The following is a 288,358-nucleotide window of genomic DNA, read 5'->3' on the forward strand; positions in this document are numbered from 1 at the left end:
AGACAAGAAACCGAAACACTGACGCCTGGGGAAGGAACAAAAGGGAGTGACATATATAGGGAAAGTAATCAGGGAAGTGATGGAGTCCAGGTGAGTCTGATGACACGCAGGTGCACGTAACGATGGTGACAGGTGTGCGCCATAACGAGCAGCCTGCTGACCTAGAGGCCAGAGAGGGAGCACACGTGACAATGATGCCCAGCGTAAGGCAAGAAACAATGCAGAACTATTTTCTGTGACTTTTTCAAATTATAGTCATACACCTCATGTAGCCTAGCGCATAGGCCTATCTGTTTTCATAAGGTTTGTATCACAACTAAAGTGGCTAAATAACTTCTTAAAATGAAGAACAATAATCCACGTTACAACGGGTGTAGAGCCTAACTGGGATACATACACAGCTCGTGAGTTTGACATTTGGGCAATATAATTTTTACCCAAAAAATGCACCTTTATAATAAAAACATTACATGCATAATCTCATTTGAGGTCACTTTTGATAATGGTGTTTTCTTGATAATATGCATTGTTGCGCCTATAATGTGAAGAAATAGCCTAATAGTTGATCAACATTTTAAGCTAAACGTTCTGATCTGTTGCATCAGCCTCATTGCGTGAAAAAAGTTTTGCGATTCTAGTGGTTGTATTACAGTATATTACTGTGTATACTTTACGTTGAAGCTTGCATCGAAGCATGCTTCAAAATATGTACAAGCCTCCATGCTCCGTTTCGCATACTTTGAATTTGGACCCATACACCGATCCTCTTGTGCTCCAATTTGCATGATCGGAGCACACTAGTATGCACTTTGAGAAACAGCCACAGTGTTTACTTCTCCTGGGTTAAGGAACAGATATGGTTCCCTGGTACTGGCATTGATATCTGTGGTGCCTGGATCTACCACCACAGGCTTTGGCAGCACTGGGCAGAGGCTGGTCCAGAAGCGGAGCCCACTTATTTTTGCCTCGCCTCTTTTGGCCGGTGAGGCGGCAGAGCAACCTCCAGAACCTCTCCTGAAGGGGGGCAGTATGTGCCATGAGGTATGCACATAATAGACTCACACTCTCGGCCAGAAAACTTGCAACCAGCTGGGTCAGAGTGATCACCAGCACCAGGGAGGAGATAAACACCTGTAATTTACCAATAGCTGGAGGTCCCGGGGTCTTTGTCCATGTCGTCCGAGAGAGCACGGCGGACAAGGAAGCCCAAATTGAGCGTCAGGAACTGCACAACGAAAAAATTTGCAAACACATCCATATTTTCAGAGAGACATATGAACCGTTTGCGTGAAATTTGAAAAGTGGGCCGTTGTACAAGGACTAGGGTGTTACATTGTGTTATTGAGTCATGACATCACAATCGAATTCTGGGTGACATAATGTGCGTCAGCACAGATCTGGCTCACGGTGATGTCATAGAAGAGATAGATGTTGAGAAATGATTGAGGATTCTAAGTAAACTCTTGTACTAACTTTGGTATTATATCTGTCATAAAGCATCCCACCACAATTAAAAACAAATCCACAAATAGATAAATAAACATTTGGAAACAATGGTGGTCCTGTGAGGCTGTTTGCAGACTATGGTGCTTGCAATGCCGTGATAGTGGGTTTGATTCCCATTATGGCCACCCATACAAAATGCATGCGCGCACTAATGTAAATTGCTTTGGATGAAAGCATCTGCTAAATGGCATATAAATAACAATATACAACTAACATTTCTGAGGGCCACTACCTAGCTTTTATCTACCCAATAACATACTTACTGTAGCTACAATTGTTTGACTTGGACAATGACAGCATGGTGTTTGGCAAGAGCACAAACAGACGTGGGACCATGAAATGATTGTTTTGACCATGAGACCAAAGCCAAGTAAAGTAACACAGTATGACATCACACAGATACTATAGGTTTATCAGCTACAGAAACCTATCCAAATAGGATACATGGACGTAGAAAGGGGATTTGTCGTCTTAATTGTTCTTGCACCAGGGAGTATAATAAAACCTATGCTGTGAAGGATTAACTAAATCCTCCAACTATGGTTTCTAAGCAAGATGACCCTATACACAAGAGGTATTTGACACCTTTTCTTTATTTGAAGCCTTTGTACCGTAACATAGATGACAAATCACATATTATGGGTGTGTGATAACAACTGTTATGTCTAGAGTCTCACCTTAACACCGCAAGGGACACATCCACTGACACTGAGTGATTAACTTTACCTTCACCAAAGAAACACTAGGGATATCAGTATTGTCTCCCCCTTCCTGGACCTAGCAACAAAGGAGGCTTCAAAAAAAGTTGGGAAATTCAACCCCACAACTATTCTCAGTCTCTCAACTTCCATATGGAAACTAGATAAATGCTTTAGGATGGTGGTTTGTCAGGTGTAGGGAGACGTTGCACCTAGATGCTGATCCTGGGTCAGTTTTGCATTCATCTCAAAAACCCAGAACTAAAGCTCCATAATTGTGTCAGATTAAGGTCTGGGGGGGAGATGTGTTGATAAGCAACTGCTTGCTAAGGTTAGGGTTAGCCTGAGGTTTAGAATAAGAGTTCGGGTAAGGGTTAGGGTAAGGCTTAAGTTTAGGGTTAGGATAAGGGTTAAGGTTAAGGTTAGGGTTAGTAGATAGTTAGTTGAAATGTTACTGATAGTCTGTATAGTATCAAAGATACTAGAAAGAGGAGTGGATACAGGGCGGTAGCTCACCCCCTCACCCCCTCTGCAAGTTTCAGGCAAATATATGGGCCAAATGTCCCCTCGTCTTCCAAAATTCGAAAGATGCGAGCACTTGCGAAATTGTGATTTGTCCAATTGATCAATGACGAAAAATCAGGGTAGGGGAACAAAATTCCTTGTTAGACGTCACATCCCACAGTCTGTTGACAGACGCTACAATACCATATGATCACTTGATTGTTCAATTGCACACACGGTCCAACAGAAATTTGACTTACGCTTTTAACCCAACCCCTCCGTAAGACACACATACAGTTGAAGTCGGAAGTTTACATACACTTAGGTTGTAGTCATTAAAACTCGTTTTTCAACCACTCCACAAATGTCTTGTTAAACAAACTATAGTTTTGGCAAGTTGGTTAGGACATCTAATTTGTGCATGACACAAGTCATTTTTCCAACAATTGTTTACAGACAGATTATTTCACTTATAATTCACTGTATCACAATTCCAGTGGTTAGGAAGTTTACATGTGCCTTACATGTGCCACAAGTTGACTGTGCCTTTAAACAGCTTGGAAAATTCCAGAAAATTATGCCATGGCTTTAGAAGCTTCTAATAGGCTAATTGACATCATTTGAGTCAATTGGAGGTGTACCTGTGGATGTATTTCAAGGCCTACCTTCAAGCTCAGTGCCTCTTTGCTTGACATCATGGGAAAATCAAAAGAAATCAGCCAATACCTCAGAAAAAAATGGTAGACCTCCACAAGTCTGGTTTATCCTTGGGAGCAATTTCCAAATGCCTGAAGGTACCACGTTCATCTGTACAATCAATAGTACGCAAGTATAAGGTCCGTGGGGCGACGCACAATTGGCATAGCGTCGTCCGGGTTAGGGAGGGTTTGGCCGGTAGGGATATCCTTGTCTCAGTATGTAAATGTAATAAAATGTATGCACTCTACTGTAAGTCGCTCTGGATAAGAGCGTCCGCTAAATGACTTAAATGTAAATGTATAAACACCATGGGACAACGCAGCTGTCATACTGCTCAGGAAGGAGACGTGTTCTGTCTCCTAGAGATGAACGTACTTTGGTGCGAAAAGTGCAAATCAATCCCAGAACAACAGCAAAGGACCTTGTGAAGATGCTGGAGCAAACCGGTACAAAAGTATCTATATCCACAGTAAAACGAGTCCTATATCGACATAACCTGAAAGGCCGCTGAGCAAGGAAGAAGCCACTGCTCCAAAACCGCCATAAAAAAAGCCAGACTATGGTTTGCAACTGCCAATGGGGACAAAGATGGTACTTTTTGGAGAAATGTCCTCTGGTCTGATGAAACAAAAACAGAACTGTTTGCCCATAATGACCATCGTTATGTTTGGAGGAAAAAGGAGGAGGCTTGCAAACCGAAGAACACCATCCCAACCGTGAAGCACAGGGGTGGCAGCATCATGTAGTGGGGGTGCTTTTCTGCAGGAGGAACTGGTGCACTTCACAAAATAGATGGCATCATGAGGTAGGAAAATGATGTGGATATATTGAAGCAACATCTCAAGACATCAGTCAGGAAGTTAAATGGGTCTTCCAAATGGACAATGACCCCAAGCATACTTCCAAAGCAAAATGGCTTAAGGAAAACAAAGTCAAGGTATTGGAGTGGCCATCACAAAGCCCCGAACTCAATCCTATAGAGATTTTGAGGGCAGAACTGAAAAAGCATGTGCGAGCAAGGAGGCCTACTAACCTGACTCAGTTACACCAGCTCTGTCAGGAGGAATGGGACAAAATTCACCCAAATTATTGTGGGAAGCTTGTGGAAAGCTACCCGAAATGTGATGAAATAAATTAAAGCTCAAATAAAGCATTCTCTCTACTATTATTCTGACTTTTCACATTCTTAAATTAAAGTGGTGATCCTAACTTACCTAAAACGGGGAATTTTTACTAGGATTAATTGTCAGGAATTGTGAAAAACTGAGTTTAAATGTATTTCGCTAAGGTGTATGTTAACTTCCGACTTCAACTGTAAATATTCTGGATATTCTATTCTGGATATTCTATTCTAGAATCTGAAAATTATGTTATTCACTTATTAACAGCTCCACAATCATAAATATATTAGGTAGCCATTGACACTCATACCCGTACACTGGTTGAAAATGGCAGATCTGGGCACTTATAATTGCCTAAATTGGACCGTAGTGGCTGTACAGTAACATCCTATACATGAAGTTAGAGCTCTGGCTTCACAGCGCTGTATGGGTTTTGGTTGACAGCCATTCTGAACGTAAATGCCGTGCGCAACAAGAAGTTGCCTCCATCCCTCCCGGTAATAGGGACATTTCTGCCCATTTTTTATTGACTGAGTGAGGGAAATGCTATAAATGACAGATTAATCGATGTATTTTGAAAAAAGACTAGACGTTAAGGATGATATTAAACGCCGCTTTGATGTCATTGCAAGCACGCCAAATACCTTTAAGTCCAAATGTGCACATTTCCTAATCATAAAACTCGTCATTTACAGAGGCAATGATTATGATCACTATCTTTGATGTACAGTTACGAGGTGACATGGCGTCATACTCAGGGTTGTTCTGAACAGAATGAGCCTATGTTTGTTTATTGTAAAACACGTTCGCCGGCGCACATGCACCCGAATACACTCGTGACTCCTTTCTACGCTCTCCAAAATGTCACTGTTTTTCTGAACTGCCTTGTGAAAGCCAAACACCGATCATATTTATAGCTTAGCTAATCATTTTGGCAGTAGAACAGTAATTAAAATCATGCCCACCTGACCCAGTTTGCAATTTATAAATGGACCTTTTTGTCTTGTGTAAACAACAGTAGTAATTGTGTGATGGCAGGGTTGTGTTCCAACTGAAAACAACTACAAGTGTGCTTGCTCTACTTCCTCAACGGCACAAAAAAAAAAGTACCTGAGTTGAAGAGTTCTTTCAGTCATAAATGGGGTTGAAATTGCTTAGACACTTTGGAGAGGTGTGTGGCCACTTGGAGACACCAGTTAGTCCTCTCACTCAAACCCTTTTTTTTGTCTTATGTTGGACCTCCCCCCAAAATGTCTAGGAATAGTCTTATCATGTTACTGAATGTATCCAGAGTATTTTCAGATTTGGTTATCAAGAAATACGGCTTAAATGTAAAAATGTGAATGCACATAAAATCAACAGCATGATGTTTTGATTCAGTCGTGTCAGGTGAACTATCGTGTACTCACCTTTTGGTTTAATCATTTTCCCATTGGTCTGACAATGTTCAATGCTCAATAGAGCAATGCTCTTTAAGAAAACGTTCAATAGAGGGTCATCTATTCCAGGACAAACAGAGAGATAAAGTCCTGGCATGTCGTTACATTTGGCTGAATAGCGATAAATAGAAACATGATTAGAGGTTTCAGACTATACAAAGAATAACTCATTGAGTAGGCAATGGAACCTCATTTGACCTCAGCTAAACATTTGATAAACGTCACATACAAAGTGCACAAAGAGGTGGTGAGTGAAGGCGAAACGCCCTGGAGTGGGGTGAAGTTGACTCTAGACGCTGATCTTGGGTAATTTTAGCATTTTTCCCACTAATGGTTCAGGTTAGTACTACGGGAGGGAAAGCTGATCTTAGATCTGTACCTAGGGGAAACTTTACCTCAGAACGAGCGGAGACAAACACACTAGCAGTGACTAATGGGCTTTTGCTGCCCTCTAGTGATTAAAGCCACATTCTGTCATTTGACATGCTGTTCAATTAGCATTTCAATAAGTGATATTGATATACCCATTGATTCTTGAAGAATATAATTTATAAATGCCTTATGTGCTTATTACAACAATTGTACTTACCTATGATAAAACAAGATGGCAGACTGTATTAGTTCATTGTTTTTGTGCCCGCTGTGCCTTGATTAATAATCTCAAACATCAGCAGAGTATAAATTAAAACTATTATACATCATTTCCTTCATTAGAAACATAAAGTGCAAACAGCTTGAAGCTGTAGGATCATTGACACCAACACAGTGCAGGAAAAAAAACATTAGCGATTTATTGCTGATATATTGGCAGCATACTGTACTGTATCAGTGGTCATACTGTATTGTATCGCCTTTTCAATATAGCCTCACACCTACTACACAAAAACAAAAGCCTCAAGTCTTATAAACATGACATCCAATAAAATGTGGTCTACTTCACTGAAAACACCTCAACACACACTCCTATAATGCCCAATTTCTAAGACGTTACCATTATATAACCATTTATATTCAAATACTTTAAGCCTCTCAACTGCAGGAGGGTCTTCATTTCTTCTTACATGCCACATGCCACTTTATATTCCACGATGTGTAGTATAGAGGTCTGTTTTTATGTTTGTAATGGCACGGTTACTATGGGAGATGATGCTGTCATAATTAAAATGATGTAAGCATTTGTTGTGGGGACAGACACTGGGAGACGAGAAGCAAGTACAGGGAGTGAACATTTTACTTTTTTCTTAATAGGGGTGGATCAGCTTAATATTGCGGAATGATTGTTGCTTCCATCAATGTAATTGTCTGCATCATTTCCAATCCCCCATATCTTTTTTTGGTAAAAATATATCGGCTTGTACATACCCATACATACCCAATATACATACACGTACATACCCATACATATGCATACATAAACATTCATACATATACATACACATACCCACATAGATATATATACTTTTTTAGAATATACCTTTATTATTCCTGCAAACCCTACCACCCTTCCCCCAATTGGAGTAAACTAATAAACAATAACACTTAGGCTTTAATTGCATCAAGAAGTGCCTCCTCTGTAATTTGGCCTTCACATGAGTCTTTCTGTACAGATGTTAATTTTACATTATTATTAGGAAAATAATCCATTCAATTAGCTTCGGTTAGTGGAGATGGAGGAAACTGAAATGAAAACGTATTCTTAAAGTACTTTACTTCCTCTTTCAGTTTCAATAGATTTTTTGGTAGCATTTCTATATTGGAGATTGAAAACGAATTTGGTGCATTTTTCCCAATATTCCATCCAGCTCGCTTTATTTTTATAATACATATATTACACTGGATCTTTCTTGAAGAAGGTCCTCCATTTCTTTTTGTTTTTCTTCTAACTGATTCTGTGCCTCTATGGTACAGTTTTTATTACTATCTAACTGTACTGTTAGTTCTTCAATTTCCCTTGTTAATATGGACTCTTTTGATCTAAATTGCTTTTGTTTTATAGATTAGTACTGAATTGCATGGCCTCTAAAGGCACATTTAAAAGTGTCCCATACAATAAGGGGATCTGCTGTACCTAAAGTTGAAGTTGGAAGTTTACATACACCTTAGCCAAATACATTTCAACTCTGTTTTTCACAATTCCTGACATTTAATCCTAGTAAAAATTCCCTTTCTTAGGTCAGTTAGGATCACCACTTTATTTTAAGAATGTGAAATGTCAGAATAATAGTAGAGAGAATGATTTACTTCAGCTTTTATTTATTTCATCACATTCCCAGTGGGTCAGAAGTTTACATACACTCAATAGGTATTTGGTAGCATTGCCTTTAAATTGTTTAACTTGGGTAAAACATTTCGGGTAGCCTTCCACAAGCTTCCCACAATAATTTGGGTGAATTTTGGCCCATTCCTCCTGACAGAGCTGGTGTAACTGAGTCAGGTTTGTAGGCCTCCTTGCTCACACATGCTTTTTCAGTTCTGCCCAAACTTTCTCCAAAAAGTACGATCTTTGTTGCGATGTGTAGTTGCAAACCGTAGTCTGGCTTTTTTATGGCGGTTTTGGAGCAGTGGCTTCTTCCTTGCTGAGCGGCCTTTCAGGTTATGTTGATATAGGACTCGTTTTACTGTGGATATAGATACTTTTGTACCTGTGTCCTCCAGCATCTTCACAAGGTCCTTTGCTGTTTTTCTGGGATTGATTTGCACTTTTCACACCAAAGTACGTTCATCTCTAGGAGACAGAACGCGTCTCCTTCCTGAGCGGTATGACGGCTGCGTGGTCCCGTGGTGTTTATACTGGCGTACTATTGTTTGTACAGATGAACGTGGTACCTTCTAGCGTTTGGAAATTGCTCCCAAGGATGAACCAGATTTGTGGAGGTCTACAATTTGTTTCTGAGGTCTTGGCTGATTTCTTTTGATTTTCCCATGATGTCAAGCAAAGAGGCCCTGAGTTTGAAGGTAGGCCTTGAAATACATCCACAGGTACACCTCCAATTGACTCAAATGATGTCAATTAGCCTATCAGAAGCTTCTAAAGCCATGACATCATTTTCTGGAATTTTCCAGTTGTTTAAAGGCACAGTCAACTTAGTGTATGTAAACTTCTGACCCACTGGAATTGTGATACAGTGAATTATAAGTGAAATAATCCGTCTGTAAACAATTGTTGGAAAAATTACTTGTGTCATGCACAAAGTAGATGTCCTAACGGACTTGCCAAAACTTTTTGAAAAACGAGTTTTAATGACTCCAACCTAAGTGTATGTAAACTTCTGACTTCAACTGTATGTTATGTCTGAAAAAGTCAGTTATAAATAGTTTTATCACTAGGACAGAAGAATGTATCATCTAGTAGGCTTTGATTAAATTTCCAATATCCTCGCCCACGTGGATATTCTGTAAGAGTAATATATATGCCAATTATGTGATGATCCGACCAAATTCTGTCCCCTATCACTTTTTTAACTTTTGGTGCCAGAGAGAACGACATAAGAAAGTAATCAAGACGACTAGCTTGATTAAGCCTCCACCATGTATATCTCACTAGGTCAGGGTATTTAAGCCTCCATATATCCACTAATTCCAATATATCCATAACATTCATTATTTCCTTAATTGCCTGAGGGTGATAGTTTGTAGTGTGATTTCCTTTACGGTCCATATAGGTATTTAAGACCGTATTAAAATCTCCCACCATAATAATAGAGTCTAGTGTTGCTTGTAGTGTTGATACATTCTTATATATATTCTCAAAGAAGCTTGGATCATCATTATTTGGACCGTATAGGTTAATAAGCCATATCTGTTTATTGTCCAATAACATATTTAAAATAATCCATCTATCTTGATAATCTGTTTGAACAATTTGCACATTTGGATCAAAATTACTGTTAATTAATACCATCACCCCTTTTGAATTTCTTTGCCCATGGGAGAAATATATTTCACCCCCCCAGTCCTTTTTCCACAAAATGTAATCTAAAATTGTTGAATTGAGTTTCCTGTAAACAATAGATATTATATTCCTTCTCTTTTAGCCAGATAAATACTGATCGTCTTTTCTTATTATCTGCTAAGCCATTACAATTGTAACTGACTATACTTATTTCACCATTTACCATAATGAGACACAACTTTCAATTCTATTTATCAAAATATATGTTTGTAAACGTACCATTAAAAAGTAACATGATGATTGAGCGTCTATATAGCTGTACCATGATATTTGCATTGCTACTAAGTAAACCTCCAATTGGTCCCCACTATTCCACCCGCTAAATTCCCTCCTCATCCCGAGTTGGGTTGTCATCCCAATGGCCGACAGACCACCCCCAACCCCCCGGATCCCATAGCACTGAAGAGACTGGGATCCAATCTTTGAAAAGAGTGCCACTCACAGAACAGAAGTAGATCAACCTCCAAATGCATTTCCATCGCCCTCACCTCGATTTGGATTATATATAGCCGTCAAAAAAATAAAAAAATATTTTAAAATCCTGTGTATCTTATTTTCCATAATTAGCTATTAATATTTGTAGTAATGTAGGCAATTTATACAAAGGCTTTTACCTCTCACCAGTCTCGCCATTACCAAAATTACATTGTTGCAGGTAATTATTATATTAGCAAACTGTAACGTCCTGACCAGAGTTCTTATGTGTTTTGCTTGTTTAGTGTTGGTCAGGACGTGAGCTGGGTGGGAATTCTATGTTGTGTGTCTAGTTTGTCTGTTTCTGTGTCCAGCCTAATATGGTTCTCAATCAGAGGCAGCTGTCAATCGTTGTCCCTGATTGAGAATCATATATAGGAGGCTTGTTTTGTGTTGGGATTTTGTGGGTGATTGTTTCCTGTCTCTGTGTTTTGTCTGCACCAGATAGAGCTGTCTCGGTTTTCACATTTGTTATTTTGTTATTTGTATTAGTGTTATCGTTTATTCGTCTAATTAAACATGTTGAACACTAGCCGCACTGCATTTTGGTCCTCTCCTTCACCTATGGAAGAAAACCGTGACACAAACAAATATTTTGAATCATCCTATATTGTCCCTAACGTCTTTTACTCCCTCGCAACAGTTGTGGGATACACCCACACACTCATACACACTCAACCCCTTTCCCACACACAACCATAGGCTCACATTCTCAACAGTTGCACCATCCCAGAGCCCAACTCAAGAAAGGTCTTGATTTACAAATACATATACAGTTGCAGCTGTATGAGAAGGCCTGCAAAACTGTGCAAAAATGGGGAGATTTTATTAACCATTGTCACGTCCTAGATGTTGGAGGTCAGATGTACCCCTTTCCCCTGAAACACCCACAACACAGTCCCCCGTGTTGACCATATTCCCAAGCATCTCCATGCAGTCAGACTTTTGACTTTGTGCCACCAGGGCCACAATAATATAGCCCCTCTCTGAATGTCCGAGTGTGACCCTCTCCCCATGGGTTACTGCAGCTAGTGTTGCCAGCACTGCCACTGCCTGGGTGGGGGCACTCCACCGGAATCCCCACCGGCTAGGTACAAGGTCGTCAAGTTTCTCATTAGCAGCTTTGAGAATTTCCTTGTATATTATGCTCTCCCTTTACGGGGCTTTCGCTTTGCAGGACCAGGCTCAGGATCTTGAGGGGGCAGTGCTGCTCTAGGTCTCTGACTGCATTTCGCTGCATACAGACTGCTTACAGCAGGCCCATAAAACAGTTAGGGACTTCTCCTTAGTATCTGAGTCATTCAGGTGTGTGTAGGGTTGTGGACCGTTCCATCAATATAGGGTCATAAATAAATAAATTAGATGTATAATTAATTTTAAAAATGTCGTTCCTCATGATAGCACAATAAAAAAATGAAATCTATAATTTATTGTAAAACGCTCTTCCACCACGATAAATAAGATGTTTAATTCATTATAAAAAAGTATATCCATCATCTGAACAATATTGAAAGCTCTCACAACCCCTGCTCACAGCAATACATTGGTTCTGCGATATGCAACCATTTCCTTTCTCACTCAACACCAAGCACCAAAAAACACACACCACACCATCAACACATACTGTGCCTTCTGTTTACTGAGTTTTTATCTTCACCATGTTGAATTAGTGCTTTTGTGTTCCAATTTGTTATATTTGAAGATATATAGAAAAGCTATATTTTTTGTTGTATTATTACAATCCATAACCGGGCTAGAATTGTGTTTTTCATTATTTTCCTAGTCTATAAGAACTTTGTAATTTTTAAAATAGCCATGGAGTAGTCTTTGTGTCTCTGAACAACTGGTTATCAATATACAGTTTATCGATGACGAGAGATACTCGTTTCCCGTTTAATCTATTTTCCTTGAAAATTGGATTCAGAACTTTACGCCGTTCTGCAATTTCCTACGGGAACTGGTCATTCATGCCAATTTTCATGCCAGAAAGTCTTTTACCCAGGCTTTTAACCATTATTTTATCTTTAAAGAAAGCAAATTTGGCAACGATTGGGCGTTCATACCTCTGCCCTCTCTGTCCGAAGCGGTGTACACATTCGAGTTGGATTTGTTGATAGCTTTGCGTGGAATCTGAAGCGCTGTAAGGAGGAACTCTCTAACTACAAATTCAGGAACTTCTCCTTCTTTCTCTTGGATCCCTGTAAGTACCAGATTCTCTTTCATGGATAGTCTATATGTCAGGTAAGGCTCATTAACTTCGGGTTTCAATCTTATTGACTGTCCCTTTAAGCTTGTTTGTGTCTTTCTCCAATGTCGCAGTTTTTTCCTCACTCATCTCGAGGCTTGCCTTCAACTATTTTATATCCTTACTGACTAGTTCAAGTATACCCAGTTTGTCGTTTTTTGATTTTAACCGATCGGTTTCGACCTTTACCATTCCCGGTGGTGAAAATGTTAAATTAAATTTAGTTTTGAAATAGGTTCCCCTGTCTTACTCTCCGTCTTGTTTGGGTGTTGCTTGATTTCGTAATATTTGTCGATACATTTCTCTAGTCTTAAGATTTGTTTTGTGTTGTTATCCAGATTGATGGTTATCATCCACCAGATTGTGTAGTTCAGTTATCTTTGCCTTCTTGGGTACAGGAACAATAGTAGCCATCTTGAAACATGTGGGGACAGCAGACTGGGATAGGGAGCGATTGAATATGTCCGTAAACACACCAGCCAGCCGGTCTACGCATGCTCTGAGGCCTTGCTAGGGTTAACACATTTAAATGTTTTACTCACGTCGGCCACGGAGAAGGGTGGGGGGCACAGTTCTTGGACACATAGAAAATCAGGATACCTGATGGCACTCTGATAAATGCAGAAAATAACTAATCGAAATAAACGTTTTACCACAGCAATCATGTTATTTTTAGTAAGCATATTTGATTCTGAGTTCGGTCATTATAACGTTTGTATGTGAAAACTACTTCTGAGACGCGTACATTCAGTTGTTCCGAAATTACCTCACGTTAAAGAGGGAGGTTCGATCGGCTGGTGCTAGCACATGCGCAGATCATATACACAGCTGGAACACCGATTAAGGTGTTCGAAAGATTGCTCAGAAAACCAGATATTTTAATAGGTGTAACAGTATAACTTTAGTCCGTCACCCTCGCCCCGACCCGGGCGCGAACCAGGGAACCTCTGCACACTTCAACAACAGTCACCCACGAAGCATCGTTACCCATCGCTCCACAAAAGCCGCGGCCCTTGAAGTAGTGGTTCCCCTTGCTCTGCAAGGTCTCAGAGCAAGTGACGTCACCGATTGAAACGCTATTAGCGCGCACCACCGCTAACTAGCTAGCCATTTCACATCGGTTACATAGGCGTATGTTCACTTTGATTTTGACCTAAGATAAACAAAGTACGGTGTTTACATGACTATTGCATAATTTGCCTACTGCCATAATCAGTTTCATATCGAATTATTACTGTGCACGTAAACATACTCAGTTTGAATAATTTCTCATATTTGAATTGGTTTCTCATATAACATTACAATTGTAAAGCTAATAGGCTATACAGTATGTTTGTAGATCGACAAAGTGATAATGGCCAAAGTGATAATGGCTGGGGTCATTTTTGCTTGTTTTTTCTGTTCTCCAAATAGCATTTTATGTAGGCCTTATTTTGTTGTTGTATGGAAATGCAGTAAATTAGCTTCATAAAAAAAGAATAATCATGCTAATCATGCTAATTTTGGGGGGGAAATTATATTTGTGTGTCTAACTTTCTCACTCATCATCACGATTCATTCAGGATTATCCGTAATCATGGTAGCATCCACATTAATGTAGAAGTGTTTAGAAACATATTCTATTCTTATTTACAATAAAAGTGACTCCAAAATGACACGATACATTATTTACCATTCATTTCTATCGGGGACAAAATAATCTGAAACACAACCAAAATATACAGCAAATGCATCCAACAAATTTGTAGATTTACAAACTTGATTTATTTATTGCGTGCTATGAATATGGGACCAAAAACGTACTGTTTACTACTTTAATACACATTAGTGAATTTGTCCCAATAGCTTTGGTCCCCTAAAATGGGGGGAATTTATACAAAAAGGGCTGTAACAGTTCACCAGAAATGGATGAAAATACCCTCAAATTAAAGCTTACAGTCTGCACTTTAACCGCATAGTCATTGTATCAATGTGCTGAAGTACAGAGCCAAAACAACTACAAGTCTGTCACTGTACCAATACTTTTGCAGCTCACTGTATTTTGTGAAATAGTCCATTATGACCATAATGTCTCTTTCCACTAGGAGCGGGGTTCAACTCTATGAAATCTGCAGCCACCTTTCGAAATGGCCGTTCAGTTACTATTTGCTTGAGGGGAGCTTTTGAGTAAGCCACTGGGGAGCGCTTAGATTGACGTGAGAGGCAACACTTAGAAAAGTGGCCAATATTTTTGTTCGTGAATGCTAGGGTTTCAGTGATCAGTGAATCTGGAATGATTACCTGGTACGCCAGCGTATCACTTGGTTGTAGGATGACCTCTTTAAACAAGAGACCGTCATGGATGAGGAGTCAGGGGGTATTTCCAAAGTGCTGCAGGGAGTTTTGAGGTGGTCTCTGCATTGGTCTCATCTGATCAAGGTTTTGAGCGAGTGGAGTGTCAGCATGTTATGCAGTTTAGAGGCTGTCCGAGTGCGGTAGGTCATCTTCAGATCGGAATGGTTGCTCTCCAGTATCTGAATCGGGTACGTTTGGTGGCATTCGGTCAAGCGTGACAGGAGAACATTGGACATCTGTCGAACCTGACTGGGATTTTCCGTGGTCTGATATGGTTGATGCCATTGAAGCAGAGGCAAAGTGCTGGCCGCGTAGAGAGAGATGAGCTTCCGTTTCTCGAGCTAGGTGGCATGACAACTTGACAGCATTGGCATGTTTTCTTCCTTCCCTATGTTCGACCACATAGTTGTAGACATCGTAATTGTAGACAGGCTCTCCGCCCTGTAGGGTTACTGTCCAGTGGGATCTTTCTGAGCCCCACAAGTGGTTTGTCATCAGTTATGACTAGGGCTGGAACAATACCAGTATCGCAATATTTTTTCCATGGCAAAAATGAAAACACGGTCCTTTAAATTCACATTTTTGACACGCTCTACATTTCTGTGGTCTGGTCTCAAGCCCTGAGCAGACACAATATGACCTAGAAATTGGCTCTGAGCAAAGGTGCATTTTGACGGCTTCAGCTTCAAACCTGCCAACCTGAATCTCTGGAAAACGTATTCCTTGAAGTTCCTGCTGAACACGATAACATCGTCCACGAGACAGTGATTCCAGTGACAATCACAGAGGACAAGTTCTAATAGGCATTGGAATGTCAGCGGTGTGTTGGACAAACCCATTGGCATGACTTTAAACTGGTAGACTCCGCATCCTGTGTTAAAGGCCGTCTTTTCCCGGTATGTAGAAGCCCTGAGAACCTGCCAGTAAACAATGGATAGATCAACCATACTCAAAAGACGTGTTTCAGAGGGACTCAGCAGTGTCGTCCATTCGAGGCAGGGGATGGGAGTCACGTAGTGTTAGAGCATCCATTTTTTCTGTAATCGACAGAATCTGTAGCTTTCATCTTTCTTTCTGACCATAACCACAGAAGACCAGGGGCTGTGACTTGGTTCAATCAGATCCTCTTCAAGCAACTGATCAACATTCTTGTCAATCATTGCAAATACAGTAGGTTGTAGGCAGGTTGTCAAATCAGTGCAGCGTCTCCCATCCGGATATGACGTTCGATTAGCTCAGTGCGACCGTAATCCATGTCGTGTTTGCTGAAAATATCACCCTAACCTTTAATTATGTCGCGTAGCTGCGATTGCTTTTTTTGCAACAACGTCTCTTTCTGTCATGGAGCGAAACAGTAATGTCAGATATGACAAGAACTTGCTGTCACGAACTCCCACATGAATTGCGTGCAACGTGAATCTCCAACTGAACTGTAACATTGTCATTTCTCAAGGAAATGCTAAGGGTGCCTAAGGTGTCTAAATAGCCCCCTGTCACATACTTAACAATAACACAATTATTTGACAATGCTTTAATTCTCAGTGTGGAGGTAGACATACACAGGTCCTCACTGATGAGAGAGATGGCTGACTCAGTGTCTAGAAATACATGTGTCTCATGGGCTTCGAGTGTTGTTTGTATATAAGCGGTTGGTGTGTTTGATTTAGCTTCACTGGAAGCTGAAGGCAAAAATCTGGGCCTTGTTTGAGGGGTGAGCTGGCTCTTGATCCATGGTACTAACTAGTACTCGTTTCCCTAGTCTTGAGTACGTGCATCATCAGAGCAGATGCCCTCCTTTTTGGGCCATCTCCTGTTGTTGTTGTTGTCGTCGTCGTAGTACTGTCTGTGTGTGGCCCTACCTCCGTTTGTTGATACATATTGATGAGTGTGTCCAGGGCTCGGAGGTCTGTTGTAGCCATAGCTGCTGAAGGCCCATTCCTGACGTCCGCCATTGTTATAACCTCCACCAGGAGAGGGAGAGCGCCGTCTGTAGCCTTGGGAAAGTTTACCATAGCCAAAACACTGTCCACCATAGCTATCACATTGTCCATATGGTTGGGGTGAATGACGTTGTTCTATGTACCTAGGGCGGCTAGGGGAGCGGTTCCTCTGATGAGACGAGCTGTGGTCTGGAGTAGGTGAGCAACCTGCTCTGCCTGCAGAGTAAGAAGAAACCTGTCAACTTGGACTGCCTTTTGAATCATGGTGTGGATCATCCTGCCTCCTTCTTTGCATGGACAATCCCTGTTCCATCACCTGTTGTTCTTTACGTAGTCCGGAGAAAGTCACTTCGCACTGCTTTCATGTCGGTTGTAAGGTCCTCTATTATGTTCATGAGCCGTTCATCACATTAAGTGGTGTGTGTGGTTGCAGCACCTGAGCCTGGCACGAGGGGTTAGATGTGGCAGACATGTTAACCATTAGACTTGGGGGGTTCAATTGCATTTTCTTCTGTGCTCGCTCCCATTGGCTAGCAATTACAAATGCCTGTGTCAGAGTAGCAGCCCCATGTTCATGGCATGTAGCCTGAAGCACTGGGTCCAGTCCAGCTTCAAAACTTCTAAAACGTTTCATTTGGATGGCAGCATCATTGTAGGCTGGAAAAGCTTCCTGAGTTATACGTGTGATTTCAGCTGCATACACCTCTAATGCTGATCTTGGGAGTCTGGGCCTAACATTAACAAAGCTCTGAAAAAGAGTATTGCTTTCCACCAAAAACGTCACTCCACTTTTCTATAATTTTTCCGTAGTCCAATTGAATTGCTTGTTGCAGAGAAATCCAGCAAGACAGTGCATCATCTCTCAGTTTGGTTGGAAGACTTGTGGCTAAACAATTGTCTGTTGTGCCAGCACAAGCTTTGACAGCTAATTCCCCAAACGTTTTTTTCCCCCTTTGAGTAAAACTCCCCTTGTCCTTTCCATCACCATGAAATGGTGGGGGCAGATCCACTTTGTAATGTATCACTTTGTTAACAGTGGGATACTCAGGGGTACCAGGCGGTACTCATAGAGGCTCCAGTGGTTTCTGCTCGTCCCTCGGGTCCTCTCAGCGGGGCAACGAAGTCCTCGCGCACCTCCTCAGAGTCCGACATTCTCATTTGAGTTGTTTTGTCTGTTTGTTATTCCACTCACTTGTAGTTTTATAGTCTGTTTGTTAGTTTGTTTAGTTGTATTGTTCTTGGTCATGAATAGCAAGCTTCATAGCAGAGACTCATTCATTCACAGTCCGTTTGCTAACTAGGTCAATGCTTTGGTAGGTAGCTGTTGATGCAAAACAGCATAAAAGTCTGTAATTCCGAACAGAAACTGAAACTGCTGTCACCAATTATGGAAGGCATGGATATAAAGATGAGCCGAACAACTTCTGTCTTCAATGATTCATATTTCATTTCCAATTGCTAGTTCCACATAAAACATGTCATACATCAAAAGGCTAGTTCAAAGACAACCTGGGAACATGCATGAACTCCAATAACCTTTTCCCAAGACAAGTATTCTATGAAATTATTACATCCTCTCCTGGCAAGTAGACATTAACCATACATCACTTTCTACATTGAGATAACATGGTTTCATAGTTGGCCTAGCAAAACATTGAATTTTAAATGCTCCGGAGTTGAGAATATTGCTAGCCTATATCCAGAGGCCAAAAAGTTGAACAGGTTAACTGTTAAGATATTTGATCAAGGTTTAAGATAAATGATTAAATAATTCTACCCAGAAACTTAACCATTAGGATTAGAGGTTATGTAGCATGGACAAGGGGTAATTAAAAATGATAACCATTGTGGAAGAAAGGAATGTATGTGCCGAAAGAAAGCAAAGAGACTCCTTAACCTATGTTTGAACCGACCCAGCTATAACTCTGTGGAGATAAAATAAGACAGCGAGAGCCCCTCCAGGTTTTCCGTATCTGGGGGGGACTGGAACTGTCAGCTGAGTGGTAATAAACTGTGGTGAGACTTCAGGGGATAATCCAAATGTAGTGTGTAATGTATGTGCGTTAGTTTAAGAGAAGGGATAAAAAGTATGGTTTTGTATATGCACGTCAGAGCTCTCGAGAATAAACGCTATTGATTAATTTGGTGGCTGGTCTCTGTCCATTTTATGCAAATAAGAACCTTACAAATTCTTAGAAACGGACAGAGTGTTTGCTTTGTTTTAATTGAATTGGTTAACGAACACATAGGAAGTAAATTCCTCTATCAAACACATTTTACATTTTCAGGAGGGGGAATTGCACTAAATCAAACGATAAATTAACAATATTTCACAATATTACTGTATAGTTTTATCAACTTCATTGTAAACCTCAACACACACTATGTCCCTTCACTCAAACATTATCACTATATCACCATTAACAATATCACTGTGAAGGTTGATCTACTTCATTGTACACCTCAACACACACTCTACATGGTCTCTTCAGTCATATGCTGATTATTTTGTAACCGCACAGACCCAAGCCTGGGTTTGCCATAGAGACAGATTGGTCCTATATCAGTGTTGTGACAGTCAGGAGGACAGAGAGCAGCAGGGTCACCAGGGAGCCAATCTGACCTGGGGCTCCACTCACTCTCTCTGGTATTGGAATCCACATATCTGAGGAGAAATCAAAACAGATCAGAGATCAGTTAGTCCAAAAAAGAATAGTACTGAACAAAACAGTAATAATAATAATACATTTAATTTGTATAGCGCTTTTCATTACAGAGTTATCTCAAAGCTCTACTGAGGAATAATATAGATATAATAATATAGAATAAAAACAAATACATTGAGAATCAAGGCAAGTAAAATAGCAATAGTGAGCTTGGTGCTAAATACATTTAAGGGTGGGTTTTAAGGCCCGTTATAAAAGTCCGGAGTGATGGAGAGAATCTCAGACGGTCAGGTGAGGGGCAAGGGAGCAGAAGGCTCGGTCCCCCATAGTTTGGAGACATGTCTTCGGGACTTGAAATAGTAGAGAGTGGCTGGAGCGGAGAGTGTGAGGTGGCTCGCTGATTGAGATGAGGTCACTGATGTAGTGAGGCTCAATCCATTTGAGGCTTTAAATACAAGCATGATCATTTTTAAGTTGATCCTGTAGTTGACTGGTATCCAGTGGAGTTGGGCGAGGATCGGGGGGTGTGGTCTGACTTCTTGGCACTGGTCAGGAACCTGGCAGCACTGTTCTTGATTAGTTTGAGCCTCTAAAAATTTGGCTGGGGGGGCACCTAAACAGCGCATTGCCGTAGTCGATCCGAGAGACGATGTACACTACCGTTCAAAAGTTTGGGGTCACTTAGAAATGTCCTTGTTTTTGAAAGAGCACATTTTTTGTCCATTAAAATGACATCAAATTAATCAGAAATACAGTGTAGACATTGTTAATGTTGTAAATGACTATTGTAGCTGGAAACGGCAGATTTTTAATGGAATATCTACATAGGCGTAAAGAGGCCCATTATCAGCAACCATCACTCCTGTGTTCCACTTTGTGTTAGCTAATCCAAGTTTATCATTTTAAAAGGCTAATTGATCATTAGAAAGCCCTTTTGCAATTATGTTAGCACAGCTGAAAACTGTAGTTCTGATTAAAAAAGCTATAAAACTGGCCTTCTTTAGACTAGTTGAGTATCTGGAGCTTCAGCATTTGTGGGTTCCATTGCAGGCTCAAAATGGCCAGAAACAAAGACCTTTCTACTGAAACTCGTCAGTCTATTCTTGTTCTGAGAAATGAAGGCTATTCCATGTGAGAAACTGCCAAGAAACTGAAGATCTACTCCCTTCACACAACAGTGCAAACTGGCTCTAACCAGAATAGAAAGAGGAGTGGGATGCCCCGGTGCACAACTGAGCAAGAGGACAAGTACATTAGAGTGTCTAGTTTGAGAAACAGACGCCTCACAAGTCCTCAACTGGCAGCTTCATTAAATAGTACCCGCAAAACACCAGTCTCAACGTCAACAGTGAAGAGGCGACTCCGGGACGCTAGCCTTCTAGGCAGAGTTTCTCTGTCCAGTGTCTGTGTTCTTTTGCCCATCTTAATCTTTTCTTTTTATTGGCCAGTCTGAGATATGGCTTTTTCTTTGCAACTCTGCCTAGAAGGCCAGACTGATGTTTTGTGGGTATTATTTAATTAAGCTGCCAGTTGAGGACTTGTGAGGCGTCTGTTTCTCAAACTAGACACTCTAATTAGAACGGTAGTGTAGGTGTGGATGAATTCCTCTGCATCTGGATGGGAGAGTGATGGTATGACCCAATTATGTTTTACATTTTTTAAATGTGTGCATCGATGGACAGAGACGGATCAAACTTGACTCCTAAGTTGGAGATGACAGAGGACAGGTGGATGGCCTGGTCGTTGATTGTAAGGGAGATGTTTCCAGTACTGGTGACCTGCTTGGGTGTCCCAATAAGCATAGCCTCAGTCTTGCTACTGTTCAACTGGAGGAAGTTCTGTTTCATCCATGCCCTGATGTCCTTTAGGCAGCTGCTGAGTCTTGCTAGGGTCAGAGATGGTGTCGAGTTTTGTGTTGTAAACCTGGTTTCGTCACTGTAGCAGTGGAAGTTGATGTTATAATATCTGAGGATTTGGCCAAGAGGGAGCATGTAAATTATAAACAGGATAGGGACCAGCACTGACCCCTGTGACTCTAGACTCCTCTGATCTGGACTCTCTAAAATATATGTATTGTTTCCTATTGGAGAGGTAGGAGGAGAACCAGTTCAGAACTGTTCCAGAGACAGTAGTATGCTCTCTGATAAGCCGCAGGAGGATGATGTGGTCTACGGTGTCAAAAGCAGCACTGAGATCTAAGAGGAGGAGGATGCTGATCCATAATCATCAGTAGGTCGTTGGTAACTTTATCCAAAGCTGTTTCAGTGCTGTGCAAGGGCCGGAAGCCAGACTGGAAAACCTTGTACAACTGGTTAGATGACAGATGTGATTGAAGCTGGTTTGCAACCACTTTCTCCAGTACTTTTGATAGGAAGAGGAGGTTGGAGATGGACCTGTAGTTGGATAGGATGTCCTGGTCAAGGTTGGGTTTCTTCAGTAAGGGGGTGACAACAGCTGTTTTGAAAATCGATGGTACTTCTCCGGTCAGCAGGGACTTGATGATCAGGGTGGTGACAAACATAAGCAGGCTAGATGAGCAGTTTTTGAGTAGGGGTGTAGGAAAAGGGTCAAGGGTCAAGGGAGCAAGTGGTGGCCTTCATTTTTTAGATGATTGAATGCACAGCAGCAAATGAGACTTTTGTAAAGTTGCTGACGGGAGGGGCAGTCTGTTTTGGTGACTCAGGACGTGGGGTGTAGGCCGTCTTAGAGGCCATTATATTTGTCCTGATGGTGTCAATCTTTTTCTTGAAAAAAATCTCAGAAGCGATTGCACTGCTCAGAGGAGGCGGCAGGAGAGCATGAGTTTGCAGGGTTGAAAAGGCGGTTCATGGTAGGGTTAACTTTGTCATTGTCGATCGTGGCAGAGTAGAAGGCTGATCGTGCTGTTTTTAAGGCAGCTTGCCTTGTGGTCTTTATAGGCCAGTAGGTGGACAGTGAGGCCATCCTTCCTCAGATGTCTCTCAAGCTTACTGCCATGAGTCTTCATTCTGTGCAGTTCATAAGTGAACCAAGGAGACGAGCGTTAGAATGTTACTTCACATGTTTTTTCAGGGGCAAGGATGTTCCTAATATTACTCAGTGTGCTGTTATACAGATTGACCATGTCATCGAGGGCCAGCTCACTGCAGTCAATCTCAAAGGTGGGCTGGATGTGTTCCTGAAAGAGGGATGGGTTAAGTTTCCTCAGGTTGCAGAATTGAATGGTCCTCTTTGGGCGGTAGAGAAGTGTTGGAGCGGTTAAAGACAGTGTCACAGCATTGTGGTCAGAGATGCCTAGCTCGATGACATCCAAGTCAGAGCCAGGGACATCGCATTTTCATTGCATTTTGGTTGGTCCACTGTGCTCTGTATGGACTGTATTGGCGTGGAGTGGGTGACGTCAATTGCCTGAGGGTCAGCCTGCAGAACTGGCAAGTGATCTTTATTGTCCAACTCCAGTGTGCATGCTGTACTGCTCGCACTGCGAGTGCACACAATAGACCTTAATTTGTGGATAAATTTCCTATGGCCTTATCGTCCTCGCCGTCTACATGTTTTCCGTGGGATCCCGTATTGCATAAGGCTGTTCTTGAGCTCCTTGCACAGAGTTGTTTTAATCTGTTCAAAACTGTGTATAATGGAGGAAAGTTTCTGCCATTTCTTAATATTTGATCCTGCCATGCACGATGGCAACGTTCTTATCCCTTGCTTGCTAGCTAGCCAACTAGCCAGGGCTAACACAGTCACAGCCTCTGCAGAATAACAGCAAAGTACTTCCATTTACGTTTGTTTAAAACCTCTAAAAGTGTAAGCTGTTGGGGGGGGTACTAACATATGGAATTGTTTTAAGATGGTCATGGATTATTTAGCTATTTGATTTTGAATTTTAGGACTGCTTGAATTGAATAAGACATTCATAAACGGCAAAAAATACAGCAAAAAAATAAATCATAAGGAATAAGGTTTTGAAGTGTCTGTCCTATATCTAGGAGATACTGTATAAAAAAACTCAGGAAATATACAGTACCAGTCAAAGGTTTGGACACACCTACTCATTCCAGGGTTTTTCTTTATTTTTACTATTTTCTACATAAAGTGAAGACATCAAAACTATGAAATAATGCGTATTGAATAATGTAGTAACCAGAAAAGTGTTAAACAAATCAAAATATGTTTTATATTTGAGATTCTTCAAAGTAGCCACCCTTTGCATTGATGACAGCTTTGCACACTCTTGGCATTCTCTCAACCAGCTTCATGAGGTACTGTAGTCACCTGGAATTAATTTAATTTAACTATTGTGCCTTGTTTGAAGTTAATTTGTGGAATTCCTTAATGCGTTTGAGCCATTCAGTTGTGTTGTGACAAGGTAGGAGTGGTATACAGAAGATAGCCCTATTTGGTAAAATACCAAGTCCTTATTATGGCAAGAACTGCTCAAATAAGCAAAGAGAAACAACAGTCCATCATTACTTTTAGACATGTCGGTCAGTCAAGAACTTTGAAAGTGCAGTCACAAAAACCATCAAGCTCTATGTTGAAACTGGCTCTCATGAGGACCACCACAGGAAAGGAAGACCCAGAGTTACAGTTGAAGTCGGAAGTTTACATACACCTTAGCCAAATACATTTAAACTCAGTTTTTCATTATTCCTGACATTTAATCCTTGTAATAATTCCCTGTCTTAGGTCAGTTAGGATCACCACTTTATTTTAAGAATGTGAAATGTCAGAATAATAGTAGAGAGAATGATTAATTTCAGCTTTTATTTCTTTCATCACATTCCCAGTGGGTCAGAAGTTTAAATACACTCAATTAGTTTTTGGTAGCATTGCCTTTAAATTGTTTAACTTGGGTCAAACGTTTTGGGTAGCCTTCCACAAGCTTCCCAAAATAAGTTGGGTGAATTTTGGCCCATTCCTGCTGACAGAGCTGGTGTAATTGAGTCAGGTTTGTAGGTCTCCTAGCTCACACACTTTTTCAGTTCTGCCCACAAATGTTCTATGTGATTGAGGTCAGGGCTTTGTGATGGCCACTCCAATACCTAGACTTTGTTGTCTTTAAGCCATTTTGCCATAACTTTGGAAGTATGCTTGAGGTCGTTGTCCATTTGGAAGACCCATTTGTGACCAAGCTTTAACGTCCTGACTGATGTCTTGAGATGTTGCTTCAATATATCCACATAATTTTCCTACCTCATGATGACATCTATTTTGTGAAGTGCACCAGTCCTTCCTGCAGCAAAGCACCCCCACAACATGATGCTGCCACCCCTGTGCTTCACGGTTGGGATGGTGTTCTTCGGTTTGCAAGCCTCCTCCTTTTTCCTCCAAACATAACGATGGTCATTATGGCCAAACAGTTCTATTTTTGTTTCATCAGACCAGAGGACATTACTCCATAAAGTACGATCTTTGTCCCCATGTGCAGTTGCAAACTGTAGTCTGGCTTTTTGATGGCGGTTTTGGAGCAGTGGCTTCTTCCTTGCTGAGCGGCCTTTCAGGTTATTTCAATATAGGACTCATTTTACTGTGGATATAGATACTGTTGTACCTGTTTCCTCCAGCATCTTCACAAGGTCCTTTGCTGTTTTTCTGGGATTGATTTGCACTTTTCGCACCAAAGTACGTTCATCTCTAGGAGACAGAACGTGTCTCCTTCCTGAGCTGTATGACGGCTGCGTGGTCCCGTGGTGTTTATACTTGCGTACTATTGTTTGTACAGATGAACGTGGTACCTTCATGTGTTTGGAAATTGCTCCCAAGGATGAACCAGATTTGTGGAGATCTACAATTTTTTTTTCTGAGGTCTTGGCTGATTTCTTTTGATTTTCCCATGATGTCAAGCAAAAAGGCCCTGAGTTTGAAGGTAGGCCTTGAAATACATCCACAGGTACACCTCCAATTGACTCAAATGATGTCAATTAGCCTATCAGAAGCTTCTAAAGCCATGACATTATTTTCTGGAATTTTCCAAGCTGTTTAAAGGCACAGTCAACTTAGTGTATGTAAACCTCTGACTCAGTGGAATTGTGAAACAGTGAATTATAAGTGAAATAATCTGTCTGTAAACAATTGTTGGAAAAATTACTTGTGTCATGCGCAAAGTAGACGTCCTAACTGACTTGTCAAAACTATAGTTTGTTAACAAGAAATTTGTGGAGTGGTTGAAAAACTAGTTTTAATGACTCCAACCTAAGTGTATGTAAACTTCCGACTTCAACTGTACATCTGGTACATCTGGTGCAGAGGATAAGTTCATTAGAGTTACCAGCCTTAGATTGCAGCCCAAACAAATGCTTCACAGACATCTCAACATCAACTGTTCAGCGACTGCATGGATCAGGCCTTCATGGTCGAATCGCTGCAAATAAACCACTACCAAAGGACACCATTAAGAAGAAGAGACTTGCTTGGGCCAAGAAATGCGAGCAATGGCTATTACACCGGTGATAATCTGTCCTTTGCTCTGATGAGCCCAAATTGGATTTTTGGTTCCAACTGCCGTGTTTTTGTGAGATGCAGAGTAGGTTAACAGATGATCTCTGCATCTGTTGTTCCCACCGTGAAGCATGGAGGAGGTGTGATGGTGTGGGGGTGCTTTCCTGGTGACACTGTCAGTGATTTATTTAGAATTCGAGGCACACTTAACCAGCATGGCAACAACAGCATTCTGCAGCGATACGCCATCCCATCTGGTTTGCACGTAGTGGGACTATCATTTGTTTTTCAACAGGACAATGATCCAAAACACACCTCCAGGCTGTATAAGGGCTATTTAACCAAGGAGAGTGATGGAGTGCTGCATCAGATGACCTGGCCTCCACAATCACCTACCCTCAACCCAATTGAGATGGTTTGGGATGAGTTGGACCGTAGAGTGAAGGAAAAACAGCCAACAAGTGCTCTGCATATGTGGGAACTCCTTCAAGACTGTTGGAAAAGCATTCCTCATGAAGCTGGTTGAGAGAATGCCATGAGTGTGCAAAGCTGTCATCAAGCCAAAGGATGGCTACTTTAAAGAATCTAAAATATATTTTCATTTGTTTAACAGTTTTGTTTACTACATGATTCCATATGTGTTATTTCATAGTTTTGATGTCTTCACTATTATTCTACAATGTAGAAAATAGTAAAAATAAAGAAAAACCCTAGAATGAATGTCCAAACTTTTGACTGGAACTGTATATATTATAGTTTTCTTTTACACATACTTAACCCCATATTTTGGGGGGCAAAAAAACACCTCCATACTTCCATTCATTTGTATGGGTTACCTTCAGACGCGTCCCGTGACACTTGTGGGGTCATATAGCAAAGCGGAGTAGTCTCCCCCATAATGAGGAAGGCCGACATAGGCGGATGCGGTGGATTGAGACTCAGCCCACGCAACAACAAAAAACGGATATCTCTATCTTAAATTGATGGATTTTGATGGGGATTATTTGATTGTGTTACTTAGATTGACGCACGGGTGTGTCAATCAGTGGAGGCTGCTGAGGGGAGGATGGCTCATAATCATGGCTGGAACTGAGCAAATGGAATGGCATCAAAGACACGCTCCAGCCATTACCACGAGCCCGTGCTCCTCAAATAAAGTGCCACCAACCTCCTGTGGCATCAATAGACTTTTAAGGATTAAGAGGTTTTCTATCGACATTCATTTGGAGACATCCATAACAATGAGCTGATGATGCCCAATTTTGCCTGGACACTCGTCGACACTGGTCATCGCTGTTTATCATCTATGCATAGTCACTTCACCCCTACCTACGTGTACAAATGACCTCTAAATTCATGTTCATCACTCACCACGTTATGTCATCAGATGCTCCAAAAAAATATGTCTCTGCAAAAACAAATCAATTGCTAGCTAGCTAGCTACGTTTTTCTTTGTTGGACTTGCATTTATCCAATTTAGTTTTGTGTGGTTGTTGGTTTAGCTTTCTGTAACTTTGTAGCAAGTACGGTCTGCATGTGTAGACGCATATTGCGTCATGATTGCAAGGTGTCCCGATATCTTTTCCAACTGTCCCAAAATCTTTTCTAACTGTCCCGTTATCTGGTTTTAATGTCTATTCTAGAATGCCCTTCTCGCCATTCAGAAACGAGTATTCAACAATGCTGTGGTTATTTTCAATTTGTTCAGTTGGTACGGTATACCATATTGTGTATTCTGTTTAAAATATCATATTTTAAGGCCAGAAATACACAGTGATAAATATTACCTCTGTCTCTTCCATTCAAAACCAGAGGTCCCATGGAAATGGCAGCGCTGTCGTGGAAGGACACATCCCTGCGTCCTCTGTGGTGGTACCCAGTGTAGCAGTGCTGCAGGACACAGAAACAAGATGGCAGACTGTATTACCATGTTTAGGCTATGGACCACTAGAGTTTCCTCCAAATGACTACTGTTTGTAAACAAGTTAAACTTATCTAGGATGATTCCATAACATATTTTTACATTTAACTATTTGTAAGTGGTTGTCTTGGCTATTTGACATTAACTCACAAAAGTGAGAGGATTATCTAACATCAGCTGATTTTGGAGAAAAATGTCAAAGTTCAATAAATTAAAAAAATCCATATCAAAGGCATCAACAGGATGCTTGACTTCCGGTGTGCGGAGGGCAGACCTGGGTAAATTAAAAAATAAGATAATTTAGTTCCATTTTAAAGGGGCAATCTCCAGTTGCTACATCCATTTTAGGATTACAAAATTAATGATATGTACCCATTGATTCTTTACAAATATCACTTATTAATGCCTCATGAGATTAGTTAAACTGTTCTACCCCATCAGAACCCCAAAATGTTTTTGTACACCAATTTTCTTAAACAAATTAAATGTAAAAAAAACACTGTATAGCCTCAAAACATGGTTAAAAATATACGTTTCATATCATGGATGGTCAGTACTTGAATCCATTGCTCTGTTTATCAATTTGAGTGTTTACATTTCTTCAGCCCCATCCCTCAGCTTTTTACCGAAACAGTGGCAGGGAAAACACTTTGATATTGTTTCAACTGCGGATTGCCACTTTAACGTAAAGCTTTGAGCTTGCCTGGTACAATGGAATCAACAATGGAATAGTCGTAAAAGAGCAAACCACACACATCTGGCACTCCAGACAGGCTCAATTAAATGCCCAAAGTATTTGAAAGTAAACAAATACTCTTTTAACCCTGGAACCTGTTTCATTTGTGCCTTACACAATGTTTTCAAACATTTTGCCAAATGAACATGGCCCAGGTGTGTTGGGGAGGAGACTCACAGTGGTGCAGTCGTTGAGGTGCAGCAGACACAGGTGGACCTGACAGTGCAGGAAGACACTGGAGGAGTTCCTGGTGAAGGTGAACATCCGGAAGGAGAAGTGGGCCGATGTGGAGACGCCATTTTGGATAAGCTCCACCGTGCTGTCCTCAGGGTTAGGGCACCTGGAGTAAACAAGGAAGCAGGGGAGGAAATGGGAGGAGGAAGTGAAGGAGGAAGTAAATTATAAATGATGCTGTTATTTTCACTTTCTAAATGAAATGTCATTTTGGTGATTATGTGCGATTACATTAGGATGGTTTAACAGTCAAGCATTTATCAATATCTCAACTATTTTGTTCCATCAAGTGTATTTTCCTTGTTAAATAAATACAATTTTCGTTGACCAGGAAATGACAACCTGTCGAACTGCGCGGTTGTTTTGGACCTGGTACCGATTGCTAGCGTCATTTTAAGATGTCTGGCTTGAAAATCAGCAAGTGGATGAATTGAGAATCAGACATGAGATCTGATTACATCAGCGAAAAGGTTATGACTAAAGCTTTCTTCTCACATGTATATAATTCCTGTAAGGCGAAAATGAAAGCATGGGACGTTGCACAAGTCCTGCACTTTTAAAATGGCTGTGTTCCCATGGGAATTTGTGCATGTTTAGAGCGCCACCCATAGCTGCAGGAAGTAGTTTGCCAGGGGGTGGGGGGGTTGGGTTGCTGAGAATGTTTTGTTCAAGTCTGATTATTCAGGACCCTTACTTCCCGTAGCTATGGCGCCAGCATAAGGTAAAAGTTATGACCATTTTTGTTTTGATCCTTTTGGAATGGTAATTGGTAAAAAAATGTAAATATCAAACCTACACTTTCAAATCTATTATTCCCAACATGGGGACAATTTGTGGCTCTGAACATGCTAACATTTCCCTGGTAAACATAATGTCTCCATACTCTCTAGCAATAAGATTCCAGCGGACGGCGTAGCTTGGGTCGTTCACAGGCGTGGCCCAACAGGAGTCCAGCACAGTGGAGATCTGATGACTGTCCACTCCGTCCACCTGCACGGCCACATAGATCTGCTGGTCAATCTCCACGTTGATGTGAGAACCGGATAACGGGTAGCGGAAGCCGGCATCCTGGTACGGGATCATCCGTATTTGGTAGTGGCCCTTGCCGGAGGGAAGCTTCTTGGTCACAATGCTATGGAGCAGAGGAACAAAAGGTTATTCAAATAACTAGACAAAACTCAGGGGTTGAAGATTTTAAAAATCCCATGACTGAAACAGAAGTCGATCTCAAACCGATTGTCTGAGGGGCCTAGTTAACCTCCCCTGCCATGTAAAAAAGTAATGACCATCATACTTTTAGGGAAAGAGTACATGTATTGTACATAAACTGCAAGTTTGACCTATTCCAGTACCCTTGCTTAGGGGGTTCCAGGTTCCTCCTCTGGGAATTTTTTTATGTAGACGGTCTGAGAAGCTCAGTTCTGGTGACTTTTTAGAAGTAGTTTCTACTCTAAAATGAATGAAAATAAAATATAATATAATTTCCACCTCCAGAAATGAGCCCAATAACATTGGTAAAAACGATTATTTTTTGACATATTGGACAATGCATATAGCCTATGCATGGTCTGTCTATATTATCACATGTGCTATTAGCAATAAGCATTATTACCTGAACCCAACTGGTACTGCATAGTCGCTATAAATACATATGCTGAAGCATGGGGTTTGTCCATATGCATTTACCCCATTGGACACAACATCCTGATTGTTATTATTATTAATTATACACTCAAAGTTATATATTTTTTTAGTTTCTATTACGAAGTATGCCATTTCCCTTTTAAGATGACATTGCCTCTTTAAGAGCTCTGTTGCACAGTTGCGCCTTAAAACCACAATATTTAACTTTTCTGCGACCAGACCAAATTCACATAGAAATGTGAGTTAGATATCTGTCATTCTCATTGAAAGCAAGTCTAAGAAGTGGCAGATCGCTTTTATATGCGCTATTTCTATGCTTCTTGTTCTTAAGTTATGTTTTTGCATCTGTTACTTTCGGTTTTGTACAGCAGCTGCAAAGAGCGGAAAATATGATATTTTTGGTTATGGATAATATATTTCACAGCTGTTTAGATGGTACAATGATTCTCTACACAATGACTGCTTGTTTTTCCCGCCGAAAAAGGCCAAAAATAAAGGTTATTTGTAGAGCACATTTTATACAGGTAAAGCACAAGCCAAATTGTTGTACATAAAAAGTATACTTTTATAAAAGGATTATAAAAAGATACTTTTAATATAAAAGGATAATTTGGATAATAGGATAACATGAGCATAAAACAGAGTTTCACGCACTGACTACAGAATATTAACAATGATATACTGTACTAGCACAGCCTCTTGTGCCTTAAATACATCTTCCAGCTATGTTTTTTACATTTCCTGTTGAAAAGCAATAAATACAGTACACACACTGAAGGGTAAAAAAGTTGTGTTTTTTGACACAACTGCAAACTTTAAGGAATAGGGCGTTCAAGTAGTTGGTCTGATGGTCAGATGTGATGCCCTTGCTTGAGATACAACTTGTGCCATGTCATGTCTGACCTGAACCACCTATTGATATGTGTCCTTTGTTAGGTAAATAAGGTGTTACTTGAGGTGAAAAGGAGACTGGAGGAGACTCTTGAATGCTAAAATCAATTCAATTCCAGTCATAGGCTGTTTTGAGAGGGTGCTCTGACCTCTCTAGAGGGTTGAGGTCCATGGTCATGGACAAGGACTGGTAGAGGGGGTACTCGCAGCAGAAGCGCAGGTTGAGGTGCCTCGCACGGCTGATGACCCCCGTCACCCCTCCGTGGGGTTCCACCTCACCCTGGATGTAGTTCTGATAGATGAAGTGAGTCCCGTTGCTCTGCGGAGAAAAAAAACAACTAAATAAGAACATTTGTCTCGTTCCAAAGAGTCTCATTCCAAAACGCTCTATGTCCCTTTTCTGAAATGTTGGTAAATTAGCTTATGGAAGAAAAAAAAAGGTGTGTTTTTTCACTATCTAATCATGGCATGGGGTTGTTCAATGACAGACATGTATTTGTTTGATATCTATCAGAGACAAATAAGCATGTTTTTTTGGCAAAACGCTATATACAGTACAGTATCTGTCTCACTCTCAGAGAAATAAGTAGTACTGCTAGGTTTTACACAGTTAAATGTGACAAATAACAACATTTTTTATAAATAACTGTACAAATGACACATTTGTGACGTCAACATTAAAACAAATCTATGTAGTAATATGAGATCTGCATGCAAAACATTTACATTTGACATTTTAGTCATTTAGCAGATCTTATGATCTCATCCAGAGGGACTTACAGTTAGTGCATTGATCTTAACAAAAAAACATTTGAATACACATGTGAAATCAATGAATAAAAAAAAAAAATCGGAGAACATTAACATTTTAAACACACATGATGGTACCCACATGATGTGGTGGAAAAACACAAATGTGAAAAATTGGTGGATATAGAATATTATAAATAAAATCTTCACTTGATGAGCACCTACTGTATGTAAGGATTTCATAGCACATTCATAAACTACAGTATACTCAATTTATGCAGTAAGAAGTCAACACTTGACAATGAAAAGTTGACAAATATTTATAATATGAATCATTATTTGGACTATGATTTGTATTTCTTGAGCCTTTTTTGAGCATTGTGTTGTCTGTGAAGTGCACTGTGAGACTACATAATCCAAGTGATAATATCATGATTGAACTGTGAAAATACAGTACCGTAAGAGTTGTCCCACAGAGTTCGTTGTCGTTGTCGAAGTGGAACTCCAGGCGTCCATCCCGGACAGACCCGTTGCAGGTGGAGTCAGTGAGGTGCAGGACGTGGGGTGGGAAACCGGCTTCAAATAGCTGGCACCGGGACAGAGACATGATGCCTGAACTGCTGGAGCAAGACGTGACCGAATCTAAGGGCAGAGACGAGCAAAGACCACGGATGAATCTCTAAAGTCCGTCCTCAGTTTCTCGTATCCTCTATACTCATCCTTCCTTCTTTTCGAAACATCAGAGGGAAGTGAATTTGCACAGGAGACGTGGGTTTCGGACGACGTCGGTCACATTGGTGAAGTACTAGGGAAGTCTTACCGTAGCTGTCGTTGTTGGGCCGATGGTGGTTCTCGTCACAGAAACAGCCATAGACGCCGTCCTGATCCCCACACCACTCATCATCAGTACAGTCCAGATCATCGCAGGGGTCCGACTCCGCTAGAGAGAGAGAGAGGGAGGGAGAGAAGGAGAGAGAGTGATAGAGAAAGAGGGGAGAGAGGGACAATTGGCAACAGTAACGACTACAGGATTAACTATGAATAGTACGGACAGACATTTGGAAAAGAACACTAATGCCTACTAATTGCCAATTTCTCAATTTTTCAATTTAGACAAAATGCCCCCAAAGACACCCGGACACTCACCACACAGCAGACCCGCGCGCCATTCTGGGATATCGAGACCCAGGACGGAACAGGATGCTTCATAGGCCGCCACGGCAGAACACAGCATCCCATTGGCTGGAGTGTATAAGCAAAGGTCGTAGACACAGGAAGTGAAGTAGGGCTGGGGGTCAGAGTGCAGATGGCAGGCACTGAAGGGGCCGGTAGTGTTCGTGACGATGCTACACAGGTCAGTGTATTCCACACTGTAGGGACAGTCGTCTCCACCGCCTCTGTTATCAGAAGCCCCACATCTGGAAAAGGACACGTAGTTAGTTAGTTATTTACTTGGTGAGTGAGTGGCTACATTACGATTCTGTACCCTTCTCCGACTAGTGTGAAGAATATGGTTGAAACTCCCTCCAGCCATGCTTGCACCAATCCAATGCTTTTAAATACATGAGGGCGAGTGAACGAGAGCACACTTCTGGAGAAGGGTAGAGAGTCGGAAGGCAGCCAGTGACTGAGGTGAGTGACTGAGGTGAGTGAGTGAGTGAGTGAGTGAATGAATGAATGAGTGAATGAATGAATGAGTGCGTGCATGCATGAATAAGTATAGTACTTTATTATCTGTTGGGAAATAATGAAAACATTGGAGGAGAATAACAGTCACTGTACTGTACAATCATCTAATCCATTGTGTTTCCGTTATGGATGAAAGTATGTATTTTCATTCTGCTAATAACTTTGCTTCTGAATAATCTTCTTACGTTTTTTAATGAAATTTTCATACTATTGCATATTTTGAATAAACTGAATTTCAATAGAGGTTGTTTCCCCAGAAGCCTTAGTTGTTTCACAGCCTGACAACAACAGCAGCAGCTCACCCTGGCTGGCTAGTGTCTGCCTTCCAACCGTCCCCAAAGTCGTTGTCACTCCGCGCCGGCGTGCCATTGGGCAGGACTTTGTCATCTTCCGGGTCACCGTTGAGGTTGCCACACATCCCGCACACTGCACCGTGGTGGCTCTGGCCCAGCCTGACCATCAGGGTGCTACGGCCGTCGAACTGGACCGTCAGGTCACTGGAGTTGAGCATCACGAAGCCCCGCTCCCGCACCACTCCGGCAATGGAGCCAATGGAGGAGGGGATAGAGACCTCGCTCCCGTCCACCTGACCGAGAGAAAAGGGGGAATGTCGGAAAGAGATTTGAGGTTATTGGAAAAGACCTCAGGCCTAGACTTGACTAGTTTGATAGAGGATAGTTGACAACAAAGAGACCTCAAGAAGCTTTTGTCCTTGTAAGCAAGAAAATAAGTATTTGTAGGTAGTGTGAACAATGCAAAAGCATGAGGGCAAAAACTTGTGGTTGGGAAAGGCTTGGCGACTACCATCTTGAAGGGCTCTATAATAAAAGTCTCTGTAATAAAAGTCTCATATCATTGTTAAAAACGGACAGATTTGTACCCAACTAGTCTCATTTTCATCAACTATAGGAGTGTTATTTGGATTTTAGTGCATTTACCATCACGCTCTGTCCAATGGAGACATGGGTCTCCTCCCCTCCATGGGACAGCCACACATCCACCAGCGACACAAACGAGACAAGGTTGTTGCCACGGTGACGGTTGGTGGCCACCACACGGAACGTGAGGCCATTAATGGAGTGGTTGGAACAGGTCCTGGCGATGTCATAGGAGCAGGTGCCCTGGAAATGGGCCACGGCCCCGTCAAAAGTGATGTAATGGGGGTCGCCCCAGACCGTGCAAGTGGACAAGGCGTTGAAGCAGCCCAGGTGGCCATTTTTTATGGCGCACTCCTGGGTGGGGGTGCAGGATGCGGCAGAGCAGCGGAGGTCATTTGGGGCGTAGCACTCACAGTGTTGTGAGCAGCCTTGGGTCCAGAAAGACTCACTAACCTGAAGTACAAAAAACAGTGTGGATGTGATGCAAAATATAGGCTACAGTACACCATGTTCATATAACAACGTCTCTACAGGTACACCTAGCTATTACAATTTATAAAGGGATTAAATCAAAGAGTAAAAATGGTTTTAAATTAATGAAGTAGGCCTACTTACATAAAATAAACGGGACATAAAAATACTTATGATTTCTATCTAACCTTTCGAAAATGTAGCAAGGTACTGCTGCTTTTATGTTGATTCAGCAGTGATCTAACGGATCAATCCGGTCACTTTAGGGGTTATAATTTATTTCTGAATACATTTTCTACCACGACGAGAGCTATGTTGGTATATAATTTTAAAAAATCACTGCAGTGCAAATCCATCTATCCCCTGAGTTTAGCAGAGTTGATAGGAGAAAACACGACGATAAGAATTATAGAATCAGTTGAACCTGTTGCATCCCTGACTTTCTTTCCCTCTCCTTCTGTGTCAATGGGAAGTGGTTTGTATTTTCCAGCTCTGCTAATCCTGTCATAAAAATTATGTAATTATCACTACAGAGTAGTGAAATATGTTCCTTGTCAACTTTATTCATATTTATTGTACTAGCTACACTGGCAATTCCGTGTGTTTCGAATGTTATCTTTGTACTCGAGCTCAATGGAATGTTCAGTCTGATCACGAGCTGCTAACTCGTGTTGTTTTTAGCATTTGCTGCAGCATAGAGTGCTATGCAACTTAGCATGTTAGTATACTAGCTATGCCGTAAGCTATTTCCTTTGGTAAAACGAGCAGTCATTGTATTCTCACTGGTCAGACACTGACTGAGGGATATATGACTTTATATCCAACAGGCACGGATGCAATTGAGACACTGAACTGAAAGCCTGCTTATGCAGGCATGGTACTTTTTCTATTTGAAAATGACAAATGTTTTTTTATAAATGCATTTTCATATCATCTTGTGTACATATTACACTGAGTGTACAAAACATTAGGAACACCTGCTCTTTCCATGACATAGACTGACCGGGTGAATCCAGGTGAAGCTAGGATCCCTTATTGATGTCACTTGTTAAATCCACTTCAATCAGTGTATATGAAGGGAGACAGGTTAAAAAGGTATTTTTAAGCCTTGAAACAATTGAGACATGGATTGTGTGTGTGCTATTCAGAGGGTGAATGGGCAAGACAAAAGATTTAAGTGTCTTTGAACGCGGTATGGTGGTACTGTAGGTGCCAGGCGCACCGGTTTGAGTGTGTTAAGAACTGCAATGTTGCTCGGTTGTTCCACACTCAACAGTTTCCCATGTGTATAAAGAATGGTCCACCGCCCAAAGGACATCCAGCCACCTTGACACAACTGTGGGACACATTGGAGTCAACATGAGCCAGCATCCCTGTGGAACGTTTTCGACACCTTGTAGAGGGCCATGCCTTGACGAATTGAGGCTGTTCCGAGGCCAAAAGGGGGTGCAAATCAATATTAGTACGGTGTTTCTAATGTTTTGTACACTCAGTATATGTGGTGTATGTAACTTGTGGTGCCACGCATGCATTGAATGTGCACAATTATTTACTTGATCTTGACTTCTGCTCTAATGGGAGAATGTGCAGATGTAATTGAGACACAATGAACTGAAAGAATGTGGTTTTATATTTCTGTACCTCAATATGCAGGCAGGAAAAACTCAGATCCATCAAGAAAGTCTTTGCGGTGTCACCCTGGATCCTTACTCTACATACAACACAGAGCGACACCTATTCCACTGGCATAAACTACGAGATGAGTAACTCACATCGTAGTAGAAGCCATCGTACTGGCAGCCACAGCTCTCTGCGGGGACACAGTGCCTCCCGCTCCTGAGGTAACCGTTGTCACAGAAGCATCCCTCGGAGCAGCTCTGCTCGCAGCTGACATCGATGCTGCTGACACAGGTGTTTCCACAGTCTGTTCCACAGAGCTCATAGTGGCTATTTGCTGGGCACTCAATATCTGCACATGCAGAGAGAGAGAGAGAATGAGAAAATCACCTGGAGACTACGTAAAGTATTTAGTCATACAGTTGCAATCACTGAAAAGATTCCACACTGCGTGATGTTGACAAAACAATTGTTACAATGCGTGGTTAACTGCACCATCAGCAATTTCTTTTAAGTGTTGGAACTTATGTGATACATTAAAATAGGTGTGATATTTTATTGTCCCCAATGTACATTAGATAAATACCAGACATTCTACAAAATTGTTGATGTGAAAGCTTCACAACTTGAGACTTTGTTATTTAAACTCACGGGGCTGTCTTTTAGAATACAATCCAACTTGCAATTGTGCATGAAGTACATGCTTCAGAAAAAAACTAAATCATGAAACTGTATGAGGCTTTTCACTCTACATAAAATGCAGAATGACGTATATACAGTACTGCATGAGGTCTTGGGTCCTACCGCATTACCACAAAGGTTACACCACAGAATATGTTAGGTCCTATCTACCAATCTAAAGTGAAGACAATTTGTCACTCACTGCAGGTGGTGTTCTGTCTCCAGGGGTAGATCCTGACGTTGGTTGACTGACAGGCGCTCACATAAGTCTGGACAGCCCTGCAAAGAACATCCTGCTCTCTGTTCCCCGACAGACACACGTCAAACACGCAGTCGCGGAAGTAGGGCTCGGGGTCCACCTGGCCGTGGCAGAAGCTCAGGGGTCCCTCAACGTCCCTGATGACCTCACACCGGGCGCGTGCGGGACTCGGGTTGTGGCATTGTGGACAGGAGGCTCCACAGCCATCGCTGCAGGTGTAGTTGCCCTCCACCTTCCAAGAATTCCCAAACTGGGAGGGAGTGGACGCCAGCGTTCCGGAGGGGGTGAGGAAGTCGTCGTTGCGATTGCCATTAAAGTTTCCGCACAGGCCGCACGTCATTCCGCTGTTATAATGATAATAGTGATACAGTGAATCACAGATATAAGAAAGAACTGTTTAAAGCGGTTAAAAACAAACATTTAATTTGTTAGGTTTTATTACGTACTTTACCCTGACCTAAGAATTTTAAACATCAATCTGTTTATTAGACAAATTATGTGTGCACTGATTGCAGAGATCATAATGGTTTTACATTCGCCACCACTACCACCAATGTGTACCTAACACACACCTGTAGTTGGAGGGGACAGAGATAGACACCACACTCGAGCCGTCGTAACTGACACTCAGGCCGAAATCGGAGTTGACAAACGTGCGGAGTCCACTCGCGTAGATGGACACACGTCCACCATGCAAAAGGATAGGCAGGTTGCTGGTCACGCCATCAATCTGAAAAGACAATTAAAGTAATCTGTCTTTCGACATTGTTTACAATGTGGAAAAACAGCAATAGTATTTCTCAATGTTGTTCATCATCATCTCTGGTATTTGTCAAATAGATGATGAATGTAATCAACAGAGATGTGGTAGATAACGTTTGTATTCCCCATGGCCATGATAACACCTGAAGTGAATACCTTCTATTAACTTCATCATGCCTTTGTTCAAGTATTTCTGCTGTTCTGCTAGTCTGGGTAAAAATACATGATACTCTTTCAAAAAAAGAAGATAACACAACTTTGACATGTTTCAGTTCATAGTACTATCTTTTGAAAAAGCTGATACGTTTCGAAAAAAAAAAAAAAAAAGAGTACCACAAACTGAAAAATGTAATTTGACATAGTCTTTATCAAAGCTCAGATTTTTTACCTTACCTGTACCACTCCATGCCTCTCCCTGGAAATGTGCACCCAGTGGCCCCACACATTGACAAACACCTCGGCTGTGATGGAAACTGTCAACCCGTTCCATGGCTCATTCCTGGCCTCCACCAAAAAAGGCTGCAGCCCTCTCGTGGTGTTACCACACAGGGTTGCTAGGACGTAGCGGCAGGTGCCCTGGAAATCGAATGCCCCCCCATCAAATGTGAGGTAGTGGGGGTCTCCAGAGGCGGAGCAGGTGCCATGGGGGTTGGGGTGGCATCCGTATTCACCCTCCACCACACGGCAGGACTCCTGGGGGGTGCAGGCATATGGGGAGCAGCGGACTGCTCCAGTGGTGCCGTTACAGGTGCACAGGCTCTGGCACTCCTCACCTTCCCAGAAGCGCTCACCGCCTTGGAGGTAGCGTCCCTGGTGGTGGCATCCGCAGGCCACTGGCGGAACGCATTGATTGGCGCTGAGTAGGTAGCCATCGTTGCACTGGCATCCTTCCTGGCACGCAGCGACACAGAGAAAGGGGAAGGAGAGGCTAGGGCAGGAGGCGGGACAGGAAGTGCCACACAGCTCGTAGTGGCTGTTGGGGGGACAGGTTTGTTCTGAGGGGGGAAAAAACGTGGATTTCATTGAAGAACCCTTTCAGACACACTAACATAATACCATTTATAGGCTATAAAGCTGAACCATATCATGATTGCACACATGTATCATAGCTGAATCTCAAACCGAACACTTGGCCTTTATCGATTGGCCACTTGCCGTTGTGTACTATAGTGATCACTCAAGTCTGCAACTGTTTTGGCCAAAATTTGCATTGAGACGATGCACACTCGACGCCCCAACTGCCACTTATAAATATTCTAAAGTTCGAAAACCATTTGCGAGCACCGTCTTTCACAACCTGTCTTGGGGCATGACTCGCTTGCTATGAAACACGGGCACTGGAGACTTGAGGCAGACACAGATACTCCGATAGACAGTGAGAAACTTGTAAAAATGACATCTCTCTACTCCTGCACAAAATAAGTGCAAGTACTGTATAACGGTTACCAGTGATTTCATCAGCTGGTTTTAGCTTGTTGTAGCCTGCCTGCTGCTAGCTAGATTCACTGACAAACACAGGGATGGAATTTGAACTAGCGCTAGCTAAGGATGTTGGGCATTGCACTGATAAAGGGCAATGCCCTAGTTTGCTTATGGAATGAGCATTGTATTTAACGCAGGGGTAAAAGCTACAAACAAAAAAATTCTATGACAGAAACTTAAGTCGATCTCAGATTGATTATCTGAGGCCAACTCGCGCAATTGAAGGTGTAGAGAAAATACTGTGGTAGCAATAGAAAACTGCTTTCAAAAGCATTTTCCCGTGATTGCATTAAGAATTGTTGTGCATTGACTGCTTGTCAGAATACACGTTTCCCTCCCTATGGCTCTCGCAACTTGAATGCACCTCGAGAGGAATATTTATCTCACATAGAACACACAATAACAAGCTGACTAGGTAAATAGGTAAACTAACCTACTATGGGGTTGTCTAACAACATTACATGGCACTGGAAAGTTGCATCCTGAGTAATAAACTTTAGGCTTTGAATTACTTTGCCAAGAGCTACAGTACACTGCTGATTGAATTGAGCGCATTATAGACTATCGTTATGGATTATTCCCTTCTTCTGAACATAGGAGTGTAAGCAACAATCATGCATGTCAGTTCAGCGCAAATATTTCGTAGAACAGACATGCTTCTGTATTAGGCTGTCATCTCTGTGAAGGATGGTTTTGTTCTCTTTTTAACAAAAATATATGCCTTATAGAAATAGGACATGTTAATCAAAAAACATAGTGTGTTGCTAACCCAGCTATTATAGTGTTGCACAAACATAGCGGGAATGCAGTAAAGCTGTTGCTAATCTAGGGTGTCGACTGTGCTAACCACAAGGTTGAGACAAGATGGGAAAATGCTGAATAACAAGAAAACAGGAACTGAGGAATGTGTAGCCACCGACAACTCAGCTCAATCTTCACAACAAACACTTCCGGATATCTGGATCCTGTGTGCTGTGAGGCTGGGACCAGCCTGGGCACCACCGATAGGCTAGCAAGTTTAAACCACGCTAAGCCTCTACTGTGACAGGCCAACTCTAAAGTTGTTACTACCTCTGTCACAGTATAAAAGAAGATGTCTGTACTATTTCAGTCAGTTCTCTGCTTTACCCTGCGTGGTGATACAGTGAACCCGTATATACGAAAATTGCATTCACCATTTATCGCTTGTGTTAAATAAAAATACTAAAAGTATATTCATTCGGTGACTCTGAATCACATTTTATCCTGATACCAGATTCGATTGACGCAACCCTTTACATCTCCAAACCCAATCCCCCTGAGATTTTTTATTGCAATCTACACTGATCTCAAAAACGACCTCTCCAGAATCCATATGACAGAAATCCGTCACAGTGACAGAGAACTTTTACCCCTGATTTAGTGTTGCACTAGCTGGTTGGTTAGTTTCTCTTACGTTTCATATGAAGTGACTGGCTCAAGCTTAGCTAACACGTTAATAATAGACAAGCTTCAGAAACATGAAACTCCTTTGCTGGATTTAAAATTGCGCGACTGAGACCTCCTCCAAATCAAACTTCAAAATGAATTACAGATTTCTTGATTTATCTTGATTAATTCAGACTATTTTTAGGGTGACGTAGTAATAACTGTTGTTGCTAGTTAACATGCTAAGATTCATGGGAACAAGTTGCTTCCAAGGGCGCTGAGTCGCAATAGGATGCCCACTCGATAAATAGGCTTCCGAAGGGCGCAGTAAGATTGACCTGATTGAGTCATGAACGCTCATATCGAGTGATTGTGTGATCGAAGTGCTCGTTTTGAGATTCAGACTATATGTATTATGCCCGTCAATACTAGTATTCTATACTTAATTATACCACACTATACTTCTTATACTATACTGGCGTTGAAGGGCATAATAAGTATACATGAACCAGCTTGTGATACATGTGCATTTTAATGTAGGGGTTCAGCTGACGTGCAGCGTATGCAATAATGCTACTGGTGCTCACCACAATCAGTGACATCTCTCCAGTTTCCCACTGTGATGCCACTCTGTTGGCACATTAGGGCGTAACCACGAAGAGCCTCACACAGGACCCCTGGGGCCCCGCCTGCTTCAGTCAAATCCTCCACACACTCTTCCACCCGATCCCGTGGGCCCACCCTGCTCTGGCACAAAGAGAACGGCCCACCAGGCAAAGCCATTAGGCCACATGACTGGTCAGAATAGTAAACAGTGGTGTTCTGTCCAATAGGTGGCAGCACCCTATTTTCTGTTTCCACACAATGCGCCGAGAGGGACCCGTTCCGCCAACTGTCTCCAAAGAGTTGCGAGTTGTTGACCAGAACACCGTTCGGGGTTTGAAAGTCGTCGTGCCTGTGGCCGTTGTAGTTGCCACACAGACCACTGAGGGAGCTGTTGTAGGTGCCTGGTGTGGTGACCCGGACCAAGTAAGGCCAGTCAATTTGGACGGTGACATCAAAGGAGGTGTGGAGGACGATGCTGTTGACACTGCTGTGGAAGACCTGGATGTGGCCGGACTCGGTGCTAAAGGGCAATCGAATCAGCTGACCGTTCACCTATGGTGGGATTCAAGGGGATCAATTCGTTAGGAAATGTGGGATTTGAGATTTGACAAAAAACTGGAGAGTTAAAGGGATTTGTAATTTGGGTGAACTATCCCTTTAAAGGAATTGAGTACATGAAGGAGAGGTGTTAAAAGCTTCTAGATTAAATCTCTCTCCCAGTAAAGTATTTAAAATATAATTGTATATATAAACTCAGCAAAAAAAGAAACGTCCGCTCACTGTCAACTGCATTTATTTTCAGCAAACTTAACATATGTAAATATTTGTATGAACATAACAAGATTCAACAACTGAGACAAACTGAACAAGTTCCACAGCCATGTGACTAACATACATGGAATAATGTGTCCCTGAACAAAGGGGGGGGTCAACATCAAAAGTAACAGTCAGTATCTGGTGTGGCCTACAAGCCCTCAGTCCAGCCTCTCTCATCCTATTGCAGAAAGTATGAGCACTGATGAAGGGATTGTGCGTTCCTGGTGTAACTCGGGCAGTTGTTGTTGCCATCCTGTACCTATTCTGCAGGTGTGATGTTCAGATGTACCTATCCTGTGCAGGTGTTGTTACACGTGGTCTGCCACTGCAAGGACGATCAGCTGTCCGTCCTGGCTCCCTGTAGCGCTGTCTTAGGCGTCTCACAGTACGGACATTGTAATTTATTGCCCTGGCCACATCTGCTGTCCTTATGCCTCCTTGCAGCATGCCTAAGGCACGTTCATGCAGATGAGCAGGGACCCTCGGCATCTTTCTTTTGGTGTTTTTCAGAGTCAATAGAAAGACCTCTTTAGTGTTCTAAGTTTTCATAACTGTGACCATAATTGCCTACCGTCTGTAAGCTGTTAGTGTTAACAACCGTTCCACAGGTGCATGTTCATTAATTGTTTAAGGTTCATTGAACAAGCATGGGAATTTTTTTAAACACTTTACAATGAAGATCTGTGAAATTATTTGGATTTTTACAAATTATCTTTGAAAGACAGGGTCCTGAAAAAGGGATGTTTCTTTTTTTGCTGAGTTTATATATTTTTTAATTAAATCATACATCCGGGAGACAAAAGCAAAATCTGATATATCTGATACATTTGAGCAATGTCATGACTCATGACACATTCAATACACATTGTGGTTGGCAAGTTATCTGTAGTTACATTGTATTACTGAGGAATGGCACTGACCTGCACTCTGCTCCCACCTCCCATCTCAATTGACACCTGTGTCCCCACCGCTTCAAATTTCAGCACCTGGGTGAAACCCTGCTGGCCTCTGGGTACTTTCTCTGCCGACACCACAAAGTGAGTGTGGGGGGACCACCCCATGACCCTGGCCAGGATCAGCCCACAAGCCCCGGGGTACTGGAAGGTCACTCCGTCAAAAGTGCGGTAGGACCTGGGTCCTTCCACCCAGCAGGTGGCGTAGCTGGTTGGTCTGCAGCCCCTCTCCCCATCCTCCACGCTGCAGGCCTCAAGTTCTCCACACCCATGGGAATAACAGGCCATGGAGCCACGGCTGCAGATGCAACGCCTGCCGCAGTCCTGGTCCAGTACGACGGTCGCTCCGGAGCTGTAATAGCGGTTTTCGAAGGTGCAGCCACACTCGGCGAGGGGTACGCACACCCCAGCGCTCAGGACGTAACCAAGGTTACAGATACAGCTCTCCTGGGAGGGGAGGGGGCAGCCATGGGAGGCATTGAGGTTGCTGCAGGTGGCAGGACAGCTTGTGCCCTGGGACTCAAAATGACTGTTGGCTGGGCAGGAGATTTCTGATGGAATACAATGGAAAGAGAAATGGTGAAAACATATTTCAGTTGAATTTTTATGATGCAATTCGTTGGAACAGAGACCATAGTTACAAGATTGATTGGCACATACAGTACATACCACAGAAGCCTTGCCTCCTCCATAATCCCGGCTGTATGCCATGCTGTTGGCACTGGGTGGCATACACGTTGAGGGACTGGCACAGAATTGGCTGGTACCCTCCCCCCACGCACAGATCATAGACGCAGCTCTCCTCATAGGTCTGGGGGGGCAGCTGGTCGTGGCATGGTGCAAATGGTCCAGACGGGTCCTGGAGGATACCGCAGTGAGCTGTGTTGCCATAAAGGCTCCTCTGGGAGGTGGTGCAGACGGCACAGTCCAACCCAGCACACTGGACCCTCTCACAGGCCGGGTCGTCGTCCCCAGAAGCCTGCCAGCTGTTGGCAAAGTCAACGTCGGAGGTCAGGATCTGTCCCGTGCGAGAGCGGAAGTCATCCTCGCGGTGGTTGTTGAAGGTTCCGCACAGACCGCAGGTGGCGTTGAAGAAGTTGAAAGGTACACTGATTCTCACATAGTGGTTGGCGTCATACATCACCAGCAGGCCAAAATCGGTGCTGACTGCCAGGGAGAAACCAGACTGGTAGACCTGGATGGTGCCATTACGGAGGGAGAACGGGGTGGAGGCAAAGCTTCCATTGACCTGGATGCGCAGAATGAGTAGAAATCATAACATTGAGGGGTATGAGAGAGAAGGACATAATTAGAACACTACACTATATATACAATAGTATGAGGACACTCCTTCAAATTAGTGGATTCGGCTATTTCAGCCAAACCTGTTGCTGACAGGTGTATAAAATTGAGCACAAAGCCATTGCAATCTCCATAGACAAACATTGGCAGTAGAATGGCCTTACTGAAGAGCTCAGTGACTTTCAACGTGGTACCGTCATAGGATGCCACCTTTCCAACAAGTCAGTTTGTCAAATTTCTGCCCTGCCAGAGCTGCCCTGGTCAACTGTAAGTGTTGTTATTTTGAAGTGGAAATGTCTAGGAGCAACAACTGCTCAGCTGCGAAGTGGTAGGCTACAGAAGCTCACACAACAGGACCACCGAGTGCTGAAGCACGTAGCGAGTAAAAATTGTCTGTCCTCGTTGCAATACTTACTCCAAACTGCCTCTGGAAGCAATGTTAGCACAACAACTGTTCGTCAGGAGCGTCATGAAATGGGTTTCCATGGCCGAGCAGCCTCACACACAAGCCTAAGATATGGAGGGGTGTGAAGCTCGCCGCCATTGGACTCTGGAGCAGCAGAAACACGTTCTCTGTAGTGATGAATTACGCTTCACCATCTGGCAGTCTAACGGACAAATCTGGGTTTGGTGGATGCCAGGAGAACGCTACTTGCCCGAATGCATAGTGCCAACTGTAAAGTTTGGTGGAGGAGGAATAATGGTCTGGGGCTGTTTTTCATGGTTCGGGCTAGGCCCCTTAGTTTCAGTGAATATAAATCTTAACACTACAGCATACAATGACATTCTAGACAATTCTGTGCTTCCAACTTTGTGGCAACAGTTTGGGGAAGGCCCTTTTCTGTTTCAGCATAACAATGCCCCCATGCACAAAGCGAGTTCCATACAGAAATGGTTTGTCGAGATTGGTTTGGAAGAACTTGACTGGCCTGCACAGAGCCCTGACCTCAACCCCATCAAACACCTTTGGGATGTATTGGAACGCTGACTGTGAGCCAGGCCTAATCGCCCAGCATCAGTGCCCGACCTCAATAATGTTCTTCTGGTTGAATGGAAGCAAGTCCTTGCAGCAATGTTCCAATATCTAGTGAAAATTCTTCCAAGAAGAGGTGAGGCTGTTATAGCAGCAAAGGGGGGACCAACTCCATATTAATGCCCATGATTTTGGAATGAGATGTTCAATGAGCAGGTGTCCACATACTTTTGATCATGTAGTGTATATCATAAAAGTAAAAATAATACTTCCTACAGCATTATGAAGAGACAATTCAGTGAAGTGCAAGTTAACATTTTTGTGAACTATGTGCAATGCAATGTGAAATCAACAGTAATAAACATCAATCTTGCTTGAGCGACAAAGAAACTCTTACATGTGTACCAGCACTGACCTTTGCTTCGGCTTGGTGACCTTTGACCAGCTCTATCTCCACGTCGTAAACAGATACCCTCACCAGACGGGTCCAGGACACCTGGGTGCTACCGCGGTTCTCGTTCTTTCCCTCTACACGGTAGTAGGGCAGTCCATGACCACACTCCTCTGACAGGACATAAGTGCAGGTGCCCTGGAAGTGGAACATTCTTCCGTCAAAGGTGTAGTAGTGGGGGTCGCCGGAAACGGTGCAGGTGCTGCGTTCAATCGTTTGGCAGGAGAACTGGAAGGCGTCGGGTTGACAGATTTGGGAAAAGGAGCAGGGTTGGCTCTGGCACTGAATGCCTGTACTGGTGCAGGTGCACCTCTGTCTGCAGCTGTTGTCACTCCAGAAGGAGTCACCCAACTGGACAGGAGAACCTGAAAGAGAGTGATAGAAGATGTTTCATGCAGCCAATGTTATGGGGTAAGAACAGAAGCCTGGACAAGATGTAATTAATTTAAATTTAAACCTAGGCAGAGTCTCTCAGTAACATGATGCGCAACCATCACTTAAAAAAAAAAATTTGAAAATAGTTTGTCTATTTTGGAAAAGAACAGTAAATCTTAACACAAATCAAAATAATGGGGCTCCTATGTTTTGTATTTATAGTGTTGTTCTCACCATTGAAAGTACAGCCTCTTGATCCATGGTCTGTGTGAAAGGCCCAGCGACCTGCAACATTGACGTTACTGGTGGAGCTGAACACTGTAAAATTGCTTTGAAATGATCCAGGGATCGAGAAGTGGTAGGTGGAGCCGATTGTGTCATAGCCAGCCTAGTAAAAAAAATAGACACAAATGTATTTGTTTACATCACCAGACAATATATATTTTTGTTGTTGTTGCAGAAATGCCTTCTTGAACGTGAACTTTCATGTGCCTTAATTACAAACTTGTATGGGATCAGAAAATATTGAGTTTTGCCAAGGAGAAAGAACTGAGCTATAGGAAGAAAGACAGGATCCTTTATGGCTAGCCATGATTGGCTGAGACAATGGAGAGGTTGACCATGCTGACGGTTGGCCATGCCGACGTGAATTCTTAAAGAGATGGGTGGATCTATGGCTTAAGAGGGTGTGAACGATGCTGAATGAAGTTCTCTCCAGCACTCAAAATCTTTCAAGTGTATTTTCTCCTACTTGTCTCCTAAGTGGGATAACAAGTTTACCAACTTTTTAAAGTAGAATAACTTTCCCATGTTTCCTCCAATCACAATGAATTATATACAAGATCTGAATCTAAACTTTTGTAAATAAGCCCCCTTTGTGATAGACAGTCACAATTATGCATTCATTCTTCTGACCTGAATGCTGCGTTGTGATGGTGCAATCTGCCCATAGTTCATCAGGACAAAAGAGGATGAGACACCAGCAATCAGAACCACTTGGAATGTGGTTTCCTTATATTAAGGAAATGAGAGAAAGATTTTAATACATAGCCTACTGTATAATGTAAACATTTTGCAATTATGTCATTTCTATTTCATATCATTGCTTTACAGGTGTTGTATCGATTGCCTTTACAATACGCATAACTTTTGATAGATATGGAACCACAAGAAAAGTCTTACTGTTCTTGAATTGGGGAAGTAGGCCACCCTATCCCACGTAGCAATGAAGACCAAATTAGCAGAGAAGACCAGGTTTGGGAAGTACTGATTGATATCTTGTGTGGCCTGTTGAAGAACACTACCGCTGATGTACTGCTGGTAAAAGATGCTACCATTGAATCGGTTGTCCAAATCGGTCCAAAATGGAGCTATGAGATCTATTGTGGAATGTGCAGGAAAACTGTATGGTGTGAAGCTGGACCATGCTTGGTTGAACGTCAGGTGTCCATTGTGGTTAACCTTAAATCAAATGAGTTCATTGAAAAATGGCAAATGATTACACAATTATTTTGTTTATTTGTACTGTATATCAGAACAGGTTTTGAATTGCTTAAAGGAGTAGTTCAGGCTTTTACAACTTGATGTTAGATGGTTCCTCACCCTGAAAGTAGTCTATGGATCAGGAGAAACTGTGTTTTGTATATAAACACAAAACTGTGTTTTGTATATAATTTCCAAACTCTGAGGTTGGAATAATACTGTGAAATTGTGAAAATTCGGTTAATGTCCTTAGTGTGAGAGCTGTTTCAAAAGACCGCTTGAAATTTCAACGTGTTTTGATGGGATGGAGTTTTGGTCTGCCTGGTGACATCACCAGGTGGTAAATTAGTTAATAGACCAATACGAAGGAGAGTTCAAAACCTCTCTGCCTATAAGAGCTAGTTTTCCCCTCCCCACTCAGACCACTTCCAGACAATCCTATCAAAATGATTTCTCTTGGCTAAAAAGCTATTAATTGAAAACACGCACAGTAAGGTACTCAATTGTTACCCAAAGGCCAAATCACCTTTGAGTAACATTAAACAAAATATTCATATTTGAGTTGATTTCACATGCCCCTATCACCAAAAATGGTCAACTTGTTATGGCTATAGTGAGCTGAAGTTAGTAGCAGCAACAAAAAAAACATGGATTACAGTTTCTCCTGGCACATAGACTACTTTCAAGGTGAGGAACCATCTAACATCAAGTTGTATCATCTTGAACAACTCCAGGAGGCATCCCAGCATACTTTTTTGGGGCATGCAACATCTTAACAGCATATTCTGATTGTAAAGTGGTTTACTGGTTGAACAGACATCATAGAACCAGATTACATCCAGGTAAACAATGGCATCTTGATTTTCGACAACCAATATTCAACCTGACCAGCAAAATAAGTCATAATGCATTGCATACAGTTTTGCCTACTAAGATATTCAAAATACACAACAGGTTTCATGCAACAGAGATAAATAAATATAAATTTCTACCCACATATATCTGGTGGTACGTGTTTCCAAAATAGACAAATGGCCGGCTCAGGGGTATAAGAGGGGAACTTCCATCATCTGATCTGGAACTCATGGTGTCTCCAGCCCCAAATGGATAGAGTGGTCCTGAGATGAACAAAATGCCCCTCTATCATAAAAAAGTCATTATCCAGCCATATTTGACCACACTGGCAATTATTTCAAGTGAGTTATTCGATCACCAACCAGTGATCGGGTCAGCAAAGTATAACCTGTCCTCAGAAGTCTGGTTCTTTCACTTTTTAAATGCATGTGCCAATCAACAGAAATGGCTTCACTGGTTGGCAACAATCAATGCACACAACAAAGAGGACATATATTTAGCCTGGTAGCATCATCCTCATATTTCTAGCTAATCACATACTGTACAGCAAATTACCTGAAGGCCCACCTATTACCAGTAAGTCAAATGTTGCAGAATTCCTTTTCCTGGTGGGCAATGAAGGTTGATAAGTGAACAATAGCATTGCAGGTGATTTAGCAAATGACCTCTTCATTGTCAGGGGACATTTAAAACCTAAGGATCCGCCCCTTTTCCCCCCATTTTCGACTAAAATGACATACCCAAATCTAACTGCCTGTAGCACAGGCCCTGAAGCAAGGATATGCATATTAGTGGTACTATTTTAAAGGAAACACTTTGAAGTGTGTGGAAATGTAGGAGAATAATAACACAATAGATCTGGTAAAAGATAATACAAAGAAAAAACCAACCGTTCTTTTGTATTTTTTTGTACCATCTTTGAAATGCAAGCGAGAGGCAATAATGTATTATTCCAGCCTAGGTTCAATTTAGATTTTGGCCACTAGATGGCAGCAGTGTATGTGCAACGTTTTAGACTGATCCAATGAACCATTGCATTTCTGTTCCAAATTTTGTGTCAATACTGTCCAAATATGCCTAATTTGTTTATTAATAACTTTTCATGTTCAAAATTGTGCACTCTTCTCAAACAATAGCATGGTCTTCTTTCACTGTAATAGCTACTGTAAATTGGACAGTGCAGTTAACTTAAATTCTTGTTAATCTTTCTGACAATATCAGATATTTCTATGTCTTGGGAAATGTTCTTGTTACTTATAACTTCATGCTAATCGCATTAGCCTACTTTAGCTCAACCGTCCCGTGCACAGGACACCGATCCCTAAGAAGTTTAATTAACATAAACATATTTAGCATCTACTGGCTTCCACACGGTCTACAAGCCACTGATGCATACCTTTGGAACATCTCAATTTTAAAAAGTTGAATAAATCCATGTAATATAGCCTAAACCTTTAGACAGGTCTAAAGAAACATGAAGAAATTGTAGACTATTTCAGAAGAACAGAATAGCATACTCCGCGTTGTCCTTATGTTAGGTCCTGATCTGGCTATGCCAAATGGCTGTGGGCTAGACTAGTTCATTTAGCAGACAAGATTTGCTTAGAATTCCATGGCATTATTTTAGATAATTTTATAATATGAATAATACAATTTAACAAAGCTGAATCAAATTTGAGGGAGTGCTCACATGCAGCTATTCTGTGCTGAGCGGTTAACAAAGAAGTAGGTACTCCTATATGCTTAATTTAGAGTTATTCATGTAACTTTAGTTGTTCTACAAATGTTGGGCTATATGTTTAGATTTTTTACCACCTTTTTCTCCCCAATTTCGTGATATCCAATTACAATCTGCAACTCCCCAACGGGCTCGGGAGAGGCGAAGGTCGAATCATGCGTCCTCCGAAACATGACCCGCCAAACCATGCTTCTTAACACCCACTCGCTTCACCCGAAGTCAGCATGCAGGCGCCTGGCCCGCCACAAGGAGTTGCTAGAGCACAATGAGCCAAGTAAAGCCCCCCTAGCCAAACCCTCCCCTATCCTGGATGACCCTGGGCCAATTGTGAGCCACCTTATGGGACTCACACAGCTTGGGATCGAACCCCAGGCTGCAATGATGCTGCAGCAGTGCCTTAGACCGCTGCACCACTCGGGAAGCCAATGTTTAGATTTTTTAAATACATTATAAGGCTGCATGATGCAACTCTAATGATGATTTGAAAATAGTCAGTTGAAAGGAATGAGCTCTGCTTTATTTTTTTTTGCGTAAACTGTACAAACTGCAGTAGTCTCTCATTCACAATTTGACAAGCACTTGCTAATGCCTCCAATTTCCTGGCGGCATCCCCTTTGTGTGGCCGTAATGCACCATAAAACAATCCATGCCTTTTTCGGCCAGTGGCCATTGTGCCCTTGGCCCGGAGTGCTGCGTTGTGCCCTTCTCCCTGAGTGCTATGTGATCCGAAGCACCTCTCACTCACATGGCTCTCCATCACGTGATCGGGTCTTTCTTACAGGCTACAAGTGAAGACAGACTGAGAAATTACAGGATCATGTTATAAATACTGTTATTGCATCAAATGGTTTGTTTAATGCAACAGAATAGGGGGTTCTTAGAACACTCATCTGTGTGTTTTCTACTGAGAATGGGCCTCTGGGGGCTTAATGCTGACAGTAGATTTACGATGCCTTAGGCCACATTCCATTCATGTAAGGGAGATTGCTCCGGTTTGACTGGAAGGTACCAGGGAGAGATGGCTCGGAGCCAGACCCTGGTTTCTACACAATGAGAACGGTCTTTACAGCAGATACGGTCTGATGTGAATTATTAGTATCTTTCATACAAATATTAACCTTGTGACCCATTCCATACATCTATTGTTTGTCATGAACATTCAGGAGGATGTAGTTTGCTATAAAAAGGTATTGTATTCTTTGTCTCAGGGCTCTCAACGAATCATCTGAGGGTAATTTGTCGACCAGCCCACATTATCGCAGAGCACTCAATCGATTCACTTTGTATGTGTGTGCTGTATTGACCTGCTCCCTTATTAATAAGTGAATAAAGATTTAGTTTAAGTATAACTCTGACTTGTGTGATAAGTTTGTCTCTCCTTATTTGATAGTAAAGAAATTAACCACCCCAAGACATATCGGGGACGCAACTGCACACGTCCTTATCCAATTCCGAAGTGCATATTGAAGATATTGGAAGAACTGTCCACATTTACTTTTTGTCAGCCAACAAGATGTGTAGGCCTAACGAACAACAAAAGCACTAGCCTATGTCAATCTACTATCCCCCATAGTACAAAAGTTAACCTATTCTATTCTGTGCGAGGAAACAAATATTCCAAACATAGTCTGGGACAGTTCTGGGATGCGATAGAGCCCAAACTAATACAAACACTTTTTCTCCGCAATGTGGCTGATGGAACAGATCAGAACGTTTAGTTTATCAACATTTTAAACTATTTGGCTATTACACGGCAGTAAGCTATATGTGCGAATATTCCCCAAACTTGAAACTCACGCGCTGCTTATGTATTCCAGTCAGGCCCTTATAAAGGGGATTAATGTTATTTGGCCACTTTAGTTGTGAAACAAATCTTATCAAAACATATAGGCCTATGGGCTAGGCTACATGAGGTGTGCGACTATGATTCAAAAAAGTTGGGGGAAATTGTCTCTTGCCTTACGCTGGGCATCATTCACAAGTGATAATATATAATTCACAAGTGATAGGCTAATATTGTCACCCATCAGACTATTCTTGATTTAATATTGTCGTTACATATACCAAATAATATATATGTGACATTTGTTTTGATTTAGAATGGATCATTATCATGCACCTGTCTCGAAACAGAGGCAGGGGAAGAAAATACATGTCACCTAAACATTTAAATAGCAAATGGAGGACGCTTTTCCCGTGGTTAATTTTCATGACAGCCAGGTAGGCTATACTTCTGTTGTAAAGATAAGCAATGTGCTTAGTATTAGGAAAGTTGAAAAATAAATATAGTAGGCCTAGCCTATAGAAAGCTGGGAATGGGAATCCTCCTCTTTTTAATAGAGGCCATCACACTGTTTTCTTGCGCAATTGCATAATGGGCTCTCATGAAGTGTTTGATTAGATTTTCGATTACATTTGCAATAATGTCAGTTGGCAAGTGACTAAATGGTCATATGAAATTTGACTGCCTTCGTGACTCGTGAACGCCGGAGTGGCGGTAATACGGTCACCAAAACAGCCCTCGTCTGACATGAACTGAAAAGAAGAATGACCCAGGGATGTGTTTGGGGACATTTAACAGAATGTGACTGGCAGATCGGGTGCTGTATTTGAATAATCAACCCGGAGGGAATGGCTGCCGTTTTACGGGCTCCCAACCAACTTCGCTGTTTTGTTTGTTTTTTCGCATTGTTTGTAACTTATTTTGTACATAATGTTGCTGCTCCCGTCTCTTATGGCCGAAAAGAGCTTCTGGATATCAGAACAGAGATTACTCACCTCGATCTGGACAAAGATTTTTTCTTTAATGAGTCCAACGCAAAGGATATATTGCTTCCCAAAGACCAGGCCCAAATCCCTGTAATTCGCATGAAGAAAAGGTGGAAATACAGGGGGCGGAGATCAGGGTGCCTTGTGAGAATTCGTCGGCAAGTGGGTAAAACGCCTCTACCATCTGTTCTATTGGCCAACGTGCAATCACTGGGAGATAAATTGGATGATCTCCGTTCTATATTATAGTAACCAATAAAGTATTAAACAAATGAAAAAATATTTTAGATTCTTCAAGTAGCCACCTTTTGCCTTGATGACAGCTTTGCACACTCTTGGTATTCAGTATTCTCTCATTGTTTTCCAACAATCTTAAAGGAGTTCCCACATATGCTGAGCACTTGTTGGCTGCTTTTCCTTCACTATGCTGTACATCTCATCCCAAACCATCTCAATTGTGTTGAGGTCAGGTGATTGTGGAGGCCAGGTCATCTGATACAGCACTCCATCACTCTCCTTCTTTGTCAAACAGACCCTACACAGCCTGGAGATGTGTTGGGTCATTGTACTGTTGAAAAACAAATGATAGTCCCACTAAGCACAATCCAGACAGGATGACGTATCGCTGCAGAATGCTGTGCCTTCAATTCAAAATAAATCACCAACAGTGTCACCAGCAAAGCATGCCCAAACCATCACACCTCTTCCTCCATGCTTCATGGTGGGAACCACACGGAGATCATCCGTTCACCTACTCCGCGTCTCACAAAGACACAGCGGTTGGAACCAAACATCTCAAAATTGGACTCATCAGACCAAACAACAGATTTCCAACGGTCTAATGTCCATTGCTCGTGTTTCTTGGCCCAAGCAAGTCTCTTCTTCTTATTGATATCCTTTAGTTGTGGTTTCTTTGCAACAATTTGGCCATGAAGGCCTGATTCACGCAGTATCTTCTGAACAATTGATGTTGAGATGTGTCTGTTACTTGAACTCTGTGAAGCATTTATTTGGGATGCAATTTCTGAGGCTGGTAACTCTAATGAACGTATCCTCTGCAGCAGAGGTAACTCTGGTTCTTCCTTTCCTGTGGCAGTCCTCATGAGAGCCAGTTTCATCATAGCGTTGATGGTTTTTGCCACTGCACATTAAGAAACTTTCAAAGTCCTTGAAATTTTCCGCATTGACTGACCTTCATGTCTTAAAGTGATGGACTGTCCTTGCTCTTTGCTTATTTGTGCTGTTCTTGCCATAATATGAACTTGTTATTTTACCAAATAGGGATTTCTTCTGTATACCACCCCTACAGTGCCTTGCAGAAGTATTCATTGTTTCCCAAAAAAATTACAATTTTTAAATGGAAAAGTGATGCGTGCATATGTATTCATCCCCTTTGCTATGAAGCCCCTAAATAAGATCTGTGGCAACCAATTACCTTCAAGAGTCACATTATTTAACGAATTAAGTCCACCTGTGTGCAATATAAGTGTCACATGATCTGTCACATGATCTCAGTATATCTACACCTGTTCTGAAAGGCCCCAGAGTCTGCAACCCCACAAAGCAAGGGGCGCCACCAAGCAAGACCCCATGAAGACCAAGGAGCTCTCCAAACAGGTCAGGGACAAAGTTGTGGAGAAGTACAGATCAGGGTTGGGTTATAAAGAAATATCTGAAACTTTGAATATGGCACCACAATAAACCTGCCAAGAGAGGGCCGCCCACCAAAACTCACAGACCAGGCAAGGAGGGCATTAATCAGAGAGGCAACAAAGAGACCAAAGATAACCCTGAAGGAGCTGCAAAGCTCCACAGTGGAGATTGGAGTATCTGTCCATAGGACCACATTAAGCCGTACACTCTACAGACCTGGGCTTTACGGAAGTGTGGCCAGAAAAATGCCATTGCTTAAAGAAAAAAAATAAGCAAACACGTTTGGTGTTCGCCAAAAGGAATGTTGGAGACTCCCCAAACATATGGAAGATGGTACTCTGGTCAGATTAGACTAAAATTGAGCTTTTTAGCCATCAAGGAAAACGCTATGTCTGGCGCAAACCTCTCATCACCCCGGGAATACCATCCCCACAGTGAAGCATGGTGGTGGCAGCATCATGCTGTGGGGATGTTTTTCAACGGCAGGGACTGGGAAATTAGTCAGGATCGTGGCAAAGTACAGAGGTCCTTGATGAAATCCTGCTCCAGAACGCTCAGGATCTCAGACTAGGGTGAATGTTCACCTTCTAACAGGACAGCCCGCTTGGACAGACATTTACATTTACACCTGACTTCTGAGTGATTTGACCATACTTGAGTAATTCTTCCAAATATGTCTTCCTACCAGACAAAATAAAATGAGATATTCTTAGTGTAAAGAACTTGCATCATGTTTTATCATTGATAAACAGTTCAATATACACAACAGCATGTATGATGTGTAACTATTTGTCATTTTAAAGTGTTTTTCATGGTTGCAAAGGCGAGTGATGCAAATGCCAACGCAATTCAGGAACGACCCATAAAATAAGATATACTTCATTTTCAATTGTCACGTGGACATTGAAATCTGTATTTTTCCTTCATCCTGAACACACGGGGACACAGACATTCACATGGAGAGGTTGGAGGAGGTGCACCTTTGGCAGCCATTACAGCATCAAGTCTTCTTGGGTATGTTGCTACAAGCTTGGCACATCTGTATTTGGGGAGTTTCTCCCTTTCTTCTTTGCAGATCCTCTCAAGCTCTGTCAGATTGGATTGAGGGCGTTGCTGCACAGCTATTTTCAGGTTTCTCCAGAGATGTTCGATCAGGTTCAAGTCCCGTCTCTGGCTGAGCCATTCAAGGACATTCAGAGACAACTCCTGTGTTGTCTTGGCTGTGTATTCAGAGTTGTTGTCCTGTTGGAAGGTGAACCTTCACCCCAGAGAATCTTGTTTCTCATGGTCTGGGAGTCCTTTAGGTGCCTTTTGGCAAACTCCAGGTGGGCTGTCATGTGCCTTTTACTGAGGCACATGACAGCAAACTTGGAGAATTATGGAGGCCACTGTGTTCTTGGGGACCTTCAACGCTGCATAAATCTTTTTGTACCCTTCCCCAGATGTGTGCCTTGACACAATCCTGTCTCAGAGCTCTAAGGACAATTCCTTTGACCTAATGGTTTGGTTTTTGCTCTAACATGCACTGTCGACTGTGGGACCTTATATAGACAGGTATGTGCTTTTCCAAATCATGTCCAATAAATTGAATTTGACACAGGTGGACCCCAATCATGTTGTAGAAACATCTCAAGGATGATCAATGGAAACAGGATGCAGTTGAGCTCAATTTCGAATCTCATAGAAAAGGATCTGAATACTTATGTAAATAAGGTATTTCTGTTATTATAAAAAATGTTGCTTTGTCATTATGGGGTTTTGTGTGTAGATTGATGAGGAACATTTATTTATTTATTCCATTTAAGTATAAGGCTGTAAGGTAACTGTCACGTTCTGACCTTAGTTCCTTTGTTATGTCTTTATTTTAGTTTGGTCAGGGCGTGAGTTGGAGTGGGCATTCTATGTTGTTTTTCTATGTTTTGTTCTATGGTTATATTTCTATGTGTTTGGCCTAGTATGGTTCCCAATCAGAGGCACGTGTCAGTCGTTGTCTCTGATTGGGAGCCATATTTAGGTAGCCTGTTTTCCTTTGTGTTTTGTGGGTGGTTGTTTTCCCGTGTCTGTGTTTTCACCATACGGGACTGTTTCGTTTTCGTTTTGTATCATTCACGTTGTTATTTTTGTATTCTTAGTGTCCAGTTATTAAATTGAATATGGACACTTACCACGCTGCGCTTTGGTCCTCACCTCATTCCAACGACGAGCGTTACAGTAACAAAATGTGGAAAAGGTCAAGGGCTCTGAATACTTGCTGAAGGCATTGTACTGTCCCGCAAATTACCTGAAAGCACATATATTACTAGGAAGTCATGCCTTCTTGGCAGTCTTTCAGCTATGTTTTTGGCAAGATTAGGAATGTGTCACAACAAGGGGTGTGTCACACAGGTTCTTTTAACAGATTATTTCTAATTGTTGAGATTAAAATACAGTATCTTTGACAACAGCAACCTGGCCGAATGGGTTGGGCAAACAAAATATTTGCAGACTTCTTTTGCCAAGAGGGCAATGAAGGTTGGCAAGTAAACAAAAGCATTGAAGGTCATTGTCAGGAGACATCTAATACCATTGAATGAACACCTGCTATAACAAATAAACACCTTTGGCAATAATCTTTTCAGTGGGTAGTTTGAATGCTAAGTATTGTGGTGTGATATTATACAATCAGCTGTGGACACCCCGGCACTGTTTTGATAAAAAGTTGAGGGATGGGGCTGGAAAAATGTAACCAAGCTCAAATTAATAGACAGAGCTATGGATCATCCATGAGATCACAAGTATAATTTTAACTATGTTTGAGGCTATATATTTTTTTTTTACAATTACATTGTTTACAAACAATGGCGTAAAACAAGCTTATATGTTGGGTTCTGGTGGGGTAAGACAGTTGAACTAAACTCATGAGGCATTGTCATGACTGTTCTTGGGGGAGTATCATAGTCCCTGGAAGGGACCCTCTCTCCCTTTGGATATGCAGTACTGAGAACAAAGAGAGACTTGGTCAAACTCCTAATCCCCAAAATGGGAGAATTAAAAAATATTTCTACTTTTGTGAATGTGGGAATGGTCCGTGGACACTTCAGGGACAGTTATGACGAGTGTGTTTCATTTGGTGATCTCATGAAAGACAGGAAACACACATAACTGCATCTCTTAAAGTGTACATTTCCCAGTTGTCAGGTTTACATCTAAATATTGTGAAACGTATATGTTTAAACATAAAACTATTTGTGAAAATATGTAATGTGATGTTAACCTTCTAAATGAGAGTATGGATTTTCATATAAAGATTAACTAGTCAGTGGCCACACCCCCGGGAGCCAGACATCACATTAGGTGTCATAGAACCGCCCTATTTTCCACAGAGTATTAAACCTACTTCCTACAAAATGTACATTAAGTCAGAGAAGGCCGGGACATGGCTACAATTCTATAGGCCACAGAGACCATACATCTGTAGTTTTGGCTACACAGCTGGAATGGTTCAACTTTGAGACTATCGATCACTACAGAATAAGAGCAAATCTTAAACGTACAATTACTAGTCTGCAGCTAGAAATTTCGTAAATCTAGTACGAGAACACCGACAAGCGCCGAAATATCTATTCTATGAGAATATTTCCTAATGGTACTCTGAAGTAGAGGTCGACCGATTAATCGGAATGGCCGATTAATTAGGGCCGATTTCAAGTTTTCATAACAATCGGAAATCGGTATTTTTGGGCGCCGATTTGCAGATTTTTTTTACATTTAATTTACACCTTTATTTAATCTTTATTTAACTAGGCAAGTCAGTTAAGAACACATTCTTATTTTTCAATGACGGCCTAGGAACGTCCTGCCTCGTTTAAGGGCAGACCGACAGATTTTTAACCTTGTCAGCTCGGGGGATCCAATCTTGCAACCTTGCAGTTAACTAGTCCAATGCTCTAACACTTGATTACATTGCACTCCACGAAGAGCCTGCCTGTTACGCAAATGCAGTAAGCTAAGGTAAGTTCCTAGCTAGCATTAAACTTATCTTATAAAAAACAATCAATCAATGACTGTCATTGCGCCAATGTGTACTTAACCATAAACATCAATGCCTTTCTTAAAATCAATACACAAGTATATATTTTTAAACCTGCATATTTAGCTAAAAAAAATCCAGGTTAGCAGGCAATATTAACCAGGTGAAATTGTGTCATTTCTCTTGCGTTCATTGCACGCAGAGTCAAGGTATATGCAACAGTTTGGGCCGCCTGGCTCTTTGCAAACTAATTTGCCAGAATTTTACGTAATTATGACATAACATTGAAGGTTGTGCAATGTAACAGGAATATTTAGACTCATGGATGCCACCCGTTAGATAAAATACAGAACGGAATAAACGTTTTGTTTTCGAGGAGATAGTTTCCGGATTAGTGAAAGGTATATGGTTTAGAGAGAAATAGTCGTCGACGCGTTATAATTCCTGTAATAACTTGCGGCTGAACTTGAAAGGGGTTCCTTCATTATTTTACCGTTCATGTCTTCCATTGAGAATGTCTTGATCTACTTCAAATAAGGTCTGTGTTTCGTGCAGGCTTAAACCGCCTCGGCGTTTTGATACCCGTGTAAATCTCACTAGGATAAGGTAACGTTTGTCAACATATTTTCATAAATCCACTCTACAAAAAAAATGATCTTCGCTTATATTTAGCCAATATTGATCAGAGTTACCTTGTCCTATGGATATCTACACAGTTATACAATTGGCAAGATGGTGTAAGCCTACACGAAACACAGACCTTATTTTAAGTGAATCTAAAAATATCCTATGGAATAAATGAAGGAACCGCTTTTCAGATTTTGCTAGAAGGTGTCATGGGAATTATGACTCGCACTTTCTTACCATGCCCATTATTAAAATAGGATTTCCTGCATATAGAAATTACAGTTTTTATTTTCAACATTCATCACAGGTAACTTAAACTATATTTTTATTCAAACAGTTGAGAGTATTTGTCTCCTAAGCAGACTCTTCAGTATCATTGTCACTTCAGAGCTGTGTGTGTGTGTGTGTGTGTGTGTGTATTTATGTATTATATTAAGTTAAAATAAAAGTGTTCATTGTTCATTCAGTCTAGTTGCAATTGTCATTATTACAAAAATGTGTGTGTGTGTATGATATATATATATTTTTTTTTGTATAAATTGGCCGATTAATCGGCATCGGCTTTTTTGTCCTCCAATAATCGGTATCGGTATCGGCGTTGACAAATCATAATCGGTCGACCTCTACTCTGAAGTATGCATTCTAACCACCTACAACCACAAAAGACATTGTGACTTCTGGGAAAGTTAACCAGAGACTCTGATGAACTCTCCAGCAGATGGACCGGATTCCAACAGAAAAGACAACAATGACATACGGGCATAAATATATGCATTGCAAATATTCTCGAAAGGATTAGCATTTCAATTAATATAATTATAGACTGTGTGTAGTGAATCCATTTAGTCATTCCCGCTCTTTCTCAATCCCCACCCATTTCCTTGCTGTCATATCGGCTTAGCCCACTAGGGACTTTTCTATCAGTGTTAGTAACCAATATCTACTGTTTGTTTGTCATGTATTTCTGTGATTATTTAGTTAGTTAGTAAATCAATTATTAATACAATTTGTATATTGCTGATTCATTATGGAAAGTAGGGTTCGTGCAGATATCCAAGTGTTTGCGACGTTCAATAATGAGAACTGATGAGGTATTAATAATTCATTTATATAAGACTAATCGATCATATATTAAAATATCTGAAGAGTTATTTTCAGAAAATTATAACTCTGTAAATCTTAACATTTTCCGTGGTGCCCTGACTTCCTAGTTAATTTATGTTTACATGGTTAGTTTCATCACGTAATATTTCAACCTAGAGAACTGATTTGATATAAATAAGTCTTCACATTTAATGATAGTCAAGACATGACACTGTATATTCTTTAAGGAATCAATGGGTATATATTACACATTTTCAACATGGCTCTACCAATCACAGAGTTCCCTTTTAATAGTGATAAGTAATTGAGTAAAAGATTTATATCAATAATTACTACACAAATATGACTTTCTTGACAAAGTAGAAACAAATCCTGATGTAGCTATGCTCAGTGTAATGTAAAGCATGCCAGTAACTGGAGGGTTGTCAGTTCAAATCACAGCGCAGACTTACACTGAACCCAAACAGGCATCGAGCACCATCGTGCATACATTTATTTTGTCCCCCTACACCAAACGCGAACACGACACGCCGGTTAAAATATCAAAACAAACTCTGAACCAATTACATTAATTTGGGACCAGGTCGAAAAGCATTAAACATTTATGGCAATTTAGCTAGTTCGCGTGCACTTGCTAGCTAATTTGTCCTATTTAGCTAGCTTGCTGTTGCTATTTTTCCCATTTTGACAAATCAATAGGCGAATATCACAGCCAATCACACCACTGGCGGTAAAATGCTTAACATCCCGCTCGGTCGCGTGTGCAAGCGTTGCAAAATAAATTCACACAAACGTGACCCAATGGGATTCATTGTTTACCTAGCTAGCTATCTAGCTACATTTCTTAACAAAAGACTAATCTTAGTGTGCCAGAGTGCAGAATAACTGATACATTTTTGAACGCTCAACACCGGTTGAATATGTCCGGTGTCAGTAAATGTCAGCAACAAAACGTAATTCAATTGTTGCCAGCAGCACTGTTACAGTCACGAACGTTCTGGATAAAATGATAACTGCCTAACCAGCTCTGCTAGGGGGAGTGAGTAAATGGTCAGAGTGGGGTGTTCTCTCATTATGTGTCTGGAAGAAGCTAGCCAATGTTAGCCAGATAGACTGGGAGCGTGACTGTCGTTGTGAGGTCAGAGCTTTCGGAACAGCCCTACTTATTTGCCAGAGCGTCCAGTGTGCGCTCTGAACGCGAAACGCTCTGAATTTACGAAAGGACAATCTGACAGCACAGTTGCAGTCACCAACGCTCTGGATAACAAAGCAGCCTAACCAGCTCTGCTAGGGCGAATAATGTTCAGTGAGCTGCTCTCTCTCTTAGATGTCTGGAAGTAGCTGGCAAGTTAGTACAGAACGCACAGATCAACCCTTAAAGCAGTCCTTCTCAAATAGTGCCCCCCCCCCCCCCCCCAGAGCGATGCCAGGGTGTGTGACCCCGGGGAACATGCTTTTTTTTGCCAGGGATTTAACAGGGATGAAAAGAAAGGCGGAGAGAGACGGAGATAATGAGACAAACGTAAGTCTCCCGAAAGCTAAGACGAGGAAATATCACGAAGCGTATGTAGCGCTTGGCTTCACTGTGACTAAGGTGGGAGAGGAGGAAAGACCGGTATGTTTACTGTGTCTAAAAATGTTGGCAGCGGACAGCATGAAGCCAAATAAATTAAGGCGTCACTTAAAGACATTACACCCCAATCACGCTGATAAGCCGCTTGAGTTTTTTCAGCGAAAACGTGCCGAATATTGCCAACAATCGTCCCGCTTTGTGAATGCTACTTCAGTAAACCAGCGAGCACTGTTAGCATCATATAAGGTGGCGTACCAAATTGCTCAGTGCAAAAAAAAAAAAATCCATAGCAGAGGAGCTGATACTGCCTGCAGCATTAGACATGGTCTCTGTCATGCTGGATGACGCAAGTGCTGCAAAAATAAAAATCTAACCCTCTGTCCAATGACACTGTCGCCAGACGTATAAATGACATTGCTAACGATCTTAAAGAACAGCTGGTAGATAAACTCAAAGACAAACGTTTTGCCTTACAGTTCGATGAAGCAACTGACAGCAAAAAAGACTGTTTGTTTATCGCTTATGTACGTTTTGACATGACAAACTCCCTGTGTGAGGATCTACTTTTTTGTAAATATGTCAGAGACAGAGCCACAGCTGAAGAGCTATTCAAAATGCTGGACTGCTTCCTGACTGAGAATGGGCTAAAGTGGGAGAACTGCATTGGTGTTTGCAGTGATGGTGCACAGACCATGGCAGGGATGAGAAAAAGACTTCGGGCACTCATCAAGAAGGCCTCACCTAATGCTGAGTGGACACACTGTGTTATACACAGAGAAGCACTGGCATAAAGGCACCTTTCCTCTGAATTAAGTGAGGTTATGCCTGACATTGTAGGTGTAGTCAATTTTATAAAGACCAGACCACTAAAAGCAAGAGTCTTCTCTGCTATCTGTGAGGAGATGGGAGCTGAACATTAAGCTGTGCTGTTTCACAGTGAAGCAAGGTGGCTGTCACGTGGAAAAGTCTTGTCCTGAGTTCTTGAGCTCAGAGAGCAGATAAGAATGTTTTCGGAGCAGGAGCACAAGTATGACCTCGCAGAAAAAATTTGTGATGAGAACTTCCTGGCAAAACTGGCCTACCTGAGTGACATATTTGGAAAGCTAAATTAACTAAATCTACAGCTTCAAGGGAAAGATAAACACCTCCCTCAGGTCACAGACAAGATCAGCTCTTTCACTCGAAAGCTTGCAATGTGGGGCAGGCGACTTGATGAATGAAATACTGATTCATTCGAGAACCTGCATGAATTTGTTGACACTACTGACTATGATGCCACCTCAGTGATTCCATATATTAAGGAGCATATTTCATCACTGATGGGATTCTTTAAAAAGTACTTCCCTGAAAACAGTTCCCAATATGACTGGGTGAGAGATCCTTTCAATGCACCAGCTCCAACTGGTTTCAGCTCTGCAGAGGAGGACCAGTTCATTGATATGACGTCTGACTCAACATTGAGACTGAGGTTCATATCACAGACACTGAGTGAATTCTGGCTGAGTGTAGAGAGGCAGTATCCACTCTTATGGCAGAGGGCCATGGACATTCTTCTTCCTTTTGGAACATCTTATCTTTGTGAGACTGGCTTCTCTGCTGTTGCTGCACTGAAGACCAAGTACAGGTCCCAGCTAAACATTGAGCAGGAGCTGAGAGTTGCAGTATCATGCTTCAAACCCCGCTTCGAAAAGCTGTGCTCTGCAAAACGTGCTCAATGTAGCCATTAATCCTGACTGCCTCATTTTGATTTTAAAAAATCTGCACAAATTGTTTTATTCATTTTTGTTTTATAGGTCAAAGTGTTTCATATCTTGCGCTCCTGAGTTAATGTTGCTGATCAATTTGAATGTATTATTATTTATTGATTATATTTAATTGTATTTTTCAGTATCAAATGGTCAAAAAATGTTTACAGTTTAAATAAGGATTATTATTTATTTTTTTAATTTCAGGCAAATTGATGCACTTTAAGTCTTTTCTGTTACAGACTAAAAAACAATGTTAATAAAGTTATTCTTTGTTGTAAGTTGATCTATATTTTTTCTTTTTTTCTTTTCTTTAATGTTAATAAGGATACAATGTTATGCAGAGGTGTACTTATAACAATTTTATAGACAAATGATACTATTTACAGTCGCGGCGGAGAGTTGGGGGGCACGAAATGTTTACTTCTTCCTAGGGGGGGCGTAATAGAAAATAATTGAGAAGCACTGCCTTAAAGAGATGGGTGGGGCGAAGGCTTAAGAGGGTGTGAACAATAGTAGTACCAAAACATTGAAAGACGGGTTTCTCAAAAGTGAGTTTACAAGTTGATCAACTTTCAAAGCATAATTACTTTCCCATTGTTGTCTCAGTGTATGATATTCAATTTTGTAGCTCTGAGTCTCTACTTTTATCCAATGTAAAAAAAAAACTGAAATTCAAATGTTGCTACAGAAGACCGAATCCAGGTGATGACTCACTACTTGTTGTTCAATAATTTCATCTAACTGCTCGCGCGCTGTCTGCGTAGCCAGGCGCTAAAATAGTTATATGCTTGAAGTGCTGCAAGTTCCACCTTTCCCATCTCCTCATTGGTTTTTAGGAGCAAAATATCCACTTGGGTGATTAAAAATTAACCTTAAAGTTGGTTGCCAACCGCCATATAAAGTCCACAGAAGAAGACTGAAGGAGGAACGGCAACTAGAAACTAACTAGGTTTCTCCTTTTATCTGTTGATTAATTGTCGGAGTAGAGAACAGACAATTTTGTATGACTCAAAATGTGTAAAAATTCTACAAAAGATCCTGCATTTCAGATCAAATAACAACCCCATTTTTATATCCCAGGACAAATTAGCTAACAGCAGCACGCTAGCTAGCTGAATGTCCATGAATGTTTCATGTGTTTCGACCTGTCCCCAAATTAATATAGTTGGATCAGAGTAGAGGTCAACCGATTAATTAGGGCCGATTTCAAGTTTTCATAACAATCGGAAATCGGTATTTTTGGACACCAATTAGGCCGATTTAAAAAATATATATTTAAAAAAATGTACACCTTTATTTAACTAGGCAAGTCAGCTAAGAACACATTCTTATTTTCAATGACGGCCTAGGAACGGTGGGTTAACTGCCTTGTTCAGGGGCAGAACGACAGAAGGTTCAAGGTTCTTGCAACCTTACGGTTAACTAGTCCAACGCTCTAACCACCTGCCTCTCATTGCACTCCACGAGGAGCCTGCCTGTTACGCAAATGCAGTAAAAAGCCAAGGTAAGTTGCTAGCTAGCATTAAACTTATCTTATTAAAAACAATCAATCAATCATAATCACTAGCTAACTACACATGGTTGATGATATTACTAGTTTATCTAGCGTGTCCTGCGTTGCATATAATTGATGCGGTGCGCATTTGCGAAAAAGGACTGTCGTTACTCCAACGTGTACCTAACCATAAACACCAATGCCTTTCTTAAAATCAATACACAAGTATATATTTTTAAACCTGCATATTTAGTTAATATTGCATGCTAACATGAATTTCTTTGTGTCACTTCTCTTGCAACAGAGTCAGGGTATATGCAGCAGTTTGGGCCGCCTGGCTCGTTGCGAACTGTGTGAAGACTATTTCTTCCTAACAAAGACAGCCAACTTCGCCAAACGGGGGATGTTTTAACAAAAGCGCAATTTGCGAAAAAAGCACAATCGTTGCACGACTGTACCTAACCATAAACATCAATGCCTTTCTTAAAATCAATACACAGAAGTATATATTTTTAAACCTGCATATTTAGCTAAAAGAAATCCAGGTTAGGAGGCAATAGTAACCAGGTGAAATTGTGTCACTTCTCTTGCGTTCATTGCACGCAGAGTCTGGGTATATGCAACAGTTTGGGCCACCTGGCTCGTTGCGAACTAATTTGCCAGAATTTTATGTAATTATGACATAACATTGAAGGTTGTGCAATGTAACAGGAATATTTAGACTTATGGATGCCACCCGTTAGATAAAATACGGAACGGTTGCGTATTTCACTGAAAGAATAAATGTTTTGTTTTCGAGATGATAGTTTCCAGATTCGACCATATTAATGACCTAAAGCTCGTATTTCTGTGTGTTATTATGTTATAATTAAGTCTATGATTTGATAGAGCAGTCTGACTGAGCGATGGTAGGCACCAGCAGGCTCGTAAGCATTCATTCAAACAGCAATTTTGTGCGTTTTGCCAGCAGCTCTTTGCAATGCCTCAAGCATTGCACTGTTTATGACTTCAAGCCTATCAACTCCCGAGATTAGGCTGGTGTAACCAATGTGAAATGGCTAGCTAGTTAGCGGGGTGCGCGCTAATAACGTTTCAAACATCACTTGCTCTGAGACTTGGAGTAGTTATTCCCCTTGCTCTGCATGGGTAACGCTGCTTCGAGGGTGGCTGTTGTCGATGTGTTCCTGGTTCAAGACCAGGTAGGAGCGAGGAGAGAGACGGAAGCTATACTCTTACACTGGCAATACTAAAGTGCCTATAAGAACATCCAATAGTCAAAGGTATATGAAATACAAATCGTATAGAGAGAAATAGTCCAATAATTCCTATAATAACTACAACCTAAAACTTCTTACCTGGGAATATTGAAGACTCATGTAAAAAGAACCACCAGCTTTCATATGTTCTCATGTTCTGAGCAAGGAACTTAAACGTTAGCTTTCTTACATTATCCAACACTTTGTTTTTGCATTATTTAAACCAAATTGAACATGTTTCATTATTTATTTGAGGCTAAATTGATTTTATTGATGTATTATATTAAGTTAAAATAAGTGTTCATTCAGTATTGTTGTAATTGTCATTATTACAAATAAATTAAAAAAAATAGTCCGATTACTCGGTATCGGCTTTTTTTGGTCCTCCAATAATCGGTATCGGTATCGGCGTTGAAAAAAATCATAATCGGTCGACCTCTAGTTCAGAGTTAGTTTATATATTTCAACCTGCGGGTCCTGATCGCATCTGTTGTGGATGGACAAAGTCAACCCACTATCATTCCACTATTAGCACCAGATATGTTATGGAGATACTTCTGAAATTACAATGCAAAACACCCCCCAAAATCTATGCATAGCACCTTTAAATTAAATAAATTCATAATGTATTATTCTTCAACTGTTCCTCACATTGCCGTAAATCCTCTTTTTGCCTGCATCGCGCTGCGCGGAGAGCACTATAAGCAACAAACACAATGGCAAGTTACTTTTGCTTCTAATAATGCAAAGGAAATCAAGTGAGTTCTGATATCAAAGTCAAATGATGCGGAGATTTTATGGTAGAATGTCGGGTACATTTATTTTGCATCGGGACATTGAGGAAACTTTAAAACCAGCTCTAATATATGCCCATAAAATGTCAGCAATGCCTTCATGTGAACTGAGACATAGAGATTGATGCTGTTTGCTAGCTAGTGCAGTATTTCGAAACCGTTTTTTGTACCAGGCAACAGCGAGCAGCGGTCTTTCATCATTGCACTAAAACTAGCACTGTAGCAGTTACATTAAAACTAGCATTGACAAAATTACTGTCTATAATCCGTATCTCAGGGTCCAGTCAGCATCATCCCAGGGACTGCGTGGGCTGAGAAACACTGAGCTAGAGTTCAATCAGAGAGACCACCGATGATAGCATGTGGCACTGAAACATTTGCTCTACCTTAAGGCTGGTTTACAGTTGGCCTATCGACATGTCTGTAGACAGTTGTCGCGGTGACATCATGAACATTCTATTGTTGTCCGACTTGTCGTTGTCATTATGAAAAAGTATAAACACAAAACGACAGCCTCTGAATGGCATCAGCAGCCCAGAGCTTCAAATGGCATGCTTGCTCTATTTTAACACCAATAAACCCATATGTTTAAAATTGTATTTAGTAAATGTCAACCTATACCAGCTAGCAAGGCAACTGAAAGCAACTTTCTAAACAATGTTTTGGTTTCTTTCAATCCTTAATATTGCTGGACCCCAATTGGGATCCATAATAAAATACAAAACATGTCATCTAGCTAAAGTTAGCTGGCTAGCCAGTTCAAATAATGACCTAAGTATAGCTGACAACGTCTTCATTTTACAGGAAAATTATTAACATTTACAAAGTAATGGCGAGCATACAGAAAATAGCTTATGGTTGTGAGTGTGACTAAATAAAAGTAGGTCATTCTATCCGCCCAGTAACCTCGACAAGGAAACCAAGTCGCAGCAACCGTCCACAGTCATTCCACCGGAGTATAAATTAAATATAGTTTTGATCAGTGTCACATTCTAATTATCTACAGACCAAGTATAAACTGGCCTTTTACTCTATCACATGCATTGTCTACACCTTGTCATAATGGATTTTTGTCAAATAAGATAAAACAATGACTATTACGAAGCATTCTGCAAATTCAGAACAACATTCTCTTACTGAAGCAAATTTTGACTCAATCTTAATTGTTTTCTTACAGGAGTTTTATAATGATTAAACACATTTATGTTCCAAAACATTTCATTCAAAGTCAAACACAGGTTATCTTGAGTGATATTGTTGGAATATAAATTTAATCTAACTGTGTGAGCTATTTTAGGGTGACTATTCATACATGAAGTAAACTATGACACTGTAGGCATAGTTTACTTCACAGGGAATTCCATAGAGCTCGTATTAAAAATATAATACAGTCGCATAACTCCACTCAAGGTAAGAAAAGAATTACGATTAGATCGTCATTTTGAGAAACTATCCCTTTAAGGGAATTGTTTGTTTTGCTAAGTGGGTTGAAATCAGTTATTAGAGATGGTAAACTTACCAGAAACAGCATTGGTCACCCTACCTGTTGAGATACCAAAGATAAAATGTTCACGAAAGGGAAATGAATATGGAAAAATAAGTTGGTTTTATAGCCTTATAGACTAAATAGAAGTGGGGACAAAGGTAAACGTGTGCAATTCAACACCAACTTTTCTCATCAGCTTCATACTGAGAAGAGACAATACTTACTCATCATCAACAAAAGCATCACCAAAAGCATGGTTTGATTCCCCATTGTCACTAGCTCAATGGCCAAGATAATTCAAATCTATGAGAAAAGATGATAATCATCATTACCACAATCGTCAGAGACCATTAATATTATTATCCCATCCTTAAAATTTATTTTATGCACCTTTTACATGTTGTATTAATAAGCTCACCTGTTTCTGTGGATTCACCCTCATGTATGTGGTACAATTGGACACTAGGCTTATATACTGTTCATTTCTGTGGTGGAATGCATCTGGATCGAAAACTCTGCGAACCGGTTGTCTCACCAGTTACATTAATTCATTGACTATTTCTGTGAAACACTCGCGTGACAAAGGCAAAAACAAATTGCTTCCTCATATGTGTACTGTATGAGAACAACGGCTTTCTTGTAAGATTGAAAAAATATTCTATGGGGTTAGATTTGTTTCTTTATTATGTAAGAATGTCTATTGAACATAACTCAAAGAAAACTATGATCTGTGAATATATACAAATATTTCACAAAGTAAACCATAATCCGTGAATACAGTATGTAAAAATAAATCACATATAAATCCATAATCTGTAAATATATTCAACATAGCTCACAAATAAAATTACAATTTGAATAAATGTAAAACGATTTGTGAGCAAATATTCAGAAATCCCTAACATTTACAACTGTGGAATGTGAATTTGCTTATTCAAAAAGTGCTTGTGGATCTGTATTCCGTGCTTACAGAATTTTCGGACACATTTTCCACCTGACGTATTTCTATCCACAAATATGTGGTTTAAGATGAGTAGTCTATGTCCATTCATTGAGATAATCTTTGTGTCACATTACTTTCTAACGCTGGTTTTTAGGGGCAGTGTAACGTGTGCGCTGGGAGTCGGGAAGCAAGTTCAAGGAGTGAATCGTTTAATAAATAAATTATTTAAAACAAGAAACACGAACAACGCACAGACATGAAATAGAAACAATGACGACTGGGGAAGAAACCAAAGGGAGTGACAAATAAAGGGCAGGTAATCAATGAGGTGATGGAGTTCAGGTGAGTGTCATTATGTGCAGATGCGCGTAACAGGTATGCGCCATAACGAGCAGCCTGGTGATCTAGAGGCCAGAGAGGGAGCACTCGTGACAGTACCCCCTCCGCGATGCACGGCTCCAGCCGCAGAACGCCGACCAAGATCTCGGGGATCAGGAGCGGACTGGCCACCTCTGCTAAGGCGCGGAAACCTGTCGATCCGGCTGAGACGCGGAAGCATGACGACCTGTCGATCCGGCTGAGGCGCGGAAGCATGACGAATTAGAGCGCCGGAGAGCGAGCATTCGTGACAGTACCCTCTCCCCAGCACGTTCGGCTCCAGCCGCAGGACGCCAACCACAGGGACGGTAGTGATAGTGTTGGTACTGTTAATAATGTCACTCATCAGCATCGCTTCACGTCTCTCCTCTTTACCATTAGCAAGCTTGTGGAATGTCATTCCCCTAAAAGTCAGCCTATGTGCATGGCACCCTAAGGCAATTCCACCCCGCTTGCCTATTAACCTATGAGTTCACTCATGCTATAATCACTTCCCTTTCTTTCAAACAATGGACATACATCTACGGGAGTATTTATACTGTATGTCAACTCACCCCTTGTGTCTCTCCCCTGCTGTTTTGCGTCCTCAGTCTTCCAACAACCTTCCACCTCCCCACCACCACCAACTGATGGGTAACCTGTTATCAGCATCTGGTCTCCGAGGCGCATTTGTTAATTGTGGTGGGAAATTATATCTCACGTGCCGCTTCAGAATCAGAATAAGTGTTCATTTGGATTGAGATCTGGTGACGGAGATGGCCATGGCATATGGCTTATATTCAGGGTTGGGGAGTAATTTACTACATGTAATCTGGAGAAAAAACTAACTAATCAGTTACGTTACCAGCTAAAATATTGCAATCAGATTACAGACACTAGAAATTGTCACGTTCCTGACCTGTTTTCTGTTGTTTTGTATGTGTTTAGTTGGTCAGGACGTGAGCTGGGTGGGAATTCTATGTTGTGTGTCTAGTTTGTCTGTTTCTATGTCAGCCTAGTGTGGGTTCTCAATCAGAGACAGATGGTAATCATTGTCTCTGATTGAGACTCATATATAGGAGGCTTGTTTTGTGTTGGGTTTTTGTGGGTGTTTGTTTCCTGTCTCTGTGTTTGTTCTGCACCAGATAGGACTGTCTCGGTTTTCACGGTTTGTTATTTTTGTTTGTTGTTTGTAGTGTTCACTTGTTATTATATTAAACATGTTGAGCACTGGCTACGCTGCATTTTGGTCCTCTCCTTCACCCCTGGAAGAAAACCTTTACAGAAACACCCACCAAACCCGGACCAAGCAGCGTGGCAACGGGCAGCAGCAACAGCAGCAGCGGTGCCAGGAGGAATGGTCATGGGAGGAAATCATCAACGGAAAAGGACCCTGGGCAAAGGTGGGAGAGAATCGCCACTCTTGGGAGGAGAAGGAGGCAGCCACAGCCCAGGAGCGCTGGATGGAGGAGGCAGCACGAAAGAGAGGCTGGAAGCCCGAGAGGCTCACCCAAAAATTTCTTGGGGGGGGGCTAAAGGGGAGTGTGGCGAAGCCGGGTTGGATACCTGAGCCAACTCCCCGGGCTTACCGTGGAGTGAGAGGGCGTCGTACTGGTCAGACACCGTGTTATGCGGTAAAGCGCACGGTGTCCCCAGTACGCGTGCTTAGCCCAGTGCGGGCTATTCCACCTTGCCGCACTGGGAGGGCTAGGTTGGGCATCGAGCCGGATGTCATGAAGCCGGCCCAACGTATCTGGCCTCCAGTACGTCTCCTCGGGCCGGCGTACATGGCACCAGCCTTACAGGTGGTGTCCCCGGTTCGCCTGCATAGCCCAGTGCGAGCTATTCCACCTCGCCGCACTGGCAGGGCTACGGGGACCATTCAACCTGGTAAGGTTGGAGAGGCTCGGTGCTCAAGAGCGCGTGTCCTCCTTCACGGTCCGGTATATCCGGCACCACCTTCCCGCCCCAGCCCAGTACCACCAGTGCCTACACCACGCACCAGGCTTCCAGTGCATCGCCAGAGCCCTGTTCCTCCTTCCCGCACTCGCCCTGAGGTGCGTGCCCTCAGCCCGGTACCTCCAGTTCCGGCACCACGCATCAGGCCTATAGTGCGTCTCAGCCGGCCAGAGTCTGCCGTCTGCCCAGCGGTGCCTGAACTGCCCGTCTGCCCAGCGGCGCCTGAACTGCCCGTCTGCCCAGCGGCGCCTGAACTGCCCGTCTGCCCAGCGCCGTCTGAGCCATCCGTCTGCCCAGCGCCGTCTGAGCCATCCGTCTGCCCAGCGCCGTCTGAGCCATCCGTCTGCCCAGCGCCGTCTGAGCCATCCGTCTGCCCAGCGCCGTCTGAGCCATCCGTCTGCCCAGCGCCGTCTGAGCCATCCGTCTGCCCAGCGCCGTCTGAGCCATCCGTCTGCCCAGCGCCGTCTGAGCCATCCGTCTGCCCAGCGCCGTCTGAGCCATCCGTCTGCCCAGCGCCGTCTGAGCCATCCGTCTGCCCAGCGCCGTCTGAGCCATCCGTCTGCCCAGCGCCGTCTGAGCCGCCCGTCTGTCCCGAGCCATTAGAGCCGCCCGTCTGTCCCGAGCCATTAGAGCCGCCCGTCTGTCCCGAGCCAGTAGAGCCGTCCGTCAGTCAGGAGCCGCTAGAGCCGTCCGTCAGTCAGGAGCCGCCAGAGACGCCAGCCAGTCAGGAGCCGCCAGAGACGCCCGCCAGTCAGGAGCCGCCAGAGACGCCCGCCAGTCAGGAGCCGCCAGAGACGCCCGCCAGTCAGGAGCCGCCAGAGACGCCCGCCAGTCAGGAGCCGCCAGAGACGCCCGCCAGTCAGGAGCTGCCAGAGACGCCCGCCAGTCAGGAGCTGCCAGAGACGCCCGCCAGTCAGGAGCTGCCAGAGACGCCCGCCAGTCAGGAGCTGCCAGAGACGCCCGCCAGTCAGGAGCTGCCAGAGACGCCCGCCAGTCAGGAGCTGCCAGAGACGCCCGCCAGTCAGGAGCTGCCAGAGACGCCCGCCAGTCAGGAGCTGCCAGAGACGCCCGCCAGTCATGAGCTGCCCGCCAGTCATGAGCTGCCCGCCAGTCATGAGCTGCCCGCCAGTCATGAGCTGCCCTCCAGTCATGAGCTGCCCGCCAGTCATGAGCTGCCCGCCAGTCATGAGCTGCCCTCCAGTCATGAGCTGCCCTCCAGTCATGAGCTGCCCTCCAGTCATGAGCTGCCCTCCAGTCATGAGCTGCCCTCCAGTCATGAGCTGCCCTCCAGTCATGAGCTGCCCTCCAGTCATGAGCTGCCCTCCAGTCATGAGCTGCCCTCCAGTCATGAGCTGCCCTCCAGTCATGAGCTGCCCTCCAGTCCGGAGCTGCCCTCCAGTCCGGAGCTGCCCTCCAGTCCGGAGCTGCCCTTCAGTCCGGAGCTGCCCTCCAGTCCGGAGCTGCCCTTCAGTCCGGAGCTGCCCTTCAGTCCGGAGCTGCCCTTCAGTCCGGAGCTGCCATTCAGTCCGGAGCTGCCATTCAGTCCGGAGCTGCCATTCAGTCCGGAGCTGCCATTCAGTCCGGAGCTGCCATTCAGTCCGGAGCTGCCATTAGTCCGGAGTTGCCCCTCTGTCCTGAGCTACCTCTCTGTCCTGAGCTACCTCTCTGTCCTGAGCTACCTCTCTGTCCTGAGCTACCTCTCTGTCCTGAGCTACCTCTCTGTCCTGAGCTACCTCCTAAATCATGTGGGGGCCTTGGGGAGGATTCTTAGGCCAAGGTCGTGGGCGAGGGTCGCCACTCAAAGGACGCTAAGGAGGGGGACAAAGACAGTGGTGGAGTGGTGTCCTCGTCCTGCGCCGGAGCCGCCACCGCGGACAGATGCCCACCCAGACCCTCCCCTTGAGTTTTAGGGGTGCGCACGGAGTTCGCACCTTGAGGGGGGGGTTCTGTCACGTTCCTGACCTGTTTTCTGTTGTTTTGTATGTGTTTAGTTGGTCAGGACGTGAGCTGGGTGGGAATTCTATGTTGTGTGTCTAGTTTGTCTGTTTCTATGTCAGCCTAGTGTGGGTTCTCAATCAGAGACAGATGGTAATCATTGTCTCTGATTGAGACTCATATATAGGAGGCTTGTTTTGTGTTGGGTTTTTGTGGGTGTTTGTTTCCTGTCTCTGTGTTTGTTCTGCACCAGATAGGACTGTCTCGGTTTTCACGGTTTGTTATTTTTGTTTGTTGTTTTTAGTGTTCACTTGTTATTATATTAAACATGTTGAGCACTGGCTACGCTGCATTTTGGTCCTCTCCTTCACCCCTGGAAGAAAACTACAGAAATACTAGATGATTACTTCTTGGTTTGCTTTTAAATTCAGAAAGAATGTTTAAAAAATATATATAATACATTATGACACCATTCTGTTTTCTTCTCACTGACATTCAGTTCAGCACTGACAGCACTGAGTCGGGTCTCAATTTACTGTTGAAAGTTAGAATACACAATGTGCAATTTCGAAACTTGGATGTGCATCAGCAGTTTTCCTCTAGTTACTGTGTCACTCACTGACAGTCGCTCAATTAGCCCGTGTCGGTAAAAAAAACGTGATTAACTAGACTAATTTATCAGTCTAGACAGCTATTTAAACTTAAAAAGATGCACTATGCAAAAATCGCTCCGCTATTTTCTCGTTGCAAAACATGTTAATAATAGTTTTCCTAATTTCAGTTTGTGACAAAACAAGGAAGTATAGTGTAGAGAATCATTGTAACATCTAAACCGCTGCAGAATATATTTCCCATAACCAAAAATATTGTATTTATCTGTTTGAAGCTGGTGTACAAAACCCGAAAGTAAAAGAGGCAAAAACTAAACTGAAGACCGGGGAGCATAGAAATAGCGCATATAGAACAGATCTACAGCTTCTTAGACATCCATTCAATGAGAATGACAGATCTTTAACTGGCATTTCTATGTAAATTTGGTTGGTTGCCCAAAAAGTTAAGTATTGCAGCTTTAACAGTGTCAACGCCCTGTAGGTAGACTGAAACTATGGTGAAACTATAAAGAAATGACCAGTAAGTGACATAATAATTACTTAACTACAGTAATGAAATAACAACGACAAGGTAACTACCAGCTACAAGCAAAGATCCAAAGGGTAAGTTTGGGGTATCCTCCCCATCCAGTAAATTTGAAGAAAGTTTAAGCTAATTTACTGCATTTCTATACCATTTAAAAACTGTTAAATGCTATTTGGAGAACAGCAAAAATTACCCCAGCCATTATCACATTGGTTGGTGTAGCTTCATTCACCTCAGTTGATCTATAAACACATAAGCTATACAATTACCCACTACACATTAAGCTACTATGTTCATGAATGGAACTTAATTGTTAGTGTAAACGGTCTGTGCCTATGTATAAATGCGCTGACTACTGCGTTCTGGCTTCGGTTTTGCATTGTGTTGTGGTGCATGTAGACAAAAGGGACACATTGCTGCCGTTTTTTGTCTTTTAATATTGGATGAGATGAAATAACTGCAGTGAATAGATGCAGCACAAAGCTATTACATGAAATGAAGAGCCTCTATGTTGTGTACACCTCTCCTCAGCAAGCATCAAAGCAGACTCAGGGCTCTACAGTGCATTCGGAAAGTATTCAGACCCCTTGACTTTTTCCACATTTTGTTACATTACAGCCTTATTCTAAAATGGATGAAAACATTTATTTTCCTCAACAATCTACGCACAATACCCGATAATAACAAAGCAAAACAGGGTTTTCTATTTTTTTGGTGCAAATATAGAAAAATATATTTTAAAAAATCACATTTTCACTATCACAATTATCAGCGCACTTGCTTATGTTGGCCGAAAGAGATGGGTTTTGAGGAATAATCAAGTTGTGGGTGTGTCGAGGCTTGGCCAATCAGAATGTGCTCCATGGCAAAATATGTGGTTGCTTCCAGTTGTGTATTTACGGTATTTTATGGAATCAACTCCAATACCAATGTAGTCCGTTAAAGTTTGTTAAATGGCTTACAGAAACTAAATAACAAAATGTAGACCAATCTTTGCTAAATACGTTAACTTGAACCCTTATGCAGTCCACATTGTTCTAAGTAATTGCATGGCTTCAACAGCATTCACATGGATATAGGGGCTAGGCCAACTGTAAATTGCATTATGGCTGAGCATGGGCATGCCAAACATTGTCAATAAGCATTATTGAATTCATTATTGATAAGGCCTAAAAAGATAATGAATAATTCTAGTCAAATTTTTAACAAAACTTGTTTTAAATACACTGTCACACTTACAGGCACAATAGTTTCTCCCCGTGAGCATATCATTGTAAAACATTGCAGACTATGAGGGTTTTATGCACATCCAAACTTTTCACAGCAGCTGGTCAAAGATCCAATATAAAGAGAAGGGGAGAATGTCCAATCACTGTTAAACTGCTCCCAAATAGGCCTATGTTTTCTGAACATAATCAGAACCATTTTACAGATCAGATTGCATTCACACATCTCCAGAAGTTGCATTTCATGCACGCCAAGGACGTTGTAACCATCCAACCAGGAAGGTGAATCATTCTAATAAGATTGGTTGTAATAAAATGTAACTAAAAACAAGCACTGTTTTTTTAAACAACAATAATAAATACGTGTCAAATGTAATGATATCATAACATCGTCAGGATAAAAAAAAAAATGCATTATTGTTGAACGAGCCTTCGTTAAAGTAGGCCTAAGGAAGGGCTTGGGTTTTGAACATATGAAATGGAAAACAAGCAGTTCTTACAAGTTACAGATCACTTCACCAAAATTCTCCTCTCTCGTTTCATGATGGGCATGGACACATCATGGACAGGGTTTTACGCACGTCCAAAACGGGACCTTCATGGCCAAAGTAATGTGGGCCTGCCTACAATGCATAGATTAAAAGGGAATGTCAGCTCACTGTTCTACTCATCTCAAGCTTTATATTTTCATAAAGCTTTGATGATTAAGATTGACTTTCAAGCGATCTCAGGAGCCAAACCTTTTATCGACAGTCTTGACTACTTCCCGATTGCATTGGGCAGGACAAAAAAAGCCTTCATTGAGAGGAGTGGAGGTTTTTAACCAAATGCAATGAAATGGGAGAAAAAACACACGTTTTTTATGTTTCTAAATAGGTCGACCGATTATGATTTTCCAACGCCGACACCAATTATTGGAGGACAAATGAAAGTCTATACCGATTCATCTGACGATTTATATATATATATATATTTGTAATAATGACAATTACAACAATACTGAATGAACACCTTAATTTCAACTTAATATAATACATGAAAATATATTTAGTCTCAAATAAATAATGAAACATGTTCAATTTGGTTTAAATAATGCAAAAACAAAAAGTGTTGGAGAAAGTAAAAGTGCAATATGTGCCATGTAAAAAAGCTAACGTTTAAGTTCCTTGCTCAGAACATGAGAACATATGAAAGCTTGTGGTTCCTTTTAACGAGTCTTCAATATTCCCAGTTAAGAAGTTTTAGGTTGTAGTTATTATAGGACGTTTTCTCTCTATACCATTTGCATTTCATATACCTTTGACTATTGGATGTTCTTATAGACACTATAGTATTGCCAGCCTAATCTCAGGAGTAGATAGGCTTGAAGTCATAAACAGCACTGTGCTTCAAGCATTGCAAAGAGATGCTGGCAAACGCAGGAAAGGGCTGTTTGAATGAATGCTTACGAGCCTGCTGCTGCCTACCACTGCTCAGTCAGACTGCTCTATCAAATATCACATCATATACTTAATTCTAATATAATAAACACACAAATACGAGCCTTAGGTCATTAATATGGTTAAATCCGTAAACTATCATTTCGAAAACAAAACATTTATTCTTTCAGTGAAATTCTGAACCGTTACGTATTTTATCGAACGGGTGGCATCCATAAGTCTAAATATTACTGTTACATTGCACAACCTTCAATGTTATGTCATAATTACGTAAAACTCTGGCAGATGATTTACAGTCTTTGTTAGGAAGAAATGGTCTTCACAGTTCGCAACGAGCCAGGCGGTCCAAACTGCTGCATATACACTAACTCTGCTTGCACAGAACACAAGAGAAGTGACACAATTTCCCTAGTTAATATTGCCTGCTAACATGAATTTCTTTTAGCAAATTTCAATTTACACAAAAAAACAACGTTTTCATCTTTTGAGCTTCTAGTCATGAAATCTAAGCAGCCTACTCAATCACTTTTTATAGCTACTGTTTACAGGCCTCCTGGGCCATATACAGCATTCCTCACTGAGTTCCCTGAATTCCTATCGGACCTTGTAGTCATAGCAGATAATATTCAAATTTTTGGTGATTTTAATATTCACATGGAAAAGTCCACAGGCCCACTCCAAAAGGCTTTCGGAGCCATCATCGACTCAGTGGGTTTTGTCCAACATGTCTCTGGACCTACTCACTGTCACAGTCATACTCTGGACCTAGTTTTGTCCCATGGAATAAATGTTGTGGATCTTAATGTTTTTCCTCATAGTCCAGGATTATCGGACCACCATTTTATTACGTTTGCAATAGCAACAAATAATCTGCTCAGACCCCAACCGAGGAGCATCAAAAGTCATGCTATAAATTCTCAGACAACCCAAAGATTCCTTGATGCCCTTCCAGACTCCCTCTGCCTTCCCAAGGACGTCAGAGGACAAAAATCAGTTAACCACCTAACTGAGGAACTCAATTTAACCTTGCGCAATACCCTAGATGCAGTTGCACCCCTAAAAACTAAAAACATTTATCATAAGAAACTAGCTCCCTGGTATACAGAAAATACCCGAGCTCTGCTTCCAGCAAGCTTCCAGAAAATTGGAACGGAAATGGCGCCACACCAAACTGGAAGTCTTCCGACTAGCTTGGAAAGACAGTACCGTGCAGTATCGAAGAGCCCTTACTGCTGCTCGATCATCCTATTTTTCCAACTTAATTGAGGTAAATAAGAACAATCTGAAATTTATTTTTGATACTGTCGCAAAGCTAACTAAAGAGCAGCATTCCCCAAGAGAGGATGGCTTTCACTTCAGCAGTGATAAATTCATGAACTTCTTTGAGGAGAAGATCATGATCATTAGAAAGCAAATTACGGACTCCTCTTTAAATCTGTGTATTCCTCCAAAGCTCAGTTCTCAACTCTGCCAGGACCTAGGATCAAGAGAGACACTCAAGTGTTTTAGTACTATATCTCTTGACACAACGCTGAAAATAATCATGGCCTCTAAACTGCATACTGTACCCTATTCCAACTAAACTACTGAAAGAGCTGCTTCCTGTGCTTGGCCCTCCTATGTTGAACATAATAACCGGCTCTCTATCCACCGGATGTGCACCAAACTCACTAAAAGTGGCAGTAATAAAGCCTCTCTTGAAAAAGCCAAACCTTGACCCAGAAAATATAAAAACTATCGGCCTATATCGAATCTTCCATTCTGATCAAAATGTTTAGAAAATTCCTTAAGACAAACAATGTATACGAAATGCTTCTGTCTGGTTTTAGACCCCATCATAGCACTCAGACTGCACTTGTGAAGGTGGTAAATTACCTTTTAATGGCGTCAGACCGAGGCTCTGCATCTGTCCTCGTGCTCCTAGACCTTAGTGCTGCTTTTGATACCATCTATCACCACATTCTTTTGGAGAGATTGGAAACCCAAATTGGTCTACACGGACAAGTTCTGGCCTGGTTTAGATCTTATCTGTCGGAAAGATATCAGTTTGTCTCTGTGAATGGTTTGTCCTCTGACAAATCAACTGTAAATTTCGGTGTTCCTCAAGGTTCTATTTTAGGACCACTATTGGTTTCACTATATACACTGCTCAAAAAAATAAAGGGAACACTTAAACAACACAATGTAACTCCAAGTCAATCACACTTCCGTGAAATCAAACTGTCCACTTAGGAAGCAACACTGATTGACAATAAATTTCACATGCTGTTGTGCAAATGGAATAGACAAAAGGTGGAAATTATAGGCAATTAGTAAGACACCCCCAATAAAGGAATGGTTCTGCAGGTGGTGACCACAGACCACTTCTCAGTTCCTATGCTTCCTGGCTGATGTTTTGGTCACTTTTGAATGCTGGCGGTGCTTTCACTCTAGTGGTAGCATGAGACGGAGTCTACAACCCACACAAGTGGCTCAGGTATTGCAGTTCATCCAGGATGGCACATCAATGCGAGCTATGGCAAAAAGGTTTGCTGTGTCTGTCAGCGTAGTGTCCAGAGCATGGAGGCGCTACCAGGAGATAGGCCAGTACATCAGGAGAGGTGGAGGAGGCCGTAGGAGGGCAACAACCCAGCAGCAGGACCGCTACCTCCGCCTTTGTGCAAGGAGGTGCACTGCCAGAGCCCTGCAAAATGACCTCCAGCAGGCCACAAATGTGCATGTGTCAGCATATGGTCTCACAAGGGGTCTGAGGATCTCATCTCGGTACCTAATGGCAGTCAGGCTACCTCTGGCGAGCACATGGAGGGCTGTGCGGCCCCACAAAGAAATGCCACCCCACACCATGACTGACCCACCGCCAAACCGGCCATGCTGGAGGATGTTGCAGGCAGCAGAACGTTCTCCACGGCGTCTCCAGACTCTGTCACGTCTGTCACATGTGCTCATGTGCTCAGTGTGAACCTGCTTTCATCTGTGAAGAGCACAGGGCACCAGTGGCGAATTTGCCAATCTTGGTGTTCTCTGGCAAATGCCAAACGTCCTGCACGGTGTTGGGCTGTAAGCACAACCCCCACCTGTGGACGTCGGGCCCTCATACCACCCTCATGGAGTCTGTTTCTGACCGTTTGAGCAGACACATGCACATTTGTGGCCTGCTGGAGGTCATTTTGCAGGGCTCTGGCAGTGCACCTCCTTGCACAAAGGCGGAGGTAGCGGTCCTGCTGCTGGGTTGTTGCCCTCCTACGGCCTCCTCCACATCTCCTGATGTACTGGCCTGTCTCCTGGTAGCGCCTCCATGCTCTGGACACTACGCTGACAGACACAGCAAACCTTTTTGCCACAGCTCGCATTGATGTGCCATCCTGGATGAACTGCACTACCTGAGCCACTTGTGTGGGTTGTAGACTCCGTCTCATGCTACCACTAGAGTGAAAGCACCGCCAGCATTCAAAAGTGACCAAAACATCAGCCAGGAAGCATAGGAACTGAGAAGTGGTCTGTGGTCACCACCTGCAGAACCATTCCTTTATTGGGGGTGTCTTAGTAATTGCCTATAATTTCCACCTTTTGTCTATTCCATTTGCACAACAGCATGTGAAATTTATTGTCAATCAGTGTTGCTTCCTAAGTGGACAGTTTGATTTCACAGAAGTGTGATTGACTTGGAGTTACATTGTGTTGTTTAAGTGTTCCCTTTATTTTTTTGAGCAGTGTATTTACCTTTTGGGGATGTCATTCGAAAACATAATGTTAACTTTCACTGCTATGCGGATGACACACAGCTGTACATTTCAATGAAACATGGTGAAGCCCCAAAATTGCCCTCCCTGGAAGCCTATGTTTCAGACATAAGGAAGTGGATGGTTGCAAACTTTCTACTTTTAAACTCAGACAAAACAGAGATGCTTGTTCTAGGTCCCAAGAAACAAATAGATCTTCTGTTGAATCTGACAATTCATCTTGATGGTTGTACAGTCATCTCAAATAAAACTGAAGGACCTCGGCGTTACTCTGGACCCTGATCTCTCTTTTGACGAACATATCAAGACTGTTTCAAGGACAGCTTTTTTCCATCTACGTAACATTGCAAAAATCAGAAACTGTCTGTCCAAAAATGATGCAGAAAAATTAATCCATGCTTTTGTTACTTCTAGGTTAGACTACTGCAATGCTCTACTTTCCGGCCACCCGGATAAAGCACTAAATAAACTTCAGTTAGTGCTAAATACGGCTGCTATCATCCTGACTAGAACCAGAAAATTTGATCATATTACTCCAGTGCTAGCCTCTCTACACTGGCTTCCTGTTAAGGCAAGGGCTGATTTCAAGGTTTTACTGCTAACCTACAAAGCATTACATGGGCTTGCTCCTACCTATCTTTACGATTTGGTCCTGCCGTACGTACCTACACGTACGCTACGGTCACAAGACGCAGGCCTCCTAATTGTCCCTAGAATTTCTAAGCAACAGCTGGAAACAGCAGGGCTTTCTCCTATAGAGCTCCATTTTTATGGAATGGTCTGCCTACCCATGTGAGAGACGCAGACTCGGTCTCAACCTTTAAGTCTTTATTGAAGACTCATCTTTTCAGTAGGTCCTATGATTGAGTATAGTATGGCCCAGGAGTGTGAAGGTGAACGGAAAGGCACTGGAGCAACGAACCGCTCTTGCCGTCTCTGCCTGGCCGGTTCCCCTCTCTCCACTGGGATTTTCTGCCTCAGCCCCTGTGATAGGGTTAGAGTCACTGGCTTACTGGTGCTCTTCCATGCCGTCCCTAGGAGGGGTGTGTCACTTGAGTGGGTTGAGTCACTGACGTGATCTTCCTGTCTGGGTTGGCACCCCCCCTTGGGTTGTGCCGTGGGGGAGATCTTTGTGGATTATACTCGGCCTTGTCTCAGGATGGTAAGTTGGTGGTTGAAGATATCCCTCTAGTGCTGTGGGGGCTGTGCTTTGGCAAAGTGGGTGGGGTTATATCCTGCCTGTTTGGCCCTGTCCGGGGGTATCATCGGATGGGGCCACAGTGTCTCCTGACCCCTCCCGTCTCAGCCTCCAGTATTTATGCTGCAGTAGTTTATGTGTCGGGGGGCTAGGGTCAGTCTGTTAAATCTGGAGTACTTCTCCTGTCTTATCCGGTGTCCTGTGTGAATTTAAGTATGCTCTCTCTATCTTTCTCTCTCTCTGAGGACCTGAGCCCTAGGACCATGCCTCATTAGTACCTGGCATGATGACTCCTTGCTGTCCCCAGTCCACCTGGCCGTGCTGCTGCTCCAGTTTCAACTGTTCTGCCTGCGGCTATGGAACCCTGACCTGTTCACCGGACGTGCTACCTGTCCCAAACCTGCTGTTTTCAACTCTCTAGAGACAGCAGGAGCGGTAGAGATACTCTTAATGATCGGCTATGAAAAGCCAACTGACATTTACTCCTGAGGTGCTGACTTGTTGCACCCTCGACAACTACTGTGATTATTATTTGACCATGCTGGTCATTTATGAACATTTGAACATCTTTGCCATGTTCTGTTATAATCTCCACCCGGCCCAGCCAGAAGAGGACTGGTCACCCCTCATAGCCTGGTTCCTCTCTAGGTTTCTTCCTAGGTTTTGGCCTTTCTAAGGAGTTTTTCCTAGCCACCGTGCGTCTACACCTGCATTGCTTGCTGTTTGGGGTTTTAGGCTGGGTTTCTGTACAGCACTTTGAGATATCAGCTGATGTAAGAAGGGCTATATAAATAAATTTGATTTAACTAAATATGCAGATTAGAAAATATATACTTCTGTATTAATTTACAAAAAGGCATTGATGTTTATGGTTAGGTACATTGGTGCAACGACAGTGTTTTTTTATGCACTTGTTAAATCATCACCCGTTTGGCGAAGTAGGCTGTGATTCGATGATAAATTAGCAGGCAAAGCATTGATTATTTGCAAAGCAGGACAAGCTAGTTAACCAAGTAATCATCAACCATGTGTAGTTAACTAGTGATTATGTTAAGATTGATTGTTTTTTTATAAGTTAAGTTTCATGCTAGCTAGCAACTAACCTTGGCTCATTGCTGCACTAGCGTAAAAGGTGGTCAGCCTGCCACGCAGTCTCCTCGTGGAGTGAAATATAAATCGGCGTCTAAAAATGCAGATTACCGATTATGAAAACTTAAATTGGCCGACCTCGAGTCCTTTATAACTCAGTTGCCGGAAAGGAAGGAAACCGCTCAGGGATTTCACCACGAGGCCAATGGTGACTTTAAAACACGAGTTTAATGGCTGTGTCACGTTCCTGACCTGTTTTCCTTGTTTTTGTATGTGTTTAGTTGGTCAGGGCGTGAGTTGGGGTGGGCATTCTATGTTATGTGTTTCTATGTTGGGTTAAATGTGTCGCCTGATATGGTTCTCAATTAGAGGCAGGTGTTTGACGTTTCCTCTGATTGAGAACCATATTAAGGTAGGCTGTTCTCACTGTTTGTTTGTGGGTGATTGTTCCTGTGTCTGCTGCACCACACGGGACTGTTTCGTTTGTTTGTTCGTTTGGCTAGTCTTACCTGTTCGTGCGTTCTTCGTGTCTATGTAAGTTCTCAAGTTCAGGTCTGTCTACGTCGTTTTGTTGTTTTGTTTCTATTCAAGTGTTCTTCGTATGTTCGTCTTTGCTTTAATAAATATTCATTATGTCATCATACAACGCTGCGTTTTGGTCCGACCCTTACTCCTCCTCATTCGAGGAGGAGGACTTAGACAGCCGTTACAGGCTGTGACAGGAGAAAACTGAGGATGGATCAACAACATTGTAGTTACGCCACAATACTAACCTAAATGGCAGTGAAATAAGTACAAATATGAATCCTGTTTGTAATAAGGCACAAACGTAAAACTGCAAAAAATCTGGCAAAGAAATTCACTTTATGTCCTGAATACAAATTGTTATGTTTGGTGCAAATCCAACAACTCATTAAGGAGTACCCCTTCATATTTTCAGGCATGGTAGTGCCTGCATCATGATATGGCTATGCTTGTCATCTGCAAGGATTAGGGACTTTAGGTTAAAAATAACAAATAGAGCTAAGCGCAGGCAAAATCCTAGAGAAAAAACCCTTTTCGGTCTGCTTTTCAATAGACACTGGGAGACAAATTCACCTTTCAGCAGGACAATACCCTAAAACGTAAGGCCAAATATATACACTGGAGTTGATTAGCATGAGGACATTGAATGTGCCTAGTTAACAGTTTTGACTTCAATCTACTGGAAAATCCATGGCAAGACTTGAAAATGGCTGTCTAGCAATGATCAACAACCAACTTGACACAGCTTGAAGTGTAAAAAGAATAAATGTGCAAACATTGTACAATTCAGGTGTGCAAAGCTCTGAGACTTACCCAGAAAGATTCACAGCTGTAATCGCTGCCAAAGGTGATTCTAACATGTACTGACTTACGGGTGTAAAATTATGTATGGAAGATATCTGTATTTTATGTTCAATAAATTTGCAAACATTTCTAAAAACATGTTTTCACTTTGTCATTATGGGGTAGTGTGTGTAGATGGGTGATAAAATCAATTTAATCCATTTTGAATTCTGACTAACAACAAAATGTGGAATAAGTCAAGTGGTATGAATACAAAACATGTTATCACACAATGAACCAAGACTGTGCTGCATTCATTACAAAATAGCTGTGGTTTATTCCTTTGGGAAGAAAAAAACGGCAATAACTAAGCATTACCAGACATGTCTACAGGAAAGAAACGGTTAATTTGCAGCCAGGTAAAAACCGTAGTGAAATATTAGATTTTATACTTAGTTTTCACATTCTGGTTATTCTCTCCCAGGGCCGAGCCCCCCCAAAAAAACTGCTTTTCAATTTTATGGTTGAAAATTTTTGTTTACATTGTTCAAAAATACATTGTGTGTGTCTGTACAAATTCCTATGAAAAACAATGAGGACAGTTCTGAGGAAAAACAACTAGAAAGTAAATCACAAAAAAAATATATACAAGCCTGATTGAAGCCTAATGTAAAATTGTAACTGATGCACAATATCTTCTCTGGGTTGTTTTCAAACAGAAATCCCGAGATTTCAAGACAAATCCACACACAAAATTACAATTAGATTATGACCCCCCCAAAAAACATTTTACATCCACTCTTTCTTTTCTATTGATAAAATAAGATGCAGATCAAGCAACATTCCATATAGGAGAGGGTTTTCTTTTCTTTTTGTGTCTCTTGCAGAGAATTTAGCTTTAATCCTCAAGCTTCCAACATATTTTACATATGTGGATTTCCAACTGTTAGCGAAACAATGGGAGTGGTAGGGGTTAATGCATGCTTAAAAGAGTAAGCCCAAATCCTCAAAGTCACATTAAATCAAATTGTATAGCAACCAAAATATCTTAACAAGTGACATGTAAAATATTATACAGATGTAGGATCTTAATTTGGTCACCCTGATGTTGCAGGAAACGTCCTGCACAGCAGGTAATGTTAACTTGTAGAGTATTCGAGGTTTAAAAAGGATTCTTAAGTTTATAATTTACGCATAAAAATTCAGACTTGATTTGCTTTAAAACATTTATCAACCCCTACAAAAATGTCCATTAATTATAATCCACATAATAATTGACATTTCCTGTTGCTGCAGGAGCACTTTCCTGATGTAGCAAACTGTCTCAAATTAAGATCCCATATCTGTAGGAATTCTGGTATTTATATAGCATTTCCATAGAATTTTTTCTTCTGAGAATACACACCAATACAGCACTATATGTACATTCAGAGAATAGCTGGTTTCTGGATTACAGTTCTACCTAGTATTCATACCACTGACAGACTTTTATGAAAGGTGTTTTGACTGCAACTAAATCAATTTGGATTTTGTATACGCTCATACCTAGTAATAACCAGTTATAACCAATGCGAGTACATAAGGTGCTCCATCTCTGCAGGTGATCCGTCTTTCAGGACAAGATCACTGCAACAGGTCCCCCTCCACCCTATGATGATATGCATTACTTAATATTATGTCTCTAGAGAAACCTGATATCACAACTGTTTTAGATTTCCCCTACAATAACTACTTTTTGGATAATACACCAATACGGCTCTCTGTGTAGATTCAGAGTATCTGAGTTCTGTATTACAGTTCTATCAAGTATGTATACCATTGGCAGATTTGTATTATGCACAAATATAAGGAAATTTTGGTTTTGTACAGTCATAAGATACGTGGTATAGAAAAGTACAATCTTAGGTGAGTACATGGAGAGCTACAGGAAACTGCCAAAATAAAAGGAAACACTTGAGCAAATGAGGAATACAAAGGATACTGAAAGCAGGTGCATTTACACAGATGTGGTTCCGGAGTTAATTAAGCAATTAACCGCCAATCATGCTTAGGGTATAAAAGGCCCAGTTGCCTATTATTTTGACTAACATGGCTAGAAGAGATTTCAGTGACTTTGAAAGAGGGGTCTCAAAGGAGCATAGGACGATAAACCTAAAATTAGACACCGGCATTGCTTTGCTCTTACTGAAGCATTTTGCGTACGTAGGCAATGTTCTGCTTTTCTGTAGCTTGTTCTAAAACCATTATTGGGACCACAGTAATAGCCTATGCATTATGCTGATTCCTGCTATTTAAGTGTCTGCCTGTCCACTCACTCTCCCCACTGTGCGCACGGAGGAGGGAGAGATGCATTCAGAGAAGCACAAGCATATGACCAATGCCCAAACTGCAATTGTGGGGATTTTTTTTTCCAAAGCATCTACTATCGTTCTAGTTAAGAGAGGAGAGCCAGAGCTTTGTGAGTATATCATTTATTTCTCACTTCTTAATATTGAGTTCAAGGCACCACTTTACAACCGGAGGAGGCTATAGTTTTGATGCAGAGCACACCATGTGCAGTAAATAGGCCAACATCACATAGCCTAGGCCTAGCGCTGCAAAGTGTTTGTAGGATATTAGCTGATGTTTACTGCTATATTAATAAATAAGCCTAAATGGCTATTTAGCAACAATATCATATTTAGAGTTAGCAATCTAGCTAAGTGTTTTGAGACCCCACTTCCTCAGGTGGTGAATAATATAGCCTATTAAGCCGATATGCACAAGAATGTCAGCAAATTCTCTGATGAGCCTAAAATAAATCTGATCATTCGGGATCCTATTTTGACAGGTTGCAAATAAAAAAATTATAAATCATGCATTCCCTGGATGTTAAATCAAATCGCTTACTTTTTGAATCATAGGGTACCAAGACAGACAACTGAGATGGTAGCCTACCTGTCTTGACACCCTATTAAGACACGTTATGTTGGCGGTTCCTTTATTTTGGCAGTCACCTGTATACAGCATTTCTGCAAATGATCTGTCTATCTGGTCAAAATCACAGATACAGGTCTCCCTCCACCCTCTGATGGTATGGCTAACTTGTTTTTAAAAAATGACTCCAAAGCAGTATAATTTTTTTAAGAGTCCACATTGATACAGAAACACTAAACAATGATTTCGATTTATTAAGAACAAGTTGATTGACAAAGTCATGAAAAATTTAAAGAATTTAATAAACCATCTCTGGGCTATGATAAAAAATATGCCTCAGGGGTCAAAATGACCCATCGCTAGCTTGAAGGTTAAAGGGTATTTGTCCTTGGCGGTCCAACGGTTTCGCCCACTAAGCTTGCGTTATGTGTGCTTCTCTACTACAGTACTCTGTATCGCTGCAGCGGCAGCGGCATTTGACAAAGGGCTGACCTGTAACATTAGTGCAACATTTTCCCCACTACTTTAAAAACAGGGTTTCCACAGTCTTTGAACAGGCCCTTGGCCCTGGGCTCCTAGGTCATCCTGGTAAACAGGCCCATTCCTTCGTGCTGCCTCTACTTAACCAGTCTATCAAATAGGCCCTTTTCGCCCTTTTTTCGATTGACACCTGCGCCTATGGTTGTCAACCAATGAGAACAGAGAAAGGGACAGACAAAGCTAATCTACACATGTGCAGTGAAGGCCTTGCTATGCGCCACTCCACTTTGCTCTCGTCCTCTTGTATCCTCCATGTTCGAAAGAGTGTTTCTTGTGGGCTTGGTTGGATTTGTCAATTTCTTCCCCCCCAATCTCCTATGCAGTTGGTAGACTGCATGTCATCGAAGGACGCAGGCCTTCTTGTGGTTACGGGTTCACAACAAACACCGACCTCATTAAGCCAGAGCTGAGGAGAAAGAGGGTTTTTAGCGTAGCCTAGCAGCTCATTGTAAACAAAACATCCCCTTCTTATCCTGACTGTTGGCCCTCTCCTCCATTTCCCCCCTCTATCTCAGAAGACAAATACAGCAGGTTCAGATATGGGACGGAGGGGTTGAGGGAGAGGCGTTAACTGTGGTGGGAAGAGATTTCTCCTGTGCGTGCGAGGAGGGCGGGTGGTGGTATGTGTGTTAAGACTGTTTGAGGCGTTTCCGGGGCGGTCCCAGGAAGGGGTACTGGGCCGAGGCCAGTGAGCGGTAGGCTTCGGCCACCAGGTGAGGATGGGACGCCACCATGGACTTCCAGCCCGCCGTCTCCATAACCTCGGCAGCATGGCTAGAGAGAGAGAGAGGGGGACAATTTCAAAAACTAAAATGTGCACTGGGTACCCTGGAACAAGATTAAGAAACACTGGTATAGGAGACTGCTAGCTCGTTGTGCCCCCCCGAACACACACAGTAGTTAACTCACTAGTTGATGAAGTCCACAGCCTGTGTTTTGAGCTGGTCGGCACTGTGCAGGTCTGCCAGGATGAGGATCTCTGCAGCGTTCTCCACAGACAGACTGGTGCACAGCGCATCCTCACACATCACCTTCAGCCTCTCAAGAGCATACTGAGACGCACAGAGAGACAGACAGAGACACAGATGGATGAGGTGGGTTAGGGAGAGAAGGAACATGAAAACGAGGACAAACAAAACACTAAGGAAAAATGTATCTTCTATGAAAATTGTTCTTCTAAGTGGCAGGCAATGTGCTCAGGTGGAGGCATAGGGTTTTTACAGACACAATCTTTCCATTAGAACCTTTCACGGGTATTGTACAGGGCTCGACAACCCTCCAGAGCAGTTCATCATCCGTGTCAGAGACCCGCCTGGGCTTGTAACACTTTGTTTTGTAATAATGCAATTTTCAATCTAGGCTAAATAATTGATAGGAAAAAAAGACGAATTCCTGAAGCCATTAGTTCGTTAAGTAGATTCTTTATCACACTCGCGCCGCACACATAACCTAGTTTGAGCGGAATAATCCGTCAGGTAGCCAGAGAGTGCAGCTCTTAACTGGTTGTCGCGTGGAGCAGCTCACAAAATTCAAAAAGTTTGGTCTGAAGTCTTGGGTGAGTCTTTACGATGCGCAATTCAGTCATCATTCTCCATTTGAATGAACATTTCTTAAGGCTTTCCCAACAAATCTTCCCAATTAAATGTTTACTGCAAAGTAGGCCTACCTGGCAGAATGATACTACTACCAATCTTGGGGTATTGGTTTTGCAAACTCTGCCGTCACATGTAGCCTACACTTTTAGTGCATTGGCGTACAGTACAAAAACACAGTACAGAAATACAGCTAGCCAAACAATGGTCTCTTGCTAGGTGCACAATTGAATTTAAGGACAACTACACCTCCTAAATGTTTATTTTTTATTGTTCCATGAATTTAGCAAAATATACGATTTTATAGTGCCCTACAACAATAGACTGCTGACTGTTCAAAATCGCTAACAATAACACCCTTTTTACCCTCCAAACAATCTATGTTAATATGATATTGACAAGTTAAATTGTAACTATTTGTGTATGGAGGGTAGGTCATTATAGGCTATAGGCTACTTACTCAGCCAGAAAACTAAAGATAAAATGTAAATTATGCTTCGAGTTGGCACTGGCCCAGTATACTGGCAAATTTACCTGAATGTCAAACCCTGTTTCAAGAGTAGATTCAGCCCAATTGCGTAATTTTATATAAATGGGGTACACTGTACATTTCACGTCTTTATAAACATCAGGTTTGAAACATATCCTTCAATGTATTAGTGTTATTGAGGGGGAAGAAGAAGGGGGAGGCATTTCAAGGACATTGTTGGAAGGAATATTTTGAAAACGGTGAGAAACTGCCCGATTCATACGCAACCAGAAGAAAACCGGAGGGACTATCAGAATTTGTACAATAAGAAACAGTTGAATTCATTTTCTGTGTGTCTTCATGAAAACGACCGTGAACTTGTCCCCAGAATTTTTTTTTGTTTGTTTTCCATTGTGAAACGTTGCTACAGTGGGCTCTACCGAAGACCACTCTAATTTTTTTACATGACACCACAATTTGCATACCGCCCCAACAGATCCACTGACGAAGTAAACGCCATCGCACTGCTCTCCCACCTGGACAAGAGGATTACCTATGTAAGAATGCTGTTCGCCAATTACTACAGCTCAGCCTTCAACACCATAGTGCCCTCCAAGCTCATCACTAAGCTCAGGGCCCTGGGTCTGAAGCCCTTCCTGTGCAACTGGGTCCTGGACTTCCTGATGGGCCAACCCCAAGTGGTGAAGGTAAACAACAACACCGGGGTGTGTGCTCAGTCCCCTCCTACACGCCCTGTTCACCCATGACTGCGTGGCCATGCACATCAACTCAAGTTTGTTGATGACAACAGTGGTAGGCCTGATTACTAACAACAAGACAGCCTACGGGAAGGAGGCGAGTGCCTTGGCGGAGTGGTGCCAGGAAAATAACCTCTCCGTCGTCAATGTCAACAATACGAAGGAGCTGATTGTTGACTAAAGGAGACCGAGAGAGCATGCCCTCATCCACATCAACAGGGCTGCAGTGGATGGTCAAAAGCAGAGGTTGGGACAGAAGGAACAGAAGACCGGAAAATAACTAAATCAGAAACGAAAGTGATATCTATACTGTTCCCTATCTGAGCATGAGAACCGGTTAATGTTCTTTCACATTCCGGGCATTTTTTTTCAGTTCCACAAAACACAAAACAAGGCTCCTATAACAAAGCCCTCACTCGGTCACTCAGAAAGGTATTCCAGTGTCTGCCTGTCAGTTGAAAATCTTTGTGTGCATGTGTAGGCAACGTGGATTATCTTTTTCAATGCTAGTTAAGGATACTATAGTTTTCACATTTCACATTGAATTTATTAACTATAAAAAGGCAAGACGTGTTTTTAATTTGGGTTCTGCTCTGCACACACACAAGCTTGTTAGCTCTAGTCCAACTCTCGGAAGTTCAAAGATATTCAAAAAGTATATCTTCCCCCATAGAAGCCGCTCCTCCGTAAGTATAATTCTGTGGGCCTAATTAAGATAATGTATGTCATAAGATCTCCAGCGCTTCAAACCAAACCTCCTACTCCTCCACCTTCTCTCGCAACCCGTAGAATTCCAGTTGCAACTCACGCCCTACACTTGGTTGTCCATCACGCATGTAAACAACTATAGCCTAGGCAGCCGATAGCACCCACGCCTAGGCTAACACAACTATAGTTTGCCTGCTCCATAGCAAGCTGCTCTATCCCCGGTGAAGTAATTTAATGTTGAGCCAAAAAAGGAACAGAAAGGAACTATACAAACCGGTACTTTTTGTTGTTGTTCGAACCAGTTCAGAAATGCATTTTGTAGGTTGGAAGAATGGAATGAAACGAAAAAAAATAACCCAACACCCTGCAATTCTATCCATTTTGCTATGGGGGTTTGTAGTGTATTTATATGCTGTATTCTTCACATAGCTCATTCTAATATTTCTACTACTGTAAATTGCATTTTAGTTACACTGTTTACACACACACACATCACATATTGAATTATATTCTGAATTCTTGAGTTTACTGTATCTACTGCTGTACATTTAATTCCTAGTACATCTTGTGTAAATGCATCTGGTGTAGATTGCATTTGGATTACTGTTAGTGCTATTTGAGTTGTTGTTCTTTCTTTTGTTGTTTTATTTAGTTGATTATTTGTGTACCTGTCTTGACATTTTACTGCATTGATAGGTGCTAGTAATATAATCATTTTGCTGCACACGCTATAACATCTGCTAAACTGTGTACGTGACCAATAAACTTTGATGCTTCATTGTCGCTACGGGGTGAAGTTTCCCCTAGGTACAGATCTAGGATCAGCTGCACATTTAGTTTTTGCCCTAGCAATACACAGTGGATTCAAATAATAAAAGCTTAATAATGAGTTGATTATTTGAATCCGCTGTGTAGTGCTAGGGCAAAAACAAAAAAACGTGCGCCCCTTAGGATCCCCCAGGACCAAGAATGGGAACACTGGTCAAGGGTCAACTTCACCCTACCTTGTCAGCGGCTGCTAGAAGGTCGTCAGCCATCTTGTCCAAGTTGGGGGCCTTGTCTGTGTAGATGAAACACATCATCTCCTTGAAGACCTCTGGCTCCACGTCGTTGATCTCCACTCGGTTCTAGAGAGGTGGAGAGAGCAGGTGAGAGAAAAACGGTGAGGCAGAGAAAGGGGGAAGGAGAAAGCCAGAGAGATTCGATACATGTAAATTGCACATTTTTAGAAGTTTAATATTGATCCACGTGAGAGGAAGCCGAAGTGGAATAACGTACAACATGTGCATGATACATGTTTTTGTGGGGAACTTTGAGAGCTGCCCTTTCAATTACAAAATAGGAAATACAACTAAAACATCAAAGAGAAAATAGATTTCGGCGTCTTCCCCCTCATCGCTGTTCATTGACCATTGTGTGTCTGAAATTGTAAGGTGGACCATTTCTTTCGGTTTCAAAAAAGTTCAATTTGGAAAAAAACTGAAAAAAACCTTGCTCCATGACTGAAAAATGGCCTTGTTTTCTGAAAAGGATTTCAGAATGGTTGAGGCATCTCACACAATTTAATTTCTTATTGTTGCAAGCACACAAAGGATAAGAAACGCAATTCCTGGGATCGGGCTGCTTTGAGATGATTTTATTTTAGAAACCCTATTGTTGGGTTTCGTCAAACAGCCTTGTGCAATAGAATGGTCTACGAAACACCTTTCACTATGAACTGACAGTAAGTCGCTGCAGATACTATAAGTATCTGCATTCTGTTAAATTATGCCATTACACCAGCAGATTGGGAATAAAATAGTGAAACAACCATTTTTTACAGAAATGTTTTAAGCCAAGAACAAAAAACATGACTTTGAAGTCAATATTATAAAAGAGGATGATTTACCTGGCTAAATAAAGCCAGGTATATATTTTTAGACGTACAAACATGTTAAGAGGATCCAAGTGAAGGAAGATTGAGGAAAGGGGCCCCTGACTCACCTTTTTGCTCTCCTCCATCTCATGCTCAAACATGGCACTGAAGACAGGCGAGCGTGCTGAGGAAAATACAAATATTTATTTAGATTAAAAGATTAGATCATGCCACTGGGCCTCAATAGAAATTGGAGGCGTCTGCATTTTATGAATGTGTGTGTGTGTGTGTGTTCTGTCTGTACCTGCTAATATGGCTTTGTGGGCCTGGAACTCCTGCCCGGCCACACACAGGGAGCAGTCGGTGAAGCGCGAGTTCTCCCACAGCCCGCCCAGCTCATCAGCCAGTCTGCAGTCAGGCACCTTCACCATGTTCATGGTGTTCTGACCCGAGATGTTCACAGAGTCCTGCACCACACTCACCTTGAGAAAACAGAGGCCGCGTTTAGACAGGCAGACCAATTCTAATCTTTTTTCCGCTATTTGGTCTTTTGATATCAGACCTGAAGACCAATTTGTGAAAAAAAAACAGAATTTGCCTGCCTGCCTGTCTAAACACAGCCAGAGAGTAAGCCCACCAAACCAACCTGGTCACAATTATCAACAATGTGAAGCCACTAAAGCTGCTCTGTCTAAATACATACTGCCTGAAGCATAAATCAGCAAGTCCACAGATGATGAGAAGCGATAGTCCGGAGTCCCATTGTGACATATCTGACACCACCATCTGTGGGGGACGCACAGCCCGAACATGCACCTCCCCACAATTCCCAACAGACATGGCTCCGGTAAGAGTCCTGTTAACAGCTGGAAAAATAGCTTGAGCTGCACTGAGAAATCTAAAAGTATGAAAGCCAAAAGGTCCAATATTCTAGAATAGTTTTGGACTATGATAGACGCTTTGCCCAACGATCAAACGGATCCCATCAAAAAGAGACATTTATATTAACTAAGCCTTCCAATGTGCTCCAATGAAACAAAGACAACCACATCAACCCCCAAAAACAACTAAATCATTTAAAACAATGACAACCGCAGCAGCCCACCCAACCTCAGAGACATGAATAGCTGAGATACAGGGGGAATGTAAACCAGGCCACCTGAAATGAACACAAAGGACAGTCTGTACACTCTTAAATTTTCCCCATCTTCTTGTTTAAAGGAACATTTCACTACAAAATCAAAGTTTGTCAGATGTTTTCAGACCTGAAAAATAGCCTAATGTCTAAAGATGATTAATTGATTTGACAGGAAAATTTCCCCTTTTAAGCCTGTCTCATTTAGTGGAATGGGGTCTTACCTCACAAAACAAGGTGAGCTTGTCGTCAGGCAGAAGACCGTTGGCCTCGTCCAACAGGAAGTCTCGGCGGATGAACTTCTTAAAGCCCCAGTCCTTCCCCTGGACAAACCGATATGCTCTCTGGCTTTCTGCAGAGGCAAGGAGAGAGGAAACGTTTGTGAGAAACACTTCTATTTATACATAGACTCATGTGTTGAACTAGAGTAAGGGTTTTCAACAGGCAGGCGGCCGATGAGCCAAATCTGGCCGGTGAGCTGATTTGACCCGCTAAAGGTTGTCTTGATAATACTTCAACAATTTGCAAATCTACTTTAGTTTATTTCATGATGTACACATTTGCAGCTAAACGCTGAATTGCAATGCAGACAAGAGAGACCAATGACAAAAATGTTCAAGCATACTATTCTATAGGGGTTTGCCAATCTGGCCATACTAGTATTTGTAATCGTATCGTATACTCGTAATAGGAAAAACGTAAGTGCTTCAAAATGGTTCTTGGCAATAGCCTAGACCTACCTAATAATCTCCTTGCATGTTTATAGACCACAAAAAGCTCCAGGAACAGCGGAGGTGTGTGTGTTCTCAGAACTTGCAGCAGGCATGTTTGCTGTCACTCAGCATGGTTTCATATTTTTTTCCTACATCCTCACTCACTTATTTTTTATCATATAAACAGCTGGCAGCAACAATCTAAATGACCGGAGCAAAACGTGAGAGGAGAACTGACTGAAGAAACTGTCATGCAATGAGGAGCTGAAGAGCGTTACAGCTGCGCTCTATCCAATCGTAGCAGCAGCATCAACATACAGCCCACCCATTTCTTTTTTAGACAGCTGAACGATCCAATTGAGTCATTAAGAGCATGCAGCATCTCTGACTTGAGAAAGATGCGTGCTGGCAGCTGAAAATGACTTTTTTACGATCACAAAAAGACTTGTATCACAATTGTATCTGGAAAATGTCCCATATATGTTACGACACTTGTTTTATCCGAGTACTCGGCACACCCATCCTATTCTTTACATTTCTCAAAGCTCTCCATCAGAGTGGCTACTGCTAACCCCACTCACCCATGGCTTTGGTCTCTTCTCCCTTGGCGTTGAGGATGGAGAACTTGAACTTGGCACGCACCTCAGCCTTGGGACAGCTAACCAGGAGCAAGTAGAGGGAAAGGTAGTCTTTGCTCTCCTCATCCAGCCCTTTAGGGTTCACCCGCAGACACCTGTTAGAATTATGAGCGAGGAAACAGTCAATATTCAACAGTTAAACACAGCACTCTCATCAAAGAGGTTAGCTACCATTGACACAAGAGTTGGGCTGTTAGCAGCAAAATTTGCACTGGTGCCATTGCTAACTCTCCAACCAACAACATCTGGTGATAATGCCTTAGTCATTGTGTCGAATTTTGATGGTCTTTCATAACAAATACAACATCTTGAAACATGTAAAGAAAAATATTTTCCACCACGCACCATTTGAGCTTGTCATTGGCGCCTGAGGAGAAGGTGGAGCTCTTAATGACCTCGCCCATCTCCTCGCGACAGAAGCTGAAGTTGTTGATGGTCCACATGTAGGAGAATTTTACCACTTTGATCTGTGGGGGGGAACACCGCCAGAGATGGGAGGCAATATAATGAAGAGATGCGTGCTCTGACCTCCTGAGAAAATAATTATTCTAATCCCCAACCCCACACTTACACCCATCCCTTACCTGAGTGTAGCACCAGCTCTCCGCCACAGGCCCGCTGGACATTTCCGCAGGGGGAGGGGGACTCGGGACTCTTGACATCGCCAGGGTGGCAGCAGGTCGTGGCGGAGTGTGGGAGAATCTGTTCTTTCAGAGGTCCAGAATCACTCCAGAGTCTAAGATGTGTCGACAAACCTCAGGCGGTAACAATTTGTGCCCTGAAAAGACAGGGGACAGGTCTGAGCAGGACTTTCAAACGAACATGTTCCAACTCCTGACAGCCTTATGTAAATAGAAAATTATCCATTTCATGTTTCTTTTTTAATTCCTGAATTATATAGACCACTTTCCCATCTAGCCCAGGCTAGCGCTCCCAAGTCAGCAGTCTGAAAAATATGCAATTGATTGACCTCACCAGAAGCCTAACCACCATGCAACATCCTCCATACAACGCCCAACAAGGATAGATGCTGCCCATATCTCATTAGTCTAGACCAGGGTTTTCCAAACACGTTTTAGTTTTTGCCCAAACACTACACAGATGATTTTAATAAATCAACTAATCATCAAGACTTAATCATTTGAATTAACTGTGTAATGTTAAAAAAAAAAAAAACGTGCACCCCTTGGGGTCCCGAAGACAAGAGTTTGGGAAACGCTGGTCTAGACTCATGTAAACTCAATATCATTTCAATTAATTCTCCCTAACTCTGTATGAGGCAGTGCTGCACGCCTAGAGATTGCCAATGAGGGCCATGATTCAGGCTGGATAAATTGTCCATGACCCTTTGGGGACAGCGGACGATTGATGCCCATGGCCGGGCCACTCCAGGATCAATAACCTCCACAATGGCAATTAAGTCTCAAAATGAACTGTAAATAAACCAGGGAGAGCTACTCCTGTGTGGAATTCGCTGCCGACAGATTGTAGACCTCTCAAGCGCTAGCGAGCCACACAAACAGTTTGTTAGCCTACTGCTCATAGGATGAGAAATTATGGACAATTAGCCTTGCGAACAAACTGACCGTGTTTTCTAAGCAGTCTGACAGTATACACTACATGCCCAAAAGTATGTGGACACCTGCTTGTCGAACATCTCATTCCAAAATCATGGGCATTAATAAGGAGTTGGTCCCCCATTTGCTGCTATAACAGCCTTCACTCTTCTGGGAAGGCTTTACATTAGATGTTGGAACCTTGCTGCGGGGACTTGCTTCCATTCAGCTACAAGAGCATTACATGCTGACCACACAGGTAGCGTTGCATGAGCGAGCGTTGCAAAATATATGTACACATACATGTTATTCAATCATTGCACCCACACTGCTCACGAGCGTCTGCGTTGCCAGGTGCTAAAATTGCCAGGTGCTAAAGTGGATTCTATTTGTGGACGCGCTGCAAGTCCTGTCTCTCCAATCTCCTCATTGGCTTTTAGAAGTATATACCCACGTGGCATCTCCTCATTGGTTACACCTACGTGGGTGCTTGAAAGATGAACTGAGGTCAGTTATGGTAATACACCTTATGAAAGTTTGTTGCCAATTGCCATATAAAGTCCAAAAAAGAAAAAGCCTGGAAGGAGGAGAGATGACTAGAAACGATGCGGTTGACTGTTGTGTGTGGATTAATTGTCCGAGTAGTGGACCTTGTGCATTTCAGGGAAAATAAGTCAATGTATATATCCCAGGACAAATTAGCTAGCAACAGCAAGCTAGCTATCTAAATTCAAGGTAGTTATGTGTCCATGGTATCGCAACAGGACAAGTAAACCAAATATCTTGTTTGTATTTTCCTAGGATTCAAAGCCTATGTCAAAGAATTGTCATGGAGCACGTGTGCGACTAAGTTGAAAGATGTTGGCGCACCAAGAAATTTAGGAACAGAATAAAACATATTTGCGATATTAAAGCAAGAATCGTACATTTTTCTAGGTGCACTAGTGCTCCCAAATAAAATTCCAGGTCGCAGAGCAAAATATTTAAGCGCATATGCGAGTAAAATAGTCACATTGTACAGCAGTGTAGAGCATTTTTCCCCAAAAAATGTTGCCGTCTAAAGAGCACAAACTTGAATGTTGTGCAAATTCTGTGCAACTTCCGGCGTGCGTTTACTGTGAACACAGAGGCTGTACCAGCTTTAAATGTACTGTTTTAACAGTGACCAATTAGGCTACTGTGGCTATTTGATCATAATGTAGGCCTACCAGATGTTGAAATTTAGAAAATGTTCAGAACCGACACTGAATCGCAGGAGCTAACTTCTAGCTATGTAGAAGATGGACGGAAAAACACCCAGTGCTGTTTACCTGAGATTCCATCATCACACAGTCCTTCTCGTATGTGTCCGCTATGACTTCCTTTGTGTCGGAAAGAAAGGCTGAACAGTATTGGTTGTAGCCAAATTGACACTCAAATAATGGCTGACCAATGGAGAAGCATCATCCACACCTCCCACTAAAGCCCGCCCACAGCTGTTGGGTCAAAAGTGCACACGAAGAACGAGTGTTTCAATTTTTTTTTAAAGCAACAACAAAAAAGCACTGCAAGCAAAGGGGGCAGCCTAGCCAAAATGGAGCGTGGTTAATAGCGAAATTAAATTGGAGTTTTGTTTTCATTTTTGGGGAATAAAATGCATAAAGTTAATTGCTCTATTACAAAATATTTGATTGCAAATTATTATTATTTTTACTTTGAAGCATCGTTTTTTTGCTTTCAGAACAATTATTTTTGATTGAAAAGAAAAGTTTTGCTCTTGACAAAAAGACACAAATGTACCTCCATAGAACATAGTCCTAGAGAGAGAATTAGCAAACTCACACATGCACACCCCCGTAAAAGCACCCGTCAATCAAAGCCATCCGCGTACAGTCCCTTCAGAAAGTATTCAGATCCCTTGACATTTTCCAGGTAGGTTACAGCCTTATTCTAAAATGTATTACATTGTTTTATACTCTAAATCTACACACAATACCCCATAATGACAAAGCAAAAACAGGTTTTTAGAAAAAGTTTAATTTATTTAAAAAATTACTTAAATATCCCAAGCATTCAGACACTTTAACTTCTCTAGGGTAGGGGGCAGCATTCGAAATTTTGGATGAAATGCATGCCCAAATTAAACTGCCTGCTTCTTGGGCCCAGAAGATATGATATGCATATAACTGGTAGATTTGGATAGAAAACTCTAAACTTTCCAAAACTGTTAAAATAGTGTCTGAGTATAACAGAACTGATTTGGCAGGCGAAAACCTGAGAAAAATCCATTCAGGAAGTAGTTGTTTTTTTGGTTTTGTAGCTTTCTATTCAATGCCATTACAGTATCCATTGACTTAGGACTCAAATTGCAGTTTCTATGCCTTCCACTAGATGTCAACAGTCTTTAGAAATTGTTTCAGGCTTGTATTCTGAATAATGAGGAAGTAAGAGCAGTCTGAACGAGTGGACCCTAAAGTGTCACAGAGCTTTTTCATGCGCGAGACCGAGAAAGTGCGTTTCTTGTTTACCTTTTAAATTGACGACGTTATTGTCCGGTTGAAATATTATCGATTTAGGCTAAAAACAACCTGAGGATTGAATATAAACATCGTTGACATGTTTCTATGAACTTTACGGATACAATTTGGATTTTTTTGTCTGCCTGTTTTGACTGCGTTTGAGCCTGTGGATTACTGAGAAAAACGAAAGAGGTTTTTGGATATAAAGAGACTTTATCGAAAAAAAGGAACATTTATTGAGTAAATGAATGTCTGCTGAGTGCAACCATATGAAGATCATCAAAGGGATTCATTTTATCTCTATTTCTGACTTGTGTAACTGTTCCACTTGGCTGGTTACTGTTTGTAATGATTTGTCTAGTGGGCTATGTTCTCAAATAATTGTAAGTTATCCTCTAACGCCTCACAAACCCGGATCCGGGATCCCCCCCATCAAAAAAGCTGACTAGCATAGCCTAGCCTAAAGCCACAGGGATATCATATAATAAAATGTTCATGAAATCACAAGTCCAAGACACCAAATGAAAGATACACATCTTGTGAATCCAGCCATCATTTCTGATTTTTAAAATGTTTTACAGGGAAGACACAATATGTAAATCTATTAGCTAACCACGTTAGCAAAAGACATCACTTTTTTACTCCACCATTTTTTTACTCCACCATTTTCTTACTGCATCAGTAGCTATCACAAATTCGACCAAATAAAGATATAAATAGCCACTAACCAAGAAACAACTTCATCAGATGAGTCTGATAACATATTTATTGTATAGCATATGTTTTGTTAGAAAAATGTGCATATTTCAGGTATAAATCATAGTTTACCATTGCAGCCACCATCACAACTCTCACCAAAGCGACTAGAATAACTACAGAGACCATCGTGTATTACCTAATTACTCATCATAAAACATTTCTTAAAAATACACAGCGTACAGCAGATGAAAGACACAGATCTTGTGAATCCAGCCAATATTTCAGATTTTCTAAGTGTTTTACAGCGAAAACACAATATAGCGTTATATTAGCTTACCACAATAGCAAACATCACAACAGCATTGATTCAAGGCAAAAATAGCGATAACGTATAAACCACCAAAATATATAAATTTTTTCACTAACCTTCTCAGAATTCTTCAGATGACAGTCCTATAACATCATATTACACAATGCATATAGAGTTTGTTCGAAAATGTGCATATTTAGCGGCACAAATCGTGGTTATACAATGTGATTAGTGGCCAAAACTTCAAGCAATCTGTCCGGCGCCATCTTGGAGAGGCACCTATTCTAATCAAAAACTATTCATAAACTTGACTAAAAAATACAAGTTGGACAGCAAATGAAAGACAAATTAGTTCTTAATGCAATCGCTGTGTTACATTTTTAAAATTAACGTTACTTCAAGCATACAGCGTGCGCTAAAGCGAGACCGCACCGAAATTCATGGCGGAATTATTATTTGACATTTGTCAACATAAATACGAATTAACAACATAAAGATTGCTTACTATTTGCCGAGCTTCCATCAGAATCTTGGGCACGGTGTCCTTTCTCCAGAACAATCGTCTTTTGGTTGAAAGATGTCCTCTTCTCATGTGGAAAAAGCAGCTAACGATAGCCACCCACTGGAGAGGTGTCCAACTCGTGAAAGCGCATCACAAAGAAATCCAGGAAAATCGCAATAAACTGCTATAAGTCGGTTTAAATTAACTACCTTATGATGTCTTTAACAACTATAACGAATAAAAACATGACCGGATATACAGAACTGCTAAAACGAAAGCTTTGCAGGAGGCCATTGTGATGTCCCTGATGCGCCAGGCGCCCCGTTGAGAAGAACGGTACTTCCGTTCCACGGTCTTATATAGGGCCCCAGATTGCGCAATCCACTCCATTCAAATTCTCCCCGCTTACTGACATCTAGAGGAAGGCGTATGCAGTGCATGTAGCCCGATGGCTTACATGGGGACTTATAAACTGACCTCAAAACAGGGACCTCGATTTCTGAAATCTCACTCCCAGACAGGAAATGTGCTGCAGAATGAGTTCTGTTTCACTCAGAGAAATAATTCAAACGGTTTTAGAAACTAGAGAGTGTTTTCTATCCAATAGTAATAATAATATGCATATTGTACGAGCAAGAATTGAGTACGAGGCAGTTTAATTTGGGAACAAATTTTTACAAAGTCGAAATGGCGCCCCCCTAGTGTCAAGAAGTTATGCTTTCGCCGTAAAGCATTTTTTAAATCTGACACTGTGGTTGGATTCACAAGAAGTTCATCTTTAAACATATGTAAAATATGTTTTGTTTTCTGAATTTTTATAATGAGTATTTCTGTATTTGAATTTGGCGCCCAGCAGTTTTCACTGGCTGTTAAAGAGGTGGGACGCTAACGTCTCACGTACCCAAGAAAGGTTAATCAGTACTTTGTTGAAGCACCTTTTGCAGCGATTACAGCCTCGAGTCTTCTTGGGGATGATGCTACAAGCTTGGCACACCTGTATTTGGGAAGTTTCTCCCATTCTTCTCTGTAGATCCTCTAAAGCGGTCAGGTTGGATGGGGAGCGCTGCTGCACAGCTTTTTTCAGGTCTCTTCAGAGATGTTTGATGGGGTTCAAGTCCAGGCTCTGGCTGGGCCACTGAAGGACTTTCAGAGACTTGCCCCGAAGCCACTCCTGCATGGAGTGAAGCAGGTTTTCATCCCAGATCTCTCTGTACTTTGCTCTATTCATCTTTGCCTCAATCCTGACTAGTCTCCCAGTCCCTGCCGCTGAAAAAATCCCCACAGCATGATGCTGCTACCACCATGCTTCACCGTAGGGATGGTGCCAGGTATTCAGACCCGTTCTCCACATTTTGTTACATTACAGCCTTATTCTAAAATTGATTTTTTTTAAATATCCTCATTCTACACACAATACCCCATAATGACAAAGCAAACAGGTTTTTAGAAAGGTTTGCAAATGTATTAAAATAAAAAACCTTATTTACCTAAGCATTCAGACACTTTGCTATGAGACTCAAAATTGAGCTCAGGTGCATCCTGTTTCCATTGATCATCCTTGAGATGTTTCCAAAACGTGTACGTCCACCTGTGGTAGATTCAATTGATTGGACATGATTTGGAAAGGCACACACCTGCAACACTTTATAGTAAAACATTTATAAAAACCCTTGAATGAGTAGGTGTGTCCTAACCTTTGACTGGTACTGTGTGTGTATATATATAGCCACCCTTTGCCTTGATGACAGCTTTGCACACTCTTGGCATTTTCTCAACCAGTTTTGAGGTAGTCACCTGGAATGCATTTCAATTAACAGGTGTTCCTTGTTAAAAGTTAATTTGTGGAATTTCTTTCCTTAATGCGTTTGAGCCAATCAGTGATGTCTTGACAAGGTAGGGGTGGTATACAGAAGATAGCCCTATTTGGTAAAAGATAGTCCATATTATGGCAAGAACAACTCAAATAAGCAAAGGGAAACGACAGTACATCATTACTTTAAGACATGAAGGTCAGTCAATACAGAACATTTCAAGAACTTTGAAAGTTTCTTCAAAAGCAGTCACAAAAACCAACAAGCGCTATGATGAAACTGACCCTCATGAGGACCGCAACAGGAAAGGAAGACCCTGAGTTCCCTCTGCTGCAAAGGATAAGTTCATTAGAATTACCAGCCTCAGAAATTGCAGCCCAAATAAATGCTTCAGAGTTCAAGTACCAGACACATAACATCAACTGTTCAGGGGAGAATGCGTGAATCAGGCCTTCATGGCTGAATTGCTGCAAAGAAACCACCACTAAAGGACACCAATACAAAAAGACTTGCTTGGGCCAAGAAACACAAGCAATGGACATTAGACCGGTGGAAATCTGTCCTTTGTGATTAAACTGGTGGAAATAACCTACTCTGTGTCTCCTTGAGAAGCAGAGTAGGTGAACTGATGATCTCCACATGTGTGGTTTCCACCGTGATGCATGGAGGTGGTGGTGTGATGGTGTGGGGTTGCTTTGCTGGTGACACTGTCTGCGATATATTTAAATTAAGGCACACTTAACCAGCATGGCTACCACAGCATTCTGCAGCGATACGCCATCACATCTAGTGTGCGCGTTTACATTTTTGCATTTTTTAAACCGTTATTTACCTAGGCAAGTCAGTTAAGAACAAATTCTTATTTACAATGACAGCCTACACCGACCAAACCCGGACGACGCTGGGCCAATTGTGCGCCGCCATATGCGACTCCCAATCACGGCCGGTTGTGATACAGCCTGGATGATACAGCGCTTAGTGGTACTATCATTTGTTTTTCAACAGGACAATGACCCAAAACACACCTCCAGGCTGTGTAAGGGCTATTTCACCAAGAAGGAGAGTGATGGAGTGCTGCATCAGAGGACATGGCCTCCACAATCACCCGACCTCAACCCAATTGAGATGGTTTGGGATGAGTTGGACCGCAGAGTTAAAAAAAAATATATATATTTAACCTTCATTTAAATAGGCAAGTAAGTTAAGAACAAATTCATATTACAAATGACAGCCTACCGGGGAACAGTGCTTTGTTCAGGGGCAGAACGACAGATTTTTTCCTTGTCAGCTAGGGGACTCGATCCAGCAACCTTTCGGTTACAGGCTCAACACTCTAACCACTACGCCACCTGCCGCCCCCAAAACGCAGCCAACAAGTGCTCAGCATATGTTGGAACTCCTTCAAGACTGTTGGAAAAGCATTCCAGATAAAGATTGTGCAAAGCTGTCAAACGCAAAGGGAGTCTACTTTGAAGAATCTAAAATATATGTTGATGTTTAAGACTTTTTTGGTTACTACATGACTACATATGTGTTTAGATAATTTTGAAGTCTTCACTATTATTCTACAATGTAGAAAATAGTCAAAAAAACTTAAAAAAAACTTGAATGAGTAGGTGTGTCCAAACTTTTAACTGGTACGTATATACAGTTGAAGTCGGAAGTTTACATACACCTTAGCCAAATACATTTCAGCTCAGTTTTTCACAATTCCTGGCATTTAATCCTAGTAAAAATTCCCTGTTTTAGGTCAGATAGGATCACCACTTTATTTAAAGAATGTGAAATGTCAGAATAATAGTAGAGAGAGAATGATTCATTTCAGCTTTTATTTCTTTCATCACATTCCCAGTGGGTCAGAAGTTTACATACACGCAAATAGTATTTGGTAGCATTGCCTTAAAATTGTTTAACTTGGGTCAAACGTGTTGGGTAGCCTTCCACAAGCTTCCCACAATAAGGTAAGTGAATTTTGGCCCATTCCTCCTGACAGAGTGGTGTAACGGAGTCAGGTTCGTAGGCCTCCTTGCTAGCACATGCTTTTCAGTTCTGCCCACAAATTTTTATAGGATTGAGAACACCTGGGCTTTGATCGCCACTCTAATACCTTGACTTTGTTGTCCTGAAGCCATTTTGCCACAACTTTGGAAGTATGCTTGGGGTCATTGTCCATTTGGAAGACCCATTTGCGACCAAGCTTCAACTTCCTGACTGATGTCTTGAGATGTTGCTTCAATATATCCACAATTTTCCTACCTTATGATGCCATCTATTTTGTGAAGTGCACCAGTCCCTCCTGCAGAAAAGCACCCCCACAACATGATGCTGCCACCACCGTGCTTCACGGTTGGGATGGTGTTCTTTAGCTTGCAAGCCTCCCCCTTTTTCCTCCAAACATAACGATGGTCATTATGGCCAAACAGTTCTAGTTTTGCTTCATCAGACCAGAGGACATTTCTCCAAAAAGTATGATCTTTGTCCCCATGTGCAGTTGCAAACCGTAGTCTGGCTTTTTGATGGCGATTTTGGAGCAGTGGCTTCTTCCTTGCTGAGCGGACTTTCAGGTGATGTCGATATAGGACTCGTTTTACTATGGATATAGATACTTTTGTACCGGTTTCCTCCAGCATCTTCACAAGGTCTTTTGCTGTTGTTCTGGGATTGATTTGCACTTTTCACACCAAAGTACGTTTATCTCTAGGAGAGAACGCGTCTCCTTCCTGAGCAGTATGACGGCAGCGTGGTCCCATGGTGTTTATACTTGCGTACTATTGTTTGTACAGATGAACGTGGTACATTCAGGCGTTTGGAAATTGGATGAACCAGACTTGTGGAGGTCTACAATTGTTTTTCTGAGGTCTTGGCTGATTTCTTTAGATTTTCCCATGATGTCAAGCAAAGAGGCCCTGAGTTTGAAGGTAGGCCTTGAAATACATCCACAGGTACACCTCCAATTGACTCAAAGGATGTCAATTAGCCTATCAGAAGCTTATAAAGCCATGACATTATTTTCTGGAATTTTCCAAGCTGTTTAAAAATGCTCAGTCAACTTAGTGAATGTAAACTTCTGACCCACTGGAATTGTGATACAGTGAATTATAAGTGAAATAATCTGTCTGTAAACAATTGTTGGAAAAATGACTTGTGTCATGCACAAAGTAGATGTCCTAACCGACTAGCCAAAACTATAGTTTGTTATCAAGAAATTTGTGGAGTGGTTGAAAAACGAGTTTCAATGACTCCAACCTAAGTGTATGTAAACTTCCGACTTCAACTGTATGTATGTATGTATGTATGTACGTATGTATGTATGTATTTACCCCAAAGATATGGGGGATTGGAAATGATACAGCCACAATCTGCAATATATGAAAAATGCAATTATGTAATTCTGAGCCTTCATTCAACAGAGCAGTAGAGACTTTTGTTGCACTTAATTAACCTGTAGTCTATTTGACTGAAGCACCTCTGCCACTCGTTATACTGTCCAGCTTAGGCTGCAGCAGAAGCAAACTCCTTTGTTGGAGACTTTTGCCCGAGTGCATTGGCTGGTGAACGGCTGGCTCACGGAGAAACTCGTAAAGGCTCAATTTTTTTTACTATTTTTATTAAGTATACCATGTTAATATTATTTCATACCTTGATAGCGCTTCTTGGTCTATAAAAAAAATCTGAGCTGAATGTGAAGTCACAGGAAGCATAAACTGCATTCGTTCACATGTGCAGAAAATATTTGGATGGTTCAAGGCTGACATTTGGTCATTTCAATAAAAAAAAACACTTTGTAACATGACTAGCTATAGAAATGGAAACATTGTGATTTTAGTGTGCGCAGAACAGCTGGCTGGGGAACTAATTTACACGCGCCTATAGGCCTACTATATCTAGGCCTATATCTAGTTTCTACAATGTTGACAGAATAAATACAGGAAAGTGTACATACTGTGTGATGATAAGACTTGGGCAGTATCCAGATTGTCATATCGACCTTGTGCCATTCTGGGATATTCGCTAATACCGGCACTCTACACAATGGGCACCATTTTCAAACCTCACTTTGCCTCTGTAATCCAAAAGGTTAGCAATTCTAACAAGTACATGTAAAATGTAAAATACGACAGAGAAAGCAAACTAAATGCTAATGAGCGTACCGAACATTTTATAGTCTCTGACCTAAACTATTTGCAGGACCGACATCCCAGCTCCTAAAGTTATACAAGTAACAAACAAAACAATGCTACTCAAAGTTTCCTGCATGCACAAAACAAATATTAGATAGCAAGGCTCTTGATTAAGGAGGGGATTCTTTGCCATCACCTATCACATAGGTTATGAAATGTCATGACAAAGAAATATTAAATTATTGTCCTAGATCTATTGTTGTTAGACCCAATGTGTCTCTCCTCACTGATGTCAATGAATGAATGATCAAATGGTGAATGTGACTTGAATTATGTAAATAGCCTAATGATAAGGATGATGGTGAGAGCCTATTAACAGATTGACTGTAGTCCCTTTAAATCATAGGATATTGTTATATTGTGTCTCTAAAATCACAATGTTTCAATTTCTATAGTCATGTGACAGTATTTTTTAAATTGAAACATCCAAATGTGGGGGGGTAGTACCTTCCAGTTTTGCTCGACAAAAATACACATAAGCCTATTTGACAGATCCCATAAAACCATACAAAATTAGAGGTTATAGCTGTACTGCCGGAACAGAGTTTCCGTTAGGAAAATGTGGTGCCTGCAGAATTTTAATTTACCCGACACTTTAGACATTTACTGGACCCATAGTAACCTGATTAGGGCATCCACCCACAATGCTCAGAAAGACAGAAATCACATTTAGATTATGGTAATTCATCTTAATAGAACATGCAACTCGAGGCTGTAAAGGCGTGCGTCCTTCTTACCAAATTGCGATGCGCAATTTGAAAATCCAATTATTGTCCATGTTCACTTTTCCTCATCCAACAAGACAAGTAACCAACAGCGAAATAACTAGCTGATGTAGTAGAAAAAAAAGTGTACTTATTCTATTGGTCAGCTTGTCGTTCTGGGCGAAAAAATAAAATAGCCCATTCCAAAACAGACTCTAGGACAGTTGTGGGAAGATAGATCCTAACTCCATAGGCTACATAAAAAAAACATTAAAGCCTCCCGAGTGGCCGAGTTGTCTAAGGCACTGCATCGCAGTGCTAGCTGTGCCATTAAAGATCCTGGTTCGAGTCCAGGCTCTGTCGCAGCCGGCCGTGACCGGGAGACCCATGGAGCAACACACAATTGGCCCAGCATCGTCCGGGTTAGGGGAAGGTTTGGCCGGCAGGGACGTTCTTGTCCCATCGCGCACTAGCGACTCCTGTGGCGGGCCGGGCACAATGCAAGCTGACACGGTCGCCAGGTGTACAGTGCTTCCTCCAACACATTGGTGCGGCTGGCTTCCGGGTTAAGCGAGCATTGTGTCAAGAAGCAGTGCGGCTTGGCTGTGCTTCGGAGGACGCATGGCTCTCGGCTATCACCTCTCCCGAGTCCGTACGGGAGTTGCAGCAATGGGACAAGACTAACTACCAATTGGATACCATGAAATTGGGGAGAAAAAGGGCTACATTTTTAAAATAAAAATATAAATTGCTCATGCATTGCTCATGCAACAGATCAGAACGTTTAGCTTAAAATGTTGATAAACTATTATTTCTTCACATTATAAGCGCAGCAATGCGCAAAAGGCAATAAACAACACGCAAATGTTAGTTCCATAATACAATTAGCATCGCATACGCAAGTGAGACAAAGATTAAAATATCGGTTCAACATTTTAAGAGGGGAGAGCTAAAGATGCAACAACTAGCATGGGTTGCTTATATCACCAGGATTATGCCTTTGGCTACTAGACAATGAAAGAAAGTTGATTTTGAAAACCAATAGAACATGAGAGAGATAGGCTACTGGTTTCAATGGCATCTGGTAGTATTTATAAAATAATTACCTGCAGGTTTGGTTGGATTTTGCCAAGGCTATTTTGAAGCAAGGTAAGACATGCCTCAATGTACACTGCTCAAAAAAATAAAGGGAACACTTAAACAACACAATGTAACTCCAAGTCAATCACACTTCTGTGAAATCAAACTGTCCACTTAGGAAGCAACACTGATTGACAATAAATTTCACATGCTGTTGTGCAAATGGAATAGACAAAAGGTGGAAATTATAGGCAATTAGCAAGACACCCCCAAAAAAGGAGTGATTCTGCAGGTGGTGACCACAGACCACTTCTCAGTTCCTATGCTTCCTGGCTGATGTTTTGGTCACTTTTGAATGCTGGCGGTGCTCTCACTCTAGTGGTAGCATGAGACGGAGTCTACAACCCACACAAGTGGCTCAGGTAGTGCAGTTCATCCAGGATGGCACATCAATGCGAGCTGTGGCAAAAAGGTTTGCTGTGTCTGTCAGCGTAGTGTCCAGAGCATGGAGGCGCTACCAGGAGACAGGCCAGTACATCAGGAGACGTGGAGGAGGCCGTAGGAGGGCAACAACCCAGCAGCAGGACCGCTACCTCCGCCTTTGTGCAAGGAGGTGCACTGCCAGAGCCCTGCAAAATGACCTCCAGCAGGCCACAAATGTGCATGTGTCTGCTCAAACGGTCAGAAACAGACTCCATGAGGGTGGTATGAGGGCCCGACGTCCACAGGTGGGGGTTGTGCTTACAGCCCAACACCGTGCAGGACGTTTGGCATTTGCCAGAGAACACCAAGATTGGCAAATTCGCCACTGGCGCCCTGTGCTCTTCACAGATGAAAGCAGGTTCACACTGAGCACATGAGCACATGTGACAGACGTGACAGAGTCTGGAGACGCCGTGGAGAACGTTCTGCTGCCTGCAACATCCTCCAGCATGACCGGTTTGGCGATGGGTCAGTCATGGTGTGGGGTGGCATTTCTTTGTGGGGCCGCACAGCCCTCCATGTGCTCGCCAGAGGTAGCCTGACTGCCAATAGGTACCGAGATGAGCTCCTCAGACCCCTTGTGAGACCATATGCTGACACATGCACATTTGTGGCCTGCTGGAGGTCATTTTGCAGGGCTCTGGCAGTGCACCTCCTTGCACAAAGGCGGAGGTAGCGGTCCTGCTGCTGGGTTGTTGCCCTCCTACGGCCTCCTCCACGTCTCCTGATGTACTGGCCTGTCTCCTGGTAGCGCCTCCATGCTCTGGACACTACGCTGACAGACACAGCAAACCTTTTTGCCACAGCTCGCATTGATGTGCCATCCTGGATGAACTGCACTACCTGAGCCACTTGTGTGGGTTGTAGACTCCGTCTCATGCTACCACTAGAGTGAGAGCACCGCCAGCATTCAAAAGTGACCAAAACATCAGCCAGGAAGCATAGGAACTGAGAAGTGGTCTGTGGTCACCACCTGCAGAATCACTCCTTTTTTGGGGGTGTCTTGCTAATTGCCTATAATTTCCACCTTTTGTCTATTCCATTTGCACAACAGCATGTGAAATTTATTGTCAATCAGTGTTGCTTCCTAAGTGGACAGTTTGATTTCACAGAAGTGTGATTGACTTGGAGTTACATTGTGTTGTTTAAGTGTTCCCTTTATTTTTTTGAGCAGTGTAGTAACACGTTCAGGTTTCAAACAATTAAGTATATGTTTTCAAAATGCATACTGCCTCCAACTAATTGCAAAGTAGTGTGTGTAAGCTGGAGCCTGCTTAGTTGCCTATACACATGAATGGGGAATGGGAAACGTGCTTCAATTGCCAGTTGACAAAATTAAAAATATTAACTCTTTAACTTCTTTGGGGTAGGGGGCAGTATTTTCACGTCCGGATGAAAAGCGTGCCCAGAGTAAACTGCCTGCTACTCAGGCCCAGATGATAGGATATGCATATTATTAGTAGATGTGGATAGAAAACTCTGAAGTTTCTAAAACTGTTTGAATGATGTCTGTGAGTATAACAGAACTCATATGGCAGGCAAAAACCTGAGAAAGAATCCAACCAGGAATTGGGAAATCTGAGGTTTTTAGTTTTTCAACTCATTGCTTATCCAAGATAGTGGAAATGGGGTCATGTTGCACTTCCTAAGGCTTCCACTAGATGTCAACAGTCTTTAGAACCTTGTTTGATGCTTCTACTGTGAAGTGGGGGCGAATGAGAGTGCCACGAGCTGACCATGCGCGTTCATGTGAGAGTTAGCTTGAGTTCCATTGCATTTCTGAAGACAAAGGAATTCTCCGGTTGGAACATTATTGAAGATTTATGTTAAAAACATCCTAAAGATAGATTCTATGAGTGAGTGAGTTTAGATTGTGTACTGAACTCGTGAACAACAACGAGGAATTTGGACATAAATGATGGACATTATCGAAAAAAAAACATTTGTGGAACTGGGATTCCTGGGAGTGCATTCTGATGAAGATCATCAAAGGTAAGTGAATATTTATAATGTTATTTCTGACTTTGTTCACTCCAAAACATCTTTATGGCTTATTTGGGCTCTGAGCGCTGTACTCAGATTATAGCATGGTGTGCTTTTTCCGTAAAGTTTTTTTGAAATCTGACAGCAGTTGCATTAAGGAGAAGTTTATCTAAAGTTCCATGTTTAATACTTGTATCTTTTATCAATGTTTATTATGAGTATTTCTGTAAATTGATGTGGCTCTCTGCAAAATCACCGGATGTTTTGGAACGACTGAACATAACGCGCCAATGTAAAGTCCGATTTTTGGATATAATTATGAACTTTACCGAACAAAACATACATGTATTGTGTAACATGAAGTCCTATGAGTGTCATCATATGAAGATCAAAGGTTAGTGATTAATTGTATCTATATTTCTGCTTTTTGTGACTCCTCTCTTTGGCTGGAAAAATGGCTGTTTTTCTGTGACTTGGCTCTGACCTAACAATCGTTTGGTTTGCTTTCGTCGTAAAGCCTTTTTGAAATCGGACACTGTGGCTGGATTTACAACAAGTGTATCTTTAAAATGGTGTAAAGTACATGTATGTTTGAGGAATTTTAATTATGGGATTTCTGTTGTTTTGAATTTGGCGCCCTGCAGTTTTCACTGGCCGTTGACGAGGTGAGACGCTACCGTCCCACATACCCTAGAGAGGTTAAAAACAGGACCATCAAAACTGTTAACACGCGATTGCATTTAGAATTGTTGCGCAATGATTTGACTTATAAAACACGTTTCACTCCAGCAGCATCAGGAGCTGTAGCAGCAGCTCTCACACTACATCGACTGGCATTTCAGTCAATAAATAGGTTAAAATGCATTATTTCACAGTGATTTTTTTTATTCGGCCATGACAATTGACCGGCGCCAATTATATTTATCGGCTTTTCATTATTATTATTTTTAGCCAAAAGCCGGCTATTACTGGCTAACAGAAACCCTGCACCGGAACAGGTTTTGTGGGATGTCTAAATCTGGGGTGGACAATTCCAGTCCTCGGGGGCCTGATTGGTGTCACAGTATTGCTCCTCCCCAGCTAACACACCCGACTCACTTAATCATGATCTTCAGTTTAGAATGCAATTTGATTAAATCAGCTGTGTTTGCTAGGGATGCAGAAAAAGTGTGACACCAATCAGGCCCACCCCTGGTCTAAATCAAGCAGCCTATATCAATGGCTGTGTTTACACAGGCAGCCCAATTCTGATCTTTTCTACAATTATAGGCAAAAAAAAATCGAGATCTGACCGGTCAAAAGTAAAATTTGTGGCAAAAATATCAGAATTGGGCTGCCTGTTTAAATGCAGTCAGAGAGACCTAATATAATGTAGGCTAGTTTTGGTCACCTAATAGGCTATAGGGTCACATTGCCTTATATTGAACCAATTCCTCCACTAAAACATTTTTAGGAAGAGAAAGTCCTTTCCTTTAACCTCTCTAGGGTATGTGGGACGTTAGCGTCCCACCTCATCAACAGCCAGTGATACTGCAGGGCGCCAAATTCAAAACAACAGAAATCCCATAATTTAAATTCCTCAAACATACAAGTATTTTACACAATTTTAAAGCTACACTTGTTGTAAATTCAGCCAAAGTGTCCGATTTCAAAAAGGGTTTACGACGAAAGCACACCAAACGATTATGTAAGGTATGAGACAAGTCACAGAAATAGACAGCCATTTTTCCAGCTAAAGAGAGCATTTGCAAAAAGCAGAAATAGAGATAAAATTAATCACTAACCTTTGATAATCTTCATCAGATAACACTCATAGGACTTCATGTTACACAATACATGTATTTTATGTTTGGTAAAGTTCATATTTATATCCAAAAATATGAGTTTAGGCAAGACGCTACTGTATCACTTGGCAAAAAGCCTGAGAAAATGCATAGCGCCACATTAAAATGAATGACTATGAAAATTACTATAAAATCAAACTTCCATTAAATCACACATGAAAGATATCAAATTAAAGCTACACTGGTTGTGAATCCAGCCAACATGTCCGAATTTAAATAGGCTTTTCAGCGAAAGCATACGATGCTATTATCTGAGCATAGCACCATTGTAAACAAAAGAGAGAAAACATTTCAACCCTGCAGGAGCGACACAAAACGCAGAATAAAAATATAATTCATGCCTTACCTTTGACGAGCTTGTTTTTGGCACTCCAATATGTCCCATAAACATCGCAAATGGTCTTTTGTTCGATTAATTCCGTCGATATGTCAAATGTCCATTTATTTGGCGCGTTTGATCCAGAAAAACACAGATATATCAAAGGTAACTGTAAACTTTGCCAAAAAATGTCAAACTACTTATGTAATACAACTTTAGGTATTTTTTAACGTTAATAATCGATAAAATTGAAGACGGAATGATATGTGTTCAATACAGGATTAAAACGATATGTAGCATGCCTTCTGTTTGATTGAAACGCATGTCTAGGACACCTGGAGTGCCTCGACTTCAAGATGGCCGTATTTCTTCATTACACAAAGGAATAACCTCAACCTATTTCTCACGACTGTTGACATCCAGTGGAAGCCGTAGGAACTGCAAGCAAGTCACTTAGAAATCTGGTTTCCCAATGAAAACACATTGAAAAGATAGTGACCTCAACAAAAAAAATCTGAATTGTTTGTCCTCGGGGTTTCGCCTGCTAAATAAGTTCTGTTATACTCAGACATGATTCCAACAGTTTTAGAAACTTCAGAGTGTTTTCTATCCAAATCTACTAATAATATGCATATCCTATCTCCTGGTGATGAGTAACTGGCAGTTGAATTTGGGTATGTTTTTCATCCAAACGTGAAAATGCTGCCCCCTACCCTAGAGAAGTTAAGCCCCAAATAAATATTAGTTAAAAACATAGAAATGCTTCAAAAAAGCAATAGTCAATTGATGTTGAGCAATTGCAATTAAATCAGGAACAAAATGCCACTTCAAAAAACAATTTCCTGTACAGATTAAAGAGTAGAAGAATACAGGCATTTCTGGTGGCAATGTCCAGCAAAAAATCTAACTTGTCTAAGTGTTAGCGAACACAAGGTCTGTCAGTGTTCACGCTGCATTCATTTAGCTGTGGCGATACGCCACTGCAAAATCATTGCCGCCACCAGTGGAGACCCATAATTCAGGGTAGGTGGGTCAGAAGCCCACCAGTTGAGCCCCACCTGTTTATTCCCAAAAATAATAATTTGCCTGTTATTTTTTGGCATTAATACGTGCTCAGCACTTCTGTGGGGGTGGGGCAGCCAGCGAAAAATACGTAACGTATGGGTTGGTAATGTTCTTTAGTTGCGCCGTGATTGGATTAGTGTTCTGTCACTCATGGGGACACTACGTCGACCTGAATGCCAAGCATCAAGACTGGAGGATGGTGATGGCAGCATCATGCTATGGGGATGTTTTTCAGTGGTAGGGACTGAGAGACTAGTCAGGATCGAGGGAAAGATGAACAGAGCAAAGTAGATCCTTGATGAAAACCCGCTCCAGAGCGCTCAGGACCTCAGACTGGGGTGAAGGTTCACCTTCCAACAGGACAACGACCTTAAGCGCACACGTCTTTGAGTGGCCAAGCCAGAGCCCAGACTTGAACCCAACCAAACATCTCTGGAGAGACCTGAAAATAGCTGTGCAGCGATGCTCCCCATCCAACCTGACAGAGCTTGAGAGGATCTGCAGAGAAGAATGGGAGAAACTCCCCAAATACAGGTGTGCCAAGCTTGTAGTGTCATACCCAAGAAGAATGGGAAAAACTCCCCAAATACAGGTGTGCCAAGCTTGTAGTGTCATACCCAAGAAGAATGGGAGAAACTCCCCAAATACAGGTGTGCCAAGCTTGTAGTGTCATACCCAAGAAGACGAGGCTGTAATCGTGCTTCAACAAAGGTGCTTCAACAAAGTTCTGAGTAAAAGGTCTGAATACTTATGTAAATGTTTGATTAGGGAAAAAACAATTTAATCAATTTTAGAATAAGACTGCAACGTAACAAAATGTGGAAAAAGTGAAGGGGTCTGAATACTTTCCGAATGCACTGTTACTGTAGCTAAGAAAGTAATACTAAGTGTATGTTGTGTAGTAAGCTGTTAGTAGCCCATGTGCCTCACCCTAATAATTTGGTGCCTCAAAACTTAGCCTACTGTTCTGACTTGGTGGTGCACGTGTAGCCTATAGCTTGTGTTAGAGAAATGTAATCATCAAATATTGTAAGAGCTTTCATTGTCTGCTTATATGCCCCCTTTATTTAACCTACAGTTCTGACTAGGGACACAAAATATATCGGAATAGGACAATATTAGCTAAAAATGCCAACATCGGCATCGGCCCGACGTCTAGTTTAACGCTGATGTGCAAAACCGATGTCAAAGCTGACTTGCATACCTATATAAACGTAGGTAGATGACGTAATGACGTCATGAAAAATACAGCGCCACACAGAACAAAAGCAGAAAAATACTAAGCGCACACTTCTAACAACTAAACAACTAAGTTCAAGTCGAGCAGTCTTTTGAAAGAGTAAGACAATTTCAGCGAGACAACTCGGAAGGCGCAATCCATTAAACGCCAAGATAATGTAATTCAGTGCCCTTGACAATCAACCGTTCTCTGTCGTGGATGTTGGCTTTCGCTGACTGGTCGAGCACCAGTACACACTACCAAGTAGGCGCTATTTTTCAGATGTTGCCCTACCGGAGTTACACAGTATTGTTGAAAGACACATATATAAGCTACTCGCTATGGGCTTCACGACTGACATTTGGACCAGCGATGTCAGCCCCATGAGCATGCTGAGTCTGACAGTACAGTGGGTCGACAAGGATTTTGTACTGAGAAAATCCGTATTGCATGCTCTAGAATCTGCTGGTTCTCATACCGCTGCTGCCATTTCAATGGCATTTGAGAACATGATTGAAACATGAACACTCCTAGCTCCATTCAAACAACTGACTCGAGAAATAAGTTCAACTGCGTCAGCAGCAGACGTGATACCCTCAATCATGGCACTGTTCAACAAAACTGCCGACACATACCGTGGGGTTAAAACGTGCAAAAGTACTCTACTAGAGGCTGTGAACAAGCGCTTGGGTGGCATTCTCTCTGAGCCTCTTTACTGTGTCGCCACCATGCTCGATGCTAAGTACAAGGAGCGCTACTTCGATGCAGACAAGAAACAGAGTTTCTGTGAAATGTTACAGACACAGCTGGACAAGATGGAAACGGACACAGTAACACACAGTGCACACCGAAGAAGAGAACTCACGACAGAAGAGGCCACGGACAGACAGAGCTGAAACTTCACTGCTTGACATGTATGATGAAATCCTGGTTGAGACTGAACAAATGAACAACAAAACAGCACAGCAAGTAAGTGAAAAAAAATTGGTTTGATTATGTTTTACTGGTAATGGGGACATGTAAATGCAAACAAAATAACATTTTGGTCAGTGTATGTTGCTTAACTATTTAACTGTACCAGAATACTTAAAAGGCCGCTAAAATTTTAAATATCGGTATTGGGTTTTTTGGCAAGGAAAATATCAGATTCGGCCAAAAGTGTCATATCGGTGCATCCCTAGTTCTGAGACTTAGTGTACAGGGAGAATACTATAAGAATGGCCCATGTTCTGAATTGTCGCTGCTCCTCATTAATGTCTAATTGAAATTATAGATTGCCTCTTATCCGCTCATCGTAGCCTTACGCCACGTTTGTACATCTCAATTGTCAGTAGAATCCACATTTGTTTAAGCAAATCAGCCATATTAGCTATGGTTTTTAAAGTAAGTAAATGATGCTGAATGAACTGTTTCGCTGCCAGACAAGGCTCTGCTGATAGCCAGGTGTAGCTAAGGATTCACTCCATGGTGCTAAAAAGAAAGCTCTGCTGTTGGGACAGCTAGAGTTGAAGTCGGAAGTTTACATACACTTAGGTTGGAGTCATTAAAACTCGTTTTTCAACCACTCCACCAATTTCTTGTTAAGAAACTATAGTTTTGGCAAGTTGGTTAGGACATCTACTTTCTGCATGACACAAGTAATTTTTCCAACAATTGTTTACAGAGATTATTTCACTTAAAATTCACTGTATCACAATTCTAATGGGTCAAAAGTTTACATACAGTTGACTGTGCCTTTAAACAGCTTGGAAAATTCCAGAAAATTAGGTCATGGCTTTAGAAGCTTCTGATAAATGATGTCAATTAGCCTGAGTCAATTGGAGGTGTACCTGTGGATGTATTTCAAGGCCTACCTTCAAAGTCAGTGCCTCTTTGCTTGACATCAGAAAATCAAAAGAAATCAGCCAAGACCTCAGAAAAAAATTTGTAGACCTCCACAAGTCTGGTTCATCTTTGTTCGTTTGTACAAACAATAGTACGCAAGTATAAACACCATGGGACCACGCAGTCGTCATACCGCTCAGGAAGGAGACGCGTTCTGTCTCCTAGAGATGAACGTACTATGGTGCGAAAAGTGCAAATCAATTTCAGAACAACAGCAAAGGACCTTGTCAAGATGCTGGAGGAAACAGGTACAAAAGTAAATATATCCACAGCAAAACGAGTACTATATTGAAATAACCTGAAAGGCCGCTCAGCAAGGAAGAAGCCACTGCTCCAAAACCGCCATAAAAAAACAGACTACGGTTTGCAACTGCACATGGGGACAAAGATCGTACTTTTTGGAGAAATGTCCTCTGGTCTGATGAAACAAAATTAGAACTGTTTGGCCATAATGACCATCGTTATGTTTGGAGGAAAAAAGGGGAGGCTTGCAACCCGAAGCACAACATCCCAACCGTGAAGCACTGGGGTGGCAGCATCATGTTGTGGGGTTTCTTTGCTGCAGAAGGGACTGGTGCACTTCACAAAATAGATAGCATCATGAGGAAAGGAAAATTATGTGGATATATTGAAGCAACATCTCAAGACATAAGTCAGGAAGTTAAAGCTTGGTCGCAAATGGGTCTTCCAAATGGACAATGACCCCAAGCATACTTCAAAAGTTGTGGCAAAATGGCTTCAGGACAACAAAGTCAAGGTATCGGAATGGCCATCACAAAGTCTTGACCTCAATCCTATAGAAAATGTGGGCAGTAATGAAAAAGAGTGTGCGAACAAGGAGGCCTACAAACCTGACTCGGTTACACCAGCTCTGTCAGGAGGAATGGGCCAAAAGTCACCCAACTTATTGTGGGAAGCTTGTGGAAGGCTACCCAAAATGTTTGACCCAAGTAAAACAATTTAAAGGCAATGCTACCAAATACTAAATTGAGCGTACGTAAACTTCTGACCCACTGGGAATGTGATGAAAGAAATAAAAGCTGAAATAAATCATTCTCTACCATTATTCTGACATTTCACATTCTTAAAATAAAGTGGTGATCCTAACTGACCTAAAACAGGGAATTTTTACTAGGATTAAATGTCAGGAATTGTGAAAAACTTAGTTTAAATGCTTTTGGCTAAGGTGTATGTAAACTTCAGACTTCAACTGTACATGTAGTCCCTAACAGTTTGTTGGCACAGTTTGTCACTGTTATAGTGCAATTAGTCAGACTGTTCTCTCTGCTACCGCACGGCAAGCGGTACCGGAGTGCCAAGTCTCCATCCAAAAGGGTCCTTAATACCTTCTACCCCCAAGTCATGAGACTGCTGAACAATTAATCAAATGTCCACCGCCTTTGTTTTTACAGTGCTGCTACTCGCTGTTTATTATCTATGTATAGTCACTTTACCCCTACCTCCTTGTACAAATTACCTTGGCTAACCAGTACACTGACTCGGTATCCCCTGTATATATCCTGCCTATTTTGTGTTACTTTTTATTTTATTTAGTAAATATTTGCTATACTATTTTCTTAAAACTGCATTGTTGGTTAATGGCTTGTAAAGTAAACATTTCACCTGCTGTATTTGGCGCATGTGACACATTTTGTTTGATACATTTAGTGTTGTATTGTGTAGTGGCTTTGCTGGTATGCATCTAAAACAATTTTTAGAGTTTGCCCCATCAAGAGGTACATGCTACAATCGCCACTGGCCACCACGCCCCAAACAAATATGAAACATGAAAAAATATTTCTGCCGAGGTGCACTTTGAAGATGCTAGAACAATTTTATTTTCATCTGCAATCAAAACGAGTAATGAATAGACAACCCCATAGTAGAATATTTATCTATTTACCTAGTCAGCTTGTTGTTGTGCGTTCAATGCAAGATAAATATTCCTCTTAAGGTGCATTCATATTGTGAATGCCACAGGGAGGGAAACATGCATTCTGGACAAGCATTCAATGCTTTGTATGAATGCCATTCATACCGCAATCACGGGGAAAACAGCCGTTTTAATGGTCTTTGTTAAAAAGATGGGGGTCCCAGCTTTCCATTACTACTTATTTATTTCTTAACTCCTAAATATGTGTGAACTACAACATTTTAGCTTTTAGCAGAGGCAGGGTTAAGTACTTTCACAGCTCAGCAATTTGCCATGAGTGCATAGGGCAGAGTTGGGTTGAATGTAACAAGGGTCAATTGTAGTGTTACTTGCGGTAAAACACCCTAATCATATTTTTTTTAGTTAACTAAAAATGTCATGTCTCATCTCAATTGTACAAGAGTAGTGGAAACCAGGGAATGTGTTGGGGGGGGGGGGGACAGTGGTTTCAGTGAAAAGTACAAGCAGGGTGGCGTTTACCCCAATTTACCCTAACAGTCAGGCCTACATTATATTCACTGTGTTTATGCAAGTTTTTTGGGAACATAAAATGTATCAATATAATGCTCCTTAGTTAAAAGAACACATGTGGGATCTAGCTAATGATTAGCTCAACAGGCTAAATGCAGATAGGCTAAAGCATGGGGATGCCCATTTATAGCCACTATGATGCTATCAGTTGGGCTACAGGTGATAACGTGTATTGCTAATAACATACCCGATAATATGGACCATGCATAGTAAAACTGGGCCACATGGACAAAAATCCATGTCGAGATAAATTGCCTGAATTGATGTGACAACGATAAGTTTAGAACATTAATGTGCACCAGTTTTCTTTGTATTATCCTTAACTTCTACTGCACTGAACAAAACAACATGCAACAATTATCAGGATTTTACTGAGTTTCAGTTCATAAGGAAATCAGTCAATTGAAATAACTTCATAGGCCTAATCTATGAATTTCACATGACTGGTAATACAGATATGCATCGGTTGGTCACAGATACCTTAAAAAAAAAAAGGTAGGGACGTGGATAAAAAAAACAATCAGTATCTGGTGTCACCACCATTTGCCCCATGCAGCGCGACACATCTCCTTCGCATAGAGTTGATCAGGTGATTGTGGCCTACGGAATGTTTTGCCACTCCTCTTCAATGGCTGTGCGAAGTTGCTGGATATTTGCAGGAACTGGAACACTGCCGTACACATCAATCCAGAGTATCCCAAACATGCTCACTGGGTGACAGACAATGGAAGAATTGGGACATGTTCAGCTTCCAGGGGCTGTGTACAGATCCTTGCGACATGGGGCCGTGCATTATCATGCTGAAACATGAGATGATGACGGCAGATGAATTGCACGACAATGGGCCTCAGGATCTCATCACGGTATCTCTAAATTCAAATTGCCGTCGATAAAATTCAATTGTGTTCGTTGTCCATAGCTTATGCCTTCCCATACCATAACCCCACTATGGGGCACTATGTTCACAACGTTGACATCATGCAAACCGCTCACCCCCACAATGCCATACCAGGATTTATCCGTGAAGAGCATACTTCTCCAGCGTGCCAGTGGTCATCAAAGGTGAGCATTTGCCTACTGAAGTCGGTTACGACACAGAACTGCAGTCAGGTCAAGACCCTGGTGAGGACGAAGAGCACGCAGATGAGCTTCCCTGAGAGGGTTTCTGACAGTTTGTGCAGAAATTCTTCGGTTGTGCAAACCCACAGTTTCATTGGCTGTCTGGTCTCACACGATTCCACAGGTGAAAAAGCCAGATACAGTGGTCTTAGGCTGCCGTGGTTACACGTGGTCTGCGGTTGTGAGGCCGGTTGGACATACAGCCAAATTCTATAAAACAACATTTGAAGTGGCCTATGGTAGAGAAATGAACATTAAAATGATCTGGTAACAGCTCTGGTGGATATTCCTGCAATCACCATGACAATTGCACACTCCCTCAACACTGGAGACATCTGTGGCATTGTGTTGTGTGACAAAACTGCACATTTTAGAGTGGCCTTTTATTGTCCCCAGCACAAGAAGCACCTGTGTAATGAGCATGCTGTTTATTCAGCTTCTTGATATGCCACACTTGTCTGGTGGATGGATTATCTTGGCAAAGGAGAAATAGTAACTAACAAATGTGCACAAAATGAGAAGCATTTATGTGCATACAGAACATTTCTGGGATCTTTTATTTCAGCTCATTAAACATGGGACACTTTACAGGTTGTGTTTATATTTTTGTTTGGTGGTTGTAGCCATCAATTTTCCTGCCATAAGTGATCAGTATGGTTGGTGTCGATCATTTTCGGTTTATCGTCCCAGCTCTAATGCATAGGTGTTAAGCATGGTTCATTATATTAAAATAATTTTTACCAAGCCTATGTTATTGGGCTCATTTCTGGAGGTGGAAATTCTATTTTAGCATAATACATTATTATTTACATCCTTTTAAAAAGTCCCCAGAACCAAGCTTCTCAATCCTGAGCGTCTCAGAGGAAACACGGGTCTATCTCCAATGCATCAGTCATTAAAGACTGCGCTAAGTCACAGACAAAACCTTAAAACAATAATTGGGAAATTCCACACCAGGAAGGGCAGGAAATAGTTTTGGTATCTCAGATTGTTCTGGCAATTTTCACATATAAACTTAATAGGGAGGTAGGAAGTTTGATATGCTTTTTATATTTAACACAAACCATTTTTTGTTAGACCCTTTATAAACATATACATGCCTCCTACATTAAACGTACATGATACAGACAACATCTTGGTGTCATTACACTTCTAATGGTGTGCTCTAAATTATGTTTAGATTACGAAATACATTTTACTTTAATGTATTCAATAGTCAAAATATTAATATGAATCTCAAAAGAACCCTTTGAGTTAAATTTGTTTAAATATATTGTTTTAAAACATACTCTACAAGTAGGCTACATAAAACTTCCAAGGTGGGTGCGCTGATACTTTTGAAGTTAAGATCAGTTTTATGAGCACCACCAACACAGTGAGTGGGAGAATGTATTCGAAGGAAACTTCCTCTGCTGGTGATTTGCTGAACGTGATTGATTAATGACCTATAATGTCAATTTCTATAAATGGGTCAAATCTTCAAAAGTAGCAGAGCACCCACTCTGGAAATTTGACGTGTTTGAAGTAGAGGTCGACCGATTGTGATTTTTCAATGCTGATACCGATTATTGGAGGACCAAAAAAAGCCGATACAAATTGGAGGACCAAAAAAAGCCGATACAGATTCAATCGGCCGAATTTGTATAAATATATGACAATCCTTGTACTTCCTCACACAAATCCCATCACCTTAACCAAGCAAAGGAGGTTATGAGGTGGTGGAAGGGAGATTAATGCGTACAGTACATTCGGAAGGTATTCAGACCCCTTGACTTTTCCCACATGTTGTTACGTTACAGCCTTAATCTAAAATGTATTATATAGTTTCCCCCCCCCCCCTTCAATCTACACACATTACCTCATAACAAAGCAAAAACAGGTTTAGAAATTTTTGCAAAATCTGTAAATATACATTTACATAAGTATTCAGACCCTTTACGCAGTACTTTGTTGAAGCGCCTTTGGCAGCGATTACAGCCTCGTGACTTCCTGGGTATGACGATACAATCTTGCCACATCTGTATTTGGGGAGTTTCTCCCATTCTTCTTTGCAGATCCTCTCAAGCTCTGCCAGGTTGGATGGAGAGTGTCGCTGCACAGCTATTTTCAGGTCTCTCCAGAGATGTTTGATCGGGTTCAAGTCCGGGCTCTGGCTGGGCCACACAAGGACATTCAGAGACTGCTGCGTCTACCTAGTCTCCCTGTCCCTGAAAAACATCCCACAGCATGATGCTGCTGCCACTACGCTTCACTGTAGGGATGGTGCCAGGTTTCCTCCAGACGTGACGCTTGGCATTCAAGCCAAAGAGTTCACTCTTGGTTTCATCAGACCAGAGAATCTTGTTTATCATGGTCTGAGAGTCCTTTAAGTGCCTTTTGTCAAATTCCAAGCGGGCTGTCATGTGCCTTTTACTGAGGGGCTTCTGTCTGACCACTCTACCATAAAGGCTGGATTGGTGGAGTGCTGCTGAGATTGTGGAGATGGTGAGAACCACCGAGGAACTCTAACTCTGTCAGAGTGACCATCGGGTTCTTGAACACCTCCCTGACCAAGGCACTTCTCCCCCTATTGCGCAGTTTGGCCGAGTGGCCAGCTCCAAACGTCTTCCATTGAAGAATGATGGAGGCCACTGTGTTCTTGGGGACCTTTAATGCTACAGAAATGGATCTGTGCCTCGACATGATCCTGTCTTGGAGCTCTACAGACAATTCCTTGGAGCTCATGGCTTGGTTTTTGCTCTAACATGCACGGCCAACTGTGGGACCTTATATCGACAGGTGTGTGCCTTTCCAAATCATGTCCAATCAATTGAATTAACTACAGGTGGACTCCAATCAAGTTGTAGAAACAGCCCAAGGATGATCAATGGAAACAGGATGCACCTGAGCTCAATTTTGAGTCTCATAGCAAAGAGTCTGAATACTTATGTAAATAAGGTATGTTTTATTTTATACATTTGCAAAAATGTCTACAAATCTGTTTTCACTTTGTCATTATGGGGTATTGTTTATAGATTGATGAGAAAAAAATATTTAATCCATTTTAGAATAAGGCTGTAACGTAACAAAATGTAGAAAAGGTCAAGGGGTCTGAATACTTTCCAAATGCACTGTATCTAATGTCACCTTCTATTTGATGCTATTACTAACAGTGCAGCAGCACCTAGAGGTTACACAGGTAAATCCATTTGAATTCAATCACTTTTTGACAGCATCCCTTTGGATTTAAACAAAACTTTCCATACATGTTTTCCCATGGAGGAAGTAGTCAGAAAGTGATGTTTTGGACCCAAATACCAAAACAATCAGGAGATATAGGTTTCTTAGAAAAAAATGGACAATTTACATTAAAGCTTATAAAAAAAGTATCTAAAAACGTGTAAACGCCAATTTTTTCATGAGGTCTTTGTGTTGTGCCCACCATCGGTTTAAACACAGCATGCTTTTGAATACAGGGTGGGTGTCATTTCAATCATATGTCCATTCTATTTCTATCCATTCAGACCACTACAATTTAGCTGGAACACCATTGAAATTTAAATTGATGAAATTGTACTTCTAATTACTACCACAAAGATGGCCGCTGGACCATACACCGTTGAATGTCAATTTTATTATCTATATTTTTCAATGTTTGCAATAGTTTTCCTATGGAAGACAGAGTATAATTTAATACAGATATTCCCAATCAAGCCAACATTATCTGATGTGTGGACCTCCAACCATCTTGTGGTACCATTTGAAAGTTGACGTTTAAATTGTATTCCCATTTTAGTAAATATATCAGCCAAAACATTACACCCTCCCTGTATTGAAGAGCATGTATCTCAACCGATGGCAGGCACAACCCAAAACCCTCAGACGATGTAAAATAGGGTCCAAGCTACAACATATGCGAATAAGAATACTTTTTTTTTCTTGTGTAATATAATTTATGTTTAAGATAATGTTTAAGTTACTATGAAATAGTTTGACAATCTTGTTTGTAATCTTTTAAAAGGATACCAATCACAATCATTTAAAACATGGCTGTCTCATGGTATGGTGGGGTATGCACAATACACTGAGTGTACAGAACATTAGGAACACCTTCCTAATATTGCATTGCACCCCCTTTTGCCTTTCAGAACAGCCTCAATTCAATGGGGCATGGACTCTACAAGGTGTCAAGTGTTCCACAGGGATGCTGGCCCATGCTGACTCCAAATGTTTCCCACAGTTGTTTCAAGTTGGCTGGATGTTCTTTGGGTGGTGGGCCATTCTTGATACACACAAGAAACTGTTGAGCGTGGAAAAACCCAGCAGCGTTGCATGTTCCAGTGCACCTGGCACCATACCCCGTTCAAAGGCATGTACATCTTTTGTCTTGCCCATTCACCCTCTGAATGGCACACATACACAATCAAGGCTTGAAAATCCTTCTTTAACCCATCTCCTCCCCTTCATCTACACTGATTGCTTTCACCTGGTCAACCTGTCATGGAAAGAGCAGGTGTCACAAATGTTTTTTATACTCACTGTGGCCGCCATCATTATCTCTTTATCTAAATGTTTTGACATTTGGAGCTACCAGCCTAATTTGTCCCTTCATTTGGGGACTGTGGGCAGTTTTTAGGTCATATTAAGCTGTATAAACTGTCCGGTCTAGGAAGTTAGAGAAGAACATGTGTTATTGGGGAATATGGGTCCAAAAGATCAGTTAATTTCTAAATGTCATTATCAAGATGGAATGTTTCATGTCAATCTACTGCACTAACTAAGCCGCTACTATTGTTATTGTGAGGTGCAATGCAGTACCTAACTGCACAATGGATGCAGGCTGGTACTACCTAACGTTAGCTACATTTCCTGAATACATTTCCTTCTCAGCTATACTGTCTGTATTGTGTTAAAATCACCATCTTCAACTTGCCAATTTCAAACAGGTAGAATGGCATGTGCATTAGCCAACATGAAATGATAACTGTAGGAAAAGTTTATGGCAGATGTTCGTCCACAACACAAGTCGGGGGGCTGTCTGGCTAATCAATCAACCCAAAGTACGGTTAGCACTTAGCTAGCTACCTATTAGGTACATGGCCATCTAACGAACGACCTAACGTTAGGCTCATAGCTAGCTAACAATACTTGAACGCCAAACCAAAGCTTTGGATGGATGGGTGGGTGGCTAGCTAGCTAGCTAACGTTACGGATGACTAACAGTTGGCTAACACCAAAACTTGAAAAGCAAGTTGGCTAACGTTAGCTAATTGAGCTAGCCATTTGTCGATACGTCAACTGTTAAAAATAAATAAAGTACCTTGCTGACGAACTACAACATGGCGAAATTAGTTTATGCATTTAAAACTCTCATGCGATGTTAAGGGCATGCATGTATAACTTGGCTAACAAATAGCTGCGGTACATTGAATTAGCCCATTTTAAACCCCTACAGTTTGCTAGCCAGTAAGTTGGTGCTAGCTAACTAGCAGCGGTAGCTAACGTTAACTTCAAATTCCCATACTAACGTAGCTACTGATTGCAACTCATTGTTTATTTTGATAAATGGCAACATTGTTTTCAATTTCATAACGACAAAGATATTAATTCATATTTCCATTAAATCTTTGTAACAATCTGTCTTGTTAGCTACATTTTCGGTAAACTCACCTTTTAACTGGCTGTATTTGCGCAGATCTTATGTTATTAACGTTAGCTGCTGCAACATCGACAAGATTCCATCATTGGATTTCAGCCAAAGCTATTTGCATACACAGCGCTATCTACTGTTTTGGAGTGGAAGTCCGAGGACTTTGCAACCAGGCCCTAATGTCCATGTTTAGGACCAAAAAAATAGTACACGTTTACAGTGTTGATTGATTGAAACACCAAGTTGCACTTTGAATTTGCTGAAAATGAATCAACCTTTCAGGTTTTGGTATACACTGACATTTGGGGGTCAGTGTTTTAATTTAATTGGACCAATTTATATTAATTCAATCTGCAGAATTGGTGGGCTATTCCCTCACTTTAATTACAATGTCCCAAGATTAAAGCACTAAGAGAGGCTGATATGGGTGTATTTAATTTGCACATGGATTAAAATTAATAGCAGCATCTCCCCTCTGCGGACACTCAATTACTCAAATGTTAATGTTCAAGGTTAGCAGCCAACTAAGCCTCAGGAGACTGAAAAGATTTGGCACGGGCCATATGATCCTCAAAAAGTTATACAGCTGCACCATCAAAAGCATCTTGACTGGCCGCATCACTGCTTGGTGCAGACGGTCCAGTACATCACTGTGGCCAAGCTCCCTTCCATCCAGGACCTCTATATTAGGCGGTGTCAAAGGAAGGCCCAAAAAAATTGCCAATGATTTCAGGCACCCAAGCTGTAGACTGTTCACTCTGCTACCGTCCAGCAAGCGGTACCAGAGCATCGGCTCTCGGACCAACAGGCTCCCGAGACAGCTTCTACTCCCAAGCCATAAGACTGCTAAATAGTTAATTTAATATGAACACATACACAAATACTTTCATAATCATCATATGCTGCTGCTATTCTGTTCTTTATTTTACTCGTAATATTATCTATCCTGATGTCTAGTCACTTTACTCTGCAAATAAAATTGTATTTGATTTAAGCTGCATCTATGCTGATGGACTCCTGAGTGTCCACAACAAAACCTAATACACACAATCTAGTAAACGAATGGGATGAGAATATATACACTACCGTTCAAAAGTTTAGGGTCACTTAGAAATGTCCTTGTTTTTCAAAGAAAAGCAAACTTTTTGCCCATTAAAATAACATAAAATTGATCAGAAATACAGTGTAGACATTGTTAATGTTGTAAATGACTATTGTAGCTGGAAAAGGCTGATATATAATGGAATATCTACATAGGTGTAGAGTCCCATCACTCTTGTGTTCCAATGGCACGTTGTGTTAGCTAATCCAAGTTTATGATTTTAAAAGGCTAATTGATCTTAAGAAAACACTTTTGCAATTATGTTAGCACAGCTGAAAACTGTTGTGCTGATTAAAGAATTAATAAAACTGTCCTTCTTCAGACTAGTTGAGTACCTGGAGCATCAGCATTTGTGGGTTCCATTACAGGCTCAAAATGGCCAGAAACAAAGAACTTTCTTCTGAAACTTGTCAGTCTATTCTTGTTCTGAGAAATGAAGGCTATTCCATGCGAGAAATTGCCAAGAAACTGAAAATCTCGTACAACGCTGTGTACAACTCCCTTCACAGAACAGCGCAAACTGTCTCTAACCAGAATAGAAAGAGGAGTGGGAGACCCCGGTGCACAACTGAGCAAGAGGACAAGTACATTAGAGTGTCTAGTTTGAGAAACAGATGCCTTACAAGTTCTCAACTGGCAGCATCATTAAATAGTACTTACAAAACACCAGCCTCAACGTCAACAGTGAAGAGGTGACTCCGGGATGTTGGCCTTCTAGGCAGAGTTGCAAAGAAAAAGCCATATCTCAGACTGGCCAATAAAAAGAAAAGATTAAGATGGGCAAAATAACACAGACACTGGACAGAGGAAGATTGGAAAAAAAGTGTTATGGACAGATTAATCTAAGTTTGAGGTGTTCGGATCACAAAGAAGAACATTTGTGAGACGCAGAAAAGTGAAAAGATGCTGGAGGAGTGCTTGACACCATCTGTCAAGTATGGTGGGGGCAATGTGATGGTCTGGGGGTGCTTTGGTGGTGGTAAAGTGGGAGATTTGTACAGGGTAAAAGGGATCTTGAAGAAGGAAGGCTATCACTCCATTTTGCAACGCCATGCCATACCCTGTGGACGGCGTGTAATTGTAGCCAATTCCCTCCTGCAACAGGACAATGGCCTAAAGCACAGCTCCAAACTATGCAATAACTATTTAGGGAAGAAGCAGTCAGCTGGTATTCTGTTTATAATGGAGTGGCCAGCAGTCACCGGATCTCAACTTTATTGAGCTGTTGTGGGAGCAGCTGTAAGAAGTGCCCATCAAGCCAATCCAACTTGTGGGAGGTGCTTCAGGAAGCATGGGGTGAAATCTCTTCAGATTACCTCAACAAATTGACAACTAGCATGCCAAAGGTCTGCAAGGCCGTAATTGTCGCAAATTGAGGATTCTTTGACGAAAGCAAAGTTTGAAGGACACGATTATTATTTAAATGAAAAATCATTATTTGTAACCTTGTCAACGTCTTGACTATATTTCCTATTCATTTTGCAACTCATTTCATGTATGTTTTCATGGAAAACAAGGACATTTCTAAGTGACCCCCAAACTTTTGAACGGTAGTGTATATGGAAGTAGTTTAGTGCCACAAAAAAGGGGTTGAATATGGGTCCCAAAAAACAGTGATCTTTCTTATATTGCTCAGATACAGGAGACACTTCAAAACACACTTCCTTTTGATTTATTTTTTGACTATCTGTTTTACCATGTATGAATATGCTAATTCAATGCGTTTTTCTATGGGCTAATACCAGTAAGGCCAAATTCAGTGATCAATAAAATAATGTATTTGTATTTTTTGGGGACACCTAGTGGGGGTACTAAAATTCAAAATCAAATACCAAAATGATCCATGGTATGACCATCTTAAAACAATTCCATATGTTAGCTTAGTAGAACACCCCCAAGGCTTAAACTTTTAGGGGTTTTAACCCGGCCATTACGTCGTTCTTGATCAAATACAGTCCCCTGCTGTTTAAGTTTATGGTACAGTATAGATCATCATATTGCCTTATCACATCAAATCAAATTTTATTTGTCACATGCATGGAATACAACAGGTGTAGACCTTACCGTGAAATGCGTGAAATGCTTACTTACAAGCCCTTCACCAACAACGCAGTTAAAATAAAGTTACTAAATAAACTAATGTAAAAAATAAAAATAAAAATTGCAACAATAAAATAAACAATAAAATAAAATAAAATTGTCATTACACAGGTGCACCTTCTGCTAGGGATAATAAAAGGCCACTAAAATGTGCGGTTTTGTCACAACACAATGGCACAGATGTCTCAAGTTTGAGGGAGCGTGCAGTTGGCATACTGACTGCAGGAATGTCCACCAGACCTGTTGCCAGAAAATTTAAATGTTTATTTCTCTACCATAAGCCGCCTCCAACGTCGTTTTAGAGAATTTGGCAATACATTCAACCGGCCTCACAACCGCAGACCATGTGTATCCACACCAGCCCAGGACCTCCACATCCGGCTTCTTATCCTGCGGCATTGTCTAAGACCAGCCATCTGGACAGTTGATGAAACTTAGGAGTATTTCTGTCTGTAATAAATACCTTTTGTGAGGAAAACCTCATTCTGATTGGATTGGGCCTGGCTCCCCAGTGGGTAGGCCTGTCTCCCAAGTGGATAGGCCTATGCCCTCCCAGGCCCAAACATGGCTGCGCGCCTGTCCAGTTATGTGAGATCGCTGGGCAGACGGACAGCTCAGACGGCGCTGGGCAGACGGGCAGCGCAGGCGGCGCTGGGCAGACGGCAGACTCTGGCCTGCTGAGGCGCACAGTATGCCTGGTGCCGGAACTGGTGGTACCGGGCTAAGGACACGCACCTCAAGACTAGTGCGGGGAGCAGCAACAGGGCGTACAGGGCTCTGGAGACGCACAGGAGGCTTGGTGCGTGGTGCCGGAGCTGGTGGTACCGGGCTGGAGACACGCACCACAGGGCGAGTGCGTGGAGGAGGAACAGGGCTCTGGAGGCGCACAGGAAGCCTGGTGCGTGGTGTTGGCACTGGTGGTACTGGGCTGGGGCGAGAAGGTGGCACCGGATAGACCGGACCGTGAAGGCGTACTGGAGCTCTTGAGCACCGAGCCTGCCCAACCTTACCTGGTTGAATACTCCCCTTAGCCCGGCCAGTGCGGCGAGGTGGAATAGCCCGCACTGGGCTGTGCTGGCGAACCGGGGACACCATGCGTAAGGCTGGTGCCATGTACACCGGCCCGAGGAGACGCACTGGAGACCAAATGCGTTGAGCCGGCTTCATGGCACCTGGCTCGATGCCCACTCTAGCCCGGCCGATACGAGGAGCTGGGATGTACCGCACCGGGCTATGCACACGTACAGGAGACACTGTGCGCTCTTCCGCATAACACGGTGTCTGCCCGTACTCTCGCTCTCCACGGTAAGCACGGGGAGTTGGCGCAGGTCTCCTACCTGACTTCGCCACACTCCCCGAGAGCCTCCCCCCCCCCAAGACATTTTTGGGGCTGCCTCTCTGGCTTCCAGCCGCGCTTCCGTGCTGCCTCCTCATACCACCGCCTCTCGGCTTTAGCTGCCTCCAGCTCTTCACGAGGGCGGCGATATTCTCCAGCTTGAACCCAGGGTCCTTTACCGTCCAGAATTTCTTCCCATGTCCAGGAGTCCTGTGTATTTTGCCGCTGCTGCTGCTGTCCTTTACCACGCTGCTTGGTCCTTCGTTGGTGGGTGATTCTGTAACGGCAGATTTCCTCCACTTCGTCTGAAGAGGAGGTGTAGCAGGGATCGGACCAAAGCGCAGCGCGGTTAGTGTTCAACATGTTTTAATAAAGACGGTAAACGTGAACACTATAAAATTACAAAACAACAAATGTGAAAAACCGAAACAGTCCTATCTGGTGCATAGAACACAAAGACAGAAGACAACCACCCACAAAAAACCAACACCAAACAGGCTACCTAAATATTGTTCCCAATCAGAGACAACGCAAAACACCTGTCTCTGATTGAGAACCATATCAGGCCAAACAAGAAACCCCACATAGAAACAGACAAGATAGAATGCCCACTCAGCTCACGTCCTGACCAACACTAAAACAAAGAAAACACAAAAGAACTATGGTCAGAACGTGACAAGAACATTGGTTATGTATTTATTACCGCAGAAAGTCCATGTTCCAGAGGACGATTAGGACGGGATAAGATTTTTGTAATTCTTCCTTCTTATATATACACACTACCAGTCAAACGTTTGGACACACCTACTCATTCAAAGGTTGTTTTTTGTTGTTGTTTTTTTGCTATTTTCTACATTGTAGAATAATAGTGAATACATCAAAACTATCAAATAACACATATGGAATCATGTAGTAAACAAAAAAAGTGTTAAACAAATCAAAATGTATTTTATATTTGAGATTCTTCAAAGTAACCACCCTTCGCCTTGATGACGGCTTTGCACACTCTTGGCATTCTCTCAACCAGCATCATAAGTTAGTCACCTGGGACGCATTTCAATTATTAACAGGTGTGCCTTGTTGAAAGTTAATTTGTGGAATTTCTTTCCTTATTAATGCGTTTGAGCCAATCAGTTGTGTTCTGACAAGGTATGGCTGGTATACAGAAGATAGCCCTATTAGGTAAAAGACCAAGTCTATATTATGGCAAGAACAGCTCAGATAAGCAAAGAGAAATGACAGTCCATAATTACTTTAAGACATGAAGGTCAGTCAGTCCGGAACATTTTTAAAACTTTATTTTTGCATTAATACGTGTCACATATCAGTTTGCAAACAATGTAAAAAAAATTATAATAATTGAGTTAATAAAGCTGCATACAAACATGAACTGTGTTCGAATACCCATAGTAACATACTGTTTATTACATACTTAATGAGTATATACTACATACTATTAGTTCATTTTAGTATACTGTAAAGGAAACAGTATCCTTTCAGTTGAGCATATTAGCGCTTCGCCTGTCTACCGGAAGTTGATGCTGTTGCTTTGCAACCTCTTACTAGCTTGTTAGCGTAACAAATTACTAGCTAGACATCTTACAATTCCGGATGTGTTTGTAAATTTAAATCTGGAGTACCAGAGTGCATTCTGGGCATTCGTAAATTCAGAGCATTGTCAGATTGCGTTGTCAGATTGTACATTGTACATTTATAAATTCAGAACATTTCGCTCTCGGAGTGTTTAGAGCGCACACTGGATGCTCTGGCGGAGGTAAAGGGTTGATCTGAGAGTTCTGACCTCGCAACGGCAGTTAAGCACCCAAGCTAACTGCCTATAGTTGGCTAGCTTGCTAGCTACTTCCAGACACAAATGAGAGAACACCACACTCTGACCATTTTACTAGCCCTAGCAGAGCTGGTTAGGCTGTTTTCATGTTATCCAGAGCACAAAACATTTTGCTACACTCACAATAACATCTGCTAACCATGTGTATGTGACCAATAAAATTTGATTTGGTGACTGTAACTGTGCTGCTGGCAACAATTTAATAAAGTTTTTTTGATGGTGTTTACAGATATATGAAGAGAAATTATAGATAAAACGTGTTGGTGCTCATCGGACATAAACATTACACAAGTTGGAAATCACAAATTCAACAACGAGTGGTTTGGAAAAAATCAGTGGCTAACAGCAAGCATTGCAAAGCAATCCCTAGCCTGCTATTCAGTGGATTGGGTGTGTATTCCAAGTCTGGGTTTAGTGGTCTCTTTTCCAAGTTTAGAAGGATAAACATTCATGCTGTCAATCCAGCATGATTTCTGCCCGTTGAAAACAACTGGAAACTCGGAACTGGGAAATTTCACTCTTCAGCGAGTACAATAGAACTGGGAGCTCTGAAAAAAAATTTGCTCCGCCTGGGAAAATACGTTTTGAACGGTCATCAAACTTGGAATCCCAAGTCGGGAACTCAGACCTCTTTCTAGAGCTCCGACCTGAAGATCAATGACATCATGATTCAACCTTGTTTTTTCAGTTGTCTTGAAAGCACCAAAATTTGCCCACAAGAAGGATCGCCGCGGCACTTTTCTGTTCAAGTGAGCACAGCACAACAAGGTGAGTCTAAAAATGTATTGTATTCTGGAGCATAAATTAAGTAATATGCCAGGGAGATATGTATACTGTAGCTAAGAAAGTAATACTAAGTGTATGTTACGTAGTAAGCTGTTAGTAGCCCATGTGCCTTACCCTAATAATTTGGTCCATTTACCCCTTATAACATAACCTAATGTTCTGACTTGGTGGTGCACATGTAGCCTATAACCTGTTTTAGAGAAACGTAATCAAATATTGTAAGAGCTTTCAATGTCTGCATATACAGTTGAAGTCAGAAGTTTAAAAACAGCTTAGCCAAATGCATTTAAACTCAGTTTTTCACAATTCCTGACATTTAATCCTAGTAAAAATTCCCTGTCTTAGGTCAGTTAGGATCACCACTTTATTTCAAGAATGTGAAATGTCAGAATAATAGTTGAGAGAATTATTTATTTCAGCTTTTATTTCTTTCATCACATTCCCAGTGGGTCAGAAGTTTACATACACTCAATTAGTATTTGGTAGCAATGCCTTTAAATTGTTTAACTTGAGTCAAATGTTTCAGGTAGCCTTCCTCAAGCTTCCCACAATAAGTTGGGTGAATTTTGGCCCATTCCTCCTGACAGAGCTGGTGTAACTGAGTCAGGTATGAAGGCCTCCTTGGTCGCACACGCTTTTTCAGTTCTGCCCACAAATTTTCTATTGGATTGAGGTCATGGCTTTGTGATGGCCACTCCAATAACTTGACTTTGTTGTCCCTTTTGCCACAACTTTGGAAGTATGCTTGGGGTCATTGTCCATTTGGAAGACCCATTTGCGACCAAGCTTTAACTTCCTGACTGATATCTTCAGATGTTGCTTCAATATAGCCACATCATTTTCCTCCCTCATGATGCCGTCTATTTTGTGAAGTGCCCTCCTGCAGCAAAGCACCCCACAACATGATGCTGCCACCCCCATACTTCACTGTTGGGATGGTGTTCTTCGGCTTAAATGCCTCTCCCTTTTTCCTCCAAACATAACGATGGTCAATATGGCCAAACAATTTTATCAGACCAGAGGACATTTCTCCAAAAAGTATGATTTTTGTCCCCATGTGCAGTTGCAAACCATAGTCTGGCTTTTTGATGGCGGTTTTGGAGCAGTGGCTTCTCCCTTGCTGAGCAGCCTTTCAGGTAATGTCGATATAGAACTTGTTTTATTGTGAATATAGATACTTTTGTGCCTGTTTCCTCCAGCATCTTCACAAGGTCCTTTGCTGTTGTTCTGGGATTGATTTGCACTTTTCGCACCAAAGTACGCTCATCTCTAGGAGACAGAACGCGTCTCCTTCCTGAGCGGTATGACGGCTGCGTGGTCCCATGGTGTTTATACTTGCGTACTATTGTTTGTACAGATGAACGTGGTACCTTCAGGCATTTGGAAATTGCTCCCAAGGATGAGCCAGACTTGTGGAGGTCTACAATTTTTTTTCTGAGGTCTTGGCTGATTTCTGTTGATTTTCCCATGACGTCAAGCAAAGAGGCACTGTGTTTAAAGGTAGGCTTTGAAATACTTCCACAGGTACACTTCCAATTAACTCTAATTATGTCAATTAACCTATCAGAAGCTTCTAAAGCCATGACATAATTTTCTGGAATTTTCCAAGCTGTTTAAAGGCAGTCAACTTAGTGTATGTAAACTTCTGAGCCACGGGAATTGTGATATAGTGAATTATAAGTGAAATAATCTGTTTGTTAACAACTGTTGGAAAAATGACTTGTGTCATGCACAAAGTAGATGTCCTAACTGACTTGCCAAAATTATAGTTTGTAAACAAGAAATTTGTGGAGTGGTTGAAAAACGAGTTTTAATGACTCCAACCTAAGTGTATGCAATCTTCCGACTTCAACTGTATGGCCCCTTTATCCTACAGTTGGTGTACAAGGAGAATTCTGTAAACACGGCCCGTGTTGTGAATTCTGTCGCTGTACATTTCAAAAGTGCTGACCAAATAGTTATATTGACTACGTCCGTCCTAGCTCACTAATGTCTTAATCGAAATTATGGATGGCCTCTTATGCGCTCATAGTCCCCTTATGCCATCGTTTGTACATCTACATCTTGTTTAAGCAAGTCAGCTTTTTTAAAAGGCAGTAAATGAGTCTGAATGAACTATTTAGCTGCCAGACAAGGCTTCGCTGATAGCCAGGTGTAGAAGTGGGAAGGATTCACTCCATGGTGCTGAAAAGAAAGCTCTGCTGTTGGGACAGCTTTATGTTAGCCCTAACAGTTTGTGGGCACTGTTTGTCACCAGTATAGTGCAATTAATGTATTGTTTAGTGTTGTGTAGAGGCTTTGCTGACATGAATCCCCAAAAATTGGGGGGGGGGGGGGGGAGTTTGCCCCACCAAGATTTACATGCTTGGGTACTGAGTAGACTGATACCTATGGATTGTGGATCAATGAAATGGGTAAGGCTGTACAGTGCAATATGAATGTCAATACACACAATAGGGTGACTGGGGAGGTGACTTCCCACAGTCAAAGTCCAGCAATCAGAGCTACGACGCTTCATTTGTGTTCTGTTGGTGTCACTGCATCACTTTCAAAGAGGGCCTTTTATTTTGAAGGCGAACCGCAAATTACATTATTGTGGCTAGCTTCACATAAGTGTGTCCTACCATAATTAATCAAATGAACCGATTTATACATGTGTGGTATTTTAGATGACACCGAGCAGATAGTTAGCTAGCTACCTATAGCTACTGAAACAGATTGTCGTTTTGCTACATTGTCTACATTCATCAGCTAGCTAGCCTTCTTTCTGACCAGCACTGTCCCAGAGCTTGGCGATGTGTATCTGTGCTTGTCGGACGACAATTGAATGTTTACGATGTCACTGTGACAACCTTCTACAGACATGTTGGTTTACATTTGGTCTATCCACCTTTTTACCGCGTTCACGTACTAGTCAGAACTGGGTCATTTACGACCTGCTAACTAGTTGTAGTTAATTACGTGCCTCGTTCAATTTATTAACTAATCAGAAATGTCCGAATTTCCTATTTCCGACTAGCATATAAACGCGGAATTATTCCCATCAATACTGTGTTGCGATAGGCTATACATAACATGTAAAAATCTGAATTATTGTAGTTTACATAAACGATATTTAATTCATTTATCATGCCCCGCCTTTTCTCTATAGTTTACATAAAACCTAGCAGCCATAGTGTGTAATGTATGTATTTAACAGAAACGTGTATTTTTATGTTATGTTTTTTCTACAGACCTGGGTGAAGCGCAAATCTGCTTCTTCATTTATGCACCAAACATATCAGATTTTTTTTATCGTCGCAGGTTGCAGCACCTGTCTGTGTTAACAATAAAACCATGGGAGCTAGCCGTGTATAAATTCTTACAGTAGGCCTATGCCTACATTTGACTTTTAACTCAACAGCAACGTAAAGAAACTATTTTTTATTATAGCCTAGTATCAATATGCATATAAAAAAAAATCTATACAGCAACAATTATTGGGCTTTCTTGAGGCTACTAGATTGTTTCAGCCAATAAAGTACACGAATCTCCTAAAATGAAAAATCGGCGCGCGCATATAATGGGTGGCGGAGCAGCCACTACTCCAAAACCCAAAGGCACGTTTCAAATTCATCAACAGGTTGGAACACTTACGGCTGGGTGGCTTTTCAGCGTCTTGGTCATAAAAGCAATCACGATTGTTGCGCTAGATGATCCGTTCACCCCCAAATATCGGTTTTAATAATGGGACAACCAAACATGTTGGGAAGCGTGCGCTGCGCGCGTTACAGGTGGGCAAATTGCAAAGACCCCCTCTTTTACCGTCAATCAACTGTATAAAGAACCAAGTAGGGGTACCATAGGCTTGTGTCCCAAATGGAACCCTATTTCATAAGAAGGTGCCATTTGGGATGTAGCCATAGAAAAGATGACACCTGTGAAATTCCCCCAAAACATTGAAAACGATTTCAATAATAACTATATAACTATACAGAAATATGTTCAAACATAAAATAGCTGCCACAAAACCTCCTTGAAGTAAATAATAATTCCCCCAAATACAATTTGCTTGTCAGTCCCCTAACATAAAACGGACAGAGTGGGGAACTGAAATGAACATCCGAACATACTTTTAAACCTTCTTTAGCTTATGTTGCAGATAACTGAAAAATATACCAAAATACATTCATACACCAAAACAAGGTTACTCTAAAGTACAAAATAAACAAGAAAAATAGAAATGGCAAATGGAAAAAAATAGCTGTCACTTTGTGCAAAGATTCTCAATTAACTTGATCTTGTAACCTTGGTAGAGGAAGAAAAAAAACATCAAGAAAATTATCAACATTTACCAATGAGATCAGATGATGACTCTAGACCAATACATAGGTAGTCAACAGTGTCGTAAGAGTCCTCACGGAGCTATACACATATACACACAACTAGAAGAGCTATGCTCTGATTAACATGTATAAATCGCCTTATTTGAAACAAAATAAGAGGCACTAAACATTAACAGAAATAGCACCAAACTTCTATCACCATCTTCTTTCACCATCACGAGGAAAAGCAGGGAAAAAAGGAAAACTAGTCACTAAGACTCATCTTATTACCTATATAAACTAGGCTATTAGAAAAATTATTAAAAAGCATGCAAGAAAGAAAAATATAATTCATCGAGCACTATGTTCCACTTAACACAAATGTGGCAAACTGATTTGTCATGCCTTGTTTGAGAACACTAAGATGGTTAAGGGGAAAAAAAAACATCTGCATGTGTGTGTCATGGATGTTACTTTAAGGTTAAAAAAGTTTATTTCAATTGAAAATTCTATATAAATATCTTTAAATACTAAAAGCAACCAGAATTTGGTGAAGAGCATTTGCCTCCTTTTCTAATAACTTAAATAATTAATTGGTATTTGACAGCAGCCTTTTTTTTTTTACAATACACAAACTAATTCAGAGCAGAACATAACATTTCCAAAGAGTACAGCTTTCCCAAGACACCTTTCATACAAAGAGAGGGAACATCTGAATCACCATTAAAATAGAAGTGGGCCAACAGGCTCCTAAAATCCAAAACGAGAGTTCAATGTGCATAAAGTGAGGGGTGAAGCATCGTCCCCTAGAAAAATCATAGGAAACATTGCTCTTCCAGAGAATAAAAGACGGTTTGGTCAAATGACAAGACTACCCTACACCATCCTGCCAAATGTTGAAGCAATGCAGTGTCTTTTGCGCATCATAAGATAGTGACTAATGAACATTCATACAAAAGATCAGCATTGTTGCAAAAATGACTATAGCCATTGACAAGCCAATGACTCGCAGTGTTATATGTACCATCCTAACATAGAAAATCTAATTATGTTCCGATTCGAAACCCTTATGGACCGATCTGTTCTAAAAAGCAAATGTCGTCTTGAGGACTGATTCAAGCAAATAACATAACCTCACACATTGTCTATTTCTTCTTCTTCTTGTTATTTTTTACATTTTCTTTTTTAACAAAAAAAGTATGCTTGCCTCTCAGTGGCTATTGATCCACAAGTTAATACATTGCAGACCACCTTCAATGTGGCAGTGACTGTGGTTGGCACCCAAGGTTAAAGGCCAAAAGTCAGCTGGTGTGTCATGTCTTTTCAATACGGATACGGGGAAAAAGAGTCAGAGCACAGCCAATGACACTTTAAAAAAGCTATGATGAAGTCAAGAGAAATGAAAATGGAAGCCACTACTGTCCAAAAAAGATTCCCTGACATTTTTGGTCAACAGTAACGAGTTTGTGAACTGGAGCATGGTTGGTAAAAAGGCTGTCTTCTCTAGCACTTTGAAACATTGTATTTAATTTGGGTGGGCCACAATCAACAAGGCTGGGGGAAGTAACCAAGACGTCCTCATGATGTGTAATGTAGTTTTCAAAGCAGACAGCTGCCTTGACATTTCCCCCTTTAATGTAGCCCCTTTTACATGGCAGTGGTGACCGTGTCGGGGTGAGGCCCCAGGTACCCAGGCAAGGGGGCCTGGTAGGGGTCTGCACCCTGGCCAGAGCAGCCTGTGGCTGGGGACACAGCCAGGCTGCGGAACAGCAGGTCCATGGATGGGAGCAGGGGCTTGAGCAGGCTGACCGGGCAGAATGCAGAGCCGCCGTGGGGGGTGAAGTTCACCTTGTTGGGGTCGGGGCAGGAGGAGAGGAGGAGCGAGGACTGGGCTAGGTGTGGAAAGCTGTGGGAGAGAAAGAGACGGTTGTTAGGAGCAGGATCACAAACTGTTCAAATATGTCAGTAGACCTGCTATCAGGGTTCATACAGATTATGACATATGGAATTTAATGACTTTTCCTTTTAACCAAATTTCCATGACCAACATTTGACGGCGTCTCTGAAGTACAGTGTAAAAAAGTATGCGTAATGCGGTATCGACACTGGGAGGATGCTCTCTGATCAAATGTACCATCTCCTGTCGTTGAGCAAGGCACTTAACCCCCCACAAAGTAGAATACCTGTTAGGCAACAGTACAAAACATGTGGTCAACCCTCACTCTGGAGAGCTACCTTGATGTAAAACAAATAATTAGCTCATTCAATATATCAAAGATGAAATGGCTATAGTAGGCTACAAATCTTTTTATTCAGCTGAAGCAAGCCCCGAAATGTTCTTCATGAAATGTACCTTTTCTAGTTTAGTCATATTTATCTTAGAAGTGTTTACTTTGCAGGCTGACTACCATCTATTGCAACGTCCCATACGTTAGATGCTCAAATCAACTGGAAGCATATACAAGTTTTGAACCAACATAATCCAAAAGAAAAGCTACATCTTTTTTACTAAAATGAATGTTCACAATTCAAATTATTTTGATTCAGATGATTAGATTCAATGCAATTAAACCGAATAGAATGGTGAAGTGAATTGTTTGTTTCATCGAAAATAATTGTTTAAATGAATCATATGAATCGTTCCAAAAAGTACATCAACTTTGTATGGCCTTATTCGTGAGAGTCGGTGATACGTTTTTTTAAGGACATGACAAACATTTAATACATGCTAATAGCTAAACACTTAACTAGAGGGTACAAGATATGTTTTGATTTGGCTACCTAGTTAGTATGTTTATCATATTTTATAGGCTATGCCTACCTGCTGCTGAAATGTTCGACTCGCTCTCTTCTCCTTGAGCAACGGCCCACTCGTCTCACACACATGCAGGTGATGCACGCAAATACAGACGAGCTAAAGTGTTATTCCGATCCTGTCAGATATGTTGATTATTATTTTATTGATAAAAAATTTAAATAAATCCCAATAACAGAAATTATTTAATTAATTTCCATTACTTTTTTGATTTTATTATTTTCTAAAACTTTTCCAGGACTGGGAAACACCATTTTAAAATTCCATTACTTTTTCAGGATTTTCAGGATCATATGAACCCTGGGATATTGACATACCCAGTCTCCAATAACTTTGAAACCACTCGGGGTCAGTGCAGACTCAATCTAAGGAGCCATATGTTACTGTTCATAAGCTTTTTGGAATAAACGCATGCAAGTCAGAATGTTTTGTATTTATCTATGTACCAAAGCATACATCTGTCCATACATACACGTTAGTGTGTATTTACATTTGTGTGGGCATGTACGTTTCTGTGCACATCAAACAATTGTGCATGTGTGTGCGTGTATGAGTATTTGCGAGAACCTACCTGGTCTCCTCACACACGCGGACCTTCTCGCAGCCCTCGGGGGGCTCCCTCTGGAAGCAGAAGCTCTTGTTGGGCCGGGGCGAGGAGGAGAGCAGCAAGGGGGATGGCTCCCACCCACCCTGGGATGACAGGGGAGACAGGAGACACAGCTCTGCACCCTCCGCCACACCTGAAACGTGGTGTTAGAATAGGTCCAATATCTGTGTTTCTAAATTCCTATCACTGATGCCCAGTTCAGATACAGCACCCGAGACAGTTTTATGCAGTTTGCTTGATCTGAACGGTCTAGCTGGAGTTTCCAAGGTTCAACATGTGAAATCTTAGCTAAAGACTTGCGACTGGCCAATCAGAACAGTGCGCTGACATTCTGTGTTTAGCGAAGCAGCTAGATAGCTAGCCAAGCAGACAGTTTGCTGTTATCTCACAAAGTGTGCCCTGTTTCTGGTGCATGTATTTCATGCTACAACAAGTGGAAACGTTGTATCACGTCATTGTAAAGAGGCACCATTACTGTGGAAACTGTCAACCATTTATAGCCAATTTAGCTTTTCCTGCCTGGTATTACTCAATTATATGTTGAGAAACCAAATGGGTCTTGTTCAGTAGGGAGATAACGTTTTGAAACAGATAAACCCGGGAGATACACCCTGAACCTGTCCAATAAGAACACAGTTTTCAATTACAAAACATTTTGCAGGTTTGTGTGCACCTTACTGAACAAGTTTGTGTGTACAGTACTGAACATAACACTGCACTGATGTTGTTACAGGGCTATATTAGGGAGAGACTGACCTGGATCCTGATTCACAGGTAGGTCTTCTACAGAAGAGGGGGAGAAAGAGGAGCAGGGTGAGTGTGTGGGGGAGAGGGGCGTGGTGGAGGGGTCGCTCTGGGAGCCACTGCTGCAGCTCAGGGGTGGAAGTGGAGCCCTGTGGCCGTCAGGAACCTCCAGAATCTGAGAGAGACAAATGAATGAACAGGACAAGAGTGAATGAACAGGACAAGAGTGAATACCTCATTGTTTCTGATGGAATTCTTATTATTGTTCCACTTTTGTCACAATATCGCCAGGCCCGATACTTGTTTTCCTTTGGCAATATCGAAGAATTTGAACACTGCTACTCAGACACTGAAAACTGCACCATTTGGCCCATAGTTGGTGCAGTATAAAAAAAAATCAGAGTGTAAGGCTCAGCCCCGCTGCCCCATTTGACGTAAAAAACACGAAACTTGGTATAGCAGTATTTAGCATAAGGAAAAAAACTTTGCCTCAAGGACCCATGACGTTCGCCATATTGGATTTTCTGCCCTGTCGATGTTTTATAAAATCATTTAAAAAAACTTCTGAACTGCAAATCTGATTGACTTGAAACTCAGAATGTATATTCATCATGTCAGCCTCTACTAAGTTTGGGAAAAAGCTAAGCAATACGTCAGATGGAAGAAAAAATGACAACTTTATAAAATAATATTGCGTTCTCAATCAAACCCTAATAACTCAACTTATCTTTGCTCTATCAACTTGAAACAGTGTCTTGAGGGCATTAGTAGGAATGTTTATGTCGAAGCAGGTGTTGATATCTCAATAAACATGGAAAAAGCTAATAATTCATTTGTGAACCTGTTGTGGAAAATTACATAATTAGTCATGCTATCCCGTGTTTAACTGCTTAAAGAATAGTCTCTTGTTATATGCTAGTGTTTTTCTAACCTGATACAAACTTGTCTTTGAGTGACTTAGTCATAAGACTGGGCGTATAGCTAAGATCCGTTTAGGTGCGACTGCAGTATGCAAGACATCCCGTGGGTTTACTATCGGCAGGAAGTCAGCTGTGTGGAACCTTGCAGGAAGGAGCACATTATAGTGTGAACTGTGACAAAACGCAGTTATACGGTTGAACTCTCGTGCTATCAACTTCGGGCTATCAAACTGCACAAACAAAACGCCTTTTTTTGTTTTACACTATGTTCTGCCCCTGTTTCCACACATCTGCTAAACTGCCACGTAGACAAAATAGGTTGTACTTTTTCTATAAAAGCAGAGACCCGACTATGTTAAGCTTTTCAACTCTGAACCATTCTTGGTGATGGTTGATTGCTTCATTTTTGGAAATCTTACACAATTGTTGTTTGAAAGAATCTGCAGTCTCTTTTCCTATAGAATTTCTCTGACAACCCTCAAACTTTAATAATTTATGTTTATGCTAAAAAGATGTCTAAGGATCAGCCCTGCCACCTTGTTACACATACAACAACAAAACGTAAGGAACACATTTGCCTCAAGGACCCATAAGGTCTGCCATCTTGGATATTTCCTAAAATCTTCTCATGAGCCGTACATCCGATGGACTCCAAACTCAGAATACGTTTATCATGTTAGTCTTTAGTAAGTTCGAAAAAAGCTATAGGATACAATATTAATGGTACCCAAACTATCTTGCACTGACCCGACGCACACCCACAAGACACAAATATACAGTACCAGTCAAAAGTTCGGACACCTACTCATTCAAGGGTTTTTCTTTATTTTTTACTCTTGTCTACATTGTAGAATAATGGTGAAGACATCAAAACTATTAAATAACAGATATGGAATCAAGTGTTAAACAAATCAAAATATATTTTGTATATTTGAGATTCTTCAAATAGCCACCCACTGCCTTGACAGCTGCACACTCTTGGCATTATCTCAACCAGCTTCACCTGGAATGTTTTTCCAACAGTCTTGAAGGCATTCCCATATACGCTGAGGACTTGTTGGCTGCTTTTCCATCACTCTGCGGTCCGACTCATCCCAGACAATCTCAACTGGGTTGAGGTCAAGTGATTGTGGAGGCCAGGTCATCTGATTTAGCACTCTATCACTCTCCTTCTTGGTCAAATAGCCCTTACACAGCCTGGAGGTGTGTTGTGTCATTGTCCTGTTGAAAAACAAATGATAGTCCCACTAAGCATAGATGGGATGGCGTATCGCTGCAGAATGCTGTGGTAAGTGTAAATTGAATTCTAAATAAATCAGACAGCGTCACCAGCAAAGCACCCCCACACCATAACACCTCATCCTCCATGCTTTACGGTTGGAAATACACACGGAGATCATCCGTTCACCAACACCGCATCTCAAAGACATGGCGGATAGAACCAAAAATCTCAAATTTGGGCCCATCAGACCAAAGGACAGATTTCCACCAGTCTAATGTCTATTGCTTGTGTTTCTTGGCCCAAGCAAGTCTCGTCTTCTTGGTGTCCTTGAGTAGTGGTTTCTTTGCAGCAATTCGACCATGAAGGCCTGATTCACAGTCTCCTCTGAACAGTTGATGTTGAGATGTGTCTGTTACTTGACCTCTGAAGAATTTATTTGGGCTGCAATTTCTGAGGCTGGTAACTCTAATGAACTTATCCTCTGTAGCAGAGGTAACTCTGGGTCTTCCTTTCCTGTGGCGGTCCTCATGAGCCAGTTTTTTGCGACTGCACTTGAAGAAACTTAAAGTTCTTGAAATGTTCTGTATTGACTGACGTTCATGTCTTAACTTCACTAGGGTAGGGGCAGCATTTGGAATTTTGGATGAAATGCAGGCCCAAATTAAACTGCCTGCTTCTCGGGCCCAGAAGATATGATATGCATATAACTGGTAGATTTGGATAGAAAACACTCTAAAGTTTCCAAAACTGTTAAAATAGTGCCTGTGAGTATAACAGAACTGATTTGGCAGGCGAAAACCTGAGGAAAATCCATTCAGGAAGTACTTTTTTTTGTTGGTTTTGTAGTTTTCTATTCTATGCCATTACAGTATCCATTGATTTAGGACTCAAATTGCAGTTCCTATGCCTTCCACTAGATGTCAACAGTCTTTAGAAATAGTTTCAGGCTTGTATTCTGAAAAATGAGGGAATAAGAGCATTCGGAATGACTGGACGCTAAAGTGTCGCAGAGCTTTTTCATGCGCGCGACAGAGAGATAGCAATTCTTGTTTACCTTTTAAATTGACGACGTTATTGTCCGGTTGAAATATTATTGATTATTTAGGCTAAAAACAACCTGAGGATTGAATATAAACATCGTTTGACATGTTTCTATGAACTTTACGGATACAATTAGATTTTTTTGTCTTCCTGTTTTGACTGCGTTTGAGCCTGTGGATTACTGAAGAAAACGCGAACAAAACTGAGGTTTTTGTATATAAAGAGACTTTATCGAACAAAATAAACATTTATTGAGTAAATTAATGTCTGCTGAGTGCAACCATATGAAGATCATCAAAGGTAAAGGATTAATTTTATCTCTATTTCTGACTCTGATCTACTTGGCTGGTTACTGTTTGTAATGAATTGTCTAGTGAGCTATGTTCTCAAATAATCGTAAGGTATGCTTTCGCCGTAAAGCATTTTTTAAATCTGACACCGTGGTTGGATTCACAAGAAGTTCATCTTTAAACCTATGTAAAATATGTTTTGTTTTCTGAATTTGTATAATGAGTATTTCTGTATTTGAATTTGGCGCCCAGCAGTTTCACTGGCTGTTGAAGAGGTGGGACGCTAACGTCCCACATACCCAAGAGAGGTTAAAGTAATGATGGACTGTCGTTTCTCTTTGCTTATTTGAGCTGTTCTTCCCATAATATGGACTTGGTCTTTTACCAAATAGGGCTATTTTCTGTATACCCCACCCACCTTGTCACAACACAACTGATTGGCTCAAACGCATTAAGGAGGAAAGAAATTCCACAAATTTACTTTTAAGAAGGCAGACCTGTTAATTGAAATGCATTCCAGGTGACTACCTCGAAGCTGGTTGAGAGAATGCCAAGAGTGTGCAAAGCTGTCATCAAGGCAAAGGGTGGCTATTTGAAGAACCTCAAATATTGATTGATTTGTTTAACACTTTTTTGGTTAATACAAGATTATCAAATATTTAAAAAAAATTCTCATGAACTCCAAACTCAGAATTTATGTTAATCATGTCTGTCTCTAGTACATTTGAGAAAAGCAATACATCCAAAGATTAGAAAATGGCATCTTTGTTTAGAATTGTTATATTTACACAATGGATTATGTATACTGCTTCCTCTCAGCCTGCACATAAGCCAGCACCTCTTATTGCTACTTGCAGCTATATTTAAACATTCTGTTTAGGATTGAGATTTTCTGCAAACCTGTTGAAACAACTCTTGAACTGACAGATAGTGCCTTCAAAGCTCATCACTAAACTAAGCACCCTGGGACTAAATACCTCCCTCTGCAAATGGATCCTGGACTTCCTGGCGGGCCGCCCCCAGGTGGTAAGGTAGGTAACACATCTGCCACGCTGATCCTCAACACGGGGGCCCCTCAGGGGTGCGTGCTCAGTCCCCTCCTGTACTCCCTGTTCACCCATGACTGCATAGCCAGGCACAACTCTAACACCATCATTAAGTTTGCCGACGACACAAGTGGTAGGCCTGATCACCAAAAACCGGGGTTTGATCCCAGGCAGCCAACCGCGACCGGGAGAACCATGAGGCGTCTCACAAGCGTTGTCCGGGTTAGGGGAGGGTCTGGCCGGCCGGGATGTCACTCTAGCAACTCCTCGCGGCAGGCCAGGCACATGCACGCTGACTCGTGTCGCCAGTTGAACGTTGTTTCCTACGACACATTGGTGCGGCTGGCTTCCGAGTTAAGCGGGCAGGTATTAAGGAGTGCGGTTTAGCGGGTCATGTTTCGGAGAACGCATGACTCGATCTTCACAGTTGCAGCAATGAGACAAGATCGTAATTGGATCACAATTGGATATCACGAAATTGGGGAGAAAAAGGGGGTAAAATATATATTTATTTTTAAACTAGGAACTAATTCAGGAAACCAGGTAAGGTAACGAGATGGATAATCGCAATATAAAGAATATATTTTCCCTTGAGGAGTATTGTAAGGCTGCATTGGAAATTAGCACAATCTAAACATGTAAATGTCTTACCCAGCACTGGTGGTGGGGCGGCTGGCACACGAACATGCCCTCCAGCTCCTGGTTGAGGCCCTCCACACTGCGGCGCAGACGAGGGGTCAGCTTGTACAGGGGGGTGGGTGGGATGGGCTGGGGGAGAAAAGAGAGAGAGAGAGAGGCATCAGCTGATTTAATAAATTGAATTCATACTTCAAAGTTGACTGACAATCAGTGGAAGACTACAGTAAAACGAGACAACAGAACAATACAGTAGGATATAAAGCACACATTCATAATGTATGTGCAATGCATAGAGTAAACAAAACATTGGCATAGACAAACAAGCAAGCGTAGGGCATAGGTACACCAAATAGACACTTGCAACATGCAAGTATGGACACACACACACAGACAAGACACACACACCATGCAAACAGACAAAGCACATAAAAATGACATATCGCTCCAGTACACATCCTCCGAGTTATCAGTTAGTGACTAAACTTCGGAAATGTAAGGAAATTAAGAACCCAGGTTTAAATAAGCCTAGTAGTGGAAATCGTTCAAAGCTTTAGCTGTGCTTGAGTGAGTTAACCTAGAGCAATGGAACCATACCAAAAGTACAAATCCAGCCTATCCGGCAATAGGCAGGCTCAAGCAAACTCAAAGAATTTGAAAGATAGTATTTTGCTATTTGAACCCAGGTTTGATATATTTTACAATGCATTATAACTATCACTGTGCTTTATTTCTAGTCTTCATATGTTTTGATGAGAGTAGGTCTATTTCGGAAGTGTGTATTGGCCTATACTTCCTTCTCTCCTTGCACAATGACGATAATGCAGTGCATATGGGTTGAAGGCCTATAGAAGGGTCATGTTCATTGTGTATCTTCCCTTTCAAGACTATTCGACTCGTATCTAGATCCATGGGCTCCGATACAGAAAATATAATTTTTTGTTTAAAATGAATCGATGCGGTTTGATTAGAGGAACAAATTGGTTCGGTGCATAACATTTGTTGCATAAAGACATACATTTTCAATTACAAATTAAAATCTGCTGCTAATTGAGCTCGTGAGTTGGGCCTCTGAGCTGGATCTGTCTGAGCTGACTTCACAGTGTGTGTAAATTATGTATATGACTATGGTGTATGTAGTCACCTGAGCTAAGCCATGAAGGAGACTAGCGGGCATCTTCTACTCCACTATCAGATTTGGGGGGGGGGGGGGGGGGGGGGGGCAATGTATGCTTTTTTACTCCCCACTTTTTTTTATCTGAAATCACCATCACCCACTTAAAACTTTGTTATGACGTAGGCAATGAATACAGTGCTCACCTCCCTGACCAAGGCCCATCTCCCCCAATTGCTCAGTTTGGCCAGCTCTAGGAAGAGTCTTGGTGGTTCCAAACTTCTTCCATTTAAGAATGATGGAGGCCACTGTGTTCTTGGGGACCTCCAACGCTGTAGAAATGTTTTGGTACCTTTCCCCAGATCTGTGCCTCGACACAATCCTGTCTCGGCGCTCTACTGACAATTCCTTCGACCTCATGGCTTGGTTTTTGCTCTGACATGCACTGTCAACTGTGGGACAGGTGTGTGCCTTTCCAAATCATGTCCAATCAATTTAATTTATCACAGGTAGACTCCAATAACGTTGTAGAAACAGCTCAAGGATGGCAAAGGGTGTGACGACTTACGTAAATAAAGGTTTGTTTTTTACCTTTAACAAACTTGCAAAAATATTGATAACGATCAAAACAAAGTTCATCCATTTTAGAATAAGTCTAACATAACAAAATGTGGAAAAAGTTAAGGGGTCTGAAAACTTTCCAAATGCACTGTATATAGCACAATGTTGAATTTCACACAGTCTCAAAATGGAATGGTTTTGACTGTTTGGAAGTTTTTACAGAGTGAGCTTCACTTCTCCACCCACTTCGACCGGGCTCACACAAGTGATTGCTGTCCTCGTCATGAAATTATCAACTTTACCCTGTATATCTAAAAATGACCATATACAGATTTTTTTAAACAAAACTGCTGGTGAAACTTAATAGAAATAAAATCGAATGTAAGCCCCGATTAGCAGGTAGGCTATAGCCAGATGAGTTGTCTCCGGTACCTTACTTGTATTCGGGTAAAACAACATTTTTAACAGCGCATTTGATAACTAACCTATCAAATTACATTGGTTGCATCTCAACTAATAAAGCCTAATATTGCTCAAGCCATTTGAATGCTGAACATGCCGCGCACCAAGCAGCACAGTTTGACTAGGCTACTGATACTGCCTGGGGTTGTTCGGCATGCAAAATGACTTGCAGATCAACATAGCAACGTGCATGCCCCGCCCACCTGAGGATCTGTCTACTATATCCATCCATTTCCTGTGTTTGATGGAATCAAATTCCACTCGTCACTTAAATCTCACTGATTGATTGCTTTAATTTTTCTCCTGCGACTCGCTCATACTCTTGCTTGTGCCTGTCATTTTCCCCCATTAACATTACAGAGGAAATGTTTTTAATGACGTGTCAAAAAACAAAATGGGCTCAATGGAATACGTTCTCTTTTGTTGTATCTAAGAAACGCTCAAACTTAAATCTGGGATTTAACACACCTACATCACAAGAAAGTGAAGACAACTTATTTTGATGGGTGTCCATTTTCTGTGCAATTGAAAAATAGTTATCATTTAGTACAGTTTAAATGTTTACAAATTAGATGCGCTGAAATGAAAGCCACTTCCGAAACTAAAACATTTGGATTATTGATATGTCTGATCTCGCAAACAATGTTGAGTATGTGTCGAGCGTGTTGATATTTAATCCGAGGGCATCCTGTTATTGACACCTCCGTTGAATTCCGAAAGAGAACGTGACAACAGTAATTAGAGGCAGTCTAGACAACACAGGTGAATTCAGATAGGGTAGACAGAGCAAGTGTTGGGTGGTTGCAGCCCTGTTCCAACCCTTTATGTTAATGTATTTACATATGCAAATACACCAATATATTTATGCACGTCTTTATTTTAACATATACAATAAGAAAATGTATGCATTAGTGCATTTAGAAGAAAAAAATGCTATTTGACAAATGTAATACCTGAATTCCCACCAAATTCCCTAGTAGTAAAATATTTGATGTATTATAATTCAGTTAATATCTGATGGATCTTCATCCCTTGTCCAACTGTTGAATTAATTAGAATAGTTTTTTTGCTTTTTTCCCACAAATGTCAATGCAGTTACATGCTTATTTTAACACTGAAGGAGAGGAAGCATCAGTTGTCACAAAATATTATGTATTTTAAGAACGTAGAAAGAAAGTACTGAGCAAAACTAATTTGGGAACTGACAATTCGTAACATTTGAATGGGTTTTCTGACTGATGCATGCTACATTTGGATTGGTTTGGGCTCCAGCAGACTGATGCACTCTTATCTTAAACATTTGAACCGGGAACCGATGAGTATCGTGCATCTTCAAACTAAAGAAAACAAGACTGAAAACAGGGCTATACTAGCTGGGCTTCACCATTAAGAAATGCTCATTTTCATTTGTTGCAAAACGTTTAAAACATTTTGGGCTGTGTGCCCTAATGAACACAACCCACTTCTACAGGCTGGCATCGGAAACAGTATGTTCCACAGCTGGTGTAGAAAGCAGAAGTGGGTAGTGATATCGTCACTTTCCTGTTGCTTCACTAGTCGGCTATTTGATTCACTTCCTCTGATATGCTGCTTTGCTTATTGACTGTGTGGTCCACCACTCAGTTCTGTAAAATTGACTGTGGTCCACCGCTCCTGTTTCTGTAAAAATCTGATATGGGGCTGGATAAATGTAACCACTATCAAATGCATAGACTGAGCTATGGATGCAAGGACTGACCATCCATGATATCAAAATGATTGTTTCTACCATGAGGCTAAATGTTTTTTCCATTTACTTTGTTTACAAACATTGGAGTAAAACAAGCTTATATTTTGGGTTCTGATGGGGTACACAACAGTTGAAGTAAGCTCACGAGGCATTTATAATTTATATTCTGGAAGAATCAATGGGTGCAGAGCATTAATTTATAAGTCCAAAAATGGATGTAGCAACTGCTGATTGCCTCAGAGAATATATGGCTTGAAAATAGTTTGCATAGATTGAGTGGCTAGACAAAATGTGCACATTCCCAGTACCAGAATATGTTTACTTAATAAGTATAGGAAAAAAAGGTACATACATTTTTTTATTTTAACACTGAGTATACCAAAAAGGAGGAACACCATCCTAAAATAAGTTTTACCCCCCACTTTTGCCCTCAGAACACCCTCAATTCATCGGGGCATGGACTCTACAAGGTGTTGAAAGCTTTCCAGAGGGATGCTGGCCCATGTGGACACCAATGCTTCCCACAGTTGTGTCAGGTTGGCTGGATGTCGTGCGGATGGTGGACCATTCTTGATACCCAGCAGCGTTGCAGTTCTTGACACAAACTGGTGCGTCTGGCACCTGCTACCATACCCCCCCTTTCAAAGGCACTAAAAGCGTTTGTCTTGCCCCTTCACCCTACCCATGTCTCAATTGTCTCACGGCTTAAAAATCCTTCTTTAATTCTGAAGACTAGGTCTAAACTGACATATAGAAGCTGACATAAGGAATTGTTTTAAGATAAATGATCCATGGTATGACTCATTTAATTTACAGTGCATTCAGAAAGTATTCAAAACCGCTTGACTTTTTCCACATTTTGTTAAGTTACAGCCTTATTCTAAAATGTATTAAATCGTTCCCCCATATCAATCTACACACAATACCCCATAATGACAAAGCAAAACAGATTACATTTTTGCAAACGTATTAAAAAAAAAAAAAAAACTGAAATATCACACTTACATAAGTATTCAGACCCTTTACGCAGTACTTTGTTGAAGCACCTTTGGCAGCGATTACAGCCTTGAGTCTTCTTGGGTATGACACTACAAGCTTGGCACACCTGTATTTGGGGAGTTTCTCACATTCTTCTCTGCAGATCCTCAAGCTCTGTCAGGTTGGATGGGGAGCGTCGCTACACAGCTGTTTTCAGGTATCTCCAGAGAGGTTCGATCAGGTTCAAGCCCGGGCTCTGGCTGGGCCACTGAAGGACATTCAGAGACTTGTCCAAAAGCTACTCCTGCATTGTCTTGGCTGTGTGCTTAGGGTCATTGTCCTGTTGGAAGATGAACCTTCTCCCCAGGTCCTGAGCAGGTTTTCATCAAGGATCTCTGTACTTTGCTCCATTCAACTTTCCCTTGATCCTGACTTAGGGATGGTGCCAGGTTTTCTCCTGGCGTGACGCTTGACATTCAGGCCAAAGAGTTCAATCTTGGTTTCATCAGACCAGAGAATCTTGTTTCTCATGGTCAGAGTCCTTTGGGTGCCTTTTGGCAAACTCCAAGCAGGCTGTCATGTGCCTTTTACTGAGGAGTGGCTTCCGTCTGGCCACTCTACCATAAAGGCCTAATTGGTAGAGTGCTGCAGATATGGTTGTCCTTCTGGAAGGTTCTCCCATCTCCACAGAGGAACTCTGGAGCTCTGTCAGAGTGACCATTGGGGTCTTGGTCACCTCCTTGACCAAGGCCCTTCTCCCCCAATTGCTCAGTTTGGCTGGGCGGCCAGCTCTTGGAGTCTAGGTGGTTCCAAACTTCTGCCATTTAAGAATGGAGGCCACTGTGTTCTTGGGGACATTCAATGCTGCAGAAATTCTTTGGTACCGTTCCCCAGATCTGTTCATCGACAGAATCCTGTCTCTGAGCTCTACGGACAATTCCTTCGACCTCATGGCTTGGTTTTTTCCCTTGCTCTGACATGCACTGTGAACTGTGTGGAACCTTATATAGACAGGTGTGTGCCTTTCCAAAAGCAGGTCCAATCATTGAATTTACCACACGTGGACTCAAATCAAGTTGTAGAAACATCAAGAATGATCAATGGAAACAGGATGCACTAGAGCTCAATTCTGAGTCTCATTGCATAGGGTCTGAATTCTTATGCAAATAAGCTATGTTTTTCATTTTTAATGTATTTGCAAACATTTCAAAAAAATTGTTTTCACTTTGTCATTATAGGGTATTGTGTGTAGATTGCTGAGGATTTATTTATTTATTACATTTTAGAATAAGGCTGTAACGTAACAAAATGTGGAAAAAGTCAAGGGGTCTGAATACTTTCTGAAGGTACTGTACATATGAAGTGGGTAAAACAGCATGCAAACATTATTAAAGTGATCAGTGTACCATGACTATGTACATAGGAGCAGCAGCCTCTAAGGTGCATGGTAGAGTAACAGGGTGGTAGCCAGCTAGTGACAGTGACTAAAGTTCAGGGCAGGGTACTGGGAGGAGGCCGGTTAGTGATGACTGTTTAACAGTCTGATGGCCTTGAGATAGAAGCTGTTTGTCATGGAAAGAGCAGGTGTTATTAATGTTTTGTATACTCTGTGTTTGACTCCAATAAGAGAAGTCGTACACTCGTCTAGAATACTAAGTTCATAATACATAATAAAATACATACATTTGGACCAATTATGAATGAAGTGAGCAGATGCAGGACAAAGATCACCAATGGTGGAGTGTGAGAGTCATACCTGTATGGTGCCTGGGGAGTAGCTGCCTTGAAGGTAGTTGTGGTGGCGGACCTTTTCGTTGCCCCCCGATGCCCCGGGTTTGGGGAAGTGCTGCTGCAGCAGGTGTTTCAGCTTGGCAATCTGTGACGGGCAGAGTAGTGTCAGTCAACCTCCAAACACAAACAGTCTCTAAGGCTGCAAGAGCTGCATTCCCATGGATTATTTCAGAACGGTTGTCTGTTATGTAAGTGTTATCTATTGTTTTAAAATCCCCTCTGTTGCACTATTCACAAACTCATCACTTATTCTGTTTCATGTTCAGTAGCCTACCTCTCCTCTCGTGTTGGGTGTGTGAGAAAATGCACCGAGGCTTGGTCTCAATTAAAATTGCCTGTAGGCTATATGCATGGGCAGACTAGCACACACAGTTGTCTTTCCATGGAAATTAACTTCTTAAATATGTTAGGCTATAGTTTAGGCTCCGACATTGACTAGAAATAAATATTAATAACATATTTGAGTCTGCCTGCAAATTGTCCTGCTCCCATCAAAGTTATGCAAGATTATTTTGATTAGTTCTTTGTTTTGTAGGTTATTTGTTATCTATTGTATTAAAAGCAACTGTCGCAATATTCAAACTCAAAGCCTAATTCTTGCTGATTTACATTCAGTAGCCTACCCTTGTCTTTTGTTGGGCGGGCGAGATCAAGTTTTGGCAAGTCGGTTAGGACATCTACTTCGTGCATGACAAGTAATTTTTCCAACAATTGTTTACAGACAGATTATTTCATTGTATCACAATTCCAGTGGGTCAGAAGTTAACATACACTAAGTTGACTGTGCCTTTAAACAGCTTGGAAAATTCCAGAAAATAATGTCATGGCTTTAGAAGCTTCTGATAGGCTAATTGACATCCTTTGAGTCAATTGGAGGTGTACCTGTGGATGTATATCAAGGCCTACCTTCAAACTCAGTGCCTCTTTGCTTGACATCATGGGAAAATCAAAAGAAATCAGCCAAGGCCTCCCGGGTGGCGCAGTGGTCTAGGGCACTGCACCGCAGTGCTAGCTGCGTCACCAGAGTCTCTGGGTTCGCGCCCAGGCTCTGTCGCAGCCGGCCGCAACCGGGAGGACCGTGGGGCGACGCACAATTGGCCTAGCGTCGTCCGGGTTAGGGAGGGTTTGGCCGGTAGGGATATCCTTGTCTCATCGCGCTCCAGCGACTCCTGTGGCGGGCCGGGCGCAGTGCGCGCTAACCGAGGGGGCCAGGTACACGGTGTTTCCTCCGACACATTGGTGCGGCTGGCTTCCGGGTTGGAGGCGCGCTGTGTTAAGAAGCAGTGCGGCTTGGTTGGGTTGTGCTTTCGACCTTCGTCTCTCCCGAGCCCGTACGGGAGTTGTAGCGATGAGACAAGATAGTAATTACTAGCGATTGGATACCACGAAAATTGGGGAGAAAAGGGGAGAAAAATAATAATAAAAAAAAAAAGAAATCAGCCAAGACCTCAGAAAAAAATTGTAGACCTCCACAAGTCTGGTTCATCCTTGGGAGCAATTTCCAAACGCCTGAAGGTACTAGAGGTCGACCGATTATGATTTTAACGCTGATACAGATTGGAGGACCAAAAAAAGCCGATACCGATTAATCGGCCTAATTTCTATTTATTTATTTATTTGTAATAATGACAATTACAACAATACTGAATGAACACTTATTTAAACTTAATATAATACATCAATCAAATCAATTTAGCCTCAAATAAATAATGAAACATGTTCAATTTGGTTTAAATAATGCAAAAACAAAATGTTGGCGAAGAAAGTAAAAGTGCAATATGTGCCATGTAAAAAAAGCTAATGTTTAAGTTCCTTGCTCAGAACATGAGAACATATGAAAGCTGGTGGTTCCTTTTAACACGAGTCTTCAATATTCCCAGGTAAGAAGTTTTAGGGTTGAGGTTGTTATAGGAATTATAGGACTATTTCTCTCTATACCATTTGTATTTCATATACCTTTGACTATTGGATGTTCTTATAGGCACTTTAGTATTGCCAGTGTAACAGTATAGCTTCCGTCCCTCTCCTCGCCCCTACCTGGGCTTGAACCAGGAACACAGACAACAGCCACCCTCAAAGCATCGTTACCCATCGCTCCACAAAAGCCGCGGCCCTTGCAGAGCAAGGGGAACAACTACTCCAAGTCTCAGAGCGAGTGACGTTTGAAACGCTATTAGCGCGCGCCCCGCTAACTAGCTAGCCATTTCACATCGGTTACACCAGCCTAATCTCGGGAGTTGATAGGCTTGAAGTCATAAACAGCTCAATGGTTGAAGCACAGCAAAGAGCTGCTGGCAAACGCACGAAAGTGCTGTTTGAATGAATGCTTACGAGCCTGCTGCTGCCTACCATCGCTCAGTCAGACTGCTCTATCAAATCATAGACTTAATTATAACATAATAACACACAAAAATGAGCCTTTGGTCATTAATATGGTCGAATCCGGAAACTATCATTTCGAAAACAAAACGTTTATTCTTTCAGTGAAATACGGAACCGTTCCGACACAATTTCCCTAGTTATAAGAAATTCATGTTAGCAGGCAATATTAACTAAATATGCAGGTTTAAAAATATATACTTGTGTATTGATTTTAAAGAAAGGCATTGATGTTTATGGTTAGGTACACATTGGTGCAACGACAGTGCTTTTTTCGTGAATGCGCTTCATCACCCGTTTGGTGAAGTAGGCTGTGATTCGATGAGAAATTAACAGGCACCGCATCGATTACATTTTTAAAATGTATTTGGCTAAGGTGTATGTTAATTTCCATCTTCAACTGTATGTGTGGTCTCAATTAAATTGCCTGTATACTATGCTACAATGGTGGAGAAGTTGTCTAACTTTCATAATATGGTAGGCTACAGTTTAGACATGGACTGGAAATAAATATGACATGCATTTCACTCTGCTTGCAAATCATCCCGCTCCTAAAAGTTATGCAAAATGTGGCTCAAGTAAAGTGTTCACTCCCCTATATTTCACCTCAACTTTTTCAAACTACACTGAACAAAAAAGATCAAACGCAACAATTTCAAAGATTTTAGTGAGTTAATTAGGAAATCAGTCAATTGAAATGAATTCATTAGGCCCCAATCTATGGATTTCATATGACTGGTGTCATTATCAGAATGGGTCAGATCAGACTGGTTGGGGAATGGAATACAACCAGACTGGTCGTAACATGTAATGGAAAACCCCTTTAGCTGTCAGGTTTTCATCCAATCTGATGTGAATACAATATAAATGAGGAAGGCATTTTTGTTAAGATAGAAATGTGCTTTTAGGTGTCATAAGATAGAAATGTGCTCTTAGGAGTCATAAGATATAACTTCTAATCATATTCTTTGCACGTTAAGTAGCCACGCCCCGAGTGAGGTCAGAAGAGCGTGTCAGACGGACGGAGCCATCCCCTTTGGCCAGAGTGCTTAAAAGGACTGGCTAAGAATTACCATATCAGACCAGAAAGACGTGAGACCGTGGTCCACATGTTGAAATGGTTAACTCAAACTCTCAACACGAGGTGAAGAAAATTAACTTACCAGACCAGGACACCGCTAGTCTGCAGCTGCGTGTGTAAAGTGGTTTGGAACTTTGACTATCTACCCGAAGAAGAGGAGAAGAAAACTTCCCTCTCAGAAAATCATGGGTACGGCTAAGTAGCTGTTCTTAGGAAACAGCCCATTGGAGACCGCACAACTAAGGAGGACAATGTGACCTCTGGTGGACAATCAAAGCATGTACAAGTGGCCCACAGGAAAGGCTCACCAAACCAACATTCTTCCGAAAGAGGGATTGTTCAGACAGAGAAACAGCGAACTGCATTCAACACGTAAATACATTCATTACTTCTTATTCTGAACGGGTGGCGGTTCGTGTGCAAGGTATATGATTAATGAGAGGACAGTCCTACAATGTATCCACGATAAGACTCCGTTTTTCTCACTCTATTTTCCCCACCCCATCTATGTGTAACAAGCCGTCATATCTTGTCAGTCCACTAGGGACCTTTGTCCCATGTAAGTGTGTATGTGTATTCTGTGTAATTATTTAGTTAGTAAATAAATAATTAAACCAATTTGTGTAGTACTGAATGATGCTCAAGGTTGGGGTTCTTGCAGATCCAAGAAGGTTACGACTGTTCAGAATGAGACTGATATGAGGTAATGATTAATAAGTGACTGTAATCAATACATAACATATCCTCTAGAGCAGTGGTTTTAACCTTGTTGGAGGTACTGAACCCCACCAGTTTCATATGCGCATTCACGAACCCTTCTTAATTGGAAAAATAAAATATTATTTTTTCAAATTCAAAACATAGGTATATATTTTACTGGTGCACAAAATGAACCGTGCATCAACATCAACACCGTGTGTTCAAAGAACAAAATCATCAAAACATGATTCTCACACAAAAACAAAAACATAATAATGAATATTTACTGCAAATCAGTGTGACTTCTGCTGTTGCCTTTCAGAGACCAGTTCAGAAATGCGTGGCTTCACCTTGGCAAGTGCCACTCTCATGTCATTTTCGCAACAAAGTCTGTTCCTTTTCTTTGTTTTTATGTCCAGCATCCTCGAAAAGGATTGCTCGCAAAGATATGTTGTAGCAAACGGTATGAAAATCTCCAGAGCTTTCTTAGCAATAACAGGGTACGTTACCATTTGTTGACACCAAAACGTTGAAAGCGTTGTTGTTCTGAAGAGTTGCTCTCTAGAGTCTAGAGTTTAATTCAGGAGATGGCAACTCGTTAAACAACTTCTACCGTGGTGCCCAAAAGCCTAATGAGTCAATTGTTACATGATTAATAAAAAATACAAATCGGGTAACAATTAAACATAGTTGATAAATAACAATCATCAGATTAATGAAAGTCACTACACCGGGAATACAGATATGCATCTGTTGGTCACAGATACCTTAACAAAAAGGTAGGGGCATGGGTCAGAACACCAGTCAGCATCTGGTGTGACCACCATTTGCCTCATGCAGCGTGACATCTCCTTCGCATAGAGTGGATCAGTCTGTTGATTTGGGCATGTGGAATGTTGTCCCACTCCTCTTCAATGGCTGTGCGAAGTTGCTGGATATTGGTGGGAACTGGAACACGCTGTCGTACACGTCGATCCAAACATGCTCAAATGGGTGACATGTCTGGTGAGTATGCAGGCAATAGAAGAACTAGGACATTTTCAGCTTCCAGGAATTGTGTACAGATCCTTGCGACATGGGGCCGTGTATTATGCTGAAATATGAGGTGATGGCGGAGAATGAATGGCGTGACAATGGGCATCAGGATCTCATCACGTTATTTCTGTGCATTCAAATTGGCATTGATAAAAAGCAATTGTGTTCGTTGTTCATAGCTTATGCCTGCCCAAACCATAACCCCACCATGGGGCACTCTTAAACTGCTTTCCCACATGACGCCATACACGGTGTCTACAGTTGAAACCAGGATTCATCTGTGAAGAGCACACTTCTCCAGCGTTCCATTGGCCATCAAAGGTGAGCATTTGCCCACTGAAGTCGGTTAAGATGCCGAACTGCAGTCAGATCAAGACCCTGGTGAGGACAACGAGCACGCAGATGAGCTTCCCGAGACTGTTTTTAACAGTTTGTGCAGATATTCTTCGGTTGTGCAAACGTAGTTTCATCAGCTGTCCGTGTGGCTCGTCTCAGACTATCCCGCAGGTGAAGAAGCCGGATGTGAGGCCAGTTGGACTTACTAACAAATTCTCTAAAATGATTTGAGAGGCAGCTTATTGTAGAGAAATGACCACTCAGTTCTGGCAACAGCTCTGGTGGACATTCCTGCAGTCAGCATGCCAATTGCACACTCCCTCAAAACTAGACATTTGTTGCATTGTGATGCGTGAAAAAAAAAAAAAATGTGTGGCCTTTTACCGTCCCCAGCACAAGGTGAACCTGTGTAATGATCATGCTGTTTAACTTTTTAGGGATAGGGGGCAGCATTTTCACTTTGGATGAATAGCGTGCCCAGAGTGAACTGCCTCCTACTCTGTCCCAGATGCTAATATATGCATATTATTATTACTATTGGATATAAAACTCTGAAGTTTCTAAAACTGTTTGAATGATGTCTGTGAGTATAACAGAACTCATATGGCAGGCAAATACCTGAGAAAAAATCAAAACAGGAAGTGAGAATTCTGAGGCTGGTCAATTTTCAACTCATCGCCTATTGAAATCCCTGTGGGATATGGATCTGTTTGCACTTCCTACACCTTCCACTAGATGTCAACAGTCTGTAGAACGTTGAATGAAGCTTATACTGTGATGTTGAGCCGGATGGGAGCTGTTTCAGTCAGTGGTCTGGCAGAGAGCCAAGTCCTGGTCACGCGCATTTCACATGGTAGCGACTTGCGTTCCATTACTTCTACAGACACAAAGGAATTCTCCGGTTGGAACGTTATTGAATATTTAGGATAACAACATCCGAAAGATTGATTCTCTACTTAGTTTGACAAGTTTATTCGACCTGTAATATAACTTTTTTACGTTTTCATCTGATGTTATGCGGGACCTGCAAGAGCGTTTGGATATGTTTACTAAACGCGCTAACAAAAGTAGCTACTTGGACATAAATAACAGACATTATCGAACAAAACAACAATTTATTGTGGAACTAGGATTCCTGGGAGTGCATTCTGATGAAGATCATCAACGGTAAGGGAATATTTATATTGTAATTTCTGATTTATGTTGACTCCAACATGGCGGATTAAAAAAAAATTCTGAGCGCCGTCTTAGATTATTGCATGGTTTGCTTTTTCCGTAAAGTTTTTTTGACATTTGACACAGCGGTTGCATTAAGAACAAGTGTATCTTTAATTCTATCTGAAACATGTATCTTTCATCAAAGTTTATGATGAGTATTTTTGTTATTTGATGTGGCTCTCTGCAATTTCTCCGGATATTTTGGAGGCATTTCTGAACATGGCGCCAATGTAAACTAAGGTTTTTGGATATAAATATGCACATTATCGAACAAAACATACATGTATTGTGTAACATGATGTCCTATGAGTGTCATCTGATGAAGATCAAAGGTTAATGATTAATTTTATCTCTATTTCTACTTTTTCTGACTCCTATCTTTGGCTGGAAAAATGGCTGTGTATTTTTTTTTTGACTTGGTGGTGATCTAACATAATCATATGCTGTGCTTTCGCTGTAAAGCCTATTTGAAATCGGACACGATGGGTAGATTAACAAGATGTTTATCTTTCATTTGCTGTATTGGACTTGTTAATGTGTGAAAGTTACATATTTCTAAAAAATATTTTTGAATTTCCCGTGCTGCCTTTTCAGCGGAATTTTGTCGAGGGGTTCCGCTAGCGGAACGCGTGTACTAGACAGGTTAATCAGCTTTTTAATATGCCACACCCGTCAGTTGGATGGATTTTCTTTGCAAAGGAGAAATGCTCACTAACAGGGATGTAAACAAATTTGCGCACAACATTTGAGAGAAATAAGCTTTTTGTGCTTACGGAAAATGTATGGGATCTTTTATTTCAGCTCATGAAACATGGGACCAACACTGTACATGTTGCTTTTATTCAGTATACGTCAACCCTATTGGCTGATATAGCCCAATAATACAATGGGCCACGTGAGAATCTCGGATATATTAACCTATTTCTTAGTTATGATTTTCATACGCACATTTTCGTGGAACAGTTTACTTTCAATAACGGTTTAGTTTCTCAAAATCATTGTTGTGATTAATCATAAAAATCTGAATTAATATGATAAAAATCTGAAAGTAAAAATTAAACTAATGTGAGAGCACCAACCTCTTGATACACCGTGATCCATCGGCAGCTAAAGAAATGTGCGCATGGAACTCAGAGATAAGCCTACTGCTGCATTGGCCTGTAGGCTGTAAGTTCCATTGTCAACTAAGTAAAATACATAAACCTAACGCTGACAAATTAAAAAAAACTCTAGAAAATATTGATGAAAATTCAGGTTCTTTCATTTGCATTCATCTCTCTACTCCGCCCGTCTGCCTCCCTTTCTATCCATCTGTCTTGACTTGAGCATCACTACTGAAGTGCAACATTGTATCAAATTAATCCAGCCCTCTAGCGAAGTTGCAACATTGTATCAAATGGATCCAGCCCGAATGCCATTGCTATGGAACTTGCAACATTGTATTAACTAGCCTATTCCTGGGGCTCAGTTTCCCGTGCCAGTGAGCTTGGGACAGACAGCTATTTTTGCACAAGGGAAACATTTTTCAGGTATTTTATGACCTTTCCACTGGACATATGGGATCATCAGATCATGATATTTTGCTCTCACACTGAGGCTTGGTGATTATCGAAGCCGGGAGAGTATTGGAAAGACTTTTCAGATACTGCGAGGACCTATTCGCAATGGATGTTGAAAAACAAACTTCGTTGACTTAGTTTATTAAGTCATGGTGAGTTAACTCACCATGTCCACCATGGCTTAAGACAAATCAGACATTCCCAAATGAGCACTGGGCACACACCAAAATGTCCAAACAATGTGCTAACTTTGGTAAATTACCGGGAGTTTTGCAACCCTATATATATCTTTTTGAGACCCAGAATCTTTCAACTCCTGTTCTCACACAACACTTGTGATTTCAACACTTGTGACTTCATGCGATGTGAATGGGTGTCAGTGCAGTACATGCCTCCTGTAGGTGCTCAGCACTGCCCCACGATGCAGAGCGTTTGTGCCCTTCGCTGCCTTTCCTGTTCGAAGCCTCGTCTGACCACGAGTCAGGCGTCTGGAGGAGGAAGAGCACAGTGTCATGATTATCATCTTCCTAAGTCACACGTTATTCCATGTCATGAGGGGTTCAGCACATGGAATCAAAAACATTTTATCCATGCCTAATGCAAGTTAAAAACGCATAACTGCATTGGTGTTTTTTTAAATGTTTAGGGCATTGAATAATGTCTAAAAACGTGCAACATTGATCTTTTGACTAGGACAAAGGAGGGGACATGTAAGACACATTGTGTCATGTCCATCATCTATTACCAGATGTGCTTTATGCTTAAGTGACATTACACCATGCATACTGTGTTGAAAACACAAATCTTTGCACAGAGAGAGAACAGAGCATAAGGGCTTGAGGTAAGAGACTCACGCCGTACCCCTACACACACCTATTCTGCTTGCTGCCTCTCAAGCCTCAGAGAGATGGAGAAAGAGGGAGAGGATGTGGGCTAGTGGCGAGTCCCTGCAGAGCGCAAGCACACAGATAGGATGGGTGCAGCCTGCTGCGTGACAAAAAAAGGCCCTGTCAGCTGACTCCAGACATGTTCACACGACTGTGGTTCTCACTCCTTCAGAGAGCAGAACCCCCACTTAACACAAATTTTTCTGTCTCTCAGTACTTGCCTTTTCGCTCACTCTCAATCCTCTGCTACAAGCCCAGCCCTAAATGCAACCTCTCCAAAGCCTAGACAAATACTTTTACAGGTAATTTACAGTCACTTGTGCTGGCTATTATTAACCTCAAAACATGACTCGAATGATGTAGGCATAGCCTATTGTAGATAATTTTGTCTGTTTTTATTCTACATACATAACTTAATTATCCTAACAAAGCCTAACTAGCAGAACATTTATAACTACCATCCCTGGGCTTAAATCAAAAACTTTGTGACTTTCCCAATTCAGATACATAAAATGGAGGAAATATAACAAACGGATATTGTCAGAGGATTCAATGGGAGGTAGTCACCTGGGTTGATTGGTTCTTCCTGCAGAGGCCTGCCTGGCCCTCGGGCTCTTTGGGCCAGTGGCCCTGCAGGTAGGGGCCCACAATGGCATCCAGAGAGAGTGTCCGCCGCATCCCAGGGGTCACCTGTCGCGCTTTGGTCTTCTTCTCTGATAACAATGAAAGGAGGGGAATTTTAAGATGCATAGTTGGGAAAACGTGTATAATGTCAAGTCTACATCAATCATGTCTTTCATTTTGCAGCTGCTGAAATAAGATTTTACCTAGGCTAACATGCACTGATGGCGGTGTCCGATAATACTGTTAACATTACAGCAACTGCCCAGTGTGTCCAGATTTCTATTAAATATGACCTATAATTATACTGAACAAAAATATAAAAATGCAACATGCAACAATTTCAGAGATTTTACTGAGTAACAGTTCATATAAGGAAATCAGTCAATTGAAATAAATGAATAGGGCCCAAATCTATGGATTTCACGACTAGGCAGGTGTAGCCATTGGTGGGCCTTGGAGGGTATAGGCCCACCCACTTAGCAGCCAGTGCCAAACCACTGGGGAGCTGGGCCCAGCCAATCAGAATGTATTTTTCCCCACAAAAGGGCATTATAACTGACAGAAACACTCCTCAATGCCAATTGCAAGAACAGTTTGGCGGGAGCTTCATGAAATGGGTTTCCATTGCCGAGCAGACGCACACAAGCCTAAGATCACCATGCGCAATGCCAAACGTCAGCTAGAGTGGTGTAAAGCTCGCCGCCATTGGACTCTGGAGCAGTGGAAACACGTTCTCTGGAGTGAAATCACACTTCACCATCTGGCAGGCCGATGGACAAATCTGGGTTTGGCGGATGCCAGAAAAATGCTACCTACCCCAATGCATAGTGCGAAGTGTAAAGTTTGGTGAAGGAGGAACAATGGTCTGAGGCTGTTTTTCAGGCTAGGCCCCTTCGTTCCAGAGAAGGGAAATTCTAATGCTAAAGCACACAACGACATTCTAGACGATTCAGTGCTTCCAACTTTGTGGCAACAGTTTGGGGAAGGCCCTTCCCTGTTTCAGCATGACAATGCCCCATTGCACAAAGCGAGGTCCATAAAGAAATGGTTTGTCGAAATCGGTGTGGAAGAACTTAACTGGCATCCACAGAGCTCTGACCTCAACCCCATCGAACACCTTTGGGATGAATTGGAACGCCGACTGCGAGCCAGGCCTAATCGCCCAACTTCACTAATGCTCGTGGCTGAATGGAAGCAAGTCCCCGCAGCAATGTTCCAACATCTAGTATTACTAATTCATTATAAATTATTAATGCCCATGATTTTGGAATAAGATGTTCGACAAACAGGTGTCCACATACTTTTAGTCATGTAGCGTGAGTGAAACAGTTTTCCTTCCAAAACATTGTCATTATTAGGGATGTTTAAAAGCTGCTTTTCTGTGTTGGAATGGATGGGCATACCCCAACAACAGAATGATGTGGGTGTATACTGGTCATTAAAAATATTCATGCATGACCGCTGATTGGCCAGCTCATCCTCCTCAGGGAGATCATCATGATCTATGAGGAAATAGCAAGCAATTTCGAAACTGTCTATTTGAGATACGACTTTAAGGTGGGTTTCCCCCCCCCCCTCTAATTTATCTTTCAGGAGCATGCCGTCTATTTAAATCAGGCAATGCCCACATTATTCGGACAAATTTTAGAATGTAAAAATAATGTGAATGTCAATGCATAATGCCATTGGGTAGGCCTATAAAGAATATATATATTTAATATTTATTTAACTAGGCATGTCAGTTAAGAACAAATTCTTATTTACAATGACGGCCTACCCCGACCAAACCCTAAGGGACTTCCAATCACGGCCAGTTGTGATACAGCCTGGAATCAAACCAGGGTCTGTAGTGACACTTCTAGAGATGCAGTGCCTTAGACCTCTGAGCCACTCGGGAGCCCATATATATATTCTTAAAAGCAGTAATGCATACCATTTTGCATACATTTTCAGTGGATTTTTTTCCCTATAGGCTAAAACAATTAGATATAAAATGTACAATTAAAATTAAGTGCTTGAAAAAGTATTTGAAATTCCTTGAATTTGACTTGTCAATATTTATGAGCTCTGTATAAATAAAATCACCTGCTATTGAAATGATGCACACATCATTCACTTTCCAGTCAGATTTGACCGGGACAGTAATTAAATATTTTGGGGCCAGTATCTTTCAATTGCATGTGCAGTGAGCATAGGACCTATATGTCCACTACTTTGCGTAGCCATTAACGATGCTATTGATAGCCTAACCGTTTTCGGGTAGATGGAAAGGCACTTAAAAAGGTAACTACAAAGTGCGCTACAGAAACACTGCTTGTCAAACAACTGTCTGGCTGGTGTGCACCTGAATTAAACGGTAACACACACAACAAAAAATAAGACATTTCTCAGATTTTCCCCAGACCTCATAAATGGTCACCCGATGTGGTTTGACGCACTGTGGTTGACATTGAAAAACAACTGAATTGTTTTTGAAATTCTGCTCTCTAGAGGATTTCGACATCTGCAATGAATACATTTTGCACTTTAGTTGAGCAGTCTCTTTTCTTTGCTGTTACAGTAAATCTATCCAAATCAATGTAGCTCACAGATCACTGCACCTGTACATAGCCCATCTGTAAACAGCCCATCTATCTACCTACCTCATCCCCATATGGTATTTATTTATCTTGCTCGTTTGCACCCCAGTATCGCTACTTGCACATTCATCTTCTGCACATCTACCATTCCAGTGTTTAATTGCTATATTGTAATTACTTCGCCACCATGGCCTATTTACTGCCTTAACTCCCTATCTTACCTCATTTGCACTCACTGTATATAGACTTTTGTTTTCTTTTGTTATACTGTATTATTGACTATGTTCTGTTTATTCCATGTGTAACTCTGTGTTGTTGTATGTGTCGAATTGCTATGCTTTATCTTGGCCAGGTCGCAGTTGCAAATGAGAACTTGTTTTCAACTAGCCTACCTGGTTAAATAAATAAAGGTGAAATAAAAAAATGTATAAATAAAAATGTAAGAACAAGGGCATGGTAATTTAAAAGATGAATAGTCATTATTAGCCTGGTTCTGTACGGAATGCAGGCACATTATAGGACTCAAACTAGATCAATTATCTTTTTTTTTGTTAAAACAAGTGTGTGGACCAAATCATGTGCTGGTGCCACCAGTGGAAAAAGTGTAGAACCCCATTACACCTCTTTTAGTTGTATTTGGTGATGGGGAGACTGATACTTCATGAAGCCCAGAAAGGTGTTCAACCTGTTTTAACTAGTAACTGTTGTCGGAAGGTTCCAACAGTACAGCTGTATTACTACCACTGCTATATGACAGTTTCAAATGAAGTCATACAATCTAAGTTATGTAGCGTAGAGTAATATTACAGTAATTGCTGTATATTACAGCCATTTTGTCTGTTTTTGTTCAAGTGACCTTATTCAGCATTGGATGGTTGAAGGGGTGTAACATTGTTTCAACCATTTCCTTTGTCAGGCAATTATTACATTGTTCTGTTGTACATTTTACTGGTTGTTATCAAATGAAAGCATAACTTTTAACCATAACCATAAATTAACAATTAACAGTATAATTGCAAGACCTTATTTTCTCACCCACGCTCATTTCTACCACTGTTTGTTTGGGTTTATGTTGAATGAGATACTCAATGAAAATCAAAACATGTAGTTAACCTTAGCTAGCTATATCTGTACTGTCTGTGTTTACCATACCTGACTTGCCATTTTTCAAGCTGGTCTGTGCTTTGCTGTGCAGCTGGAATGGAACTGTTGCTTTCAAGGGCTGTGGACCAGAAGAGTCTCCCCGGGTCTGGCTGACTCCGCTTCGGCAAGACATCTTCCCAAGACGGCTGCAACTCAAGGTTTAGTTAGCTCGTTGAATTTCTGGTAAATGCTAGAATACCCAACTTTTAGAACTTGACTAGGGAGGTCTCACTCAAGCTAAAACAGCGGCTATCTGTTCCCTCTGAGATCTTAGCTACTTCACGTTGATAACTATTCAAGTCAGTACATGTTTTTAATGGGTAGCTAGCTAAATAGTGTTCAAACTGGGCTATGCCTAAGAAATAGTTAAATGGATCTTCTTTGCTCTCTCGCTCGTGCGAGTTAGCTAGCTAGCCAGCCAGCAGAGTTCCTTTGTGACGATATTGAGCAATTTCAGCACTTTTGTCAAAGAAGGAAGCGGTCCAACCTCAGTAAGTTGATAAACTACATATCATTAGTCTTCTTAGTAAACGATATATCATCATAATTATTCGCAGTGGAACTTATTTTTATCACCAACTAAGTTGAGGTGGTCACGGTGGAGTTTCTTGCGTTGTTGATTCACGCCAACTCAAACAACTTTCACGCTCGTGTAGATGTAATTATGCGGGGTGGGTCCAGTTTTGAATCTGAGATTTGGTTGGTTAGTGAAATGTATTACCATAAGTCCATTGAGCAACTCACTACCAATCTATCACTGTGACAGAAAAAACATGTCACTGCCCAATTAATTTATCATATTGATTTCAACGTTCTCTTGTTTTTGTTTCAATACTGGTATAATCAAACTGGACACAGATTCAAAATCTTATCACATAGCCTAGGCTATTCAAGCATATAAAATGTTGCATTTCAATAGTGTTGTTTAAAATTACTTTTAACCTGAAATCCTGAAATAATATTTGTTGTGCACAATGGGCAGTCTTCATATGACATTCATCTATATATCCATTATTAATTAATTAATTCAATGTATAAGCATATCTTCATTCATTCTAATAACGGGCTCACTCTTATGTAATCAGTGTGTTAGTGTGTTTGTGTGTGTGTCTGAGGGTGGACAACGAGGTGTATCTCCGCAGAGGGGCGATTGTGGAACATGGGTGGTGTGTGTCAGTGTGCGTTGTGATAGATAACTGTCCCTGAGCTGTGAGAGAGGGAGTGCCAATGCTGTGACCGGAGAGGGGATAGAGATAACACTCAAACCAGAAGTAGTAGCCTTTAACCACAAATTCTAGATCAGCTTTAACCAACCTATATTAAAAGGTTACCCACTGGTAGGTACAAAGCAAAACTGACCCTAGATCAGAAATTCAAGTGAAACTTCAACCTACACCAGAGATAACAGACCATTGCATCGGCCTCCCTGAAATGGGAGGGAGTGAATGAGCAGCATTATCACAAAGGGTCACTCTCACCACCTCATGTCCACGCACACAGTGTACATACTGTATGTCTTGTGTTGCTGCCCTCACAAGTCAAAAAGTGTCATGACAGAAAATCACTTACCCTTCGCAAACCTTCCATGACCTATAGCATAGCCCACATGGGGTCATACCATAGATGTGTGTGCGAGTGCGTGTGTGTGTATACATCATTGGGTTATACCTAGGGAACTAATAGGAAAGTATGTCAACCAGGAATGTGTCCTCACTCCTCAACATCATCTATTACCATCTTCCATGAGAGACCTACAGCAGTTGTTTGCTGTAGTCAAACAGACATAGAGGTCTGTTTGACTGTGCTAATTAATGAATGACTCTATCCTCTGACCCCAGTCTTTGTTCGGCTGGTTCCTTTTTTAAAGGGGAGGGGTGTTGGTTTACTAAAAGTTAGAATACAAAAGGAGGAAGACTACAAAAGGGGAAGATCTGGTAGGTTTGGTGAAGTACAAAACAGTATTGGTTCTCTTAGATCTTAAGGGTTTAATTTTGAATTTAATGGCGAATGGCGGAAACATAACAGAGCATTGTCGCATCATCGCATTTTGTACTTCCACTCAGGTCAAATAAGAAAATGCACTGAAAACAATGCAAGATAACTTTTAAATCAGGCTCGTAGAAACTGGCACGTCTTTCAGAACTAGAACCCATTGTCATGCTCTGACCTTAGATATCTATGTTTTCTTTATATTTTGGTTAGGTCAGGGTGTGACGAGGGTGGGTATGCTAGTTTTTGTATTGTCTAGGGTTTTTGTAGTTCTAGGGGTTTTGCAGGTCTAGGTAATTTGTATGTCTATGGTGGCCTGATATGGTTCCCAATCAGAGGCAGCTGTTTATCGTTGTCTCTGATTGGGGACCATATTTAGGTAGCCATTTCCCTTTTGTGTTCGTGGGTTCTTGCTCTATGTTTAGTTGCCTGTCTGCACTATTCATATTAGCTTCACGTTTTGTTGTTTGTTCAGTGTTCATTCTTTTAATAAATATAGAATGTATGCATACCACGCTGCACCTTGGTCCGATCTTTATGACGAACGTGACACCCATATATGAACCTACATGACACAAAGACACATATCATTCAACAAGAAGAATAGATACGAGTCGTGCACTACAGTAGAGATAACATTATATTGTGACATAGCAAATGCAATAAGTCAACATATAGTACCTTCAAAAGGTACTCATACCCCTTGACTTATTCCACATTTTGCTGTGTTACAGCCTGAATTCAAAATGTATTAAATATGTTTTTCTCACCCAACTACACACAACCCATAATGACAGTGAAAACTTGTTTTACATTTTTTCCCAATGTATAAAAATAAATAAAAAATATGACATTTATATAAATAAGTATTCACACCCGAGTCAATACATGTTAAAATCACCTTTGGCAGCAATTACAGCTGTGAGTCTTTCTGGGTAAGTCTCTAACATGCTGACCACACCAGGAGCGTTGCACAATAAATGTACATATACATATTATTCAATCGTTGCACTGAGGCACACACTCCAGTCTAGTTGGTTGTGGTGATGCACCTTAAAGTTGGTTGCTAACCACCATATGAAGTCCAAAGAAGAAGCCTGAAAGAGGAGAGATTACTAGAAACTGTCGATTAATTGTGGATTAATTGTCAGCATAGAGGACCTTGTGCATTTCAGGTAAAATAACAACCTAATGTTTATATCCCAGGACAAATTAGCTAGCAACAGCAAGCTAGCTAGATAAATTGCTCTAAATGTATAATGCTTTTTTACCTGTCCCCAAATTAATATAGTTGGTTCAGACGTTGATACTTCAACCTGAGTGTCCTGATTACGGCTGGTGTGGGGGGACAAAATCAACATGTGTGCGATGTCACCTGTGCCGTCTGGTCAGCATGTAAGAGCTATGCACACCTGGATTGTACAATATTTTAACATTATTCTTTTTTAAATTCTGCAAGCTCTGTCAACTTGTTTGTTGATCATTGCTAGAAAGCCATTTTCAAGTCTTGACAGATTTTCAAGCCTATTTAAGTCAAAACTGTAACTAGGCCACTCAGGAACATTCAATGTTATCTTGTTCAGAAACTCCAGTGCATATTTGGCCTTGTGTTTTAGGTTATTGTCCTGCTCAAAGGTGAATTTGGCTCCAAGTGTCTGTTGGAAAGCAGACTGCACCAGGTTATCCTGTAGGATTTGCCTGTGCTTAGCTCTATTCTGTTTATTTTTATCCCCAAAAAACTCCTTAATCCTTGCCAATGACAAGCATAACCATAGCATAATGCAGCCACCATCATGCTTGAAAATATGAAGAGTGGTACTCGGTGATGTGTTGTATTTGCCCCAAACATAACACTTTGTATTCAGGACATGAAGTTAATTTCCTTTCCAAATGTTTTTGCAGTTTTACTTTAGTGCATTATTGCAAACAGGATGCATGTTTTGGAATATTTGTATTCTGTACAGTCTTCCTATGTCTTTTCACTCTGTAATTGAGGTTAGCATTGTGGAGTAACTACAATGTTATTTATCCATCCTCAGTTTTCTCCTATCACAGCCATTAAACTCTGTAACTGTTTTAAAGTTACCATTGGCCTCATGGTGAAATCCCTGAGGGGTTTCCTTCCTCTCCAGCAACTGAGTTAGGAAGGACACCTGCATCTTTGTAGTGACTGTGTGTATTGGTACATCATCAAAAGTGAAATTATTAACTTCACCATGCTCAAAGGGATATTCAATGTCTGCTTTTTTTTTTACCCATCTACCAATATGTACCTTTATTTGGGAGGCATTGGAAAACCTCCCTGGTCTTTGGTTGAATCTGTGTTTGAAATTCACTGCTCGACTGAGGGACTTTACAGATAATTGATAAATGTGGGGTACAAAGATGAGGTAGCCATTCAAAAATCATGTTAAAGACTATTATTTCACACAGAGTGAATCCATGCAACTTACTATGTGACTTCTTAATTAACTTCTTGTGGCTGCAGGGGTAGTATTGAGTAGCTTGGATGAAAGGTGCACAGAGGTACCCAGAGTAAACGGCCTGCTCCTCAGTCATAGTTGCTAATATATGCATATTATTATTAGTATTGGATAGAAAACACTCTGAAGTTTCTAAAACTGTTTGAATTATGTCTGTGAGTATAACAGAACTCATATGGCAGGCAAAAACCTGAGACAAAATCCAAACTGGAAGTGGAAATTATTAGGCTGGTCAAGATCCCATTGAAATTACAGCGAGATATGAATTCGTTTTCACTTCCTACGGCTGTCACTAGATGTCAACAGTCTGTAGAACTTTGTCTGATGCCTCTACTGTGAAGGGGGGCCGAATGAGAGAGGAATTAGTCAAGTCTGCCAAGAGGGAGCTCTGTTCCATCGCTCATCTGAAGTCAATGTAATTCTTCGGTGGGAACGTTATTCAATGTTGTTTTTATTTATGTTAACAACATTCTAAAGATTGATTCAGTACATCATTTGACATGTTTCTACTGACTGTTACTGAACTTTTTGACATCTCGTCAGCTTTTAGGGAGCGCGCTTCGTGACTTTGGAATTGTTTACCAAACGCGCTAACAAAAGTAGCTAATTGGACATAAATGACGGACATTATCGAACAAATCAAGCATTTATTGTGGACCTGGGATTCCTGGGAGTGCATTCTGATGAAGATCATCAAAGGTAAGGAAACATTTATCATGTAATTTCTGGTTTCTGTTGACTCCAACATGGCGGCTAATTTGACTATTGTTCTGAGCGCCATCTCAGATTATTTCATGGTTTGGTTTTTCCGTAAAGTTTTTTTTAAATCTGACACAGCGGTTGCATTAAGGAGAGGTATATTTATAATTCCATGTGTATAACTTGTATTATCATCTACATTTATGATGAGTATTTCTGTTGAAACGATGTGGCTATGCAAAATCACTGGATGTTTTTGGAACCAGTGAATGTAACGCGCCAATGTAAACTCAGATTTTTTGATATAAATATGAACTTTATCAAACAAAACATACATGTATTGTGTAACATGACGTCCTATGAGTGTCATCTGATGAAGATCATCAAAGGTTAGTGATTAATTTTATCTCTTTGTGCTTTTTGTGACTCCTATCTTTGGCTGGAAAAATGGCTGTGCTTATTGTGGTTTGGTGTGACCTAACATAATCGTTTGTGGTGCTTTCGCTGAAAAGCATATTTGAAATCGGACACTTTGGTGGGATTAACAACAAGATTACCTTTAAAATGGTATAAGACACATGTATGTCTGAGGAATTTTAATTATGGGATTTCTGTTTTTTGAATTTGGCGCACTGCACTTTCACTGGCTGTTGTCATATCGATCCCGTTACCGGGATTGCAGCCCTAAGAAGTTTTTAAGCAAATTGTGGAAAAAGTCAAGAGGTGTGAATACTTTCTGAAGGCACTGTACCATAATTATCCCTACTTTAGCAACAACACAAGCAATGTAATGTTTAACAAAAAAGGTTGTTTTATTGCTGTTTTAAATTACATATATCCAAACTCCCAACACCTGGGATGAGATAGCGATCTACATGAAGTTAAATAAAACGAGTAAGTATAATAGGAATTCATCATAATACAAAATAAATAGCATACACCCCCCAAAAAAATTGCAACATCCAATACTCATACAAGTAAGTCCTACACTCACACAAAAACGCACTCACAGACAGACAGACAATTCAATCAAAACAATTCAATCCAGGTCAGAAGGATAAGTGAAAGGCAACATCCGTCCTGCGCAGCAACACAGCCTTCAATTGATATGCAGTTATGTCTCTTGTTGTTTCCCACACTTAAATTCCATGCATTCGTGCAGTACAAGAGCAATTTCATTTTCGCCATATCCTGAAAACCTGGATAACAGAATTGACTGAGTCGGGCCCAAAGCTTCATAGATACTTACTTGGTAATTTGAAGCACTGCTAATTTATTCTTCACAATCAGAGTGGCCACTACTGTATGTTTAGAAATGATATAATACAAATCCTTTTGCATCCCTCAATGTTAGCTTGTGCTAACAGACTTGTAATAATGCCACGTCAGGTGTAATATGGCAACAACAAAAAAGGGTTAAGCTTCTGAATGGTGTCAAGGTGGTCCTGACAGTTCAAAGTTCTGCACTGCAAGAGTTCACAGTAGGCAGAAAGTAGATACTAGTACTGATACTACTACCGACAGACTTGTAAGACTGAAGACAGAGACAGACGAACACAGACAGATAGTTGTAATTCTTCAGTACAAGCCTCTAGGGAGGTTAAATGTTTTGGTCAACGGGAGAGATACATGTTTGTAGTTGCTGTAAATTGTAAATTACGACCTGTAATTGTATAATGGCTATGTTTTCAAGTAAGCAACCATATTTCCCAACTATAGCAGGTGGTCCGCAGTTTAGCCGAGTAAAGACATTGAAATTATAGGGTTTGGGCAGTACTGCAGCTCTTCCGGTTGGTTTTATTTTTTGACACGATTGGAGATGCATGTGATAGACAGGCTTTTCAGTCAGAGATGAGACGGTCTTATAGAATGACAGTGTTTTGAAATGAGAGAGCGTTGGATTTGAGGAATGAGGGTGGAATAAAGGGAATTTAAAGGTTTATTGAGGGGGAACATTGTCCTCCTTTTGACAGCAGAAGAAAAAAAGGAAAATGAGTGTCCAGGGAGTCCCTCCCTGTTTCAGTTTGTCTTCACCCATTTGGTGCTTAATGAACACGACCCAGGTTTCTCATGTTGGGTTGAGCTGTGTCCCCCAGTGTTTGTGAATGGCAGTCGTTCTTTGGTGCCCTCTAGCTGGGAGAGAGGGCAGGGCTGTTGTCTGTGCTGATGTGGACCAGGCACTCGCTGGACTTAAGGCTTGCCAGGGACTTGCAGCTGGGAAGGGAGTTTAGAGAACCACACAGGACCATCATGGAAGGGGTGTAGTCTTTATCTAGGGGAAGGACATATGTTGTCAAAACCAACATGAGATGTGTGTTAGCTGTAGGCGTGTTCGTGTTTTTATTTTTATGAGAGCACAGGAGTGCGTGTGCGTGCACATGTGCATAATTTCTGCACGCTTGCGTGTGTGGCGATCTTATTCATGCATGTGTCCATGGGTCCATAGAGGCGTTGCTGTCTGTGTGTGGTGTATCGTCATGTATCCTTATTTGTGAACAATACGGGTAGTGTGTATGAGTGTGTGACTACAGCACCTGCTGTGCACCACGCCTCTCCATTCTGCTGCCCTGCGGTATTCTGGGAGTCGGAGTCCAGGCTGACCACTGACAGCAGCTCTGTGCTGGGGAAGCTCCTCCTACAGGCATATGGGGACATAGTAAATATACTCTCGTTCTTCTTTTCACACTCCCTCTCGCTCTCTCGCTCTCTCAGCGCTGACACGATCCCCGATTCTACATGACAAACAATCATATCTACCTCATATCGTTAATTTCAATCTGAAAGTTCTGTCGTGTTTCAAGGCCAAGCAGACAAATATTTAAAAAACAAACATAATTGGCTGCACCTTTTCCTCCTTATTTCAATTGACTGATGAACAAAATAACCTCTTTATGAATGTAGGAACTAATTAAACCAAACTGTTGCTACATAGATGCAGTACAAAGACAAGCATTTTGCCGGGAGGATGTAGTCACACCTGCGAAAGAGCTTGCCATCGTCATGATTGTTGTAGGGCTGTTGCCATTGGTTGACGAGAGGGATTGACAGGTTTTTGGCCAAAATGTTGGAGTCACACGGAATCAGGCTCGTCCTGCAAAACACAAGAATCCCAGTATAATCAAAGCATATCCAAATTGTGTCAATATGGTAGGCTTTTACAGTGATATCCCTGTACTTCACTGTGAATATGTCTACGCCACACCAAGCTAAAAATTCTAGGGAGAGAGAACATTTTTGTGAAGTTACCCGTAATGTTACCCTAATGTTTGAGTGTCCAGTTTTCTGTTAATTAGGGGAACATTCTATCTATGTTACAATGTTCTTAGAATATACAAGATAAGATATTACTGTTCCAATCACATTTCATGAGAACGTTGCAAGAACATTCCTGTGTCCAGTTTTCTAAGGTTTAGTAGAATATTCCATCACCGTCTCACCAAACATACACAGAACATGGTTGCCATGTTCTCACAATATAAGATATTAATGTTCTAGACACGTTTCATGAGAATTTTGCAAGAACATTCCTGTGTCCAGTTTTCTGAGGGTTAGGAGAATATTCCATTGATGTCACATCAAACATACGCAGAACATGGTTGCCATGTTCTCAGAACGTAAGATATTAAAGTTTGAGACATGTTTCATGGGACCGTTGCAAGAACATTTCTTGTGTATCATTCAGGATGTCACCTGCTGGTCCCACGTTTTCCCCCCAAAATAATCATTACATATCATGCCTGGTTACTACGGCCAAGCACATCAAGGGCCTGATTGGTGATTCACGGCTCTTTTTGTTTGTTGGCAAGGGATACCCACACACATGGATTTTAACATAGTGTTTTTTATCTTACATACTTGACACGCATGATTACATTGTGCATGTTCATTTAGAGTGCATTTGGAACATTTTCAGACCCATTGATTTTCCCACATTTTGTTACATTACAGACTTATTCTAAAATTGATTCGTTTTTTTTCATCAATATACACACAATACCCCATAATGACAAAGCAAAAACAGGTTTTTAAAAGTGGTTGCAAATGTATTAAAAATATAAAACAAATAGTTTATTTACATAAGTATTTCGGACCCTTTGCTATGAGACTCAAAATTGAGCTCAGGTGCATCCTGTTCCCATTGACCATCCTTGAGATGGAGTCCACTTGTGGTTAATTCCATTGATTGAACATGATTTGGAAAGGCACACACCTGTCTATATAAGTTTCCACAGTTGACAGTGCATGTTAGAGCAAAAACCAAGCCATGAGGTCGAAGGAATTGTCCGTAGACAGGATTGGATCGAGGCACAGATCTGGGGAAGGGTACCAAAAACATTTCTGTAGCATTGAAGGTTCCCAAGAACACAGTGGCCTCCATCATTCTTAAACGGAAGAAGTTTGGACCCACCAAGACTCTTCCTAGAGCTGACCGCCCGGGCAAACAAAGCAATGTAGAAAGAAGGACCTTGGTCAGGGAGGTGACGAAGAACCCGATGGTCACTCTGACAGAGCTCCAGAGTTCCTCTGTGGAGATGAGAGAACCTTCCAGAAGGAGAACCATCTCTGCAGCACCCCACCTATCAGGCCTTCATGGTAGAGTGGCCAGACGGAAGTCACTCATCACAGTAAAAGGCACATGACAGCCTGCTTGGAGTTTGCCAAAAGGCACCTAAAGGATTCTCAGACCATGATTCTCTGTAATGATGAAACCAAGATGGAACTCTTTGGCCTGAATGCCAAGCGTCACGCTTGGAAACCTGGTACCATCCCTACGGTGAAGCATGGTGGTGGCAGCATTATGCTGTGGGGCTGTTTTTCAGTGGTAGGGACTGGGAGACTAGTCAGGATCAAGGGAAAGATGAACGGAGCAAAGTGCAGAGAGATCCTTGATGAAAACCTGCTCCAGAATGCTCAGGACCTCAGACTGGGGCAAAGGTTCACCTTCCAACAGGACAACAACCCTAAGCACACAGCCAAGACAAAGCAGGAGTCTCTGAATGTACTTGAGTGGCCCAGGCAAAGCTCGGACTTGAACTCGATCGAACATCTCTGGAGAGACCTGAAAATAGCTGTGCAGCGACAAAGCTTGATCTGCAGAGAAGAATGGGAGAAACTCCCCAAATACAGGTGTGCCAAGCTTTTAGCATCATACTCAAGAAGACTGTAATCATTACCAAAGGTGCTTCAACAAAGTACAGAGTAAAGGGTTTGAATACTTATGTAAATGTGATATTTCTGGTGATTTTTGTACTTTTTACCCCTTCTCCCCAATTGATAGTTACGGTCTTGTCCCATGGCTGCAACTCCCGTACGGACTCAGGAGAGGCGAAGGTCGAGAGCCATGTGTCCTCTGAAAGACGACCCTGCCAAGCCACACTGTGTGCATGCACCCGGCCCGCCACAAGGAATCGCTAGAGCGCAATGGGACAAGGTCATCCCGGCCGGCCAAACCCTCCCCTAACCCAGACGATGCTGGGCTAATTGTGCGCTGCCTCATGGGTCTCCCGGTCGCGGCCGGTTGCGACACAGCCCGGGATCAAACCTACGTCTGTACAGACGCGTCAAACACTGCGATGCAGTGCCTTAGACTGTTGCGCCACTCGGGAGGACCAGTTTTTTTATTTTTTATTATACATTTGCAAAAATGTCTTAAAAACCTGTTTTTGATTTGTCATTATGGGGTGTAGATTGATGAGGCAAAAAAACTGTTTCATCAATTTTAGAATAACGCTGTAACATAACAAAATGTGGATGAAGTCAAAGGGTCTGAATACTTTCCTAATGCACTGTATACAGTAATTATTATTCAACATGTCCTCACCTGGGATTTGAACTCGGAGCCTCTTGGTTCACGGCATTCAGATCTTGCTGCTACTCCACCATGTCTGTGTCAGTTATCAGTTAATTTGACTATTCTCTCATCATTGATTTGATTTACTTTTTTCAACCATTTAAGGAGGAGGGGTTTCGTCTGGATAGAGCCTAACTATACTGGCCCAGTAAGAAAAAAGGCTACCCGAAACGTTTGACCCAAGTTAAACAATTTAAAGGCAATGCTACCAAATACTAATTGAGTGTATGTAAACTTCTGACCCATTGAGAATGTGATGAAATAAATAAAAGCTGAAATAAATCACCCTCTCTACTATTATTCTGACATTTCACATTCTTAAAATAAAGTGGTGATCCTAACTGACCTAAGACAGGGAATTTTTACTAGGATTAAATCTCAGCAATTGTGAAAAACTGAGTTTAAATGTATTTGGCTAAGGTGTATGTAAACTTCTGACTTCAACTGTATATAGCTGAGCATCTCAAAGAGAACTCCATAGTATATTTGAACTCGACACCACCGACCATGTAGAACAAACATCTTGTAACGGCTTTCATATTCGTCCTCCTCCTCGGACGAGGAGAAGCGAGACGGATCGGACCAATACGCGGAGTGGTTAGTGTTCATAATGATTTAATATAACAAAACTGAACACTGAATTACAAAACAAATAAACGAAGTGCAGAAACCTATACAGTACCGTGTGGTGAAAAACACAAACACGGAAACAAACACCCACAAAACACACGTGAAACCCAGGCTGCCTAAGTATGATTCTCAATCAGGGACAACGATTGACAGCTGCCTCTGATTGAGAATCATACCAGGCCGAACACAAAAAACCCCAACATAGAAAATCACACATAGACAAACCCACCCAACTCACGCCCTGACCAACTAAATAAATACAAGACAAAGGAAAACAGGTCAGGAACGTGACATAACCCCCCCCTTAAGGTGCGAACTCCGGGCGCACCACCATAAACTCTAGGGGAGGGTCTGGGTGGGCGTCTGTCCACGGTGGCGGCTCTGGCGAAAGAAACCAGACACATGCTCATTGCTCACATGGAGCACTCCAAACAAAAGCCAATTTTTTTTTTTTTTTTTTTTTTTTTTTTACAAAACTTGGAATTGATGATTATGAAATAAACCAAAACTGGTTTCTTAGAAGTGTAGCAGGTTGTGAACTATGCAAACAACGTTTCCACCCCGACAATGAGAATCATAAATCACTGTAATTAATACATGCATTAACAGAAATTAATGTAACCAAATGATGGGGATTAAAGGTGTTGCGCAGCAACTCACTGCCTTCCTGAAGACAAACAATGTATACGAAATGCTTCAGTCTGGTTTTAGACCCCATCATAGCACTGAGACTGCACTTGTGAAGGTGGTAAATGACCTTTTAATGGCGTCAGACCGAGGCTCTGCATCTGTCCTCGTGCTACTAGACCTTAGTGCTGCCTTTGATACCATCGATCACCACATTCTTTTGGAGAGACTGGAAACCCAAATTGGTCTACACGGACAAGTTCTGGCCTGGTCTAGATCTTATCTGTCGGAAAGATATCAGTTTGTCTCTGTGAATGGTTTGTCCTCTGACAAATCAACTGTACATTTCGGTGTTCCTCAAGGTTCCGTTTTAGGACCACTATTGTTTTCACTATATATTTTACCTCTTGGGGATGTCATTCGAAAACATAATGTTAACTTTCACTGCTATGCGGATGACACACAGCTGTACATTTCAATGAAACATGGTGAAGCCCCAAAATTGCCCTCGCTAGAAGCCTGTGTTTCAGACATAAGGAAGTGGATGGCTGAAAACCTTCTACTTTTAAACTCGGACAAAACAGAGATGCTTGTTCTAGGTCCCAAGAAACAAAGAGATCTTCTGTTAAATCTGACAATGGTTGTAAAGACCTCGGACCTCGGCGTTACTCTGGACCCTGATCTCTCTTTTGACGAACATATCAAGACTGTTTCAAGGACAGCTTTTTTCCATCTACGTAACATTGCAAAAATCAGAAATTTTCTGTCCAAAAATGATGCAGAAAAATGTATCCATGCTTTTGTTACTTCTAGGTTAGACTACTGCAATGCTCTACTTTCCGGCAACCCGGATAAAGCACTAAATAAACTTCAGTTAGTGCTAAATACGACTGCTAGAATCCTGACTAGAACCAAGAAATTTGATTATATTACTCCAGTGCTAGCTTGGCCATGTTCTGTTATAATCTCCACCCGGCACAGCCAGAAGAGGACTGGCCACCCCTCATAGCCTGGTTCCTCTCTAGGTTTCTTCCTAGGTTTTGGCCTTTCTAGGGAGTTTTTCCTAGCCACCGTGCTTCTACACCTGCATTGCTTGCTGTTTGGGGTTTTAGGCTGGGTTTCTGTACAGCACTTCAAGATATTGGCTGATGTACGAAGGGCTATATAAAATAAACTTGATTGATTGATTAAAGGTACATTTACTGCTGGTGACATATGTAATGGGGAATTTATCAAAATAACCATTCAAAGGGCAAATAATTCACACAAAGAAACAATGAAAGCGCAAGGATTGGCTGTAGACATCTGAGCACATTCTGGAGAGCTGAGTGCATGCACTCTAGAGAGAGACACGTCATATCTTCACCAAACACCCATCCCCTTCTTGTCTCAATATTTTAATTATACTCAAGACACATTCTCTTCACACACATTTAGATGCTTTCACTGACAGCCGCAACCCAATAATCCCCTAGGCTGCCCAAATTGCTGGCTTCCCAAATAGGCATAGGCTTACGTGATTTGAAAGAATCCACAGCATATTTTTTTACAGGAAGCTAATAATCCTCTGTTGGCTAAATCATGCTCTCTGGTGAAGTATATTGAATGATTGTATATAGACAGGTGATATTATATAATTTTGGTAAAACATCAATTTACTTTAGGGGAAGCCAGCACTGTGTATCCGCCAACGTTCCTTTCCAATTCGCAAGTGGCTGAAACAACAATGAGAGTCATTGGGAGTCGTTGTCCCAAAAGCATGAAGGCAGGCGACAAGCTTAGGTCTGCATATTAAGCTCATAGAAACGCATCGGGCTTATTTTGATCATATTTTGGCGAGAGTGAGCCCTCTCGCTTCTCCTCTTCCTCTCTGCTGAAACTATCTCACCTGAGAAAGCATCCGAGCGAGTGAAACGGCGCCCCTCTGTCTTACTATATGTAGCCCATGTATCTGATGCTGTCAGGACAAAAAGAGTATGACGTCCAAACAGCATCAGATACATGGTCTACACATAATGAGACAGAGCATCACTCGCTCGTATGCTTTACTGAGATTATTGCTTCTTTCTGTCAGCACGCGTCTCGTGAAATAAATTATCTGTATTTCAATAGTTTATTTGTACCGGCAAGAGGGTACGGCAGGGCGGGCCAGGCCCTCTAAAAGCGTCCACGTGCTTCCCAGACGAAACAGTTCGGAAGAGTTTGTGCATATATTATGACAACATTTTGTTAGTTTTGGACTTCGGTAAGGGTTTTGTTGGGTGTTCGGGCACACACATTTTTTTATCGAGGCTTGCCGATGTTCGGGAACCGAAGTCTACGTCCCTTCGTCTGTGATTGGTCAACTGTTTGTCACACCAGCCTTCGCTTTGGCCGTACGCCTTCGCTTTGGCCGTACTGCAGGCTACAACACCACCTTCCCAGCTCCTCGCAACAGGATCTTTACTCCTACTGCGGGGAGTCAGACCACCCGCGGAACACCTGTCCCAGAAGGAGAACCAGGCAAGGAAGCGACAGGCCGAGGAGGGCTCCTGCACCTTCACAGGTAGGCGTGGACGTGCCTTGCTCCTCTCTGTCCACCCAGCCCGTCCTCTCCCTGAATATCCTGGCCCCCCACTGAGTCCAGCCCTAGTGGACTCAGGTTTTGCAGGCAATTTCCTAGACCGGTCAGTGGCCTTATCATTAAGCATTCCTCTAGTCCCTTTACAACCCCCTATCCCAGTCCGTGCCCTAGACAACCGTCCCCTAGGAACAGGACTGGTGAACCAAACCACGATTCCCATTTCCCTCACAGTTGCTCACAACCACCATGAACGCATCACTTTCCTCATCTTAGACTCTCCTGCACACCCCATAGTTTTAGGTTTCCCCTGGCTACAGCTGAATAACCCCAGTATATCGTGGACAGAGAGGAGGTTGTTGGGTTGGTCGCAGGAGTGTCAGGGGAGGTGTCTCTTTGTGTCAATCTGTGCCACCTCCATGGAAAGTCCGGACCAGGCCACCCACGTCACTATCCCGGAGGAGTACCGGGACCTACAGGTGGCCTTTTCGAAGACTCGTGCCACGTGCCTGCCCCCTCATCGCCCATGCACTATCGACCTACTGTCTGGTTCTACCCTCCCATGGGGGCACATCAACCCTCTCTCGCATGCAGAGACCGAAGCCATGGAGGCCTAGGTCCAGGAGGCACCTGGTTCCAATCCCCACTCTATCAAAGTATATACACTACCGTTATGGAAGTATATACTACAGTTCAAAAGTTTGGGGTCACTTAGAAATGTCCATGTTTTTCGAAGAAAAGCACATTTTTTGTCCATTTAAAATAACATCAAATTGATCAGAAATACAGTGTAGACATTGTTAATGTTGTAAATGACTATTGTAGCTTAAAACGGCATATTTTTTAAATGGAATATCTACATAGGCGTACAGAGGCCCATTATCAGCAACCATCACTCCTGTGTTCCAATGGCACATTGTGTTAGCTAATCCAAGTTTATAATTTTAAAAGGCTAATTGATCATTAGAAAACCCTTTTGCAATTATGTTAGCACAGCTGAAAACTGTTGTTCTGATTAAAGAAGCAATAAAACTGGCCTTCTTTAGACTAGTTGAGTATCTGGAGCATCAGCATTTGTGGGTTCGATTACAGGCTCAAAACGGCCAGAAACAAAGACCTCTCTGATGAAACGTCAGACTATTCTTGTTCTGAGAAATGAAGGCTATTTCATGCGAGAAATTGCCAAGAAACTGAAAATCTTGTACAACGCTGTGTACTACTCCCGTCACAGAACAGCACAAACTGTCTCTAACCAGAATAGAAAGAGGAGTGGGAGGCCCCGGTGCACAACTGAGCAAAAGGACAAGTACATTAGAGTGTCTAGTCTGAGAAACAGACGCCTCACAAGTTCTCAACTGGCAGCTTCATTAAATAGTACCCGCAAAACACCAGTCTCAACGTCAACAGTGAAGAGGCGACTCTGGGATACTGGCCTTCTCGGCAGAGTTGCAAAGAAAAAGCCATATCTCAGACTGGCCAATAAAAAGAAAAGATTAAGATGGGCAAAAGAACACAGACACTGGACAGAGGAACTCTGCCGAGAAGGCCAGCCTCCCATGCCACAAGCACCAATGAGGAACGACCTAAACACTGTCCCAATAAGGGTTATCTCATGGGCATGTACTTATTGGGCCAGTAGAGTTAGGCCCTGTCCAGAAGAAACCCTAACCCCTCCTCCCTAGGCATTTACACTTATGTGGATGAAACAACTTAATAGTGTAAGCAATAAGAAAATATATTTTATCGATCATAGTGATTCAGGAGTATCATTAAAACAGGTTAATATGCCCAACCAACATTAGACAACTATACAGAAAGCCCTTAAATTGCTGAAATAGGTCAATCAAATCAATGATCAGAATAGTCATATTAACCGATACTTGACATAGACATGGTGTCATACCATAGCGGGAAAGATCGGAGTACCATGAACCAGGAGGTTGTGAGTTCAAATCCCAGGTGAAGACAAGTTGAATAATAATTACTCTATAAACATGCACAATGTAATCAAGTGTGAAAACGTGTAAAAACACTGTATGTTAAAAGTATCCCTTGCCAATCGACAAAGCGATATGAATGTATCAGTCGTTCACCAATCCGTGCCTTGATTGGCTCAGTGATGTGTAGATTTTTTTGTGGGGGGACACAAATAGTCTTGCAATGTTCCCATGAAACATGTCTAGAACATTAATATATTATGTTCTGAGAACATGGCAACCATATTTTGAGTATGTTTACAAAAACCGAGAAATTTCATAATTTGGTGTGTCTCAGGTACTTCTCTAGAATGTCCCATAATTGTTCAATTGGGTTAAGATCTGGTGACTGAGATGGCCATGGCATACAGTTTACATCGTTTATGCTCATCAAACCCTTCAGCTTTGTATTTACTGCAGTTTACGTTGCCCTCTAAGAGGTTGAGTGGACCTAAACCATGCCAGGAAAATACACCCCACACAATAACAGAGCCGCCAGAACCCTACCCAGCTAACAATTCTAGGGAGAGAGAACATTTTTGTAATGTTACCCGTAATGTTCCCCTAAGGTTTTCCATTCGTTAGGGAAACTACTAAGAATGTGAGAGTATATACTGTGTCCGTAAAATGTATATAGATTCAGAACTTTTGTGAAACGGCACAGTTAAAAATATATGGCAAATATACAGTTGAAGTCGGAAGTTTACATACACCTTAGCCAAATACATTTAAACTCAGTTTTTCACAATTCCTGACATTTAATCCCAGTAAAAATTCCCTATGCACTTGTGTAAATCTGAAACAACTTGATAGGTGTAAGCAATAGGATGAATTCCATTTGAAGTAAATCTCACCCCTCTTAAAAGTACACTCAAGAAAATATTTTATTGATCATAGTGATTCAGGAGTATGATTAAAACCGGTTAATATGTCCTACCAAATTAGACAACTATACAGAAACCCAGCTAATCATTCTAGAGGGAGAGAGTTTTTGTAATGTTCCCCTAATGTTTGAGTGTCCAGTTTTCTGTTAGTTAGTGGAACATTCTATCTATATTAGCAAAAACCTTCTGAGAACCTTTTTTTAATCATGATTTGGCATTAGAGTTAGGAAAAAATTATCGTAATGTTAAACACAACATACCCATAAATATTCCTGCAACAATCCCATGAAACGTGCCTAGAACACCAATATCTTACACTTAGAAAAAAGGGTTCTAATAGGGTTTTTCCACTTTTCCCCATATCATAACTCTTTTTGGTTCCAGGTGAAATGCTTTTTGGTTCAAGGTAGAACCATTTTGGGTTCCATGTTGAACTCTCTGTGGAAAGAGTTCTACATGAAACCCAAAGGGTTCTACTTGGAACCAAAAGGGTTCTACCTGGAACCAACAAGGGTTCTTCAAAGGGTTTTCCTATGGGGACAGCCGAAGAACCCTTTTAGGTTCTAGATAGCACCTTTTTTTCTAAGAGTGTATGTTCTGAGAATGTGGCAACCATGTTCTGTGTATGTTTTGTGGGACGTTGATGGAATATTCTCCTAACAAACAGAAAACTGGACACATTGTTCTTGCAATGTTCCTATGAAACGTGTCTAGAACATTAATATATAACATTCTGAGAACATGGTAACTAAGTTCTATTTGACATTAAGGGAATGGCCTCTTGGAAACATTCCTTGCACATCACAGGAAAAATTTTATGAAAATGTTAGTTAATGACCTAATGAGGTTCTTAGGGGAACGTTCTCTAAAGTTGTGGGAATATTTGTTGTTAGCTGGGTACCTGTATGTGTCTCTGTAGTTGTGTGTATTGTGTGTGTATGTTTGTCTACATGTACGTCGCATGCATGCTCGTGTCTGCATGTGTGTGTGTGTGTGTAGCCACTCACAGCTGCTCCTGCAGCTCCAGCACGATGGCCTCCAGCTCCCTCTTCTCCTGCTGGCTCTGCTCCTCCAGCTCCACCAGCCTCGCGTTCAGCTCCTTGTTCTCCGTCTCCACGTTTGTCAACTGGGATTCCCGCAGACGCACCAGCTCCTCCAAATAGCCCTGGAGACAAGCACACATCAGGGCTACTTTTTAATGGAAGAAAACAGGCTGAAATGGAGTAAAATGGGGAGGTACTTGTCAAATAAGAAACTTGTTTTTTTTGTTTTGAAACGTTTTGCTACAGTGTGCCCTATGACCCAGCTACACATATCTAACGATGCCTTCCATCTACTTCTGTCTTATCAATGAGTCCTATGATTGACTACAGAGAGCAATTTGTGAGCCACATTATCTCTTGCAGATGAGGCATTTCAAGTTTTGGTTGGGCAGGAGCAACATCTTCATAAGAACAAACTGTGCAATAACATTCAGCCCTGATCTCCGAGGTAACAGTCATTTGGGGCATGCCTGGGCACGTGTATACACCACAATATAGACCTAGTGTCTAGTGTGTGAGTATACACCAAGGGCTAGTGTACAAGGATACACCTATAACCTAGTGTACACCTTGGAGTAACCTACCCTATGGAGCAAGTGAGCTGGGAATAGTTATTACAGTACTTGAAGAAAGACACCCAACAACGACTATCTTGTCCCCTGTACTTGAGTGCCACTCATAGGCTTACTGTGGGGCTCTACAAAGATACAAAATGGCTACTCACTTTCTGAGCGTAGACAATCTTGAACCTCTGCTCCATCTTGCGGCACTTGTTGGCCCAGCTCTCCTCGTTGGTGACCAGCGGGACGTAGGGGTGCTCAGGGACACTGTCATCGCTGGTACTGCTGTCGATGCTCCGACGGTCGTCGTCATCACTCAGGTAGTCATAGCTACACAGACAACAACACATGTCAATAATAGGCCTATTTAGGCTATGTAATATTGGGCCAGTTTCCCAGACCCAGATTAAGCCTAGTCCTGAATTAAAAATCTTTCTCTATAGATGATCACCATTAAAAGCATGTTTTAGTGTTGGCCAACGCAGCCGTTTTTATATCAATATCAAATAATTTCTGGGTAACAATCAAGTATCTTACTGTTAATATTTATTTTCAATTAAAATGGTCAAAAATAAACAAAAATAGCTTCTTAGTAAAGAGCAATTTCTCAAGCAAGAAGGGTTGCTAAGACTGTCTATCTGTGGTCTGAGTGGGGAGGGGAAAACTGAAAACTAGCTGTTATTGACAGAGAGGTTTGGAACTCTCTTTCTTACTGGGCTATTAACTCAATTTACCACCTGGTGATGTAGGCAGGCAGGCCAAAACTCCATCCCACCCAAACATGCTGAAATTTCAGGCGGTCATTTGAAACGGCTCTTACACTGTTCAACTTAATAAAAAAATTGTTTTCCTATCTCAAGGTGTCACGTTCCTGACCTATTTATGTTAGTTTGTTATGTGTGTTAGTTGGTCAGGACGTGAGGTTGGGTGGGCACTCTATGTTTTCTGTTTCTGTGTTGGTTTTGGGTTGCCTGGTATGGCTCTTAATTAGAGGCAGGTGTTTGGCGTTCCTCTAATTAAGAGTCATATTTAGGTAGGCGTTGTCACAGTGTTCGTTGTGGGTGATTGTCTTCCGTGTCTGTGTAATTGTTTGCACCATACGGGACTGTTACGGTTTGTTCGGTTTGTGTAGTCTAATTGTCCTATTCGTGCGTTCTTCTTGTTTTATGTAAGTTCGTCGTATAGGTCTGTCTTCACCGTTTTGTTGTTTTGTTAGTTTATACAAGTTCGTGTCTTTGTTAAATAAATATGTGTTCAAACTTCGCTGCGCCTTGGTTCCCTCAATACTCCTCCTTTTCGGTCGAAGAGGAGGAGGACCGCCGTTACAGAATCACCCACCAATCCAGAGCCAAGCAACGGAGTAAATGGAGTAAGGGACAGGAAAAGAAGGAGGAATGGACTTGGGACGATATATTGGACGGGAAAGGTTGCTACACATGGGAGGAGATCCTGGCTGGTAGGGATCGCCTCCCATGGGAACAGCTGGAGGCACTGAGGAGAGCAGAGGCTACCGGAGAGAGGAACCGGAGTTATGAGGGAACGCGTCTGGCACGGAAGCCCAAAAAGCCCGTGAGTAACACCCAAAAATTTCTTGGGGGGGGGCTAAGAGGTAGTGGGCCAAGGGCAGGTAGGAGACCTGCGCCCACTTCCCAGGCTTACCGTGGAGAGCGGGAGTACGGGCAGGCGCCGTGTTACGCAGTAGAGCGCACGGTGTCTCCTGTACGAGTGCATAGCCCAGTGCGGGTTATTCCACCTCCCCGCACTGGTAGGGCTAGATTGGGTATTGAGCCAGGTGTCATGAGGCCGGCTCAACGCGTCTGGTCTCCAGTGCGTCTCCTCGGGCCGGCATACATGGCACCTGCCTTATGCATGGTTTCCCCGGTTCGCCTACATAGCCCGGTGCGGGTTATTCCACCTCCCCGCACTGGTCGGGCAACCGGGAGCATTCAACCAGGTAAGGTTGGGCAGGCTCAATGCTCAAGAGAGCCAGTACGCCTGCACGGTCCGGTATTTCCGGCGCCACCTCCCCGCCCCAGCCTAGTACCTACAGTGCCTACACTACGCACTAGGCTACCAGTGCGTCTCCTGAGCCCTGTTCCTCCTCTACGCACTCTCCCTGTAGTGCGTGTATCCAGTTCGGTGCCTCCAGTTCCGGCACCACGCACTAAGCCTCCTGTGCGTCTCCAGAGCCCTGTACACACTGTTTCTTCTCCCCCTACTAATCCTGATGTGCTTGTCCTCAGCCCGGTGTCACCAGTGCCGGTACCACGCACCAGGTATAGAGTGGGCTTTGAGAGTACAGTGTGCCCTGTCCCTGCTCCCCGCACTAGTATGAAGGTGCGTGTCCTTAGCCCGGTGCCTCCAGTTCCGGCACCACGCACCAGGTCTACAGTGCGCATTATCCGGCCAGAGCCATCCGTCTCCCCAGCGCCATCTGAGCCATCCGTCTCACCAGCGCCATCTGAGCCATCCGTCTCCCCAGCGCCATCTGAGCCATCCGTCTCCCCAGCGCCGTCTGAGCCATCCGTCTGCAATGAGCCTGCAAAGCCGCCCGTCTGCCATGAGCCTGCAAAGCCGCCCGTCTGCCATGAGCCTACAGAGCCGTCCGCCAGACAGGAGCCGCTAGAGCCGCCCGCCAGACAGGAGCCGCCAGAGCCGTCCGTCAGACAGGATCTGCCAGAGCCGTCCGTCAGACAGGATCTGCCAGAGCCGCCAACCAGACAGGATCTGCCAGAGCCGCCAACCAGACAGGATCTGCCAGAGCCGCCAACCAGACAGGATCTGCCAGAGCCGCCAACCAGACAGGATCTGCCAGAGCCGCCAACCAGACAGGATCTGCCAGAGCCGCCAACCAGACAGGATCTGCCAGAGCCGCCAGCGAGCCATGAGCAGCCAGAGCCGCCAGCGAGCCATGAGCGTCCAGAGCCGTCAGAGAGCCATGAGCGTCGAGAGCCGTCAGCCAGCCATGAGCGTCGAGAGCCGTCAGCCAGCCATGAGCGTCGAGAGCCGTCAGCCAGCCATGAGCGTCGAGAGCCGTCAGCCAGCCATGAGCGTCGAGAGCCGTCAGCCAGCCATGAGCGTCGAGAGCCGTCAGCCAGCCATGAGCGTCGAGAGCCGTCAGCCTGCCATGAGCGTCGAGAGCCGTCAGCCTGCCATGAGCGTCGAGAGCCGTCAGCCTGCCATGAGCGTCCAGATTCGTCAGTCAGCCAGGAGCTGCCCTTCAGCCAGAAATGGCTATATACCCAGAACTGCCCCTCAGTCCAGAGCTGTCTCTCTGTCCGGAGCTGCCTTTCAGTCCGGAGTTGCCCCTCTATTATGATCTCCCTCTCTTTCTTGATCTACCTCTTTATTCTTATCTATCCCTCTGTCTTGATTTATTCCTCTGTCCCGGTGCTGTCCCTGTCATGGATGTTACAAAGAGGATTTTGTGGGATATGGGTGGACATTTTTAGGGGTAGATGGAGGTTGGGATTGACTATGGTGGGGTGGGGACCTCGCCCGGAGCCTGAGCCACCACCGTGGTCAGATGCCCACCCAGACCCTCCCCTAGACTTTGTGCTGGTGCGCCCGGAGTTCGCACCTTATGGGGGGGGTTATGTCACGTTCCTGACCTATTTATGTTAGTTTGTTATGTGTGTTAGTTGGTCAGGACGTGAGGTTGGGTGGGCACTCTATGTTTTCTGTTTCTGTGTTGGTTTTGGGTTGCCTGGTATGGCTCTTAATTAGAGGCAGGTGTTTGGCGTTCCTCTAATTAAGAGTCATATTTAGGTAGGCGTTGTCACAGTGTTCGTTGTGGGTGATTGTCTTCCGTGTCTGTGTAATTGTTTGCACCATACGGGACTGTTACGGTTTGTTCGGTTTGTGTAGTCTAATTGTCCTATTCGTGCGTTCTTCTTGTTTTATGTAAGTTCGTCGTATAGGTCTGTCTTCACCGTTTTGTTGTTTTGTTAGTTTATACAAGTTCGTGTCTTTGTTAAATAAATATGTGTTCAAACTTCGCTGCGCCTTGGTTCCCTCAATACTCCTCCTTTTCGGTCGAAGAGGAGGAGGACCGCCGTTACACAAGGTTGAATAAAGAAATGAATAAAATACAGTAAGTGCAAAATAAAGTAACATGGTTGATCGTAACTGGGTTGACGATTTCATCTTAAATCAGCCATAAATCCCCTTGTGACAGGGGGAATGGAAGCTTGTTGTCTGCAACAGGGAGGGGCAATTGAATGCAAAATAATAATAATCATTAAAAAAAATTGTTAAAAACATTTCTAGCCTGTCCATCTATGGGTAACAGTGTTGACGTGTTATGGTCGACCCGCTCAGTTTTCCACCACGAAACACCAGAATATGGCCAAAAATAGTAGAACGAGCTCATCTGCTTTTGGGTCTTTCTATAAATAAAGGGGCCAATGTGTGACATCAGGGTCAACATTTTTAAAGGTGATCTTCTTGCAGCTTCACATGTGTAGTGTGAGGAATAAGAGTCTAGATAGATACAATGAGACCATAACTCTTACCAACAACAAAACATCTACATGTCGTTCAAAATGTCACATGAAACATGGACACTGCATGTTTCTCTGTTACTTTTGCCTAGTAGCCAGGTCTGTTTGTGCTTTAGTCAACTTTTCTATAATATATAGCCATGGTAAAGATTGTAGAATAATGAAAATGATAAACAACAGAATTTCTATATTTTTTTAAATAGTTGATATAATAGAATAATAGAATACAATGGGTTCTGTCGACAAAATCATTGACCATAATAATAACCAATAATGAAATCAATAAACTCTTCAAGCTGTGTGTGTGTGTGTGTGCGTGCGTGCGTGAAAACTAGGAAAGAGGATGCAACAAATCAAGGAAATGCAATCGAGATTCTCCCAAGGAAGGAGGAAGCAAGTATTTGACAGCTATTAAAATGGTTTGACAGTGCCAGACTGACTGACTGACTGAGCTACCATAATACCCATGGCCTGTCCAGAAACAACCCCTAGCCCCTACTTGCCAGAATCTAGACATGTGTAGATCTGAGAGGGATTGACTTGTGGTGACATGGTGAGAGCTCCACCTTACCCTCTGGTAGGCTTATTGGAATGTTGGTGGTATTGCTTACACCTATCCAATTCTCTCAGATCTCCACAAGTGTCTTGGGGTAGGGGTTAGGGGTTGATTCTGGACAGGACCCCACAACCCTTTGGGTGTGTGGTGGACCTACAGCACGACACTTGAGGCATTGGTTGAATGTTTAATTCCATTGGTATACGCACGCAGATTTGTGTAAGCTGGACACACCCACGGCACCGTATCAGGCTGATCAAACAGGTCAGGGTAGCTGGAGACCTGCTGTAAACAGTTAAAGGATATAATGTCTACTATTCACACCCGTGCTTCATTCCAGCGAGATAGATGTGCAACCACTGACTAACTATAGCTAGGCCATATCTCTAATCAAATCAGATCAAATCTTATTGGTCACGTACACGTGTTTAGGAGATATTATTGTGGGTGTAGCGAAATGCTTGTGTTTCTAGCTCCAACAGTGAAGTAATATCTAGCCAGTAATATCTAACAATTTCACAACAATACACACAAAACAAACAAATCCAAGTAAATGAATATCCACATATCCAGAGAGAGCCATGTTTCCGTGAAACAGAGAATGTTACAATCTCTGATGTCTCTCTGGAAGGCAACCCTTACTCAAATTTCATCTACCTTGTTGTCAAGTGACTGGACAATGGCTAGTAGTGTACTCCGGAGCGGTGTGCGATGTGCACGTTTACAGAGCCTGGCCAGGTGGCCGCTTCGTCTGCCCCTTCTGCGGCATTGTTGTTTTGGATCGCCTACTGGAATTAGCTCCATTGTCCTGGGGGGTGGTCCGAACAGAGGATCCGCTTCGGGAAAGTCGTATTCCTGGCCGTAATGTTGGTAAGATGACGTTGCTCTTATATCCAATAGTTCTTCTCAGCTGTATGTAATAAGACTTAAGATTTCCTGGGGTAACAATGTAAAAAAACAAAATACTGCAGAGTTTCCTAAGAACTCAAAGCAACATCAACTGTTCCGAGGATACTGTGTGAATCAAGCCTTCATGGTCAAATTGCTGCAAAGAAACCACTTCTAAAGAACACATTAACAAGAAGAGACTTGCTTGGGCCAAGAAACCCGAGCAATGGACATTAGACCGGTGTAAATCTGTCCTTTGGTCTGATGAGTCCAAAATTTAGATTTTAGGTTCCAACCGCCATGATTTTGTGAGACGCAGAGTAGATGAACGGATGATCTCAGCATGTATAGTTCCCACCGTGAAGCATGGAGGAGGAGGTGTGATGGTGTGGGGGTACTTTGCTGGTAACACTGTCAGTGATTTATTTAGAATTCAGGGCACAGTTAACCAGCATGGCTACCACAGCATTCTGCAGCGATACGCTATCCCATCTTAGTGGGACTATCATTTGTTTTTCAACAGGACAATGACCCAACACAGTTCCAGGCTGTGTAAGGGCTATTTGACCAAGAAGGAGAGTGATGGAGTGCTGCATCAGATGACCTGGCCTTCACAATCACCCAACCTCAACCCAATTGAGATTGCTTGTGATGAGTTTGACCGCAGAGTGAAGGAAAAGCAGCTAACAAGTGCTCAGCATATATGGGAACTCCTTCAAGACTGTTGGAAAAGCATTCCAGGTGAAGCTGGTTGAGAGAATGCCAAGAGTGTGCAAAGCTGTCATCAAGGTATAGGGTGGCTAAAATATATTTAGATTTATTTAACACTTTTTTGGTTACTACATGATGCCCTTGTGTTATTTCATAGTGTTGATGTCTTCACTATTATTTTACAATGTAGAAAATAGTAAAAATAAAGAAAAACCCTTGAATGAGTAGGTGTGTCCAAACTTTTGACTGGCACTGTATATTATTTAGTATATGTAAAGGAATGATTAAATTAAGAATAGTCTGATGGGTGACAATATTAGCCTATCCCTTGTGAATGATATACTGATATATATATATATATATATATATATATATATATATATATATATATATATATATATATATATATATATATTAGGGAAGGGAAAGGGAAACAGGGATGCCTAGTCAGTTGTACAACTGAATGCCTTCAACTGAAATGTGTCTTCCGCATTTAACCCAACCCCTCCATGTCTTCGGCGCCTGGGGAACATTACTCAGGGGCAGAACGACAGATTTCTACCTTGTCAGCTCGGGGATTCGATCCAGCCACCATTCGGTTATCACTTGCGAATGATGCCCAGATTATGTGCAGTAAGGCAAGAAACAGCGTATGCCTTTTTTTAAATAACTTTTTCAAATCATAGTCGCACACCTTATGTAGCCTAGCCCATAGGCCTATATGTTTTGGTAAGGTTTGTTTCACAACTAAAGTGGCCAAATAACTTCTTAAAATTAAGCACATTCATTCTCTTCACAACTGGTGTAGAACCTAACTGTTTGGGGAAGATCATTTTCACCATAAAAATGCACCTTTATAATAAAGCATTACATGCATAATCACATTTGCGGTCACTTTTGAAAATGGTGTTTTCCTGCAAATGTATTGCTTTTGGAACTTTCGCATGTATGTGCGAAATAGATGTGCGCACAGTTGCGCTTATAATGTGAAGAAATAGCCTAATAGTTTATCAACATTTTAAGCTAAACATTCTGATCTGTTGCATCAGCCTCATTGCTTTAAAAAATGTATTTTTGATGCGAGTGGTTGTATTAATTTGGGATCCCACAAGTGTCCCAAGTGTCCCACAAGTGTCCCAGATTGTGTTTGGAATATTTATTTCTCACACAGAAGGACACGTTCACCAATAGAATAGGTCAACTTTTGTACTATGGGGGATAGTAGATTGACATAGGCTAGTGCTTTTGCTGTTCATTAGGCCTACTCATCTTGTTGGCTGACGAAAAGTAATTGTGGACAGTTCTTCTTACATCTTCAATATGAGCCTCAGAATTCGATAAGAAGGATGCACACATTTGTGTCCCCGATGTGTCTGTCTTCACTTGTAGCCTACTTCGGTGTGGAGATGTCTGTGAGAAGGACCTGATCACGTGATGGGCATTGGCTCATAGGAATTGAGATACAGTGCATTCGGAAAGTATTCAGACACATTTACTTTCCCCCATTTTGTTACGTTACAGCCCTATTCTAAAATGTATTCAATAGTTTTTTCGCCTCATCAATCTACACCCAATACCTCATAATGACAAAGCAAAAACAGGTTTTTAGAAATGTTTTTAAATGTATTAAAAACAAAAAACTGAAATATCACATTTCCATAAGTATTCAGACCCTTTACTCAGTACTTTGTTGAAGCACCTTTAAAAGCCTTGAGTCTTCTTGGGAATGGCGCTACAAGCTTGGCACACCTGTATTTGGGGAGTTTCTCCCATTCTTCTCTGCATATCCTCTCAAGCTCTTGTCAGGTTGGTTGGGGAGGGTCGCTGCACAACTATTTTCAGGTCTCTCCAGAGATGTTCGATCGGGTTCAAGTCCAGGCTCTGGCTGGGCCACTCAAGGATATTCAGAGACTTGTCCCGAAGGCACTCCTCCGTTGTCTTGGCTGTGTGCTTAGGATCGTTGTCCAAGTTGTAGAAACATTTCAAGGATGATCAATGGAAACAGGATGCAACTGAGATCAATTTGAAGTCTCATAGCAAAGGGTCTGAACAGTTATGTAAATAAGGTATTTTGTTTTTTTATTTTTAACAAATTTGCAAACATTTCTGAAAACCTGTTTTTGCTTTGTCATTATGGGCTATTGTGTGTAGATTGATGAGGGAAATATAGTATTTAATGTGAGTGAGAGGTGCTTCAGAGCACGGCGATTGGCAGCCGGGAGAAGGGAATTATAATTATTATATTCAGCCCAAGGGCACAACGGCCACTGGCCGCAAAAGGTATGGATTTTTTTGGGGGGCATTACGGCCACACAAGGGGGATGCCGCCGGGAAATTCGAGGCATTATCCAGTGCTTGTCAAATTGTGAATGAGAGACTGATGAAGTGTGTGCAGCCTGCGCAAGAAACAAAACAGCTCGTGCCTTTCATGAGACTTTTTTCAAATCATCAGAGTCACATCATGCAACCTTAGAATGTATTAAAAATCAAAACATATAGCCCAATGTTTGTATCACAACTAAAGTTGCATAAATAACTCAAAATTAAGTATATAGGAGGACCTGTTTCTTTGTTAACCGCTCTATACAGAATAGCCGCATGTGCTCACTCCCTCAGAAATCGCTTGGAGAAGATATCCTTTCTATTTTATTCAGCGATGTTCAATTGTATTTGTCATACTATAAAATATTGCAACCGAATCTTGTCTGTTAAATGAACTAGTGTAGCCCACAACTATGTGGCATTAGGCAGATCTGTGCCTAACATAAGGACAAGAGTATGCTATTCTGTTCTTCTGAAATAGACTACATTTAGTTCATATCATGTTTCTTAAGACCTGTCTAAAATAAACAATGGATTTATTGTGAAGGTGTAGGCTATATTACAGGGTCTGCTTGTAGGCTATGCTTGTAGGCTATGCTAAATGTGTTTATGTTAATGAACGGTAAATTACCATGAGACCGGCAGTTATTTGTGTGACAATCACTGGCTGACAAAATGTCATGACCGCCAGAGCTCTAGGAACGAACCCCCCTAAATTTCAGTTCAGTTGAATTTCGTTCATACTGTATGTCCCGTTCTATAGTAATTTATCAATGAAAGCAAATTAATACACATCCCACTGGTTGAGGAGCTGGACCACGCATGAGAAAGTAATTCCTTTCCACAACATCGACACACTCCCAGCAGTGACTTATTGGTGAGATGCACAACACAAGGGCAATGTTTCAATCCCCATTGGGATCTTACGCTAAAAACAAGGACAATATTTACCCCGTCAAAGATTCCAATAAAGATCCATATTATTTACTTAGGATTATTTGTAAAAAAAATTATAAAAAAATAACTAACATGTTCAAACCTCATGATTATTTAAACTGTCTAACACTATCATAACACCAGGTTGTAATACACAAGGTTGTTTATGTTTTATGGTCATTTCAGTCTTTATAAACAATGTATAAACAATGTATTGTCCAATGTTTGTTTAATCAAGATTGTGGCTTTAACATAGCTCTACATTACCTCTGTGTGAACTTTAGGTATGGTGTGTAGTCGATGACAGCAGAGGATTTTCCATCCAGGGCCTCCCCCTTTAGACAGAAACTGTGGACAGAAAGTCATAACCCAATCAAACATGGACCTATGGACAGCAACCTTGTCATATGACTATGTCCATCACAGAATAATAAGGCCCTCTTGAGTTCCTCTCCTGGTTTCTCTCTGCCATTGTTGCTGTAACTTCCTCAAACTTTCTCAAGGCCTTGTTTTTGAAAAGCATTTTCTGACAAATGCATTTTTTTAAAGCACTAGAAAAACAATTGATTTCTCTGATTTCATCGAGCATGTTCTCCCAGCCTCACCTGAAGTCTATGGCTCCGAGTCCAATAAGCATCCCTGTTAGGACCGTGGCTTCTTCCCTTAGCATGATGGCCCCATCACCATAGAACCTCCTGTAGCACACACACACACACATAAATATAGGTGTGTCAGGTACCCTAGGTATTTGTTGGGATTGTTAGTTGTCATTAAGGTTGTGGCGGTCATGACATTTTGTCAGCCGGTTATTGTTATGCAAAAGACTGCCGGTCTCACGTTAATTAACGTAAACAGGTTCAGCATCTCCAGGCCTCCACGGAGTCCACACATACAAGCCACAGATGCACGCATTTAGAACATTTTAAAAAGTCGAAGAAATCAATTTAATATACACCATCACAATAAATCCATTATTTTAGTCAGGTCTAAAGAAACATTATGATGTGAAGAATGAACAGAATATGAGTTGGCCTACTGTATGTTAGCTGGCTATGCTCAATGCCATAGGCTGTAAGCGTGTTAATTTATCTGACAAGATATGCTTATAAGTCCCGTGCCATTATTTTATATTGTACGATTTTATAGTAAGAAGAATATAATTGAACTTATCTGAATAAAATAGAAAGGATATTTTTCCCATTCTAGAGTGAGTGTGCATGTGAAGTGGCTATGTTGAGTGCAAAATGGATTGAAACAGGGCCTATATGCTTGATTTAGAGTTATTTGGCAACTTTAGTTGTGAATGATACAAACCTTCGAAAGTCTTATAAATCAAAACATATATAGGCTGAATCAAAACATATATAGGCTGCATGATGCGACTATAGGCTATTGATGAATTGAGAAAGTCGCAAAAAAAGCTTGTGCTCTGTTCCTTGCCTCAGGCTGCACAGCTGTTCTCTCTTCAAGAGATCATATATTAACACACATGATGTCAGCTGGTCCTTTTGTGGCAGGGCTGAAATTCAGTGGAAATGTTTTTTGGGGATTCAGTTAATTTGCATGGCAAAGAGGGTATTCATCTGATCACTCTTCATAACATTCTGGAGTATATGCAAATTGCCATCATACAAACTGAGGCAGCAGACTTTGTCAAAATTAATATTAATTAAAACTTTTGGCCACGACTGTATATCCACATTAAAACGAGTCCTATATCGACATAACCTGAAAGGCCGCTCAGCAAGGAAGAAGTCATTGCTCCAAAACTGCCATAAAAAAGCCAGACTACGGTTTACAACTGCACATAGGGACAACGATCGTACTTTCTGGAGAAATGTCCTCTGGTTTGATGAAACTAAAATAGAACTGTTTGGCCATAATGGCCATCGTTATGTTTGGAGGAAAAAGGGGGATGCTTGCAAGCCGAAGAACACCATCCCAACCGTGAAGCACGGGGGTGGCAGCATCATATAGTGGGGGTGTTTTGCTGCAGGAGGGACTGGTGCACTTCACAAAATAGATGGCATCATGAGGCAGGAAAATGATGTGGATATATTGAAGCAACATCTCAAGATATCAGTCAGGAAGTTAAAGCTTGGTCACAAATGGGTCTTCCAAATGGACAATGACCCCAAGCAATCTTCCAAAGTTGTGGCAAAATGGTTTAAGGACAACAAAGTCAAGGTATTGGAGTGGCCATCACAAAGCCCTGACCTCAATCCCATAGAAAATTTGTGGGCAGAACTGAAAAAGCATGTGCGAGCAAGGAGGCCAACAAACCTGACTCAGTTACACCAGCTCTGTCAGGAAGAATGGGTCAAAATTCAGCCAACCTATTGTGGGAAGCTTGTGGAAGGCTACCCGAAAGGTTTGACCCAAGTTAAACCATTTTAAGGCAATGCTACCAAATACTATTTGAGTGTATGAGAACTTCTGAACCACTGGGAATGTGATGAAATAAATAAAATCTGAAATAAATCCTTCTCTCTACTATTATTCTGACATTTCACATTCTTAAAATAAAGTGGTGATCCTAACTGACCTAAGACAGGGAATTCTTACTAGGATTAAATGTCAGGAATTGTGAAAAAACAGAGTTTAAATGTATTTGGCTAAGGTGTATGTGAACTTCCGACATCAACTGTATATATATATATATATATATATATATATATATATATATATATATATATATATATATACAGTGGGGAGAACAAGTATTGGATACACTGCCGATTTTGCAGGTTTTCCTACTTACAAAGCATGTAGAGGTCTGTAATTTTTTATCATAGGTACACTTCAACTGTGAGAGACGGAATCTAAAACAAAAATCCAGAAAATCACATTGTATGATTTTTAAGTAATTAATTTGCATTTTATTGCATGACATAAGTACTTGAAAACCTACCAACCAGTAAGAATTCCGGCTCTCACAGACCTGTTTTTCTTTAAGAAGCCGTCCTGTTCTCCACTCATTACCTGTATTAACTGCACCTGTTTGAACTCGTTACCTGTATAAAAGACACCTGTCCACACACTCAATCAAACAGACTCCAACCTCTCCACAATGGCCAAGACCAGAGAGCTGTGTAAGGACATCAGGGATAAAATTGTAGACCTGCACAAGGCTGGGATGGGCTACAGGACAATAGGCAAGCAGCTTGGTGAGAAGGCAACAACTGTTGGCGCAATTATTAGAAAATGGAAGAAGTTCAAGATGACGGTCAATCACCCTCGGTCTGGGGCTCCATGCAAGATCTCACCTCGTGGGGCATCAATGATCATGAAGAAGGTGAGGGATCAGCCCAGAACTACACGGCAGGACCTGGTCAATGACCTGAAGAGAGCTGGGACCACAGTCTCAAAGAAAACCATTAGTAACACACTACGCCGTCATGGATAAAAATCCTGCAGCGCATGCAAGGTCCCCCTGCTCAAGCCAGCGCAAGTCCAGGCCCGTCTGAAGTTTGCCATTGACCATCTGGATGATCCAGAGGAGGAATGGGAGAAGGTCATGTGGTCTGATGAGACAAAAATAGAGCTTTTTGGTCTCAACTCCACTCGCCGTGTTTGGATGAGGAAGAAGGATGAGTACAACCCCAAGAACACCATCCCAACCGTGAAGCATGGAGGTGGAAACATCATTCTTTGGGGATGCTTTTCTGCAAAGGGGACAGGACGACTGCACCGTATTGAGGGGAGGATGGATGGGGCCATGTATCGCAAGATCTTGGCCAACAACCTCCTTCCCTCAGTAAGAGCATTGAAGATGGGTTGTGGCTGGGTCTTCCAGCATGACAACGACCCGAAACACACAGCCAGGGCAACTAAGGAGTGGCTCCGTAAGAAGCATCTCAAGGTCCTGGAGTGGCCTAGCCAGTCTCCAGACCTGAACCCAATAGAAAATCTTTGGAGGGAGCTGAAAGTCCATATTGCCCAGCGACAGCCCCGAAACCTGAAGGATCTGGAGAAGGTCTGTATGGAGGAGTGGGCCAAAATCCCTGCTGCAGTGTGTGCAAACCTGGTCAAGAACTACAGGAAACGTATGCTATTTGTAATTGCAAACAAAGGTTTCTGTACCAAATATTATGTTCTGCTTTTCTGATGTATCAAATACTTATGTCATGCAATAAAATGCAAATTAATTACTTAAAAATCATACAATGTGATTTTCTGGATTTTTGTTTTAGATTCCGTCTCTCACAGTTGAAGTGTACCTATGATACAAATTACAGACCTCTACATGCTTTGTAAGTAGGAAAACCTGCAAAATCGGCAGTGTATCAAATACTTGTTCTCCCCACTGTATATATATATTGGTCATGGCTCCCGGGTGGTGCAGGGGTCTAAGGCACTGCATCTCAGTGCCAAGAGGCTTTACTTCAGTCCCTGGATCGAATACAGGCTGTATCACATCTGACCGTGATTGGGAGTGCCATAGGGCGGCGCACAATTTGCCCAGCATCATCTGGGTTTGGCCGGGATAGGCCGTCATTGTAAATAAGAATTTGTTCTTACCTGACTTGCCTAGTTAAATAAAGGTTACATTTAAAAAACAACTGGCGGCAACCGCGGCGCAATCAATAGGAGGGGAACAGTGGCTGGTGCTGAAAATATAGCTAACTTGTTATGCAAGTGTTGCACACCAACAGATGGAGAAAACCTACACCAGTCGAGCAATTAATTTCAACAATAATCTTCATTTTAATTTGGCTTTACAAACAACAAGATGGCTTAATTGGAGTCTATTTCTTCGGAGCCCAGACCTTTATAAAATAACAACTGGCTGAGGTAGTCTATGAGGCTTAACAGCCTAATAAAAGTTTTTTTTTTTTAGTAGGCCTAGTTACAATTGCAACTGGTCAAAAATGTAGCATCCTACATAAAACAATCATTTAAAGAAAATAAGTCTGCACGTTCGAACTAAAACAATGTAACTAATAATGAAAAGCGTACATTTGTAAAGTAATTGGAAAGGTAGATACAAATTATTTGTGACATTGTGGTTACAACAAAGTATGTAAACAAGATGTGAACAAGATGATGTGTTTTTATTTACAGTAGTGATGGACAACTGGAAACAGTTTGAAAACAATTTGAAAACAGGTTTTCAAACACTTGTTTTTCACAAATGTACTGTAGTACTGTAGCAGGTGTAGCACATCATGCAAATGTTTCCTATTAGCAGGACGATAGAATTTTTATAGCGCGGCTAATGTTGTGAAAATCCCTCAACTTGCAATGTATTCGATGCTTAAGTACTCTAAAGTGTTACATTTCTAACTCAAAACAACAGTACAGTATTTCTTCATCAACATCTTTATGCTTTCGTTAATAGAATAACATTCAAATGCGGATGTGTATTTGAACTACATTTTAGTCGCACTTCTACCTATTTCCACGACCACAGGTAAAACCTTGCTGAGATGATCAATGTATTTGTTGCATTGTTGTATCGTCATTTTCTCTAGACAAAACATCTTGATGGCCTTGACCAGTTCATCTTTGCTTGTCGGCTTGGCAGAGTTACGGATGAATGTTTTCAGTTGATGCCGAACAAGTTAGATCAGGTTAAAATCAGGAGACCTACATGTAGAGATAAAAAAAAAATAGGTATTCCGTAGGCCTACCATAGGTGTTGTAGGTCTTTAATTAATTATTTTATTTTTATTTAACCATTTATTTTACTACGTAAAGGTCTACTTACTCTGCTGGCATCTTGACCCAGTTTATGCCCTCATTTGCAATGCAAACCCGGGTGGCAGTGTGTTTTGGGTCATTGTCTGCATTTGGAGAAGAAATAAAGACATTTAGCCTAACAGCCAACATTAGGTACAATAATAGAAATATACATGTAAATAGGTATAAACATAACAAAATATTGCTATAATCCTACCTTGAAAGAAATGATGTGGTCCCAGAAACACCTCTCTGACATAGGGTCCAGCATCTCTTGATGATTTCTTCCTCAAAGAAATCTCGAGCCATGATACCTGAAAAACGAGGCAAGAGTGAATTATTGTGGAACACATAACAGTCCGTGAGGTGTAGGCTACAATATTTGATGTACCTTTTGCTTTGTAAATAGCCAAACTTACCATAAAAAATCAAATGTGGGCCTTGTCTCTGGCGAGAAATTGCCCCCCACACATGGAGTTTGAGCGGATGCTTGGGACTCGGCATGCTTGATATTCTTCCTTTTTTTCTGTAACAATTTTGAGCAAATTGCTCAAGGGCCATGGTTGATTCGTCTGCGAAGATGACATCATTGAATGTCTTGCCAGCTTTGATCCATGCCTGGGCCTGCAGGATGCGAAGTTCTTTGTTTGTCAGACGAATCATTGGGTCGAAACTACAGAACATTATGGCTATTAGCAGGGCAATATTTTGGCCTTTGTAAATATTATTTTGGCCTTTATTCAGATTATAATCGCTCACTGTCACTTTTTTTTTAATGAAATAATCTCCAAAATATCGTTATATATTGGCTTATATCTTCAAAATGCTTTAAATGCTTTATTGTATAAATGTAAAAGCATATATTGTACAGTACTGTATTTCTTCATCAGCATCTTTATGCTTTCATTAATAAAATAATGATAAAAATACTCTTTCAAAATGCAGATGTTGATTTAGTTATGGATCCATAACAAATTACTATGGGAATAAATATAACCGATTTACAGAAATATTGGAACAAAGTTGTCTAATGAAGGCAAACAATTTAGAATCCTCCAATCCTCATATGCTGTAGCCTACTCCCAACCGTCACATTGTACAGCGCCATATTTTCCATTCCATCTTAACTGAAACCCTGAGGGTTTTGTTTTTCTCGGAATAGAAACAACATGATATTAATCAAATTTATTAAGCCAAATTTCTTAAAATCAATCCCATGTACTATGTTATGACAAAGGTTTTAAATTCTCTAGTAATGCCAACATGGGAGACTATCAAATGCTTCTCAATGATGCCCTCTGTTGGTCAAACTAGCACTAACCTGCATTAACGTAAAAAATGACTGACAATTATATAACGTGACATAGAATGCGGTGTGCTGCAGTATGAAGCAACTTTTAAAGGAGGAACTATTGTATGTAGATATTCCATTAAAAATCTGCCATTTCCAGCTACAATAGTCATTTCCAACATTAACAATGTCTACACTGTATTTCTGATCAATTTTATGTTGTTTTAATGGACAAAAAATGTGCTTTTCTTTCAAAAACAATGACATTTCTAAGTGACTCCAAACTTTTTAACGGTAGTGTATATTAATTACTTTGTATATGTAAAGACACAATTAAATCAAGAATAGTCTGATGGGTGACAATATTAGCATATCACTTGTGAATTATATATTGTTATTTGTAAATGATGCCCAGCGTAAGGCAAGAAACAATCCCTTTTTTGCATGACTTTTTTAAATCATAGTCGCACACCTCATGTAGCCTAGCCCATAGGCCTATATGTTTTGATAAGGTTTTTATCACAACTAAAGTGGCCAAATAACTTCTTAAAATAAAGCACATTAATCCGCTTTACAAGGGGTGTAGAGCCTAACTGGCATACATAAGTAGCACGTGAGTTTCAAGTTTGGGAAGATAATTTTCACATAAAAATGCACTTTTATAATAAAAGCATTACATGCATAATCGCATTTGCAGTAACTTTGATAATGTTTTTTTTACCACTAATGGAACATTTGCGCTTATAGCCTACTGCCGTGTACGCATTGCTGCTCTTATAATGTGTAGAAATAGCCTAATAGTTTATTTAAAAAATTTGTTTGGAATATTTATTTCTCGCACTGAATAGAATAGGTCAACTTTTGTACTATGGGGGATAGTAATTTGACATAAGCTAGTGCTTTTGCTGTTTGTTGGACTACTCATCTTGTTGGCTGACGAAAACTAAATGTGGACAGTTCTTCCAATATCTTCAATATGCACGTTGAAATTGGATAAGGAAGCATGCAGTTGCGTCCCCGATGTGTCTCTCTTCACTTGTAGCCTGTGAGAAAGACCCGATCACGTGATGGAGAGCCATGTGAGTGAGAGGTGATTCGAGTCACGCAGCACTCAGGGAAAAAGGCACAACACAGCACTCTGGGCCATGGGCACAACGACCACTAGCCGCAAAAGCCATGGATTTTTTTAGGGTGCATTACGGCCACACACAGGGGATGACGCCGGGAAATTTGAGGCAAAATCAAGTGCTTGTCAAATTGTGAATGAGAGACTGATGAAGTATGTTCAGCCTGCGCCAAAAAAACAAAGCAGAACTCATGCCTTTCAAGCAACTTTTTTCAAATCATCATTAGAGTCGCATCATGCAGCCTTACAGTGTATTAAAAACCTAAACATATAGCCCAACGTTTGTAAAACAAAGCATATAAAAGTACCTATTTCTTTGTTAACCGCTCAACACAGAATAGCCGCATGTGCGCACTACCTCAAATCGGTTGGAGAAAATATCCTTTTTATTTTATTCAGCTATGTTCAATTGTATTCTTCATATTAAAAAATAATATAAAATAATGACATGGAATTATAAGCAAATCTTGTCTGCTAAATTAACTAGTGAAGCCCACAGCCATTTGGCATAGCCAGATCAGGACGTAACAACTCAGAGTATGCTACTCTGTTCTTCTGCAATAGACTACAATTTCTTCATATCATGTTTCTTTAGACCTGTCTAAAATAAATAATGTATTTATTGTGAAGGTGTAGGCTATATTACATGGATTTATTAGACTTTTAAAAATGTAGATGTTCCAAAGGTTTGCATCAGTGGCTTGTAGGCTATGTGTGGAGGCCAGGAGATGCGAAATGTGTTTATGTAAATTAACGCTCAATTACCTTGAGACCGACAGTTATTTGCTTGACAATCACCAGCTGACGAAATTTTGTGGCAGTCGCAGCCCAAGTTCTGACTCATGACTGCCGGTGCAGCGGTAATACAGTCAAAGCAACAGCCCTAGTTGTCATGCTATGTACCCAGTTTGTGTGCCTGACATTAGTTGTTTGTGCACACTGTATGGTTGTGGCTTAGTTCAGGTATGGTTGTATTGTGGACTTTGGTGAACATTGTATAGTCATAGTGGCTGTCAATAGTTGCTCATGATCATGTGATGAGGTAGCCCCACCTGAGAACTTCAAAACCAGTCTCTGCCCTCAGACCAAGATGGAATATCCTCTTGGTCTAACACGTTGGTTGCTCCCGTGGGTCACGTCTTAGACCGTTAGTCCAAGAGGAAATTCCCTCTTGGTCCGAGGGCAGACACTGGTTTTGACGTTCGCAGGTGGGGCTACCTCATCACGTGACCATGAGCAACCATGCCAGACTCATATCCGCTACAATAGCATGGTTGAGGCATGGTTGCATTGTACTCAGAGCATACTGCTGACCTGGTTGTCCGACTGTCCCTCAGAGCAGTGGATATGTATTCAGAGAGTCTCTTCTCCATCAGGGCTACTCGAATCCAGGCTCGACCCTGCAGAAGACAGACAGGCAGACAGCCAGACACTATTAATCACATTTATTTATTTGTTTATTTGTCAGGGACCATGTACAACATGCCATTGCACCAGATTTAGCTTGATAGCTACATTTAATCTGTAGTCTCTGCCAAATGCCAGTGAGAAAAACATAGCGCTACTAGGCTTTAAGTAAGTAAGTAAGTAAATAAGTAAGTAAGAAGTAAGTCAGTCAGTTATTTAGTCAGTCTAAGTAAGTAAGGATGCCGATCTCTTGCCTTGGCCCGCGAGGTGCTGATGTTCTCCATGTTCTCAATGCTGCTGATGCAGCTGTTCTGGACCTTTCCGCAGGCCAGCCTGATGAAGTCCCAGTAGCTGCGCTGTCCATCAAACCAGCTGCCCGACCCTGACCCCACCAAAAAGAAAGGGTCACTCTCAAAACACTGCTTTTTGGAATGCATCCCTCTTCTGATTGTGATACTTTTAAATGTTATGTCTTTGTGTACTGGCAACTATTCAAATGTATTTGTTAATATGTCAATGTTCTATGGTTTATGCTAGTTTTACCTGTGAAGCTGTGGCTGAGGATGTGCTCGAGGACAGCTGCGAAGTTGATGAACTCCTCTGATGAGTCATCGATGGGCTCGGCGGTGTACTTCTCCAACAGAGTCTTTACTGAAAACCTATCAGGAAGAGAGAGATGGTTAGGTCACTACTAACTGATCGTTTTTCCACCAATCAACACAAAGATTGTTTCATGTGAATGTTGAGGGTGGTAACAGACAAACAATTACAAACTATACTTGAAGCAACTTGTCATAATACCTTCATAAGACTGTAATATCATTACAAATTCAGAAAACCAAATAATGATGACAATCATTTTAGAAAGAACAGGAGTCTGTCAGGAAGCTCTCAAATGAAGAGTCAATCAGCTTTTACCGGGAGGCTCAAATTTACAACACTGCATGAATAAGACACTTGTAGGAAATTACTCAGTGAGGAAAGAAAACAGCACATGGTCCAACAAAAGTAACAACAGTATAATTTGTAAGTTCAATGTGACAAAAACAAGATCTGCCTATTGTAGGCCTATATGTTCCTCTACATACAATGCATTTTCCTTTTACCAATCTGTTGTTATGGTAACTAAGAGATATTTCTTGCAGAGCAAAACACTCATGCACTAACTTTCACGCTAAATAATTCAGGAAGTCCTTTCACAGAATGTCCAATGAGACGGAGCTATATTACTGGGTGAAAATAGCCATTTGGTCGCACTGACCCCTGTTGAATAACCATTTCCAACCTCCGACATTTCCTAAGGTCATTAGACTCTGATGGGTAGGCTACTGCAGGGCCAGATAGATAAGGATACTATAATAGAGTCTACAGTCTCAGTGTTTCGTCTTGTTTTGCACCCTAAAGCACTGCTCAGAAATATTAGTGTGAGACTGTATGTAAATGGAGGGCCATTCATGTTCAGGTGGTCAGTCACTGTGATGAATTTCAGGGAGGGGAGCAGTCAGTCACAGTCTCACAGTCACAGTCACAGTCACAGTCACAGTCACACACACACACACACACACACACACACACACACACACACACACACACACACACACACACACACACACACACACACACACACACACACACACACACACACCACTGTTGAGTAATACATCACAATGCTTATTCTAACGGTAGTTTGGTAACAAGCCCAGGCAGAGAAGCAAGTGATTTCACTCTCCATTGTTCGGAGGGTAACAATGTCTCCTTCAGCTACACTGGGGCATCCCGGATACAAGAGAATAATTGGTTGACAATACGGGAAGCCAGCAGTGTATACATTCACCTGATTTTTCATTGTACTTAAAACGAGCTAGGGCAAGACATGAGAATTGATATCCATGGTTAGTTCAGGTAGTCATTTTTTCTTTCAATTCTAATGTGTTCTACTGGATCTTAATGTAGAATATGCTCTATATTTACAGCTCTGATGCAACTATAAGGACACTAGTGGCACCCCACACTACGAGCGGTAAATCATTGGATCTGATTAATTTGATTCAATGCAATTCAATCTTTGAGGACTGCAACCATAGAAATACAATGTATTTATGCTACTAATAAGATAATGTCAACTTCCTGTCTATGGTTATTTTGCTCACTGCTCATTGTCAATTTCTCACTGTCAACCTATGAGTGCAACTATTATTGATTTTGCACAGACATTTTTGGGGGTTTCAAACGCAACTGGAGCCAAGTCAATTTTAGGCAACTAATTTCGAATTCACCGGTGGCACCTTGACTGACTATAAAAGTCTGTCCGCCACCAGGCACAGTAAAATAATTTGTTTGCAAAAGTTACATCATAGAAGGCCCTTCAAAATAGAATTACTATTGTGATGCATAATTGCTATGGTAATTTGGAATGTTCAGTCAATGAGCCCCACTGGGCACAGATGTCAATTCATTGTCTATTCTACATTGGTTCAGCGTAATTTTATGAAATTAAATTACATGGAAACAACATTGATTGAACCAGTGTGTGCCCAGTGGAGCATTATGGGTAAGGTAGTCAGTCTACAGTTTACAAATTGGCCCACAAATGCATACATCATATGCATTGTGACAGCACTGTTACCTATTGCAACTGTGGCATTCCAAAAACAAAACATGGGGGAAAAAAACAATGATACAAAACACAGCGGAATATAAAGTGGCCAGTGGCATGTAACAGGGTGATGCGCTTCTTTTGTGCCTAAAATGAAGAAAAATGCTGCAAAATTGTAGGAGGCGATTCCCCTGTTCTGTGGCTTACTGTATAACACTATAGAAGACTGGAGCCTTAAAAAGACTAAGGACCACTTATAATGACATTGCATTTCCAAGGACTCAACATTGCAATAGCCTATTACTCATCTTCCTATTGTTGGCAATTTTAAAGGCCTCGTGAGCCTATGTATCCTGACTCCCTGGGGTACCAGCTGCTATGCTATGTCCTTGCCCATAGAAGGTTGTCGTCATAGCAACGACACCATCCGCGAGGAGACGATAAATTACACATGATGATGACATGAGACACTCTCAACTCACAAGAGCCAGGTCGATGGAAAGGATTCATTAACAACTTTAAAAAACAGTCACGCTTGTGCTGTGTTAGTCTATATGTAGGTTCGCTCATGAACATTAAATAATAAAGATACCCCCCCCCATTCAAGTCATCTTGTTACAGTATAGGCCTATGGATGACGTAATTGCTTCACAAGCTACAGTATGGCTGCTGTAGCCTATCTTGCAAGTGCTCTGTATTGAAGGGGTGGTGGAAATGCTGGGTCTCTTAGTTTTGAAGGTTGTCTGTAAATGTCAAAATTATTCATAAGAAAAACAGGAGATAGCACATCACAATATGCTATTGTAGACCTAAACCTAAGGAGTGAGCGAAATCTATAGGCACACCCATTTTGTAATAGCCTACATCTTAAAAATGCGCACATTACCTGCAAACGGTGATGAGATTCTTGCGCTCCACGGCAACACTCCGAGAAATAGAGGATGGTTTTTTTGAGACATCAAGCATAGCCATAGTTGCCTGCACACAACTCGGCTCCATTCGGAGATGGCGGCGCCGCTCAGCCTACTGTTATGAATCCTGCACCACAGGACCCCTCCCTGCCCAGGCGATGCTCCTCATCCACTTTTCTGTTGTTGGTGATGAAAAGAAATGACGCTTTTTTTAAAGACACCCTCGCATGCTTCCACGTTTAAGTCTACAAGCTGAGCCTCGGGACATGCATTGACAATAACAGAGAGCCAAATAATCTATACCGGTATTCCACTCTCCTTCTGCTCTCTTCTCAATCAGCGAAATTTCCTTCCGTAGGACGAGGGTCTCGACAGTGAAACCGTTGGGTGATTGGTTTAGCTTTCTTGAGTGGGTGACGTCACACAGATGCTATACATAGCTGTCTGTTATTTTTATTTATTTTTATTTAACTAGGCAAGTCAGTTAAGAACAAATTCTTATTTTCATTGACGGCATAGGAACAGTGAGTTAACTGGCTTGTTCAGGGGCAGAACGACAGATCTTTATCTTGTCAGCTCAGGGATTTGATCTTGCATGCTAGTCTAACGCTCTAACCACTAGGCTACCTGCCGTTAGCTAGCTCATCCACTGTCATGAGCAGCAGCACATACCTAATGATCTGGGAAACCCAACTTCAGCTTTTGATCGCTGAATTAATTGGGAAATAAATTAAAGCTTCACCAGCTCTACCAATTAATTTTAGTTTCACTGTCCGAATATTCCAAAAATGTGCCCACTGATTGTAATATTTACCTTTCCACAAACTGTCTGGTATGTGTTGCTTGATATGAGCAAATGTATCAACGAGTAGGGCATATGTCCATGATTAGTTAATGACTAGCGCTACTGCCTGGCCATTGAGCTAGCTAGCTAGCCACATTTGAGTAATCCTGAATGTCGATAAAAGATGAGTTGAACATATTTGTCTGAAAACAGACCAGTCGACAGTTATTGCCCGTCGTGAAATCATGTCTAACCAGTTGGCTAATGTAGCCTGTGTGTCCTGGCATGAGCTCCTGACCTGATAGGTCGTTATCAAGTTCGCAAACGTCACAACATGTTGTCAAACACACTCTAAACTACATTACAAACTTAAAATAGTAAAATGTCACAAATTGCCAACCTATATAGGTTGTTATCAATAAAACTTCACAATACGATGCAGAGTGTTCAATTTGGCTGCTGGGGGGCAAAGAGACCTCTAGTGGACTAAACTCCACTCCATGGTGAAGGAAGTTTATGATGAACATCACCAACATAGTAGAGCAGAGACCAGGCTTTGTGAAATCTAGCTCCGACTACATCGATTCACCCAAGATCAATACTTTAAAAAATGTAAATCATGAAACGCCTGCCTTGTACCTATGTTTAACCTCTGTTGTTGGGTGTGTGACGCACACAAAATGTATGGTCACATTTGTGTTTATGTATTGTTTCTTTGTATTGGGAAAGAATGCTTTTACTGAAATGTCAGTCCTCCAAGGTTTCGCCATTGCGATGCATTTATACTACTGTTGGCCAGTAGGGGGCAGTGAGACGTGTTCGCTTCGCACTGGGACTATATGCGATCCTGTACCTGTGTGTTATCATAATTGAGAGAACCTTTGAAAGAGAAGCCACGTTCTCCTGTTTCATCTTTTATCCTGAGTTACAGGTCAGTAAAGTGCAAAAATACACTGAATACCACACGATCGTTTTGTAACTTGCCTATTGAAGGGAATGTAATGGTTTTCAACAACATAGTAATTGTATAACGTTGTACTAGACAGAAAATGCATTTCGAGTGTAAAATCAAATGATGGTGGTGCATTCCTTTGATCTAGAAAATAATTAATTGTTAACTCCTGAACATTTGTATTTTTCAAAAAGACACGCCTAACAATATCCTAAGGGTTTAGATAATTTAAGGTTGTAACTCTGATGTTTAAGAACTTTGTAAATGTTGTACTGTAAATGTTAGAAAAGCTGCTAGCTTAGAGCTAGCTCTGGTTAGCTTTTGGCTAGTTCCGGTGTTGTGCTGAAAAGCTCCCCCCTGCCAGAATCCCCCCCTCGCGTGAGTACGCACGCACTCAATTCTTCATTGCTACAACTTGCTTGCTAGTTGAGATTTCTGATCACGTTAACTCTTCCCTCTATATATGTGCTAGAATTTCTATTTGTAGCATCTGTAACACATTGTTCTTAAGTGCTAGTTCCAGTGTTTTGGAATCTTTGTCTTATATTAATAATGAAATGTTTAACAATGGTTGTTGTTCAAAATGTTTGCATTGAAATATTGTTTTCATATTTTTTTTTTTTTTTTTTTACATAGACCACACCTTGTCATTTCCATCACAACCCATATTTTTGAGGTAGATGGGTATATTATGTATAATTTTCATACATTTATTTGTTTTAGACATGGAAATCATATGGTTGTTATCATAATCTCACAAAAAGGTTGGGTGGAAATATCTTATTTTTCATTATAAATAAATGTTTTCAGCTGTCACCAAGGCAAGTTAATACATTCAGACGTCGTGTTTAATTTTTAATATTAGGAAAACTTTAAAAATCACTTAAAATAATATTCAATACAACTTCATGTACAAATGTATAAGAAATCCGTTATAAATCAATTGTATGATATTTCATTTTCAACTAAAATGGATGTTTAATGACGTGATGGAAATTACATTTGTCTATGGCTGTCTGGGGAAAATGACAAAAATATATAAATTCCTGAATAGTACGATCGCAGCCGTTATCAGATATAGTTTCTAGACAAATCAAAGACAAGTACAATACTGGTAAAATGGTGTTTGAATAAAAAAAAAAATCTGAAAGTTTGCATGGCCAAAGTGCCCGAAGTTGCATAATCACCCAGGCACATGATTAGACCACAGGTTACAATAACTGGCAGCTAGTTCATTTTCTGACAAATATTTTCAACTCCTTGTTAGTTTATCCACTGACCACCTCATGAAGGAGGATAGCTACCGTAATTACTGAAATGTAGCTAGCTAGATCACTGGCCAGGCAGTAGCCACTAACTAATCGTGGACGCGTTACCTATTCTTTGATATATTTGGGTTAACTTGCTCATATCAAGCAACACATACCAAATTGTTTGTGGAAAGGTAAAAATAACAATTACTGCGCTCGTTTTGTGAATGATCGGACAGTGAAACAAAAATAGATTGCTAGCTAGCTGGTGAGATTTTCATTTATTTCCCAATTAATTTGGTGATCAAGCTGAAGCTGGGTTTCCCAAGTTGTTGGGTCGGTGCTAACTGCTCATCCCGGCGGCGCCAACTAAACAGACGGCTCTGTAGACGGTCCCCCCATCTTTGACATTATGGTGATCTCAAACCACATCACAGAAATTGATGACGACTCAGTGTAACAGTATAACTTTAGTACGTCCCCTCGCCCCGACCTCGGGCGCGAACAAGGGACCCTCTGCACACATCAACAACTGACACCCACGAAGCGTCGTTACCCATCGCTCCACAAAAGCCACGGCCCTTGCAGAGCAAGGGGCAACACTACTTGTAGGTTTCAGAGCAAGTGACGTAACTGATTGAAACGCTAGTAGCGCGTACCCGCTAACTAGCTAGCCATTTCACATCCGTTACATCAGCACAAGAAAGCTGTTGAATGATATCACTGTCAAGACAGCTATATTTTCTTCATCATCATCATCCTCACATTCACATTAAAATATATGTAAGAAACACCCACACACACACACACACTGTAATGAAATTAACAATTTAGTAGGCAATATTTTCACCACAGCCTTTGCAATATTCCCATCCCCCACACAATTAACCATGAACTGGTGATGAGAAGTTCGGTTCTTTTTATTGACTCAGATCTTTTTGACTCGTTCAGTCAAAATAACAAATCTTTCGACTCATTTCGTTCATTTGAGTCAGTCATGCCCAGAGCACACAGGACCCCCTACCGGCGAACAATGAACTGAAAACTCGAAATTCAAGTTTCTACAAGCCTCTCGTTCACCATAGGGGGCTTATTGGAGTTGTCATTTGTGACTGAGCCTTGTTGACGTGTGCTTTAAACAATGTACATTTGTGTATTGCTAGGCATACAAACAAATACGATTATTTCTTGATACATTTTAAACGAGGTCTAGACTAGTTGTAGCCGCAACCGGACTAGATTGTAAACGACTCATGGCGGAATGCATTCCTTGACTGCTGTGATAATCACAATGTCGTTCGTGAACTGCAGCCCCCCAAATGATTAATTATCGAGTTTGAGTTTATTGACCTGAGGCTGGGTATGTTTTGGTTCTACAAAGCTGTGTCCATCATAACATTCAATAATACACTGAATTAAAATATAAAAAAGAAACGAATAGTTTTGGTCCCTTGTTTCATGAGCTGAAATAAACGACCCACTGGTACGCTCCCTAGCAGTAATTGTATTGTTGAACTTTCTGAGATTGTTCTGACTAAGAACTTTTTCATGTTTGAAAATAACATGTTCATTCAACAGAAGGGAACTGCTATGGGTAATAAAATGGCCCCAAATGATGCCAATCTTTATGTGGGGTTGTTTGAGAATAATGGGATTTTCACCCCTAACAATCCATTCATGCACCATATCAAGCTCTGCAAACGCTTCATTGATGACATATTCCTTCTATGCCAGGGCACAGCAGAGGAACTTCATCGATTCCACTCCTTCATCAATACAAGCAGTGAACATTTGAAATTCACCTTCCCCTTTGATGTGCATGAAACAAGTTTTCTGGACATTTTGATAAAGACGGAGGGGGGTGGCTTTAGCACCCTATACAGGAAGCCGACGGACATTAATACAGGAAGCCGACGGACATTAATTCCCTGTTACGCAGAGCTTCCACCCTACACCCCTAAAAAAAGAGCCTCCCCATGAGCCAATATAGTCGCATACGCAGGATTTGTAGTACACAGAGTGACTATGACAAACAAGCCGACTGTCTGGATGAGCGTTTCAGACAGCGGGGTTACCCAGAGTGGCTGTATGACGCAGGATGACAGCCTCACGCCCAAACCACCCCACCCTCCTGCCCAACGCGTTCAATGCTTCCTTCAATACTCCCCACTTGGTAAACAGTTTGACCATATCATTAAAACACACGGGCACATCTTGGGCACTGATCCACAACTGGAAAATACGTTTAAAGAACCCCCACGGGTAGTCTTCAGATGCGTCCCCCAACATCAGTCAAATGGTGGTGAGGTCTGATCTTCCACCGGTGCCACATAGCACCTTCCTAGACAATGTGTCTGACGGTAATTACAGATGTGGCCGATGTACCCAGTGTAACTTAACGAACAAATGCACAATGTTCGATCACCATATCACAGGCAAAGGCCATTAAGATTAAGGGAATTATTACGTATTCCACCAAAAATGTGATATACCTGATCAAGTGTATTTGTGGTCTATGTTATGTAGGGAAAACGAAAAGACCTCGGAAAACAAGGATAGCAGAACACAGGAGTAATATCAGGACCCTTGACCAGAGAAACCCTGTGGCTGCGCATTTCATGGAGGCTCGTCACAACATTAGCTCTCTGAGATACATTGGTATCGAACATGTTAAGACTCCTAGGATGGGGGGGATGCTGATAATCTATTATTGAGAAGAGAATTGTATTGGATTCACTGTTTGTGCACCATGTCTCCTAAAGGTCTGAACCAGGAGTTTGATATCAGACCATTTCTTACATGAATATGTCACTTTGATTTGTCTTGCCTTCCAGGTCTCCTACTTGGTCATTATACGATTCTGTAACTACTACATGTGCCCACCTCATTGATATCAAATTATTAGAGATAAACTAATTGTTTTTGAAATAGGTCACTGGAATTATATCTAAGGCCAAAGTTCCTCCGACGCATAATGGTAATATGGGCGGGTATTTCAACAGTTTCCAACACAATATTTTTTGTACTGTTGCCTAGGTTTTAACTTGAACCCATATGTATGTATCTAATCTTTTATGACAATATGTACCTCTGTGATTAATTTTGATTGATTTTGCACACAAGGGAATTGAATTGTTTCCACACCCACCATGTGCGCAATGGTCATGTGAGGTGAAATGTGTATATTTTGGGAAGTGAGCACTCAGTTTGTCCGTTTGAACTGATGAAGATCCGTTTCGGATCGAAACGTTGTCAATAAAACTGGGATTTGGGAGATTTAACAGTGTCTGGGCCTTCATGTTCTTTACTGAAATAAAAGATCCCAGAAATATCCCATACACACAAAAAGCTTATTTGGCAGTATGTTCAACTGGCCACAACCGGAGACCACGTGTATGACGTTGTGTGGGCGAGCCGTTTGCTGCTGTCAACGTTGTGAACAGAGTGCCCCATGTCACAAGGATCTGTACACTTCCTGGAAGCTGAAAATGTTCCAGTTCTTCCATGGTCTGCATACTCACCAGACATGTCACCCATTGAGCATGTTTGGAATGCTCTGGATCGACGTGTACAACAGTGTGTTCCAGTTCCCGCCAATATCCAGCAACTTCGCACAGCCATTAAAGAGGAATGGGATAACATTCCACAGGAAACAATCAACAGCCTGATCAACTCTGTGAAGGAGATGTGTCACGCAAATAAATGGTGGTCACACCAGATACTGACTGGTTTTCTGATCCACGCCCCTACTTAAAAAAAAAAGAAAAAGGTATCTGTTACCAACAGATGCAAATCTGTATTCCCAGTCGTGAAATCCATAGATTAGGGCCTAATGAATTTATTTTAATTTACTGATTTCCTTATAGGAACTGTAACTCAGTAAAATATTTGAAATTGTTCCATGTTGTGTTTATATTTTTGTTCAGTATAAGTTAATTGCATTCATTATTACACCATGCCATCAATTGTCAGTTCTAAAAATGTATTTTTCTTTTCTAGGCTCATGATCTATTTTCCTGCATGAATATGACAGATAGTTGGAGGTTGGAGAAGGTCTCTGTAGCCGCTGAGCTGGAGGAGCGTTTATTAATCCTGCTGTAGGGCTCATTGCTGCCAGCACTAGTAATTCAAACAAACGACTTCAATGAACGAGTCACTCAGATAAACGAATCATAACTCTCGAGTCAGTAAAAAGAGGTCGCGAAATGCACATCACTACAATGAACAGCTGTTTGCAGAAGTGGGCAAGAGCAGCAAGGTTGCTGTAGACTCCCACATTCACCAGTTGTCTTTGACAGCTGATTTATGGGATACTAGGCCATACATATGTATGGTAAAAATAAGGCTGAGCTTTAGGAGAGGAAAATCCATAGGCCTACAGTTGTAAGGGCAATTGGACAATTGTATCCTACACAAATGTCAACACCCTTTTTACAGGTTTACATATGAGGACTAAACCCTCGCCAGACCCACTCCAGGTCATTCCACAGAAGCCAGAGCCATGCATGCACGATTGCACATTGAAACTGAGGGGCCATATGCCCATTCATTTGTTAGGAGAGAAATATACAAGATATAGCCTACACAAAAATGTATGCAAACATATTGCTTTTGAATACCATTTAGAGCATTTGGAGCATGTGGCACTGACATCTCTATAAACCCTCAACTTCACACTATTATTTAACCTCTGCATTCAATTATTTATTTCAAACCTAATGCATTCTTATAGGAAATCATTCTAGGCTGTTTCACTGTGGCATGAATGGCATCAGACCTTTCCATTTGGCCTATTTGTTCTCATAGTTGGCCACCAGATGGTGTATGTAGACCATATTTTATCCATTAAGTTGCACAGTTTGAAACTATAGTATAAGGAGGGCTTGAATCACATTCGAGAGAGACCATTTGGATGAAGTTAGATTTTTTTATTATAAATTTGCAATATATGAAACCTACACAGCCTGACATAGTGTATAGGGCAATTTACAACATTTACGGTTTTCTTTCTTGCAAGAAGCTGGTAATTGAAATGTTAGTAGAATGTTAATTTCGACTATAGGCTACACTATAGTGTGTAAGTATGACATCTGTAGACAGCCTGGAGAAGGATGTTCAGGAGGTCAGTGTGTCTGCTCTAAGCAAACAGGAAGAGACTAGACCAGAGATAGAGTTGAAGGGAAAGAGAACCACTATGTCTACCAACTTTTATGTCACTGACTGGGGAAAAAATTCACAACCAGGGTCAATATCACTTCAACAGTGCCTCTTCTTGTGTTCTCTGCAATGGTCTGGGAAATTGAAGTGATTCCAAAATGTTTTCAAAGGGCCATCCAACTTTGTTGTCTGTTAACAGTAATGGCATTCCTTTATTTTCACTGATAATTAAGGAATCTCTATTATATCAAAGGAGAGTTGCAAGAATTTTACAAGAGTCATTCCAAAATGTTTCTAACCAATAAACTATTATTGGATTATTTGGAGAATTCAGTCTCTTGCCATGTTCATTTGTACTCGCATGGGCTGAAATGTCCTTCTTGGCTTGCCAAGTTGCCTTTGAATCCCCCATTTGTTCTAAAACAGGTATTATTAGATGTCTTAGCCACCACCACCATTTTGTGTTGGTATTTATCTTCGCTGTGCTATGTGGATGAGAGACGCTGGTGGGTTATGAGTCAGGTTTTGCCACTAAGACTCGAGCCCAGCATACACAGCCTGGCTACATCTTGTTCTGGGACGAAACCTCATGGCCGGCTGTGAAATTCCAGACCCGGTCGCGAGGGCGTTTGGGACAGAGAAGGGTTTCGGGAGCGAAGGCTTTAAGTTGCCCTTCCAGGTGCAGAAGCTTCCACTGACCACCTCTCTTGGTCCTCTTGTCTGTAACCCCAGTTTTCACGCACATTGGAGTTCTGAGGACAGTACTGTCTCGAAAGCAGAAACAAATGTTGTTGGTTAAGATTAGGCAAGTAATCACAATTGGTTAAAGTTAGGTTAAGGGGTTGGGTGAAGTTTAATAAATACATGAATTGGTTAAATTTAGGGGTTGGGATGAGGTTAGAAAACAAAAAACAAACCAGCGACCTTGAGTATGGCAACCCACGTATATCTGCAATTAATATTCAAGGTACACAAGCCTGTAACAAAAGGAGAGTTTAGACTGACCATTGTGGAAATAATACAGTCAACTGTGAGAGAAAAAAAGAAAGCGATGAAAAACTCTTTTTTTCCCATCACCAGCTTGGGTAAACCTTCCCTGAAACGTACAGGTCAATATTTGCCAGCGGCGGAAACGTGATCATCTCTAAAGCAGGCCTAGCAGGAATACAGTCAGTGCCACAGAATGCCTTTTGCGGTTAATGACGAGAGAAGAGAGAAGGTGTGTGTGTGTGTGTGTGTGTTTGTTTACGTCCCACTAGGCGGCCCATGTAATTTCAACATTGACATTTTGGTAATATTTGGTTGAGATGTTGATCAAGGAGAATTCAACCTTTATTCGCCCTCTCAAAAAGACAGCCAGAAGTTAGCTGAATTCCCAGTGTTATCACTGCGCTTTCAACCATTTAAAAGCACAAAGTTCAAATGGGAATACAATGTCAAATATTTTGTATTTATATAACAACTTAATGTTATCACTGTGCTTCATCTAATAGCACATCCAAATTACATGGATTGCAGTTGAGATTAAAGGAAAGTATGATTATTATAGCAATTGTGAAAATCTACACCAATGCATGGAATGTTGAACATGCACGCTTTTTAAGATTGCATAAGAAGACATTGCTAGTTACATTAAGCCTTCTGTAATGTGGCCATGGATGTGTTACTCATTTTAAGGTTTAATAAATACTGTTACATTAGTTTGTAAGATAGTGTTAACTTTCGGCTATTTCCTGTATTACAAAAGTATTATTGAATTGTGTTTGGTTGGCAACGCAACCAAATATCAAAATTTCAAGGATAGCTAATGCTTGGATAGTTTCATCTGAACCACTGGTTAAATCCTATTTTTTTACTTACATTTTTGGTTTAGTTGGAGACGTGAATCCAACATAGCCTATTAACTTGTTAACAAATTCTATTTACTGTGTTGCAAAAGTGATATTGAATTGATACAGTACCTTTCGAAAGTATTCACACCCCTTGACTTTTTCCACATTTTATTGTGTTAGAGCCTGAATATAAAATGAATTCAATTTAGATTTTGTGTCACTGGCCTACACACAAGTTAAATAAAGGTTAAATACATATTTTCTCATAAAAAAACAATACCCCATAATGTCAAAGTGGAATTATGTTTTTATACATTTTTACAAATTAAAATGAAAAGCTGAAATGTCTTGAGTCAATATGTATTCAACGTCTTTGTTATGGCAAGCCTAAATACGTTCAGGAGTAAAAATGTGCTTAAGTCACATAATAAGTTGCATGGACTCTGTGTGCAATAATAGTGTTTAACATGATTTTTGAATGACTACCTCATCTCTGTATCCCAGACATACAATTATCTGTAAAGTCCCTCAGTCGAGCAGTGAATTTCAAACACAGATTCAACCACAAAGACCAGGGAGGTTTTCCAATGCCTCGTAAAGAAGGGCACCTATTGGTAGATGGGGGGGGGGAAAGCAGGCATTGAATATCCCTTTGAGCATGGTGAAGTTATTAATTACACTTTGAATGGTGTATCAATACACCCAGTCACTACAAAGATGCGGGCGTCCTTCCTAACTCAGTTGCCAGAGAGGAAAGAAATCACTCAGGGATTTTCCCACAAGGCCAATGTTGAAAAAAGAAGAAGTTAACTTTATGTCCTGAACACAAAGCGCTATGTTTGGGGCAAATCGAACACAACACATCACTGAGTACCACTCTTCATATTTTCAAGGATGATGTTGGCTGCATCATGTTATGGGTATGCTTGTCATCGGCAAGGACTAGGGAGTTTTTGGTGATACAAAGAAATGGAATAGGATAACCTGGTTCAGTCTGCTTTCTAACAGACACTGCGAGACAAATTCACCTTTCAGCAGGACAATAACCTAAAACACAAGGTCAAATATACACTGGAGTTGCTTACCAAGACAACTCATGTTCCTGAGTGGCCTAGTTACAGTATTGACCTAAATCCGCTTCAAAATCTATGGCAAGACATGACAATGGCTGTCTAACAATGATCAACAACCAACTTGACAGAGCTTGAAGAATTTTTGAAAAAATGTGCAAACATTTCTAAAAACATGTTTTCACTTTGTCATTATGGGGCATTGGGTGTAAATGGGTGAGAAAAAAATATTTAGAATTCAGGCTGTAACACAACAAAATATGGAATACGTCAAGGGGTAAGAATACTTTCTGAAGGTACTGTATATGTATTGTCTATTTATTGTTGAACTCTAGGTTGAATTGAAGCAATAGCTGTTGATGACTTTGCAAATCAGCAAGTCAACTCAATCATCAAGTTTGCAGACGACACAACCATAGCAGGCGTGATTACCAACAATGACGAGACAGCCTACAGGGAGGAGGTGAGAGACCTGGCGGAGTGGTGCCAGGAAAATAATCTTAACGTCAACAAAACAAAGGAGCTGATCGTGGACTTCAGGAAAAAGCAGAGGGAGAACAACCCTATCCACATTGATGGGACCGCAGTGAAGAAGGTGGAAATCTTCAAATTCCTCAGCGTACACATCACTGACGATCTGAAATGGTCTACCCACATAGACAGTGTGGTGAAGAAGGCGCAACAGCGCCTCTTCAACCTCAGAAGGCTGAAGTAATTTGGCTTGGCCCCTAAGACCCTCACAAACTTTTACAGATGCACAATTGAGAACATCCTGTCGGGCTGTATCACCGCCTGGTACCGCAACTGCACCGACCGCAACCGCAGGCCTCTCCAGAGGGTGGTGCGGTCTGCCAAACGCATCAACGGGGGCCCACTGCCTGCCTTACAGGAAGTGGCGATTTTAGCATGTAAATCTTGGTGGGATAAAAAAAAAAGTGGGATGCATGCCAGCAAAGCCACTACACAACACAACATTAAACAATACATGAATTGCACTATAACGGTGACAAACGGTGCCCACAAACTATTAGGGCCTACATAAAGCTGTCCCAACAGCAGAGTCCCAACAGCAGTCCCAACACCTTACCACTGCTACACCTAGCTCTTAGCGGAGTCTTGTCTGGCAGCAAAACAGCACATTCAGCCTCATTTACTGCCTCTTAAAAAACATAGCTGATATGGCTGACTTGCTGAAACAAATGTGTTTAAACTGACAATTGACATGTACAAACTATGGCATAAGGGGATGAGAAGCAGATAAGAGGCAATCCGTAACTTCGATGAAGACATTAATGAGCGAGCTAGGACGGACGTAGTCAATATAACTATTTGTTCAGCACTTTTGAAGTGTACAGCGACAGAATTCAGACATGGGCTGTTCTTACAGTGTTCTCCCTGTACACCAATTCAGAACCGTAGGATAAATAAAGGGGACATATAAGTAGACAATGAAAGCTCTATCAATATTCGATGATTACATTTCTCAAAAACAGGTTATAGGCTACATGTGCACCACCAAGTCAAAATAGTAGGTGAAATTAAGAGGTGAAAATAGACCAAATTATTAGGGTGAGGCACATGGGCTCCTAACAGCTTACTACACAACATATACTTAGTATACCTTTCTTAGCTACAGTATACATATCTCCCTGGCATATTACATCATTTATGCAGCAGCATACAAGACATTGTTGGACTCTCCTTGTTGTGCTGTGCTCACTTGAACAGGAAGGTGGTGTGGCGGTCCTTCTTGGGCAAATCTTGTCATCAAACTTTGTCATAAAAGTCTGGAATTCTCTGGATTTATGGTGCTTTCAAGGCAACTGGGAACATGGGAAAAAAGGTGAATCATGATGACGTCAGTGATCTTCAGGTCGCAGCTCTAGAAATAGGCCTGAGTTCCTGATTTACAATTCTGAGTAATATGAAAGTTCAAAACGTATTTTCCCAGTCGTAGCTCGTTTTTCCAGAGTTCCAAGTTGTCTTGAACTCACTAAAGTCAGATTTTGCAGTTCTGAGTTAACAGCTGTTTTGAGCATGGCATAAATCATGCTTCATTGACAGCATGGCCAATGTTGAATGTTTATAATTTAAAACTAGGAAAAGAGACCCTTAATCTTAGACTTGGGACAGCACAGCCACTCCACTGAATAGCAGGCTAATGATTGCTTTACACTGCTTGCAGTTACCCACTGATTCCTTCCAAACCACTCATTGTTGAATTTACGATTTCCAACTTGTTGTGTAATGTTGTGTAATGTCCAATGGCCGATGAGCACCGATACGTTTTATCTATAATTTCTCTTCGTTATTTCTCTTCATATGACAAGGATTAAAAAGGACTTGCCAGTAGATTGTCGACTTTATTCATTATGATGACTGCTAGCTAAGATTTTGAAAGTATGATGTTGACATCCAATCAAAGCTACTGTTGATATAACGGGATTTGACGTCATTTTATATGTGGCCAATGACCTTGAGCCTTCTTGGATGGGCACTTCTAATGTAACTCTATGGCAGCACCCAAGGGGCTAGAGTGCTTGAGCTCTACCCTATGAGTGACAGAACACTGAGCCAATCACGGCGCAAAGCTCCGTATTTTCTGCTGGCTTGCCCCACCACCACAGAAAGCACTGCGCTAGGCTGAAAGACCTGCATTTTGGAGCTCCCTTACTCAAGAAAACAAAAAAGAGACCATGTTTGTGTGCATCTTTATTAACCCAATGTAAACTAATATGTGACACATATTAATGCCAAAATAACATGCCAAACAGGCAAGCCCTTTTTTAAATTTTTGCTAAAAATGTGGGGCTCAAAACAGGTGAATGACGGGTCGCCACTGTCTCCAGGACACCTACAGCACCCGACATTACAGGAAGGCCAAAAAGATCATCAAGGATATCAACCACCCGAGCCACGGCCTGTTCACCCCGCTATCATCCAGAAGGTGATGTCAGTACAGGTGCATCAAAGCTGACCGAGAGACTGAAAAACAGCTTTTATCTCGAGGCTATCAGACCGTTAAATAGCCATCACTAACCGGCTACCACCCGGTTACTCAACCCTGCACCTTAGAGGCTTCTGCCGTATATACATAGACATGGAATCACTGGTCACTTTAATGTTTACATACTGTACAGTATATAATGTATTCTATTCTACTGTATTTTAGTCAATACCACTCCGACATTGCTCGTCCTAATATTTATATATTTCTTAATTACATTATTTTACTTCTAGATTTGTGTGTATTGTTGTGAATTGTTAAATATCACTGCACTGTTGGAGCTAGGAACACAAGCATTTCACTACACCCGCAATAGCATCTACTAAATATGTGTGACCAATAAAATTTTATTTTATTTTATTTGAAATGCTATAGAGGCCTAAATAGTGTCATTGATGATACATGACTCATAAAGTATGGGTTACCTTTCATTTGCACTTATGAACCTACCCTTTGGAATGACTTTGATAGCAACAGTGAATATATTTTGTTATTAAGAGACCTCTTAAAACCCTGGATGGCAGACCAAATTAAAAGCTGTAGATAGATCAACTCACCAGTAGGAGGTGCTGCCCAGCCTTTAGTTTTTTTCTGATAGTGGATATAACGTTGAAGATCTGACGTTGTTTCAAAGGTACAAATTCAACATTTTATGCAAGGTTGGTCTATGTTGAAAATTGGTTACATGGATGACATAATCCCAGTGGTGGAAAAAGTACCCACTTGTCATACTTGAGTAAAATTAAAGATACCGCTAATAGAAAATTACTCAAGTAAAAGTGAAAGTCATCCACTAAAATACTACTTGAGTAAAAAGTCTAAAAGTATTTGCTTGTAAATATACTTAAGTATCATAAGTAAATACATAAATAGTTTCAAATTCCTTATATTACAGTTTTTTCCAACTGCTTACACACGTTTTCAAAACTGTCTCCTTTTTTCAAAACTCTACACACAATTCCCAAAACTGCACACACAAAATGCAAAATGCCTCACATCTCCTTCAAAATGTAACACTGCATTCAAAATGCCATAAACACATGTCAGAATGAAGCATTTGCATCAAATGGCAAACACTGTTTTCATAATAGTACATTTTTGGATATACCATGTAAACACTGTTGTTCTAAATCTAAAGCTCTTTGGTATTTCATAGGCTTATATCTACATTTCAATACAATGTTCTACAGTGAAAGTATTCTGCTGAGAGGGGTAACAAGTACACTGTAAACACCAATGCAATGTAGAAACAGAAAATACTTATTAGGCCCAACATTACTGTTGTATACAGTAGCATATAACAAAACCATAAACATATGTAAACCAAAAGTATATTCTTTAGAATACAGTAAAGAACACAATTGTGTGTGTGGGGTCCCGGGGGGGAAGTCCAGGAATTGGTGGGGGGGGTAGTCACCAGTGCTAAGCTACGCTTCATCTCTTCTCCGGCCTGGGTCTGGCCACAATACTTCGTCCACATCACAAGATACGTTTTCTCTTGCCAAACATCGAGGGAAGTATCTCCTAGCATGGCGTATCCAACCTTGGACAGAGGCAACCTCTATGTCCCCACATGCATCCTCCATTGCCTGGAGAAGCGGCATGCGGGCATAGGGTTGGCGATCATACACTTTCCAGCGCCAGGCTGAGAAGAATTCCTCTATGGGATTTAGAAAAGGTGAATATGGGGGTAGGTACACAACTACAAATTGTGGATGGGTGGCAAACCAGTTTTGGACCAGAACAGCCCGGTGAAAACTAACATTGTCCCATAAAACCACAAATCTAGCAGGGTCCTGATCTGGATCAGGGACAAGCATTGTGTAAATTGCATCGAGAAAAGTGAGCATATGGCCGGTGTTGTACGGACCCAGTGTGGCATTGTGATGGAGGACCCCGTTTTGAGTGATGGCAGCACACATAGTTATATTACCCCCACGCTGTCCAGGGACATTGGTAATTGCCCTCTGTCTTATTACATTTCTTCCGCGGCGCCTGGTTTTGGTGAGGTTGAAGCCAACCTCATCCACATAAATAAATTCATGGCGAATTACATGGGCATCCAGCTCCAATACTCTCTGTAACAGACAAAATGATATACAGATGAGTAAATATGGTATGTCTGAAGTACTGAAGTAGTGTTGCATACATACCTCTACAAAGTCATGTCGCATATTCTTGACTCTGTCAGAGTTTCTCTCAAATGGCACCTTGTAAAGTTGTTTCATCGTCACTCGGTGCCGTTGGAGGATGCGTTGTATGGTCGACAGGCTTACAGCATTGATGTTGTTAAATATGGTGTCATTATTCAAGATATGCTCTCTTATCTCTCGAATCCTAATTGCATTGTTGGCCAAAACCATATTTATAATTGCAGTCTCTTGTACATCTGTAAACAAGCGTCCTCGTCCTCCATGATGTCTTTGCCTTTCCACTCTGTACAGAATTCAAACACCGTATGTGTTCAGCATAGGAACTGTAAACCATGTACAAAAAAATGTAGTACAGCATGATAACCAACCTTATTCATTCAATGCAGTGCAGTAAATGGATGGCTTAGAGTTACAAATGTTTGCAGTCATACGTATTTTACAGTACATTACTGTAATGCTAAAATAGTCATTAGATAGTTGCATACCTGTTCTCATTTCTGAAGGTTCGAATTATGGACGCCACTGTAAATCGACTCAAGTTGGGCTGGACTCTCAGTCCAGCCTTTCTCATGGTCAAACCGTGGTTGATCACATGATCAACAAGTGTTGCCCTAATCTCATCAGAGATGGCTCTCCTTCCTTCTCTTCTTTGCCCTCGTCCTCTTCTTCCTCTTCCTCTCCCTCCTACTCCTCTTGCTCTCTGTCCATTGTTGGCATCCATTGTTCAAAACAGGTTATCTGACCTTTGACCTATTTATAGGCCTATACTACAGTAAAGCAGTGATTGGTTAGTGATCAGTTAAGCTATTAGTGTTTGCACATGTGAGGAGTGTGTGTGTGACCTGGTGAATAAGTGTAGCATTTTGATTGGTTGTGTTTGGACAAGGAAAGCAAGTCACTTCCTGTTAGATTTTTGTGTTTTAGATAGAGAATTGTGTGTAGTGTTTTGAAAAAAGTGTTTTATGCAATTGACAACTGTGTTAAAGGTTGAGAAATAGCTTATGGTTTTGGATATTTGATGTGTAGTTTTGCACTTTGAGTGAGAGGTTTCAAAAATCGTGTGACATGGAAAGATTTTGTGTGTAAGCAGTTGGAAAAAACTGTAAGCAAACCAGACGGCACCATTTTTATAATATTTGTTTTAATTTACAGATAGCTAGGGGCACACTCCATCACTCAGACATAATTTACAAACGAAGCATGTGTTTAGTGAGTCCCCCAGATCAGAGGCAGTAGGGACGAAAAGGGATATTCTATTGATAAGTGTGTGAATTGGACCATTTTCCGGTCCTGCTAAGTATTCAAAATGTAACGAATACTTTTGGGTGTCAGGGAAAATGTATGGAGTAAAAAAAATTACTTAAGTAGTACTTTCAAGTTTGTTTACTTAAGTACTTTACACCGCTGCTTAATCCTATGGTTGAAATTTCACCCTCAAAACAACAGTTGAGGACTTTTTTCAAATCCACTATATTTTACAAGTAGATTCCACGTCACAATACGTTGACAGATTGCGTTGAAACAACGTTGATTCAACTAGTTTGTGCCCAGTGGTGTGTGTGTGTGTGTGTGTGTGTGTGTGTGTGTGTGTGTGTGTGTGTGTGTGTGTGTGTGTGTGTGTGTGTGTGTGTGTGTGTGTGTGTGTGTGTGTGTGTGTGTGTGTATAAGGCTAGCATTGGGCATGGTAGTTGTCACTCACACACATTATGCAATATATAGTATTTTCTATGCTCCTATGATGCCCAGACTGTGTAATTGTTTTTGTAATTGTGAGATGCAAGGCTCCCTTGCAAAAGAGACCTTGGTCTCAATGGGACCTTCTGAAATTCAGCCCAAGTCAGAACCTTCAAGAGACAACCAGGGAGGGTCAGCTCTCCTCAACCAATCATCCCACCCTCCTCCTCCCCTCCACCCCCTACACCAGACAGCTGAGTCCAGCCTGGAAAAGACAACACAGAAGATCCAAGATGGGAAAAATCACAAAGTCTCACTTTTTTTGCACATCAGAGCAACTGTTCAGGAGCCGCACTTTCCGATTGCTAATTGGAAAAAAAGGTGTTGCTGTTCTGACACCTCAGTGTACATTGGAAAGTTTCAGTGGCAACTAATTGCAATGTCTGGCTACTTCAAGGGGCACCTTTCTTGCCCACCTAAAGTTGTGGCAGTGGCGCTGAAATCTTCAGATCAGGTCCATTTGTCTACAACAACAAAAATGTCTATCAATCTGTCTGTCTAATGCATGTCTGTCTAATGCACCTTAATGCACGTCTTCCCTCACCATCTGCTCCATTCAGCCCTTTAACCACCCATTCACCATTTATCCATTCCTCCATCCCCCCATCCCATCCATCCATCCCTTCAACCATTTACTTACTCACTCTAACAAAGGTCACAGAAAGTCTCCGGGCCTCCTGTAACAGTACCTAACCTGTGGGAATAAGAAGTTATTTTAAGAAAGCCACTTTTCTCTCTTTTTGACTTCTCTTTTGAGGCAGCAGGACTGAAAATGCTCTTGGGCTACTTGTGCACATAATCTGTGCAGACACTGGCCCTGTTTGCCCAAGCCTGGCCTGGCATGCCTTGGCATGGAGTTAAGACAGTGGAGTGAAAACACATCCAGCAATGTGCAGTGGTGGGAAAACTACACAATTGTCAAAAGGAAAGATACCTTTAATAGAAAATGACTCAAGTAAAAGTCACCCAGTAAAATACCACTTGAGTAAAAAATCTTAAAGTATTTGGTTTTAAATGTACTTAAGTATCGAAAGTAAAAGTATAAATCATTTCACATTCCTTACATTAAGCAAACCAGACGGCACGATTTTCTTGTTTTTTTAATTTATGGATAGCCAGGGGCACACTCCAACAGACATCATTTACAAATGAAGCATTTTTGTGTTTAGTAAGTCCACCAGATCAGAGGCAGTAGGGATGACCAGGGATGTTCTCGTGATAAGTATGTGAATTGCACCATTTTCTTCTCCAGCTAAGCATTCGAAATGTAACGAGTACTTTTGGGTGTCAGGAAAAATGTATCAAGTAAAAAGTAGATTATTTTCTTTAGGAATGTAGTGGAGTAAATAGTAATGTAAAGTACAGATACCCCAAAAAACGACTTAAGTAGTACTTTAAAGTATTTTTACATAAGTACTTCACACCACTAGAAATGTGGCACTTTTATCTTCTCCAAAACGTTGTAGTGCCCACAACTGTACTGTACATCCCCAATACCCCTTGACAAGCCTCTATTTGCTCAAAAGGTGAGCAAGACTGAAGAGCAAAAATGCAATTCTATGGAGTAAGAGTTTGACAATGCATGGTTTATGTAATCAATACCACAATATACCGTACATAATCTGTCAACACTTTTCCCCAAAGATAAACACTGAAAAGAGGTGTTACAAAAGGGTGAGTGATCTTTAAGGATTGAAATATACAATTCTTCATTTGATTCTTTTTAAATTACAATACAAACCTGACTGCCTAATATAGCCAATTACATACAGTGCATTCGGAAAGTATTCAGACCCCTTAACTTTTTCCATATTTTGTTACGTTACAGCCTTATTCTAAAATGGATAAAAAATAAAACATCTCACAATCTATAAGCAATACCACATAATGACAAAGTGAAAATAGTTTTTTTGTAATTTTTGAAAATGTATTCATAATAAAAAGCAGAAATAACTTAATTACATAAGAATTCAGACCCTTTGCTATGAGACTCAATTAAATTGATTGGACATGATTTGGAAAAGCACACGCCTGTCTATATAAGGTCCCACAGTTGACAGTGCATCTCAGAGCATAAACCAAGCCATGAGAAACAAGATTCTCTGGTCTAATGAAACCAAGATTGAACTCTTTGGCCTTAATGCCAAGCGTCACATCTGAAGGAAACCTGCCACCATCCCTACAGTGAAGTATGGTGACAGCATCATGCTGTGGGGATGTTTTTCAGCAGCAGGGACTGGGAGTCTAGTCAGGATCGAGGGAAATATGAACAGAGCAAACTACAGAGAGATCCTTGATGAAAACCTGCTCCCGAGCACTCAGGACCTCAGACTGGAGCGAAGGTTCACCTTCCAACAGGACAACGACCCTGAGCACACAGCCAAGACAACACAGGAGTGGCTTCGGGACAAGTCTCTGAATGTCCTTGAGTGGCTCAGCCAGAGCCTGGACTTGAACCCAATCGAGCATCTCTGGAGAGAACTGAAAACAGCTGTGCAGCAACTCTCCCCACCCAACCTGACAGAGCTTGAGAGGATCTGCAGAGAAGAATGGGAGAAACTCCCCAAATACAGGTGTGCCAAGCTTGTAGCGTCATACCCAAAATATTCAAGGCTGTAATCGCTGCCAAAGGTGCTTCAACAAAGTACTGAGTAAAGGGTCTGAATACTTATGTACAGTAAATGTGATATTTACGTTTGTTTTATTTTTAATACATTTGCAAAAATTGAAAACATGAAAACCTGTTTTTGCTTTGTCATTATCGGGTATTGTGTGTAGATTGATGAAAAAAAAAAAAAAAAAAATGTAATATAAGGCTGTAACGTAACAAAATGTGGAAAAAGTGAAGGGGTCTGAATACTTTCCCGAATGCACTGTACATATCAAGTGTGCTATCACTATCCAAAATAACAATTTCTTTACATCTGTAAAGAAGGTAAATCTGTAAAGAAGGTAAATCCTGAGCTGATATTTTACTGTTTTAGACATGTGTTTTTGTTATTTTATTAATCTATTATTGTTTTATGGTAAAGTGTATTGGGATTTTAAATGCACTAGTTTTGCTCGTTGGGCGATGGGCCTCAGGTAAGGATGCCTTCAAATGCAGCCTACTGCTGCTTATTCATCGCTGTAAAAGCTTAATTTCCACGTTTTTCTCCGATAAAAAGTACATCTCACTACAATAGACAAATAGTGCATGAATTGTTATGCAGACAGAGAAGAGATCAGAGAAAGCAGACAAGCAGACAAACAGGCAAATATAAAAGGAAAAACAATAGTCTGTCTAACGATGATACCAAATGCACCTGACAAACAAATATGGCACATGTAGAAAGGCATGCAGCAACTCACTAGTCATTGGGTTCTTTATTACAACCACTGATAAATTAAATCACCAATTATGCTAAAAGTACATGTTATTTCTTCATGATCAATGGATCAATGTTCCATTGATAATCGTGTCATCAGACCAGTTTACAGACAATGATTCTTTAACCCCAACTAAATGTACGCAGCTAAGTCTTCAGACATCAGTCAATCAAACAAGGGATTCAGGGGAGATTCAAATAGGTCATTGGAGATCACTTGAATGGAGCCTTGATATGGATCCATGGCAGGAATCTGGATAAGTGCTGCTCTCACTGTTAGACACCATAGATCTAACAGTTCCAGTTCACAAGATGGTCTCTAGTTCCTTTAGAGACAAAGAGCAGCAGGGATCCTCGTCTCCCAACCGCTGGGGCACAGAGACTGCAGTCTCTGTCTTGGCTCCACCACCACCTCCTTGGATCCCCTCGCTAGCAGCCCCGGGGTGCCTGGGAAAGGCACCAACAGCGGCCCCAGCTCCAGCCCCCACCCCAGGCCTCCAAATGACAAGTTTCTGCCTGGGGGTCTCCGTGTTGCTGGGCACGTAACCTGGCAGGTTGGTGAGTGGGTGGAAGGTGGAGGTGAGGCGTGGCTGCCTGCTTCCCCCTCCCCCATAGCTTCCCCCAGCTCCTCCCACCCCGGGGGCCCCTCCCCCATTCAGGGACATTCCTCTGGGATTGGCCACAGTCAGACTCACGCTGTGGGTGGTGGTGTGTGACATCATGCCGCCATAGTAGCAGCTGCCCCCGCCCCCACTGCTGGTCACCCGGGTCTTCTGTTTGAGGTCCAGGGCCAGGCTCCGCCGTAGCCATGCCTTCTTTACCTCCGCCTGCACCTGGGAAGACAGGTTTTAAAGTTGAATCTTATAAAAATCTGTTAAATTTTCTGACAAGCGAACACTTAGATATGCTCGTTTTCATAAATTCATTCATATTGAATGACAGACTAAGGCATTTGTGAAAATTCTATAGCAATAAACAATGAGAAAGCGGCCGTGTGTTTGGACAATTAATAGACACTGCTGTAAATGAAACCTAATAAAAACATCTGTCTCATCCAGGACCAGAGTCTACGCAGACAGGTGCACCATAACCAATCAGAGCTACAGTAGCCCTTTATGCAAAAAAGCTATTTGCCACACGGGCCTGCCATCATTCACTTTGAACTGGACTGTGTGTTTACAGGCAGTAGTAACAGCACGACTTTAGATTATTAGAACGCATTCGGCAAAAGCCACAAAAATATGTAAATATCACGGGAGTCCTCTTACATTTGGGAACTTTACAGTCCTATTGATCAAACAACCATGAAAAGGTAGGCTCTCTCTCCCTCTCTCCCTGCCTGGCTGTGGGGCACGCAGCCAGGCAGACAATTGCCTGTCAAGCATTGTTCAGGGTTTAAAACATCAACACAGCCACAGCGCTCCTTGATTAAGTGATTATTGTGCATCTGAACAAATTATTAGATGATGTGTGTAACTTTTGATTATATCTTCATCTCGACAAAACAATTTTTGTTATGTTGTGACTATGAGATAAGTCGTGACCTCGACATAACAAGGGGAAATGATTTTTTATTCATATGTCCTCTCTGGACTTCCGTAGATATTCAAAATGAGGTAGGTTGTTCTGCATTTACCTCCCCATTGCAGAAACAGTAGATGAATGCCACAAAGAATCCCTGAAAAGATAAAAGGGAAAAAGCCCAAGTTTAGAAAAAAGAAATACATTTAGTGCTGTTCAACATTTATGAACAGGATTTTTAGGATATAACATAAATCTGCCATCAATAGTCATCAACAGTTGATGGACAATAGCCTGCATAAATTTCGTCATGAGTTTTGTTCTGGAGGCAGCTCTGCAGAGTGGTGTCTAGCTGACACAGCCACAAAAAAACACACTGCTAACCATAATGCCTAACCCTAACCCTTCTTTAGGGCTAGGCCCCTTTTTTCCCCTCAATTTCCGCCTGAATGACGTGCCCAAAGTAAACAGCCTGTTCCTCAGGCCCTGAAGTCAGGATATACATATAATTGGTACCATTGGAAAGAAAACACTTTGAAGTTTGAAGAAATGTTAAAATAATGTAGGAGAATATAACACAATAGATATGGTAGAAGAAAATCCAAAGAAAAACCAAGCAGAATTTTTTTGTTGTTAAGAGACTATCCTCTTAGAATGGCAAGTATAAGGTCAAATTGAAAATTAGCACCCTGGATGCAATTCCTATGGCTTCCACAGGGTGTCAGCAGTCTATGTTCAAGGTTTCAGGCTTGTAACTTCAAAAACAAATACGAAATATCAGTTTTAGTACAGGGACACAGTCTTGGAAATTCGTGTTTGCGTGTGCCATGAAGACAGGACGCACCTGCTAAAATCAGTTACCTATTGAACATACTTCTTTCCATAAGAAATATTATAGTTTGATTACATTTTAGGGTATCTGAGGAGTAAATAGAAACATATTTTGACTTTTTGAAACAAAGATTCGATTTTCGGATTCCTTTCTCTGCAAGTTGAACAAGTGGATTACTCAAATCGATGGTGCCAACTAAACAGACTTTCTGGGATATAAAGAAGGATTTTATCTAACAAAACGACACTAAATGTTATAGCTGGAACCCTTTGGATGACAAATCAGAGGAAGATTTTCAAAAAGTAAGTGAATATTTATTCGCTATTTGTGAATTTATGAAACCTGTGCCGGTGGAACAATATTTTAATGTGGGGCGCCGTCGTCAAACAATCGCATGACATGTTTTTGCTGTAATAGCTACTGTAAATCGGACAGTGCAGTTAAATTAACAAGAATATAAGCTTTCAACTGATATAAGACACTTATATGTTTATATCCATAATTTATGATTATTTAGTTTCACAGGAAGTTGTCGCGCTAGCGGGACGCCTATCCCAAATTAAATTAAGACCAAATGTTTGTTTTTATGAATTTTTACAATATAGCCAATTGTTATTTTTCAGCTGGCCTATCTATGGGGAAATCACTCAGTTCTGCCTCCAGGACAAGACTCATGACAATAAACGTCAACCTGCGATCAAAACACAAAAAAATATATGTTTTTCTCTCAGGGAGTATTTGCCCTTTGGGGTGTCTGACCTGGGAAGAGTTGAAGAACATCTCGTAGTGCATCTGCACCTGCCACAACAGGCCCGTAACCTCAGTGTAGGGTAGAGCCATAAACACCATATAGTGCACTCCAAACAAGGGCATCAGGACAAGGGTGGATTTCAACAGCTTCCTGTGGACAGTAGCAGACACAATTTTACAGATAATATTACAGCATTATAATATGCTATTTATCTATGTTTGAATAAAGTGGCCTTGATTTAGAGAAACGTGAAGCTATGTAAGACAACATAGGATTTATCATCAAGACACAGCCATTGTATTCCCATACCATGCATGGTGATTTCTGATTTCAAATTATATTTTTCAAAACACACATTTACAGTCACATGTCATGCAATCAGGAAAAACTAGCCTAGGCTCTATCGCAAGTGAAGAAATGGTGGGTTGTATCATATGCATAAAGCATGTATCCATTCATTTATCCATGCTATTACTAGTACAGTTTATTACAAGTGCATTACTAGTTTATTACTAGTCTATTGTCAGTCTTTTACTGTTTATTATTAGTCTAATGCAGTCCCTCACCTGTACTGCTGACGGGGGTCCAGTTTGCCTGTGTTGGTCTCCCACAGCTTAGAGGCCAACACTCGTATGATGTTGAGGAACAGGAAGAAGTTCACCTGTAGGAAGAGTTAGAAATACATGTAAGGTGTCCATATTAAGACAGCGTCAGAGTCACAAGGAGTTGGTGTAACAGTCATTCTGACTTCGGACACCGTATTCATGGTATAAAGTTGAAGATCAGCGGAAAGCGGAGACATCCAATAAATAGTACCTTTCAGCTTTTGAGTTTATTTGGATTATGTCAAATAAAACGTTTGATGTGAAATCAAGGACGCTATCAAACCATAAAAAAGGGACAAGAGACCAATGCTTGTGAAGTGCATGAGTCTAGGTGAAAAGGAAATATTTGCTTACTACAATGGCTGCAAGAATTGGGACTTGATAGATCCACTTCAGATTTCCCGCACTGATGTCCCAGCACCTGCAAATGTGTGTAGAATAGCTACTGTTAAGTGTGATTATTCACTTCAATGTGATGTACACACAATTATGTATAAAGGGACTCACTGTGTGTCTGCCAATGATGCTCGCGCACTGACCCAAATGGACACAAACACCGCAGGGACACCTATGAGAGAGGGAGGCAAAGCGGTAGGAGGGTGAAATAGATTAAATGTTGAATAATGTTGAATTCCCATCTGTGCTATCTTACATACACAACAACGGTGTCTTTCCAGGGGGTCTTTTCCAGCGGCAGAAAAAGTACCCAATTGTCACACTTGAGTAAAAGGAAAGACACTTTAAAGAAAATGACTCAAGTAAAAGTAAAAGTCACCCAGTAAAATCCTACCTGAGGAAAAGTCTAAAAGTATTTGGTTTTAAATATACTTATGTATTAAAAATAAATGGAATTGTTAAAATATACTTAAGTATCAAAAGTAAAAATCATTTAAAATTCCTTATATTAAACAAACCAGACAAACCATTTTCTTTGTTTTGTTTAATTTACGGATAGCAAAGGGCATGCTCCAACACTCAGACATAATTTGCAAACAAAGCATGTGTTTAGTGAGTCCACCAGATATTTTTGTTATTTTGTATTTAACCTTTATTTAACTAGGCAACAGATCAGAGGCAGTAGAGATGGCAAGGGATGTTCTCTTGATAAGTGTGTGAATTAGACTAGTTTCCTGTCCTGCTAAGCATTCAAAATGTAACAAGTACTTTTGGGTGTTAGGGAAAATGTGTGAAGTAAAAAAACATAATTGACATAATTGTCTTTAGGAATGTAGTGAAGTAAAAGTAAAAGTTGTCAAAAATATGAATAGTAAAATTCAGTACAGATACCAAAAAACAACTTAAGTAGTACTTTCAAGTATTTTTTACTCAAGTAATTTACACCTCTGGTCTTTTCCTGCAGGTGCACTACTCACATAATCTGATCTCGCAACACATGGAGGAGTGTTTAAAGAGGCAATCTGTGGCTACTTTTAAACCCTTTTTTGGATTTTTTGATTTTTAATGATATATACCCAGTGGCGACCAGTCATTCAGGGCAGTTGTTTTGAGCCCCACATTTTTAGCATTAACATGTTTTGCATGTTCTTTTGGCATTAATACATGTCACATATCAGTTTACAATGTAAAAATAATATATATCATTGAGTTAATAAAGCTGCATACAAACAGGGTCTCTTTTTTGTTTTCTTGAGTAAAGCAGCTCCAAAATGCAGGTGTTTCAGCCTAGCGCAGTGCTTTCTGTGGTGGTGAGGCAAGCCAGTAGAAAATACAGAGCGTTGCGCTGTGATTGGCTCAGTGTGTGGCCACAGATAAAATTACGTCAAATCACGTCATATGCACAGTAGCTTTGATTGGACTGATCATGTCAACATCATACTTTCACAATCTTAGCTAGCAGTCATCATCATGAATCAAGTCGACAATCTACTGGCAAATCCTTTTAAATCCTTGTCATATGAAGAGAAATAATGAAGAGAAATTATAGATAAAACATATCAGTGCTCATCGGCCATTGGACATAAACATTTCACAACAAGTTGGAAGTCGCAAATTCAACAATGAGTGGTTTGGAAGGAATCAGTGACAGTGGCTCTGTGGTCCCAAATCTGCGATTAAGGGGTTATTTTCCAAGTTTAAAATGATAAACATCCAACATTGGCCATGCTGTCAATGAAGCATGATTTGTGCCACGCTCAAAACAACTGTTAACTCGAAGGACTGCCACGCCACCTTCCTGTTCAAGTGAGCCGAGCACAACAATGTGAGTCCAAAAATATATTGCTTGCTGCTTCATAAATGATGTAATATGCCAGGGAGATATGTATACTGTAACTAAGAAAGTAATGCTAAGTGTATGGTGTGTAGTAAGATGTTAGTAGCCCATGTGCCTCACCCTAATAATTTGGTATATTTACCCCTCTTAATTTCGCCTACTGTTCTGACTGTTCTACTGTAGTCTATAACCTGTTTTAGAGAAATGTAATCATCAAATATTATAAGAGCTTTCATTGTCTGCTTATATGCCCCCTTTATTTATCCTACGGTTCTAACTTGGTGTACAGGGAGAGCACTGTAAGAACGGCCCATGTTCTGAATTCTGTTGTTGTACATTTCAGAAGTGCTAAACAGATTGTTATATTGACCAATATAACAGTCCTAGCTCGGTCATTGTCTTAATCGAAATTATGGATTGCCTCTTATGCGCTTGTCGTCCCCTTATGCCATAGTTTGTACATCTCAATTGTCATTAGAAACCACATTTGTTTAAGCAAGTCAGCCATATCAGCTATGTTTTTTTTAAAGACAGTAAATGAGGCTGAATGAACTGTTTTGCTGCCAGACAAGGCTCTGCTGATAGCCAGGTTTAACAGTGGTAAGATGTTGGGACTGCTGTTGGAACAGCTTTATGTAGACCCTAACAGTTTGTGGGCACCGTTTGCCACTGTTATAGTGCAATTCATGTATTGTTTACTGTTGTGTTGTGTAGTGGCTTTGCTGGCATGCATTCCCCTTTTTTTATTTTTTGCCCCACCAACATTTACATGCTAAAATCGCCACTGTATATACCCATTGATTCTTGAAGAATATCACTAATAAATGCCTCATTAGTTTAGTTCAACTGTCATTCCCCGTCAGATCCCAACATATAAGCTTGCTTTACCAAATTTTTTGTAAACAATGTAAATTTGGAACAAACACTGTATTGCCTCAAGACATGATTAAAACTATAATTTTGAAATCATGGACGGCCAGTCCTTAGTATGACCTGTCCTTGCAGCCTTAGCTCTGTCTATGATTTTGAGAGTGGTTACATTTCTCCAGCCCCATCCCCAGCTGTTTACTGAAACAGTGATGGGGTGCACGCTTTGTTATTGTTTTGTGCTGCAGATTGCCACTTTAACTCCTCAGGAACCCAATTCATACGATATATCAATCTTCTGAAATGGCTGCAAAAAATACAACTCGAAACGTCAATGGGCTGAATCACTGGTCTACACGCGTAGAAAAAAAGGTACCATAAAACCTTAAAGGATTCTTTGGCAATCCCTGGAGAACCATTATTTGGTTCCATAGTAGAACCCTTTTTGGTTCTAGAACCTTTTTAGGTTCAAGGTAGAACCGTTTCATCATAAAGAGTTTTTTGAGGGTACCTCGTTAGGTGAAATGGTCCTACCTGGAACCAGAAAGTTGTATCCTGCAGGGAGTGTAGAAAAACTCACCCCAGCCGATGATGGTGAGCGCCCACAGGTAGTTCTTGTCTGAGAGGAAGGCCATGAAGATGAGGCTGTGTAGGTACAGCCCCTCCACCAGGATCCAGTAGTGATTGGTCGCCAGGAAATACAGGAAGAGAGTAACGGCCACCTTACAGCCCACCTATAGGGTGCCAGAGAGAAGAGAGGTGTCATGTTCATATTGTTAATAAGGGACTTGGGACATTCAACATATCTTCAGATAATGGTTCCAATGGATCAATGGGTTAAAGCAGGTGGGGAAAACTATGGTTTCAATCCGTAGCTTAAACTACAGATTGGACCTATATATTTTCCAATAACCTCCCTTTTTCTGCCCCCCTGGGATAGAGCACGGTGTAAGGAACATCGAATTGTGGGATTGAATCCCGCATGGGCCACATATACTGAATGTTTGTGTCACTGTCAATGTTGACATTTCTGTAATTAACTTTGGATAAAATCCTCTGCTAAATGAATATCTTATTTTTACTTGACATTTTCAGAGACATCAAGACTTGGGAGGAGTTTCATCGCAGGGCCTATCACCAAGGGCAACTGAACACAAAAACCAACATCTCTAGTTGAAAACTGTGTCATCGATGTTGGTCAGAAACATTTATTCCAGTGCCAAAACTGACAAAAAAGTGTAAGTAGGATAACGTTGGTCATAAAGTGAATATATTCCAAAACAGAGTTTTGTGTGAGATTAGTGTAAATGAGATCGCAACGACTTACATGAGGGCTGGGTTTTGATTTTGATCATTCCCACTTGCCCACTAACACAGGATGGTAATGCCTAGGGAGAATTGTCATGCACGGAGTTTGCACACTATCCAATCGTACGGCAGAACCGACAGACAGTGAGACAGACCTGCCCACATTACGCAGCGCCTCAGACTTGTTTAGATAAGACAACACATTGCCAATGTTATGTTAAAAGAACACTTGGTCCCTAAGCCCTTGATGGAGTGGCCACTGCTGATGTGTTTGATAGTGACCACTCAAGTCTATCACCGTTTTAGGAAAAATGAGAATTGAGACAATGCGCATCCCGACTGCCACTTGTCAATATTTCTCAATTCAAAACCTATTGGCGAGCATCCAATTTGGATATAAATGACCTCAAATTAAAGCTGAAAGTCTGCACTTTCAGCTCATATTCATTATTTAATTTCAACTCCAATATGCTGTGGTAGACAGCTAAAATAATAATAACTTGGTCAATGTCCAAATATTTATGGACCTGACTGTATACAAGGGGGTACCGGTACCAAGTCAATGTGCGGGGGTACAGGTTAGTCGAGGTAATTTGTACATGTAGTTAAGGGTAAAGTGACTGCGTAGATAATAAACAGCAAGTAGCAGCACTGTAAAAAACAATGCGGGGGGGGGTCAATGCAAATAGTCTGGGTAGCCATTTGATTAAATGTTCAGCAGTCTTATGGCTTGGGGGTAGAAGGTGTTAAGGAGCCTTTTGGACCTAGACTTGGCACTCTGGTACAGCTTGCAGTGCTGTAGCAGAGAGAACAGTCTACGACTTGGGTGACTGGAGTCTTTGACAATTTTTTGGGCCTTCCTCTGACACCGCCTAGTATATAGGTCCTGGATGGCAGGAAGCTTGGCCCCAGTGATGTATTGGGCAGTACGCACTACCCTCTGTAGCGCCTTACAGTCGGATGCTGAGCAGTTGCCATACCAGGCGGTGATGCAACCAGTCAGGATGCTCTCGATGGTGCAGCTGTAGAACTTTTTTAGGATCTGGGGACCCATGCCAAATCTTTTCAGTCTCCTGAAGGGAAAAGGTGTTGTCGTGCCCTCTTCAAGACATTCTTGGTGTGTTTTGACCATGATAGTTTGTTGGTGATGTGGACACCAAGGAACTTGAAACTGTCGCCCGCCCCACTATAGCCCCGTCGATGTGAATGGGGGCGTGTTCAGCCCTCCTTTTCCTGTAGGCCACGATCATCTCCTTTGTCTTGCTCATGTTGAGGGAGAGGTTGTTGTCCTGGCACCACACATAAAAGGCATTTAGCTCATCTGGTAGGCTCGTGTTACTGGGCAGCTTGCGGCTGGGTTTACCTTTGTAGTCCATAATAGTTTGAAAGCCCTGTCACATCCAACGAGTGTCAGAGCCGGTGTAGTAGGATTCAATCTTAGTCCTGTATTGACGCTTTGACAGTTTGATTGTTCGTCTGAGGGCATAGCGGGATTTCTTATAAGCGTCTGGATTAGTGTCCCGCTACTTGAAAGCGGCAGCTCTAGCCTTTAGCTCGGTGTGGATTTTGCCTGTAATTCATAGCTTCTGGTTGGGATATGTACGTACGGTCACTGTGGGGACCACATCATTGATGCACTTATTGATGAAGCCAGTGACTGAGGTGGTATACTCCTCAATGTCATTGGATGAATCGCGGAACATATTCCAGTCTTTGCTAGCAAAACAGTCCTGTAGCATAGCATCCGCGTCATCTGACCATTCTGTATTGAGTGAGTCACTGGTACTTCTTGCTTTAGTTTTTGCTTGTAAGCAGGAATCGGGAGGATAGAATTATGGTCAGATTTTCAAAAAGGAGGGCGAGGGAGAGCTTTGTACGCATCTGTGTGGAGTAAATGTGGTCTATGGTGATTCAAGAGGGACAAACAACAATAGCAAACATAACGCACCCACATCGAACCACATTTCTTAATGAGCAGCAGAAAAGCCCAGGGAAAATCGGTGAGTTCAGCCACACTTTAAGAAAAATTCTATGTAGCTTCCTCCTATATGTGCAGGTGTGGGGGTACTACTTATTAACTGTTGTTTGCTTCCTGCTGTATTTTTCTATGTGGTTTATGTATGTGTGAGCTGTGGGAAGATGTTCCTCGTGTAGGACAATAAACTTCAATCTAATCTAATTTTCGTCAGTACAGAAGTGCACAGTACCATATGGGGTCTCTCTGCCAATTCCTCTGCTTCAGTCTTTCCGTCGTCAGACATGGCATAGAGGACAGCATCCTTCACAAAGATACTGATGGCCCGAAACACAAAGGAGGTGAAGAGGTGAATGTGGATGTAGTTCCGTGTACAGTGGAGACGCCTGAAGGGAAGAGAGAGAGAGCGAGAGCGAGAGATAGTAATGTTTGCAATGCTTCTTTCACTAAATCAAACAACAGCTCAAATAAACGTTTCTCATAGTAACCATCCAGAACATGTGAAACAAACAAGAAAAATGAATCCTCCAAAACGACCCACTGAAGACACATCAGATCTCAGCCGTCTGATAACCTTGTTGAGAAGTAATTCCAGTGCAGATTACAATAGGTTCAGAGGCATTGTTAAATTATGAGCCTACTTGGTTTAGCCACAGAAAAAGAGAGCAACCTTCCCGCTAGCCATGATTGGCTGAGATAATGAGTGGGCTAGACATGCCGAGAGATGAGTTTGGATTGGTCTGCCATGTAGCGGGCTTCTGTCTATTTGAGATGGTCAGTATGTGTTGGTAATCCTGTCTAACGCGGCTTTTTTATGTATCACGTAGTAAAACTGCATAAGTGTTGCTCTCCACTTTCTAATTCCACTGAACCGAGTTCAGTGGAATTAGAGTATGCTAAGGAGATGGAGAAAACACCTGTCTCCGGATTACATCTTCAAACTAAGGACAACCATGGCACCCGTGACAGGAGATGCGTCCATCTATGATGTACACAGGTAAGAAAGTAGTTTCATTTCAAGTTAAAGTGTACCGTTAGCGGGGGAACACGTGATGCCGCGGAGCTGAGCAGACGTTGACAAACCGAGCTCTTCAAAGTTATTCTATTATTACCTAAATAACAACGTTGAAACAATATTCTAACATCGGCTGATAAATTGTCAAGTACTTACCTTCCCAAAGAGCCATGGACCTCCGACCGAGAGGCAAGAAGGACGACCAAAACGTCGTTGATTCCCAAGATAACGCTACAGCTAGCAAGATTAGCATTAGCCCTCATAACTCAAACGACAGTTCCAGACTGTTGCTCTCGGCCTCTTGCGAGCCTGCCGACATGCTGGCTACTCTCCTCCGGGAAATTCAGGATGGTAACAAAGGTCTTTCTATGAAAATCGATAAGAAAACGGCTGAACTCCATTCTTCCATTGACGACCTGAAATCCTCCATGAATGATCTCCTTTTGAGAACGACTGAGGCAGAGTTGCGCATTAGCACAGTTGAAGACACCATCGCTCGACATGACCAGGTCTTGATACAACTGCAAAAGGACAATGCCTACCTCAAAAACAAGGTAGATCAGATGGAGAACCAGAGCACACTTAGTAATATCCGTGTGGTGGGATTGAAAGAGGACAGCGAGGGCCGTGACCCGGTCCGTTTCTTCACTCAATGGATCCCGGATGTCCTAGGCATAATCAACTTCACCGAGCCACTGGAAATCGAACGCGCCCACAGAACATCAGCGCCGAAACCCCGACCAGATGAGCCCCCACGGGCCGTCCTGATCAGGTTCCTCCGTTTCCAAGACAGAGAGAAGGTACTGCAACTCGCAAGAGCCAAAGGGGACATCACCATTGATGGCAAGAGGGTCAGCCTTTTCCCGGATATGAGCGCGGATCTCGCAAGACGTCGCAAGCAGTTCAGACCTGCCGCCAAAGCACTGAAGGAGAAGAACATCACCGGCTACCTCATCCACCCTGCGCGGATGAAAGTTCAGTACAAAGGCCGAAGCCATCTCTTCAACACACCGGGAGAAGTGTACACTTTTCTCAAAGAACTGAGCAACGTCTGAGCCAGGACGGTCTCTCTGGGGGATAAGATGCAGTTTGTTTGTTTTCTCTTATCCGGACTGAACCGCTGATATCCTCCGGTCGCTATAATTGATTTGTACATTTTCAACTAACCGTATCTTTCCGGGGTGAGTTCTATTACATTTACAGGAGAGTATATTTTGGTTTAGTCCATATTACTGGGCGAAGCAAATAAGTGGGTTTAGGCCCACTGCTTTCCCCCTCATTTATGTTAATCTTTTGAAAAGAGCAGCCCTTGCCGTGGGCAGTAAATATTCAGCCATAAATGTCTATTCACAACGTTTGTTTTCAATTTAGAGAGCTCGCAGGTTTTAGTTTACGCCAAGGTTTAGCTAGTAAGAGCAAGATGGAAAGCGAGCAGCAACGTATCTCTACAAGTATATTCATGTTTGATTGTTGGGATTGTGGTTTTAGTCTAACAATCGGGGTGGGTGGGATTCTTTATTTTTTTTCCCTTTTTTCTATGTTTATTGTTTCCTTCCTAAAGAGACACATAGGTCACTTCTTTTTTTTTTTATACTTAGTTTTTATTGTAGGAACACAAAGAAAGTACAAATAAAGTAAAATAAAAGAACAAAAATGATCTAGCAGTTACAGTGCACTTCATACCTTCATCATCATATTAGTTACATTAGCATCTTTGAATTAGACCTTTTCCAAGTATGAAACCCATTTCTCCCAGTATTCCTGACCTCTCTCCTGTTGAGTTCTTAAAGCAAAGGTCATACGCTCCATGTGGTGTATTTCTTCTACAATGTCTATCCATTGTGTCACTGTGGGAGGGTCTTTTTGTAGCCATTTCCTAGTGATAGCCTTTTTACTGGCTGCCAGTAGGACCTTCAAGAGGTACTTTTCTCTATTGTGTAAGTTATCTGGTATTTCACCCAAGTACAAAGAAATGAATGTTTGTTCTATGTCAAATCCCATTATTTTTCCAATGTTAGATCTTATTTCTCCCCAGTAAGTTTCGATTGCGGGGCAGGACCAAAAGATATGAGAGTGGTCCGCCCTCAATAGACCGCATTCTATCCAACAAGGGTGTGGTGAGCCAGTCTGTTTTGATTTCAGTTTAGGTGTTATGAAGAAACGTATAACATTCTTCCAACAGAATTCTCTCCATGACCTTGAGTTGGTGGAGCTTTGTTGAGTCTCTAATATGTTCAACCATGTTTCATCAGTTATTTCAATGTTAAGTTCCTCCTCCCATTTCTTTTTAATATAGTTTGTAGAATGTTTCTTTGAGGATTGAATGCCCAAGTAGAGATTTGAAATCGTTTTTTTGTTACTCCCCAAGTTGTATGCGTTAGTGAATACTTGGATTAATTTTGGAGGTGCTCGAGGGTCAGTCACTTTTATCTCCCTTAAGAAATAGTGTCGGACTTGTAGGTATCTGTAAAAATCTTGTTTATCCAAGCCATGTTTTTTACTTAGGTCCTGGAAGTTATCTAGGTTCCCATTCCTTATAATTGTACTGAATGATGTGATGCCTTTCTGCGTCCATTGTTTAAATCTGCTGTCCTGAGTTGCAGGGATGAAGCTGGGGTCGTATGCGGGCCAACTCAGCAGTTTGATCTCTGTCTAAATTATTTTGCTTAACTACCCTAAACCATGTCTTCAGAGAGAAATTAATCCACTGATTTTGTCTATTGTATATTTCTTTTACCATGTCCTTATTTCCCAAAACTGACTGTATGGGTATCCCTGTCAAAGTAGTCTCGATGTCTTTCCATTTGGATTCGTATTCTGAATTGCACCAACAAACCAGGGGTCTCAATTGGGCTGACACATAGTAATCTTTTAGGTTTGGTAAGGCCATACCCCCACAGTTTTTTGGTAATTGTAATGTTGTATATCTAGTTCTTGGTCTCTTACTGTTCCAGATAAACCTTGATATCCGTTTATCCCATTCCCTAAACTGTTTAGGTGGGATTTCTATGGGCAGTGATTGGAACAAATACAATAACCTCGGCAGGATGTTCATTTTGATTGTTTCAATTCTACTACTAAGATCTAAGGGAAGTGAGTTCCACCTGTCTAGGTCATCATATATTTTCTTGTTGATGTGATCGTAATTCATGCTATAAAGTTTGGGTGTATCTTTTGGTAGGTATACTCCAAGATATTTAATGGATGAAGAGGTCCAGGTGAAGTTATACCTATTCTTCAGCTCTTCCTGTGGGGTATAATTATATACTAGGGCTTGGGTCTTGTGTACGTTAAGCACATACCCTGAATATGTTCCAAATGTTTGTAGAACATCCATCAATCTAGGTACGCTTGAGCCTGGGTCTTTAAGGAATAACAGAACGTCATCCGCATACATGCATATCTTATGTTCACTGTCTCTTATTGTTATTCCCTCTAAGGTTGGGTCCTGTCTTATTGCCTGTGCTAATGGTTCGAGGTACAAGGAGAAGAGCGTGGGTGAAAGATTACAGCCTTGTCTTGCCCCTCGCTCTAATTTTATCGTTCGTGTCAAATGTCCATTTATCTTTATTCTAGCGGTCGGACATGAATACAGTGTTTTGATGCACTGTATCACTTCTTTGTTGAAACCAAATCTTTCCATAACTTGGAATAGGTAATCCCATCCCACTGAATCAAATGCTTTTTCTGCATCTAGACTGATTAATATTGCACTTGTCTTATTCTGAGTAATGTGGTCCATGACATGTAGTGTTCTCCTTATATTGTCCTGTGTCTGCCTATTTTGTATGAAACCCGTTTGATCTCCGTCAATCAATTCTGGGATTATGTTCTCCATTCTTTTGGCTATTATTGATGCATATAGTTTATAATCTGTGTTAAGAATTGCGATAGGTCTATATGAACTGCATTCTTTCTTATCTTTACCCTCTTTTGGGATTACAGATATGATGGCCTCTCTCCATGACGGTGGGAGACCACCCTCCCTCAGAGTCCAGTTAAAACAGGCCTTAAGTAGAGGTGTTAGTTGTTCTCTGAAGGTCTTGAACCATTCTGAAGGGAAGCCATCAGTGCCTGGAGACTTGTTGACTTTTTGTTGAGATATTGCTTTATTAATTTCTTCGGTGGATATTTCTAAAGTTAGTCTATCATTTTGCTCTGTCCCAATTGAGGGGAGATCAAGTGAGTTCAAAAAGTGCTCTATTGTCTGTGCATCTGCCTTCTCTGGTTGCTTGTACAGATTTGTGTAATATGATTCAAATGCATTCTGTATTTCATCTAATTTGCATGTGATCTTTTTTGTTTTGGGGTCTTTTATTTTAAAAATGGTATTCTGTGCTTGTTGTTTCCTGAGTCTCCATGCTAGTAATTTGGTTGCCTTTGAGCCTGCTTCATAATATCGTTGTTTCAGGAACCTAAGCTTTTTCTCTACTTCTTCTCTATAAATCTGGTCAATTTCCTGTTTTACCTTTTGAATCTCTCGTAATATAAGAGGGTCTTTGTATTGACTATGAGATCGTTCTAAGTTTCTTAGGGTTTCCTGTAATTTCAGCAGTTTCTGTGCTTTAATCTTTTTCTTGAGAGACGATGTGGCTATGATTTTTCCTCTAATAACCGCCTTAGCTGCATCCCACAGTATAGCAGGAGATACTTCCCCATTATCATTATTCTCCAGATAGATGTTCAATTCTGTCTTTATTGATTCCTTGAATGCTGGATCATTCAGCATGCTTGTATTAAGTCTCCATGTAGTATTTCTTGGTTTGCTATCAAGGTGTAGAGTGAGGTAAACTCCATTATGATCTGATAAGTCGCTCTGCCCGATCCTACAATCCTTAAGCCTGTGTCTATCTGCACTGTACATAAAAAAGTAGTCTAACCTGGAGTATTCAGTGTGGCGGGCTGAGTAAAAAGTATATTCCTTATCGGTCTTGTGGGTGTCACGCCATACATCGAGCAGTCCTAGATCCTGCAGTATCCTATTGATCTTTTTGGCAACTAGGCTCATTTTCCTATTTTGATTTGTGCTGTCCAATTTTGAGTTTAGAATTGTGTTAAAATCCCCTCCACAGATAAGAGTGCCAGTGGTTTCTGTGGCAATTAAATCAAACACCTTCCTATAGAAGACCATGTCACTCCCTGGGGGTGCGTATACATTAAATAATGTAACTTCCTTGTTATCCAGTTTACATTTAACAAGTATAAATCTACCCTCCTTGTCTTTTATTTCTGACATAAACTCAAAATTAACTGAATTTGGGATCAAGATTGCAACTCCCCTTCTACCCATTTTGTAAGAAGAAAAAAAAGTGTTCCTATATCCCATTTTCTTGAGTTTCTCGTGTTCAGGTGTGGATAAGTGAGTTTCCTGCCAGAATAGTATGTCAACTCTCTCCCGTTTCATCTTTGCTATTACCTTACTTCTCTTGATGGCACTCCCCAGTCCGTTTACATTGAGACTTATGACCTTAAATTCCCGATGATGCATCGATATAAATAAAAAAAGCTGTGCACCATATCTGCCTGCTTATCATGAACCTAAAAATGAACGAAAATTCAAGAACGATAATAAAGTAAACCAAAGTGGGAAAGTACTTTGGTATTTGGACTCCCATGTCAGAGGACTGTCTCTTGCCTCTGGGGTTTGAGGGGATGAGCCTGTCCGCAGGATGGGCCCCTCGCTCAGATATGAAAATGCGTGACGTAGTCACAAACAAGACCTGGTGGAAGCGAAAATAATAAGGGCGCCTATTTCGTCGCTTATACACATCGGTTAATTACAAGTGAAAACTATATCGGTCATGCGTGCATATCATGAATCCTCCCCTTGATATGCCCTTCTGTCGCCCCGTTGTCAATGTGTCATTAATCCTTAGCTAATATATATGTTATTAACGTGACGCTACTTAATGTGTTCATAAAGAACACATGCTTTTGGGTACTCACCCTTGTTCAGCATTGGGGGAAAATAGGGGAGATATTGTATCTATTGCAATGTCAACCGTAACAACCCAAAGTCTTAACAGCTGCGGTAACTATTAATTCTGTTAAATCCGATTCAGTGTCTTTCATCTTCCCGTTGGAAATGCCTGAGTCTCTCTCGGATGTGAACGTCCTCTCGCCGAGATGGTTTCCCTCTTTCTCCATGACCTTGCTTGTTGACAACGATCCATGGGAGAGCCTGCTCGAGTCTTTCCGCTGGTGATGTCGCCTTTCTCCTGGCGGTATACTCCACTGGGAAGCCCCTTGACTTCAGGTCCTCAGCCGCCTCGTCTGCATGCTCGTATGTAACCGGGCCATTTTTCAGAAATACCCGCATTTTTGCCGGGTATGGTGTTTGGAAGCGAATACCCTTCTCTTTAAGTGCTTTCTTAATGGGGGTGTATTCTTTCCTTCTTTTCAGTATCTCTCCCGCGTAGTCATGATCAAAGAACACTCGTTGGCCTTGGAAGTTAACAGGTTTTTTCCAGGTAGCATGTAAGACTTTCTCTTTGACTGAGAATTTTAGGAACCGTATTACTATGGATCTTGGTGGGGCGCCGCTGGGGGGTTTTGAGGCCAGAGCTCGGTGTGCTCTCTCGATTCCCAGGTCAGTGTCGTCGTCAAGTATGTCCTTGAATAGACCCTCCACGAAGTTGGGCATAGAGTCTTTTTCTGCGCCCTCTACTACGTTATAAAGTCTAATGTTGTTTCGACGTGAGAAACCTTCGAGTTCTGTCACTTTTGCCTGTAGTGCATGTTGGCTTTTCAGTGACTGTTCAAGTATTTCCTTGACTGCGAAGTTCCATGTGTCCGTTTCCCCAATGCGCTGTTCTGCGTCCCCCATTCTTGTAGATATGCTGTGAAGTTCTAATTTGTTTTCTTCCAGTTTCTGGTTAATGTCCTTCTTGAACTCATTTAGTTATTTTCTTACATCTTCTCGAAGTTCCTCTCGTAAGCCTGTGAGCGCCTCGCGCAATTCCTCCTTCATCACCTCACGAAATGAGGGTTCTTTTGCTGCTGCTATCTTATTTGCGCATTAGCCATTTCGGGTTCTTCGACGATTATATCTTCTGCTGTCTTGTTACGGGCTGTTGTTGTAGCTCCACGACCTTTTCCTGTTTTCCCCTTTTCCATTTTGCGTAAGTTATTATAATGCTCAGAGTAAATACTTGAATTTGGGGGGAAATTCCCAACCGATGTGCAGTACGAAAAACTAGGCAGCCATTTCCTAAGTTGCGTCACCGGAAGCCACATAGGTCACTTCTGTGTTCAAACCAAAGTTGAAACATTTCCTAACTATCTACATATGATAGATTTCCATTCAGTTACATATTTGAAACCCAACTATGCTTAATCCACTAAAATATGTCACATTCAACGTAAAAGGTCTTAACAGCCCGATTAAAAGGAAGAGAGTCTATACATACCTTAATAAATTAAAGGCTGACATTGTGTTTTTACAAGAAACACATCTTACAGCCAGTGAACACAAGAAATTGAAGAGGGAATGGGTAGGACAAGTTTTTGAGTCCTCTTTTAACTCCAAAGCAAGAGGAACTGCAATTTTGATAAGTAGACACATCCCCTTCTGCGTCAACAACACCATCTCTGATCCCTCTGGCAGGTTTGTTTTGGTGCAGGGGCATATGTTTTCAGAGTCTTGGACCCTATTGAATATCTATGCTCCTATCTTCGATGACCATATGTTTATTCAGAATGTCTTCCTTCAGGTTGCTCAAGCACCACCAGGATGGTTACTGGTTGGAGGAGATTTTAATTTTTGTTTAGATACAGTTCTTGATAGGTCCTCTGATAAACCCTCACTTCTTACCAAAGCCAGCAAGCTCACCATGTCATTCATGAAAGATCTCAACTTACTAGACATCTGGAGACAGTTGCACCCACAGGATAGGGACTACTCTTTTTATTCACACCCACACAAGACACACACACGCATAGATAACTTTTTACTATCGACACAACTGTTTCATAGAGTGTTAGATGTCGAGTATCTCCCCAGATTGCTTAGTGACCATTCTCCTCTGGTATTATCAATCTCCATTCCTACCAAGGTAATTGGAGCATATAGATGGAGACTAAATTCTACACTCCTAAAGCAACCTGAATTTTGTGCATTCATCAAAGAGCAGATCAATATTTTTACTTTGACAAACAAACCCTCCGCTCCTGACAGTTTCATTCTTTGGGACACATTGAAGGCCTATCTGAGGGGACAGATCATTTCCTATACTAAAGGGCTGAAGAGAAAACACGGTGCGGAACTGAGTGCCCTTGAATCTGAAATCTCAGAGCTAGAGAAAACCTACCAAAGAGGCCCGACTAAAGATCTATACAGGCTTTTGGTAAATAAAAAACTGAAATATAATATTCTGAACACATATCAAGCCGAGAGGGCCATCACTAAATCAAAACAGCGTTATTACGAGCTTGGAGAGAAAGCTCACAAAGTATTGGCATGGCAACTGAAAGCAGAGGAAAGTAAGAGGACAATTAATGCTATAGAAAGTCTTACTAATGAGATATCTTTTGACCCTACTGAAATTAATAATACTTTTAAGAAATACTATGAAGACCTCTACACTTCCCAATCAAGCGATGATCTATCAGAGATCGACTCCTTTCTCTCCTCTCTCAACCTCCCATGCCTGTCAGGGGAAGACAGCGAGCGCCTGAGTGAACACTTCTCAGTTCCTGAATTGTTGGAGGCCATTAAATCCTTACCTTCTAATAAATCTCCTGGGGAGGATGGCTTCCCTCCAGAGTTCTATAAAGAATTTAGGGAGCTGTTGGTCCCCTACCTTATGGAGGTACTTAAAAAAGCCAGGGAAGACAACTGCTTTCCAGAGTCTTTCTCTCAAGCAGTGATTACTGTAATCCACAAGAAAGGGAAAAATCCACTAAAGTGCGCCTCATATAGACCAATCTCTCTCCTTAACACAGATTGTAAACTGGTCACCAAGATGCTATCTAAGAGACTGGAGTCATGTCTTCCCCTGTTGGTCAACCCAGATCAGACTGGCTTCATAATTAATAGATTGTCCTCCAATAATCTCAGAAGGTTCTTTGATATAATTCACCTTGCTAACAAAAACAAAATACCTAGTGTCGCAGTCTCCCTCGATGCTGAAAAGGCCTTTGATAGGGTTGAATGGCCATACCTCTTTCGCGTCTTGGAAAAGTTTGGTTTAGGTACCGTGTTTGTAAATTTGATAAAGTCACTCTACAAATCTCCTAAAGCTAGGATTGCTACCAATGGGATTACTTCCTCCTCTTTCCCTCTCTATAGGGGGAACAGACAAGGTTGCCCAATTAGCCCCCACCTCTTTGCCCTCGCCATCGAACCGTTGGCTGAGGCTATTAGAACGTGCCCTGACATACATGGCTTTGAGGTGGGCCCCCATACCCATAAATGATCACTCTTTGCGGACGACCTTATCTTATTTCTAACAAACCCAGAACACTCCCTCTCTCACTTGCAGATCCTACTACAGTGTTATAGTTCTTTCTCTGGATATAAGGTCAATTTTGATAAAAGCGAAATCTTACCGTTGTCTGTCTTTGACATTCATACCATCAAGCACAAGTTTCATTTTAGATGGTCGCCTATGGGCTTCACATATTTGGGCATAACGGTGGATGGTAACCTGAACAACCTCTATAAACTCAATCTGGCCAGTTTGTTGCAAAAGGTGGAGGGTGACCTTTGTAAATGGATGGACTTACCGCTCACTCTACTGGGTAGAATCAATGTAATTAAAATGAATGTCCTGCCCAGATTTCTATATCTGTTTCAATCTCTCCCTATCCCTGTTCCCGCAGCATTCTTTTCCTCTCTCGACAAGCTGACCAGGCGGTTTATCTGGCACGGCAAAACCCCTAGGGTTGGCCTGGATAAACTGACCCTGGATTACAGTCAAGGGGGCTTAAACCTCCCCAATTTTAGAATGTACTACTGGGCAGCACAGTCTAGGTTTCTGGCTCAGAGGTTTGACAAGGGTCCCTCTCCCTCATGGTTGAACATTGAAACGCTTGAGGTAAATGATGACACTGGGGCAGAATTGTTTTACAAATGGGACAGAAAATCTATAAAAGCCATCACAGACAACCCTTTAAAAAACTTCTTGCCACTATAGGGGGTGCTGTTTTCGCATTAGCATAATTTCCTCTACAGATTAAACTGCCTCTTATTCAATTATTGCTCTTACATATGCATATAATTAATACCATTGGATAGAAAACAATCTATAGTTTCTAAAACCGTTTCAATTTTGTCTCTGAGTTAAACAGAAGTCATTTGACAGCACTTTCCCTGACCAAGAAGAAGAATGCAAGATGTGTATGCTCGCTTCAACGCTCTGCCTATATATGGTCACGCCACCTATGACCCGAAACACACTTCATTCGTCTTCCTCTGGGTGTCAAGAGGACGTCAGAGGAGAAATTTTTTGTTTACCTTGTACTGACGTGAAATAAGACCTATTTCTTTGGCGTGACCGACAACTTCCGGTTCTCTGACTCGCGCTATTTGGAGGTGCGATTGTCTACTGTTTTGCTGCCGTTACGGATGAAAACTATCTCCGTCTCGAAGTTTGTTTGATACATGTGACCATATCATCTTAATGTATGTTTTTTCAATATAGTTTAATCAGATTATTTGAATTTTTTCGGGAGTTTTGCCGTGTTCCGTTCTGTGACTTTTTTTTACTTTGGCCAGTCGACCAGTACATATGCTAAATGAAGAGGGAAAGTTGCCATTATGAATGGATTGAACGACTCATCAGGACTAAGGACACATTGATCAACATTCTGATGAAAGATCAGCAATAGTAAGACCCAATTTACGATGTTATTTCATATATCTGTCGTGCATGTGAACTGGTCGCGGGCGCCCAGCTGGTTCTGGCTGGCGTGGCTATGCTAATTTAGCGCTACATTTTGTTTTCGCTATAAAACATTTAATAAATCTGAAATATTGTTTGGATTCATCAGATGTTGGGCTTTCAATATCTGTACGCTGTGTATTTTTCTGAAATGTTTTAAGATAAGTAATTAGTTATATGCCTTGGTCTCTGTAATTGTTCTGGCTGCGTCAGCACTATTTCAGATTGCAGCTGCAATGTAGAACTGTGATTTATACCTGAAAAATGCACATTTTTCAAAAAAAAACTATGCTATACCATAAATATGTTATCAGACTGTCATCTTATGAAGTTGTTTCTTGGTTAGTGGCTATATATATTTTTATTTAGTCGAATTAGTGATAGCTACTGACGCAGGAAAAAACTGTTGGAGTAAAAAAATTGTGTCTTATGCTAACGTGGTTAGCTAATAGATTTACATATTGTGTCTTCCCTGTAAAACATTTTAAAAATCTGAAATGGTGGCTTTATTCACAAGATCTGTATCTTTCATCTGGTGTCTTGGACTTGTGATTTAATGATATTTAGATGCTACAATTTACTTGTGACGCTATGCTAGCTATGCTACTCAGTGGGGGGGGAGTGGGGGGTGATCCCGGATCCGGGTTGGTGACTCGTTAAAGGTTAATCATACATTCTGTCCTGGCATGGTGCAAACTGCATGAGCTGTTCGGACGAGGGGGATTCCTTTCCCCTAAAACCCCTTTATGGAACAATAGATTGATTCCTATGTTTTTCCAGAATAGTAACTTTAGACCATGGTCTGATAAGGGGATCACTCTTCTGGAACACTGTTACGAGGAGGGAGTTCTTATGTCTTTTGATCAGCTGAAACAGAAATACCACTTGCCTAACAGGGACTTCTTTAGCTACCTACAACTACGAAACTTTATTAGGGTGTCTCTCAAGGGACAATGGAACCTACCTAAGATGTCACCTATTGAACAACTCTGCCACGCAGACCAACCACTGTTCAAGACCATTTCCCGTGTTTACGATGCTCTTATGTCAGGACTAACACTGCCTGGGCTAGATAAACCCCGACTTAGATGGGAAAAATATCTGGGTATTGATCTTGATGAGGGTCTATGGAGTGACCTATGCAGGGATGGTGTTACATCCACATTGAACTCCAGATACAGACTGATCCAGTTTAATTTCCTCCATCAGCTCTATATCACCCCATCTAGACTGCACAAGTTCAACCCTGATATCTCCTCCCTATGTTTTAGATGTGGCTCAGATGAAGGAACATTCCTCCATTCCACTTGGCAGTGTTCAAAACTACACGGTTTCTGGCGGGGGGTATGCGATACCATATCCTCAATTCATGGGGTTGCATTCCCTTTAGACCCGGAGGTCTGTCTACTGGGCAACTTTACTAACACCAATCTTAGGCAAAGCCATACTATAAAGCTAACAGAAATATTGCTAGCGATTGCCAAGAAATGTATTGCCTTGAAATGGAAATTGGATTCCCCCCTGCCAGTTGCAATGTGGCTATCAGAAGTTAATAGTTGTATCCCACTGGAGAAAATTACTTACCGCTTGAGGAATAAGTTAAATACATTTTACAGAATTTGGCAACCTTTTATTGACTATATGGAGAATCTCCCCCCACATCACATTGAATGAATCTCTATATTATCCTTATATAATGTTTCACACGTAATGTATAATATGTAGCCTACGGCAGGTGACCATATGATCCAATGTCTCATTCTAATTTTTTTATTGTATGTTTGTATATATAATTATAATTTGTTTTATTTTTTCTTTCTTTGTTACGCTCATCTGTTACTGTCACTTTGTCCTATTGTTGTCTAATATCTTTTCACGTTTGTCTTGAATGTTGTTAATTGGAAAATGCAAAAATAAAATATATATATATTTTTTAAAGTGTACCGTTAGCTATCTAACGTTAGCTGGCTGGCTCGCTAGCTAACGCTACAAGTATGATCTTATTATTCGTATCTCAGAGCCATTTGCATGGCTAGCTAACATTGAACCTGGTTGGTTTCATGCAGAGTAGTAACGTCATGAGTTGAGATTATGGTTCATTGTTTAGCTACCTAGCTAGCTACATGTCTTAAAACCTTTTGTCAATAGGGGGGCGCTATTTTCACTTTGTAAAAAATCGTGCCCAAATTATACTGCCTCGTACTCTATTCTTGCTCGTACAATATGCATATTATTATTACTATTGGATAGAAAACACTCTTAAGTTTCTAAAACCGTTTGAATTATATCTGTGAGTAAAACAGAACTCATTTTGCAGCAAACTTCCTGTCAGGAAGTGAAAAATCTGAAATCGAGGCTCTGTTCCAGGGCCTTCCTATTCATTTGCTTGAAATCTATGGATATACATGCACTTCATACGCCTTCCACTAGATGTCAACAGGCAGTGGGAGGTGGAATGGGGTGTCTAGCTTGATCTGAGGTCGAACAAGAGCTCTTGGAATGACGTGACCCCAATTTCCTTTGTCTAGCAAGGCTAGGACATTGACATTGGCTTCTGAAAAGCGTTCGGTATAGACGTCTAATAACTCCGGCTTTGATTTTATTTAATACATGTGATAATATCATCGTAAAGTATGTTTTTCAATATAGTTTTATCAGATTATTGAACGTTTATCGGGAGTTTTGGCGTTTTCCGTTCTCTGCGTTTGGTGAAGATGGACATCTTTGCGCCACTTGGCTAGCTAAGGTTGCTAATTCGACAGGCGAAGAGGACATTTTAAAACCAAACAACGATTTATTCTGGACAAAGTACTCCTTGTACAAGATTCTGATGGAAGCTCAGCAAAAGTAGGAACCATTTATGATGTTATTTCGTATTTCTGTGGAAAATGTTTAGTTCTATTTTCCGCCCTCATTGCAGGCGCTGTCTCGCTATAACGTAAGCTGTATGTCGTACTAAAGTTATTTAAAAAAATCTAACACGGCGATTGCATTAAGAACTAGTGTATCTTTCATTTGCTGTACAACATGTATTTTTTTAGTAAAGTTTATGATGAGTTCTTTGATTAGATTAGGTGACTGTCCAAAATATCTCTGAATAATTTTGTGCAGTTTGGCTACGTATTCACATTGTAAAACCACGATTTGTACCGCTAAATATGCACATTTTCGAACAAAACATATATGTATTGTGTAACATGATGTTATAGGACTGTCATCTGATGAAGTTTGTCAAGGTTAGTGAATAATTTTATATCTTTTGCTGGTTTTTTGCGATCGCTACCTTTGCGGTGAATGAATGCGGTTGTGTGGTTGGCTATTGTGGTAAGCTAATATAATGCTATATTGTGTTTTCGCTGTAAAACACTTAAAAAATCTGAAATATTGGCTGGATTCACAAGATGTTTATCTTTCATTTGCTGTACCCCATGTATTTTTCATAAATGTTTTATGATGAGTATTTGGGTATTTCACGTTGCTCTCTGTAATTATTCCGGCTGCTTTGGTGATATTTTTTATGGTAGCTGCAATGTAAAACTAGGATTTATACCTCAAATATGCACATTTTCGAACAAAACATAGATTTATTGTATAACATGTTATAAGACTGTCATCTGATGAAGTTGTTTCTTGGTTAGTGACTAATTATATCTCTATTTGGTCGGTTTTGTGATAGCGACCTATGCGGTAAAAAAAAATTGAAAATATGCGGTTGAGTCTTTTGCTATTGTGGTTAGCTAATAGAAATACATATTGTGTTTTCGCTGTAAAACATTTTAAAAATCGGAAATGATGGCTGGATTCACAAGATGTGTATCTTTCATTTGGTGTCTTGGACTTGTGATTTCATGATATTTATATACTAGTATTTACTTGTGGCGCTATGCTAGGCTATGCTAGTCAGCTTTTTTACTGATGAGGATGCTCCCGGATCCGGGATGGTGACCAAGTAGAAGTTAACAAAAGCCTCCACTATGCAAGTATGCATTTCAATAGAATGTCACTGCGACAACTGTTGATAGATGTTGGTTAGCTACCTGCAGATTCATACAGGGTAGTAACATCATGAGTTGTGATTATGGTTCATTGTTTAGCTAGCTAGCTACATGTCTTAACAAAAGACTGCAAGTAACCATTTCTGGCCATCTAACGTTACTCCGATTTCAGAGCACTCTCGTCTGAGTGTGCCAGAGCGCAGAATAACTGATGAATTTACTAATGCTCAACACCAGTTGAATATGGCCAGTGTCAGTAAACATTGGCAAGAAAGCGTAATTCAATTGTTGCCAGCAGCAGTTAGTCACCACTCCTCTAGATAACATGAATACAGCCTAACCAGCTCTGCTAGGGTGAGTAAAATGGTCAGAGTGCGTTGTTCTCTCATTATGTATCTGGAAGTAGCTAGCAAGCTAGCCAATGTTAGCCAGTTAGCTTGGGTGCTTGACAGCCGTTCTGTTCAACCCTAGTCATCCGCCAGAGCATCCATTGTGCACTCTGAACGCTCCGAGAGTGAACCGCTTTGAATTTACGAACGGACAATCTGACAGCACAGTTGCAGTCACCAACGCTCTGGATAACATAACAGACTAACCATTTCTGCTAGGGCGAATAATGTTCAGTGGGCTGTTCTCTGATTTCTGTCTGGAAGTAGCTGGCAAGTTAGCTTGGGTTCTTGACTGCTCTTTTTTATTATTATTATTATGAACAAAACCAATTCAAAAACAGAAATACAGTTGAAGTCGGAAGTTTACATACACTTAGGTTGGAGTCATTGAAACTCGTTTTTCAACCACTCCACAAATTTCTTGTTAACAAACTATAGTTTTGGCAAGTCGGTTAGGACATCTACTTCGTGCATGACACAAGTCATTTTTCCAACAATTGTTTACAGACAGATTATTTCACTTATAATGCACCGTATCACAATTCCAGTGGGTCTGACGTTTACATACACTAAGTTGACTGTGCCTTTAAACAGCTTGGAAAATTCCAGAAAATGATGTCATGGCTTTAGAAGCTTCTGATGGCTAATTGACATCATTTGAGTCAATTGGAGGTGTACCTGTGGATGTATTTCAAGGCCTACATTCAAAGTCAGTGCCTCTTTGCTTGACATCATGGGAAAATCAAATGAAATCAGCCAAGACCTCATAAAAAAATTGTAGACCTCCACAAGTCTGGTTCATCCTTGGGAGCAATTTCCAAACACCTGAAGGTACCACGTTCATCTGTACAAACAATAGTACGCAAGTATAAACACCATGGGACCATGCAGCCGTCATACCTCTCAGGAAGGAAACCTCTCCTAGAGATGAAGGTACTTTGGTGCAAAAAGTGAAAATCAATCCCAGAACAACAGCAAAGGACCTTGAGAAGATGCTGGAGGAAACAGTTACAAAAGTATCTATATCCACAATTAAACGAGTCCTATAACGACAACCTGAAAGGCCGCTCAGCAAGGAAGAAGCCACTGCTCCAAAACCGCCATAAAAAAGCAAGACTATGGTTTACAACTGCACATGGGGACAAAGATCGTACTTTTTGGAGAAATGTCCTCTGGTCTGATGAAACAAAACTAGAACTGTTTGGCCATAATGACCATCGTTATGTTTGGAGGAAAAAGGGGGAGGCTTGAAAAAAGAACACCATCCCAACCATGAAGCACGGGGGTGGCAGCATCATGTTGTGGGGGTGCTTTGATGCAGGAGGGACTTGTGCACTTCACAAAATAGATGGCATCATGAGGTAGGAAAATTATGTGGATATATTGAAGCAACATCTCAAGACATCAGTCAGGAAGTTAAAGGTTGGTCGCAAATGGGTCTTCCAAATGGACAATGACCCCAAGCATACTTCCAAAGTTGTGGCAAAATGGCTTAAGGACAACAAAGTCAAGGTATTGGAGTGGCCTTCACAAAGCCCTGACCTCACTCCTATAGAACATTTGTGGCCAGAACTGAAAAAGCGTGTGCGAGCAAGGAGGCCTACAAACCTAACTCAGTTACACCAGCTCTGTCAGGAGGAATGGGCCAAAATTCACCCAACTTATTGTGGGAAGCTTGTGGAAGTCTACTTGAAACGTTTGACCCAAGTTAAACAATTTAAAGGCAATGCTACCAAATACTAATTGAGTGTATGTAAACTTCTGACCCACTGGGAATGTGATGAAAGAAATAAAAGCTGAAATAAATCACTCTCTCTAATATTATTCTGACATTTCACATTCTTAAAATAAAGTGGTGATCCTAACTGACCTAAAACAGGGAATTTCTTCTCGGATTAAATGTCAGGAATTGTGAAAAATTGAGTTTAAACGCATTTGGCTAAGGTGTATGTAAACTTCCGACTTCAACTGTATACAAACAAGAGTACATAAATAGACGGGTATTACATATCGAGATACATTTTCAATTTGTCAAAACGTTTTATGTGGGCAGAGAGTATTGCTTTTTTGTTTTTACACTTACTAATAATTTCAAAATCATTTCAATTCTATCTTAAACAAATGAAGAGGGGTTTGTTCTCTGCCCACTTCATTTTATGAGTAAAGAATCTGTCATGAAAAATAAACAAATTAACAATGATAGTTAAATCAGGGTCCATATAATTTGGATCAAAATAAAACATAATATCAGAGTCTTTCAAATTGACATTATTAGCAGTTTCTTTTAAAATCTTATCTCACTCCAAAATCATCTGACATAAGAACAGTCCCAAAATAAATGGTCAAGAGCCTCTGGGTCACAACCACAAAATACACATTTGTTTTCAGTAGCTATTTTGAATCTATGTATAATAAAGGTCTTTACAGGGGTGCTTGACTGCTGTTAGTACAGAACGCTCGGATCAACCCTTAAAGAGATGGGTGGGGATAAAGGTTAAGAGGATGTGAACGATGCTGAATGGGTGTAGACAAAGAAGGGCTCTTCAGTAGTAGTACCAAAATATTCAAAGGCCATTTTCTCAAAAGTGAGTTTACAAGTTTATCAACTTTCAAAGCAAAATGACTTTCCCATTGCTCCTCAAATGTAGTGTATGATATACAATTTTGTAGCTGAGTCTCTACTTTTATCCAATGTAAAAAATATAATTTCACATTTTGCTACATAAGACCGATTTGAGCCTGTCAGTCACATTTTTGGTGTACAGTGAAATTGCCCCTAGACACTGATCTTAGGTCAGTTTTGAATATCCCCCACTAAATGTGTAGTTACACCCACAACCCACACATAAAACACCAGTCTCAACGTCGACAGTGAATAGGCGACTCTGGGATGCTGGCCATCTAGGCAGAGTTGCACAGAAAAAGCCATATCTCAGACTGGACACTAAAAGGAAAATATTAAGATGGGCAAAAGAACACAGACACTGGACAGAGGAACGCTGCCTAGAAGGCCAGCATCCTGGAGTCGTCTCTTCACTGTTGATGTTGAGACTGGTGTTTTGCGGGTACTATTTAATGAAGCTGCCAGTTGAGGACTTGTGAGGCGTCTGTTTCTCAAACTAGACACTCTAATGAACTTGTCCTCTTACTCAGTTGTGCACCGGGGCCTCCCACTCCTCTTTCTATTATGGTTCGAGACAGTTTGCGCTGTTCTGCGAAGGGAATAGTGCACAGCGTTGTACGATATCTTCAGTTTCTTGGCAATTTCTCACATGGAATAGCCTTCATTTCTCAGAACAAGAATAGACTGACGAGTTTCAGAAGAAAGTAATTTTTTCTAACCGTTTTGATCCTGTAATCAAACCCACAAATGCTGATGCTCCAGATACTCAACTAGTCTAAAGAAGGCCAGTTGTATTGCTTCTTTAATCAGGACAACAGTTTTCAGCTGTGCTAACATAATTGCAGAAGTGTTTTCTAATGATCAATTAGCCTTTTAAAATTATAAACTTGGATCAGCTAACACAAAGTGCCATTGGAACACAGGAGTGATGGTTGCTGATAATGGGCCTCTGTACGCTTATGTAGATATTCCATAAAGAATCTGCCTTTTTCAGCTACTATAGTAATTTACAACATCAACAATGTCTACACTGTATTTCTGATCAATTTTATGTTCTTTTAATGGACAAAAATGTGCTTTTCTTCCAAAAACAAGGACATTTCTAAGTGACCCCAAACTTTTGAACGGTAGTGTAAGTATTCAGACCATTTGCTATGAGACTTGAAATTGAGCTCAGGTGCATGCTGTTTCCATTGACCATCCTTGAGATGTTTCTACAACTTGATTGGAGTCCACCTGTAGTAAATTAAATGGATTGGACATGATTTGGAAAGGCACACAACTGTCTATATAAGGTCCCAAATCTGGGGAAGGTTACCAAATAAATTCTGCAGCATTGAAAGTCCCCAAGAACACAGTGGCCTCCATCATTCTTAAATGGAAGAAGTTTGGAACCACCAAGATTCTTCCTAGAGCTGGCCACCTGGCCAAACTGAGCAATCGGGGGAGAAGGGCCTTGGTCAGAGAAATTCAGAGTTCTGTGAAGATGGGAGAACCTTCTAGAAGAACAACCATCTCTTCAGCACTCCATCAATCAGGCCTCTATGGTAGAGTGGCCAGGCGGAAGCCACTCCTCAGTAAAAGGCACATGACAGTCCATTGGGAGTTTGCCAAAAGGCACCTAAAGATCTCTCAGACCATGAGAAACAATATTCTCTGTTCTGATGAATCCAAGACTGAACTCTTTGGCCTGAATGCCAAGCGACACATCTGGACAAAACCTGGCGCCATCCCTATGGTGAAGCACGGTGGTGGCAGCATCATGCTGTGGGTATGTTTTCCAGCGGCAGGGACTGGGAGACTAATCGGGATTGAGGGAAAGATGAACAGAGCAAAGTACAGAGAGATCATTGATGAAAACATGACAACAACCCTGAGCACACAGACAAGAAAGCGCAGGAGTGGCTTCGGGACAAGTCTGTGAATGTCCTTGAGTGGCCCAGCCAGAGCCCGGACTTGAACCTGATCAAACATCTTTGGAGATACCTGAAAACAGCTGTGCAGCGACGCTCCCCATCCAACCTGACAGAGCTTGAGAGGATCTGCAGAGAAGAATTGGAGAAACTCCCAAAATACAGGTGTGCCAAGCTTGTAGTGTCATACCCAAGAAGACTCGAAGCTGTAATCACTGCCAAAGGTGCTTCACCAAAGTACTGAGTAAAGGGTCTGAATACTTATGTAAATGTGATATGTTTTTATTTGGAATAAATTAGCAAAAATGTTTGCTTTGTCATTATGGGGTATTGTGTGTAGATTGATGAGGGGGAAAAACTATTTCATCCATTTTAGAATAAGGCTGTAACGTAACAAAATGTGGAAAAAGTCAAGGGGTCTGAATACTTTACGAATGCACTGTATATAGTGCAAACTAATGGGGCGAACTCGGTGAAGTTCAATCTCTTGCATCTCTGCACAGCATGGCATTTCTTCTGCGCGGCAATCCTGGAGAAAGTGTGTTGCAATGTACGGGCGCAGTTTACAGGGAACATTGCATACCAGTGTGGCAGATTAATCTGATATCATGACGGTAAATAAACTGGAAATACCGGTCTTTATAAGGAGGTCCTAATTGTGCTTATATCACCACAACTAATTATAACCACATCATATTGCTATATACCATTCTTAAGTAAAGTGCTATTATTTACTTTCCACTTACCAAATGTTTTCTTTGGTATTACACGTGCAGTAAATCACCTCTTTCTGAACTGAGTCTTTTAGATTTTCATGTATGGTGGACTAGTGTATTGGTATTACTATAGTAATACTACTGAAGAGGAGCCTTAAAGGGGTCTTACTTGAAGTAGCAGAGAATCGAGACAGCCACCAGTAGGGATACCAGAGAGATGGAGTAGCCAATGGTGTACATCAAGTGTAGCCGCTCAAACACCTCCTAAAAATGGAGAACAAATACACTCAGCAAATGAGCGTGTGTGTGTGTGTGTGTGTGTGTGTGTGTGTGTGTGTGTGTGTGTGTGTGTGTGTGTGTGTGTGTGTGTGTGTGTGTGTGTGTGTGTGTGTGTGTGTGCAATTGTGCATACGTGTCTCTGCATGTGTGTGTGTGTGAATGTGTGTGTGTGTACGTGCTTGTGTGTGTGCGTGTGAACAGGAACAAAGTCAAGAATATGCTGTTCACAAATGGCTACGGTCCACTGCTGAAGACCACAGCTCGTAGTGGGTGAGTATCATGATGGACTGATGAATTCCACATAGGGTTTTGATGTGATTATTTTTTTTATGCCTGAAAAAGATTCTTGCCACAAGCAAAATGCTTGGTCAACACAGGGTTACTAATTCATGCATTGTGGTTGACACTGTGATAACTGTTCACTTCAAATAGACAGAGAGGGCTTTGTTCAGGTGAAAATCCCCCCTCAAAAATAACACACACTACCATTTTAGTCATTTAGAAGCCACTCTCATGCATTTTCATACTTTTTCCTTACTGATCTCCTGTGGGAATCGAACATCCAACCCTGGCATTGCAAGCGCAATGCTCTACCAACTGAGCCACACAGGACTGACACACACACACAAGCGCACAAATGTGACCACACACGCACAGCACAACCACACACACAACCACAACCACACACACACAGTCTTGTACAGCTAACCTTGTGGGGACACACAATTCAGTCCCATCCAAAATCGTATTTTCCCTAACCCCTAACCCTAACCCTAACCCTAACCCTAACCCTCTCCAGACCGGTCGGATGTACAATATAGAAACAGGGCAGAAAGTTGCAATAGGCCCGTGCAACCCAAGTTTTGATTCCAGCATAAACAGAAACTCTCTAAAACCTAACCCTAACCTTAACCCTAACCCTAGAGGGGCTACCAACACGAGGAGGAAGTTGAATAAAAAATAATGTATTTATTTGCTCAATCTGGTTTTGTATTTTTTTATATTTAATTGTATTATATATATAAAGCACATTAACATAGCATTTATCTTTGTCGCACTTAATCCCTTCATCCCTTGATGTAATTTCCAATTATGTACTTACTTATTTAATTGCTTATCTATTCATTTATTGATCCAGTTTGTATGTTTTATTATGATTTATTATATAACATTTGTTTTCAAATTAAACTTGTTTACCCCCACCACTTTATCAACAATTGTCTTCCTCCTGTTGTTGAACTGTCATGGGTGACCCCTCGGAGCTCTCGGCCTTTCATGTTCTCTCACCTTCTCCTAACCAGTCTGATGTACAATATAGAAACAGGGCAGAAAGCTGCAATAGGCCAGTGCAACCCAAAGTTTGATACCAGCATAAACAGAAATCCTCTTAAACCTAACCCGAATTCTAACCTTAACCCTAAACCCCCGAGAAATAGCATTTGACCTTGTGGAGACTAACAAAATGTTCCCAGTAGGTCAAATTTGTGTTCGTTTACTATTCTACACACACACACACACACACACACACACACACACACACACACACACACACACACACACACACACACACACACACACACACACACACACACACACACACACACACACACACACACACACACACACACCTCCTCCTGGCTTCTATGGCTAGACAACAGGTAGGTGGTACACTCAGTGTAGTTGGCCCAGGTGCGGTTGATGCTAGGCACCTGCTCCCAGTTCCCTGAGGCATCACACTGACGATAGGCTTGACCTGGGGGATGGGGAGAATTAGCAGCATTAGTACAATAGCCTTAAAAGGGGCAAAACAGAGCTTTTGCCTCAGGAGGGGCTCTTGAGGTCCCTTAAATACACAGAAATATTGCCCAGAAATTAAAAAGACCCACCTCCCAAGCCCATGAGCAAAAGCATACACTGAGTGTATAAAACATTAGGAACACCTTCCTAATATTGAGTTGCACACCTTTTGCCCTCAGAACAGACTCAATTCATCGGGGCACAAGGTGTTGAAAGCGTTCCACAGGGATGCTGGCCCATGTTGACTCCAATGCTTCCCACAGTTGTGTCAAGTTGACTGGATGTCCTTTGGGTGGTGGACTAATGGTAAATTGCTGAGCTGGAAAAACCCAGCAGTGTAGCCTTGCACCTACTACCATACCCCGTTCAAAGGCACTTAAATCTTTTGTCTAGCCCATTCACCATCTGAATGGCACACATGCACAATCCATGTCTCAATGGTCTCAAGGCTTAAACATCCTTCTTTAACCTGTCTGCTTCCTTCATCTATTTAACAGGTGACATCAATAAAGGTTCATAACTTTCACCTTGATTCATCTGGTCAGTGTATGTCATGAAAAGAGCAGGTGTTCCTAATGTTTTGTACACTCAGTGTATATTGTTAGACTAAAACTGAGGATTGTGTGCTTTTGTTGTATCTTATGTGTATGAACCATACAGACAACATTCAAGCCAGAATGTGATATTAACAACTACTGTAGCTACTAAACTTCCATACTGTCTATTTAAAGCAAGGCTGATACGTGTTACATCTAATGTAATGTGAAGTTAGACTCCTTATGATATAGTTTGGGACTGTTGTAAACACATGAACAAACTTGAGTATGCATGCAGATGTCTGTAAGTACTGTGCAAAAAGAGTACTTGATTTGGGACTGGTGAACTGCATAAACTGAATTTGCATTTCGCAATGTGCACTTATAAGGAATCGAGTTGCTAGCTGTGAGGCTGCTGGTTTTGTTTGGTGGCCATGAGGCCTTTCGTTTGTTTTTTTGTTTTTAGTTTGGGCATGCCTTTGGTATTTTTCCTTTTTGTACATATTTATGTTTTGTCACCAATTTAACAAAGAATAATTCGCTTGGACTGGCTGACCAAGAGGTCAAGAGAGACAGAGCTGGCCAAGGTAGGCTTACTGTTTCCCTGGGAAAATGTACATTCAACACTTAGGCTTATATGCTGATTTCTCACATAGATGCACATAATTCATTCAAGTTACATCATGTAACTAGGCCTATGACCCCTAGACAAAGCGAGTGCAACAATATCCGTAGGCTAGTTATTGGTTTCGTAACACAATACATTTTACATTTAAAAACCTGAAGACCAGTGTCTGCTGGTAAACGCAATCTATCACTGACTTGTCATGATTACGTAAGTGATCGATGTATGTGGACAATGTACTATATTTCCTTCTACTGTATGGGGTTTGTCCATTAGTGTATTTAAAAAGAACAAAGCAGCTATTGAGCTTTAGGTTAGTGATCTAGTCATGAGCCAGCCCACCTCTGTGGTTGAAGTCGTAGATGTATTCTGGACATAGCACCGAGACCAGCTGACTAGGCTTCCCTCTGGGCCAGCAGATAATCCCATCCCACTCCGGTACACAGTCATCTTCTGCAAAAATAGAACAGCACAGATGGCCATTTTGTATGAGTCATTGTGCTCTTACTTTAATAAAAGCAGTAGAAAATTCAAACGACATTTCATTTCATAATATACAATGCATTCGGAAAAACTCAGACCCCTTGACTTTTTACGCATTTTGTTACGTTACAGCCTTATACTAAAATTTATTAAATAGTTTTCCCCCCTCATCAATCTACACACAATACCTCATAATGACAAAGCAAAAACAGTCTTTTATACATTTTTGCAAATTTATAAAAAATGAAAAACAGAAATATCACATTTACATAAGTATTCAGACCCTTTACTCAGTACTTTGTTGAAGCACCTTTGGAAACAATTACAGCCTTGAATCGTCTTGAGTATGACGCTACAAGCTTGGCACACCTGTATTTGGGGGAGTTTCTCCCATTCTTCTCTGCAGATCCTCTAAAGCTCTGTCAGATTGGATGGGGAGCGTTGATGCACAGTTATTTTCAAGTCTCTCCAGAGATGTTTGATCGGGATCAATCCCAGGCTCTGGCTGAGCCACTCAAGGACATTCAGAGACTTGTCCCGAAGCCATTCCTGCGTTGTCTTGGCTGTGTGCTTAGGGTTGTTGTCCTGTTGGAAGGTGAACCGTCGCCACAGTCTGAGGTCCTGAGCGCTCTGGAGCAGGTTTACATCAAGGATCTCTCTGTAGTTTGCTCCGTTCATCTTTCCCTCAATCCTGACTAGTCTCCCTGCTGCTGAAAAACATCCCCACAGCATGATGCTGCCACCACCGTGCTTCACCGTAGGGATGGTGCCAGGTTTCCTCCAGATGTGACGCTTGGCATTAAGGCCAAAGAGTTCAATTATGGTTTCATCAGACTGGAGAATCTTGGTCTGAGAGTGGTCTGAAAGTCCTTTAGGTGCCTTTTGGCAAACTCCAAGCTGTCATGTGCCTTTTACTGAGAAGTGGTTTCCGTCTGGCCACTCTACCATAAAAGCCTGATTGGTGGAGTGCTGTAGAGATGGTTGTTGTTCTGGAAGGTTCTCCCATCGCCACAGAGGAACTCTGGAGCTCTGTCAGAGTGACCATCGGGTTCTTGGTCACCTCCCCGACCAAGGCCCTCTCCCCCTATTGCTCAGTTTGGCCAGGTGGCCAGCTCTAGGAAGAGTCTTGGTGGTTCCAAACTTGTTCCATTTAAGAATGATGTAGGCCAATGTATTCTTGGGGACCTTCAATGCTGCAGATTTTTTTTTGTACCCTTCCCCAGATCTGTGCCTCAACACAATCCTGTCTCGGAGCTCTACGGACAATTCTTTCGACCTCATGGCTTGGTTTATGTCCCGACATGAACTGTTAACTGTGGGACCTTATATAGACAGGTGTGTGCCTTTCCAAATCATGTCCAATCAATTGAATTTACCACAGTTGGACTCCAATCAAGTTGTAGAAACATCTGAAGGATGATCAATGGAAACAGGATGCACCTGAGCTCAATTTCACATCTCATAGCAAAGGGTCTGAATACTTATGTAAATAAGGTATTTCTGTTTTTTATTTGTAATAAATTTGCAAACATTTCTAAAAACCTATTTTTTGCCTTGTCATTATGGGGTATTGTGTGAAGATTGATGAGGATTTTTTTTATTTAATCCATTTTACAATAAGGCTGTAACATAACACAATGTGGAAACAATCAAGAAATCTGAATACTTTCTGAATGCACTGTATCTCAGATGATACGATACGTCTGTAATTAAATTTCTAACAGATGGCCATTCACAATCTGTATCAAGACTCCGCATCATAACTCTACGTCACGTGACCGTGAGTCGAGCTGGTTTTCCTATCATTCATCTCACATCTAACCTTCTGTTACTATGGAAATGCTTCACTCCAGGATATTGGATTGATATCGCTTTTGACTGTACTTGAACAGGACGAAGCGACAAACAATCTTATTTGTAATCAATTACACTTTATCCTATATTGGACTGATGGTGGTTGACACAAGACAAGCTGATTTTACACTTTAACAAATCATTCATAATCTGGACAACCACTGCACCAGAAACCTTTTCTGTCCCTTGATTTTCAGTTGGGTGCATAACTGAAGCCAAAGGGGATCCCAATGTAATCATAAAAAAGTATAGGCTATGTCCTGTAACAGTGTTTCCCATACCTCTCCTCCAATACAACCAGACTTTCCATGTATTTGATGTATTCTAGAAGTATACCAAGGTTTGAGAAACACTGTCCTATAACTTGCGATGCGTTTAAAGTAGTTAACACACCTTTGACTATGGCCAGCTGTGAATGGATTATCCTCTCACACTTGGCACGGGGACCAATCAGGAGGTAAATCTGCTCGTCTCGTGTGATGACATCATCAGAGTCTATCTATGGTAGAGGGACAGAAGAAGAAGAAGATCATATTACCAAGTCAGAACTGTTGACTTGACCCCAACGTGACACATGCCATGATTTAGGCGAGACAGTTGGCTAGCAGCCAGCATATCAACCAGTCAATGGTCAGACTGTCCACTGCTGCGTGTGACATGACATTAAAACGTTGTGATGTCTCAAATGATGTGGCTCTCGAATGACAGTTGTCATGTTCGTGAATCATTGCATTATGTCGTGTTTGTTTAACAAGTAGGATTGTGTGTGCAGACAGGGCGACATTTGTTTTATCCTTCAGGTGTGAAGTCTAAGGTCTATCTTCTTCTTATCTTACCCTTTGTCTGATCATGCCCGTAAGTCCAAAACTTCCACCAATGAAATCTGAGCGACAATTAACCCCTCAATCCAAGCCTGGAAATCCAAACTGAATCGCTCTGTTTCACAGTTGTTTTACTTTATTGACTCAGTATGGCCATCTTCTCATTAAAACCGTGTGTGCCTGTAAAGAGCGGCATTGTTCAAAACTAATTTGTCAGCAATTAGATCACCTTTAACCAATCAGAAAACATTCTAATCCAAGGCTTTTGGACTCCTGGAAGAGCAGCTGTTGTGATTGTTTATTTGGATCCCCATTAGCTTTTGCAGAAGCAGCAGCTACTCTGCCTGGAGTCCACAAAACACAAAACATGACAAGAAACAAAACACTGATACACTGATAAACAAGGAAAGTCACACAAATGTCAAATCTATAACTAGATACAAGCAATGCAACAACAAAAATCATACAAACAATACAACACAAAAAATGTGTGTGCCTGTGTTTATGTGTGTGTCCCCTCACAGTCCCCGCCGTTCCATGAATCGTTTCTCCATCTGTTTTTTGAAGGCTATTGTGCTGTTTGATTGAGTGATTGCAGATGGAAGGGAGTTCCATGTGATCACGGTTCTGTAGAAAACTGTGCATTGCTGTGAATTTGTTTTGGACTTGGGGACTGTGAAGAAACCCCTGGTGGTATGTCTTGTGAAGTATGTATGGGTGTCTGAGCTGAACATTATTTGACTATGCAAACAATCTGGAATTTTTATTACAGTGATATTTCTCATAAAAACTAGAAGAGAAGCAGTTAATCTCTCGTCAACCCTCAACTAGGAAAGACTGGCATGCATGTTGTTGATGTTAGTTAAGTATGTGCAGTTAAGGGCATTGCGTGCTGCTCTGTTTTGAGCCAGCTGCGACTTTGCTAGATCTTTATTTTCTGCAGTTGACCATATTACCGGACAGTAATCAATATGGGACAATTCCAGAGCCTGAATAACTAGTACAGTTGATTTTTTGTGTAAAAAATGCATAACATCTTTTTATAACAGACATACCCCACCCAAACTTCACAACAATTTTGTCAATATGACTTGCCCATGATATTTGACCAGCCTATGTTATAGTAAAATCTAATGGGGATCCCAAAAAAATAAACTCAACATTTGGGTTTTCTTGCTCAAGCTATCTATAGGTCCTGTGATTACCCTTCCTCTCTGTCTGCCGAATTCTTTCTCTTTGCTCTTGTTTTCCTTAGTGGGGTGACGGTGGGTCGACCCGGAAGGGTCGTCAGCGAAATGGGACACATCTGGGCCGAGTGTGTCCAGGGATAAATTCACCTTTCCCCATTCATGGAGGGGACTCTCTCCATGCAGACATGCTGTTGGATTTTGGTTGTGGCATTATTATATATAATTTTTTTTAAATGTATATAAAATCAATTGTGGCTTGTCTGTCTGTGCAGCCACTCACTTACACTACTGACTATATGCACCATTGTTGATTGTATATACAGTTGAAGTCCGAAGCTTACATACACTTAGGTTGGAGTCATTAAAACTCATTTTTCAACCCCTCCACAAATTTCTTGTTAACAAACAATAGTTTTGGCAAGTCGGTTAGGACATCTACTTCGTGCATGACACAAGTCATGTTTCCAACAATTGTTTACAGACAGATTAGTTCACTTATAATGCACCGTATCACAATTCCAGTGGGTCTGACGTTTACATACACTAAGTTGACTGTGGCTTTAAACAGCTTGGAAAATTCCAGAAAATGATGTCATGGCTTTAGAAGCTTCTGATGGCTAATTGACATCATTTGAGTCAATTGGAGGTGTACCTGTGGATGTATTTCAAGGCCTACATTCAAAGTCAGTGCCTCTTTGCTTGACATCATGGGAAAACCAAAAGAAATCAGCCAAGACCTCAGAAAAAAATTGTAGACCTCCACAAGTCTGGTTCATCCTTGGGAGCAATTTCCAAATGCCTAAAGGTACCACGTTCATCTGTACAAACAATAGTCCGCAAGTATAAACACCATGGGACCACGCAGCCGTCATACCACTCAGGAAGGAGATGCATTCTGTCTCCTAGAGATGAACGTACTTTGGTGCGAAACGTGCAAATCAATCCCAGAACAACAGCAAAGGACCTTGAGAAGATGCTGGAGGAAACAGGTACAAAAGTATCTATATCCACAGTAAAACGAGTCCTATATCGACAACCTGAAAGGCCGCTCAGCAAGGAAGAAGCCACTGCTCCAAAACTGCCATAAAAAAAGCCAGACTACGGTTTGCAACTGCACATGAGGACAAAGATTGTACTTTATGGAGAAATGTCCTCTGGTCTGATGAAACAAAACTAGAACTGTTTGGCCATAATGACCATCGTTATGTTTGGTCGAAAAAGGGGGAGGCTTACAAGCCGAAGAACACCATCCCAACCGTGAAGCACGGGGGTGGCAACATCCTGTTGTGGGGGTGCTTTGCTGCAGGAGGGTCTGGTGCACTTCCCAAAATAGATGGCCCTGACCTCACTCCTGGACAGAACTGAAAAAGTGTGTGCGAGCAAGGAGGCCTACAAACCTGACTCAGTTACACCAGCTCTGTCAGGAGGAATGGGCCAAAATTCTCCCAATTTATTGTGGGAAGCTTGTGGAAGGCTACCCGAAACATTTGACCCAAGTTAAACAATTTAAAGGCAATGCTACCAAATACTAATTGAGTGTATGTAAACTTCTGATCCATTGTGGAATGTGATGAAAGAAATAAACGCTGAAATCATTCTCTCTACTATCATTCTGACATTTCACATTCTTAAAATAAAGTGGTGATCCTAACTGACCCAAGACAGGGAATTTCTTCTCGGATTAAATGTTAGGAATTGTGAAAGACTGAGTTTAAATGTACTTGGCTAAGGTGTATGTAAACTTCCGACTTCAACTGTTGGTTACTTCGATTGGTGGAGGTGTTTTTGTTGTTCCTTGGTCTCTATGTTGTCTCCGTTTTTGTTGCGGGCTTCGAGCTGGTTCGTGACAAGTGGGGGCTTGTCTGAGATCATAGGGTTGGTTCCTAGACATTTTGGCGTATAGTACTTTGTTGCATTATGACGGGCTCATGCTAATTGGGATGTGCTTTGGTTGGTATTCACTGCATAGTCTTATAAGTGTTTTGGTATAGTGCCTTAGCGTTATCAGTGATTTTGGTGTGTTCGGTGATGTCATCAATGTGTTGCCTGTAAAAGTATTCCAGTAGGACCAATACGAGTGTCATTAGGCTAACTGGTATGAGTATTTTGTTTTGGAGAAAATTTTGTTATTGTTCGATAAACTCTGTAGGTGCTTTGTTTGCATCTTTTTTGAGTTGTAATATTTGTTAGGCCCAGTGTTGGTTGCCTTTGTTTGTTTGGTAAACTTGTTGGTTGTGTGCTGCATTGGAAATAGTAACATTGGTTAGTTTCCAGGCCCCTGCCCAGGCTGGCAACTTTTGCTCTACTCGCTGTTGGGACATCAGTCGGAGGTGAGTGCAATCTGTTGTGTACCTCAGTGGGTAGGGCAGTGTCATTTGCTACCTGGACCTATAGCCTTTCTTTTCCCCCGTTAGGCTTAGCGATGTGTTTCACTTCGGAATACGTTTGGCATGGTTATTTCATTATTTTTGTGTGGTGTCTGTGGACTGAGCAGTTGTCTTGGGGGCACATCCGTGGCTTGGGGGAATCTGCCAGCGTGTTGGGGGGGTTTTCCTTGCCAGCGGGCTACAGCGCGTAATTGCCCACCGCAAATCCGCACGAAGGCTAGGGTTGGGTTATTGTAGGATTCGGGGAAGCTCCTTATATATCACATCTCTCTCCTGTGGTGCCCAGTGTGATTGGTGTGTCTCTTGTTGTGGTCCGGTCTGGTGTGCTCGCAGAGGGGAAGAGCGAGTTTGTTTTTAGCAGTTATTTGTGATTATGGTGTCTTATGTAGAAGAGTTCATTTACGTTCTATCAGAGGAACTGTTCGAATTATGTACTAAAGAACAACTGTTGAAGATTGCTGATTACTACCAGGTTGAAATGACTGATAAACGTCAAAAAAAATGGTTAGGTTGATATTGAAGGCCAATCTGATGGAGAGTGGTATACTAGAAGTTACCACTAGGGCAGCCAATACCGAGGACTCGCCACCTCCCCAGCCGTCTCCACCGTTTTGCTACAATGGCCACTCCGTCTGTTAGCCCTAGTAGTCTTTCTTTTGAACAACAGAAAGAACTGCTTCTGTTACAACTGAAGCATGATCGTGAGAATGCTTGCGTTAAGCTGGAGCATGAGCTAGAGCATGATCGTTTTAAGTGTGAAAAGGAATTGGATTTTAAACAGGATTTGGAGAGTGCTAAAATCAAGCTGCAACAAGAGCGGCTAGAATTGGTTAGGGAAGGAAAGCTCTCGGGGGAGAGTTTGCTCTGGGAAGGTGACCCAGAGTTATCTAGGAGTCGCTCCTCTAGGTCGTGCCCTGGACTCATTTGATATTGTTGGAAACTTATGGTTGTTGCCAAAATTTCATGAGAAGGACCCTGAGATGTTCATTTCGTTGTTTGAGCGTGTTGCTGATGCTAGGAGTTGGCCTGATTCTGATCGCACTTTAATGTTGCAGTGTGTGTTGACTGGTAAAGCGCAGGAAGCATATTCAGCTCTTTGTGTTGCTGACAGTGTCAGTTATGATAAGGTTAAAATGGCTGTGTTACAGATTTACAAATTGGTTCCTGAGGCTTACCGCCAATGATTTAGAACTTTAGAAAGGACTGACAAACAGACTGATGTTGAGTTTGCGCAAGAGTTATCTTCAGTTTAATCGCTGGTGTTCCGCCTCTGCGGTTATCCAGGTGATCTGATTATGCTAGAGCAATTTAAGGACACAATCCCTGATTGTGGCTGACGAGTATGTTTTGACACACAAAAGTGTCTTTGCAGAGTCCCGTATTCGGGATGAGTGGGGGCGTTCAGAGAGATTTGGGTCTCGCCCACCGAGACACTCTGGTTCACGGGCAGAGTGTCATTCTACTAGGGTGGAGCCTGGCTCGCATGGTAAAGCTGATTTTGGTCAAGAGTGTTACTACTGTCAGAGTTCAGGTCATTGGAAAAACGAATGTCCTATTCTCAGGGCTAAGGCTAAATTCAGGACTCACAGTTACATTAAACCTAAGCCTATGGTGTTAGCAGCGCCTGTCCCACATCAGTTCACTCCATCTCATGCCCGGGGGCATGTGAAAGTCCACATTGAACCAGATTATTTACCTTTCATTATGGAGGGTTTTGTGTCAATCTTAGGAAGTGACAACCTTGTGCCAGTGAAGATCCTGAAAGACACAGGTGCCTCTGAGTTGTTTGTGTTAGTCTGTGTCACCCTTCTCTGCTGAGACTGATTCGGGGAATAGTGTTTTAATTAGGGGAATAGGTTTGAACACTGTCAGTTCCATTGCATAAACTGATGTTGGATTCTGAACTGGTGAAAGGTGAGGTTGTTGTAGGGGTGCGTCCTTCATTGCCTATTGAGGGTATCGACGTTATCCTTGGGAATAACTTGGCTGGTGAGCGTGTATGGCCTGTTGTGTCTCCATCTCTAGTGGTTTCCGCTAAGCTGTAATTTGTAGGGATTCTCGATGAGTGCGTGCAGAGTTTCCCAGAGGTGTTCTCTGCATGTGCGGTGACGCGTTCCATGAGGCGTGGCGACCTGGTCACTGCTCCGGCTAACGATGATGGCACAAAGAAATATGTCACTACTTTCCAGTTCTGTACCCCGTTCCAATCAAGGAGCAACGGGCTGACCCCACATTAGAAGAGTTGCGTGACCAAATTGTGCCTCTGGAACAGTTGGGAGATGTCGCCCATGGCTATTTTCTCCAGGATGATGTCCTGATGAGAAAGTGGGTGTCTCAATGTAGTTGTTTTGTGGGGGAGGCTATTAGTTAGGTTGTTGTACCGTTTAAGGTTTGTGAGTTGGTGCTGAAAACTTCCCACAACGATGTTGCTGGACATCTGGACATGAGGAAAACCTACAATCGCATACTAGGCCATTTCTTTTGGCCTAGTTTTAAGAGGGATGTTTCTGAGTTTATCAAAACCTATCACACCTGTCAATTAACTGGTAAACCTAATCAAGCTATTAAGCCGGTCACACTCTTTCCTATTACCGTACTCAGCCAACCTTTTGAGTATCTGATTATTGACTGTTGGTCCTCTGCCTTGCTCTAAGAATGGTAGTAGTTACCTGTTCACTCTGATGTGTCAGACCACTAGGTTTCCTGCTGCCTATCCTCTCCGGTCTATCACGACTAAGTCTGTGCCAAAAGCTTTGACTCAGTTTCTCACTGTTTGGAATCCCTAAGGTCATTCAGAGTGACCAAGGATCTAATTTCACCTCTAATCTGTTTGGTCAGGTTCTCCAACAGCTCCATATTAAACACAATTTAGCTAGCGCCTATCACGCGCAGAGTCAAGGAGAGCTGGAACGTTTCCATCAAACACTTAAGTCTTTGTTGAGAGCTTATTGTCCGGAGATGGATAAGGATTGGGAGGAGGGGTTGCCTTGGTTATTGTTAGCCGCCAGGGAGGTTTCACAGGAGAGCACGGGTTTCAGTCCGTTCACGGGTTTCAGTCCTTTCACGGGTTTCAGTCCAGTACCGTTATTTCGCTGGGTTCTTGTCATGCTAGGTCCGTACATGATGAGGAGGATGTTCCTGGTCCTGATGATTGCGTACTGCAGGGTAGATTGAAAAATGCAGAGACACTGGATGTTTTGGATAGCCTTCTCACTCATCTACCTGCTGATAGGCGAGACGAGATGGTCGGTCTGTTTCAGAGTTTTCCAGTTTTGTTTTCTGATACACCTACAAACTTAATAGAACACGATATCGTCAGTGGTTCTATAGAGTTTCTTCAGAGAGATGGCGTTGTCTGGATGCTGAGATCGGGTACATGCTGGATAGTGATATAGCAGAGCCTTCTTTCTCCAGTTGGGCTTCTCCCTGTATCTTGATCAGTAAACCGGATGGGACACACAGATTTTGTACGGACTACCGTAAGGTAAAGTGTCACTAAACCAGATTAATTTCCTCTTCCTCGGATGGAGGACAGCGTTGATCAGGTCGGCGCAGCAAAGTTTGTGAGCAAATTTGACCTGTTAAAGGACTATTGGCAGATGCCACAGACAAGTAGGGCAAGTGAAATCTCTGCCTTTATTACACCCTCCGGTCTTTACTCGTATTCCGTTATGAGTTTTGACCTGCATAATGCACCTACCACTTTTCAGCGACTTATGAATAGGGTAGTCTCCGGTCTGGTCGGGTGCTCTGTTTATCTGGATGATGTAGTGGTACATGCAGATACTTGGGAGGAGCATCTGTCCCGTATTCAAGCCTTGTTCGACCGCCTGGCTGCGGGTCACCTTACTATCAATCTGGCTAAATGTGAGTTTGCTCAGGCGACCGTTATATACCTTGGTAAGTTGGTTGGGCAGGGTGAACTGCGTGCTGTTCGGGCTAGGGTGATAGCTATTGATGCTTTTTCACCGCAGACTACCAAAAAGGAACTGATGCGTTTCTTGGGAATGATTGGTTATTACTGTAGTTTCTGTAGGAACTTCTCTACTGTGGTCGCTCCCTTAGCTTTCAGTAAATCAGTCAAGGCGGTTTACGTCTGGTCTCCTCTCTGTCAACAGGCTTTTGAGGATGCAAAGAGGTTGCTTACCTCAACTCCGGTGCTTGCTGCTCCTCGCGTGGATTTGTCATTCACCTTGCAGGTGGATGTGAGTCATGTGGTGGCAGGTGCAGTCTTGCTGCAAGCAGATATGTCTGGTGTTGAGAGGCCTGTTAGTTTATTTTCCAAAAAGTTGAGTGCTAGCACTCATATGGGCGCTACAACACTTCAAGGTTTATGTTGGGTTGGGTGTAGTACATATTGTGGTCTACACCGACCATAGACCTCAAGAAGGTGATAGGATTATGTGTCCTAACCAGAGGATAATGGTATTAATTCTTACAAACATTCCATCTCGATGTGCGACACATCAGGGGGACTGATAATGTCATTGCTGACATGCTCTCTTGTGTGCCCTGTTCCTGAATGTCCACGTGACTTACCACTGTTTATTTTGTGTTTGGTATTGTCCTGTTCTGTCGCTCCTGTCTGTTCCCTTCTGTTCTCGTTTTCTTCGTTCCTCTTAAAGGTTGCTTCCTGTGTGCAAAGGTTGCTGAGGTCTGGGGAGGACGAGGTTGGCTAGTGCAGTGGGATAGGGGTAACCAGGGCAGTATTTTGTTGTTTATGTGTGATTGGTGTAGAGTTTCGGGGTCCTTGTTGGCCCCCGATGTTTGGATATACTGGTTAAGTTACCAGGTTGTTAGCTAGCTAGCGAATGAGGTAACATGATTGAACAAAGTGTTAACAACACCCGAGTAGTTTTAGAATGGCCCACTACATGGTTTATAATGTAAAATGCGTACTGGAAGATAGAAATGTTGCGCCAGTAGTATGGGGCAGATCTTTTGACCTGGTTGGTTTAGAAGCAAGTCATTTTCACTGTAGTAATGGTGCAACCGTAGCTAGGTTTCCATCCAATTGGCGACCGATTCATGCAAATATTTTTTTAAATGCATAAAGAAAATATGTGCATTTCCCCACCAATGGTTTTTCCACCGAACGGACCTGTTGTGGATAAAAAATGTGTGATGAAGTTCAATGTGTTTCCATCACGTTTTCAACTCTACTGATAGTTTTGTCACAGAAACCTTTGTGTTAAATACCAAATGTCCCTACTGTGGTCTTGGCACATGTGCTCTAGGCCAGTCTAAATGATGAGATTATTATGAATAGCCTAAGAGCATCGATCAGTCAAGCATTGATCATCAAGACCCTAGATATTTATTGTAGAGGTGCATCAAGATCGCCGTGCACTTTCACCACCCTGTGAAGTTCATCCTAATAAACTGCATAATTTCCCGAGTCATAGTAGAAGGACCACGCACACCATATCACCGCGTGACTCCAAGTTTACTTTGATATGATGGTTATTATATCAATATTTGCGCATTAGAGTTTCTATCGGCATTTCTCACATGAATTTTACCAACACAAAATGATCCCACCGTGTTGAACAAAAAATTATGTCGGCATTTAAAAAATTATACAGAAATTTCCTGTTTCCATCCCAGCTATCATGATGATTTTTTTTATATACGGTGTGACTTTACTCGCATAGAAACTGTGAATGGAAACGTGGTTCATGACGTTAATGAATCTGCACAAATCGTGTTTCACTAGGGCACTTGGAAACAATGGTAAAGCAAAGCCTTATCATTAGGCTGCATCAATTATTATCTGGGAGATTTTTTTCATAGTTGCACAGTGCTCCAAAAATAAAACTCCTGGTCTCACAGCAAAATATTTTGTCACATTTAGCTAGTTTTCCATCCAACTGCCAACAGATTTTCATGCAAATATTCTAAAATCTGCATATATAAAATATGAATATTTAAAAATTCACAGAGAAAGTATGTTAATTTCCCTCCAGTGGTGTTTCCACCAAACTAACTTGTTACGGAGAAACATCAGTGCGTCATGACATAGTACACACAATGTAATTTCACTTTTCATGTACCGATTTAAAAATCAAAAGTTCAATGTGTTTCCATCACATTTCCAACTCTACCGATAGTTTTGTCACAGAAACTATAGCGTTAAATAGCAAATGTGCCTACTCCCGTCTTAGCACATGCGCTCTAGCCAACAGCTCGCAGATAGTGTAGGTAGCCTGTGCGGGTAGGCTATAGCTTCTTCGGGAGGGATAGCCCTCTTTTTTTCAATTTTCACCTAAATGACAAACCATCTGCCTGTAGCTCAGGCCCTGAAGCAAGGATACGCATATTCTTGGTACCATTTGAAAGGAAATACCTTGAAGTTTGTGGAAATGTGAATTGAATGTAGGAGAATATAACACAATAGATCTAGTAGAAGAAAATACAAGAAAAAAACAACAGTTTTTTCCTACCACCATCTTTGAAATGCAACAGAAAGGACCCAGTTCCAGCCATCACTCAGGTAATTCCAATGTTGTCCACAAGATGGCAGCAGTGTATGTGCAAAGTTTCAGATGGATAACTTGAAGTATGAGCGAACTACATGACATTTAGTGTGAAGTCACCCAGGTACATTTGGGCAAATTGTGAATGAGACATTTGCAATCATATTACATTTTTCTGCAAGAATATCGTCAAATCTGTATACTTGGACTTTGATTTAGCTTTTCCAGTATTAGTAGCCATATTATAAGTTCCACATTTGCAAAACACCCAGTTTTCCTAACTTCATACCTCTGAATATTCTTATAATTTTTTCCCAAAAGGAAAAGGCATGCTGTTGTACAACGTTAGTAGCTACATTTTACGACAGATACAGGGTTTCCAGATACTCCCGTAAAGCCCTGCTCATTGGCTATCTAGCTAGCTTTGTTTGAAAGGCATCGCTCTCTGACCAAATATGTTGTCCTATAGGATATACTACACCCCTAATGATATAGTGAAGTCTGGTTACGTTCTAGGATCTCTGAGGAATACATATAAACATGATTTGACTGGTTGAAACAACGTTTAGGGTTAGATTTTCACAGATTCCTTTCTTTGCAAATTGAATGAGTGGAAATACAAAATCTATTGTGCATGCTATATGGACCTTTTTAGGATATGAAAAAGGATTTTATCTAACAAAACGACACTTCATGTTATCTCTGGGACCCTTTGGATGATAAATCAGAGCAAGATTTCAGAATGTAAGTACACATTTCACCATCGGAGGTGAATTTATCAAACCTATCGCGTTGAAAAAAGTGTTTTGTTGTTAGGAGCTCTCCTTAAACAATAGCATGCCATTTTTTCCGCAGTAATAGCTACTGTAAATTGGACAGTGCAGTTATATTAACAAGAATTTAAACTTTCAGCCAACATAAGACACTTATATGTACCGACATTTGTTGTTTCTCTAAAATCTGCGCTGCATCCCTAAGAAGCTCTAGTCTACATGATGAGATTATGGATAAGAGAAAAAATATTTGTATTTGTCAAACGACAGTCAAGCATCAATCATGTCACCAGAATAAGACCCTTGATATTTATTGGAAAGGAGCATTAAGCTCATAGCTTGCAACACCTTGTGAAGTTCCTCATAATTTACTTCATCTATAGACTTATAAATTGCATGGTTTCCCGAGTCATAGTGGGAGGACCACACACCATATCACGTGACTCCAAGTTTACTTAGATATGATGGTTATTAGGGGGAGTATTGGTAAAGTGGAACACTTAAGCTTTGTAATGTATATCTTCAATTGTGTACAATAACATACCCAAAAATCTATGCCTGTGTGTTAGTGAAGTATGTGATGATAAAAAAATGGGTTCAATTGTTATGAAGTCATCATTGTGGGCGTGGCATCCCGTTTAATAACACATGTCTGTAGAGGGATAATGGTAAGTAAAATGACATAGGGTTCTGAGGAAAATAATGTAGGTTTATAAAAAAAAAAATAACTAAGGATATTCACTGTTTCATTACAACATACAGAATTTTGTAATGGGATGTAATTGAAAGAAAATGACTCTAAATGGTTTGCTTACTACTTTCACCTTTTTAGAACATTGACATTTTGACTGTGTTCCGGGTGCCAATCGCCTACTGTCAAACTGAGACACCCTGTTACTGTTAAACTGGGACTCTCCTCTAGGCCATTTTAATGCAGATTTTTTTCTTCTTCTGGGGATTGTGAAATACATGTTTTCTTAACAGAAATCCTGTCACGTTCCTGACCTGTTTTCTGTTGTTTTGTATGTGTTTAGTTGGTCAGGACGTGAGCTGGGTGGGAATTCTATGTTGTGTGTCTAGTTTGTCTGTTTCTATGTCCAGCCTAATATGGTTCTCAATCAGAGGCAGATGGTAATCGTTGTCCCTGATTGAGAATCATATATAGGAGGCTTGTTTTGTGTTGGGATTTTGTGGGTGTTTGTTTCCTGTCTCTGTGTTTGTTCTGCACCAGATAGGACTGTCTCGGTTTTCACGGTTTGTTATTTTGTTATTTGTTAAGTGTTCATGGTTATTGTTTAATTAAACATGTTGAGCACTGGCTACGCTGCATTTTGGTCCTCTCCTTCACCCCTGGAAGAAAACCGTTACAGAAACACCCACCAAACCCGGACCAAGCAGCGTGGCAACGGGCAGCAGCAACAGCAGCAGCGGTACAAGGAGGAATGGACATGGGAGGAGATTCTGGACGGAGAAGGACCCTGGGCAGAGCCAGAGGAGTGTCGCCGTCCCAAAGCGGAGCTGGAGGCATCAAAAGCGGAGAGGCGGCATTATGAGGCGCTTGCAAGGCAGAGTGGCTGGAAACCCGAGAGGCTCACCCAAAAATTTCTTGGGGGGGGGCTAAAGGGGAGTGTGGCGAAGCCGGGTTGGATACCTGAGCCAACTCCCCGGGCTTACCGTGGAGTGAGAGGGCGTCGTACTGGTCAGACACCGTGTTATGCGGTAAAGCGCACGGTGTCCCCAGTACGCGTGCTTAGCCCAGTGCGGGCTATTCCACCTTGCCGCACTGGGAGGGCTAGGTTGGGCATCGAGCCGGATGTCATGAAGCCGGCCCAACGTATCTGGCCTCCAGTACGTCTCCTCGGGCCGGCGTACATGGCACCAGCCTTACAGGTGGTGTCCCCGGTTCGCCTGCATAGCCCAGTGCGGGTTATTCCACCTCGCCGCACTGGCAGGGCTACGGGGACCATTCAACCTGGTAAGGTTGGAGAGGCTCGGTGCTCAAGAGCGCGTGTCCTCCTTCACGGTCCGGTATATCCGGCGCCACCTTCCCGCCACAGCCCAGTACCACCAGTGCCTACACCACGCACCAGGCTTCCAGTGCATCTCCAGAGCCCTGTTCCTCCTCCCCGCACTCGCCCTGAGGTGCGTGCCCTCAGCCCGGTACCTCCAGTTCCGGCACCACGCATCAGGCCTATAGTGCGTCTCAGCCGGCCAGAGTCTGCCGTCTGCCCAGCGGCGCCTGAACTGCCCGTCTGCCCAGCGGCGCCTGAACTGCCCGTCTGCCCAACGCCGTCTGAACTGTCCGTCTGCCCAACGCCGTCTGAACTGTCCGTCTGCCCAACGCCGTCAGAGCTGGCCGTCTGCCAAGCGCCATCGGAGCCATCCGTCTCCCCAGCGCCATCTGAGCCATCCGTCTCCCCAGCGCCATCTGAGCCATCCGTCTCCCCAGCGCCATCTGAGCCATCCGTCTCCCCAGCGCCATCTGAGCCATCCGTCTCCCCAGCGCCATCTGAGCCATCCGTCTCCCCAGCGCCGTCTGAGCCATCCGTCTGTCCCGAGCCGTTAGAGCCGCCCGTCTGTCCCGAGCCGTCAGAGCCGTTCGTCAGTCAGGAGCCGCTAGAGCCATTCGTCAGTCAGGATCTGCCAGGGCCGCCAACCAGACAGGATCTGCCAGAGCCGCCAACCAGACAGGATCTGCCAGAGCCGCCAACCAGACAGGATCTGCCAGAGCCGCCAACCAGACAGGATCTGCCGGAGCCGTCAGTCAGCCATGAGCGTCCAGAGCCGTCAGACAGTCATGAGCTGCCCTACAGTCATGAGCTGCCCTACAGTCATGAGCTGCCCTCCAGTCATGAGCTGCCCTCCAGTCATGAGCTGCCCTCCAGTCATGAGCTGCCCTCCAGTCATGAGCAGCCCTCCAGTCATGAGCTGCCCTCCAGTCATGAGCTGCCCTCCAGTCATGAGCTGCCCTACAGTCATGAGCTGCCCTACAGTCATGAGCTGCCATTCAGTCCGGAGCTGCCATTCAGTCCGGAGCTGCCATTCAGTCCGGAGCTGCCATTCAGTCCGGAGCTGCCACTCAGTCCGGAGCTGCCACTCAGTCCGGAGCTGCCACTCAGTCCGGAGCTGCCTCTCTGTCCTGAGCTACCTCTCTGTCCTGAGCTACCTCTCTGTCCTGAGCTACCTCTCTGTCCTGAGCTACCTCCTAAATCATGTGGGGGCCTTGGGGAGGATTCTTAGGCCAAGGTCGTGGGCGAGGGTCGCCACTCAAAGGACGCTAAGGAGGGGGACAAAGACAGTGGTGGAGTGGTGTCCTCGTCCTGCGCCGGAGCCGCCACCGCGGACAGATGCCCACCCAGACCCTCCCCTTGAGTTTTAGGGGTGCGCCCGGAGTTCGCACCTTGAGGGGGGGGTTCTGTCACGTTCCTGACCTGTTTTCTGTTGTTTTGTATGTGTTTAGTTGGTCAGGACGTGAGCTGGGTGGGAATTCTATGTTGTGTGTCTAGTTTGTCTGTTTCTATGTCCAGCCTAATATGGTTCTCAATCAGAGGCAGATGGTAATCGTTGTCCCTGATTGAGAATCATATATAGGAGGCTTGTTTTGTGTTGGGATTTTGTGGGTGTTTGTTTCCTGTCTCTGTGTTTGTTCTGCACCAGATAGGACTGTCTCGGTTTTCACGGTTTGTTATTTTGTTATTTGTTAAGTGTTCATGGTTATTGTTTAATTAAACATGTTGAGCACTGGCTACGCTGCATTTTGGTCCTCTCCTTCACCCCTGGAAGAAAAACCGTTACAAATCCTTTTTCTAAATAGGATCAAACCAACGTAGAAAATCATAGCTAGCTACAGTATATTCATAGGTATATGATGCAAAAACATTATAGTTTGCTGTATTCGACTCTGGTGACAATTAAACAGTCTGTGAAATTGTTGAGGGGCGAGGTCCACTAGAGTGTAGTGTTGAGAGTGTTGAGCTGATAGGCCTATGTAACAGTATAACTTTAAACCGTCCCCTCGCCCCGACACGGGCGCGAACCAGGGACCCTCTGCACACATCAACAACTGACACCCACGAAGCGTCGTTACCCATCGCTCCACAAAAGCCGCGGCCCTTGCAGAGCAAGGTGCAACACTACTTCTAGGTTTCAGAGCAAGTGACGTAACTGATTGAAACGCTAGTAACGCGTACCCGCTAACTAGCTAGCCATTTCACATCCGTTACACTCACCCCCCTTTCAACCTCCTCCTTTTCCGCAGCAACCAATGATCCGGGTCAACAGCATCAATGTAACAGTATAACTTTAAACCATCCCCTCGCCCCGACACGAACCAGGGACCCTCTGCATACATCAACAACGGTCACCCACGAAGCATCGTTACCCATCGCGCCACAAAGGCCGCGGCTCTTGCAGAGCAAGGTGCAACACTACTTCTAGGTTTCAGAGCAAGTGACGTAACTGATTGAAACGCTAGTAGCGCGTACCCGCTAACTAGCTAGCCATTTCACATCCGTTACACCTAGATGAAGTTAATTTTATTTTATTTATAGGCTATACAATTACATATAGGCTACATCGTATAATTACAATCAAGTATGATGATGATTATAATAATGGATCATTCTTAATGTTCCACAAAAATACCTAAATGTTTTAATACATTTCATTTGTAATTATAATTTAAGTTTATCATTAAAATATTGAAATTACTCATACTCTTTAATTTATCCTTCTTTACAATAAAGAATTAAGTGTCCCACTTTGTCATTCAAGGTGTCCCAATTTACCAGTATCAACTGAAAAGGACAATTTGTGTTTGAAGAAGAGTCATTCATCCTGTGTTTAATTTCTCTTTCTTTTGTATAGTGTAGTAGAGTTCTAAAACTGTTTAGAATGGTATCATGATGGGAGTCAATGGGATGATTCTGTAATGTGTTCCGGAAAGCACATTTTCAGAAAGTGTCCCACTTTACCAATACTCACCCTACCAGTACTTGCGCATAAAATTATTTCCACCACCATTTCTCGAGCGATACATTTTACAGACACAAAAAGATCACACCATGTCGAATTAACAAATTATCTGTCGGCATTTATAAAATTGTACCAAACCTTCCTGTTTCCATATGTGGTTTATGTCGCACTTCAGAGCCATGCTCCCGAGGAGCTGATGTGCTGCCTCCAGGTGTTGTGAAATAGTTGTACTGGGATGCAGTATGTGTCGATCCCTCTTGAACCCTTTTTTTCTGTGGCTCCTGGGTGCCTTGTCCTCAGGGCCCTTGCCTTGCAAGGGCAAGCGCAAAACAAAGACGCTTTGTGAGCCCGGTACATTTCACAACCACACAGCAAAACTAGCAGCTAGTCAGCTAGCAATGACTAGCTATACTAGCCATAAGAGAGAGAGAGCAAGAGAGAGTGATTGACAGAGAGAGAGATATACAGTGTATTCGGAAAGTATTCAGACCCCTTCCCTTTTTCCACATTTTGTTATGTTACAGCCTTGTTCTAAAATGGATTAAACTACAACAAAAAATGTAAATCTAATCAATCTACAAACAATACCCCATAACATATGACAAAGCAAAAATTGTTTTTTAGACATTTTTGCACATACAAAAATAAAATAATACAGAAATACCTTATTTACATAAGTATTCAGACCCTGTGCTATGAGACTCAAAATTGAGCTCAGGTGCATCCTGTTTCCATTGATCATCCTTGTTGATGTTTCTACAACTTAATTGGAGACCACCTGTGGAAAATTCAATTGATTGGACATGAAAAGGCACACACCTGTCTATACAAGGTCCTACAGTTGACAGTGCATGTCAGAGCAAAAACCAAGCCAGGAGGTCGAAGGAATTGTCCGTAGAGCCCGAAACATGATTGTGTCGAGGCACAGAACTGGAGAAGGGTAACAAAAAATGTCTGCAGCATTGAAGGCCCCCAAGAACACAGTGGCCTCCATCATTCCTAAATACAAGAAGTTTGGAACCACCAAGACTCTTCCTAGAGCTGGCTGCCTGGCCAAACTGAGCAATCGGGGGAGAAGGGCCTTGGTCAGGGAGGTGACCAAGAACCTGATGGTCACTCTGATAGAGCTCCAGAGTTCCTCTGTGGAGATGGGAGAACCTTCTCTGCAGTACTCCACCAATCAGACCTTTATGGTAGAGTGGCCAGACGGAAATCACTCCTCAGTAAAAGGCACATGACAGCCCGCTTTGAGTATGCCAAAAGGCACCTAAAGGACTCTGACCATGAGAAACAAGATTCTCTGGTCTGATGAAACGAAGATTGAACTCTTTGGCCTGAATGCCAAGTGTCATGTCTGGAGGAAACCAGGCACCATCCATGCGGTGAAGCATGGTGGTGGTGGCAGCATCATGCTGTTGGGATGTTTTTCAGCGGCAGGGACTGAGAGACTAGTCAGGATCGAGGAAAAGATAAACGGAGCAAAGTACACAGAGATCCTTGATGAAAATCTGCTCCAGAGTGCTCAGAACCTCGGACT

General features: G+C 41.7%; 5 protein-coding genes and 1 pseudogene across 5 annotated transcripts; all 6 read right to left on the reverse strand.

The window, feature by feature from the left end:
- Window positions 1–28,766: 28,766 nt before the first annotated feature.
- On the reverse strand, window positions 28,767–71,022 carry LOC120045805 (alpha-tectorin-like). The gene is made up of 21 exons (XM_038990739.1): window positions 70,867–71,022; window positions 49,375–49,518; window positions 48,079–48,357; window positions 47,812–47,907; window positions 47,131–47,284; window positions 46,486–46,886; window positions 44,465–45,044; window positions 43,763–44,346; window positions 42,008–42,578; window positions 38,925–39,526; window positions 38,342–38,499; window positions 37,713–38,113; window positions 36,985–37,181; window positions 34,802–35,194; window positions 34,166–34,449; window positions 33,321–33,592; window positions 32,995–33,114; window positions 32,632–32,816; window positions 31,574–31,743; window positions 29,773–30,021; window positions 28,767–28,995 (listed from the first exon to the last, which is right to left on the reverse strand). Exons 1-21 carry the CDS (start codon window positions 71,020–71,022, stop codon window positions 28,767–28,769), a joined length of 6,225 nt encoding a protein of 2,074 aa, XP_038846667.1.
- Window positions 71,023–86,125: 15,103 nt separating this feature from the next.
- On the reverse strand, window positions 86,126–128,580 carry LOC120046377 (speckle-type POZ protein-like). Its single transcript, XM_038991560.1, has 10 exons — window positions 128,511–128,580; window positions 97,725–97,918; window positions 97,486–97,607; window positions 97,084–97,235; window positions 96,014–96,141; window positions 94,959–95,136; window positions 94,783–94,838; window positions 93,804–93,926; window positions 90,182–90,324; window positions 86,126–90,046 (listed from the first exon to the last, which is right to left on the reverse strand). The coding sequence occupies exons 2-10, from the start codon at window positions 97,800–97,802 to the stop codon at window positions 89,902–89,904; spliced, it is 1,125 nt and encodes a 374-aa protein (XP_038847488.1). The 5' UTR covers window positions 97,803–97,918; window positions 128,511–128,580; the 3' UTR covers window positions 86,126–89,901.
- Window positions 128,581–139,596: 11,016 nt separating this feature from the next.
- Window positions 139,597–170,108, reverse strand: LOC120046378 (protein FAM117A-like). Its single transcript, XM_038991561.1, has 8 exons — window positions 169,473–170,108; window positions 165,685–165,830; window positions 164,623–164,718; window positions 155,889–156,008; window positions 149,304–149,420; window positions 144,146–144,308; window positions 143,354–143,522; window positions 139,597–141,873 (listed from the first exon to the last, which is right to left on the reverse strand). Exons 1-8 carry the CDS (start codon window positions 169,594–169,596, stop codon window positions 141,615–141,617), a joined length of 1,194 nt encoding a protein of 397 aa, XP_038847489.1. The 5' UTR covers window positions 169,597–170,108; the 3' UTR covers window positions 139,597–141,614.
- Window positions 170,109–176,763: 6,655 nt separating this feature from the next.
- Window positions 176,764–211,781, reverse strand: LOC120045549 (RUN domain-containing protein 3A-like). Its single transcript, XM_038990453.1, has 11 exons — window positions 211,669–211,781; window positions 208,730–208,845; window positions 208,441–208,568; window positions 208,094–208,179; window positions 199,286–199,375; window positions 198,948–199,028; window positions 188,930–189,095; window positions 188,170–188,327; window positions 177,612–177,725; window positions 177,169–177,269; window positions 176,764–176,906 (listed from the first exon to the last, which is right to left on the reverse strand). Exons 1-11 carry the CDS (start codon window positions 211,779–211,781, stop codon window positions 176,764–176,766), a joined length of 1,296 nt encoding a protein of 431 aa, XP_038846381.1.
- LOC120045302 lies at window positions 204,053–205,007 on the reverse strand (annotated as a pseudogene).
- A 21,524-nt stretch (window positions 211,782–233,305) lies between the features above and the next one.
- pth3r (parathyroid hormone 3 receptor) lies at window positions 233,306–271,051 on the reverse strand. The gene is made up of 13 exons (XM_038990740.1): window positions 271,037–271,051; window positions 270,594–270,699; window positions 268,206–268,316; window positions 266,534–266,658; window positions 264,796–264,887; window positions 243,325–243,478; window positions 240,390–240,543; window positions 237,217–237,277; window positions 237,064–237,130; window positions 236,671–236,765; window positions 236,113–236,254; window positions 234,637–234,678; window positions 233,306–233,833 (listed from the first exon to the last, which is right to left on the reverse strand). Exons 1-13 carry the CDS (start codon window positions 271,049–271,051, stop codon window positions 233,306–233,308), a joined length of 1,692 nt encoding a protein of 563 aa, XP_038846668.1.
- Between the last annotated feature and the right edge of the window lie 17,307 nt (window positions 271,052–288,358).

Source organism: Salvelinus namaycush, chromosome 4 (assembly GCF_016432855.1).
Source record: "Salvelinus namaycush isolate Seneca chromosome 4, SaNama_1.0, whole genome shotgun sequence".
Taxonomy (NCBI): domain Eukaryota; kingdom Metazoa; phylum Chordata; class Actinopteri; order Salmoniformes; family Salmonidae; genus Salvelinus; species Salvelinus namaycush.

Bases quoted from the DNA above. Each gene is read 5' to 3' on its own strand.
- LOC120045805 (XM_038990739.1), bottom strand. From the start codon at position 71,022: ATGCTTCCGCGCCTCAGCCGGATCGACAGGTCGTCATGCTTCCGCGTC. The intron at 47,908-48,078 runs GTAAGACTTTTC...CCTTAATATAAG, and splicing joins ACTTCCCCAATTCAAGAACA to GAAACCACATTCCAAGTGGT. The intron at 42,579-43,762 runs GTCAGTGCCATT...ATCCCACCATAG, and splicing joins GAGGTGGGAGCAGAGTGCAG to GTGAACGGTCAGCTGATTCG.
- LOC120046377 (XM_038991560.1), bottom strand. From the start codon at position 97,802: ATGTCAAGAGTCCCGAGTCCCCCTCCCCCTGCGGAAATGTCCAGCGGG. The intron at 97,608-97,724 runs GTAAGGGATGGG...TCCCCCCCACAG, and splicing joins AGAGCTGGTGCTACACTCAG to ATCAAAGTGGTAAAATTCTC. The intron at 97,236-97,485 runs GTGCGTGGTGGA...TAATTCTAACAG, and splicing joins GCCAATGACAAGCTCAAATG to GTGTCTGCGGGTGAACCCTA.
- LOC120046378 (XM_038991561.1), bottom strand. From the start codon at position 169,596: ATGTCTTGCCGAAGCGGAGTCAGCCAGACCCGGGGAGACTCTTCTGGT. The intron at 156,009-164,622 runs GCATGTACTGCA...TGCCCGTCACAG, and splicing joins GTGCTGAGCACCTACAGGAG to ATTGCCAAGCTGAAACACCT. The intron at 141,874-143,353 runs GTAGGTTCTCGC...TCTCTCCCACAG, and splicing joins CGCGTGTGTGAGGAGACCAG to CTTTCCACACCTAGCCCAGT.
- LOC120045549 (XM_038990453.1), bottom strand. From the start codon at position 211,781: ATGGAGCCGAGTTGTGTGCAGGCAACTATGGCTATGCTTGATGTCTCA. The intron at 208,846-211,668 runs GTAATGTGCGCA...TCTTCCTGATAG, and splicing joins AATCTCATCACCGTTTGCAG to GTTTTCAGTAAAGACTCTGT. The intron at 208,569-208,729 runs GTAAAACTAGCA...TGGTGGGGTCAG, and splicing joins CCTCAGCCACAGCTTCACAG to GGTCGGGCAGCTGGTTTGAT.
- pth3r (XM_038990740.1), bottom strand. The intron at 268,317-270,593 runs GTGTGTTAACTA...CTATTTTTGCAG, and splicing joins ACAGCTGGCCATAGTCAAAG to AAGATGACTGTGTACCGGAG. The intron at 237,278-240,389 runs GTGAGTTTTTCT...CCTCTCTCATAG, and splicing joins GCTCACCATCATCGGCTGGG to GTGTCCCTGCGGTGTTTGTG.